Genomic DNA, 288,358 nt, shown 5'->3' on the forward strand with positions numbered 1-288,358 from the left:
GTTGGCCCTGTGGAAAGATATCCATGTTGGAATACTTGGGGAAAGTATTCCCATACTTGGGGAAAGTATGCTATGCTCTGGGTATGGTTAGCTGAGAGGTCCTTAAGATGTTGAAGTTTCTGCAGTGAGGTTTTTTATCTAAATAGGTGCCCTTAAGTTAATATTTCAAGGACTGAAAGAGAGGAAATAAATTATAATATAACCATACCAGGTCAGATATTAGTTCAAAGATATGAATTTTCTATACTTAGTGGGTTGAGAGGATTACTGTCAGCCAAAGTCACTGAAGTAAAAATGATGACATGGTTTTTATTGAAGAGCAGGAGCAAAATTCTAACAGTGGGAGAGTCTACATTAGGGAAAGAAGAATAAGCAGGGACATAACAATTTAAAAGCATATGTTAAAAACAAGTTATGTCAACGGCCGGCCTGGTGGCGTAGTGGTTAAATTCCGCTTAACCGCTTTGGTGGCCCGGGATTTGCCGGTTCAGATCCTGGGTGTGGACCTACGCACGGCTTGTCAAGCTATGCTGTTGTAGGCGTCCTACATATAAAGTAGAGGAAGATGGGCACAGATGTTAGCTCAGGGCCAGTCTTCCTCAGAAAAAGGATTGCCAGCTGATGTTAGCTCAGGGCTAATCAACCCCCCCCCCCCCACACACACACAAATATCTATGTCAAGAGGCACAATTGCAGAATCCAAGGAATAAGCTGTTATGAGTATAGGTTGGGAATGACCAACATGGGTGCAAAATTTCTTGAGAGTGGGAAGATTACTAAAGTTGCCTATAGTCTCTTCAGATGTGGTAGGAATGGAGAGGACTGGAGTAGGCTTCATTAGTTAGTCTTAGACTAAGGACCAATCTGGGAAGGTCTCTGATATCTCTGAACCATGGGAGGTCATGATGACCAAGGTAAATAATGGTTCAGGTGGACAGTATCTTCTAGCACATCATCTTGTTTGACCCTGTGCTCAACTAGTAACTTCTGGAAGCAAATTTTATTAGTTCAGATATATTTATAAAGACATTCAGACTCAAAGATGTAAAGAGACTTGTCCAAAGTTATACAATAAGAAGATGTCAGGCCTAAAATTCAGACTTACAGCTTCTAAGTCCAAGTTCAGTGCTGTTCCTGTTACATCAGGGGGGAGAATTACCATCCCCAGATATTTCACAGCATATGTGTTTCAGTTTTCAATTAGCCAGAACAGTAATTTACCTAGAATGCTTCATTCCTTAATAGCACTGTTCTGTAATGATATCTTTTCTTTGTAATTATTCAACTTTTGTTTGAAGGGCATCTTCTTAAGATATTGTCTTTGAATATACTGAACATTTAATAGTGTTACATAGATGTTCTTTAAGGCCAGCCATCCCAGGCACTGCCTACAATGTGTGGAGGAAAAAACTCAAGAGTTGGTGGCAAAGTAATTCACTTGTATTTAGGAAGCAGCCCTGTAACCTCTCTTTTCCCCTTGTCCTCTCATTTCTATTCCCAGTACTTTAATTCCATTCTGGATTTTCATTTAAACCAATGTGTGAGAAGCTCTTGTACATCACTCCAAGTCCTCTTGGATGCACCTCTTACTGCAGCCACTGCTGCAGTGCCCAGTTTCTTAAAGACGTCCCTCAGCCTCACACAGGGGCAATTTGACAGTACCTCACCTTGGGCACAGGCTTCCTCTACCTTCCTGCTTCAAAGCTTTTTTGAGGACACAGCTTGGAACTCTTGGTGGATCTTATGGACACTACAGGATGGACAACTGAGTCTATGGGGCTACTTGACCAGTAGGAACAGAAGCTAATGGATAAATACTATTCCCTGGGCTGCAAGTTCTGACACGCTTTTCATAAGCCTTCTCAGAGTGTCCTACAGGATCAAATACTGGTGTCCCAGCCTGGTTAGTAATGAAGCAACGAATCTTTTAATTTGTTTTCCTTATTTTCCTGTTAAGCCCACCTCACCCTCAAATTCCTGAGATCACATTAGTTGCCTTGCAAGTCTTTGTTTATAGCTGTGCCTTTGAGGGAACTCAGGCTAATGAAACATAGAGATGTAGCTGTTTTCTCCAGATCTAAGCACTATTTCGGTTGTACTGAATAGAAACCCAAAGAACCAGGAGACTATTAATGAACCTTTAATGAGCCGTGGCACTCATTAGACATGAAATCCCAAGAACTGGCTGAAGTTTCTGCCCAATAGGATGACAAGTTGGCAAATTCCCTGGCCCAGCACTAAGCAGCTGGAGGGGAACGGAAAGTGAATCAGGACTTTGTATTCCCTCCTGTCCTCCAGGCACCTGCTCCCTCCCTTGCCCCAAGCCTCCTAAGATTGAATTGTTCTGCTCTGAATTTAATGGAAGACTCTGCCCTTGGAACTGCATCTCAGAGCCAAAACCAAAGCTAGTAATGAGCCCCAGGTGATATGTCCATTTGCTATTCTGCTTCACAAGTTAACTGTAGCCAAAGAATTTTATTTTGTGCTTTCACGATGCATTTTTTAAAACGTGGATTTACTCTACAACTAAATTCTTATTATACTTTTCTTCTATATATTTTTCCTGTGGTGTACTTAAATGTGAAGTTACTTATTTTTCCTATCGAAAATCCTAATACAGTTCCAAACTTCCGCTCTAATGACCAAAATAATGTTCAATTTCATTATAAGCCCCAATTACAGTACATGCAATCAGGGATTATGCTCAATTCATTTTGCAGACTCACTTTAATTTTTACCTTTAAAAGGTATAATTCCCTTTATCAGAGATAATGATTGTTTCCAGTGTTCAGATTGTCAGTGAAATAACAAGTAGCAAATATTTAAAACAGTATTTTTTAAAGTCTCCTGTCTTTTTTTTCTTCCAGATTTATACTGAGTTTAAAATTTGGATCATTAATCAAAGAAAAGGATTTTATACAGTTAGCTGCAAATAGAGAAGTGCATTACCAAACTAGTGTCATTTTAATGAACCAGATGACACAGCTCTAAAAAATTTTAATATTAAAGCCTCTTTCTTCCCTTCAGATGGACCTATGTGACGTAGTTAAGGCTTATTGCAGAGTAAAATTGCTGATGAATCTATTTTTAATTTTTCTGAGCACTAAAGCACCGTGAAGATAGACTCTTTGATATACATGCCGTGTCTAGTTGAAAACTGTGTTTTGTAAGCTGGCCTTCAAAGCAGAGAAGAGAAATGTGATCATTAATTTATTGGTAGCTTAATTGCATATTCAGTTCAGAAGCCTTAAAAATGTAAGTTTGTCTCTGAAAACATATACATACTTAAATTACATAAGGATTTGTTTATTGTCAGTAAGGAGAAGCAGTACATTTGAAATATTTTAATATCTAAGATTATTTTGTAATTTTTCTTTTGGACACTACACTTTTGCAGTCTGTCCTTAGGCTAAGTCAACACTTTATTATCTTACCACTTGTTAATTCACAGAGTCTCACTTAACCTAAGTGTTTTTGACTTTCAAAACAGAAATAGTCTTTGAATTTTATTCATGGATTTTCTTATAATGTTTCTTCAATGTTCACGTTAGTTATCCTTTGATCATTTTCTCTTAAGATCCATACACATAAAATAGATTTTAAGCTTGAGGGCTGCATAGTAAACTATACAATATTTAAATTCTTATGGAAGTTCTTCTCAAGTTCTTTCTCTCAATTTCACTGAATACAGCACAACTAGCCCTATTTTCCACACTTATTTCCCTAATGTAATTTAAATGACAGGAAAGCAGAATGCTTATGAAACTAATGTCACATGTCTTCAGTTGCTGGAGAGGCCTCTTCTCACAGAGAAAAGCTCAAATCCATAATTACCAATTGCACTTCAAGTCTGAAGGTATAAAAAGCACACCATCGCTTACAAAGAATGTTGCTAAGAGGACAAAGAGGGTGTTAGGTAGTCTAATTTATTGAGAGATCGAGAAAATAATACTGTCAGAGGCATTATGCTCACCAACTATTTCACTTGTTCCTTTACATTTCCTAGCCCTGAAATTCAGCAGGAAGCTGTCAATAGCAATGGCCAATAGGCTATGAACAGAAGGGAAGAGAGTCATCCACAGTTCCATAGAGTGAACCTCAGATGGTGGAACCTCTGCTAGCCTGAGTAGACTTCTGCAGGAGAGTTTTCCTGCAGAGTTGCTTACAGACACACCAAATTTTGTGTGAGAGAGAAGTAGACTTGTTACAAGCCCCTGAGATTTGGGGTTGTTAGGGCGGAATAAGTGAGCCTATCCTGATAAATACTGATATTGGAACCAAAACTGGAGAGCTTCTGTGACAAAAACCTAAAATATGGGGCAGCGTGAAATTGATATCAATACCTGAAAAAGATGGTAATCTTTACAATAGTAAAATATTTAACAAAATGCACACCTGCAGGGTTTGAGGAGGCAGATCATACACCTAAAAACAACACAAAACAAAATAAAAACACCACCACCAATGACAAGAACAAAAATTTATGACTTTAGGGAAAGAGAGGTTGAAAAATTTAGAATTTTGTGTAGTTGTAAATGGTTGTGTTTGGCAAGATATTACAAGGAGGTGATGAGTTCAGGTAATAGTTATCTGATTTGTGAGCAAAAATGGAGAATAGATATAGTACACAAAATCTGGGTCTCTAGAAGTTCCACTGTTTCTGGACTCCCACCAATAAAAAATAGCATAGAAAAAGCTTTGAGGAATAAAAATCCAGTAAAATCTTTAAATTGATTTAATTGCCACAGGGAAAATAAAATCAGACTAAGGGTATGAAACCAGTAAATATTTACAACTGAATAAAATGGGACTTAGGGATAAAATCTGATTGGAGTCCAAAAAAGCACACAGCCTAGAAATATCCCTATTTAAATTCACAGCGATGAATGAGGGCAAAAAAGAAAAAAATTATACTGAATTGGAAACTTGTCTTGGAAAGACTAAGATTGTACATATGAACTAACTGGGATCAAATATGTAAGAAGCTTAGTTTTGGGAAGGTATTATATCTTAGAGCAAAACTCTTGAACTTTCTAAGACTCAAGATGACTCTTAGGCTCCCAACATTTTAGATTAAGGAAACGACCTGAGATACATCTTCAGCCACCAAGAGGGCATAGTCCCCAGATGTCCACTTCAGACATGGACAAGGAGGGTAAAGACAGATGCAAGGTCCTCAGAGAACGTTGAATGATAGCTGTTCCTTCCATAGATCACGGTCAAAGACTAATTCTAGAATATTTTCTACTCTCATGGCCTAGTGCTCCTTACAATGCCTTCTCAGTGGGGTTGCAGAATGGATAATGTGACAGACATCTCTGTATGTGTAGAAGTATAAAGGAACAAATGGAATAGGTGGTGAGCATTACTGCCTCTCACAGTATTATATTCTCAGTTTCTCGATAAATCAAACTACATCACTGTATGTCACTCATTCTTCCTTCTTCTAACGGGCAATGATTTTTACAGTTGTTTGGAACAAGCTTTATTATTATATCAGAATGTGGAAGGGAGTTAATTTTCATTTTCAGTTCACAGGTCTCCAAACCAAGCAAAGTTATATCTTGATCTGATGGAAACATTACTACATATAGCCCAGAGATACACCTTCGAACTGAATGCATTGATGGGATGGAACTTTGGGCTATCTCCCTTGAGGAGAGATTCCAGGTGGGGAAAGAAGGGAGCAAGGGGCTATTTGGAGGACAGAATGGGAGGCTAAAGCAGAGATATAATGGCCACCAAATAAACCATTTCTTTCCCTCGTTACCCATCCCCTTTGCAGTTAGGCAGGGCCATAGGAATAATATGTATACAATGAGCTGAGAGTGGACATGATTACATCACTGAGAAGCTGATCCCATAGGCAAGCGACAGCCTTTATTTTCCCTTCTCCTAACCGAAGAGGCTATATGTCCAAGATTCTCCATCAGTGAACATGACTAAGTGGCTACATGGATGGTGGTTGCTGTCCAGATCCACAGAGGCTGTTGGGGGATAAGGAATAAGAGGAAACTATTTGTTACTGTGGCATTACCAGCCTTTCCTAACTGAAACAGGGATGACTGATTAGTCACCACAAACTAATATAAGAATGGTAAATAATGCTTTTTATTGCATTGTAATTTTAGCTGCCCCTTAAGATTTCTTAAAACAAATACAGGGTCTTTGTAAGTGCATTTTAAAGGCATAGAGTACCTTTTAGAAATGCATTCATTGCTACATTTAATTTATCCTAGACAATTTAATCCCTGTAAGTATTTTAAGTGTCGTCATGCACATTAAGATTACAATTTGAAAAAGAATTATTTTTCAATAAACAAATTTCCTCAGTAATAAAAACTGCACACATTCGTATGGCATTTAGCATATCATGGACATTTTCAAAGCAAGTTTACATTTAACTATTTAATCCTCAAAACTCTTTAAGTAGATACTAAGTATCTTCATTTTACAGGTGAGAAATTGAATGTGGAGAGAGTTTACATAACTTGCCCAAGCTTACACAGCTAGTTGGTGGTGAATTTGGGACATGAACCCAGTCAGATGTAATCCAGAATCCCTGTTTGAACCGCTGTACACTCCTGCCTCAAATCCATATTGAGGCTCAGCTAATTGGAATGGGTTCATAAAGTTCTTAAATTATTGACATACAGGTTGGGACATTTTTAAAAGCCAATAATTTACAAATACAATTAAACAAACCAAGTCATGATTTTTTTACATTACAAAGTGTATTTTTAAAAAGAAAGATTCTCTTGCATCATTTAAAATGTGATTTCAGTTAGAAAATCCATACCTGAGTTCAGAAAGCTAGGTCTACCTGCACACCTCTGAGGAATATGGCAATATCATTTGCTGTAGGGAATCACTGGGCTATGAGCAATAGGGTCAAGGATGAAAAGTAGTATCATTGGCTATCTTATCTCCCTTCTTATTATGCCAAGAATAGAAGTGCAGTTTGGTATATTTATGTGCAAGGATGATAGTTTATTTGTAATGAATGGATTGCTTTTCATCTTCATCTATAAATTATTCAACTGCTTTTTTTGGTCAATACTTGTGTTTAAAACTTGCGTTTTGAGGATACTAATACATCATATTCATGTGGTTACAGTCATGCGCTGCTTAACAATGGGGATACGTTCTGAGAAATGTGTCGTTAGGTAATTTCATCATCATGCAAACATTATAGATTGTTCTCACACAAACCTACATGGTACAGCCTACTACATACCTAGGCTATATGGGACCAATCTTAACGGAACCACCATCATATATGAGGTTTGTCATTGATGGAAACATTATGCAGCACATGACTATATTTATATTTCTGTAATGCTCTGAGTTCTTTTTTATGGTTTTGGCAACTGCACCCAAGAAAAATTAGAGAAAATGTAGATTGAGAAAACATTTGAAGAATAATTTAAGATATAAAATTCTTAGAAGTAGTAGTTTCCTGAGTAAACTTTTTGTTTCAAATACAAATGGTAATAAACAAAGTGATCATCATAATAATTTAAAAAGTACCGTCAAAGCGAAAATTGCACCAATGTTAAACAGGCAAGGAAGTCTTAATTCAAGACTATTGCAGTAGGTTAGAGAGTCCAGAGCTCAGTCTAAGCTCAGCGCAGCTTTTAGAGCTGGTAGGTGTGGAGGTTTGGGGATCAGAGGCCATCTGTGTTTGCTAATTGGCTTCTGAGATAGAGAATCATTTATAGTTCCAAGAATAGGGTCTATGTAACTCACTGACTTAGTGATTGTTGTCTTTTAACAGATTCTTGTGGGGAAAAGAATCTTGTAGAGAAATGAAAAAGTATCATAGAGAAGGTGTGGATGGGGAGAAAGAAAAATAAGACTATTTAAGGCAGATTTGGTTATATATTTTCTTTCCAAGAGAAAATGAAAAGTCTAAACCTACGTATATTCCTCAATACTCTCGTGTACCGAAAAAGAAAGAATATTTGCATTGAACTTTAGCATACTATACTATAAGAAAGATTTTCTTTAGAGAAGACTAAGAATGTAGAAGTTGGATATAGATTGTTGGCACTTGTGTGATAGAATTTTTGTGATAGGAATGTTTAAACTCTCCTCTTTCCACTCACTGAATAGAAATGGCTGGTGTGCCTAAAGCTTCCAAAATATTTGAACTAGTATATGCCATACACTGAAAATTTCATATAAAGATCTCAGCTTCTCCCAGGAAGCCATTCTATTTTAATGATTTACAATTAAATCATCATAAATATATAATTTATATGATATAATATAATAATAATCAAAATGATCCCAACTGATTCCCTGTTTGGGCAATGATTTTTATAGATTAGCTTTAGCAAGTATCTGCAGTGTTAAAGTATATTCCCCCATCCCAAAAGAACTTCATAGCTTCTTTGCCTGACTTAGGAATCTTTCCTACCACATATAGAGAAAGACTGGGTACTTTCCCCCTAAGGTCAGGATCAAGACGAGGATATGCACTCTTACTACTTCTATTCAACATCGTACTGGAGTCTAGCCGGAGCAATTAGGAAAACAATAAGAAAGACAAATAAAAAGCATCCAGATTGAAAAGGAAAAAGTAAAACTTTCTCTATTCACAGATGACATGACCTTGAATATAGAAAATCCTAAGGAATCCACACTCCCCAAAATACTAATAGAAATAATAAATGAGTTAAGCAAATTTGTAAGATACAAGATCGATATAAAAGTCAATTGTGTTTCAATACAGTGGCAATGATGAATCAGAATATGAAATTAAGAAAACAATTCTGTTTAGAGGAGCATCAAAAAGAATAAAATAGCTAGGAATAAATTTAATAAAAGTAGTGGAAAACTTACATTGAAAACTAGAAATTGTGGTTAAAAGAAATTAAGTTCTAAATAAATGGAAAAAATGGCAATTTTCTCTAATTTGATCTACTAATTGAACATGTTCTCTACCAGAATTCTAGCTGACTTCTTTGCAGCAATTGACAAGTTGATCATCAGATTTGTATGGAAATGCAAGTGATCCAGAATAGCCAAAACAAAGTTAAAAAAAAATTGGGGTAATCACACATCCTGATTTCAAACTTACTACAAAGTTATGCTAATCAAGGCAGTGTGGTATTGGCATAAGTATAAACATACAGATCAATAGAATAGAATTGAGAATCTAGAAATAAACCCTCACATTAGTGGTCAATTGGTTTCTACTAAGGCACCATGACAATTCAATCAGGGGAAAGAATAATTTTTTCAACAAATGCTGATAAGACTACTACATATCCACATGCAAAAAAATGAAGCTGGATTCCACCTTCATGTCATATACAAACATTAACTGTAACTTTATCATATATTTAAATGCAAAAGCTAAAATTGTAAAACTCCTAGAAGAAAACATAGGAGTAAACCTTCACGACCTTTGATTAAGCAATGTTTTCTTAGGTACAGCACCAAAAGTCCAAGTGATAAAAGAAAAACAAATATAAATTGGACTTCACTGAAATTATAAAGTTTTGTGCTTGCAAGGACACCATTAAAATAATGAAAATGCAACCTACAGATTGGGAGAGTATATTTGCAATTCATATATCTGATGAGGGACTTGTATACAGAATACATAAAGAATTCTTTGAGGAAGATTTGCCCTGAGCTAACATCTGCCACCAATCCTCCTCTTTTCCTGAGGAAGGCTGGCCCTGAGCTAACATCCATGCCCATCTTCCTCTACTTTATGTGTGGGACACCTGCCACATCATGGCTTGACAAGCAGTGTGTATGTCTGCACCCAGGATCCGAACCGGTGCAACCCGGGCCGCAGAAGCAGAATGTGTCAACTTAACTGCTGTACCACTGGGCCAGCCCCCATAAAGAATTTTTACACTCAGATAATAAAAAGGCAAATAACCCAGTTAAAACTTGAGCAGAGTAATTGGATAGACATTTCTCTACAAAGATGTACAAATAGCCGTAAAGAAATAAAAAGATGTTCAACATCCTTAGCCACTATAAAAACGCAAATTGAAACCATGATAAAATACCACTTCTTACCTATTAGGATGGTTATAATAAAAATAAGTAAATAAATAAAAACCTAATAATATGTGTGGGCAAGGATGTGAGAAATGGGAATCCTCATACGTTACTGACAGGAATACAAAATGGTTTAGCTGCTTTGGGATGTAGTTTGATAGCTTCTCAAAATATTAAACATAGAGTTAACATATTGTCTAGCAATTACATCCTAGGTAAATACTGAAGAGAAATGAAAATATATGTCCATATAAAAACTTATGCACAACTGTCCAGAGCAGCATTATTTATAATAGCTCAAAATTGGAAACAATACTAAATATCCTTCAAACAAAATGTGATATATCCATACAATGGAACATCATTCAGCCATAAGAAGGAATGGAATATAATCATACTACAGTATGAATGCATTTTGAAAACATTATGCTAAGTGAAAGAATTCAGCTAAAAAACACGTATTTTCTTATTGCATTTAAATAAAATGTTTGTAATAGGTAGGATAGGAAGTAACTGCTGAAGGATATGTGATTTTCTTTTTTGGAGTGATGAAAATCTTCTGAAATTAGATTGTTGTGATGGGGTTGCAAAACTTTGTGAATATACTGAAACCACTAAACTGTCTACTTTTACTGGGTGAATTTTATGATATGTTAATTATGTCCAATAAAGCTTTTTTTTTTTTAAAAAAAAGAAAAGGATAAGGAGCTAGCTTGTGTTAACCATTCATCAGGCATTTTGATGTTTAGTACTTTTAGGTAACTCAACAAACTAAGTAATTTAGACATGGTATTTTTTAAACACATATTGTGTGTACTTTACTAGTACACTTTAACATATTGGTAAGAAAGAAAATTGAAACAATGGTTAATTGTTAACTAATGGTTAATGGTTAACGAATATATTCAATAATAATAATAAAAACTTTTTAGTCCTTTGTTTTATTGTGGAAAACACTGGAGTTATGTCTACAAAAAGTATCTTAATTAATTTTTTCTTTTTGCAAATAAATTGTTATTGTGTATTTCATTTAATGTTCACTTTTTGTAAACTGGCATCTTCAAAAATATTCTTTTTATTTCACTGTCCATTTTAATCTTTATGCCTATATGTGAACAAAGCAGGAGGCTTCTGCAGAAATCAGTTGGAAATGTAATATTACATGAAAAAATATAGAATGTTTTAGCAGATGAAAATAAACAAAAATATTTTTGTGCCATTAATATGTTATTAGTTAACTGTGGATAATAACAAGTCTTATTAATTAACTGCAAGAAAAGATAAGGATATGGAGGAGCTCAATCAATCTAACAAATATTTATTTAGACTACTCTATGCGCAAAGTGCTGAGCTAGTAAATGTAAGAGAAAAAAAGGGCACAGTGTTATTTCCAAGGAAATACTATTTAATCTGAGGAGACAGAGCACATACACACAAAGAAGATAAAAATCTGACTCTGTTTGACAGGTGCCAAGTGTACAATGACACTCTGACAGTTAAGAAAAGAGACAGATTACTAGGAGTAGAGATAGTTTACGAAAACTTCAGAGAAAGAGGTGAAGGTTTGAGCAAACCCTGAAAGGCATTATTGCTCATTGATGACTATGAAATCTGAAGCTCAGAGGTTTAAATGATTCACCTAAAACTCTGCGGTAAACAACAGATTTGTATTTAGTACAAATGAAAGTTTCCAAACTCCAAGTCTCACATAATCCCCTCTGATATCCTACGGGCTGGAGATTTGGACAAGTAGTTTATTAATGCATATTCATGCACAATAAAACCCTCACCAACAGAATTTAGACTTACTGGCTGTCAAAATACATTTGATTTGAAACGAGAGACACTGCTGCTGGGAGCTCACACTAAAGGAAGATGAACTCGTTAGAGTGGAAGACAGAATTCCAGCTAAAATCACATGCCATACCAAACGCCAAGAAGAAACTATTTGGCATAGTCCTGGAGCTCCCTGCCTAGAGCCTGTTTCTCCCAAGAGATTTGTCTCTACTTCCCACAGGTAACTGAAATTCTGAAGTGACATAAACACTCCCAAACACACCATGGCAGAAGCTGTAGGTGAGAACCATCTATGGGACTGTTGGCGGGGGCAAATCTCAGGTTTGTCCATCATTTGGAAACATACACCAGGAGACAACAGCAGCAGGTAGCAGAGGATATGCTAAGCAGTTAACTAAAATTTTCCTGAGGGCCATAAGGACTAAAGAGACAATTCATGTTTCTTGATGGGAATAAGATATTGTAAAGATGTAAATTAATTCTTCCACAAATTAATTTATGAGTTAAAGTCAGTTGCAGATAAAATTTCTCTGGCTTTTCTTTTTTAATTTGGCAAAACTTTCTATGGAAGAAAAGAATGAGTGAAAATAACCAGAAACGTTTGGAGAAAGGAAAATAATGAGAGATTCTTACCTAGCAGATATTAAAACATACATTAACACTATAATTGTCAAATCAGTATCCTGCTGGTCCCCAAATGAGAATAGCTCATAACATATTGTTTGAATGAAAAAATAAATTACAAAGCACTGTGTGTGAGTGTGTGTGTGCGTGTGTGTAGTGTGGATGCAGATTTTAAAGATTAGTAACCAATGTGATATTTCTTATAACCCCTGGGTAGTCAAACTTCAAATGTCGTTGTCCCTTTCTTCTTTATACTTTTCTATAATTTGTGAAGTATTACAATAAACATGTATTATTTTTATAATAAAATATAAATTTATTTTCATTAAATTATAAAGAAATTATTTAAACTATTAAAGGAAAATATAAGCAAATATATGTATAATTTTGTAGTGGGAAAATTCTTTCTTGGTGTGACTTTATTCAAATAAGTGAAAATATGGTAGATTTATATTACAGCATTAAAGATATTTTATTATAAACCGAGTTAAAAGGTAAAATGACAAATTAGAAAATATGTTAAATATATATATCTAAGGGTTAATATTAACATCCAAAGAGGAGTTTTGTGTAATTTAAAATCAGAAACACCAAAAATAACAGGCAAAAACCATGTACAGGAGTTTTAAAGAATGAAGAAATAGAAATGGCCAATAAAAAGATTTAAAAGATGTGTTTCACTTCACTAAATTTAAAAACTGCAAACTAAAGCAACAGTGAAACGCTCTGTCTTCCCTATCACATTCATTTTGATTTAAAGGAATGGAGATACCTAATGTGAAAGGAAATAGATCCTTTACTGCTTATGTGAGTTTAATTTTAAAAAGCTCTGGATCAGTATTTGATAATAAATATCAAAACCTAAAAATATGCTTACCCTTTAATCAAATAATTCCACTTCTAATATTTCAAAGGTATAATTAGATCAGTAAGCAAAGATGTATATGCAAAAATGTGCACCACAGTGTTATCTAATATTCTTAGAATTTAGGAACAACCTAATGCACAACTACATGCAATTATCTAATGATATTATACTCCTCCACACAAAGAATAGTACACTGCAGATAAAAATGATGCTATAAATCAGAGATACTTGTTTTGGTTTCCCTACGAATTCCTGGATGGGCATCAAAGGGTTTGCTAATCCCATGATAGTTTGTTTCAAGTTTGTGTGTATGTAAGTTTATAGGCATTTTGGGAGGTGTAGGGTCACAGGGTTGGCAGCCTTTTTTTGATTCTCAAACAGTTAAAGGAGCACTGAATATAGTGTTAATAATTTATTGTCACTTAAAAGTAGCAATTTATCATTATGTCACAGTTTTGTGTATGACGTATGTTTATACACATATATACATTTCTACATTAAATGTTGTTTGGTAGATTATGGTTTTCCATTTTGGTTATCTGTATTGCCTATTTTTTCCATAAAATACAATACTAAAAGCTTTCACAATAAAGTGAGTTTAGGTCTGCAAGATAACAACTGAACTATTTTACTGTGGAGATAGGTTCCTTCCCCAAAATATTTGCTTTCCTATTGTATTAATGTACAAAGTTAAAAAAAGCTTTGCTTATGATACCTCATACAGTCTTGGCTAAAATTTGGTGATATTAGAGAGGCGCGTTTTGCCAGCCTCCATTTGTAGCTGAAATTCGACTGAAACAATATTTTGGTTCATGAGCTATTTCCGAAATCCCTTATTAAAATATACCTTACCAGGGAGAAGAGCAAGGGTTTTCACTATAACATTTGCATGAATTAGAACCTTAGACAAACTAGCGAATTTTAGGAAGTCGAAAGTCCTCCAGTGCCTGCATAGTTAAAAGATCCCCAGAGGTCAGAACTCAGAAGAAGTCAGAATAGGCAGATGTTTCATTATTGGGATAGTTCCAGTGGGGTCTCTGCAGAGAGGGCAGGGGCCGAAGAGCCGCACAAATCTGAAAGGAAAGGTACCCTTTGATAGCTAAGACTCTAAAGCGACCTTGAAAACATGGCTGTGGACAGGACCATCAACCTATTGAAGGTTCATTTCAATCACACAATCCAAAGCTTAAGAAGACTCATTAAATTTTTAAAATTTTATTTATATTTTCTGAGGATATTAATATTAATGCTTTCTTTCTTTCTGTTTTTTTTGCAGGGAAATATTCACCCTAAGCTAACATCTGCTGCCAATCTTCTTCCTTTTTCCCCCTCAAAGCTCAGTACATAGTTGTGTGTAGTTGTAAGTTCTTCTGGCTCTTCTACATGAGCCGCTGCCACAGCACGGCTACTGACAGATGAGTGGTATGGTTCCTCACCTGGGAACTGAACCCGGGCCACCGAAGCAGAGTGCACCGAATTTTAACCACTAGGCAATCAGGGTTGGCTCAATATTAGTGCTTTCTTAAAAAAACAACATATATAATTGCTTTTAAATAATAAACCTCAGACAAACTGCTTCCTGAGAAAAGTTTTGTCATTTTTATATATTAAGTCCCTATGTTGATTTCCACACAATTTATATACTCTGAACTTACATTAAGATTTATTGGTCTTATGTACCCAGTTTTCCCAGGTACTTTTTAAAAAAGTTATGTTATCATCTGAAATGGATATTAATTTTACTATGTGGCTAAGTCCCCAGCGATCCATAAGACCAAAACTCTATTATGATGTTCTGGTTGCCCAAAAAGAAAGATTTTCACCTTTTCTATTTAGTTAGCAAAACTGGAATTTATTTAAAAGTGAATCTTGGTTTTCTTTTCAATTTCCTTTTTTTCCACTTGTTATTTTGTGCCATTTTAAATACAGAATTATTATCTGGTGCAGATATTTCCCTCCTTCACAATCTAGCAGAAAGGCGAGACTTGTGAAAGGTCTGTACTGAGTTCTGAGATAAAACAAACAATAATACTTCCAGATCTTATGTACTTTATATTATATTCTAAAATGGTTTTAACGTTGTTAACATTATTCAGGATAAACTTTTTAAATGATGTTTCAGATTATTTTTGCCTTAAGAAAACTCTTCACCTAGCATCTGTAAAACATTAGCATGATGTATTAAAAATAACAAAAAACAACAAACCAGAACCTGCTACTAGCAATAGATTAGAGGCAAGAGACCCAGGCATTAGGAATAATTTTGATATTAACTTCCCACGGGCCTCAAGGGTCTCAGCTGTAATATGAGATGGTGGATAACTCAGGAATTTTAACACGCCCCTTCCACCTTTTTTGGGGGGAGTAGAGGGGATGGAAAAGACCCCTTTGAGGATCTGATGAAAGCTGTAGATCATTAAATGCATGAGGAGTTTCACCTACAAAACAGCAGGACAAGCTTCATGGCATGCGGCCTGCAGGGCCCATACACTTGATTTACTGCTTACTGTCTCCTGAAATTCATAAGTTTTAAACTAGTGGCTCCACATTTTTATTTGGATCCCACAAATTACGTAGTTGGTGCTGCTGGAAGCTCTTGAATCTGATGATGAAACTTTGGTCTATATGATCTCTACAAAAGAAAAAAAAAATCTCTTTAAGGTTTTGCTCCACTTTTAATACACCATAAATCCTTATTGATGATCGTCATTGCTCTGGAACTATGGAAAGAAGAGACCTGAAACTTCCTGAACTCTATCCCTTAAAAATTATGCTCTGTGTCAGAAAGTGTTTGGTCTCTGGTTCAAAGAATGAAATTATGGTGACGACTGGCTTCATTTTAGACTTCTATTCAGTAATGATAATATTCTTTCAATTATTTTTATTGGTTTTGAATCAGAGAGAATTTCTCCCTTAGACTGCTATACTTCTTGATAATTTATTTATATAGCTGGTATTAAAATTAAAGTGAGAGGACATATTTTTTTCAAACAGCAAATTTAGATGGTGAACTATGCCTAAAACTATGTCATTCTATTATCTCTAAGAATCAAATCCCAGAAAAAGCAAGTTTTAAAAAAAGAAAAATGCTCTTGGGCTTTTTATGATTAAATGAGCAATTTCCTTTTTTTAATTCTTTTTCTACTTATTTCCAACCATATGTTTCAACTACAGAAAACTTGAAAAGATATAAAGTTGTGATATGAAAGCAACTCTTTATTCTGAAATTTACTCCATGATTGCAAATGGGAGGTCAAAGCAAACTTTCTTTAAATTCTGCAAGAACAAGTATAAAAGTGTATGACTAATGTATCTATGGTTTGAAATTTTTTTATCTTAATTTTTTGGGTAGTCCTAAGCCCCAGCTGAGTTAATAATAAAATACAGAATTGCATACAAGAAAATGGACACCAGGAATCCATTTGGTTATTAAAAGTTTTGGACATGGCGGGTGAAAAGAGCACATGTTTGACAAGTTTAGGAGAAGATCAAAGGGATACACTTCTGTCCATCACTCTGTGTTGCATTACTTGGAGCATTTAAATGAGCCTTAAGGAAAGATTATGTTCACAGTTTGGTATCTAAACCGGAGCAGTCATATTACTAGGGTTTGGCACTGTCGATTATGGAAAGTGATCTGACTAGTAACGTTTCAGGAATAAGGGAAAATGTGAGTTTTTTTCTCTCCTTCAGAAGTTGGAGTTTCCTTGAGATTTTTAATGTCTGGAATCATGTTTATGATGATGACATGGGAATGTTTGAACAGAGTTATCCGAACTCCACAGTCTTAAGTTTTTCTGTATTTCATCTATTAAAAATTTAAACATATTCTGCAACCTTTCATATTTCCACTTTCCCAGTGACCCCTCTTTCTTGAGTAAATGACTCTTGCCAAATTTAAAAAGTTGCTTCTAAAGGACAACGAGATCAACTTATCAAGTTATGTTTGTTATCTGGTTAATTTATGTTAATTCTAATCCAGAACAGGTATTTGAGCTGGTTGTCCAATTCATGAAGAAAACGTCAGTGAGAACAGCTAATTAGCCGAAATGAGGAAAAGTTCAAGTAAATTCGCTAGACCTAATGATCATTGTAGTAGCCTTCATTGAGACCGTCTTAACCTCAATGCATTGGTCTGCTAAGAAGACAATTAACCATCGAATTTTATTTCTTATGATCTTCATACTAGGAAAGAGATAAGCTTGAGTATACCCTTGAGTTATGTTCATATTTTTACATATGAATAGTTAGCATTTCAATAGATTAGGTAACTTTTTATGATTGATCATTGACTAGAAAAGACATAATTCTGATAAAAATCCAAATTTTGCTATTAAAGCAATTCTATGAATTCCCCTCCTCTAAGGCAGAATTAATAGACATGCAATATTGTAATTCAGAAACACTGACACTCACCACTTAGAAGGTTAGTTCAGCTTACAGTAGAAACCCATTGAGGAAAATGCTTCTACCTACCTTCAATTGTCTCTTTTTTGTTTAAACAGAAGGATATAATTAAATGCAATATTTGAAAGTGTAAACACACTGTGATTAGAGTATTTATTGTTCTCTATTTTCACAAAGTAAAAAGACAAATGAAAGAAAATATTCTCACTTTTTGAAGCATTAGCTTTTTCTAGTGTATACATTTAGAGGCCATGACTCCAATATCTAATCCAGTTCTCAAAAAATTTAAAGAGCTATAAAACTAGACATAAAGCTTTTTATAGAAGCAAAGTTGTTACATAGGCACACATACCATTGGATTAGACATGGGAGATAAAAGGGAGATAAAATAGAGGATGTTAAATTTCTGAAGGACACCTGTTCTCTGTTTAATAAACAGTGGTAATTCTAGAATGTATAATGTTTACTTCTATCACTAAATCACATTGATCTTCCAACTGATTATATATTTCTAAGTATATATATTATGAATATACACTTTAAATCTATGTTGTGAGGTTCTAAAACAAATTCTGTCTAATCTAATAGCAATCAGATAGTGAATGTGTCCAATAAAAATTCAGACTGAAATCCGCATTTTTGTCTATTTCTTTTTTTTTTGAGGAAGACTAGCCCTGAGCTAACTTCTGCTGCCAATACTCCTCTTTTTGCTGAGGAAGATTGGCCCTGAGCTAACATCTGTGCCCATCTTCCTCTATTTTATATGTGGGGCACCTGCCATAGCATGGCTTGATAAGCAGTGCATAGGTCCGTGCTCAGGATCTGAACTGGTGAACCCCAGACTGCTGAAGTGGACCGTGCAAACTTAACCTCTGTGCCACTGGGCTGGCCCCTGTCTCTTATTTTTATCTGCTGAAATCTAAGTTTGTGTGAGAAAGGAGAGTTTGCTGCTGGAAGATAAATTTTAATAAGATAGAAGGAAATAGTTTTTAGATAAACAGTAGCTGAAGAAGATACTTTTGTATGTGAAGTGTTGCTAGAGATGGTCATTTTGTTGGGTGAAAAGGGGAGCTAGATAAATAAGCTTTCAGGAAAATTATCAGCAATGTTTTGTTATAGTCATGAATAAACCTGCTAGGAGATGAGGATTTTCTCACTGTAGCTGAAGACAAACTGGTCTGAAGATATACAACATCAAGGCAGGTCATGTCCATTTGTCATTGTTTTCTTCTTAGTCTCATCTCACTATTTTGGGATGATAACAATTGGCAATTGTAACTATTCTTTAAATATTACCAGTTACATCCTCAGTACCCCATGGAATAATGGTACCCATTCTCTTAGGTTTTTGGATATTGCTATGGTTTTCCATTGATGGTCTTGCATTCATGGCTGTTAGAATTGTGTCCTTTCTCTAAATTGATTGTTTGGACACATTAACAGAGTGATTCTCACACAGGGTCAACAAATCCCTGAGGGATTGCGTTCATATTCTTGAGGATCCTCAAATTCTCTATGATAATTTTTATATTTATGATTTTATTTTATAGATAAACTAAAAATACCCTATAAATTTTTTATAAGATGTTCATTGTATGGATGACATCTTTTAAGAGATCACTGTCCCCATTGCCAGTGTCCGCGTTTGAAGATTTTATTTAAATCTTATTGATGCCAGAGGGATATACGTTAATTGTCTCTGACTGAGGAGAAAAGCACAGAACTAGGTTTAGTGTGAAAGTGAGATAAAAGATGAATTGTGGACAAATGAAAGCTAAATGGTATGACAGAGATTTATTACCAAAAGCAGCAATAGTTCAGGGCCAGCCCAGTGGCATAATGATTGGGATTTGCATGTCCTGCTTCAGTGGCCCGGGGTTCATGGGTTCGGGTGCTGGGCATGGACCTACAGACTTCTTGTCAAGCCATGCTAGGGCGGCACCCCACGTACGAAATAGAGGAAGATTGGCACAGATGTTAGCTCAGGGACAATCTTCCTCTAGCAAAAATAGGAAGATTGGCAACAGATGTTAACTCAGAGGCAATCTTCCTCACCAAAACTAAAAAAAAAGTAGCAATAGTTCAAATAGAGACAAATTCTGAGAGCACAGTGGTGGGTATGGTTGATAACAACAACGTAGGCAAGGGAAACTCAAAAGAACGTGAGACAAAGATGTTCAACATCATTAACTATCAGAGAAATGCAGATCAAAACTACAATGAGGTGGGGCTGGCCAGGTGGTGCAGTGGTTAAGTTTGCACATTCTGCTTCGGTGGCCTGGGGTTTGCTGCTTCAGATCCTGGGTGCAGACCTACACACCACGTGTCAAGCCATGCTGTGGCAGGCATCCCACACGTAAAGTGGAGGAAGATGGGCATGATTGTTAACTCAGTGCCAGTCTTCCCCAGCAAAAAGAGGAGGATTGGCAGCAGAGGTTAGCTCAGGGCTAATCTTCCTGAAAAAAAAAAAACCCAAAAAACTACAATGCTGTATCACCTTACTCCCATCAGAATGGCTATAATTAACAAGACAGGAAACAATAAGTGTTGGAGAGGATGTGGAGAGAAGGGAAATATACTACACTGTGGTGGGAGTGTAAACTGGCACAGCTACTATGGAAAACAGTATGGAGATTCCTCAAAAAATTAAGAATAGAACTACCATACAATCCAGCTATTCCACTGCTGGGTATTTTTCCAAAGAACTTGAAAACACGAACACATAATGATACATGCACCCCTAGGTTCATTGCAGCATTATTCACAATAGCCAAGACTTGGAAGCAACCTAGGTGCCGATCAAGAAACGAATGGATAAAGAAGATGTGGTACATATACACAATGGAATACTATCAGCCTTAAGAAATGATGAAATCCAGCCATTTGTGACAACATGGATGGACCTTGAGGGTATTATCCTGAGTGAAATAAGTCAGAGGGAGAAAGTCAGATACCGTATGATCTCACTCATAAGTAGAAGATAAAAACAACGAGAAAAACCACATAGCAACACATTGGATTGGTGGTTACCAGGGGGAAAGCGTGGAGGGAGGAGGGTGAAGGGGTGATTAGGCACATGTGTGTGGTGGTGGATGGTAATTAGTCTTTGGACGGTGAACATGATGCAATCCACACAGAAATTGAAATCTATAATGATGTACACTGAAATTTATATAATGTTATAAACCAATGTTACCACAATAAAAAATAAAAAAATGAAAAGAACATGAGATGAATAGTCAGCAGATAGTGGCCAGACATCACAAGTATTTGAATTTTAATAGTATTATATTTTTATTTGTACTTAATTTGTAGGACCATTTTAGGTTCCTTCTTGTGTAAGTGTTATAAGCAATTTCATATTGAATTTATAAGCATTCATAAGTATAAGATTCAACTATAAAAATAGTTCCATCAGTTATTGGTGGATCTACTTTATTTTTTAATGCAATTTTTTTATTTGGGTCTATACATGACTAAAGTTTGAGAAGCATTGCATCTTCTTATAAATGGAGCTATTTTTTCCTGATTTTGTCACTGGGCTTTCCTCTTCCCATAGTTTGCAGCACGAATTTTTTGTAAATTCTAATCCTGAAATGAAGATTTGAGTGGAACCAAAAACAAAGACGGTGGAAGGAAAATGTATTTAGGCTAATCTGAGTAGATAATGTCTGCATCTGAGGAATGTTTTGACAAACACTGTGTATTGGGATTATAAGAATGGGTTTCTAAATATTTTGGTAGCATTTCCAGAGAAATAAATAATCTGGGAAAAATTACTGGGAGAAATCCATACACATTTAAAATTGGAAGTTGGAGATACAGCAAAGTTATTTTTATGAATAATTGAAGGTGTACAGCCAATGTTGATTTTATCATGGCCTCTGAGCATGCTAGCAGCAAACAGAGCCATTAGATATAGTTGTGCAGAGTGCATACTATACAACTCTAAGCAATCCTCATTCATATAGCCTATGCTATACATATGTTTCCCATTGTACAGTAAATAATCTGAAAAACACACATAGAGGCCTTGATTAGATATATCTTTTCTTGTCTCAGGTAGGATTTTGTTTTGTTTTGTTTTGGTGAGGAAGATTGGGCCTGAGCTAATACCTGTTGCTAATCTTCCTCTTTTTGCTTGAGGAAGAGTGGCCCTGAACTAATATCTGTGTCCATCTCCCTCCACTTTGTATTTTGGACACCTCCACAGCATGGCTTGACAAGCGGTGTAGGTCTGTGCCTGCAGTTGATTCGAAACCCACACACCCGTGCTGCTAAAGTGGAGCATGCCAAACTTGACCATTGTGCTACTGGGCCAGCCCCAGGTTGGCGTATATTTATTTAAATTTTTCATAACCAATTTAATGTTTACTACAGTGTTATATTGGGAGCCTTTCACTATGGAATTGGCTTGTAGATAAAATGAACTTTTAGCTTCAAAAGTTAAACCTATTCAGTTTAAGGTTTAAGACAAGGTCACTCTATACCGCTTCTGGTATAAGCAGTACAAGAGTTCAATCTTAATGAACAACCAAATAGACAAGTTGATGCAGCCTTCCTCATCAGCCATTTAAGACATAGCACAATAGGAACACAAATGAAGTGGCTAGGTTGGCAGAGACAGAGGCCATTTGTGAACCCGGCAGCATGGTCTCCCATGTACTAATAACCATCTAGCTGCTTCTGGAAACTCATAGTAATAGAATCCAACACTTATCCCCCAATATGGTACTATTCCTTGGAGAAACTAATCAACCACTTGGAAGCAAGTTGAATATATAATATCTCTTCCATCCTTGAAGGGCTGGTGGTTCATCCTTACAAGAATAGATACCTATTCTGAGTATGGGTTTACATTTCCCACTCCAGAACCTCTGCCAGTACCACTATCTAGGGGCTTATTGAATTCTCATACACAGGCATAGAATCCTATAAAAGTATGGTATCTGAATAGGAGACCCACTTTGCAGCAAAGTTGATGCTGGAATGAGCCTAACTATTAGACTAGATACTTAGTTTAATTACTCAAAACAACTTTTTTCCGGTTGGAATTCTCCTCCTCATTTTATGGATGAGTCCAGAGAGTTTCTGAGGTCATTTAACTAGTTCAATGGGATTTTAATCAAGGTCTATTTCATACCAAATTTCATGACTTTTTACAGTACCGTATATTAAATTATCTCACAGTTATAGCCAAACACACTCATGTTAATAAATTCTAATAGAAAAACACATTCTTAAACACGTTAAAATATTCTGGGGCTGCAAGTTGAAAAATACATAAGTGACAAAGTTGAAACTCAGATTGTCACTTGCCATTTTTAACAGACACTACTTCCTCTGTTCATTGAGACATTGTTGGTCTAAAAAGTTTCCTCTGAAACAGTCCTTGGCTAGTTTTCCACATCTTGGCAGTGTTTTCTGGGTGAAGAATAGTTTACAACATTGCCCTTTAATAGTGAGAATCAAATGAATGACATGTGTAAGCTGTAATTATTCCTGGCACACAGCATTCAAATGACATGCAGGCTGAGAAAAATATGTAGGAAAAACTAAGTCTTATAGGGCCCTGCAGCTAGGAGTAAACTATACAGAACATTTGAGGTTGCGTAGAACTTTCCAGTGCCTGGTGGTTACTGAGTGTATATGAACAGTTACGTAACAGATGTGTAAATAAATAAGTCTTGATGAGTAGAAGCTACCGTAGGAGAGACTTTATCAAAACAAAGGTCACTGGCATTGCAAAAAAATTAAATGATTTAAAGTCTTTTATATTTGTCTATGGATGGTGTTATAATTACACACAATGAGGTCTGATGTTCTGAAATTCTCTTCAAGTACAAGCAGGGCATTGCATTAGATATTTGGAGGTTAAAACCTAGTGATGGGTTATCAGAAACATACTGTTTGGCGTGACAAATTCAATTTGGCTATAAGCAGGCTGAATATTTTCTCATTTGTCGTAGTTCTCACCGACTGCTAGTAGATTAGGTGGGACATGTTTCATTCGTTCATTAATGTTCTGTAGCTGGTTCATGAATTCATTTCAGTTTGCTTAGTCCAGAAAACTAGCATTTCAGTATGATGTCATTTTAATTTCTCTGATTTCTTTACTCTTCTATAGAAACAAATGTATTCCATTAGATTAATGCACAATACAAGCATAACTCTCTCTCTTAATTTGTAGTCTTTTCACTTCACTCGTCTTTGAACTGAGAAAGACAATTGCACTGACTTTAATATCCTCGCAGCTACACTTTGGTACATTCACATAATGACATGCTTTTGCATTGTACGTATATGGAAAATTCATAGAAAATAATATGAAGCACAACAAAAAGCAAAAATAAAATTGCAGATATTGTTAGTTTCTTTTCAGAAAACATAAACATAAAATTATTAGTAGGAAATATTAAAATGTCAACAATGATTCAATTATATCTATATTTCTCCACTTTGCTGATTATCATCTTTTGAGACCATTTAGAGTTAATAGAGATCATTTTGCATAAACAAATACAAAAATATTTATTCCAGAAAAATATAGAATGAAGGTAGTGTCAACAGAAGAATTCTTTAAAATAATATGTCAAAAAATATAACAGTTAGACTTCTGGTTAATGAAGCAGAGTAGAGATAAGCCATAGCGTGTATTTTATTCCCATGGCTATTCCACTTGCGAATAGTAAAGATTGTTTGTGCCTGTTCTGGGGAATATCACCTATTGAGCTATGAGGATTTCTCACTTATATAGAGCATCGCTATGGAGAAAATTCACTCTTCAGTGGCACTGTTACTTCTGATTCTGTACCCTGTCTCATCAGGAGCTAGACTGCAGGTAACAAACAGTTTTTCTGTGATCTTGTTGAGGAGGAAAAATAATTTTACCTTTACCCTTCTGGGTTCTTGGCTGAGACACCCTCTGTAATAAAAAGACAGATTGACAGGAGAAAAGCCAACAAAAGTTTAATGACATGGATACCTCCTGTATATGTGGGAGATACCCAGGAAAACTGAGTAACTCTCTGAAATGGCCCAAGCCACCACCTTAAATATTGTTTCCAGATAAAGACAAAAAAGGGATGTTGAGGTGGGGGAGCCAATTATGGAAGGCTATCAGGAAAAGCACTGTAAACAGGGTCTTGGGGTTGTTATGGAGGATTGAGTTTTGCTGCCTTCTCCATTGATAAGAGTTTCTGAAGTCATCCTCCTCTTCCTGGAGGGAAGACACCCTTACAGATGGAGAGTTTCCTTATACACGTAAAAGTTCCCTACAAAAGTGTGCTTTCTACTCAGTTTTCAGAGCTTCTCCTGTGTCTGCCATTTCTTAAAGATAATTGGCTCAAAATAATCCTTATGCCAAAGGGGCATATTCTGGGGTAAAATATTGTGCTCTCCTTCAATCTCATACTAAAAATTATTGGCATGCAAAATATTCCACATTTTCCCCTATTATTTTATTGAAGTCATAATGGTTTGTAACATCATGTAATTTCAGGTGTACATTATTGTTTATCACTTTCTGTATAGACTACATCATGTTCACAACCAATAGTATAATTTTCATCTGTCACCATATATATATGCCCCTTTCCCCTTTCGCCCACCCCCCAACTCCCTTCTACTCTGGTAACCACTAATCTGCTCTCTTTATCTGAGTGTTTGTTGATCTTCCACATATGAGTGGAACCATGCATGTTTGTCTTTCTCTATCTGGCTTATTTTGCTTGCCATCAAAGCCTCAAGGTCCATCAATGTTGTAGCAAATGGGATGATTTTATCTTTTTTATGGCTGAGTAGTATTCCATTGTAAATATATACCACATTTTCTTTATCCATTCATCAGATGTTGGATACTTGGGTTGCTTCCATGTCTTGGCTATTGTGAATAATGTTGCAATGAACATAGGGGTGCATTAATCTTTTTCAATTGTTGATTTCAAGTTCTTTGGATAAATGCCCAGTAGTGGGATAGCTGGATTGTATGGTAGTTCTATTTTTAAGTTTTGGAGAAATATCCATACTGTTTTCCATAGTGGCTGCACCAGTTTGCATTACAACCAGCAGTGCATAAGGGTTCCCTTTTTCCCTCTAGAACATTTGTTATGTTTTGTCTTGTTAATTATACCCATTCTGATAGGTGCAAGGTGATATCTCATTGTAGTTTTGACTCGCATTTCCCTAATAGTTAGTGATGTGGAACATCTTTTCATGTGCCTGTTGGTCACCTGTTTATCTTCTTTGGGAAAACGTCTCTTCACATCTGCCTATATTTTGTTCAAGTTGTTTGTTTTTTGTTGTTGTTGAGTTGTATTTCTTTCTATGTTTTGGAAATTAACCCCTTGTTGGATATGCGATTTGCATATCTTTTGTCCCAGCTGGTGGGATGTCTTTTTATTTTGTTCACAGTTTCCTTTGACTTTCAGAAGCTCTTTAGTCTGATGTAGTCATTTGGTTTTCTTTTGTTTCCCTTGCCTGAATAGACATGGTTTTCAAAAAGACACTGCTAAGACTAATTTCAAAATGTGTACGACCTAAATTTTCTTACAGGAGTTTTATGGTTTCAGGTCTTACCTTCAAGTCTTTAATACATTTTGAATTCATTTTGTGTTTGGTGTAAGATAACGGTCTACTTTCATTTTTTTTGCATGTCACTGTCTAGTTTTCCCAAAAGCATTTATTGAAGAGACTTTCCTTTCTCCATTGTACGTTGTTGAATCCTTTGTTGAAGATTAGCTCCATAGATGTGTGGTTTTATTTCTGGGGTTTCAATTCTGTTCCGTTGATCTGTGTCTGTTTTTGTGCCAGTACCATGCTGTTTACCGTAGCTTGGTAGTATATTTTGAAGTCAGGGATCGTGATGCCGCCAGCTTTGTTGTTTTCTCTCAGGATTGCTTTGGCTATTCAGGGTCTGTTGTTGCATATAAATTTTAGCATTCTTTGTTCTATTTCTGAGAAGAATGTCTTTGGGATTGCATTGAAACTGTAGATTGCTTTAGATAATATGGACATTTTAATTATGTTTACTCTTCCAATCCATGAGCATGAATATCTTTCCATTTCTTTATGTCTTCTTCAATTTCTTTCAATAGTGTCTTATAGTTTTCAGTGTATAGACTTTCATCTCATTGGTTAAGTTTATTCCTAGATATTTTATTCTTTTTGTTGTGATTGTAAATGGGATTATATTCTTGACTTATCTTTCTGCTAGTCTGATATTAGAGTATAGAAATGCCACTTATTTTTGTAAGTTGATGTTGTACCCTGCTACTTTGCTGTAGACATTGATTATTGCTAATAGTTTTCTGGTGGATCCTTTAGGGTTTTCTATATACAGAATCATGTCATCTGCAAAGAGTGAGAGTTTTACTTTCCAATTTGGGTAGCTTTTATTTCTTTTTCTTACCTAATTGCTCTGGCCAAAACCCCCAGTATATGTTGAGTAGGAGTGGCGAGAGTGGGCACCCTTGTCTTCTTCCTGTTCTCAGAGGGATGGCTTTCAGTTTTTCACCATTAAGTATGATGTTGGCTGTGGGTTAGTCATATGTGGGCTTTATTAAATTGTGCTGCTTTCTTTCGATACCCATTTAATTGAGAGTTTTTATTATAAATGGATGTTGGATCTTGTCAAATGCTTTCTCTGCATCTATTGAGATGATCATGTAATTTTTATTCCTCATTTTGTTAATGTGGTGTAACACATTGGTTGATTTGTGGATGTTGAACCATCCCTGTATCCCTGGTATAAACCCACCTGAGCATGGTGTATGATCCTTTTAATGTAGCATTATGTTTGCTTTGCAAATATTTTGTTGAGGATTTTGGCATCTCTGTTCATCAGTGATATTGGCCTATAAATTTTCCTTCTTTGTGTCGTCCTTGTCAGGTTTGGTGTGGGGATAATGTTGCCTCATAGAATGTGTTAAGGAGCATTCTGACTTCTTCAAATTTTTGGGATAGTTTGAGAAAGATAGGTATTAAATCTTCTTAGAATGTTGGGTAGAATTCTCCAGAGAAGCCATCTAGTCCTGGACTTTTGTTTTTTGGGAGATTTTTGATGGCTATTTGTGTGAGTCTAAGAATGTATCCATTTCTTCTAGGTTATCCAATTTGTTGGCATATAGTTTTTCATAGTACTTTCTTATAATCCTTTGTTTTTCGGTGGTATCAGTTGTAATTCCTCCTTTTTAATTTTTAATTTTATTTATTTGAGCCTTCCCTCTTTTTTTCTTAGTGAGTTTGGCTAAGGGTTTGTCTATTTTGTTTATCTTCTCAAAGAACCAGCTCTTAGTTTCATTGATCCTTTCTACTGCATTTTAGTCCCTATTTCATTTATTTCTGCTCTAATTGTTATTATTTCCCTACTTCTGCAGACTTTGGGCTTTGTTTATCCTTCTTTTTCTAGTTCTGTTAGGTGTAGTTTAAGATTACTTATATGAGATTTTTCATGTTTGTTGAAATGGACCTACATTGTTATGAATTTCCCTCTTATAACTGCATTTGTTGCATCCTATAAGAGATGATATATTGTATTTCGTTTCAATTGTCTCCAGGTATTTTTTAATTTCTCCTTTGATCCAATGGTTGTTCAGTAGCATGTTGTTTAGTCTTCATATATTTCTGAACTCCCAGGTTTTTTCTTGTAGTTTATTTCTAATTTCATAGCATTGCGATTGGAAAAGATGCTTGATATGATTTCAATCTTCTTAAATTTATTGAAGCTTGCCTTGTTTCCCAATATATGCTCTATCTTTGAGAATGTTCCATGTATACTTAAGAAGAATGTATATTCTGCTATTTATAGATGGAATATTCTATATGTATCTATTAAGTCCATCTGATTTAGTGTTTCACTTAAATCTACTATTTCCTTATTGACTTTCTGTCTGGATGATCTATCCATTGATGCAAGTGGAGTCTTGAGGTCTCCTGCTATTATTGTGTTGCTGTCAATTTCTACCTTTATGTCTATAAATAGTTGTTTTATACACTTTGCTGCTTCTATGTTAGGTGCATATGTATTCATAAGTGTTATGTCCTCTTGGTGGAATGTCCCTTTTATCATTATATACTGTCCCTCTTTGTCTCTCATGGTCTTTTTTATCTTGAAGCCTGCTTTGTCTCAGATAAGTGTGGCAACACTAGCTTTGTTTTTTTGTGTGATTAGCTTGGAGTATCTTCTTCCATCCCTTCACTCTGAAGCTGTGTTTGTCTTTAGAGCTGAGATGTGTTTCCTGGAGGCAGCATATTGTCTTTATTTTTATCTGTTCATCTACTTTGTGTCTTTTTATTGGAAATTCAATCCACTTACATTTAGAGTGATTATCGATATATGAAGGCCTAATTGCCATTTGTTTTTTATTTTATGGTTGTTCTATGTTTCTGTTGTTTCTCTTCCCTTGTATTTCTGACTCCTATTTCCATATGGTGGTTTTCTGAGCCTTGTATTTCTGACTCCTATTTCCATATGGTGGTTTTCTGTGATGAGTTTCTCAGTTTTCTCTTTATTTATGGTATGTGTCTCTGCTCAGATTTTTTGTTTAGTGGTTACCATGAGGTTTGTATAAAAGATCTTGTAGATGAAATAGTCCATTTTCTGATAGCCTCTTGTGTCCATTAGCCTAAGCAGGTTCTACCGCATTCCTCTTCCCCTTCTGAGTTTTTTTGTTGTAATTTATTCTGTTTTGTTTTGTGAGTTTGTGACTAAATTGAAGTGTTTATAGTTATTTTTGGTGCTTTCCTTCCCTTTATCTTTTATGTTATAATTGTTTCCTAACCTGTTCTGATAGAGAGCTGCAATTTTCTGATTTTTGTCTGCCTATGTATCTCCTTGCTCAAATCTTTGTGAAACTTTTCCTTTTTGTTTCAGTTATGAGGGCTTCTTTTATCATTTCCTGTAAGGGAGGTCTAGTGGTGATGAACTCCTTCAGCTTTTGTTTATCCGGAGAAGTTTTTATTTCTCATTGTATCTGAAGAATAGTGTCACTGGATTGAGTATTCTTGGCTGAAAGTTTTTGTCTTTCAGTATTTTGAGTATATCATCCCATTCTTTCCTAGCCTGTAAGATTTCTGCTGAGAAATCCACTGAAAGCCTGATAGAGGTTCCTTTGTAGGTTGTTTTATTTTGCCTTGCTGCCCTTAATATTTTTGTTGTTGTTGTTGACTTTTGCCAGCTTCACTATTCTATACCTTGGAGAAGGTCTTTTTGCATTTATGTAAATAGGAGTTCTGTTGGCTTCATGTATTTGTTAGTCCAGTTTCTTCTCCAGATTTGGGAAGTTCTTGGCTAATATTTCTTTGAACAAGCTCTCTGCTTCTTTCTCTCTCTGGAATACCTATAATCTTTATGTTGCATTTCCTAATTAAGTCAGCTATTTCTTGAAGAATTTCTTCGTATTTTTAAATCTCAGTTCTTTCTCCTTCTTCACCTAAAGCATTTCTATATTTCTATCCTATAAATCACCAATTCTGTCCTCCATGGTGTCAGTTCTATCATTTAATGATTCTACATTATTTTTTAATCTCATTAATTGTGTTCTTCATCTCTAGAATTTATTTGTTTGGTTTTTTTGTAGTGTTCCAATCTCTTTGGTGAAGTATTCCTTCTTTTCATTAATTTTATTCCTGAGCTCATTGAACTGTCTTTCTGAGTTTTCTTGTAACTCATCAAGTTTCTTTATGACAACTATTTCAAATCTTCTGTCATTTAGTTGGTAAATTTCTGTGACCTCAGGCTTGGTTTCTGGAGACTTGTCATTTTCCTTCTGCTCTGAAGTGTTACTGTAGTTTTTCATGGTGTTTGATGACTGGATCCTTTGCTGGGGCATTTGTAGTAGTATCAGGTCACAGCTTCACCTGTCACCTGTGAGGGAGGGACAGTAGCTGTGTTTTCTGAACCTGCCATGTCTGCTATATGTTGTGCCAGTAGTGCTCATCTGCATTTTCCCACTGGCTGCAGCCACTTGGTGGATTACACATGCACACACAAATGCTCTGGTGTGAGATCACTGCCTTGGCAGGGGACCAGCAAAGATGGTGCACTAGGCGCAAGGTGAGGGGCACTTTATTTTGCATGTAGAGGCCCCTCTGTGTTCATGGGAAGTTCACCTGAGTGGTTTCATTTCATGGGGTCTTCTTCTCAGGAGCTCAGTTGCACCACTGAGTGAGGAGCATTCCCACAGGCTGGACAGCTGTGACATGGTAGGCACTCCCATGGCCGGGCTTCAGCTCTGAAAGAGAAAGCATTCATTCACAGGCCTGGCTGCCTCTGCCTCCTCTTACAGTTGCCTGCTGGCTGCAGCATGAGGACCCATGACCTAGAATGCTGCCACTGGGGAGGGGGAGGGATCTGCTCTTTCCACTGCTCCCAGGGATCCAGTCCCCCCACCTTCAGATGTATGGCTGCATGGATCTCTCAGACATCCTATTGTGCTTTGTAGGGAATCTTCTGTTGGTTAATGACTGTCCGTTTAGTTGTAACTTAGGGAGGAGAGACTAAAGGAACAACTCAGTCTGCCATGACGCTGATGTCACTTCCTCTGCAATGTTTTAATATGTCTCATCTGTGAGGTGGCATATAATAAATTAGAGGGATAGGCAATGATTATTAAGGCAAAAGGAAATTGGAATATTATAATATCTCAGAAATGATACAATTGTCGACATTCCACTGAGTATGTATAGGGTAAGCTATCAAGCAAGTAGAACCTTTATTTTTTTTCAGTTATTGAAATCTTTACATTTCTTCCTCCTCTGAGATGCAAATAGAAGATGATTATTAATCTGATGACCAAAATAAATCACATCTTTTACTGCTTAATGTATGAATACTAATGAGACACAAATATCTTTTGGTGACACAATATAGAAGAGAAATGATATACTGCATCCAACAGAAATAAAATATACCAAAAAAATGCCTAATTAAATGCTTTTGCTTTCTCAGCCATTAGTGAAAATAACTAGTGAGCAGAGAAATATACCACCCTTCTCCTTGGCTGGCTTTCACATCCCCATGAAAAGATTGAAATCTCCCCAGGGTGATCAGCCTCACAGTTTGAGAAACTCTGTCCCAGTTAGATAGAAAATCAGATAATTCCAAGAACAATTTGCAATCTCCAGGTAATTTAGAAAACAGAAGTAGACTGCAAGCTATGTTATTATGTAAAGTGACAAAATATGATTACTGCATAGGAGGGCTTTGTTTTTGGAAGCTGCCGTCTCTAGAAATACAAGGGTGAAGTGAATCACTCTCAGTTAGTTTTCTCTCTCTGCTGCTACATCTGGTTTTAGTGTCTGTAGTCAGACTGAAGTTGAGAAATAACATTCCTTTTTATGATCTAAAACAGGAGTCACATTAATAATTAACAAAACAGCACATCAACAAATAGCGACAGTAAATCTATTGGAAATTTGTATTCTACACTAGTAGGAACATTTTGTATGTTGCTAGTAATTTTGGTGAAAAAACATGGTCTTAAGTATAAAGCAATAGGGAATTTTTTTTTAATACTTCTTGACTATTCAATAACAAATCTATCAATTGTAATGTTGAATATTTGGACTCCAAACTTCACTTTTAGTTTAGAATTAAGCTCTTTTAGAACTGGGGTCTTCTGACTCAGCCTGTCCTGTCACTTACTTAGCTATTCCTGTCATGTAGCTTTGGCCCGGGTATTTATGTAAGGAAGAAGTTTGTATTATGTATTAAACAGAGCAATGACTTTCAAGAATTATCTGAGTGAGACAGTATTGGTGCTTTATACTTGATATTTCCTAGTTTATGTAATTGCTATATTTTAATTTTGATTTGGAGCCCCGACAAAAAGTTTGTTTGCAGTGGTCCAAAATGGCATATGTGACTTGAAGCCTATTGAAGTACCTTGTTTAGGGCTTGGTATATGGTAATATTTATTCTTATTTAATCTCTTATTTCCTCTTGCCTCCTCTAAAAGTCACAGTTTATTAACAAAAGCATTCTGTTATTTTAAATTTTTAGTAATTTAACTAGAAAATGAAATGCATTGTTTTAGAGGTAAATTATGAAATACTTATGGCAAAATAATACTTTCAATGGAATAAATGAAGATTTCTCATTTCTGTGTTTGTTTTCAGTGTGACTATTTATATGTGCATTTAACAAACAAGCATTCCAATGAAACATAGACCCTCATCTTTAAATTGAGCAAACTGACAAAATTTAGTAATAAGTAGACTTGGATAGCAAAAGAAATAGAACTGTAGAATTAACTAATTCAAATCAAGTATAATGCTACCAGGTTGAGTTAAATAAGGTAGAAAATAAAATAACTCTCACATTGTTTTTTGCTTTTAATTTTATTTTTATTTTTCTCATTTACACGTGTGCATAATTTAGAGTTGAAATGCTCCATAAGTCTTAGAACTGCAAAACTACATTCACCCTGTGCCTCTCCTCACCCCAGATTCCTGCTCTGCAGAGTCTGACATTTTCAAGTCTTTAACTGTATCTTCTTGTATTTATTTCTATAAGTATGGATAAAATACTTATCCTGCCAAGACTTGAGTTTTCAAAAGTAGACAATTTACAATTCTGATGGGAAGATGAGGACTTCTCTCTCTCGTATCCTCACCTACCCACGCTCTCTCCTCCCTCTGTCTTCCACTATAGTTATATTACAATTGTTTGTCAAACTAGTATTTCCTGCTTACCTTATTTTGACTTTGTAGATATTGTTCACATAAATCCTGTAATATGCTCTGATTACCTTTTCTTTCTTCCATAATTGTTTACTTTTCTTGGTGTTAATAATGACTGCTTTTCCCTTTGTCTATATGCTTATTTGTCTTTTAGAAGCTTTAGAAGCCTTCCTCAGATATTTGGTGATATTTTCTGTCCTTTATATTTAAGAGTAGGGCATTAAAATGGTAAGTGGAAACATTGTACAGAACTCGGCCTCACTATTTGCTGAGCTTCACCATAAGTTGATCAAATACATACTGACATCTTTGGTTGGGAATTTGCATTGGATAAAATATGCTTCTGTAGCAAATAGACTCTAAAATATATAGAGACTCCAACACAATAGAAATTTTTTATTATTCACTTTTCTGGTTAACAGGTGATCTTTCTCTCTGTAGAGATTCAGAAACACAGACTCTCTTTGTCTTCTGATTCTACTCGTCCCAGGGTCTTGAAGCACCCAGATGGCAGAAAGGGAAAGAACTTTAGAGAGGGCAGATTGTTTTTTTTTTTTTTTAAAGATTTTACTTTTTTTCCTTTTTCTCCCCAAAGCCCCCCAGTACATAGTTGTATATTCTTCGTTGTGGGTCCTTCTAGTTGTGGCATATGGGACGCTGCCTCAGCGTGGCTTGATGAGCAGTGCCATGTCCGCGCCCAGGATCCGAACCAACAAAACACTGGGCCGCCTGCAGTGGAGCGCAGGAACTTAACCACTCGGCCACGGGACCAGCCCCCGAGGGCAGATTGTTTTTAAGTCCCTGGCCTGGAAGCAATACACATCAAGCCTGCTCAAACTAGAGTGGCCAGAACCAGTTGAATGCAAAGTGGGCTGGGAATGTAGTCTCATGCTAGGCAACTGCCTTCCAATAGCAACTCTAGGCTATGGAAGAGTACTAATTTTGATGGCAGCTAGCTACCCCTGCCACAGGAACCCTCCCTAAAATGACAGCATCTGTAGATTTTTGCTCTGGAGCTTGCCTGGTGAATATAAACTGGATCGCCACATTCTTTTAATTAATACCATGAGCCATTGCCTTTTAAAGTTTAATATGTATGTAAATATGTGGTAAAATATAGATTCTGATTCCATAGGTGCAGCATAGAATGTCAGTTTCAGAATTTCTAACAAGATCCCAGGTGATAGTAATCCTGCTAGTCCACGGACCATACTTTGAGGAGCAAAGACCTAAGTTACAACACTCTGCCTCTTTCTATTCCTTTCATTTCTTAGCTCAGAGCTTTTTTGATCAAATTTTTTCAGAGAATAAACATCCTCTGCAATGCTAGTGTAAGTGAAAGCAGTTTCTGGGTGGAAAAGGGTGGGGGAGGGCCACTAGTAATCTACTTGCTTTTTATGTAGCTCTTCATAGCAGATTTAATCTCACTAAAAATTGAAAAGAGGTAATTTTGAGGAGTAATAGTGACTCAGGTATCAAATCTTTAAGGAATGAGAAAAAGTGACTTGGGTCATTAGACTGAGGGTCTTTAGAGAGGAAGAGAGTGGCAATGTTGGAAGTGGCAATTAGAGCAAGAAGAATATTTACGTCTCTAGGCCCAGTGGTTAGAGGAGGTAAGAAGGAGATAAACACCAACTGAATGAGCTGTGTGGGAAGCCTGGTTAGAACAAGAAAGTGATGGGAATACTTAGAGAAGAATTTGAGGATATAGTGAGGTCTGGAGACCAAAGCAGACAAGTTTCAGGAGTTCTAGAAGGGGGAAAGGTGGGTAGAAAAGGGGCTATAGAGCATTCTGGGGATTGCCATCTGGGGAATGATGAGTAATCTGGAGACCTGAGCTTCCTGTGGTGATTGATATAAAAAGAGATACGGATTCCAATTAGTTTAATCTTGATGATTCCAAATGGATAGTGGTGGAGTTAGGGAAAGAAAAGATAGGGTTAGAAGTGGGTGATGTCAGTGGCAAGTTCCGGGCCTCCCGACTGACCCCTGTTGGTGGAGGTCCACAGAGAGGTCTGCCTCTGAGTGTGTCAGGAAATTTACCAAGGAAAGTGAAATAACGTACCCAGCAGGAGGAGGATTTAGGTAGGTGTACACTGCATAAACCCTTCATATTGTACTCTAATTGTATAAATTACACATCTTTTGGTTCCTGTTTTGGTTTCTACTTGGGTATATTTTCTGCAAAAAGGTGGATTTTATCACAACTTGTGTAAGGGAGGAAGAAATTTTCCTCTACCCTTCTAGGTTCTTCTGGCTGGTCTGAGAATTAAATTGAGACAGATTAATAGGAGAAAACAAAATTTAATTATGTACATATGTGAACCTCACATACATGAGAGGGTCAGAGACCCCACAAACTTGTGAAGTTCAGAGACAAAAAGTAAACTGAAGTATTTATGCCATCTTTAGCTAAGGAATGAGATAGAGGCCTGAGGCTTCAGAGGGGACGAAGGTTGTTCACAGGGTGATAAGAAGAGCAGATGTTTAGTAATTAGAGGTTGTCCTGCTATACAGATAGGTAAAAATAATTTATTTCTAGTAATAACTCTTATTGTGGGCAAGACCTCCAATTTAAATTCTTTAAGGGAGAGGTGAAAGTTTCTCTTGAGCCCACAGGGTCTCAGCTGCCTTTAGATCCAAATATTCCATGTGCCAAAGTGCTTCATCTTAGGGACAACTGTTCTGAATATTCATGATTTTCTATTTACATTCATATTTTTATTCATTTGTTATTTTATAATAAGTCATTATTTCACGTTAGTGTGGCTAATTGTTTTACGTAACATTTCTGGATGATTTTGAAAATAATATGACATTTCTAAGGGCTATGTAACCCTGTATAAAATATAGGCTGACGCTCTCCTGAAACTGAAATCATGGCTGCTCCATCAGTGTGTGCTGTGTGAGTTGGTTATTAAAAAATAAATAAATCATAAATTCTCTGAGCAAAATTTAATAACAAACATAAAGACTGTGGCAGGAGCCAGACCAGCCTCTTTTCTTCTGATTAACTCGAAGAGACTGATTTAAAATTTATACTGTCAAGCAAAAGGCAATTTCTGTATTATCCCCAGGCAGTTACACATTGGTGGGAAACACAGCCATGCAGCAAGTCTCCATTATACACACTGACTTTCGAGTTGTTAGTTCATTTTGTCATCAATCATCTGCTCTTTCATTCAGGAAACTAGAGGCCAGCAGTGCAGTTCATTTGTGGAACACTATTTTCATACTTAGCAAGTGTGTGGCACTGAATTCTTCACATTGTTAAATTCAGCTTTATTTAGCACGTGGGAATTGTAGACACGTGTAAGGGATAGACACCAAAGTGCTGAACAGCTAAGGGTGAACACAGAAATTGCTATTTACAATCTTCTCTGAACATAAAGCTCTGAAATGATGATTTTTTTTACTGTTAACTGTCTTTTCATTTTCTCCTAATGTAAAGGTGGCATGGACCAGATTCCCTCAGCACTTAAGATATTGAAGTTGAGATATTGCCAAAGAAGCAATCTCTCTTTTTCCTTCTTCATGATTTGTAACTACTTCTATATTCAGCTTTGTCATAGGGAATTCCAAAGCACACAGATAGATAAAAGGAGAGTTTATGTAAATTCTGGAACATTTTATATCCCAAGTAAAGGTAGAAAATTTTAATTATGTAAATAGTTCCTATCATTTAGAATCTCAACTGCTTCTAGGCAGCTCCTTTATCAAATGGCCCCAGCTTTTCAAACATCCAAATAAATAGTATACTTGTAAATTTGATCACCAGTTTGACAAAATTTGAAAAGGAATATATTCAAGTCAAACTTGGATGTGTGGGGGGAGGTTTCCGAAGAACCAACTGAGGGGTTTTTTTCTTTTTAACAATTGCTTTATATTGAAGTTCTGTCCTGTATTGCATTTTCTTTTCTTTGCACTGCTGATCTAATGGTTTGCTGATGTATGCATTATCTTTTATGGTCATTTCAAATAGCAAAAGGATTAGCTCCATATTATTTTTACCACGTCTCTTGGACTTGCAACCTGTTCTCCCTGATTGCTTCATTCTACTAGCCTACAATGCAATTAAAAAGCCCTAATACCACTTCGGGTGTAATATGGCTGTGACCAATGGAGAAGGCAAGCTAAAAGACCTTGAAAATGATACTGCATATACAAAGGAAACTACTTTCCTTGGGGTAAAAAAAAACATGAACAAACCACAATGTCTAGAATATAGGAAGGCATCGTAGGAAAAAAAAAAGACCTGAGAGTTTTTTTTGAATTGAGACTTATAGAGTTATTGCAAAGCATCTGAAGTTCCTTTTTCAGCCACATATGTGAGATTATTAAACATATTTTCAAGGGAAGGAAAATGTTTTTGTTGGCTTATCTTTCTATTTAAATAGAGTGTTGTATCAATAGTCACACTTTCCATGATTCTAAATTGTGGAGTCTAGAGACACTTCTCAGTATAATAATCACATTTACATAATCCTACATCCCTTTTTAAAAAAATAAAGCAACTTCAATGAAATATGTCTTCATGAAACCAAAGCAAATATTTTTATTTTTTTAAGACTGAAAAGAAATAAGGCTTTCTGATGTTGCGTAGATATCAGTAGATTGCTGTTATTTTAATCTTTCCATTTCTTTTTTTCCCAAATAAAACATCATCAAATTCACTCTTGTGGAATGAATTAAGGTTCTTCCCTTAGTGAGATGTTAAATCTTCTAGGACTTAGAGTGTAATATACTTTTTCCTTAAATTGCTTGGATGATGTGTGAGGCTCAAAAGAATACGTTAGCTTTCTATATACGCAGAATGACTTAGAACTGGTTTATGCCCACTGGAAATCAGAGGATATATCAAATATCTGAAAGTTATGTGTGATGGTTAATTTTATATATCAACTTGACTGGGCCATGGGTTGCCCAGATTAAACGTTATTTCTGGGTTTGTCTGCGAGGGTGTTTCTCGATGAAATTACCATTCGAATCAGTGGACTCAGTAAAGTACATTGTCCTCCCTAAAGTAAGTGGGCATCATCCAATCCATTGAGGGCCTGATTAGAACAAAAATGGGAGGAAGGGAATGTGCCTCCTTCCTCCCTGCCTATTGAGTTGGAACATTGTTCTTCTCTGTCCTTGGACTAGAATTTACACCATTAGCTTTCCTGGGTCTCTAGTTTGCAGGCAGCAGATTGTGGGACTTAGCCTGATAATAGCATGGGCCATTTCTTATATTTCAATCTCTCTTTCTCTCTCTCTCTGTATATATGTATATCTGTACAGTATGTATATATTTCTAGTTCTAGTGCTATTGGTTCTATTTCTCTGGAGAATCCTGATTAATACAGTACATTTTTCATTTCTGAACATTTTTAGTGAAAACACAAAATCCTCTATTTGATTACTCAAAATAAGAGGGCAGAATATTCAATGATATGATTTATTCTCTTTTTTTTTGGTGAGGAAGATTGTTTAGTTCTGAGCTAATATCTGTTGCCAATCTTCTTCTTTTTGCTTGAGGAAGGTTATCACTGAGCTAATGTCTGTGCCAATCTTCCTCTATTTTGTATGTAGGACGCTGCTACAGCATGGCTTGATGAGCTATGTGTAGGTTCATGCCTGGGATCCGCATCTGCGAACCCCAGGCCACCAAAGTAGAGCATGTAAACTTAACCACCATGCCACTGGGATGGCCCCGATATGATCTATTCTTAAAGCAAGATCAGAAACTTTTCAGTCTTGATGGCCAGGGGAAATTTCAAGGTATATTTTGGGAGGAAGCGAAAAGAAAATGAAAAAAATATCAGAAGAAAGTGAGTAGGAGAATAAGGAAAGGAGAAAGAGTGAATGACTTCCTCATTATCATGGTGAGTCGATGACAGAAAGTATCATCATGGGACATGGAAGACAGCCCCTGACATCACCTCATGCATTTCTCTATGACAGCAGCTCATTCACCGACAAACATTTATGGTGGGATCAGTATTTGCAGACCTCTTTGCTCAATGACAAGAGCTTGGTTTCTAGGCTTTGCAGCTACTGCTTGGTAAAACAAAAAAGCCATGCAAACAAACAAGAAAAGTCCTGAGTTAGGCAAGAGCAGAGCTAAACACAGGTAAAAATACAACAGACATCAGTGACTGAAGATCTAATTTAGGATCAAAGTTAGTAAAGGCACACTAGGAGTTCAAGTCAAAATCTGGAATGCAACCAGTGTACATGGCAGAAGAGTGACTCTGAAAAGCCCTATGAAATGAAGAACTCTTTAAACTGTATGACTGCTTTGAAAGGGACATGGTTAGCATAGGAAATCTGTCAAAAGATGAAATTCATCATTTATATTCTACCGGTTACTAAATCTCTAAGAACTTAGAGAACTTAAAAGAAATAAAAAAGATTTAATGGTAGGAAAGTGAAGAATTCATTGGACTCTCTGATAATATCCAATGGCTTATTTAAGTAATTAGAAAAAGAGAATCTTCAGTTTTAAAACTGACAAACAATGAATTATCTGATATATTTAGAAAAAGTGGCAAATCTCTTCTAACCCCATTTAAGAAACTCTTTTCAATTCAAAGATCATCATTTTTTAAGTTACCATTAAGAATTTTTAATACGGCAGGATATTACAATTTACCAAGGAGCAAAACTTAAAAACAAACTAGGTCAATTTGTCAAGCCAGTATTTTTGAATATCTACCATATAACCAATTCTTTCCTTGTAATTATAAAATAATTAGACTATTTCCTAAATGCCAAGAAAGTAATAGGAAATCCATAATTTTATTTACTGTTAAAAGTGAGTCAAATATTTTGAAAGCTTGTCTTTGAAGGAATCTCTTTTGGTTAAATTTTAAATCTCAAAACTCAAAATGTAATTCTTGAAAATTAGTAAACATTTATAAGTATAAAAATTCTCATGTTGAATCATTTCAGAGAAATGTTATTACAGTAAAAGTCTTCACTGTATTTGTAATTTTATTGTGTGATACAAAGTTCTACAGAACTAAGAAATGACATGAATAAGAAATGAAAGTTCCATATATATCTTTAAAAAATTTATTATATATAGTGGGCAATATGATAATGCTCTCATTTAATGACACTATCAATTTTAGAGACCATACATTTGAGCAATTGTCCTACTTGGAAGAATTTGAGAATGGCTCTGTCCTACACCCAAGTTATTTCCCCTGAACAATTGTAGGTAATCTGCAATTTACCAGGCAGAAGAGCATGGTGTTTAAATATGCTGGCTGTGCTGTAATCATCTTAGGTGGAATCGCAGCTTTGCTCTTTGTCTTCTCCTTTGTCTCATTTATGGCGTTTGAATCACAACAGAACTTTCCCCATAGGTTTATTGGCATGACTAGATGAGTAAAGTCTATAATTTGAATGGTGAGCCAAGGAAGTTTTCTACAAACACTTAAATATTATTATGAGAAGTAGGAAAGCCATACTATGAGGGTAAAGGGAATTTAGCAAAATTTTCACCTCTCTACTATATTGCCACTTATAAATTCTCTGTAACATGAAAGATAAGAGCTTTGGGTCTTCTCTGATTACCTGTCTTAGAATGCTGAGACTTCTGGTGTAAACTTCTCTTAATTCAATCTTAAAACACTCCTATGGACGCTGGCCCCGTGGCCAGGTGGTTAAGTTTGTGCGCTCTGCTTTGGCGGCCCAGGGTTTCACTGGTTCGGCTCCTGGGCGCAGACATGGCACTGCTCATCAGGCGATGCTGAGGTGGCATCCCACAAGCCACAACTAGAAGGACCCACAAATAAAATATACAACTATGTACTGGGTGGATTTGGGGAGAAAAAGCAGGAAAAAAGAAACCACTCTTCTAGCTTAAGGTTCCTCTTCCATTGCCATCAAAGCTATGAAGAATAAGCTTGTTATTTCCTGCTCTTCTTTCTTGGTCATTCCACAGTGCTGGGACAGCAGCTTGGTCAATTGGGGGTGATTTGAACTTCTGGCCATTCAATCCAATGAGGATAGTCATTTTTATACTCTTCAAGTATCTCTTAACTGTTAACAAATGTTCTTGAGAAAACACAATGTCACATTTGAATAATTTGCATATATTGGGAAGGTGCCAAGTTAAAAAAAATTGTCACTATTTGGAACAAAAGATAGCTGACATGAGTCTTAGTCATGTCTTCTACATAACTACTTAACTAAATTGTTTTGTCACTAATTCTGTTCATGCCTATATTCCAAACCCTATGGCAACTTCTCAAACCACTCCTATATTTTTACTCACAAGCCATATTTAGTAACTTATTTAGAAAGACTAGAATTAGCTCACAATACTTTATAAGTCAACCAGGATCCTTATCTCTCTGTTAAAAGTGATACGAGCCTTTTATCTGATATTTGTAACTTTGTTTTTTTTTGAAAGGTACAGTGAAAAAAAGAAGATTCATTACTAAACATAAGGAAACCCAAAAAAAGAAACTTGTAAAGAGAAAACTTTTACTCAATAGACCTGCTTTGTCATGTGTTGACTAATAGTTTTGATAAGGCCCCCCTATAATAAGAAATTTCTATGTATTCTGAAATTTATTTGCTGTTAGATTTCAGCTGTATAAATTCCCCCTAAAATTCCTATAATACTTTCTAAAAATGTGTCACTGAAACTTCTTACTTTTTACTAATATGAGGCAAACTTAGATGGGGGAGTGGGTGGTTGTTTTAGTACAGAAAGTGACTCTGGAAAAGTATTTTCTGATTTACACGTAATTAATTTGTACCTTAATGATGAGTAACATAGCATGGCATTGGCCATTTTCAGCAGTCTACTGGATTAGTCTCATGACTATCATTAAATATTTAATATACATATAAAATCTAATCTTGATTCTTAATTTTTACTTTGTTTGACAAAGTGTCTGCTCAGAATACTTCTGAGGGGACCTGACTGTCTGAATTAGAGAGGACAAGAAGAGCCAATAAATACTGGAATAGAAGATGGGGACCAAGGGTAGGGCCAGTGACTGGCGGAAAATAATGTATGAAGACATTTTAAAAGAGGGAGTATGCAGAAAGCTCCTGTGGGAAACTGTGGCAAGGTCAGGTTCAAGAGTGATAGGACAGTACTGAGGCAGCATTCTAGCATTTTTCTTTTTTTCAGTTCCTAGAGTGGCTGGCAATCTTGGACATCTAATGTCCATTGCCCCCCAAAAAGTAATGTTCTATATAAAATTATATAGTTGATTTATCTGTAAATGCTAACTGAATAAGGCTATTTATTGCTAGTAAATTATTTAACTGAAAATGAGAACTTGTATTTGCCTTCATTTTTTCCTTCTTCCTTTGTCTTTTACTTTGCCTCCCTTTGGATAGTGTTTGCTGGTGTCCTCTCCAAATGAGCCCCTATGAGAACAGTCTTCAGCCACCTCCTTTACTGGACCAATTTAAGGAGTGCTTTTAGCCCAGTCTTCCACCCAGCTTTCTTCATGCTGGAGACTGCTTTGTGCACCACTTGGCCTCAGAGTATCATTGAAGGACCAAGCCCCTCCCTGCACCTCTGTAATGTTTGAGCCATGTCTGCTCTCAGGGTGTCATGAGCCGCTTGCTGGCTCTCACTAGAGCACCAAGTTAATTCTTGTTCCATGGTTCATAGAGTGGATGTTGGCCCAGTTCTAGTTCACTGACAAGTACAATATCACCTCTGACACAGTGTACTTGATAGCCACACCTGAACAAGTTAAAATGACATTTCCTCTAGAAATATGTTACCTTCACATCAGCAATTGATTCTTTAGGCTAGTCTTGTGCAACAATCTGAAAGAACCAAATGAGGTCTTTTCCTCTGAGTTCTTCTGAGGGTCTCATTCAGAAATCTGAATACAATGAAATCATGTTTTAGAACTCATCCTAGAGTGGAATTGAGAGTAAGTCAGGTTGATCTAGACTCTGACAAAGGTAATTTAATTACTGACATATCAAAATCATCTCATTGTGTTTCTCCTATACTGATGTCCCCACGAACAGATTACTCAGGGCATCGCATTATAGTGTCCACTGTTCTGCTGCAGCACAAGGTTGCTGACCACACTGACTGTGAGAGAGCCCCAAATCATTTGTATCTGCGATTTACGTGAATTGATATGAATGCAGAATGTAAACAAGCTGAGACTCAAAGCCATATGATGTCAAAAATGAAAAGTAAAAGCAATTGTTCTCAGTTTAGGTAGAGTTATTTTTTTAATCTTTGTTGAATAGGTAAATACTTGAGTCACTTTATGAAGCATTAGTAGTGGAAATCCATGAAGTACAAACTAATTTAGATGAACCAGGTCTTGATCTAATGTCCAGCACACATGACGTGCTGAAGCTGTGTAATGATCCATGCACAGACGCAGCAGAAGAGGAATTTAACAAAATCAGCCTTGGCTTTTATTAGCTCTCACATGGTCAAATAGCATGTATCTGATGTAAAGAATGAACTCAGTGAATTATCAAACAAACAGATGCCTTTTTTTTTTGATGTGGTAAATCTCTTTAGATGTAAAATAGCTCATTGGAGAACATAGCAGCCTCTAAAATTTTGCTGCAAGGTGAGAAAATATCAGGCAGGGACAAATTATTAAAAAGAGAGACTGCATCACTTTGAACTCTATACACTTGTTCTTAACGCATTATGCCTCTTACAGCAAAAAATAAGGTGACTGATGTACATGATTTATAAAACATTTTCTTGTTTAGAAAAACAAAGTGATAAAATTGAGTTGATGGATATAGCAGCTGTGAGACGAAATCATTCTGTGTCTATGTAGGCTGCATGTACCTAATAAAAACTTTAAAATAATGTCCTCTATTTCTTAAACTCAGTTGTTGGTGCTATTTATATTATTCAGTCCTCTGGCAAGTAAATCTTCTCTCAATACTCTGCAAATCTAAATCATTACAGTTCCTGTTCAGGAAATTGAGAAGTATGATTGCTAACTCAAAGAAAGAATTCGATTGAATTTTTTTGAATATGAAGAAAACGGGTGCTGTGGTAGGTAGAAAAATGGCCCTTGAAAGATGTCCGCATCTTAATGCGAGGAACCTGTTGACATGTTACCTTACATGGCAAAAGGGACTTTGCAGATGTGGTTAGTCACAGACCTTGAGATAGGGGAATTCTCCTTGTTTATCTGGGTGGTCCCAAAATTATCACAAGGGTCCTTATAAAGGGATGCGGGAGAGGCAGAGGCAGAGAAGGAGATATGACAATGGAAGCAGAGGTCAGAGTGATTTAATTGCTGGCTTTTATTGAAGATGGAAGGAGGCCATGAGCCAAGGAATGGAGGGGTCCTCCAGAAGCTTGAAAAAGCAGAGAAACTATTTTTTCCCTAGAGCCTCCAGAAGGAATTCAGGCGTGCTGATACCTTGGTTTTAGCCCGATAAAACCCATTTCAAACTTCTAAACTGTAAAATAATATTCTTGCACTGTTTTAAGCCACCAAATTGGTGGTTATTTGTTGCAATAGCAATAGGAAACTAATATAGTCTGCTGCCTTATGGCCACTGTTGGATATTGTCTAAAGAATGTCTCTTATCTCTGTTATCCTTGTCCTAAAGTGTATTCAGATATGTAGAGAATTATATGTTACGTGCACTTGAATTTTATGTTTTTGACATACTGAGTCTTAGCTTAGGTGGTGTTTCCGTATCCCATAATATGATGTTCAGTGAATGCTCAACCCTACCAGAACTTGCCTTTGTTCCTGGTTATTGAATATTTTTACTTCACGTGAAAGACATTCTTTGTAGCCAAGAATTGGCCTTATGGATATACTGACAACATTCCCCAAATTTGACAATAGAAAAACAAATAAAATATGTTTTGGATAGATTCATGTTTTCTGAAAAATAAACAAGTGGTCTTTCCCTATTTAAAAAAATGTAAACTCAGGGCTGGCCTGGTGGCCTAGTGGTTAATTTTGTGTGCTGAGCCTTGGTGGCCTGGGGTTTACAGGTTCAGATCCCAGGTGTGGACCTAGCACTGCTCATCAAGCCATGCTGTGGTGGCATCCCACATAAAATAGTGGAAGATTGGCACAGATGTTAGCTCAGCGACAATCTTCCTCAAGCGAAAAGAGGAAGACTGGCAACAGATATTAGCTCAGGGCCAATCTTCCTCACACACACACAAAAACTCAACTCAAAAACAATTTTGAAAAACACAACAAAGTATAACTGTAAATGCGTATTTTCTGTGGCTTAACTAAAGAGTAGATTACGATTAATGAGTGAAATATAATACTATTTTTCTAAATGATTTTATAAGCTTTACAACACTTGGCATTAAAAATGGGATTCTCCTAAAAATAATTAGATGAGTACTTCCCAAAGTACGGTAAGAGAAACTAGTCCTAGGACGCTCCATTTAGAATCAAAAAGGGGCTTTGTGTTTGGGAATCAGTGCATACTAGCTTGACTCTCTTCAACTTTTACAGTAGCATGTTATGTCTCTGCTAAGGCCCGCCATAAAGAACCGTAGATAAATTTAAGTAAACTTTTCCTCAGTACTTTAAATAAGGAACTCTTTTATTAATTAATTATAAAGGAAATGTCGAGCCAAATGAAGATCAAATCTATTCTATAAAACCAGTGTAAATAATGTAATGTATCTATCAACTTTGAACTCAGAAGACACTTGAAATTATTGTGATGAGGCATAATAATTTCTATTAGTTCTATCCTTGAGATAATCTCCTCATCTCCATTTTACAAGTATAAAAACTGAGGCTAGGCACGTTACGTTGCCTGTGCTTGATTATCTTACGTATAAATGGTGGAAATAGAATCAATGGGGGTACAACCAGGCCATGCTTGGTGTGCTATGTTATCTTACTTTTCTGGCATTTTGAAATCTTTACTGTCTGTCATCCTACATTTGTTGATGCATAAGAGACTTTCATTTTATTTTAATGCAAGCGAAGTTTCAGGGAGACCTTAGAAGAAGCATATTGTGCTTCTGGTGGTTTATGTGCCCCCCACATTTCCCCAAAATAGTACTTCTCATACTATAAATTAGAGAATGTGATGAATTTGTGGTGACATTGAGTAAAAAATGAATAGCTATCAAGCAGTAATAATTCATAGACTCTAAAAGGATTGACAATCTGATGATAACATCCACTTTATGTGTACCTCAGAACTGAATTATCTGTCTTGAACAATTTCAGTGATTTCTAATTCAGCTCTTTAGAATCAAAATCAATTCTTTCATTAACATCTTTTGATTCCATTAAATTTAATCTTTAATTGCTCAAGGATAGCTAGTAAGACTGCAATGCTGTATGTCCCAGAAGTGAAAAAGAGTAACTATTTTATATAAATAATTTGCAGTTTTCCTATGGATTAAGGCGATCAGAGCCATACCCTGCTTGCAAAAGGCAAGTGGGTCACTAGACACTTGAGTCTGTCTTCATTCAGGTCCATCACATTAGGTCCAGGAATAGTTATGACCCTTGAGATTGTTTGGCACCAGATAACTTTATACTTTATTATTATTATAAACATAAACTTTAAAATTGTGTCATATTTAAAGAGTCCGGGGAAATTCGCCATGCATAAGGTAGTACTTGTTAATCATAAATGACCGCTTGTGTAAGGTAATATTATCATGGTTTGGTATATAAATAAAGATACTTTCCACAGTGAGTTTTTATAAGACTTGTGGTGCCACGAACAGAATTGCTGAAAGTGCCCCTGGATGCTCACTTTCTGCTGCCTGTACACTAGCTAGCTGTGACCAGGGGTTCCCTTCAACCAAGTTCATCTTCCCGTAAGACTAGGGGCTTCCTCCTCCAACAAGGGAATTCCTTGAGATTTAAGATTTCCAGATGTTGAAACGTTAGTATTTCCAGAACAACTTTGCAAATAGATGGCCCCCAAATCCAGCAGTTCACTTATTCTCTCAGTAACAAAACTGTTGTCCCATCCTTGTCATATAAAAAAGAAGACAGAGTAGGGAGGGTTCAATGCTCCAGGAGGCCCAATTCTTCTACGCACCTCTCCAAGGAATGATGGGAGGATCACAGGCTCCTAAAAAGTCACGTGTTGACCTTGGGCCCAGGTAAGTTTTCTCAATGAAGTATATTCATTAACCCATGTCATACATTATGAAATTTATCTCGAATCCCGGTGCACAGCAGGTAAAGACTGAGAAAGGATACGATTTGTATGGCAAGACTATGATGTTTCAAAACTTACTTTAATTATAGTTCCTTTGTTGAGAAATAATTATGCACTTTTATATAAAAAGAAATCACTGATAGTTCATTATTTTAGCATGAGGGAAAAGGAGGAAGTTAAGTGAAGACCAATATTCAACAATAGCACTTTGTCATTTTAGTCAGGGAAAAGAAATATAAAATGAAATATTATGACAACTGTAGATTCAAAGAATTTTATAATACACTTCATTTTTTTGGAAAAAGGCATCCAATATTTCAGTTTTCAATATATAATTTATAATCATAGTTTTCAAGCCTTGTAAAATCCTCTTCAATGCTTCATGTAAATTATTCTAAACCTACTAGTTTAAGTCTATAATGCTGGCTACACATTTTACAAAATTAAATTCAGATTTTGAAAGCACGCTACTCCAAATGCCACCATACTACATGTAAATGACAAAGTATAATCTGAGGTTTAATGCGGAGAGTTTGCCTGTGACAATTCTGGTTTATGTCTATTGTCCTGGCATCCATCTAGTTTAACATGTATCCCAGATTTTTTATTTTTTAACCAAATAATTTTATAAATAGTTGTATCTATAAATAGTATGGGTATGGTAAAACTCAAAAATATTTTGTTTCCGGTTTCTGTCACAGTCTTATAATCTACTTCAAAATTTTAGTTATTTAAAAAGATGACACTCAAAGCTATAGAGGATGCATTTATGTATTTATTTATCTTTCCAAAACATGACTTTTCATGTAAATCAAATGACTCTCCTATATTAATTGACCTTCTGACTGAATTCTAGTTTTCTTATACACCATGAAGAATGAAATGATAGACGTTAATGTCCTGGCTTTATCAGTACAAGAAGAACTTCAAAAATATTTACAGTTTTCCAGTTTTTAAAAAAATCAATGTCATCAAATGCCTCTTATTGTTATCCATTAATTGAGAGGAAATACAGCCCTGGAAGTTTATTTTGTTAAAAGTGAAACATCTAACAAGTAATTGGAATTTCAGTGAAAATTCAGCATGAGTGATACAACTATTTCAAGCAATTTTAGTGGAGCAAAGCTTTATGATAAAAACAATATTCACACTAAATTAAGAAGCCTACAGAGCAGAAATGTACTTAGAATTGGTTTGGGAGCTCACATAAATCATAATTATACCCAAACAAGAAGGATGTTTCTACCAATGGAAACAGAAGCTTGAAGTTGTCAAAATTTATAATTTTTCCCAGACACATCTACAGTAAATAAACTAAAAATTTTATGGCAAAACCAATGTTGAACACGCACACAAACAACAGCTCAGTGTAGCAGTACATGTAGCCTTCTTTCTTTGTTTTTTATAATACTTTGCATTTCAGAAATGTTTGAGCTCTGAAATTTTGTAAGTCCATCTAAGTGCACTAAAATGTTTCTGATTTTTGGTAAATATTTCTACTATATTTCTATTGCTTTGTGTTAAAAATAAATGACAATTTTCATCAAAAGAGTGAACTACTCGAAATCTCAGATTTGGAGATTTTAGCAAGTTGCAACGGATGAAAACAAAGCTTAAAAACAGGAAGACAGTAAAATTTATGCCTATAAAAACAAGAAAAAAATTGAACAAATTAAATGAAACTTCAAGTGATTTACAGTATTTCATTTAGAAATTCTATAATTATGCTTTAGAATATCTCAAATTGTGGAAAGAATCTTTTGAAAGTTCTATTTGTAATTGGATGAATTGATAGTCTCTGCCTTCTCTATCTTCAATACCATCTTTAATGATATTTTATTAAATTGACATTTATTGAAATAGTCAAAATAATTTAGATAAGAACAACTAATTTCAGATATTTTATCTTGTGACAATATTTGCTAAAGAAATAAACTCTGATTGAAGGCAAAAAGACAGTAACTGAAAATATTCTATGTTTAATAGAGTTTATTTTGAGCTTACAAGGGACTTCAGCATTGGGGGTCAATATTTTCATAACAAAAAATATGTAGAGAATTTTCAAGAAAATTTATTAGTTTTAAATTTATTGACTATGAATGAAATTTTGGGGAAAACTGTAAGCAGCTTTATAAAAAAATTAAAAACAATAAGTGAATATTAAAAAACACATTTTACAGAGAAGTCTATTGGCATAATTTTGGTTAGAGATACAACAAAGAAATTGATTACACTATGTGAATCTATGCCAAGACTAATTTGTTTTATTATTTTTAATGGTTCAGAAAATTAAGGAGACTTTTAAAATTTTGCATTAATGTAATGGATATGTATATTTCTCTATTTTGTAGAAATAATATGATTTTAAAAAATCATTTTTGAATATAACTCTTACAAAGGTCTACCAATATAATAAAACCAATGGACAGTCAAAAATATTTTATAAAATTATATTTTAAAATTATTTTTAGTAACTCTACTGTAAAAAATTTCCCAGTTTGGAACAATAAATTGTGTTATCATCTCATGTAGTATATTCTTGCAATTCTTTGCAATTATCCTCAGTCAAGATTTAAATTGGTTTAAGATCATTTGGTTTCAGATCATACCACTGCTCCTTACATTCTATTCCTTCCCACTGATTTCAATTTCCTTCTCACTGAGGTACATTCTTTCTAATTCTTTCACCAAGTGTGTGTGAGTGATAAATTTTTCCACCATTTGAAGGAAAATGTCTTTATATCATACCTACTCTTGAATGATAATTGAACTGCGTACAGGATTCTGAGGTGACATTTATTTTCTCTTAGCACTTTTAAGATAAGATTCCATTGTCTCTGAACCTCTGTTGTTGCTATTGAAAACTGTCAGTCTAATAGTTGTTCCTTTTTAAATAATTCATCTTTTCTTTATGGTTACTTTCAACACTTTTTCTTTGCCCTTTGTGAGAGGCAATTTAACTTTTTAACAAGGTGTGAATTTCTTCTTATTCAATTCACTTGGGAATAAGTGGCTAATTTCAATTTGATAATTCACATCTTTACTAAATTCTGGATGATCGCAGCCCTTATTTTTTTCAAATATCGGCTCAGTGGCATTCTCTCTATTCTATCCTGTTGGAATGAATGAATGTGAATGAATTCTATCCTCCTCTGAATGAATGTGGCCAACTCTACTGCCGGGCCACTCCACAACATTCCCAAACTCCTTCCTCCTTATACATTTTTACTGAAAAGACTTCAGCTACTAAAAACTCACTTTCCAAGTCTCTCTTGAAACTAGGGCTTGCCAAGTGGCAGTTTTAACCAATGAGACTTTAAATGGAATTGTGTTGTTGGCATTTGTTCTTGGGGAAACTCCTATCATGACAGAAGGGGAGAGCCAGCTAGTGATTCTCCTTTCTCCTTCCTTCTTCCTGCTGCAAATTGAAATACAATGAGAGGAGCTTCAGTGGCCTTGTTTTGCGCCCAAATAAAAGGCTGAGATAGAATCAGAGATGGCATCTGTGACATGCCCGAGGCACAAATCTATTGCTTATTAGCTGCCTCCTCCAAATTTCTTTTTTTCCTATTTATTTAATTATTTTTTATTATATAAATTTCAGGTGTACATCATGATATATGTTTTCTGTGTACATTACATCATGTTCACCACCCAAAGACTAATTACCATCCACGCCACACACATGTGCCTAATCACCCCCTTCCCCTCCTCCCTCACCCCTTCCTCTCTGGTAATCACCAATCCAATCTCTGTCTCTATGTGATTGTTTGTATCTTCTACTGATGAGTGAGTTCATACAGTATTTCACTTTCTCCCTCTGACTTATTTTGCTCAGAGTAATACCCTCAAGGCCCATCCATGTTGTCACAAATGGCCGGATTTCATTGTTTCTTATGGTTGAGTAGTATTCTATTGAGTATATATACCACTTCTTCTTTATCCATTCATCCCATGAGGGGCACCTAGGTTGCTTCCAAGTCTTGGCTATTGTGAATCATGCCGCAATGAACATAGGGGGTCCATATGTCTTTATGCCTTTGTATTTTCATGTTCCTTGGATAAACACCCAGCAGTGAAATAGCTGGATCATATGGTAGTTTTATTCTTAATTTTTTGAGGAATCTCTGTGCTATTTTCCATAGTGGCTGCACCAGTTTGCACTCCCATCAGCAGTACCCAGCCTATGTAGGCCCACAATTTGCCCAAGGGCTAGCTGTTGGGTGGGGCCAGGCCATAGGGCAGGCTGCTTGCCCTGGCTGAGCTGGATTAAATTGGTCCTTTAGCAGGTGGGACTCACTCTGGGCTAACAGGCCAGTGGAAATACTCCAATGGCGTCTTCCAGTGTCCATGTCAGCATGCCTGTGCTAGGTCATCATAATGGCTGTTGCCAAGGTCTCAGTCCCTGGAGAGGCCTCACCTCTCACTGAGATGCACCCAGATCCTGTTAGGTGAGTCTCTTTTCACCAAAGGACTGTGTACCTTTCTTTCTGGTGATTTTAGGTTGGTTTCCAAAATGTGCAGATTTGTGCATGGGACCCTTTAAGACCCAGCTTTTTTTCCCTTATGTCCGATAGCTTTTCTGAGAGTATTCCCCCTTGTTGTTAATAGCCAGCAGTGCCAGATGTGCTGACACTTGCCTTAGTTGAGCTGAGTCTAAAAGATGCTTATAGTGATAATGCTCTCCCACTCTGGTCGCTCACTTCTCCAAAGAAGGTTGCATACCTTAGAATTGCTCCTGGCTGTCATGAAGCACTGCAGCTTGCGAAGGTGGCTTTTTTTCTCTCCAGAAAGGAATTTCTGCCTCTTCCACCTTAGTCAGGACCGTCCCTTGTTGTGGGGGTTATTTTTATCCAGTTTTCAGTTCTCTTTCTGGGGTAATTGTTGCCAAAAGTAGTTGCAAATCTGTTGTGCCCATGGGAAGAGGTAAGTTCAGAATCTGCCTATGCCGCCATCTTGACAGAAACCCCAAATTTCTAAGAATATGGTAAAATAACCTGTTTCTTTAAACAGAGCCTATGGAAAGGATTTAGGGGCTTATACTATTCTTGAGAGGAACACATCCAGAGTGAGGGTGAGGGAAACAGGGAAATGAAGCAAGGAAGGATGCCAAGCAGGGTAATTACTACCTGGGTCCTTGTTCACCAAGAGACACAGAGGGATACAACAGGTTCTCAGTAAATTTATTCACTAAGCATATAAAATATTTTTAAAACATTGAGAGGAGAAATTCCACATCAGAGTACTTCACTGGAAAGATAACAGAGGGCTTCCTGCTTCCTATGTGATCACATGATGGGGAACACATGATAGGGATAGCTTGATAGAGACCTCTCGTACTTCTGTGTCACGGTGTCCAGCCCCTTGACGGCCATACATTAAGCTATATCCCACATCCTGTGGTAAGTTATTTCACCAAGTTTAAAAGAGGAAAGGTGATCCTGAAAGGTGGGGTATGGACCAAGAGAGAAAGAGGAAAAGAGATATTTGGGAGCATCTAAGAACACACAGACCTTCTGTATTTAAAATTCCAAAACTTATCCTGAGAATTCTCATACATCTTCCCTTCTTTATTTTCTATCATAGGACTTTTTGCTAGCTGATCCCATGGTAATATATTTATATTATTCATTTATTATTTCACCCTCTAATAGTTTGTAAGCTCCATGAAGGCAGAGATTTTTGTCTATTTTTTTTGTTGTTATTAAACTGCTATATCCAAACACTAGGAACATTATTTTCTTGCTATGTAATATAAGAATGAATTGCAGCCATAATACCTTGTCCTACACCCTTGGATATTAATGTCTATTTGAAGCACCTTCATTTTTGGTGATTTGGACAGCTTAGACTCATCCCTATTGAACATTCCCCTCATGACAGGTGATGAGGATGATTTGACCTAGTATTCTAGTGATTAAGAGCATTAATTTTAGAGTAAGATTGCCTAGATTTAAATTCTAGCTCTTCTACTTATAGTTGTGTGACCTTTCAAAAATACTTAAACCACTTTAAGAGTGTTTCCTCTTCTGCCAAGTGATAATATTAATACTATCTATTTCTTATGGTCATTATAAGGAATATATGCAATATCATATGCAAAGCATTTTCAAGATGCCTGGCAGCCATAAGCCCCTGATGATGTTTTTATCCTTGGTTCCAACCAGAAAAACATAAAATACTGAAATATTTAAAATAGAGGGCATTTACTGTACATAACTTGTTACATATGTGATGGAAAGGCTGAGAAAACAAATAGGAAACTGTGGTGAGATAATCCACCAATGAGCAATAGGAGGATGTTGCTATCATCTCTAGATGTTAGGTACAAAGGGGTAAGGTAATGCTATAGGAACTCAGGGGTCAGAGTCATGTGACTGGAAGCTGGTGTCTTGAAGGAGATGCAGCCACCGCCTGATGATCAGGATGAGATGATGTCCAAGACCAAGACAGATGACAAATAGTCAGCTTCCTCTCTTCTTTCACTCTTTCATCCTTCCATTTGTGGAGCCCATCTGGAAACCACAGTAAACGATTCATGAGAACAGAGTTTTCAGAATTGTGTTTCTTGGTAAGAGATTGATGAAAAAACAGTTTATGGGATCAGATTAACAATTTTCCAGAGCAAAAAGGAGAAGGGCAAGAGATTGATCTGAGGACAAACAGACCCAGGTTCTGCTCCATCTTATCTATTGTTATTAGGATCATCATTGCCAATATTTCAGCCTTTCCCAGCTCTGTTGTTCAACGTAATTCAAGGGACTTTTATTTCTTTAAGATTTCCTACAAATTACTTTCTACACTATTGCATTTTAAAGCATAAACCATACTTACTAGTCTTAATATAATCCATATTGCGAAGTGTCCTGTTCATGGAAGATACTCAAGTATTAAAGGAATAAATGAGATTGATTCTACAAATCCATATTAGGACTTTGCAATCAAACCTTGACCAGTTCACCCACGTAAGAGTTCACCTATATGGTTCTAACTTCATTTTATGTTTCCCTGTTAGAATAAATCACAGTTTTTATGCAAAGCAAATGGGTGTTTCATTTCCAATACCAGCTCTCTATACCAGAGAAATCATATGATCGAGGATTAATATTCATGATAAAGAATTTTTAACAATTTTTTTCTTTATGCTCTATATCAGTAGTTATCAATGAATGATTCATTGTATTTAGACACTGCCCTTTGTATGTTTCTCAAAAGCCAACTAGTTTTAGCATTAGCGAGTCGTATTTTCTTAATCTCATTTGAAATATCTGTGAATCTACATTTTGTTCATTTAACAAATAGTAAGTTTTAAGAGTACTTCCCCTCAAATGTTGTTTAAGTCATGAAATTTCATATTGCTTTTATAAAAAGAGTACCTTATTTTCTAACTTTAGAATCTTTTTCTTGAGAATTTCTTCAAATGAGCGTATATTCAAACACAATGCCACATGTATATAGGATATCCCACAATCAACTCTCTAACTTTCTAGCTATAAACACAAATCAGACCTAGAAAAAGATACTTTTCCGTATTATCTTAATCTACTCTACTTCTAAAATTATTCTGCTTTTCACAGTGAACACTCCTATGTGCTTAAAAAGTTTTTAAGATTAACCTCTATATAATACTGTTTTCATCAACATAGTGCGTGTTTCCTCTGGCATTTAGTCATTTATCTTACTTGTTGCACAAATGTAGTGTTTAGAACTGTGAAACTCTTCTGTTATACACAAGATAGTGAATTTCAAGGATAAAGGAGTAGGCATAAATACCAGCCCCAATTTCTCATATTAAATTGAATTTAATAGGACTGATATTTTGTTAGAAGAGCTATAACTCCTATTCATCCATTAATTATAAATGAATCTCCCTCTACAGTACTTTGTAATCCCCATGGCATATTTGTGTCTTTCTTTCTACTGAGATATTTATAGAACCTGATATGTTTTGAACATTTCCTGAAAATTGTCCCATGTTTCAGACGTTACTGGTAATTAGTGGTTTATAGTGCAATATATTTCATCATCCTTTCACCACTTCAATTACTATAGCTATATCCATAGGGTAAAGAATCTGAAAATTGCCCAGGCCCAAAGCCAGGGCTGAGTGGGGATTGGGACAGTAATTAGCAAAGTCATGGAGAAAGGAATTCAATCCATATTGAAAGCAAGGCAAAGTGACGGATGTCAATCGGATTTAGAATTTCTCTCTCTCCCACATACATACCCGAAAAAAACCAGTAAAAACAGAAACATGAGATAAAATCTAGAAAGCAAAGGAATATGTATAGTTTAAAATCAAGAACGTGTTCAGCAGTCAAAAGAACATAAATATTATTTGGGACTATGTTGTAGGTTGATTTGTGACTTTGGAATTTTGCTTGTTTGTTTTTTAGCCTTCTTAAGCATGGTTAAAATTCTCCCTGAATCATTTATAGATAAGCATATCTGCAGAATGATGATATAGTAGATATCTAAACAACATAATGAAAGTTTTGTTAAATTGCATGTAGTACCTCGAATATGTTTTATGAAGATCCTGCCAATAAGAGGCTCTGGATTCAGTTTATTCTGTTGCTAGTTGAGAAGACTCAGTTTAAATGCTGCTTAAGGAACAAATTTTTTTGTTTTATTTTTATTCTTTGTGAATTGTATGCTCTAAAGTGTTGTAGAAATATAAAGTGCAACAGAAATATAATGTAAGCCACAAATGTGAACCACATATTTAATTTTACTTTTTCTAGTAGGAATTGTTCAATTATTTCCCAATTTTTAAATTGAGTTGTTTGCTTTCTTATTGTCTATTTTATTATACAGATGTATTGCAAATATTTTCCCCTGTTCTGTGACTTGCTGTTTCATTTTCTTAATGGTGTCCTTACATAAGAAAATAAGTTTTTAAACTTAATACAGCACAGTTTGTAATTTTTAAAGGATTATATTTTTGACCTGTTTCCCTAAATTTTACAAAATTTTCTCCTATAATTTTCTTCAACAGATTTTATGGTTATTCATCTATTTCTGTACTTTAATTTGGATTTGGTTTATTTGGCATGGCGTAGGTAATGTCACTGTTCTTTTTTTTAATCCCAAATGGATATCTAGTTTTTCTAGCATGATGGTTTGAAAAAAATCTTTCTTTCTCCGTTGAATTGGTTTAGTACCTTTGTAGAAAATCAATGAAACATTTGTGGGTAGATTCACTTTGGACTCTCTTTCCATTGATCTACGTAACCACATTTTATGAATGCTAGCTTTATATTGTCTTGAAGTCAGGCATTGTTCTTCTGCTACAAACCACAATTTATGTACCCATTTATCCATTGATGGACGTATGGGTTGTTTCCATCTCTAGGCTGTTTTTGCATAATGCTGCTATAAACATTTGTGTATGTGTTTCTGTAGGAACATATGTTTTCATTTCTCCTGGACATATACCTGGGGGTGTAATTTCCGGGTCATGTAGTAACTCTAACATTTTGAGAACAGTCAAACTGTTTTCCATAGTGGCTGCATGTTTTTACATTCTCACCAGTGATGTACAAGGGTTCCAATTTCTTCACATCCTCACCAACACTTGTTATTTTCTGTTTTTTCATTTGTTTTTCATTAAAATCATCCTAATGGGTGGGAAGTGCTATCTCTTTGTGATTTTGATTTGCATTTTCTTAATGACCAATAATGGTGAACATCCTCTTGTGTGCTCATGGCCATTTGTCTATCTTCATTGGAGAAATGTCTATTCAAGTCCTTTGCCCATTTTTTAGCTGAGCTGTTTGTGTTTTTACTGTTGAGTTATAAGGATTCTCTATATATTCTGGATACTAAATCCTGGTTTGATATATGTTTTCAAAATATTTTCTTCCATTTTATAGGTTGCCTTTTTATTTCCTTAATAATGTCCTTTGAGGCACAAAAATTTTTAATTTTCACAAATTTATATATGTGGGGTTTTTGTTGCTTGTACTCTTGGTATCCAATCTTAGAATCTATTGCCAAATCTGAGGTCATGAAGAATTACCTTTGTTTTTTTCCTTAGAGTTTTATTGTTTTAGCTCTTATATTTAAGTCATTGAACCCTTTTGAATTAATTTTTGTATATGGTATAAAGTAAGGGTCTAGTTTCATTCTTTTGAATGCAATTATCTAATTCTCCTGGTACCATTTGTTGAAGAATGTTCTTTCTCCATCTCATGGTCTTGACAGCTTTGTCAAAAATGGATTGTCCATGGATGTTTAGGTTATTTCTGGGCTCCCAATTCTATTCCATTGGTCTGTATATCTAAGTGTATGCCTGTGGACACATATTTTCATTTCCCTTGAGTAAATTCCTAGGAGTATAATTGCTGAGTTGAATAGTACATCTATTTTTAACTTCTTGAGAAATTTGATTGTCTTTTCCTTTTCCAATAAACCCAGATACTGGATCTGGGTTTATTGCCCTTCTGTACAAAATTAGGATTTCTGTTGGTGAGAAAGAAATGAAAAATGGTTAGTGTTTAGTCACTAAAATTTATCTGTCCCTGGGCTGGCCCCGTGGCCGAGTGGTTAAGTTCGTGTGCTCTGCTTTGGCAGCCGAGGGTTTGGATCCTGGGAGCAGACATGGCACCGTTCATCAGGTCATGTTGAGGCAGCGTCCCATGTGCTACAACTAGAAGGACCACAACTAAAATATACAACTATATACTGGGGGGATTTGGGGAGAAAAAGCAGAAAAACAAACAAAAAAAGATTGGCAACAGTTGTTAGCTCAGGTGCCAATCTTTAAAAAAAAAAATTATCTGTCCCTGTTGTCGATGAAAGTAATCCATAACCAATCTATAAATGAAAATTTGGGAGAGTTTATTCTGAGCTAAAATCTGAAGACCATGGCTCGGGGCCTTTCTTCCTGAAGAAAGAAAGGGCACCAAGGAAGTGAGGTATACAGAGTGGTTATATACCCCCAAATAGGTTTTTTCACATATGATTGAAATGTCCCTCCCATAATAGCCACAAGATTGCCCTATCCGCACAGCGCTTGATGGACACAGCAGGTAGTGGGTGTAGTAGGAGGCAAGTCTATTGTCTTGAGCTGGGTGGTCCCAGGTGAGTGCAGCAATCAGTTCCTAGCCTAAGGAACGATGCTTAATCCTTAAGGAAATGCCAACCATTGGGAGGGGGAGGGAAGTTGCACCTTTGTCTCAAGGGCCTTTGTTCTTGCCATAGGGAATATCTAAAGCAGATATATAATGCATGCTCAATGGCCAGGGTCAGGCCCTTTTGGAGGTCAGGCCGAATTAGGTTTACACCAAATGGCTTCCTCGTATACTCCAATATATCCTATTGCTTGCCATTTTTATTTGTCACAGTGCTGGTTAAATATATATTAAATTGCCAAACTCTCATTCTCTGATTTTTCAGTATTGCTTTTTGATTATTAGAGGCTCCTTTTAAAAACAAAATCTCGTGATGGATATACCCAACTGAAACATCATCTTACAGTTTACATTAGCAACACTTTAGCATGATGTTTATTGATGATTCTGAGTGTGTGGTTTCAAAATTAGGTAATGTCAACAAAATTTTCATTTGTTTCACTTTCATTTCTGAAAGTAGTATTTTCTGAAGTTCTGAAACTATGTGCTCTTTCAGGTCACTGTACTGATCTGTATTCTATACAGATCACTTGCAATCCAGTAGGTCACAGAATCCACTGTATGATCAGGAACCATCCTTTGGCTCACAATTCAGTATTAACAAGCTCTACTATACACTATGGAGTATTAATGTAGCCCTTCTTATTTTCTAGAACTGACCCTAGGAAAAAAGTGAAGTGAGTGAAGTCTGTCTTCATTCTATATTTATTTTATTCCTTGAGTTATATTTTCTCTCTTCCCCTCAGGAAAACCCTTCCTGGAGAAATACTCTGAGGAGCTTCTCAACACTAATCACTTTAATTATTACTGTGGCAAGGGGAATTTGCATTTAAAAGAGGCTAAAGGAATAAAGCACTGCTAGTCATAGTAGAATTTTAGCACTTGAAAATTGGTTGGAGAAGTGCTCTTTGGGAAAAAGGAGTGAAAAAAAAAGGAAAAGAGGATGATGCTTTTAGAGTCATGTCATTCAGGAAATTCCCCCATTCTGACTAAGCCAGTTCAAAATAACCCCTAAATAGGACCCCTCACCTCAAATCTGTTCTTGCCTGAAAAAAAAGAAAGAAAAACGAAAAACTGATATATGCAAAATTAAGTGAAATGCACAGCTATAGCTATTTTTATTTATCTATAAAGGGCCTTGAGTCACCATCATTTGATTACAGTAGCTCGGCCAGCATTTGCATCTGCTTCTCTAACAGCAGACCCTCCAGGACCAGTTCAACTATCCCCATTTTATCAACAGAGTGATTAACAATTGTCTTTCAGAAAATTTGCAAAGTCACGTACCCAGAGCATGGGAAGAAGAAATCTTGACCTGAAATGACCATGGAACCAAAGATCCTCCTCCTCATGGAAACAAATGACCGGGACATGGCTGGAACTTAAAAGTTGGACTCTTATCAGAAGCAAGAGGTCCATCATTCTGGAAGAGCCAGTGTTAAAATGGCTTCCCTACCTTACCATAAATGTTTAATACCTTGCCATAAAAGTTTAGAATGTCATTGTAAATGTTTAGAACCTTACCATAAATGCTTGAAGCCCACCAATCAAACCTGTCCTGCCAGCATTTCCACCTACCAGCCTGTTTTCCCTCACCTCTTAAATTTCCCCCCAAGTCCTGAATTGGAGAGACAGATCTGAGAGCACATGCCCTGTAACTCCCTGCAGATTGAGCTCACAGAATAAAGCTGATTTCTTTCCCAAAGGCTGATGCTGTAATTAATTGGCTTGTTTATGCACACTGGGCAAGAGATGTTACACATGATGTTACAAGATGGTTAGCTTTTTCTGGATTCAGGGCAGCAAGGAGCTGGCTGTATATTAGATAGGTAGGATAGACTTACGAAGATTAGAACACAAAACAGAGTTCAAATAATAATATACAGCTTTAGTAAAACTTAACTATGTATCCCTTTTACCCAAGAAGATTTTGATAAACATCAACTGATTATTTTATATTCTTTAAAAAAAAGTTTGGGGGGCTGGCCCCGTGGCCGAGTGGTTAAGTCTGTGCGCTCCGCTGCAGGCGGCCCAGTGTTTCGTTGGTTCGAATCCTGGGCACGGACATGGCACTGCTCATCAAACCACGCTGAGGCAGCGTCCCACATGCTACAACTAGAAGCACCCACAACGAAGAATATACAACTATGTACTGGGGGGCTTTGGGGAGAAAAAGGAAAAAATAAAATCTTTAAAAAAGAAAAAAAAGTTTGGATATATCAGTATTGAAGTTTCTGACATTGGACAGCAAGATGGAAAACTCAATACTACAAACCAATTCTTTATATTATGTTTAACAGACAATAAAGGAACTATCAATTTGTTAACATTTGAGTTTCAAAATAGAATGTGAGAATTTATAAAGCATCTGGGGTATTTGTCACCCAGGTAAAACATAACTTGTTTGGGTACCAAATATAGGGAAAAATAAGAATTTAATTGAAAATGTAACATTCTGATATTTCTTTCTTATTTCCTTTAAAAAATGATCATTGTTAATCTGGGATTCGTGCAATTTCAAAGTACATATGGATGCATCATAAGTAGACCACAATACCCGTTATACAATATTCAGACAACATCCTGTTATTGATGGTCCAGATTGCAAACTTCTTTAACAAAAGTGAAATATACTTATAACATATGTATAACAATATAAATAACATGCATATAACAATATACATGTTGTTATGTATAAAATTATAAACCAAAGAATAAAAGAGTGACTGAGTAAAGCATTTTTGCTGTTTTCAGTGTCAGCATACAAGATCCTATAATATTTTGCTGATGACAGAGAAAGTACCATCATGGAATTTTAAGGATAAAGTGGTCTATATTAGATATGCATCATTTATTCTTTCTTGACTAGTTTCTCCTATGAAAAGTGTTGACTTCCTCAAATTCAATAGAGAAATGTATATAAAAGGAGTTATTATTTATATGCGGTGAAAGCATAAAAGTTAAATATCACATTAAATCCTTTGTGATGAATCTTAAGAAAGACATTGGCCTTCACTGATGCCCAGTAAAAAAGTTAATGTATAAGGGATCAATACAGCTCAGACCTGAGTTTTAGCAGATTTTGGCAGTGATTTCAATACTGACAAAATGTCTATGTAAAGCAAAGGAAATGACCCAAGGAACAAGGACCCTGTCAACTATTTAAGTCCTTATGGTACTATTGTCCACACCACTGACATTAGCCTCATATTCAACTTGTGTACACAAAGTCTTTTTGTGCCAAGATAGGGAGCTTGGTTGAGAAGATACATACCTATAAAACGTCCACTGAAAGACAGCAACTTTACAGTGACTACCAAAATGAAAAGCAATGAGTAATAGAAGAATATTGACTTTGGGGAAAAAAATAGGACTGTTCTTGTTCCTTTCACTTAATTGGGTGACTATCAGATTTTCTTGGCAAATAAAGAATAGTAGTCAATCTGCCAGGAAAGAAAAGCATGCTGACGGCAGAATTATACTAACAAGTATCCAGATACACTCTGAATGGGAAGGTTTCTCAGCTCAGCTGACTCTGCATACTTGCTGCCTGCACAGTGGAAATGTACAGAGTGTAAACTGTCAAGTTGCCCTTACAAGTTATAATTTGTATGTAACTTGGTTATATTTAGCTAATATTATAATTTATTGCACACAGGATTGTTGCTGCTTGTCTGAGAACAATCTCTAAACTGGTATTTAGAGGTAAGACTTTTGAATTAATTACCTGCCATTTCTCAGGCACCATGGTGTAAAACCATGAGAAGACTTGAGCTGTAGTACTCATTCTTAAATTTACTAGCAGTCAAACTTGGAAAAGTCTCTATTTCTCAGTGTCTCAGTTCCCTCATCTGTTACACATGGATAATTAGTGTTCTTTTTCCTAAAGACAAAAAGTGATAATAGGTTAAAAAAAATACCTTTTAAACTGTAAAGTGAGGTACAAATGTGTTATCTTATAACCATAATCACCACCATCATCATCCTACCAGCATAAGCATTTTGTTTAAGCCATTCAGTAGCTGAAAAGAACAGTCTCCTGTTCCCATATATTGCTAACAAACTCTCATGCCTGTTGGTGCTTTCAGGCTGTCACATGTCATGCATGAAGTTGGGACAAATTCCACAATATGACATGGCACGGTCTAACCTTTGTGGTCAGAGTTAACCAGGCAGAGAATAAAGACAGTCCTCAGTTTCCCATCATCCTATGAAGTGTGTGACCCACTCCACTACTCGAAGAAATAGCCTTCCACTTGTGAATCTCCTCATATAGGGTAAGTTTGAAGAAGGGATCTGATTAGGGGAAAATAAGCAGGCTATTTGGCACAGACATTCTTAATGAGAAGGTGCCACTAGCTTACAGAAGGTACCCTCCACCTGTTGACCAGGGGACAGCTGAGAGATGAAGCTCATGGATGTTACATGCCAGGCTGAACTTGGTTCTCCCTCTAGCTGGGAGGATAAGGAGTGCCCTGAGTCCCAGCTAGCACATTGTCCAAGCATTGGAGGGTGAATACCCAGGATCTTTCACAAACAGCACTGATTCTTATATGATACTGACTCACTACCCATTCGTCTTTGAGAATAGACCAATTTATTCCTTCCTACTTCCCCAAAACTGGACCCACAGGAAAATCTCTCTGATTTCTTCGTCATCATACGCATTTCTGCATTTGCATCATGCCGAACAATACCTACTTTACAAGAGGCGTTTTGGCAAATAGAGTAAGAGTGCATGGGCTCTGCAGGCAGACTGCTGGGACTCAAATCCAGTTCCTCTGCTTATGAATTCCATGACCGTCAGCATGTTACCATCTCTGTGCCTCAGTTTACTCACTTATGAAGTGCAAGTAACAGAAATACCTATCCCACAGATTTTTATGGATATTAAATGACGTGAAAGATTTAAAGCACTGAGAAAAACACCTCCTAGATATTAAATACTCAATAAAAGTTGCTATTTTTATGGACTTATACAAATTAGATCACTAAGCATTAAAGCTCTTAGACACAGCACTTGCTGACTGAGGTAGGAGGAGGAGATTTCTATTTATTGATCACATCCGTTGATTCCCTGCACTGTGCCACGCATTCAATCCTCAAATAATTGTATGTTTTCTTTGTTTACAGATGAGAAAATTGAAGCCCTGAGTGACTATCTGACGTTAGATGACAGGTGGCACATGGTGGAGGAGCTCTCAGGCCCATCTGCCTGCAGTGGCCTCTCTCCTTTCTCTGTACTATTCTGTGTCAGAATCTTTGTTCCTCCTTCACTTTTCTCTCATCTGCTTCCCAGTCAAAACAATTTTAAAGCACATGTACATGTGATTCCCACGTGTATGCCAAGAAGCACTCTTGGAGAGGTATAATTACCCAGAAAAAGATGTGCATCTCTTCTTCCTTATAATCCTCCATACAGCTACAAAGGAAAAAAAAAAAAATCTCTTTACGAACACACATATTTATTCCAATGTTTAAACTCCAATAGCAGATGCTCACCCAGAGATACAAACAGGCATCCTTCTACTCACTAATATGCACTAACCATAAGCATATTAGAAAGTAGGATATGGGAAGAACTGGCATATAAAGCAAAAGGTAATCATATCATGAGCAATAAAAGTCCCAAGAAAATTATACAACTCAGACTTGGCTGTTAAGACTACACGGGCACAGAAAATTAGTTTTGAATCTAGTTTGCTGCTTGAGTTTTGAGACAAGTAACTGACCAATAACTGCAGGAAGTAGGAAAAAAAAATTGATTTCTAGGAGAGAGTGTGAGGTTCTGTGGACAATTAGGTAGAACAGACATTGCTTCCTGGTCTAAGAAGGTACCAGAAATGAAAAACAACAACAACAAAATCCCAGGAAACAAAATCAAGTAAACAGCAACGAAAAAGGCTCAAATCTATGGGAAGCTATGGCCTGAGTGGAGTCTTGGTCCAAGTAGTGTAATTTCTTTGAGGAGAAGGGAACTGTGGGTAAGAGCACAGTGCCTCTGATAAGGAATGGTGTGTGAGCCACCCTAGGAACTCTATCCCAGCTGGACTCAGGGTCTGCTGGCCTGCACCCAAAGCACCTGCAGTGACCAACACAGAAATTAGCCCTCCTCATGGCCAGCAGCATCCTTGAGGACTCGCAGGACAGTCCACTGATGTTACCTCCCAATTCATATGGGACCCAGAGGATGACAGCTTTTAAGAAAATATAGGCACTTTCTATGCCCTACACCATCAACCACTGAACCAAAGTAAAGGAATCGCTATTTATGGCTGGTGTTCCCTGGGCCCAGATACAAAGTAAAGATTTTCCTTTTGTTTGTATACTGAGTGTATATCCAGGCTCTTGTAGCCTGAGAGACCAATTTTTATAAACACACACACACACTCTGCTGTCATAAACGTGCTCTGCACGTATATTTGCCTGAGCCAAGAGTCAGAGAGATGTTGTCCTACAACTTAGAAATCGTCCATGGGGGCTGATGATCCAGGCCTTCATCTGAGTTTGAGGACTATGGCTAGAACCACGTTTCGATATAATTGGTTTCTTTACAGTCCTATACATTTAATTTTATTCAAGTAAAATCAATTTTCTGAGAAGAGATCTGTAGGCTTTGCCCAGCTATCAAGGGCTAATGGCACTAGATATGTTAAGGATCCTGCCCTAAGGGGTCCTGGTGGAGGCAGGAAGAGGAATGGGCAGATACTGCAGGTGCAATTCAAACCTTCGAGATCTAGATGGGGTGGGTAGGACAAGATCCCTGACCACAGTGGACACGTCATGTTCACGTAATTCTTCCTTTAAAATGATGATTGGTCCCACAGTAAATGCATCTTCTCTGTTATTCTTTCAAAATATCTATATGCTATGTTTACTTTGATACCTCTTGAACATCTTTTGTGAAATGAATATTTATTTCAAATAAAAAACCTTTAAAATTTTCCTTATTTATACTAGCGTATCCAGTGATTAGACTTGCAAAGGCTCTTCAGAGAGAGTTGAAACCATGCCATGATATTCATTTAAGCATCTACTCTTTTTCCACACATGTCAAAATAAGTTATTTCAGGGAAAATAGTGCACATTTCTTACCTGATTATAATTTCTGGTGTCATATATCGTCTTCAGTGAATACTAATCACTGCTAACTGGCATTTGATTGAAGTGGTAAAGAGGTGAATCCATTTTGTTCCACTAATTGATTCAAGTTGGATTTTGGCCAAGTCTTATAATCTAAATGTCCAGTAAGGGAATGATTAATTGAATCTTAGTACGTCCATATGACAGAGTAATGTCAAGCCATTAAAAAGGTATTTCAGAAGAATACTTAGTAAAATTGGGAAATGCTTATAATAAATTTACTGTCAGTACATGGAGAATAAAATCTAGATTCATCATCCTGGACTCTCAGGTCTTACATAATTGGGCCCCTGCAAAACTATACTTCCCACCTTAAACACCTGTCTCCCTCAGCCATCACACTTCACACGGGTCTTTATTCTATTCCTGTGACATTCCAAGACCTTTCCACTGTCAGGACTTCACATTAGCTGTTCCTGCTGCCTGGAAGGCCCTTCCTTATATTTTCACATCAACAATACCCTCCTGTTCACCGAAAGGGGCCTTCTCTGACTACTTTCTCACTTTCTAATACATCACTTTGTTATGTTACCTTTTACTTCTCACTATCTGATATTACCTTACTTATTTTTAGTTTCTCTTTCTGCCCCTCCTACTGGAATGCAGGATCCTTGAAAGCAGGGTCCTCATCCATCTCGTTCTCTGTTTTATCCCCAAGTGCCTGGCATTTAGTAAATATCCAAGATATATTTGCAGAATGAATAAACCAGGAATCTTTTTTTAATTTCAAAAGTAAAAATACTTATTTTAGAAATCTTTAAAAAAATATAAAGAAAGAAAGAGTATACATTACCAGTAACGACTCCATCCAGAGATGATTATCATACATTTTGGTATATGTGAAGGCACAGACACAGGAATATGTGACAGTTGGGGCCATCTAACTCCACTTCCTGTTTGGTCCTCCTCTTTTCCTTAAATTTTTCTCTCTTCTCCCTCTGAGAAGCAAAATAAATTTCCCTTATAGACTCCTGTGTAACAGCATAGTGATTTCATAATTTTCTGGGAATCACCCTCCATAGCTTATCAATGTATTTATTTGACCAAGAATAGTGCTCTCCTGAAGAGAAATTTTGGTACTCGTATTCTTCTGTACTTCCAAAATGTGGAGCAGAGCACGGTGGTGGGATAGTGCTGAGGGCTTGGGACATATCAGAGACACAAGCACACTGTCCTTTGTGGTATGTCAGAGAAGACCTTCAGGCGGAAGTGACTTTTCAGCTGAGACCTGAAATGTGTCCACATCAGCCGCACTAATTTTATCAGGCTGGAGACCTGGAGGGTGGGAGAGGCAGGTGTGCACAATGTGTGAGAGGACTTTTGATGCTGTGGATGTTGGCAGAAGCCAGAGAAGGAAGGGTCAGTGTTAAGCAGTTTATCTTGAGGATAATAAGAAGACTTTTAAGTGCTTTCAGCATAGAAACATCATGATGAGGTTTGTGTTTTACAAAGATCATCCTAACTGCTCGCGGAAAAATATGGGAAGAGAAAAAATAAGTTGTAACTTGTGTGCCTATACCAACATATAATGTTTTTTCACACCTAGAGAGAGGAGATAAGAAAGCTTAATGTGTTGTGGACTTACTTCAACCATCCAGGCATCAAGCAACACAAAAAAGGAAATAAGGGTAAGGTGTCCTTGGCTGCTTCTGGTGGGGCTCTTATTATCTGTGTCAAGTTATCTTTACTTGTTACTCTGCCATCACCAATTAGGCGGGAAGGGTCACCATGATTTAGCTGGCACAGTGGCTATCATAAGGGGCCATAAAATACCGTCTTTCCCCGTGTGTATCAGGGCCATCTGCAGCTTCCCTCTCTGGATGTCTTTACATAGTCAAGATGCACCAGTAGGATCTCCATCTCCAGCCCTACTCTACTTTGCTCCAGAGATACAAGACACTAGTGCTTTCTCCTGGTGACTGTTCCTCATGCTGATCAGAGACACTCTTCTTGCACATAAAGCCAATTGCAATTGGCTGGCCTTCCTCTCCATCTCCTGTTCTCAGCGCTACAACTTTCAGAATTTGCTTGATATCTCTGGCATGCGGATGGTGCCCTTCTCTCATTTTTGTTTCTTATTTGCATCTCCTTCCACCCCGTTTTCACAAATATATCTTTAGTCTTTTTGAAGAACTTGTTGGTAGAAAAGGGGTTTTAAAGGGAGAGGGTAGGCAAATTAATGTGAGTATACACGTCAGCATCATGTCTTAGAAATATACGTGATTTTTCACAGTATAAAGCAGGATGATCTATTATTTGGGGGAACATTTCTAGCCTTTTGTAATCCACCAAATATTTATTGAGCTCCTAATATACATATTAATAATTAATGGAGATCAAAGATAAGAAAAAAATCTGTCCCCCAAAAAACAAAGAAACAAAAAACCCAATCCCCTTAGTCTGCTTCCCATTCCCTCATGGCTACTCAAAGAACTCACTGTTTTCACTCTTCCTGTCTTTTCTTGTATTTAGTTTCCTGTTGCCACTATAACAAATTACCAAGAATTTAGTGGTTTAAAGCAACACAAATTTATTATCCTACAGTTCTAGAGGTCAGGTATATGAAATGGGTCTTATGGGCTAGAATCACATTGTTGTGTGCCGACAGAGCTGCATTTCTTTTAGACACTCTAGGGGGAATGCATTCTTTGCCTTGTCCAGCTTATAGGGGCTGCCCACATTTCTTAGCTTGTGGTCACATCGCTCTGACCTCTGCTCCAATAAGCCCATCTCTTTCTGTGACTCTGGCTCTCCTGTCTCCCTCTTATAAGGATGTTTGTAATTACACTGAGCTCACCTGGAAAATCCAAGATAATCTCCTCATCTCAAGACCCATAAACTTAATCACATGTGCAAAGTCCCTTTTAACCTAAAAGGTGATTTTTCACAGATTCTGGGGATTAGAGCATGAGCATCTCTTGAGAGGGGGCATTGTTCTGCCTAGCACTCTCCTGCATCAATTTAGATCAGTTATACTTGGTCTTCATTTTTTTCTAATTTTATGAAAGCTTTTATGCTTTCGTTTTCTTGTCTGTGAAAAGTATTAAAAGAAATACACAGTACCTAGGGTTGTTGTGAATAGTAAATGCTTAGAAGAGTCTGGCATACATCACACACTTAAGAAGCTATTATCACCATGGGGAATAATATAATTTTATAACCACCTTCATGAAGTTAAAAATTCCGCTATCCACATATACTGATGTTAAGTGGTAGCACTTATGAGGCGATATATGAGAATTTAATAAGATATAATACTTTAGTAATTGGTTCTAGGAATGTATATGCTCACATTATGGACAATATAATCTTTGAATTACCCTTGAAGAATCATCAATATTTTAGCAACTCTAGCAGAAAATTATGAACTGATTATTTGCAAAGTTGGCTTCCATTCCCAGCTGTGACAACATAAAGACATCTACATTTGATTATTTGCAGTCTTCCTCCCTGTTTGTTTGAGAAGATTTTGACTGTCTTCCGTTGAGGTTCTCTACCCTGCCCACAACTAGTGAGTATCCCCTTTGTGTCAGCTGTTTTTCGGGTTTTTGTGATGCAGTTTAAAGGTAACAAACAGAGGTACGCCCAAATAGAGCATCACGAATTTAGGACAACAAGTAGAGAGAAAGATTCATAATTGAGTATCATTGGAAAGGGCTTTGTCCACTTAAGAGAGAATAGGAAGAGTAGTGGCTTAAAGAAAAAGAAGTAGGTTTCAGAGTCACAGTGGGGAGGAATATTTTGAGGAAATTAGTTGTAATTCAGTGGTAGGATACTGATAGGGAGAAAAATTAAAGCATTTTAAAGATTTTTCAGAGCAATGCGCAGGTTTCTTACCCTTTGGCGTTATGTGAGATATGTCAGTAAACAGTGATTTCTTTTCATTACTTTCAGTTGCTAGATTCTTTTTCTTTCAGTCCAGCTCCATGCTTTGATTGGTCACATGGGTCTTAGTTTTTGTTTGAATTATACACCATCCAGTGGATATGTTACATTCCCTTCAAATTTCTTAAACCTTCCTTGTCAGTTATACTCATCAAACCATTTACAATCCATCTGTTTTCTCCTCTAGCAATTTTTATCACTCCCTACCCCTTTTCTCTCAGGGGAAGAATTGACCCTTCTTTAGTCCAAGTGCACCTTTTCCACCTGTTCTAACAATATCATTCTTACCTTCAATTTATAATCATGTCCTCAAAACACACTATCACACATGCTTTACTAATGCTGCATTCTTTGCAAGCAGCTGCTCTCATTTTCTCCTTTCTATAAACAAACTTTGTTAAAGAGTCTACAAAAATCACGAGTTCTTTCATGTCCAATTTGCTAGTAAACTCACTTTGATCTGATTTCTTATTTTAATAAGTTAGAAAATGCACTTGTAATCATCAAATCCAGTGACTGCCTTCTATTTAATTTGTCTCCTCTGTAGCATAATAATATTGATCATGCTTTTCTCCCTTCAATATAATACATCATTTCTATTTACCCCATTTAGCTCACTAATTATTCTCTTTCTGGCTTTCCTCCTGCTCTATCTCTAACTGTTGATAAATCCCAGGGTTCCATGTTTGACTCTTAACCCACTAGATATGCTTTTGTGTGTGATATTATCCACTTCTACAGATTTTATTAACACCAATGGACATTCTTAACTAAGCAAAATTTAAAAGGCCAAATTAAATTCATCTCTAAAGCCTCCTGTGTTTCCTATTTCTTTAAATGAAATTAATGGCATTATTATTAATGGAAGTGTCCAAAATTGAAAACTCGAATATCCTTGATATGCCTTCCTCAACGTCATATAATTTAGTTACTGAGTCACTCGCTGATTCTGCTGATGCTAACTCTGAAATCCCTACCCTCTCCTCCATCACCCTATCAGTTCAGATTTCCTTTCCCCATTCTGTCAATTATGTCAAGTCATTGAACTGAGCCTTCTTAGGATATCTCTTACTCTCTGATTCATCCTTTCTAGACTTGAGCATGGCACTCCCTACATTGATTCTCATTTTAAATCTTGGCCAGAAAAGGATGACATATAAATCTTTTACAATATGACTACAAACTCCTTTCATTCACTGACCAAGCTACATCTCATTTTTGCCCATCTCTAATGGACAAAACTCTTGAGCACAGACAGTAACAAGAGGCTAGGTGAGTCTGAGGCCCACCTGAGGCATGGTCATAAACATTTCAAGGACGGATAGTGGCTCATAAAGGGTTAACCACTGGCAGCACTACGGAAAGAAAAGAAATTAGTCACTCAGCATCTTTATAGCTTCCATTTCCATTTCTGAAAACTTCTTCTTCTTTCTCTGTCACTTCCTCTCTTCTCTTCTATCTCTCCCACAATGAATAAGCATAATGTCTTTCAACCCAGGAGCTTATGACTGGCCCAGGGCTCCTTTCTATGAATGACTCACCTAGACATTTCCTGATCTTGAATTTTTGCCCAAATTTGTCTACTCTACCTTCCAGTCACATAGGCTAAGAGGAATAATTTCTGTGGCAGAATACCCAACAGGGGTTTCTCCTTCTTCTAATTTGTCTGTTGCACATGACATTTTTCAAAGATGGCTGCATAATATTTCTCATCTGCTGTACTTTCGTAGAACCTTGCTGTTCTCACATCAAGAGGTGGAGGCTAAATCGCTTCCCCTAATTCTGAGGAGACTTGTCACTTACATGTATCCACGTGTATCCGGGAGAGTGTGGCAAAAATTATGCTACATTAATTTAAAGGCTGGCCTTAAAAGGGTGCAGCGTCTGTCTCATTAGCTGAGGCACTCCCCTTTGGAGCCCTAAGCTTCTATGTAAGTGTAAGCTGCTAGCTGCGTAGGCCTCCACTCTGTGAGGAAGCCCAGCGCAGCCCATGCAGAGAAACCATCGGGGAGGTGGCCTTGAGGTGACTTGGAGAGAGAAAGAGATGCTTGTTTAGCTTCCAGTGAATTTAGTCATTTGCTGATCCAGTTCCAACTCCTGCCTGACTATAATCACATGCTATATTCTGAGCCAGAATTGTCCAGCTGACCCCGAATTCCTCACTGACCTTAAGTATAAGACATAAAAAAAAATTTGAACAAGTATATTTTGGTATGATTTGTTATGTATCAATAGTAACTGGAACGCTGTCCAAGGGCAGAGTTTGTTCACGTGTCCACCCTTTTACTCCATATTCAGAGTAAATCCTGTTTTGTCTAAATTAGTTGAAGTTTTCTCATTCTCCAAATTGGTTTAAGAATAAGCATGATTTGCGGCTGGCCGGATGCTTCAGCAGTTACGTTTGTGCACTCTGCTTTGGCAGCCCAGGGTTCGCCAGTTTGGATCCTGGGTGTGGACCTATGTACCACTGTCAAGCCATGCTGTGGCAGGTGTCCCACATATAAAATGGAGGAATATGGGTTCAGATGTTAGCTTAGGGCCAATCTTCCTCAGCAAAAAGAGGAGGATTGATGGTGGATGATAGCTCAGGGCTAATCTTCCTCAAAAAAAAAAAAAAGAAAAAGAGAAAAATATATTTTTTTTTAAAAAAAAAAGAGAAGCATGATTTAGGAATGACTTGGTTATGGCCAATAAGATAGGGGCAATATTTGCTGGGAATTCTGGGAAAGGACTCACACATGTAACAAAAGTGTATTTTCTCCATCAGCTATCCTATCTAGAAATGGTGCTAATCTATAAAAAGCACACTGAAAGTGATAGAATGAAAAGACAGAGGGAACCTGGATCCTTGACATTGTTGATCAACTGAATTAGCCAAACCTTGAAATGCTGTACTTGATATCTTTTGTCTATGAGGGAATATATTCTGATTTAGTTAAGAAATTTGACTTGAGTTTTCTGTTATTTGCTGTTTAAATCATCATAACGTTTTTAATACCACAATATAAATACATGTGATAGTCAAGGATTATCACTATATCCGTTGCATTATGATTTAGGAATAAAGATGCTCAGAATAAGGATAAGAAAAACTGAGAAGTTGGCAAAATAATCCAAAACCAGGGCAGAGAATTGATTATAAATATTTACCAGGCTGCAAACTGACAGGACATATAATAGGCTAGTACCAGGATATTTGAAGGAAGGCAGTGGTTTTTTAATTAGGAAAACCATCAGGAATCATCTAAGTGACAAGTCCCCAGGGCCGTGGGCCTTTTAGAGTATCTGGGGTAATAGGGAGACTAATTGAAAAAAATACAAAGTACACAGAAAGGTAGCATTCTCATTCTATGGAGTAACCAAAACCAGAGGCAAAGTGATGGAGTTATGGTGAGTGAACTGGAGAAAATGAACTCAAGACATTTACTACGTGATGGGCTTGGGTTTAGACCTTGAAAGAGCAATAAAATAGCTTACTAGGGCTGACCACAGGAGCAGGCAATAATAACTAATCTTAAATTAGTGCTTATTTTGTATTAGGCATTATCCTAAGGACTTTACATTTACCAGCTCATTTAATTTTCAGCAAAACCCAATGAAGCATGTATGTAAATTCCTTCCAAATTTTCAGATAAGGAAACAGGCACAGAAAGCTGAATAGCTTGCTCATGGTCTTATAGCTAGTAAGTGCAATTCCAAGGTTTGAACCCCATGCATTCTAGCCCCACAACTTACTTTTTAACCTCTGTGCTAGTTTCTTTTCTTTTCTTTCTTTCTTTTTTTTTTTTGCTGAGGAAGATTTTCCCTGAGCTAACATCTTTTGCAAATCTTCCTTCACTTTGTATGTGGGCCACCACCACAGCATGGCCACTGACCAGTGGTATAGGTGCACACCCAGGAACCAATCCTGGGCAACTGAAGGGGAACATGCCAAACTTAACCACTAGGCCACCACGGCTGGCCCTCTGTGTTATATTTGAGGATGATTTACATGGTTAAGTTTGCAAGAATTTGTCCTGATTCTGTTAGGTTGATTCAGGAGGTAGGAAGAAATTAGGTGCTGAAAATCATTGATCAAACTATGAGGAGATAAGTACTCTCCTGCAGTGGAAATTAAGAAGTGATGACATCCCAGGGGAATTTTCTTGTTTTACACAAAGCCATTTCAAATATAAAATGCCGTATCAAAAAGAATGATTATGGGGGCTGGACCCGTGGCCGAGTGGTTAAGTTCGCGCGCTCCGCTGCAGGCGGCCCAGTGTTTCGTTGGTTCGAATCCTGGGCGCGGACATGGCACTGCTCGTCAAACCACGCTGAGGCAGCGTCCCACATGCCACAACTAGAAGGACCCACAACGAAGAATATACAACTATGTACCGGGGGGCTTTGGGGAGAAAAAGGAAAAAAAAAAAAAAAAAAGAATGACTATGTTGTAATAGGAATTCAGACACTGACCTGTCAGAAGTACAATAAATAAACAATCCATGGCAGAAATATTATATTGATGTGAGAAATATTGGGGGCAAAGAGTCATTTCTTTAGCTCCTGGAAACCTCACAGTGATAGCCTGCTCTGACTAAAGGTAGCTTTGCCTAGTCTCAACCAAAATACTTTCAGGAACAGTTAATGTGAAGTTTTAAGCTACTCTCAGACAAACAGACAATATTATCTATAGCAGTATTCTCAAATACCCTAATGTATGTAGGAAGGATTAAAAATGATGATGATTCATATAAATAAATTGCTTGACTTTAGAAACTGATGCTGGAAAGAAGATTCTTAAAAAGGTATGTCTATTGAAAGAAAGAACAGCACTGACAAAAAAGAGATGTACATGGATGGAAAGTGTTAGAAGCCATAAAGGTACTTGTGAAAAAGGAAATCAAGTAGCAGCAAAAGCCAATAAAAAGTAACCTTGGCAATAGTGTTTAGACATTTGGAGCTCAGAAGAAAGAGAGAAAATTTATTGTAACTGAAAAAATTAGTTTGCTCACATTAGAGGAGAGTATTTTTCACTCAAGCAAGCACACATAAACATTCTTAGAATAGGGCATCTATTCAATGCTTTCAACAAACGACAACCAAATCTTATATCAAGGCTGACAAAATGCAAAAGTTCAATTCTGAGTTATCTATCTTGGAAAAATTGTTCTGAAAACAAAATTTTATTTTTCCTTCTGATTCTTTTTATAAAAAGAACTTGAGTTAGAATGTGAACTGTAATTGCATACTGTCATTTTACATTCAGAATTGCATAATTTGAGTCATCTTACTCAATTTTATGGACTGCCAATTATTTTATAAGAAGTTTGCTCTTAAATGGCTTCAGGCCTTGGCATAAACCAGGATCCTCTTTGGTTTGGACAGCATAACATCCCATTGGGCATTTCTCTGAAATCCGATTATCATTGCAAGGAAATGTTCTCATTTTTACAGCCAGAGAGAATCAGATAGGGGAATTCCTGCCAGAATAATATATTGCAGCATCCAAACGTATGAGTGAATGGGGAGAAAGAGGAAATTTTTGTTCTGACATTGCCTCTGTTTTAAGAACTTCATGGGTTTATAGTCTATGTTTGAGTGTTTAGAATCATCTAGCAAAGGCAAGGCAAGTCTTAAGTGATGGTAGAAGTAGGCCACCTAGTCTACTGTGTAGGAGAGGAATGTGTGCCCTTAGCTTTTGAAAAGTAGTTATCTCTAAAGTTTGTAAAATCATTTGGTTATCATAGCAGCAGTTTGTCAAATAATATATCAGGAGATAAGAAAGAAGAAAATCACTTTCAGAAAACTAGAGTATTCTCCAAGATTCTAGCCAGCTGAGTGAAGCTTCCACTTGACATCAAATTCAGAGCTATAAGCAGCATGAGTTCAACCTTCTCTCTAGCTTAGAGGCATGGATCATCAGAGATGTACCCAGTTACTGGACTATGTACTGTCACCTCTGAATTTGGTTTAAGATTAAAGGGAAGGGATGTGGGGAGGCAGATCCATCAGTACAACTAGGAGAAGTGGAAGGACACATGCATTAACCCAAGCTGTCGACAATAATTAGTTTGCCATATCACTACAAAACAAATAAGCCTACTTTTATATTAGATGCAGAAATAATTCTTCTCTTATATGGTGTCTTACAGACACAGAAAGTTGCAGCTTAGATGTTGTCAAGGACCCTGAATCACTTACTTTAATAATGCTAACATCAGTGAATCTGGTCAAGAAATTGCAAGTACCTGGTTTAGTAACTCAATCCAATTCTTTACCATTTAATGTCCAATCTTAAATGTTTAGCTTTGAGCAGTGAGCTCTAAAAGTCTCATCTTTCCTCTGTCATGCACCAGGAATGTGCTATTGGATACATCAATTTAAAATTTTGTCTTTTAGAAAAGTAGAAATAGTACCTTGTCTTATCTTTAAATACATATTAATGATTGTAAATGAGATAAAATTTGTAAACTAAAAATGCCACACAAATTGTATTTTTATAATTATGTCTTATGTTCTGTTTGACTTCATTGTTAGGGAAACAAGACTATATTTATTGTATATCTATTTTTTTGATGAAAAATCAAGGTCCTTGTTGAGTAGGGCCCAAGTTCATATTACAAACGCAAGTCAAATTGATCCCTCATAGGCATTTGGCAATTAAGTAAGTTCTCCTTACATCCCTCTCACTGAAGTTCCTACATATGTTTTTTTGAATTGATAATTTATTTCTCTTCATCACTGAATAACAGTTCATGATATGGATGTACAATTTTGTTTATAAATTCATCTATTAAAAGACATCTTTGTTGCTTCCAACTTTTGGCAATTATGATTAAAGCTGCTATAAACATTTGTGTGCAGGTTTTTGTGTAGAGATAAGTTTTCAACTCATTTGGGTAAATACCTAGGAGTGAGATTGCTCTATCATATGGTGAGATTGTGTTTAGCTTTGTAATCCTAACCTTAAGACCTGGGAAAAGACAAGACTGTCCCACCCATCCTACTCAACATCATCTTGAATGTTCTAGTTAATGCAATGAGAAAAGCTATAGAGGGCATAGAAATTGGAAAAGAAAAAATAAAACCATCTTTATTTGCAGATAACATGATTATCTATGTTTAAAATTCCAAAGAATTGACCAAAAAAAAAAAGTACTTGGACTAATAAGCAAATACATCAGGGTCACAGGATGCAAGGTGAACATTCAAGAGTTGATTGCTTTCATGGCTCAGCCTGCTAGAGTAGGGAATAGGCTTGCGCACTCTGCTCTGCTGGCCTGGAGTTTGCAGATTTGGAACGCAGGTGTAGACCCACACACCGCTTGTCAAGTCATCCTGTGGTGGTGTCCCACATATAAAAAATAGAAGAAGATTGGCGCAGATGTTAGCTCAGGGACAATCTTCCTCACTGGGAAAAACAAAAAGGTCAATTGCTTTCCTATATACCAGCAATGAACAATAGGAGTTTGAAGTTAAAGAAATGTCATTTATAATGGCACACAAAAAAGGAAATACTTAGATATAAATCTAAGGAAATATGGACAGGATCTATACAGCAAAAACTAAAAAAATTCTGATGAAAGAAATCATAGATCTAAATAAGTGGAGAGAGAGTCTGTGTTCATCGATTGGAAGACTCAATATTGTTAAAATGTCAACGTTTCCCAACTTGCTCTATAGATTCAAAGCAATCTCAATCAAAATACCAGCAAGCTATTTATCAGATACCAACAAACTGATTCTAAACTTTATATGGAAAGGCAGTAGACCTAGAATGGCAAACAAAATACTGAAGAAGAAAGCTGGAGAACTCATATTTCCCAACTTCAAGACTCAGTGTAAAGCTACAGCAATTATACAGCATACTTTTGGTAAAAGATTAGACACATAGATTAATGGAACAGAATTGAGGCCAGATATACACGTGTAATCAACTGATCTTTGACAAAGGATCAAAGGTAATTCAGTGGTGAAAACTGTATCTTCAACAAATGGTGTGGGGCCAGTTGAGAATTCATATGCAAAATGTGAACCTAGACAAGAAATTCATATATTTTACACAAATTAACTCAAAGTGGATCATAAACCTAAAAGAAAATGCAAAACTACAAGACTTTTAGAAGAATACATAGGATAAAATTTAAGTGACCTTTGATTCAGTGATAAGTTCTTAGAATACTAAAACCATGATCTATGAAAGAAAAAAGATTATAAGTTGAATTTTATCAAAATTAAAAACTTGGGCTCTGAAAAAGGCAGTGTTAAGAGAATTAAAAGATAACCCACAGATGGAAGAAAATATTTATAAAACATATATGTGATAAAAGATTTGTATCTAAAATATACTAAGAACTCTTCAAACTCCTCAATAGAAAAACAAACAACCCAATTTAAGAAAATGGGCAAAAGATCTAGAAAGACACCTTACCAAAGAAGACATTATAGACAGCAAATGGGCGTATGAAAAGATCCTCAACATTATATGTCATTAGGGATTCGCAAATTAAAAAAACAAGACACTGAGCCAACCCTGATTGCCTAGTGGGTAAAGTTTGGCACTCTCACCACTTTGGTGGCCCGGGTTCATTTCCCGGTCATGGAACCACACCTCCCATCTGTCAGTTGCCATGCTATGCGGCGGCTCACATAGAAGAACTAGAAGGACTTACAACTGGGATATACAACCATGCCCTGGGGCTTAAGGGAGGAAAAAAAGGGGGAAGACTGGCAATACATATTAGCTCAGGGTGAATCTTTCCTTGCCTAAAAGAACCCAGGAAATTTAAAAACAAAAACAAATACGAGATACTATTATACACCTATTAGAATAGCTAAAATTAAAAAAAAACATTGACGGTACTAATTACTGATGAGGATGTAGGCAACAAGAATGCTCATCCATCAATACTAAAAATGGAAAGCAGCACAGCCATTTGGAAGACAGTTTGAGAGTTTGTTTTAAAGCTGAACACAGACTTACCATGCAACCCAGCAATCCCACTCCTAGTATTAGAATGGGTTCTCATACTTTTGAATTAATATTAATTCCATCTCGTTTTAAATGTAGACATTTTATTTCCAGCTTTTGTATCAGCAAGGGAGAGTCTAGTCTTGGCAATAGCCTCAAGTCTAATTTTAACATTGCCCAAATGGTGGTGTTCACCCTTCTCAGCAAATGAAATTTTCATCTGCTTTTAAAGCAATCTACAGAATATTTATCTCTTAGCTTGCTTCATAAAAAAAGACCTCCTATGAGGCAGTATGAATTATTTTCACACTACCACAGTGAGATTTAATGACATTTTTAATAAATAATAATATCCTGTTTACTCATAATAAAGTATTACCATTTACAGGGTTTCTGGTTTAGATTTACAAAAATGTACTAAATCAGCGATGGGAATCATGATTTATAATTCTTCTATTACTATTTCTGAAGCTATTTCTGGTAGGAGGGGTTAGTGACTGCTGCTGGCACTGTGGGAGCAGAAAGCTAATGATTCTCTTGTCTCTCAGTAGAGTTAGACTGTGGTTCATGTACCAAAATATACCTCAAGGCTGTGCTTTAAACGCTCAGCCCGTTTATCTCTCATCAGTTAGGTAAACGAGATGCAGAAGTGCTTCACAGTTTCTAAATAACTTTTTATACACTACTGAAAACCTTAAAGGGTCCTAAAATGCGTTCTCTTGTTAATGGAATTTCACTCATATAATCTGTTCCTTAGTCTAGAAGGCTCATTCTAAAGCCGCCGGGCAGGCTGCTGTATTCACACTCAGTTTGCCAGTGTTTATAAGCTCCTTTTTACTATATATTTACTTGTTTATATGGGGGTAATTTCAAAATATATGTATCATAGTTACGCAAAATATTAACATTAAGGATAGACAAGTGAAGGGTTTACTGAAACACTTTGTATTATCTTTGTAACTCTTAGACAAATCTGAAATTATTTGAAAATAAAATATTTTTTAAAGTATTGCACACTAACATGCTCTCTTTTTACTCCAGAAAAATGACAATGTATGTCTGTTTAGCATAAGTTTTGAAATGCAAAGTCAAAAATAAATTGCCACTAAATATAATGCCTAATAAGTAGCGATAGCCCAAAGTTCCAACTGACACTCTATGTTTCTTTCTCACTAATCACTATCTATACTATGGTAGTTGAAGACAGAAAATAAATATTATTGAGTTGAAAGTCTCTATACTCTATACTATGATCTCCATGGGTCATTTTTATAATGCTGGATACACAGTTAATTCGCAGAAAGACAGAAGACAAATTCTTTTGTTGTCTCTTATTGTTTGTCTTCCACCCATTAGTGTTTCTTGTGCCACTGAAAAAACTCAAGGGTAGAATTGTTTTCCTGTCCTTTACTTAGATAAGTTCGTAGGGACAACGGAAATACTTATGATATGGGGGTTTTTTCGATCAGTGATTGATTGTAAATGATTGAGCTATAATTGCAGAAAAAATAAGACAGTTCCAAATTTAGGACCCACCCTGTAAAGAGGTGAGTAATATTTGGGATTGCTGTTATGTTGAATATTTTGTTTCCTGGAGGATATTAAGGAACGTCTCAGTACTGAACTCTTTAATTAATTATTTTTTTTTTTTAAAGATTGGCATCTGAGCTAACAATTATTGCCAATCTTTTTTTTTTCTTTTCTGCTTTTTCTCCCAAAATCCCCCCAGCACGTAGTTGTACACTCTTAGTTGTGGGTCCCTTTAGTTGTGGCACGTGGGACGCCGCCTCAGTGTGGCCTGATAAGCGCCATGTCTGCACCCAGGATCCAAACCAGCGAAACCCTGGGCCGCCGAAGTGGAGCGCGCAAACTTAACCACTCGGCCACGGGGCTGGCTCCTGAACTCTTTATTTTAACGTTAAAATATTTTCTTATTTAAGAATCCCATTAATTAGAAAATAACGTTAAGCTTTTTTTGATATGATACTCAAATATATTTGAATGGTTACGGGTCTCAGATTGTACTGGACTATTAACCAAAGATGAATCCCAGTCTGGTCTTTGCTGTGGTTCCTTTGGGAATGTGTTATGCTGGTGTTTCAGTTAAAAAGTGAAATTTACTCATAATCCCTGTTCAAGTGTCCCTTGACCCTTTCATCTTTGAATTAATTATAAATTGCTTTATATCTATTCCTCATCTTTTTCTCTTTTACTTTATCCATGATCGTCCTCTGACACAGCTATAATTTATGGTTTTCCCAAGTTTGTTTCTTGACTCTGTAAATCCAGGTGGACAATCTTGCTGATTCTCATATTAGATTCTGGTGCTCTGGAAATGCTTGTCCAGGTTATTGAGTTCCCACATCAGTCATTCTGTTCTTTGCATGGGATTCTGAAATCATGTCTACAATTTATTCCTTTTTGTTTCATCATTTCATTAGTAGCAAGTACTGGGTGAAATGAGCTTGACTTTTCTTACCTCCTTGTCTCAACACTGCTCTCAAAAATAATAGTGCCTCTGGCCTGAGCTGAAGCCCAGAAGCCACAGTTGGTGTGAATAGGGTAGATGGACCTGTATTCATAAAACCCGAAGTAAAGGGAAACTGATGGCAGATAGGCAACTATGGGCTTTGGAACAAGGAGGACTTTCAGAGGTGACAAAACCAAATCAAAGTTAGAGGCACAGAATAAAAATCGAAAGCTGACTTAGATACAGCTACAAAGGATTTCCAGTGATGCTCACAAAGACTGATCAGCGGGATCAGGAGCGCGTATGAAGCTGATTTCATCGAGATTCTCTGACAAAGGAAGCCTTTTGTAGGATACTTAGACTCTTATCCATGGACCCTGGGAGAAAAGGTAAGATTGGCTTTGAAAAAAGTTCTGTTAAACACCAACCCTTCTAACATACACATCAAGCCTTAATAATGTACTTAAATCAAACTTTCTGGATGTTCAAATTTTTCAAAAGCATGAGAGGTAAAAGCAATGAATGTAAGTAAAATCGCAGGACAAACAATATTAAAAGTATATAAGGGTATATAGCGCTTTTTGTAGTTTTCTTTAGTTAAATATTAAAGAAAAAAGTAAGAGTTATATTTCCTTAAGCGTCCAGATTCTTTGAAGATATATCCTAAATAGAAGAAGAATGGTGGAAGATGAAAATATAGAAGATAATTAATGTAGGCATCCAAAAATATTAAGTGCTTCATCTTAAACCAATACTCATGAGTTGTTAATTTAGTAAAATTTGCTATTACATTTAGGCGGATTAAGCCATATCAAGTAGTATATCTTAATTTAAAGTTATTCACACATTCCAATAAGTGTGAAGAGTTAAGATAAAGAATAATATATTTTTTGTAGCACTGTTACTGTAGTCTTGGCATTCAGAATAGGAAAACATCAATGTGAAATGGTAAAGCTTATTTCAGTGCTTTAAAGTCATGCAAACTTCATTATGTAGCTATTAAAAAGCCATTTTTTGTTCATATTGCTTTGACCATATCACCTTAGGCCTTCCAAGGGGGTTGTCCTGCCAAGAAACAAATTAAGCATTTATTAGAGGGTCACTAAGGCATCGTTACAGGAGGAACAGCTCACTACAGGTTCTTGTCGTTAGTTCATTTATTACCCTCTTGGTCTCTTACAAGCTTTATAGAATCATGGATTTTTAATAAGTTTTGTGCTCTGTGGTTATCTCAGGTTTGCTACTGCTCATAGAATTTGTTTCCTTTTTGATTCGGACAGTGTGTTGTTTACTGAATAAGTTCTGCTTCCCACAAGAAATCCTACAAAACGGTTTGAAAGATGCTATAAAATTGACAATTTAATGCAGAATATAAATTAATGGTAATGCTGACTCCTCATCATTTCTGTGATCCAGTTACTTTCTTTCCCTTTTTAATCATTTTCTAATTTCCAGTGTGATATATATGACATAGTTCAATAGTTCAACTCAAATGAAATCTGAAAACAATGTCATTGAAAGTCTCATGCTGTAAAGCTTCTTCAGGTACTTCTCGTAGCACATCAGTGTGGACACTGTCAAAAATGGAACTTGCCATTTCTATCCCTCAGTAGAAAGGCCCTGCCACAGTGGCTCAGACAAGGCCTTGAGACGCTACAGTGCTGGCCCTAAAACAGAAGCTACGAAACACCCATGTCCTGAATGCACACTTACGTTTTCTTTTCACTTTTCTGAAAAGGAATCTCATTGCCTCTGCTTTCACATACAAGGCTGTTATTATGCAACTAATTTTTATATGAGCATGGTGTCCTTACGAGACAGTCAAGAATCTTTTCATACCGGTATAATCAACTGAGGTAAAATTGTGGTTTACAGTCTCATTTTCTAAGGCATTAACAATGTTGTGTGATAAACAGTGCCATCCTATATAAATATTGGAATGCATAAAAATGATGTCTAAATGACTTTCTCTAAAATTCTTGGTATATGGGACTCGCTGTAATCTAAAAGGAATTCAAGTGTGGATGGAATAATGGATTTATCATTAAAATTCTGCGTCTTTCAGTGCAAGGAAACTCTGTTGCTGTGCACTGTATCTCAGAACATCACACACTAGAAGCTCCATTTGTGTAGTAGTATATGATTTTTATGAGGTGATGAGGTAAAAATTTAAATAATTCACAGTGGATTTTTTTTTCATTTAGCCAGAAAGTGAGCTTAAGTAAATGCCCTATAAGTCCATATACGTACAATGTTCTTGTCCTCTACTTATCGTTACGTAAGTGGTGACTATTAAAATGATAAGAACTTTGCAGATTCTAGAAGGTTCTTGGTTAATGTTTTCAGAGAAATATCAAAATTTCATATACTATGTTTTAGTAACAGGGTTTATTTTAATAGATTTATGAATGACTTTAGTTCTGCATTTGTATAATCATCCAGGATCTGAAAGGGGCACTTAATTTTTCCAAAAGGTTTTTGCTACATTTTATGAGGAAAATTTGAAATTACACATAACATTGAAGATATTTCATCTTTCATATTTAATCTTTCCATATGGCAGCTTCCATATAGGAAACGGATATGGAACTATTTTTTCCCATTATGGTCAGAGATTGTTTTACGAAGGGGTCCAACTCTTAGGAAAAACATGTCACATAAAAATTGTTCCTACCTTACATATGAGCTATGTTCAAAAAGTGCTTTATATTTCTTGAGAATTCCAATTGTGTTTTCCCAAAAAAAAGCGGAGTATTTATGGTAGCTGGTTAGCAGAGGTCTCGGAACAGCTTTCTAAAGCTTTTCCCTCAGATTGGTAATGTTCCCAGAGTTTTAATAGGTATTCTAAAGAAAAATATAATTTTGTGAGTAAATACATTGATTAATGCTAGGATTGAATGAATTAAACAAGTTTTATTACTGTAGGATTAGTCAATGCCTTTAGTGCTTCTGTGCATTAATATGTGTTGTAAGATACAATATACCATTTACTGAAACATATTCCACCGTGAATCCTCTAATGCGTTTTAAAAGTTCATAGGACATTTAGTTTTCTTTAAGGTAAAAAATAGGGCTTATTAGGGCAAACACTATTTGGGCTACTTCATGTGTAGTAACTTTTTTAAAAGTCTGTGTAATCTGAAAAAAAGTGGAATTTTGCTTATTACTTCCAAATAAGCATGTCTGTTTTAATATACTAACAATATTTTAAGTAGATTGTCACTCAATTTACATGTCCTATATTTATCCTGTGACTTTTTGAACCTCCTGGCATGTAACTATATCCCTTTGTAAAGCCCAGTTTGCAAAGTGTACAAAATGTTGTCTCATTGGGTCTTCGCTGTATCTTTCTAAAGCATGAAGCTGAGGCCCAGAAGGATTCACTACCTCCAGGCTTGGAGGCCCATAGAGGGAAGGGCTAAGATTTGAATTTGGGATCTGGTGGACAGTGACCATAGACGCCTCCAATGTCTGTGGAGCGGTACACTATAAGATGCCCTTGGAGGTCTGCTTCTGCTTTCAAGTCTTCCATATTTTTCACATTGTTTTTCTTTGCTTTCTATCTTCTTTGTGTTTAACCTTTATTCTACCTCTAAGAATTGTCTTTCTTCTTCTATTTTTCTCCATGGCTCTTTATCATCCTGGACCTTCTACAGAAAATGAATCTTAAAACATTCACTCCATTATCTGGTTGGCAATAAAGACTGCTTTTTGATAGTTTTTTTTTTCTTTTCTATTAATGAGTTTTGTTAAAAGTTACAAAGAAAATGATAGAATTTAAAAATACAACTTCTTTGGTTCTCCTATAGTTATCTCTTGGAATTTAACTCAAAAGTGATGCAAAAATAAATCAAAAAGCAGAGGATTTTTTTTGAGTATGTAAATGTTTGAAATAAACTTTTTTAAATCTATTTTTCAGAGAAAACTTCAGACTGAACATGCTAGTCATTTTATCAAAGTCTATGTAGCATCCAAAATTAGTGTGTTGGGGCTTGCAATGAAGAAAGTGATCTTCTCTCACAGGACACCTTACTCTAGACATTCAGGTCAGCAGAGATGCAGAGAAGAGTAAAGGGAGTCAAGCCAGAGGACGAATGGGCTGGGTCTGCTATGGTTGAGAGGATGGGGCATTGGGAGGGGTGCAGGGGCACAACCTACAAGAATGGTGAGGACATGCTGGAGATGAGGAAGGTGACAATGTTAGAAGTATATGGGACATCACATGGTGTGCTTTGGAAGATGAAAGTGGTATGTATAGACAGCATACCAGAGCAGATATTTCCTGTGATTATCTATAGAGATATTATTTTCTGGGTTTATCTATAAAAATATTAAAAATAGAATAGTTAAAAATACGAGATTTAGAGTTGGCCATACCTGAAGTTAAGTCCCAGATCTTTCACTTAGTAACAATAAAACTTGAACAAAATTTTTTAACTCGTATAAACCTCAGTTTACTCATCTGAAAAATGGGGGAGGGATAAACTATCTCCACCTAGGATTTCATCTGCTAAATGGGTACTTCTTGTAAAGCGCTTGGCATTAAAAATTCTCAATAAATGCTAGCTAAAATTATTGGTATTAGGGAGGGTGCATACTTAAATCTGGGACTGCCTGAATTTCTGCTTTCAATTTTTCAGACCCATTAGCAGTTGTAAAATCAGCTCTTTCCTGCTGGTGGAAATGCTTAGTTTATCAATTAACTTTATAATAATTGCCTCTCCTGCTGTAAAAGTACAACTTCAGCAAGTAATGACCCAAGAACAGATGCCAGGAAATGTACTAAATTTTCCAAATTGATTTCTTTGATTCAATCAGCAACTATTAATTAGACTATGTAAACAAATTCCAAAAATCTAATTTCAACAAAATTGGGTACTATACTACTTTCAATTTGTATTTTTTTGGAAACGTGATTGTCTCCAAATGATCAGTTTGACTACTTTCATCAAAACCAAATGGGTAAATTTAGGCATAAACCTATGTAATGAAAAGAAAAAACCACTTGAGATATAATTTTTCTTTGTGAAAAAGCTATTGTGGCCCAATGTAAAAAACTAAATGATGAATTATCTTGAAGCTATTAGTGAATTCTTAATCAAACATTGATATGCCAATAATTTGCTATTCTACTTTTCTGTTATCATATTGGAAGCTTTTATCACAAATAACATTTAAAAGGGAATAATAGGAGTCCAGTTAGAACTGTTAAACAAAAAGTTCATATATATTGAGTATCCACTATGTTTCTGGCAATGTATTAGTTTCTTTATACATATAATTCATTGAATATGTGATATTATTCATATTATTTTATTTAGATGCCAAGAATAGACTCAGAAAGCTAACTGACATACTCAGAGTCACACAGCTGTAAGTGTGGTAAGTTATGGAGCTAGAATTCCAACCTAGTCCGTCTTGTCCAAAAATCTGTGTTGCTAACTGTTATACCTTGCTGCCTCCTTTATCATTGTCCAAAAATAAGCTTTCTTAAACATTGAAAATTTTCAGTTTGCTGTGCTATTAATACCTCAAAATTCAATTCCTGCCATATCATAGCAATATAAAAATCAGATGATTGCCTGATAATAGCCATAGTAGCTAAAATTTACTCAGTAATTAATAGGTGCCAGGTTCTGTACTATGTGTTTCAATATGCACTATTTAATCTAATATTTATAACTATCATTTGAAGAAGTAATTATTTTTATCCCCATTTTACAGATGAAGAAACTGAGCCTTAGGAGGCAAATATGTTAATACACAACTAGCAAATGGCAGAGATGTGATTCAAATCCAGATATGTCTGAAGCTATTTACCACTACACTGTCTTGCCCTTTGGTATCGTGAAGCTATATATAATTTAATAATTCTTATGATAAAAAACATATTCCAAGAATTGAGAGAGGAATTTCCAGACCTGAAATAATCTAAATACCCTGACAGGTAATTGCTAATAAATGGAAATTCCTCAAAACAAGAGTCTATGGGCTTCAAATTTGTGCTCAACTCAAGATTCAAGTTAGGGGATTTGAAAGTATAGGGGAGGAAGAAATGTTCCTCTACCCTTCCATGTTCTTCTGGCTGGTCTAAGAATTAAACTGACATAAGACAGAATAACAGAAGAACATCAAACAAATTTAATAACATGTATACATGGGAGAAACCCAGGAAACTGAATAACTGACCAAAATGGCTGAGGCCCCCACCTTAAATATCATCCTCAGGTAGAGACAAAGGAAGATGTTGCAGATAGTGGTTTGGAATTTCAAAAGGGAGAAAGGCAATTCACATCACGGAGATGGAAAAGCAAATGTTTGGTAAACAAATGTTTACCATGGCACACAGAGACAATGGTACATGGAGAGGACTTTGATCAAATGGCCTTGCTATGTTCCTCCCTATCTACCGCACCCAGTTCATATTATACTATAGTTATCTATGGTGCTAGTTCCTTCCTGAAACAGGCCTTCTATCTTAAATTCTTTTAGGCAGTTACGGGAAAGGTCAAAGTTTCTTCCTGAGTCTTTTGTTCTTAAAAATAAGTCAGAGATACATTTTATGGTAGCAAATTCTGCTCCCCCACAGAAATTTAAGATGCCCTTAGATAGGTGGCATGGCCCAATCCTTTGGAATTTGGCTCATATATAAATATGCAGGTGCACATTATGTATAGCTACATATCTTCATACTCTTCTAGGTAATTGAGCTATGATATTCGCCTGAACAGCTGCGTCCTCGTTTGTTTTCCTGCCTTCAGATAAGCTGCTTTTATCACCCAGAATGCTTCTTGTCTTCTCCACTTACAAACTTTTTAATACAGTACTTAAATGAGTCTGCCCTAATGGCCCTCTCTAGGAGGCAGCTTAGTGTAATGGTTAAGAAAGAAAATCTGGAGCCAGACTACTTAAGTTCAGACCCTTTTCTAGGTATATGACCTTATTTAACTCATTTAACCTATTTTTGCCTCATCTTCCCCATCTATAAAATTGGGATAATAATAATAATACGTTTTATAGAGGATTGTTATAAGCATTAAATGAGTGATACTTGGAAAATATGTAGAATGATATCTGGAACAAAGTAAGGACTGTATAAATATTTGCTAAATAAATAAATAAAAAGAAAGCCTTCACTGATAACCCTGTTTGGAAGTATTCTCCCTGTCTTGTTTCCTGATCAATTTGATTTGACTCTTAGGCCACTTACTACATTGCCTTCTCTTATAATTAATTTGTATAACCTTTTATTTATAGCAGATTTTACGTTTCTTGAGAAGAGACACTATTTCTTCTTCCATCACCTCAGGATATTGTTCAATAAGACTCATGCGTAAGTGAATCAATGACTCTAGAGAGGTAGGCAAGTAACTTTCTTCCATTTTCTTCCATTCGAGAGAACCTCGCTGATGATCATAACACCGTTACACCATCTGTCACAAAAAGGTGTCAGTTAACACCGGTGGAAATTGTGATCTTCTGATATGATCATTCGGTGCTTTCAGTATATGTGGTAGGTAAAACTATGTCCCTACAAAGTTGTCCATGCCCTGATCTCCAGAACCTGTGGATATGTTACCTTACCTGGCAAAGAGAATTCTGTAGATGTGAATAAATTAAGGATCTTGAGATGGGGAGATTATCCTGGATTTTCCAGGTCGGTCCGGTATAATCACAAAGGTCTTTATAAGAGGGAGACGATGGAAGCAGAGATCATAGCGCTGCCATTGCTAGAGGGGGCAGAAGGCGGGGCATGAGCCAAGAGATGTGGACAGCTTCTAGAAGCTGGAAAAGGAAAGGAATATATTCTCCCTTAGAGCCTCCAAAAGGAGTACCGTCCTGCTGATGCATTGCTTTCAAGACCTCTGACCTCCAGAACTATAGGTCAAATTTTGTTATTTTAAATTTGTGTTATTTTAAACCACTAAGTTTGTGGTTACAGTAGCCATAGGAAACTAATAAAATCTACTTCCAGGAGTGAAGGATAATGAAAAATAAATTGGAATAAAAGAAAAATGGAAGAAACGAAGGAAGGAAGGAAGAAAGGCTCAGAGGGAGGGAGGGACAAAAAGAAGGAAGGAAGAAAGGAAGGACGGAAGGAAGAAGGAAGGAAGGAAGGTAGTTTGGTTGGAAGGAAGAAGGATGCTTTGCTACAAGTAACATCTCTGCAGTTGATATGAATAAAAGAGCTAAAAAAATAATAGAATTAATCATTGCAAATTATGATGGACAGAAAATACAACATAAATTGTTGGGAAAAAAATTTACAAACAAGTACATCGAGTATTTTCTTCTTGGAAGTTGATGGAAGTTTATATGAAAATTACTTTATCACGAGCAAGGCATAGTAAGAAAAGAAAGAAATTAAATCAATACCATAATTCACTTTAAAAATGCAAGCATCACAAACCAAGTGCAGAGTTTCCTTTTATAAATCCAATTTTGGAAATGATAAGTAAAATTTTTAAAACATTTTCTCTCAAGCTATTTATGTAATTGTTTCCACTCCTGCCTGCTTTCTCTTGCCCTGCCGTCTCTGCTCCCTGATTCTACTTCCAACCAGAAACAAACATTTCGGGGAGTGGTGAAGGGAGAGTAAACAGAAGAGCATTGGAGGGGCTGATACTGTCAGTCTCGTTTTGATAAAGAGTCTACAGAAATGCTGAACGGAAGCCTTATCAGCATTCCTGGCAATAACCAGCCCTGTTGCCCATGTATTTTGAATCGGATTTAATTTGAATTAAATAGAAATAAAAACTCTTTACCACTGCACCCTAATGACTGTCATTTCCTCTCAAGCTGTTACTTACAGACACAGCATGCTGCACCTTAGAAAGGACATTCTTAGCCTCTTTTATTGAGTCTCAAGGCTAATAACTTTATTTTAAAAACTAACTTTGTTTTGAAGGATGAACCTTGATACTGTGAATTAATATGACGTATAAACCCTTCTGGATTTTCCACAAGAAGAGAAATTCCCAACTTAGATGTCTTCATCTTTTGTTCCAATAATTCTAGAAGCCCAGTGATACCACCCAGTTTGTCCTTTTCAAGGCTGTAATACTCCTGTCAACAGCTCGGTGTGGAGCGTTTAACTCACCACGTAGCTGAAACTCTGATTGCTAGAGCCAAAATGTCTGCAGTATGACTTCAAGTAGCTCAACTCTCTGGTGCCAGATGGCATACAAATTGGTCCCTTTTCATGGATGCAGATGTCTCTGTGCCCAGAGTTTGTTAGAGTGTCTGTGTCTACTCCTGCTGGCAATATAATTTGCTAGGAAAACTCTTTGCCCTACTATTGCCATGATCTGTAGAATATAGACTCATTCCCAGATGACAGCTTTAAAATATGCACCCTTCTATTAATCAGAATGACAAAGAACCAAAATTCAAAATTGGGGATGAACACATAATTTTGAAATTGGATGGAAGGAGAAATTTGGTAAAAAATTAGAATGATTACTAAAAAGAAATTTCACTGAATGAGAGATCTAACTTGTCATCTGTTCCTTCCCTCATTGTAAATGCTGCCAAGGCGAATAACAATCTCTCCATAACAAATGGAGTAGGGAATATATTATTTCTTTGATACCTAAAGGAAGACTGAAATGAATGGGAGGAATAGCAATGTTAATAAATGTTACCTGAACTAGATAAAAGTGAAATTTTAGAACGAATAACTGAATCCAAACCCTATATTAAGTTTTCCTTCGTTAACATCTGACAATTATACTCAGTTTTGAGGACTTTTCTTTTGTGCCAATTCTTCCCCATGGACTGGTGGAGTAGGATTATTTCTCTATTTTTATGTACTTCTACATCGTGCAATGACCCAACTGATTTTGCACCAACTGATTTTGAATTGATTGCGTATTCAAAGATTGGAAGAAAACTTTAGCCTAAGAAACGTAACCTTGGGAAAATAAATCTGCTTTAAAATAAAGTTATTTACTCTGCAGCCCAGTAAAAAGATTTAAAAATTTTGTGATTTAAAATTGCCATATCACTATCCTCTTTATTGGAAAAATGTATAAAATCTGAGAGTATTTTGTATGCTCAAACATAATCTTAGGAATGAAATATAAAGATACATGGAATCCTAATATGTATTTTCTATGGTTTCTTCATTGACGTTGATGTCCTGGACTTCAGTCTTTACCACAGACAAATAAAAATATGTCATTTTTTTCTTTTGCCAGTTGTACAATTTGATAGCTTACCAAATTATTGATATGCCAGCAAAATTTTTTAGAAATCATCCTAGAGAATACCTAACAACTATATCCTAAACCTAAGCCAGTAGGTTGGTTTGTAGTCATCTCTTTGTAGAACTCGTGTGAGTTTGAATATGAGATAGAATATTTAGCGTTTAGGAAAGAAAAATGATTGTTGCATATGAGCCCTAAATGTAGAGCTATTATTATAAAGAAAATGTCTAGGAAAAATTAACTCAATAAAAGACATTTTATTTTAAAATTTTATAAGCCAACACAGTGTTCTTTTATTTAAGACTTTAAAGTACTGTACTGCACCAATGACACAGATGATCTACAATAAATAGAGTGCAAGTTTTTAAATGACAAACTGATCTAACACATTATGTCACAAGAGGCTAAAAGGTTAAAATATTCACCCAAGGTCATTCTACTGTTGGATAAAGTAGAAAAACTGGGATTCAAGACTAGCTCCATCTGACTCAAGACAAATTATTTGATCTCATAGTAAGGCCGTGGGAACTCTTATAGCCCTAATTTACTAATCTGTAAGTTATAGAGAATAGCTACTTGAAGGAGTTGATAGACACCATTGTAGGGATTGTCTCATGGTAGATAACGATTTTTAGCTATGATGATGTTGTTGATGATGATGATGATTAGTATCATATATACCTAATAATACTATGTCTATAACAAATTGTCTTGTCCACCTGACCTTATTCCATTTTGAAATGTCATGTTTTTAACGTCCTATAAAATTTTCACTGTTTTTTCTTCTTAAACTGCTGTACCTGGTCTTTGCTTTCTCTGTCTCATTGCCACACATATTTTGCTGACTTGTGGACTCTCTATGATACTAGATGAACATCCAGTTGCTGCCTTTCTCACAGGCCTTGGACAGCTCTAGCTGCAAATACTTGTAAATCTATATGGTACCTTCACTTTCTATGTCTTCTTACTTTTATTTCTCATTTTAATGCGCTATATTTTAGTACAGTACAGTTTTAAGGCATGCTCTCTTTGTTGTTCCCTAGTTAAAATTGATTTTTCCTAAGTGCAGGCTCCAATTCTCATCAAGTTATCTTGTCACCATGAGTTATACTCATGAATTTATGAATATAAAAGAGAAAGTTGTTTCTAATCTAAAGCATGCAAATTAGTATTGTTCTCAACACTTGCACAATAGAGACTTACTATTCTTCAATTTGCCTCATATCTTACAAAGGACAATTATTAGTACATAATAATTTCAAGGCATGATGATTTCTTTTAAGAAGTTGGAATAACTACTTCAATTCTTTCGCCCCCACTATAACCTATCAATCAGAAGTACAATGTTATTTATTTTTAAACACTACTACCATCACCATCCAAAAAAACACTAGAATTTATTTTTAAAAGAAAAAGCAGTGTTGAAAAGGCAATTAAAAAAAAAAACAGAAACAGGATTTAATTTTTTTTAAAAAAGCAATTAGCCAATATGCTGTGCTTATTATATAAACAGGACTGATCCCTTATAAAGTTGCCATAGATCTAATCTGTCGTTTGATTATGAGGCAATGATTTGTAGTGACTGCTGGTGTGCGCGGGTGTCCCAGTCCTCGTTCTCGCACCCATCCTCTGCCATATTCAGAAAACCCACACTAGCATATTCTGTCAGAAAACTAAGTTCTCTATTGTTTCTGCACCATCAATTTGCAAAAATATAGAAGAGTATCCTTATTCTCACTATGTCCCTCTCCACCTTCTGTGGAATTGCTGTTGTATTAAAAATTGAGGCTTAGGGAGGCAGCTGTAGGGAATCAGTAGCGGTAATGTTTTTCTGGGCCTCTTAAAATCATGTAATTATGATTCAGACCCTCTACAGCTCGTGTATAGTAAAAACGAGTTCTGCACATCTATATTGGCATTTAAATAAATAAAAGTTTATGACTCTGTAATGCATGTTAGGAAGAAATTTCAACCAGTTAATGCAGACCTTGTGGGAAAGATCCATTTTGAACACAATTATTGCTGGAAAACAGGATTTACACTTGAACTTTTTTTTGATTGCCCTAAAACTGCAAATGCAAAACATTTGAAAGAAGTGTTCTTTTTAGTTGGACTATTTCACTATTATTGTTGTTTTTAGTTTTGGGGAAAACACTGAAAACAAGGGGCCTTTGTAAAGCACAATGATAGTCAAGTCCTTCAGTGGATATCATTTTTATTTTATTTATTTTAAATCTTGTTCTAGATTTCCTCTCAGGGAGAAAATGATACTACATAAACAAAATTTACCAAAATCTTAAGATTGTGTGCTTATGGGAGGAAAGGAATGGCAGCATGTGGAAAGATTAGGGGAAGGGGCTGGCCCCGTGGCCGAGTGGTTAAGTTCGCACGCTCCGCTGCAGGCGGCCCAGTGTTTCGTTAGTTCGAATCCTGGGCGCGGACATGGCACTGCTCATCAGACCACGCTGAGGCAGCGTCCCACATGCCACAACTAGAAGAACCCACAACGAAGAATACACAACTATGTACCGGGGGGCTTTGGGGAGAAAAAGGAAAAAATAAAATCTTTAAAAAAAAAAAAAAAAAAAAAGAAAGATTAGGGGAAAACAGAATCAAATAAGTTAAAATAAGAGTTAAATCTTGTAATGAAGGTGTTGTGTAGTAAACTAAGGAATAAAATTTACTTAATTTCATGCACCTGCAAGTCAAATGAATAAGTAAGTAGATACATATGTTGAAGTGGGTAAAGACAGCACTGAAACAAAAACAAAGCAGACAGGACTGAACTGAGAATGCCAACATATAGGAGTCGAACCACCCTCACCATTGTGGGCAAACCTGGACTATCATGGTGTTAGCTGCTGAAATACGAGCCTTCCCCCCCAAAATAGATTAGTGATACTGCATACCTGCCAATTGAAATGTGGGCATTTTTGCTTACTTAATGTGTTTATTTCATTAGTGGTTTACATCATTTTTCTTTTTAAAATACATTATTCAATTTAAAATGGAGTTTCAACTAGCAAAGTCTGTCAATAAGATGTTTTAAACATTTGATGCCATTTATAAGATTTGCTTCAAAAATTAAAAACAAAACATTTATTTTTGATGCTTTAACAGAATTTCATAAATTAGTCTGCCTACTTTTACCTATTATGTTGTTATATTTGTACTGCTAAATTGATGTTTGAAATTTCAAGATTGCTAAATTCTGGAATAGATTACCCATCAAATCGCAAAATGAGATTTTTAAGAATAACCAGTGTAAAAGAAAAACACCATGACCCCAGGAATATGTTCAGGAAGGGAAGAACTGCCTTCTATTTCTCTGAGTGCTCAGCTGTTCCTGGCAAGCCACGTGCTACAAAAGATTTTTTATTTGTTTGTTTTAAAATTTTACAGAAACTTTGGGAGGCTTGGAGAGGTGGGGTCAGGGAAGATATATCTACTTTGATGTGGGGCCTGAGTCACATTCAGTTTTACCTTTTCTTTTGTTACGGTGAGGTTTTTACTCAGGATAGTTGTCTCCTCTCAGTGAGAGGCTCATGTCTACACTTGGAATGAATTAATATAGGGATGTTTCAACAACCATCACCTAGGAAAATGCCAAAGAGTGAAGGTAAGGTCTGCAATCATCTGTCTGGTAGAGGTTAGAAAAAGAAATATGTAACTTTCCCCAAGAATTTCCAGAAATACTTGTATAGGAAAACCCAGTTTAAAAAAAAAAAGAGAAATCCTGTTGTAGCTATTGCAATGATGATACCAAATGAAAAGAGAAGAATCTGCAGCCGCCGCAGACCCCACTGCGGGGAGAGCCCAGAGACGGGAGGATGGGAGTCCCATCTCTTTTCACAGAGGTCCTCCACAATCAAGGGGACCAGTGATGCCACCAGTGCTGAGTCTCCTGCCTCCTCCCTGGGGTAGAGACCCAATTCAGGGCGGCCTGGGACCCGGGTCTGGCCCATATGGTCATGGTTGCAGGGGGGTCAATGTTGAACATCCTTGTCCTGCACCAGGCCACAGACATCACTCTAGGGGATGCTCTCACAAAGAGCAAAGAAACTGGTCTCTTATCAAGAATACCTGCCCACCTAAGGATGGAACCAGTTTATGGAAGACAAATCCAACTGCCTATTCTGTCAACACTTTGACAAAAAGGGCCATTGTTGATATGAAGACCTCAATGCCTGTCACTACCCAGGCATCAATGGACCTCTTCTGTTAGACTGTGCCTTCCCATCTAGGCTAGAAGGAGCCCTCTGTGACCTGGCAGCCATGCATTTCCTGTGGCCCTGTGATGGCTACTCTGGGGCTGTTCCACCCACCACCTCAGTTAGCTACCGCATCTGCCAGCTCCCCCATTTAGGGTCCAGAGTTGTGTTTTCCTACTAGTGCACAGTGTGCAATCTTTCTTCTGATCCAGCCTCCAGAGACTTGCTTTAAGGACCCCATCTTTGTTCCCTTGAACAGACTCCCAGATCCTCGTCCCCTTCACCAAATGATTGCTGAATAGGAAACCTCTTTGGTGCTGTTTCTTGTGCATCTGTCCATCCAGCCCACAGTATTGTCCTCAGTTGCAGTCTCCTACCATTCCCTTCTTCTAGCTGCCGGTTTTAAGTCCTTTACACCCCCTACCCCCAGCGTTGTCAGCTGCTCTGTAAAATTCACCAGCTTGTTTGACCTGGGGTCAAGTTTGCATGACTGGTGCAGAGTCACTCCCTGAAAGGCCACTCTCCCTGCTTTTGGATTTTGTAGTTTCTGTGTCAGTAGCCTGATCCCCACCACTATGGTCTGTGATCACTGTGCTTTGTGAGACTGTGCATCCCCTCATAGACTTTCTCAGGGTCCATGGTATTTTTGTGACTTTGCAACACTAGAGTAAGTTTTTCTGCCAAAATGAGTGAATCTTTTCCTCTAGACTTTCCCCACCTCCCAACATGGGAGAATTGTGAAACTTTCCACAAGACTGCCTCCCTTGTCCTAACTCCTCATTCCTCTCTTGGGGTTGATTATTCTGGGTTTAACAGAGGCCCATGAGATGTCTTATAAAGCCCCTGAGGGACCCCTGTATCCTCCCTTCGAGCCTGTTTTGGTTAGACTGTGTTATTGTGAGGCCATCAGCCCTTTCAGTTGAATGCTGTGAATCTCCACCAGGCCCACCCTCGGGTGGAACCTGAATAGCACTATTGCCGTCTTCCAACCCACTTCCCCTGCATCCCTGGCATTGGTTGTTTCTGCAAAAACACCAGTGAACAGGTTCAGTTTTGAACTGGCCCTGAGGAAATGGGTCAGGAATTGTGTGGGCGAGAGGGAGGGATGAGAGCCATTGAAGACCTGAGAATGAATATTTTTTTATTTTTAACATTTTTTATGTTAGTAATAAATGCAGTGAAAACAAAAAAAGAAAGAAAGAAAGAAAAGAAAAGAGAAAGGCAGAATAGGAACAGGAAAGAAAGAAAGGAAGAAAAAAAAAACCCTCAAAAGATAACCTAAAACTGTACTTCCCATGGTAAGGCATAAACAGGAAGCTTTACTTTTAAACCCTGAGGAAATATGGCACATCTAGGTGACAATTACAAGGATGTCTAAAGTTGAATCATGTAGCAATTGACTCTGCATTTGTCATAACCTAGCTATGTAAAGGACAAAATGTATAGTCCATGTTTCCATTTAATTGGACAAAATATATTTGAAATATTAACAAGTAATAATAATTACCCTGTTGCATGACCACCATGTGCTTGACAGAGCTTTAAATGTTTACATTTTTTATGTATGAGGTTGGAATTATTATTACCACCATTTGTATATAAAGGAAATCAAACACAGTGAAATTAAATAACTTCCCAAAGTTCTCACTGAGAGGAAATTTTGAAGACTGTTAGACGCTGGCTTCAAACTGAGTTGTCTAATGCTAGACCTGGTGCTCTTTGCTGCTATGATATTGTCCCAGAAATTATCTTCCTTTTAGCTTCACAGACTTCATTTGGCAACTCCAACTGGGGTATCTCCTTATAGCAGGTCTGCACACACATGAAAACCCTACGTTCCACCCCTCAGTGACCTGATAGTTCCGAATTTGATACAATTCAAGTGTAATTACTTGGTTTTTTCCTCTAAATGATTCTTATTCTGAAGACTGATGTATTGAAAACAACATTACAGACCAAAGAGATCCAAATAAATTTAAATATCATGTCATGGAAAATATTTAACCTTCCTTAAATCATTAGTATTTAACTTTGACTATTATCTGTTTTTAACAGAGTGTTCTGAATAGTAGATATTCAAAAAACAATAATTACCCAATGGCTGGATTTGAAAAATTTTCACCCTTGAAAACTGGATTCTTCACAGTTCACACACAGTTTTGCCTACCCTCAAAATATACTAATAATATGAGAGCCTAAGAGAAAGTTTTCTCATGATCCTTTTATTCTGTATTTTGTTTCTAACAATGGAGACAAGGTACATATCATAGAAGAGGTGGCAGTAACCCCAAGGCTTATCAGAAGAGACTGGGCATGTATCCATGAAATTTACACGTTCCTCCAAACATGGGGTCAAAGTCCCTTCTTCTGATTTGGGTCTTCCACGTCTTTTCAACATATTAGTTTCTCCCCTCTGAGACCTTGTGACTTCTTATAGTCAAATCCCATTATTTTTTATTTCTGTTTATCTTTTTTGAGGGAAAAAGCAGGAAGATTAACAGTTGATGAATATTTAAGCAAACTGAATTTCACTCTTTGAAATTCTGTTGTACAACCGAGAAAACAAGGTTGTATTTTTTATAATGCTGATGAAAAAATTGATTAGTTCATAATTAGAAATACTAAACACCATTGCCTTATGAAATTGGCCTAAAAAATCAATGGAATTATTGCGGGAAAAATGGCAACATAGGAGAAGACAGCCTCCCCACCCAAGATCAGTGATTGGACAGCGATCCATGAACAAAAACAGCTCTGAGAGTCCACGTAGGAAGTTTTAGCAACATAGTGGGAAGAAACTGAAATAATGACACAGAAGAGAAGGAAGACGACTGTATTTTGCCAACATCATCCCAACCCCCAAGCCGGAACTGTTCAGCACCAAGAAGGAACTTCCCAGGGAGAAAGAGTTCCTTTCACCAGGAAGGGAAGAGCAAGGTGAGCAACCACCTTCTCCAGGCTCTTGGGTCATGATGCAAAGATCACCCTTCAGTTTCATCCCAGCCAAACTGGCAAAGCTAAAATGTATAGAGCTGGCTAGGAACCAGAAAGAAAAGCAGAGGGTGTTAGCAGACATACAGCACAAGCAGCAGTGGTTCACAGAGACCTGGATTAAAGACTTAAACATAAGACCTGAAACCATAAAACTCCTAGAAGAAAACAGGAGAAAATCTCCTTGACACTGGTCTTGGCATGATTTCCTGGATTTGACACCAAAAGCATAAGCAACAAAAGCAAAAATAAACAAGTGGGACTACATCCAACTAAAAAGCTTCTGCACGGCAAAAGAAACAAGAAAAATGAAAAGGCAACCTATGGAATGGGAGGCAATATTTGCAAATCACATATCTGATAAAGGTTAATTTCAAAAATATATAAATAACACATATAACACCACAACAACAAAACCGATTAAAAAATGGGCAGATGATGGGGCCAGCCCAGTGGCGTAGTGGTTAAGTTTGTGTGCTCTGCTTTGGTGGCCTGGGGTTTGCAGGTTTGGATCCCTGCATGGACCTACACACTGCTCATCAAGCCATGATGTGGTGGCATCCCACATACAAAAAATAAAGGAAGACTGCCACAAATGTTAGCTCAGTGACAATCTTCCTCAAGCAAAAAAGAGGAAGGTTGGCAACGGATGTTAGCTCAAGGCCAGTCTTCCTCGCCAGAAAAAAAAAGAAAAAGGGCAGAGGAACTGAACAGACATTTTTCCAAAGAAGACATGCAAATGGCCTACAGGTACATGAAAAGATGCTTAGCATCGCTCATCATCAGAGAAATGCAAATCAAAACCACAATGAAGTATTACCTCATACCTATTAGAGTGGCTATCATCAAAAAGACAAGAAATAACAAGTGTTGTCAAGGGTGTGGAGAAGATGGAACCCTTGTGCACTGTTGGTGGGAATGTAAATTGTTTCAGCCACTGTGGAAAATAGTATGGAGCTTCCTCAAAAAATAAAAAAATAGAACTACCAAATGTTCCAGCAATCCCACTTCTGGATATATATCCAAAGGAAATGAAAATAAGATCTCAAAGAGGTATCAGCACGCCTATGTTCATTGAAGCATCATTCACAATAGCCAAGATATGGAAACAACCTAAGTGTTTGTCAACGAATGAATGGATAAAGAAGATATATATATATATATATATATATATATATATATATATATATAGTGGAATAATATTCAGCCATGCGAAATTCTGCCTTTTGAGATAACTTGGATGAACCTTGAGAGCATTATGCTAAGTGAGATAAGTCAGACAGAGAAAGATAAATACTGTATGATATCTCTTATATGTGGAATCTTAAAAAGCCAAACTCAGAGAAACGGAAGTAGAAAAGTGGTTCTGAGTGGTAGGGAAAATGGGGAGATACTGGTCAAAGGGGACAAACTTCCAGTTATAAGATTAACAAGTTCTGGGATACTAATGTCCAGCATGGTGATTAGAGCTAATAATGCTGTCTTATATGTTTTCAGTTGCTGAGAGAGTAGATTTTAACTGATCTCATCACACAGAAAAAATTGTAATTATGTGAGGGGATGGAGGTGTCAGTTAATGCCATAGTAGTAATCAATCCGCAATATATAAATGTCAGATAAACACAGTGTGCACTCTAAACTTACACAATATTATATATCAATTATATCTCAATGAATCTGGACAAGATCATCACTAATAAATAAATAAAAATAAAAATTACCGGAAGACTTTAGGGAGTATTTTGCAATTATCAATCAATTCCTTATGCCATCATGTTATTTTCTTGAAAATATAGGAATGACTAAGGAATCTATTGCCTTTTTAAGGGTATAAGTAAAAATATAACACTACCTCATCACTTTATTTTGTGGTCCAGTTTGTTATTAGAAATATAAACAGCTACAATTTACAAAAAAATTTGCACTTATAACAGAAACATCCTCTCACATGATGCCTGTCAATTGAATGTGCACTCGTCAACTCCTTGGAGTAGAAGAGGTCTCTGTTGGAACATATTCCCTGTTTTTGTCACTGCTTAAGTTAGATGCCCGAATGATGTAGGCAGACAGTTTCACTAAAGCCTCATTAAGATGACCACTAAATGTCTTATATTTGCTCTTTATGCTAAAATTCAACTCTAGAGAAAATTATAATATTTTCCTGCCTACTTACAGACAAAAAGAGTTAGATACTGACTTGGATCAACAGCATCTAAAATAGAACTACAATTTAAGGTAATATTTTAAGAAAATGTCTTATCTTAGTTTCTAAGGAAAAAGTTACGGGTGGACACATGCACAGAGAAATATTTGAGAGCTCCTGTTAGACTGGATTGGAAGGGCCCTGTATCATACCCGTCTTTACCTTCTACCCATCACTCACTGCCAAAGTTAGCAACTAGTTTTCCCAGAACCATTTTCACTGTGTGGTGTTGGGTTAGTGTTTGTCAATGAGAAGAGCATAGGTGGAATTTAGAAGCCATTACTGTTGGGAGCCAAGACACTACAGTGAAGGCAATCTCCAAAAAACTTGTTTGTAATGGTGGCACACAAATTTAGCAGCTTCTTAGACTTTTCCACAAGCTCCACCTTCTCTAGCAGCTCCCGTTTGAAGTCATTAACAAGGATTTCTCCAATCCTTTGGCTACAGCACTCCATACCTTCTCTCCAACATGTTCTTCTAAATTTGTTTAAGCTCACATTCCTATATTAAACTTTCCCCCCCAAAATTGTAGTGGCTCTATTTTCTTGAGTACACCAAAATTAATAAAATTTTTTGGTAACAGAAGTGATTCCCTGGGGACATACTTAATGTTGGGAATCTGAAACTGATTCTCTGATCTAATTAGATTTAAAGGTATTTATGACCCCATTGCCAGTGGTAATTAAGACACGCTGAAGGTCAACGTTTAAAAAAAATAATTGAGATAGCAGGTCTTTGGAGCCCAAGGCTTAAAGAGGTAGAATGCTGGAGTGGATTTTTTGTATGTCACCTGTTTTCTCATCCCCGAACTAGGTTGCCTAAGAGAATCCGAAGAACGATCCCTTCAACACAGCTTTGAGAGCCATATTGTATTTTTTTCCTCTTAGGGCTGCCGTAACAAATTATCACAAACTTCGTGGTTTAAAACAACAGAAATTTATTCTTTCACCATTCTGGAGGCTAGAAATCTGAAATCAAGCTGTCGACAGGGCTGTGCTCCCTCTGAATCACTAGGGCAGGACCCTTCCTTGCTTCTTCTAGCTTCTGATGGTTACCTTGTGGCCCCTTGAGGTGTACCGTGTACTTCTGCCAGGACCTGGGAGTAATAAACTTCTCTATTTCAATTTCTTTTGTGGCCTGGTGTTGACCCACGACTCACCATCCAGCACCCTGAGCTCCACTTAACAAATGTTAATTTAACAGAGTCTTAGCTTGTTAGGAAGATTTTAATACTAATAAATGTTTTCCTCTTCCTTTTCCCTTTACATCGTGCAGCATAGAGTATGTAATAAATATTTAGTAGCATGAATTCTAGAACTTTTATATTGTGAAAATAATTGGCTACATTCTGTACAATCAAATTTTATCATATCTTCAATATGTATTATACAAAGGATTTTTAAAAAGGAAAAATCTTGTCATATTTCATTGCTCTAATATATAACATACCATGGATCAACTCATGTCCACTAAAACAGGCACTGGTAAAGTAGAATCTGGGGGTCAAATTCAGTCACCTGCCTGATTTTTGTAAATAAAATTCATTGGAATGCAACCACATCCTTTCTTTTACACGTTGTCTATGACTGCTTTCACAGAATAATGGCAAAGTTGAATAGCTACAACAGAGACTATATGACCCACAAATCTAAAAATATTTATTACCTGGATCTTTACAGAAAAAAAATCCTACTCTTGCATTAAAATATAATAGGGTATAATAAAATATCTCATTATACTCGGTCTGCACATAACATAGGTGCTGGTATTTCACCACTATTAAAATCAAAACATGACTCCATTGTGGTTTTCTTTTTTCATTTTCAAGAGATTGCAAATTTGCCTTTAGGATTGATTTGTCATTGTCCCACAGTCTTCATCTAATTACTATAGTTCAGTCAGTAGTTTTAGATAAATGTTTGTTGAATACTTATTCATCTTGTTCATTTAATCAGAAATTTATCAGCTGTAATATATGGTTGAAATGGTAGCATTAATTATATACTGAAGTGTTAATTATAGGTTTGCAATTGTATCATCAACAATAGCATAAGCGTATTAATTGCAAAGAGTCTTGATGAATCTGTTGACAGAAATGTGAGGCTAGAAGCTGTTAAGTCAAAATGTCTTGTTGATGCTAATAAAAGTAAAATCAAACACACAGCTTACTTAGGAACAGGGATTTGAGCCTGAGAACTATTGGGAAAGTGGAAGAAAGCACATCTTCAGGCACCTGGGATCTTTCCTTGAAACTGAAATAAAATAGACCATCACAAATAGCAATATATCCAAGGGACAAAACTGAGAAGAATCGAGGTGAGATACTACAAATGAGAGAACTTTTCAATGGAAAAACAGGTGAAATAAAATTAAAAGCTCTAGATGATTAGAGAAGAAAGCAAGTATGAGTTGACCCTGACTGTGCCATGTTTCCAGTCTAGGACAAATAGGCTGCGTATTCAAATGACTTTTCTTAATCTGTTTTTGATTTCTTTGTTTTTTAATACAGAATTATTGATTCTCAATCTTTGGAAGTGGAATTTGGGATTTATATTTCAAGAGACAATAGCCATTTTGATAATCATGCAGGTTTGAGAATCACTGAATTCAGGTAGGAAAGAATTAAAGTTCCATCACAAATGTTTAGAGTTTGGTACAAGCTTCTGTTGTCCTGAGTCTGACATTCTTATAGTGATTCCTATTCTGACAGCTCTTCTCTCATATTTCCCTTGGTTTGCATTCCTGTTCTGTAATCATTTAATGCTTGGTCCATCTGTGGATCCTTGCTTTGCTCTTCTCTTTTGTCTTCATAAGCTTTCGAATTTCTAGACTCTAATGTGACCATGGGTCCATTGGCCATTGGCTGCAGGTAAACTTCTCTGACGCAGGCTGCTGGCGTGGGTTTCTGAGTAACTTCTGTCCCTGGGTTTCCCTATTGTCAATCTGATGCTTTTTTTTGCTATTTATTCTTGTTTACCATGCCCTTCAGATTATGTTTTCTACAAATGGCTCATTCTCCCAAGAATCTCCACAAATAAGTCTGGGCTCCTTGCAGACTAAATTTATAGAATCTCCTGTGATAACTGCCAAACACACACCTTTCTCCCCTTTTTATGTAACCACTGATCCAAAATTTGTTAATATTCTACCTGGAATCCGAATTTCAATTGAAAAAATATTCATTACACAAATACCACTAAATAATGTAGCTCTAACTGTGTCATATATTTTGATAGAAGCATAAACACAGTAAGGAGAGAGTAGTTATTTTTGCCTACCACCAGGAAGCTTCACAGAGAAACTGACATTTGACCTGGTTCTTAAAGGCTATCAACAATAATAAAAGTTTGAGGAAGGATTTTTTAAATACAGTAATAGAAAGACCAGTATGAGGTAAACATAAACGTCACAAAAGTTCGTGGCATGTTTATGAACACAGCAACAAATAAGATATAACGGTAGAGGTGAAAGACGAAAAAGTAGATTGGAACCAGATTAAAAACCATGCAAATAAATTTAAAGGTGTTCAAAGCATAGCAGATAACCAGCAACATATTTTGTTTTGGGAAATGACTTCATGTTTTAGTTCTAGAAGATGACTAGAAAATGAGAGCTAGTTTTTAATATTATTGTACTTCAGTTAGCTCTCATGCCTTCATCCTGGCTTATTCTGTTTTTGTTTTCCAGGTATTCAGCTCTTCCCCTTCACTTAATATCAGTAATTGCTTAAAGCTCTTTTAATTTACTGATCTCACACTGGTATTCCAAAATTTTCTTGTTGATTTCTGAATTTTGCACTATGCTCCGAAATAGTTTTGAGATCTCTATATCTGAAATTTCATGATTATTCTGGTATGTATACATCATTCATCTATTGACTGTTGTGTTGCTGGTTCTTTTCTGATCATTACGTATCTTGATTTGAGATAATTCAATCAGGGGCAGATACTTGCTCAATAATAATCTTGGAAGGGGACAAAAGAGTGTGGCATATGTGGGGAATTTGGCTGTTACACATCCGAAGTGGTGTTCTCTGTGTTTGTATGCAATGTACTACATTCTTTCCTCAACTCAAGAGGTGCATTTCCCTTCATGTTTAGTTTGAACAAGTATGTTGCCATGACTCATATTGTTGTACCTTGCGTCACAATGCTCTGATTTAGAACGGTCTATTTTCTGATCACTGGCAGAGCTCCTCCCCTTACCCCCTTTTTGTCTACATCCACTTCCAGTGCCAGTCAGCTGGGTGAGGATGGATAGCCACAGGGAAGTTTCCCACTTTTCCATGACCCACCGGAGCCTTGTCACTTTATCAGCTCAAACCTTGTTAGACTTTTTAAGACCCTGCCATTTGATCCTAGAAAAATTTGAAAACTTCTAAGGATCCTGGAGAAGAATATATTAAAATATGGAAATGTTCTCCATTTTGATTAAAATTTCAATGTATTTGCCAAATGTTCTCTATATTTTGTGGTTTGTGGATATGGTCATTTACAAATTTTGATGATCAAATTATTTCCCTTTTTGTTGTATTCTTTTTGGGTTCCTGTTACACATCTCAGAAAGAGGAAGAGTGAAACTCCTTTTGTTCCATAGCCTTTTAGTAGAAACTCTAAACTAGCTTTATCATAGCTCGTTTTTATAAGTCATTCTCCATATATTAGAATGAACATTGTATTACTCAAATATTTTAAAATTCTTAGCATTATTAAATTCTACGTATTATGTGGCAGAGATCAAAACTCTGATTTATCGTTACAGTCAAAGCTCTGAAACTAATTCAAATTAAAATTTGCACTGGGGAGCACTTCCTATGATGCTGTGGCATACTTTCCAATATTTGCAAGCAATTATTTTTATGGGAAAAGCCAATTATGCTGCATAATATGTCTAAGTCAAGCTTTCTGTTAAACAAACTGTGCTAAAAAGTATACAAAGTTTTCTTAGAAGGTAATATATTTATATATAATTTTTGGAGCTATGAATTATATAATATACCATAGGATATAATTTTTTTTAAATGTGCAGTTATATACTCTATGAGTATTAAAAAAGAGGAATTTGGAAAATTTGATTTTGGTCCTAGAGATTCTGACAACTGGCTGTTAGAAGAAATCTATTTAACACTCCCAAGTCTTCATTTTATGTTCTACAAAAAAAATGGAGAAGATGTCTAAGAGCTTCACTCTTTCCAGAGACTTCCTGAAGGCAGGACAATTCTTTTCCTTACATTTTCTTTTTTGAATGTATCTATCATCTTTTAACTTTATTATGTTACAATTCAAATCTTGAAGAACACACATTGAGAAAAAAATTCATAGAAATAGAAATAAAATAACTGCACAATATTACACATACAAACAATACTGTCCAAAACTAACATCAAGTTTTATATTTACCTTACTGGTAATTTAACTGAAATTCAAATGCAATTGTCTATATTTTTCTCCCCAAACTGTCAGATATCAGAAATTTCCTATTTTCAAGCTAAAATTCCTGAAGAAGATATATTTTCTCTCTCTCTGTCTCTGTCTCTCTTTCAACCTCCACATTACACAAAACAGAAAATACCTATAATCTAATCACACCCAAATAAGCCATGTTATGTTAAAATGCATTTCCTTCTAGCAGTACGTTTCCACTTGCTACTATGTATTACATTGGAATTATATTTTATGTAAAGTTATATATACTATTTTTTCATGCAAAATTACATCATGGTCACCTTCTATGCCATTTAAAATTCTTCAAAAAACAGCATAGTTTTATTTGATTCCTTAGAAAGCATTGTAACTTTTAGTTGGCCTTTGGCTTAAGTAACATTTTTTTAATCTTGGCTTTTTCAGTTTGAGTAAGGCAATTAGTGCAGCTATTTGTATTTTCATATTAAATCATACATTTTGTACATAATTTTGTTAAGAAGAATAAATTAAAGTTAAAAATATCTGTGGTAATAAGTCCCTCCAGAATAAGGCCATTTCCAGTCATTCATAAAATATATCCACGAAGGGAAAATAGGAGCCTTCATTACATTCCAGGCATATGTCTGTCACTGCACTAGGCTCATTTATACTTTCTATTCTATACTTACAGCCTCTTGTGGGGCAGGCATTGTCCACAGTTTTCAAACGAGGAGCTGAATCTTTAGACATTTTATAACCTTCTGAATTAATACAGTTTTTATGTGACAGAGCTGCAAATTGAACTGACTCCAAAACCAGTTATTTTCTTGCCAAGTATATATCAATCTGGTTTTTTAAAATCCTTGTGCAACAGGACAGCTGAACTGACTGATACTCCTTCTTAGAGGCTGCGCTTTAAGGAGAGCATTTTTCTGATCTTTGGGATGTAATAGGATCCCAGGATTCTACACTCAATCTCCCCAAAAACCCCTTCTCCCTGCTCCACTGACACCCACCCATTCTGACATCTCTTGTCTCTAAGGGGCACTAATCATTGATGCCTGCTCTTCCTTCGCCCTGCCATGTGCACTCTGTACCCTTGGATCCATCAAAGTGGACTGAGGCAAGGCAAATAAATAGGAAAGAAGAAAATCAGAAAAAATAGTCAGGAAGTTGTACCCACTCCATCCTTACTCTGGCCTTATAAGTGTCTTTATATATGTTAACATATTTCTATAAATATTTCTTTGACATAATCTAAAAGTAGCTCGTCACTTCAAAAACATATATGTGTGTGTATAAATATATATATATATATATATAAATTGCCATGAGTATTTTCGTACAAAATAAAATTTAAAAAGCCAAACGTATAGATACAAACTTTCCGTTCAAATCAAACCGCTAAAGTCATATCAAAGATGAATATATCCTAGCAAGTGCTTGGCTTCTCTAATAAGTAGGTGATGGAAAGACAGTAGTTTGCAAACAGCATCAGCTATTCAGAGGGTACTGCACTCTCTAAGTAGGATCTATTGCACTTTTTTCTCTAAGTAGAATACAATTTTGCTGTTTCCAAGAATAACATACTAATATGTATGAAGAACAGGTTTTAGTAACCTTTCTAAAAATAGAATATACCAATATTATGTTTAAGTAAAATTAATAACAATGTTATTTTTATTAACAAAAGTTTTTATTCTTAAGGTGAAAGCAGAACTTGACATGTTTCCAGAGCACTAAAGGCTACTAAAATGGTACTTACTTCTGCATTACAGAGTTTTATGAGCTCAAAGCTTTGAAATTAGGCCAATGTGAATTCAAAGACTACATTTATCTGTGTGAACTTGTAAATTGATTTAAGCTCCCCATTTCCTCTAATGTAGAGACCAGTGTGCAAGGGTATTGCAAAGATTAAAGAAAGTGGTGTTTATAAAATAAGCATAGGTTTCAATTATCTGCATATAGTAGGGATGCAACAAAAATTGCTTCCTCCCTCCTTCACTGTATTCAGTTATTTTTTCCTTTTGTAATGTTTTTTGTGAACAAAGGCTGCTTGCTAGATGATACCCTGAAGGTCATGCAGTGTGCCCATTTAACTGTACCTTAGCTGCTCCACCTCCCCTCACCATTTGTCATAGACTCTCTCAACTGCACCCCTTTTAAAAGTCAAATTCTTTACAAATTACTTAGTGAAGGAGAGGGCCTGGGCGAATGCCAAGGAACAAATATTGGATTTGGGACATAACTTATAGTTATTTATCCTTTATTTCTCCCTGTAGTATCACCTACATTTTAACCACCACTTTCTCTCAACTTCTAAAATAAAAAATTTATTGTTTGACTTGTGCCTTACTCCCTGTAAAGCTAAAATCAGGAGATATTTCACTATAAAAAATGCTTCATAACAATAATTAACTTGATTGGTTCAAAGATGAGCTTTCAGAGGAAGAGAAGGATACATATTTAGGTGGAGGTCTCTAGAGGACACCTGATATGATCCACTGCCTGCCAATTTGGGGCCCATAGTCTTTGCAGTGGTCTTATGCTTGGTCTGTCTCTCCGTGCTTCATTCCACAAGATGCATGCTGTAGAAATGAAAATCTGATTATGACAATTCCACACTTAATTTTATTCATAGCCTCATGCAAGGAACAGTAGAATGTAAGCTTCATGAGGGTAGGGAATTTTGTCTGTTTTTCCATTGACAAGACTCCAGGACATGCTTGGCATAATTTAACAGTGCATATTTGTTGAATAAAGTAGCTTCTTCTAAGATAACTCTCTCTATCACTCTCTCCGTGTCCATACATTTATACACATACACACACGTGCACACAAATACACAGGGTACAGAATTTCTGGTGCATATAAGTGCCATATACGGGTTAACTGGTATTCTGATTCTTATCATCAGATCATAAATGAATCAAAAACATAGGTAATTCCCAGGTTTTGTTAGGGTCTGAAGAAACGGGCATTCTTGTATATCTTTGTGGGAGTGTAAATTGATACAAATTCTTTGAAGGGAAATTTGGCAAAATTTAGAATACATCAGTAGGAGCTGATCCTAAACATATACTTTAATGTGTATACAGTATATAGATGTATACATGCAAATGCTTTCTATACCATCAATTTAAATAGCAAAGTATACAAACAACCTATTACCCATTACTGAGAGACAGGCTAAATAAATTACATATTTCTACAATGGGATATTATATAGATTTTAATGAAACTGAAATAATTTTGTATTTGCTACTATGTAAAGATATATGTAAAAAAGATGTCCAAATGTATTTTTAAATGGAAAAATACAAATTTGTGCATATATTTCATTTGTCAACAAAATAAGAACATGTATATGCAAATATGTGTATATATCCAGTAACTGAAATTTTCTGGAAGGGAAATAAACTATTGTTGACATTAATCTCTGAGTGCAAATAGGATCCTGGATAAGAGGGAGATTCAATTTACTTTTAATACCCTTGTGAACGTTAATATATATATTTAAAATCAGGTACAATTTTCATAATTAAATAATTTTAATTTTCAAAATAATAGATATAGAAATTTTAAAAATAGTCTAAGAGCCTCTCAGGTGAATATAAGTGAAATTTCCAATTTGTGTATCTTAAAACATACATTTAAAACACAGGTTAGTTCCTATTATACAATCAAGGCTATTCAGATGCAACTGTGTTCAGTTGCTCTAAAGAGTGAGTTTTTATTATATCTCATAAAATAGATTATGAGGTTAAATATTTATAACAGGCCATTGGGAAAATACTCTGCCTAATGCTACTCAAATTTCTCTTTAATAGGACTCTACCCTTGTTCCACGAACATGTGAGTTTGAGTAGCATTAAACTAGCAATAAAGCCTTCAGCAAAACAGTACTTTATTTTTGAAAGTGAGTATAACCTAAATCACTACACTATAGCTACCGCAACATACCTGCACAAGGCTCTCCCCGAATTACCTTGTAAAATTCTCCAGCAAAAAACTTAAGGGGTCTTTTAATAGAATGTGCTGCAGAGTAGTGATGATATTTTTGGTCCTAGAACAACATGGAAAGGAAATAGAGACTGATTTGGATCAAATAATCTCAGGAAATTTAGCACTTTTACATTCTCTCACTAAATATTTTGGAAACCAAAGATGAGAACAATTTCAGCAAGGCATCAATAATTGTCATTTTAAACAAGCCCCATTTCTAACATTGTTTTAATTATTATCATGTTGTCAGAATGTAGGACAATTACATGGTCAAGAACAACAAAAATGTTTTGAGTGCACAGATATGTGCCAATAAATGAGCCAGGTTCTAGGAATATTATAGTTAACAACATATATAGTTTTTCTTTGAATGGATGCTAAAGTCTGCAGTCTAGAGAGATGTTAAATAAAAGTTACAAAAATGTTAATTATTTTGAACAGTGGCAGAGAAATATTGGGCTTTTGTCACTTGGAAGTGACATTTAGGTTTCTATATGGATAATAGTTGAAAGGGGTAAAATAAGTGGAAGGAATAGAATGTATAAGGAATCAGAAACTATGGCACATTAGAGTAAGTGAAATGAAGCCACTTTCTGAAGCATAGAAATCTAGAGATAAGAGAGCAGGACTAGATGAGGATGGAGAGAGAGAGGAATTATCCTTCTATTGATATCTTCACTCTCAATGCTGATATTTGCCTTATCCCTGTTATCTCTTTTTTAAAAAAATTGTAAAATGTTTTTCCTTGGTGAAGAAGATTGGCCCTCAGCTAACTTCTGTTCCCAATCTTCCTCTTTTTGCTTGAGGAAGATTGTTGCTGAGCTAAAATCTGTGCCAATCTTCCTTCATTTTGTGTATGGGATGCTACTGCAGCATGGCTTGATGAGCAGTGTGTAGGCCCATGCCCGGGATCCAAACCTGTGAGCCCCAGGCGGCTAAAGCGGAGCTCACGAGCTTAACCACTATGCCACCAGGTCGTCCATGGGTTATCTCCTATTTTTGTGTGCAGTCCTTACTACATGTAATATCCATCTAAACTTAGTGCTTGTGTTTCCTGCAAGTTTGTATTAGTCTCTAGGGCTGCCATAACAAGGTACCATAAACTAGGTAGGTTCAACAACAGGAATGTATTGTCTCACAGTTCTAGAGGCTGGAAGTCCAAGATCAAGGTGTTGGCAGGGTTGGTTCCTTCTGAGGGCTGTGAGGGAGGATCTGTTCCACGCCTCTCTTCTAGTTTGTGATGATTTGCTGGCAATCTCTGACAGTCTTTGGCTTGTTGTTGCTTTACCCCAATCTTTGCCTTCATCTTTACTTGATGTTCTCTTGGGCATGTCTCTGTGTCCAAGTTTCCCCCTTCTAGAAGGATGCTAGTCATATTGGATTAGAGCCCTCCCTAATGACTTCATTTTAACTTGAAAATCTCTGTGAAGAACCTAACACTAAATAAGGTCAAGTTCTGAGGGACTTGGGGTGAGGACTCCAACATGTCTTTTTGAGGGGACAAAATTCAACCCATAACAATCTTAAACCCTGAAGGTTTCTATGAATATTAAAATTTCCCATCAAATGCGAGAAAGGTGATGATAAGATATTTTAAGTCAAAAGGGACTGATGATTATCGCCAAGAGACTCTGCTGAATGGATACAGGAATTTAGGGTGACAGAAAGGTGTCATGATGCTTCAGCTTGGGAAATAAATCTTAACTAGAGAAGCACTGATTTTATCTTTCTTTCCCTACCTCCTAACTGTGAGTCCAGAAAATCTCCTCCAATTCTGACAAAAGCCAGTCTTGAACATCAGCTGTTTCTTTGTGGGGTAATAAAAGCATTTTTAGTAAGTTTTTCTAAGATAACAAGCAAACAAATTTTCAAATATTTAAAACAAGCCAGGAAAAAAGCCTTGAAATGTACCAAACTTCTTTTTACTATATGTTAGTTCAAGATTATTTTATGCTTAAAATTTGGAGTAATATAAAGAAGTTGGTGATCTCCTAAGGAAAAATAAAAACAAAAAGTTTTCTTTAAGTCTAAACCAAGGAATATTAATTATGACATTCATAAGAATTTTTCAAGTTGTTTCTTCTGCTTAGAATGCCTTTTTCTGCTTAGAGCACCCTTGATGACTAAATTGTCTCCCTCAGAAAGATACGTTGAAGTTATGACCCCCAGAACCTCAGAATGTGACCTTATCTGGAATAAGTCATGGCAAATATAATTATCTAAGTTAACATGAGGTCCAACTGGAGTATGGTGGGCCCTTCATCCACTATGACTAGTGTCCTTATAAGAAGAGAAGAGACACTCAAGGAGAAGACGGCCTTGTGAGGGTGAGGGCAGGGACTGGAGTTATGCTGGCACAAACCAGGAATGCCTGGGACTTCCAGAAACTGGAAGAGGCCAGGAAGGATCTTCCCCTGGAGGTTCAGAGGGAGCATGGCCTGCCAAGAACTTGATTTAGGACTTAAAGTCTGGAGAAATGTGAGAGAGTAAATTTCTGCTGTTACGCCATCCCGTCTGCGGTACCTTGTTACGATGGCCTTAGGAAACTATTAGACCCTCTATCTGTTTTTTTTTCTCCTGAAAAATCTCATTTATCGTAGATCCAGATGAAATTTCATTCCTTTTATGGAGCCTTTTCTGACTCCACCAATGCATGGGTACTGAGTTTGTCTAGCCTCTGTACTCTCACTGTCTTTTTAAACACTCTTTGCCAAACTAATTACTTTGTAATATTTTTAGATATTTGTGTGGTGGCCTCTATTCTGAACTCTGATTCTTTTGTGGGATAGATATATGTTATAAGTTCCAGATATTCTTCATCCAATTTTGATTAACATTAGAGTTGATACCTCAGGCCACAAATGTCAAGCTGATATTTGGTGATAAAACTGTAATGATAATATTTAAGAAGCTGTTCACATAGGTGCTTTTGATCATACAAAGTAAGGGATGATCCATTACTTTCATCAACAAAGAAAGGTAGTAAAGGCTAGCAAATATTTATATGGCAGTTACCAAGAAAATTAAGTGAAATTTATACATATTCTATGGGTTTCTTCTTAAGAATATTTTTTTTTCTAAAAAGAGGGAAAGATCATTTCTATAATATTGAAAGATTTGAATAATTCCAAGGACAATCAACTGGTAACCTTGGGATGTCGAATGTTTGTTTCAGGAAAGAACAACTTTTAGAATTATGGATACTGTTCTTTAAAAATTGTAAGCTTTATTTGGCATAAGAAGTTGATTTTCTCACCACTTCCGTGATAAATAACCTGCTGATTCTGACCTTTTTCAACTGGTTCTGATTAATTCAACTATTCTGAAGATGTATTAATGAGAGTTCTCCAGAGAAACAGAACCAATAGGATATTTATGATATATAGAAAGAGATTTATTGTGAGAGGTTGGCTCATGTGATGATGGCCGCTGAGAAGTCTCACGATCTGCCATTTGCAAGCGGGAGGCTCAGGAAAGCCAGTGATGGAGTCAGGCCAAAACTGAAGGGCTGAGAACCAGGGAAGCCAATGATATAAGTCCCAGTCCCCGTCTGAAGGCCAGAGAACCAGAAGTGCCGATGTCTGAGAGCAGGAGAAGATGGATGTTCAGCTCAAACAGAAAGTACTTTCACTCTTCCTCCATGTTTTTGCTCTAGTTGGACTCTCTACAGATTGGATGATGCCCCCCACACTGGTGAGTACCGTCTTCCTTACTCAGTCTACTGATTGAAATGCTAATCTCTTCCAGGGAAACCCTCACAGACACACCTAGAAATAATATTTTACCAGTGACCTGGGCATCCCTTAGCCCAGTCAAGCTGACACATAAAATTAAACTTCATATAAAGACTATTAGCTTTCAACAAATTCAACTTTAAAACACAGTAGTGAACAGTGATTTTTCCACAATATTGTAAGGTTTGTATAATAGTATAATCCCATTATGCACCTGAAACATTCTTGGCTTTTAGCAAATATTCTGAATGCATGTACAAATGACCATATGGATGCAAGAAAAATAAAGGGCTAGTGAAAAGGAAAGACCATTATTTTTTGGACAAGTAAGAATAGGTTTAAATGCTGAGCAATGATTTAGTATTTTTTTTAGGATTTATAATTCATATTTATATTTTATAGTAATTTTTATTGCTGAAATTTTGGACCATCGATAGAGGCTGAAAATATGTTTGTCTTCAATAGTCTAAGAGAAGCTATTAAAATCTAGAGTATGAAGGATAAATTCTTCTGCTTTTGAAGGCTGATTCTCTATGATGAGCATTAATCCAGTCTCAGACGAGGAGGCTACTGAATCTAGTAGATGGGTGAAAGAAAAATCAGTCCTAGAAAAAATAGGGCCTTTATTAGACTATCCAGCCAAGACTCATTTGGATTGTAAATGGCAGAAATCCAACTGGAACACACTTACTCAGGGAGTAGAAATTATGGCTCACCTAAGCAGACTTAAGGAATCACACAGCCTTAGCTATTCTCAGAAATGACTGAGAACAGGGATTTGAAAGACATCATGTGTTGCTCATTCTCTGGACCTTCATCTTGATATTCTCTCTTATCATTCAGGCGTTTTACAGCCAGCTAGCCAATTCTGCATGGCACTGGCACCTCTTGGGCTAGAATATTTTAGTTTTGCTATGCAAGGGACAAACCACATCATAGTTGAGTCCTCAGATTTAAAATGCCGTAGAGGAATACATTAATTAGTCTGATTTTGCTCAAGTGTCCAAAACTACCATTAGAGTTCCTTGGTACACTGATTGGTAATTCCTTCAACAATCCTCCCAAATAAGAGGGTGCTATGCTATTCCTGGGTCATTCAGTAATTAAGCAAATTCACCAATCTGAGACTATTAGCTAGAAACTGGTTTCCGTTTAATAGAAAGAAAACTAATCTCCCAAACTTTATAAAATTCCTAGTAACATAAAGTGACCGAAAAATGAAAAGTTTTCTTGTGTGTGTGAGTGTGTGTGTGTGCGCGTGTGTGTATATGTGAAAGAGAGACTGATTTTGTGTCTTCTGGTTCTGAAAATAATTTTTTGTTTCTTTTTTTTTGCTTGTTTTTAGAAAATAGGTGTTAGAGGTGTCCAGTAATAAAAGAATATTTAAACATTTTAGGATGCCTAATTCCTTCAAGTGGACCTCCAGAGATGTGGGAAAATCCTAGCACAGGACTGTAAGTGTTCATGTATACTTCAGTGTGGATTGGCTCCCACGTGCCTGAGAAGGTCATGCACTTCAAGGGCGTGTACAGCTTTGGGACAAATATAGACAGAACTGTGAATGAGGAAGAGTTCACCTGCCTGGTTATCCAAGGCAACAGAATCAATGCTGGTGATTAATTGTGTGACAGTTCTTGCAGCCAGATTGTTTTCACCTTTCAGTTTTTATATAAGAGGCCATCACGAATTACAACACAATACACTTTTTGTGGGCAGACGACTAGCCACTGAAATAAAAAGTTTATACCAGAACGAATGGAATATACTTACAAAATTAAATAGAAATGACAGTTAAATGAGATACATTATGGAAATTCTACAAGCGGAGGCACTTTGTGTTTCCTTAAACCCTTATGTATTCTACTATATTTAGCTTTTTTTTATTGTTGTAAAAAATATACAACATTAAATTTACCGTTAACCATTCTTAAGTGTATGTTTCAGTGATGACAAGTATGTTTACATTGTTGTGTAACAGATCTCTAGACTATTTAGCTTTTAAATCCAGCAAGGATTATAGTTCTGGAAAATTAGAATTACGTTTCTCAAATTTCTTGAATTCAGTAGACCTTTTTTCTAGGATATGGTCCTAGTGTGATACTACTCTTATGAATTTTCAGAGCTCAACTCATTCCTCCATTGCCATGGATATTAGGTGCTCAGAACTGTGAATGGACACACCCTAAGGAGGTTTAACATGAGTTTACGTGGTCAAGGGGTAAGTAAAGGAGCAGAAAAGGGAGTGTTTTGGTTGGTTAGAGAAGTTAATAAAGCAGAGTTGTTAGGTTTTACTATATTCTATATATTGCTATATTCTGTTCCAAAGTGATAAGCAGTATAGAATGCTAATTCAGATCATCTATTTTGATAAAGCCTGCCAGTGTTCAAAATATAATGAATAAATTGATATGTCAATTTTTATTTTCTCAAACAGAATTTTTAGGTTTGTGGTAACTTCACTGCCAAGAGGTTTAGTTCATAACAGAAGGGCTGCCTTCAATGTCTCCTCTCCAAAAAACCAGAAGGTGGGTTGTGTGTATATTATTCTAGTCAAGAGTTAAGATGTGGCTTTCAGTGCACAAGCAAGGTTTTCATTAGAGGCCAGAGAGAAATCGCAGGTCAAAGACCTTCATAGCATTTGTGCTCAATGGGATCTTCTTTCGGATAGTTTTGAAGGAGACAGAAATGTCTGGAATTAGGAGTTTCTGTCTCCTTTACCTGGCACAAATTAACTCCAAGAAGAAAAGAAAAAAGATTTGCCTTTTCTTGAGACAAAGCAGAGAATCCTGAAGCCAGGCAATTTTTTAAAAATCGGTTTTGGGGCCGCCCCATGGCCGAGAGGTTAAGTTCGCGCGCTCTGCTTCAGCGGCCCAGGGTTTGACCAGTTTGGATCCTGAGCACAGACATGGCACCACTCATCAGGCCACGCTGAGGTGGTGTCCCACACAGCACAGCCAGAAGGACCTACAACTAGAATATACAATTATGTACTGGGGGGCTTTGGGTAGAAGAGGAAGAAAAAAAAGAACGTTAGCAACAGATGTTAGCTTGGGTACCAATGTTAAAAAAAAAAAATCAGTTTTATTGAGGTACATTTAAACAGAATGAAATTTCCTAACGTAAGTGTACAATTTGCTGAGTATTGACAAATGTATTCAGTCACGTAACTACCATAATCGTGAATGTTTCCATCACCCCCAAAGATCCGCCCCTTGTGTGCCTTGGCAGTCCTGCCACCTACTGTCTTCTGACACTGACCTGCTTTCTGTCACTAGTTTTGCATCTTGTAGAATTTTAAACGAATGAAATCTCTTCAGTACATAGTCTTTTGTGTCTAACTCTTCATTTAGCATAATGCCTTTGAGATTCATCCATATTGTGTGTATTAGTAATTTGTTCCACTTTAGTATTGACTAGTGTTTATTTGTAGAGATAATACTAGTTTGTTTACTCATTCAGCATTCACCAGTCAATGGACATTTGAGTTGCTTCCAGTTTTTGTTTACGCTGAATAAAGATGTCATGGAAATCTCAATGCAAGTCTTTATATGGATATATCTTTTTATTTTACAACTAATCTAAGAGTCAGCTGTATGGGTCATATAGTAAATGCACAAACACCTTTATATGAAAATACCAAACTGTTTTCAAAAGTGGCTGTACCATTTTGCGTTCCCAGAAGCAGGATGCGAGAGCTCCAATTGCTACAGATAGTCAACAACACATACTATAATCAGTCCCATTAATTTTAGCCATTATACTGTGTGTACACTGTAATCTCACTGTGGTTTTAATTTGCATTTTCCTAATGACTAATTATTTTATGTGTTTATTTTCCACGCATACATCTTCTTTGATAAAGTGTTCAAATGTTTTATCCAATTTTTATTGGAATATATGTCTTATTAAAACTTGTTATTGAGTTATAAAATATTTTCATATATCCTGAACTTTATCATACATTTGTTTTGAAAATACTTTCTCCTAGTCAGTGACTTGCCTTTTAATTTTCTTAGTAGTGTAATTTGGGGGCATTTTTTGACATTTTTAAAATGGATTTTAAAATAATTTTATACTTACATAAGTGGGGCAGAGACAGTTCCCCAACGCTATTCATCCAGCTTCCCTTAAATTTAACATTTTGTACAACCACGTACATTGATTAAAACTAAGAGAATAACAGTTCACTAATTCTGTTAACTAAACTACAGACTTTATTTCAGTTTTGCCAGTTGTTCTGCTAATGTCTTTTTTCTGGTCCAGGATCTAACTCAGGATACCACATGGCATTTAGTCATCATGCCTACTTGGTGTCTCTCAATCTGTGATGACTATTCAATGTTTCCTTTCTTTTTTTTATGACTTTGGCACTTTTGAAGAGTATTGGCCAGGTGTTTCTTACAGTGCCCATCGTTTCGGGTTTGTCTGATGTTTTCTCCTGAATAGATTGAGGTTATGCATTACTGTGAATAATACCACCACCATGATGTAACTTTCTCATATCAGGGGTACATGGTGTTAACATGATTTATTGCTGGTCATATTAACCTTGATCAGTTGATTAAGGTGATGTTTACTAGGATTCTCCGCCATGAAGTTAATAGTTTTTCCTTTCTATTCTCCATTCATTAGAAGTGATTCACTAAGATAAATCCATACTGAAGAGGTGAAGTGTTGAACTCCACCCCCTGGATGGAGGAAAATAGAAGAATTTGTGGACATATGCTAAAACCTCCAAAGTAATTAATGACTATTTGGTGGAAGATACCTTGAGGCTATGCAAATATCGTGTTTCTCCTTAAGGTTTTCAGCACTAATTTTAGAATTCATCCATGAATCTTGCCTAGAGAAATTAATACTGTGCTGTTCCAGTGATGATTATTTTTCCCCTTCATTTCTTCTATTGTTATAATTTGGAATTATTCTGTAAAGAGCATTTGTCCCTTCTTGCTTGTTTATTTATTTAATCAATTATTTATTTACATCAGTAGGAGCTCAGAGACATTTATTTCGTTCTTTGATTTATAATCCAATTCTATCACTATGTAATTCATTGCTCAAAGTGATCCAGATTTGGTCATCAGAAGCTCGTTCGGGTAGGCTATGTCATATTTTGAACTGATTCCATCCTTTTTATTTTTTCTTTTCTTTTCGTTTTTATTTTTTAAAAGCAACAGTAATAAAGTATTGTGTACATTTCTACAACAATAAAGTATTGGCTCAGCCTTTTCTTATTCCTATATTCTTCAGAATGCTCCAGGCTCATGTTGTATTTCCCCTCCTGCAGAGCTAGAATCAGCCATTTCTTCAAGGGTTCCTGATTTCTCTTATTCAAGAATTGCTTTTAGAATCTAAGACCTGAAGGTTAAGTGTACTCATTGCTATGGGAGTTTCATTGCTTCTAGACTTCTCAGAGAACAGATCTAGGAAATTACACAGATATGTGTCTATATCTCTGTACAGTCATCCATGGCTTAACGATGGGGAGATATTCTGAGAAGGCGTCCTTGGGTGATTTCACTGTAGGAACATCACTGAGTGCTTACATAAACCTACATATTTTTTTCTCATAATTAAATGTTTATGTTCTTTATCACTTGTATAGTTTTTGTTTTGGATTCTGCTTCATCTCATAGCTACATTAGCTTGATTTAATTTTCTATCATTTTAACCTATTTGTATCTTTATGGGTTTTTTTTCTTGTAGACAGTGTAGAATTGTGTGTTCCTGTGTTATTAAATTTGACAATATGTGTCTTTTAATTGGAATATTTACATCATTTGTACTTATTTTGAGTATCAATGGGACTGGGTTAAAAATCTGCCATTATGTTATCAGTTTTCTATCACATCTGTTTTTTATTTTTTACCAGTTTTTGCCTACTTTTAACTTTCTTAGGGTTTCTTACTATCTCCACTAATGCTTTATTAGTTATGCTTTTCTTTTTTTAAAAAAACAAAGAAGTTTCTCTAATGCAGAAGTTCTCAATGTCTGGTGTTTGGGTCACCAAAATCAGTATCGCTTGGTAACTTATTAGAATAATCAAACTCTTAGCCCCCACTACAGACTTACAGAATAAGAACTCTGTGGTTAGGCCCAAACTATTTCTATTTAACAAGTCCTCCAGATTATTCTGATGAACTCTAGAACTTGAGAAAAACTGTTCCAGGCTTTATAGTGTATATTTTTTAACTTATCTCAGCCTACTTTCAAATAATATCATACCACTTCATAGAGTAAAAGAGCCTTTCAAAAATATGCTTCCTTTACTCCCTCTCATCCTTTATCCTATTGTCTTCATAAATTTTAACTGTACATATGTAGTAAGACCCACAATACTTTAATATTATTGCGTTAGAAAGTCAATTTTATTTTAAAGATGTTAGCAAGTGAGAAAAAATATCATTTAGTTTACACATTTATTTGCCATTTCTAGGACTCCTTATTCTTTTGTATAGATCCAAGTTTTAATTTGTAATAATTTTTCTTCCTGAAGGACTTCCTTCAACATTTTTTGTAGTATTTATTTTCTGAGGATAAATTCTCTTAGCTTTTGTTTGCCTGAAAAAATATCTTTATTTTACCTCTATTTAATAATTATTGTTATTTTCAATTATGCTTAATGATGATATATATTATTAATATATAATATTCATTTTTATTAATTATTACATTTCCTGTGAATTCCTTTTGTGATGGTTGTCATACACATTGAATAGAATTTCTCTATTCAAATGAGTATCCGATTTATAGGCGACTATTCTGAGAAGGTTCCCCAAAAGGTCTACATAGAATTCGAGGCTCCAGGCCTTCCCCTGTACAGCTCGGTCCTCTCTTGTGTGTTGAGAATCTGGAAATATTCCGAGTTCCTTCTAGAGGCGTGGAACTGCATGTGCTACCAGGGTCACCACAGGCAGGATGCCCTAGGCCCACTTGAGCCTATAGAAAAATGTACGGGTTTCCTCAGAGGTTCTACCACATACTTGTGCTGGCTTGGAAGACCCAAAGAGGGCTCTTTGGGCTGCCAGAGCAACCACAAAAGCCCAGGAACCACTCTTGCCTTCCTAGAAACACTGGAAAAAAGAGTTACCCCTGTCTAAGCAATCTCAGAATTTTCTACCTTGCCTCGGAACCCCAGAACCAACATTGCTGAAAATTGAAGCTCAGCGAGGATGCCAGTGACCTGGATGAGCTTCTAGTAAAATTACAAGTCCCTTTCAGAGCCTAGCAACACTTGTGCTGGGCTGGAAGACCCAGAGTACCTCCTTGCACCACCTGAGCTACTAAAAAATTTCCCAAGTCTGCTTGGGGACCCAGGGACCACTTTAGCCTTCCTGAAAAAGTTGGAGAAAGTGTTACTTTCACCAGCCAGAGGAGAGAGTGTAAAGCCTGGCTGAGTGCCCTTGTAATTGTCAACCTTACCTCAGAGCCCAGTGCCATTGCCAAAAATTGAGGTGCAATGAGGGTGTCCTCAGCCTGGCTGAGGAATGGAAATTTTCTCAATCCCCTCGTTGTCTCAGGAAGGGTTTGTGCTGCGCTGGAAGGCATGCATACCTTATTCTGCCTTTAGTTTTGAAAGCTATTTTTTCTGACCATAGAATTCTAAGGTGCAGGGTTTTTATCTTCAACATTTAAAGATGACACTACATCTACGGCTCACACAATATCTTATGAAAAGTGTGTTGTCATTCTTTTATCTGTTCTTCTGTACATGGTGTGCCTTTTTTTCCTCTGGCACCTCCTAAAACACTCTGTTTCACTGGTTTTTAGCAAGTTGTTATGTTGTGCTTTGTTGCGTTATCTTTTTAATTTATTTTTTAATTAATTATTTAAAAAAAAATTTTTTTTGAGGAAGATTAGCCCTGAGCTAACATCTACCACCAATCCTCCTCTTTTTTCTAAGGAAGACTGGCCCTGAGCTGACATCCATGCCTGTCTTCCTCTGCTTTATGTGTGGGACGCCTACCACAGCATGGCTTGCCAAGTGGTGCCACATCCACACCTGGGATACAAACTGGCGAACCCCGGGCCACTAAAGCGGAACGTGTGCACTTAACTGCTGCGCCACCGGGCTGGCCCCTCTTTTTTATTTTTATATGGCTTAAGTTGCTTTGATTCTTGGATCTGAAATCTTAGATCTATGGGTTCATAGTTTTCTTCAAATTTAGAACATTTTTGGATATTTTTACTTCAATTCTTGTTCTGCCATCCTCTTTCTGGAACTTCAACTACACATATGTTAGACTGCTTAGATTAACATACTGTTTAATTTTTTAAAATTCTGCTTCATTTTGGAAACTTTCTCTTTCCTTATCTTTAATTGAGCCTTTCTTCTGCAGTCTCTAGTCTGTTGTTTATCCTATCCAAACTAGTTATTATTTCAGATATTGTAATTTTCATCTCTAGGAGTTCTCTTGGGTCTTTTTTATATCTTCCATTTCCATCCACATCATATTTATGTTTTTATGTACATTCTTGAGTATCATATATCTCATATTCACAATAGATTTTTAAAGATTTTTGTCTCCTAATTCCATCATCTATATCAATTACAGATCTATTTCTACTTACTGAGTTTTCACTGGTAATAAGCCATACTTTCCTGTTACTTTGCACCCCTGATAATTTTCAACTGGATGCTGTATACTATGAATTTTACTTTGTTGGCTTCTGGATTTTGTTGTGTTCCTCAAAAGTGCTGGGCTTTGTTCTGGCGGGTAGTTAAAGTATTGAGATGGTTTGGACCCTATGAGAGCTTCTTCTCCACTTTGTTAGGTTAGGTCCAGAGTAGCCTTTAGTTTAGAGCTAATTAGGCATCGCTCCTGAGATAATTAGCTTCTGAGTGTTCTACCCGCGTCCCATGATTTATGAGGTCTCTCTACTCTGGCTGGTGAAAAGCAAACTGTTCCTAAGCATGCTCCAGAAGTTGTTCGGCCTCCGTCTTTCCAGTGGTACTTTTCTAGGCCTTATGGAGTTTCTCTGCAAGCTTGCGCAGATTGGCATTTAGACAAACATTTAAGAGTAACCTCTCTGCAGACTTCCCGAGTTCTGTCTCTCTCAGTGCAACTCTTTCTCTCTCATAGTCCACCTCATGGCGCTATTCAGATCTCCCTTCTCAAATTCTAGTCTCTGTCTACTTAACTTGTTGAGATTACTGGACTTTATTTCGATTTATCTTTTCTCTCCAGTGGCCTCGAATTGGCATCTGGGCAGTAAAGTGGAACAATTTTAGAGCTCATCTCATTGTCACATTCTTGTACTACCTCCTGTCCAGGGACTAAATATCATTGTTTCAGATGTTTTTCTGTTTTTCTAAGTGTCTATGAGGGGAGGGCAATCCTGTCGCAGTTAATCCTTCATGGAGAGATTTGTTCTTTTTATTGGTGGCTGAGTACACTGAATTTCTCCATATTTTTACCATATTTTTATTGAGTTTTTAAGATTTTCCAATCCTGTGCTAGTTGCTGTGGGTGATTTAATGTTAGTATGAGTTAGGACCCTTACTTTCCAGGAGGATTAGAAGGATAAATATATAGAAGACTCAGTAAAGGGATAACTTTGCTGGCAACTGATTGGAGGGAGAGAAATCAAAAAGGACTTCAAAGATTTGAGTCTGTTTAAATTGAAGAAATTTCTCCAAAATATGCTATGACTTTTTTTTTTTTAAAGAACTAGCATTTTTTTAGTTAAAAAAGTAATACATTGTTTGTAATTATTGAGAATTTGGAGATTGACTACACCAAAAAAATCCCTTATTATGAATGTTTAAGGAATATAACAAACATAATTTTAAATGCATTATTTAGTTTACAATACATTAGGAAAAATTCTCTAAGTCTCCAAAAAGAGAATTGGGGTAGCCAGCAATGATGCATTGATCATTCTGGAAGTATTTCGTTGTTTGGGGAAGCAAGTGGCTTCGGTGGTATTTTAATTGCTAGTCTTGGGAGCAGAGAGAAAGAAGATTCTGACTATACAGAGCAGAGAGTTAGAATCAACATGTCCTTACATATATTAAGGACACTCAGAGGTTTACATAGTCAGTGAAATTCTGCCCACAAGCTAAATGAGAAGTCAAGGAAATGTTTGCATTTGTTTAAAAGCTGGATTAAAAAATCATCTCTCTTGAAAATTCAGAACCATAGACCATTCTTCACATTTACTTGGTATTCAAATTTATTTCATGCATGTTATCTGGAAAACTGTCAGCCAAGATATTAGTATATAGTGGCCTAAGGGTTAGGAGACCTTTGTCAATGTGAGAAAAGCAAATGCAAAGTATATCTAGAGGAAAAATACCTCCACTAGGCCCACAAGGATATGCACAAATATGTCATTTTTAAATATAAGCTCAAAATCCAAGATTCACAACATATAAGGGCCTAAGTGACTTTGTGCAAGGGTTAGAAAAACAATACACGGAGAAATGAGACTTTCAAGAATTCCAAATAATAGAATAAAAAATAGAGAATGTAAAAACTTCTAAACCAAAAGAAAGTGAAAAGATGAGAACAAACAAAGAAGCAGCTCACTCAACTCAAAATAAGGCGATAAAGAAAGAGAAAAAAATAAGCTAAATAGAAAGCACAGAAGATGCTAGACGTAAATTCAATCTTATTAGTAAGCATGGTAAGAAGTACAAACATGACTTAAAAGAAAAACTTTATCAGAATTGATTTGAAAATCTAGACATATTGCTTATGAAAGTTGCCTGCCAAATAAAGGACATCATAAATAAGTAATACGATGGTAAAGGGCAGATTTTCACTAAATAATGCTGGGAGGAAAATTCGTGAGGAAGTTATAATGGTTCTAACCTTATGCGCTACTACAACTTCAAAATACATAACAGACTCATTGACAGAATTTCAAGGAGAAACTGAGAAACCTACAAATAGTAGGGAATTGTATCACTAATTTAGATAAAGAAGCCATAAAATGACTAAGGAAATAAAATATTTGAACAATACTACAGATAAGCATCACATAATAGGCTTGTACAGAACCTTAGACAGCAAAGCTAGGCACTATATATTCTTTTCAAGAACACACAGAATGTTTGTGTATACTGGCATGGACTGGGCCATAAAACCAGTCTAAACAACTTTCAAAGAACCTGAGATCATATTAACTGCAGTCTTTGAAAATAATAAAATTTGGACATAAATCAAGGACACAAAAAGAGCAAAAAATATAGCACATTGGTATATTAAGAAGAAATCAACACTTCTAAATCATGAGCCAATTAAAGAATGATAGAAGAAATGGCAAAATCCAAAAATAAAGCAAAAATAAACATGTTATACCTTAAAATACATGGATGCAGGCCAATTAGTATTTAAAGGAAATTTTATAATTATAAATGACCACATTACCTAATAGCGATCAACTGTTAAAATGCTAAGCATTAAAATTTTAAATATTTTATTTTAAATAATTTTGAATGTATAGTATAACAACAAACTGTTCTAAAAGATTCTACTTTTTAAATTTTCAAACCATACTTTGAGGCAGATATTATTAATAATCTCATTTTGCAGATGAGGTGTCTGAGGCATAGAGAGATTATGTAACATGCACAAGGACACAGAACTTGGTAAATTCAGAGTGAGAGTTAAACAAGTAGGCTAATTGCAAAGACCATGATCTTAGTCACTAATGCCTTTTATACATTGGTAAGAGAACAGCAGAATAAGCCCCTGAATGCTAAAAGCACAAGAAAGAAAAATGTAAATAAGGATAGAAATTAATGATATAAAAGACAGATTCACATATAACCACAGATGTAACAAAGATCAAACATTATAATGACAATTACTGTATGCCTTAAATTTTAAATTTTTTGATGAAATGAACATTTTCTTGGGAAAACGTAATATTTAAATTGAGTCAAGAAGAAATAGAAAGGCTGCATAGACCTACGCAATCAGTCAGCAAGGGAAATAGTGCTTGAAACACACACATACACACACAAACACAACATCATAAGAAGTTTGAGAAACAATTCTATCAAAGCTTCTAGGAATTATAATGTTATACAAACTTTCGGGGAAAGGTAAAACAATGTATTTTATAAGAGTTATAAGCTGGATACCAAATGAGAAGTGTACAATGTGGGAAAAGAACATAACAGACAATCCTCATAAATGAATAAGTGAAAAATGTTAAACAGAATTTTAACTATCTCAATTTAGTACTGCAATAAAATACATAGAATGGCAAATTGAGTTTATCCTGTGAATTCAATAACATTAGATGTTGGAAATCTAGTAACGAAATACAAGCACATTAATAGATTAAGGGAAATATTTCATGAATTAACCCCAATTTATGATAAAACAAAAATTAAAATAGAAAGAAACTTCTTCATGGGAGAAATATACAAACACAAAGTGAGATTCATGCTACAAAGTAACTGACAGTACTCTTTCAAAGCATCAAATCATGAAGGCAAGGAAAGACTGAGGAATTTTCACTGATTGGAGGAGGCTAAAAAGATACAACTAAATGTGAAGTGGACATTAGTGGCACATCTGGTTAAGTGCACAGACGAGCTATAGTTTAATTAATAGTATTGTACTAATGTTCATTTCCATATTTTGGTAATTGTATTGTCATTATGTAAGGTTACCATTGGTGCATAGTCGGTGAAGGTTATACAGAAACCTTCAGTCTATTTTTGCAACTATTTAATAAAGATAACATTATTTCAAAATAAAAATTTTTTAAAAATTTAAAAACTAACAAACAAGTTATGATGCTTGCTGTCCTTTTTAAATATGGGAATTGGAGATTCCAGACAGTAGCTTGTAAAGAAAAAATGAACAAAAGTTACAAGGAAAGTTAAAGAAGAGTTAGAAAATTGAAAAGATACGTTCCAGAATTTTAGAAGATGTTTACAACATTCTACACATATTCCAAAATTAAATGAGCAAAATTTATAAACTGATAACTCATTAAAATGAAACAATCAAAAATGTACAATTTCTGTAATAATCAGTAAGTTAAAAATTCAAACCACAGGGGCCAGCCCGGTGGCGCAGCGGTTAAGCTCGCACGTTCTGCTTCTCCATGGCCCAGGGTTTGCCGGTTCAGATCCTGGGTGTGGATGTGGCACCACTTGGCACGCCATGCTGTGGTAGGCGTCCCACATATAAAGTAGAGGAAGATGGGCACGATGTTAGCTCAGGGCCAGGCTTCCTCAGCAAAAGAGGAGGATTGGCAGTAGTTAGCTCAGGGCTAATCTTACTCAAATAAATAAATAAAACCACAATGAGATATTATTTCATAACCACCAGACTGGAAAACACTAAGAATCTGACAATACCAATGTTAATTTAAATAGAGAGCAATGCGTAAATTGCTTACACTTCAGGTAAATTATTATAAGCACTTGAGATATCTGTTTGTCAATATCTAATTAATATGACAATATGCAAAACCTATGACTAGGCAACTCCTCTCCCAGGAATCTTTTGAGCATCTTATGTTAGTCTTTTCTTAAAGGATCATAATATCCCTCTGTAGTGCAAAAATTAAGCCGTTGTCATTCATATCATAAATATATTCAGTATGTTTTTACATTGCAAAAATTCTAATTTTTGTATAATATAGTGTCTATAATTATTAAACTTTGTTATCAACATCATACTGCTTTTGCAAAAAGACTTTGAATGCTTCATTTTCACACTACTCTTTGGAACAAATTAAACGGTGTTGAAGTTATCTATTCTTTTTATGTTGGTGATTTCACTCATGCCAGGGTTTAAAATTTATTTATATTGTATTTACCAAAATCACTTGTGATTTTTTAAAAATATACTCTATAAATGTATTTTTCCATTCTCTTTGTTTTCTTCTTCACTTCTGCTGGATTAGCTTAGCTATTGGTTTATCTATTTTATTTTTTCTCGTTTGCCTTTTCAAAGAACTGCATCATTGATTTATTTATTAGGTCTGATTTTCTGTTTTCTAGTTCATTAATTTCAGCTTTTATGTTACTCATTTTCTTCCTCCAACTATCTTTGTTTTGTTTTTGTACCCTTTCTAACTTCTTTGGATTTAATGCTCACTAAATTTGCATTTGTGGTGAGGAAGATTGGCCCTGAGCTAACATCTATTGCCAGTCTTCCTCTTCTTTTTTGCTTGAGGAAGATTATCCCTGATCTAACATCCATGCCAATCATCCTCCGTTTTGTATGTGGGATGCTGCCACAGCATGGCTTGATGAGAGGTGTGTAGGTCCACACTAGGGCTCTGAACCCACGAACCCCAGGCCACTGAAACAGAGCATGCAAACTTAACCACTATACTACCAAATCAGCCTGTAGGTTTTTCTTAATTGCTTCAAATTCATTTTTATTAATGGTGATATTGGAATTTATGGAAGAAAAATATTTGTGACAGATTTTCCTGATTCAGTTTACTCTGTTTTTAGATTGCCCTTCTTTGTCTTGGGAAAAGTTGTTTTCCCCTTAAGTTCAAACTGTTGATATAAGATTATGCTTCCTGTTTTCTTTTCACTTAACATTTTCCAGTTATTTCTTTGACCATCCTTTTTTCTTTCAAACTTCTTTCAGTTTTAGCTATGTCTCATATTTACCAATATTTGTTCTTTCCTTTTGAACTGCTGATTACAAACATGCATACATGAGTGTGTGTGTGTGTGTATGTGTGTGCATGTATATTCTTAACTTGACATGCTTGGCCTTAATTATATCGCCTTGTTTTATATTCTGTTTGCACTATTTAATTCTTTCTTTTAGTCTTCCTTTAAAATCTCTGTTTGGTTAGCATTGTCTTTGTCTTGTTTTCTGTATATGTCTTTCCCTTCTGATCATTTTGGAGCTTATACTTAGTACTTAGTTCTTTTCATGATTATATTTATTACTTTTATGTCATGGCAGCTTTTATATAATGCTATATATTGATTATTTGGTGTGAATGATAAGGACACAAAAGGACCAACAATTTCTATTTCCTCCTCCTCCCCATCCTGCTTCTGGTTTTGGTTGGTCCTATTTTTTTTTTAATACTCCTTTTAGCATGATATTTAAGTCTGGCTTCATATTAGAATTTTCAATTGTGACTGTGGAGGGAAGACATTTTAAAATATAGTGATATCTGGATCTCACCCCCAAAGATTCTGATTGTCTGGATTGGAGCCTGTGCATAATTATTTATAAAATTCCTGTTGATGCTAATGTGCAGCTAATGTTGAAAACCACCGTCAGTGGCTAATTTTTAGAGCTTTCATTAAAATGCATCCTCATCAGCCTCTATTCTTGGATGTGGCTCTGCTGTCCTTGCAAGTGGGAAAGCTCTCGAATTCACAATGAAGTCGTGACAGCTGTGGCAGTTCATCTGTGTGTGTGCGTTTCTGTATGTTTGTATGCGACTTTTTTTCTAGTATGATTTAGCCGTTAATGCTTGTCCGATAACAAAAATTGTCAGGCTCAGGTCATTTGGCTACTTGGTTTCTTCTTCACCTCGCAACCTCTCCACCTGATTTTAGCAAAAGTGGTTTGTTCATGTGTCTATACGGATTCCCCCAGCCCAGCCCCCATCTCTCAGTCCTACTAAACAGGTTTCAAGGAGGCTATCACAGCAAGCTCAGGCAGCACAACCTTGAAATTTCAAGCAAGAAATCCTTGATTGTGCTCCTATTTTGGAAGCCTTTTGGTTTCTTTGATCTGAAAGATCTGCTGGCTGTGTGTCCTCTGTGGTAGTCTCTGTCACCTAGGACATTTTTTGCCCTTCTCACATAGTGTGCAAAGGGTTATCAATATTTGCTGGTTCATTAAAGATATATTTTTTTCTCTGTTTCTCATTTACCCTTATTTCCAGTTGGTTTCATAGCAGGGTGAGAACAGAGAGAAAAGATCTCGGTCATCTGAAAGTATTTAATAATTACGAAAAGTGATTTTTAAACACCTCCAATTATGATATTCTCTCAGAGTATCTTCTTTCTCTCTCTCCCTTTGATCACTGTGCAGTGTTCTGTATCTGCTTCTTGACTGATGGCTGACAGATATTGCCAGGGTTAATATACGGGATATGAACACATTCACAATCCTATAAACATTTGTCTAATTTGATTTTTATATCAAGTTTTAGCATGCCTCTATTTAGGAAATCGTGAAAAGGAAGGCTGTTAGTGGGGTTTGCTTGTTAAGTCTAACTCAGTAATGTTATCTTTCGAGATTTCCCTTTAAATCTCCTCCATAGTACCAACTTTCTGCACTGTAGAATGAGAGATTAAGATGTTACATATTAATATACTTTTTCATAAATTAAAATAACATTTACTCTTTGTAGGTTATCATTTATTTAAAACATATCAACTACCACAGACTTTTGTCTCTATGAGGGCAAGTATAATAACTCATATATTTACAGAAAGAAAAGAGTCATGAAGGTTATAATATGATATACAAAATTGCTAGCAAGTATCAGTCATTTACTATATGCTTAGCACCATACCAAACAACATGTTTATTTCATTTTGTTTGATCCCCTCAGCAATTAAAATAGATTTGTTCTTTCATCCAACAAAATATTATAAGTACTGTGCTGGGGAGGAAATTAGATTAAAGATAAACACAAGGATTTTAAACAAGAGGATGGAATGATCTTTCTTAGATTTGAAATATATCATTCTGGCTGCTGAATGATGTCAGATGAAATAGGAAGGAACAGATCAGAGAGAAGTTTAGCCAAGATAAGGAGTTAGAGTTTTGCTAATGACAACAGGAAAAGTTTTTAAAAGGATTATAAAGATTAGATTGATGTAAAACAATTTTAAGAAGAATATTCTAGCCGCTGTGCAGGCAATACTTCTGAGGGAGGTGTGAGTAGGAAGGGAGAGATGAGTGACGATGCTGTTGCCATGTTCAGGGTAAGTGACGGTGGTAGACTGCACTAGAATTAGGCAAAGAGATGGAGAGAAATTAATGGCATGTATACCGTTAGGAAAGAAGATGAACATAGGCAGACTTCTTGAGTTAATCACTTAAACAATTTGGTGAGAATAGTATTTCTTTTATTGCCATGTGAAAGACTAGGGTTTAGAGAGATGGAAAAATTATTTTCTAGGACACTTGAAATACATACGACTGTGCAACTTCCAAGAGGAAATCTTAAGTAGCAAGTTTGACACTCAGAGTTTGCAGCTGTGAAGACTGAGCTTGGCTAGAGATTTTCATTTTGGAACTATCACATGGAGAGAGTGCAGAGCAAGAAGAAAGGAGACTTTCAAACTGATCCTGAATCACATAAATATTTGGAGGTGGAGTAGTAGAGGATGCAAGAAAGCAAACAAACATGGTCTGGCCACTAAAATAGGACAATGTCAGTTAGGCACGGGCTTTCAGCAGCCCTAAGGCTTAAGTTGAAGAAGGTTAGTGTACCTGGGCAAATGATCCCAGGAAAATTACCTTTCGCTCATCATCACAGTGACCACTTACCTATGGTCTGTGATCGTTAACAGTTCCTTGTCTTGGTTGGGCAGAAAGGTACAAGGTACATTTCAGATCTTCAAAATAGTGGGAAAGTATCATTAAGCTAAAAACACGCTTTTGTAAAATTGGTAAAGGGAGTATTTCATAGAATCTGATGGTCCTCACCTGTTATCAGGTGATTTAATTTGTAGCATGATGTCTTCATGAAAATTTAAAGGCCAGCAGAGTTTGCCTTTCTAGCCAGGAGACTGTGGTTATGTCTCATGCTTTGTACAGTATCTTCACTCAGTTACATTATTGTAACTTTTATTTACATTGTAGCAAATTATTTTCTTGCATTGTACATTTTGTTTTTTTTCTGTAATCACCATTACCCTAGTGTTAGAAATTTTGAAAATTAAACTCTGCTGTAGCCATTTTAAACTGACCGGAATAAAGCTTTAGTTACCAGTTTCAAATAAAAAGTACATATATGTGTGCTTCTGGAGTAAAAATATGGAGTTGGAGTAGTAATATAGGAAGAAGAACTTCAAAGGACCCCGCAAGGCCAATGTGCTCCGATTCTTAAAGTTATATGCGAACGAATACTCTAAGACCAACTCATTTCACACTTATCCTTTTCTTTTTAATAACGCCATTTTACATGTGGCAATGGAAGCTACATTATGTTTTTGGATATTAACGAGGTGTTTAACAAATATTTCATGCTATCCTTATAAGCAAAATTGAGATATATTTGCTGAATATTAGTATAATCAGGTGCCTTCCTAACTAATGGAATAAACATGCCAACAATGTGTATAATTATCAGTCAGCAAAAAGGAGCATTTTAGGAGAGATGCCATTGAATTCTGTTATGAATTTCATTAACTGTCTAATATTTTAATAAAAGTTACAAATAAATCTTAAAAGTGTCATTCAAACATTTTTTTCAATAATTAATTATAGCCAGGAAAATTGTGAACTATTTAAAGATGTTTAGCTCCATAGGTACTGATAACTGTGTGTGTATATGTACATGCATGTTGGAATGTGAGTTAATATTTCCAGCTGGAAATTCACTAAAAAGACAGTAAGAATGTTCACTAAGAGCGTGAGCAAGATTTTCTAAAGACAAAGGTATGTTTATCATTCTCTAGAAGTACCAGGGTAATCTAAATCAAGCCAAAGCAATGATCCAGGCACAAGAAGACAGAAGGAGAGGAAGAAATGGTGAGTCTACGGGTCTAGGATGCTGTGCAGGACTGCAGAATTTCCTTTGGTTTACTCATAAGTGGCCTGATAACACATGCTGTAGACATTGTAGTGGAGGAACCACCTTCCCCTGGATGTCTCACAGGCATCTCAAAGCAATATCTATAAAATCCATCTCAATGTCCATTTTGTGAGGTTCTCTCTTAATTCTATGTTGCAGAACCACCCTACAGCCTCAGCCAGAGACGTTGAAGGTACTTCTCTTCTTTATATAAACTCCTATGATCCTGCAAACCTCTTTGATCTGATTAATTCTATTTGTACCTACTGCCACTATCCTATATTGTGGAAATATGGTATAACAGTTGCAGATAGCCTCTTTACTAACATTCTTGCTTGGTATCTTCAATTATCCGATATATGTCCTGTATACCCCTCAGAGTAAGTTGAAAATGCAAATCTGTTCACTTATTTGCGATGTTTACTTATTGATTTTTTGGATAAAGTAAAACTTAATATTGCTTACTGGGAAGTTTATTATTAGGCAAGCTCTACTTACCCTTTCAACTGCATTTATTTTTAAAAGTTTTCACCCTTGGGTGCTACATGTGAGCAATATAGAAGATGTTCAGCTTCTCAAATGTGAAAATATCTCTCTCGACTTTGAAACTTACACAACTGTAGAGATTACAGTTAGAAGAAAAAATTAAATTTTATAAACTATGGAACAAAAACTTAATGTGCAATTAATAATTATGAGCAACATCTGTGCTGATTAATCAACAGAAGATTGGAATTGGTACTATTTGTCAATTATATTTGTATTATTCTCCATTTAATACATTATTAATTAAATTTCTCAAGTCTGTCATGTTGATCATATCTGTGATTCATACAAGTTGAGGAAGGCAGAAGATATATTACTTCGATGACAAAAATAAATATACCAGTACAGAGCAGGGAAAGCATGACCTGGGGCTTTCCACCACAACAGGGAAGTCTGAATAGAAAGATCTCACTAAAACAGGAGTAAACTGAAAAAAAAAAAAAAATAGAGGAAGTCATTAGTCATCAGATTTAAAGATATTAAAAAATTCCAGAAAGACAAAAAGCAGCAGGAATAGAAAAAAACTACTGTCTGGTGATTTTTGATTGAGTGCTACATATTTTACCTTGTTGGATGTTGGATATCTTGCATTCTTAAAAACATTCTTGAGCTTTGTTCTGGGAAGGAGTTAAATTATTTGGGAACAGTTTGGTAATTTTGTGTCCTGCTTTTAAGTTTCGTCAGCATTTAGCTGGGGCTAAGTTTGTCTACCTACTCAGGCAAACCCTCAGTACTCTTTCTAAGCCCCACGTTTTCACACCCTGCTTGATGAGAAGAGGAATTGTTCTGGCCTTGTGTGTGATCTCCAGTTATGGTTCCCTCTATCACTCCAGGCCTCAGGGAGTTTTTAATCTACATGCCTCTTCTTTTTTAAATTAAACTTTTATTTTTGAGATAATTGTAGATTCACATGCAGTTGGAAGAAATAATACAAAGAGAGCCCATGTATCCTTTGCCCCATCTTGCCCAATAGTCCCAATGATGACATTTGGCAAAACTATAGTACAGTGTTTCATAAAAGGATATTGATATTGATACAATCAAGATACAGAACATATCCACACCACGAGGATCCCTAAGATTGCACACTCATTTTCCTCCCTGTCCCTTCACCCTTCCTCACACTTAAACTCTGGGAAACATTAATTGGTTCACCAATTCTAAAATTTTTTATTTGAAGAATATTATATAAATGGAATCATATAATATGTCACCTTTGTGATTGGCTTTTTTCAGTCAGTATTATTCTCTGGAGATTCCTCCAGGTTATTGCATATTTCAATAGTTAGTTCCTTTTTATTGTTGAACAGTAATCTGTGGTATGGATGCACAGCAGTTTTTTGTTGTTGTTGTTATCGATTCACCTGAAGGGTTGATTATTTCTGTTTTTGACATTAAAAATAAAGCTGCTGTGAACAATTACATGTAGGTTTTTGCATAGGCATAGTTCTCATTTCTCTGGGATATATGCCCAGGAATGAAATTGCTGGGTCATATGATAATTGCAAGTTTGGTTACTTTAAGAAACTGACATGCTGTTTTTCAGAATTGCTGTGCTGTTTTACAGTCCCATCAGCAATGTAGGAGCGATCCAGTAGAAACTGGGTCAGTAGAAATCACATCCCCACCAGTATTGGTATTCTCAGTATTTTAAGATTTTAGCCATTCTGTTGGGTTTATAGTGATACTTCATTGTGGGTTTAATTTAAACTCCCCTCACTGCTGATGATGTTGGACATCTTTTCATGTGCTAACTTCCATCTGTGATTCTTCGTTGATGAAATGTCTCTTCAAGTCTTTTGCTCATGATTATATTTTTGCTTTTGTGTTTTGGGAGTTCTTTGTTCTAGATGCTAGTCCTTTGTCAAATATGCAGTTTACCAATATTTTCTCCCACTCTATAGCTCGCCTTTTAATTCTCTTAACAGTCTTTCATAGAGTAAAAGTTTTTTTATTTTTTTGACATCAAAATGATCATATTTTCCCCTTTCTGGATCATACTTTTGGTGTTAAGTCTGAGAACTGTTTGCCTGGAACTAGACCAGGAAAATTTCCCCTTTTTTTCCGTAAGTTTTATGGTTTTACACTTTATTTTTACACCCATGGTCCATTTTGAGTTAATTTTTGTATACAGTGTGAGACTCAGGTCAAGCTTCATTGTTTTGCCTGTAGATTTCCAAGTGATTCAGCACCATTGTCAAAAAGGCTAGTTTCCTCTGTTAAGTTGCTTTTGTCATTGAATGGAAAGTTAGAATGATGTTCAAAGAGTTGTAAAGAGATTTTTAAAAATTGCTTCTTTCTTTTATGTGAAAAGAAGACCAAGGCTTACCTGATATATAGTGAAAACTTGAGATATAAATGAGAGAGAAAAATAAATAAAACAAAATTGACCAGGAGCACAAAGAGGAAATAGAAAAGAAGAAACTTTTAAAAAAGAAGAGAAAACAAAAACCTCTCAAAATTAACCTCTCAGATAATTTTGAAAAGATACTGTGTCCATGATGTAAGAACTAGATGTTATGAAATAGAGAATAAAAAGCAGTTTTTGAACTTAAAAATAATTATTATATATCTTTTAAAAAGCCATTAGTAGGATATCTTTGTGAAATGATAGAAGTAAAATCCAATTTTAGCAAACATCGCACTATTTAATTATAGTCAATTTTCATTGTACCCATAACGAACACATTGTCAGCATCATGTTCATAGCTGTGGCACCTGATGATGACATGTGGCTCAGACTAGCTTCTTTGTAATGAATTAAAATGAAAATTGCTTTGATCTCGAGAAGAAGAGCTGTGCCCAGACCTAACCTTCATCCTCTAAGCTCCAGAACTATTAGAGGGATCATTTTATTTTGCTGGGCTATTTGTGAATTTATTTATTTTTTAAATAAGTTGACCGAGTTTGGAGCTTTGGAGCAAGGAGCAAGATTGAAAGGTAATGGCATTTTCAGAGAAAGTCAAAGAAGTCAAATTCAGAGTTCAGTTTATATTTGTCCTTTTATTTGCCAAAAATCCAAAAATGCCATATCATGTAGTCATAAGCCAACAAAGCACAGTTTGTAGAGAAAACTGCCACTCTGAGACTGACAAAAATCTTGTGTTGTACCGGATTTTGCTTTGAGTGGCTATCCTTAACACCTGATCAAGAAAGCCCTGTTATAAGAGGAGCTGTATGTCAGTTTTAAAATGATATCAAGGGAGAGCGACTTTACATGAATTGAAATGCATTTGTTGTCTTCTGACGGATTAAATATTCAGGGCAACAAAAATTTTCAAGATATATCTTCTGTTAAATGTAAAATACCTAGACATCTGGGTCATAACCCAGTTCTGCCACCAACTAACTGTGACCTTGAGAAAGCGTATGTATTCAATTACTCAAATTGCCTTTCTAAATAAAAGCATGCTTCAATATGACACGTTCATGGGAGGTTGCTGTAGAAATATCATCTGATATACATGTATATTACGGTGATGGGAATTGTGATCCCCGTCTGAATCTGTAAACCCTTCATATATATCCTAATCCTTGGCTGCAGTGTTTTCCATAACTTTCGGTCACAACTATTATTAGTAACCTTGAAGTTTTTTTGGGTTTGAGTGTAATGTGGCCCCAAAATCTGTATACCCTCGTGATCATTATCAAATATCATCAAATCTTTCTACACAGATCCATGTGCTCTGTTTCATCTTTACATGTATTTGTCAATATAGATCGAACAGAGGAATCATAACCCATTGCTTTTAGAACCAGTGAATTCTACAAAGAAAATAAAAGTAGTTGCTCCTCCTTTTTATCATGTAGACTTTTTTCAACTCTATTTTGTAGATTAAAATTACAGTGTGAAAAAAGTATATTTTTAATCCCTCAGTAAATTACTGTTATTGTTTTGTACTTTAAATGTCAATATATATTTACCCTAATATTTACCTTTTCTAATAGTCATTATTCTTTTCTGAATTCTCATGTTTTGTTTTGTTTTTTTTTTTTCCTAGGATCACTTACCTTTTGCCTGAACAGCTCATTGTAGTATTTCTTTTAATGTTGGGTGGTTGCTAGAGGCTGGGGGGGAGGGGGGAGTTGATAACAAATGGGCATAAAGTTTAGGTTAAACAAGATGAATGAATTCTAAGGATATGTTGTACAACATTGTGCCTCAAGGTAATGATTCTGTACTGTACACTTAAAAATTTGTTAATATTGATCTGTTGGCAACAAATTCTTGTATTTATTTTTTTTAATTTGGAAAAAGTTTATTTTTCTTCACATTTGAAAGAAATTTTTATTAGGTCTAGAACTCTAGGTTGGCAATAGTTTACTTTCAGCATTTGAAAGATATTATTTTATCAGCTGCTAGCATAACTGCATACCTTTGAAGAAAGTGTATTATTTTCCTGCCTACAACTACTTTTAAGATCTTTTCCTCTGTGTCTTTGGTTTTCAGCAATTTTACTATGCTGTGTTTAGGTGAGATTTTCTTCTTGTTTATTTACTTTGGTTTTGTGGAAGGTTTTAGATCTGTGGCTTGATGCCTTTTGTCAGTTTTGGAAAGTTCTTGACCATTAATTCTTCAAATATTTCTTCTTCTCCTTTCTCTCTGTACTGTAGTCTGGGACTCTAGTTACACTATGTTAGACGTTTCAATGTGTCTCTTATGTTTCTCTCCAAAGATAATTTACACGATCATTTGCCAGGCTGAGGAGCAGATCACATCAACCTGATTAAAGCTAGTGCTGGCTGAAGGCTGGCTTTGGAGTCCCTTCTTTTCTTCTTCCGTTCCTCCCTCCCTCTCTCCCTTCCTCCTCCTACTTTTTCCTCTCTCCCTTCTTCTCCCTCCCTCCCTCTCTCTCTTATTTTTCATTGTTTCTCTCCCCTTGGATTCACCCTCACTCCTGCCTTGTCGCCCTCCATTCCTTGCAAATGTGCATTCTGGAATGTGTAGAGGATCTCTCCTCTTTAGTGATTCCTGATCTCAAGTTTTATGTTCCCAATACAGTGATCACTCCAAAATCTCTCCTCTGCACTTCAGATACTTCTGCTTGGCTTCTTAGTCCCCTACCCTCGAGAAATGTCTTAAGGGAAAATCTAGTGTGGCGTGTCTGTTTCACTTCTCTGTGTCACCCTTTCTTGGGGATCAGTTTGTGAATTTCTGGATACCTTGGCAGTCCCAAACTCCACATTTATCTGAGTTCTTCAGAGATTGCTTCGAGTTCTACTGTATTTTCCACCTGTTAGCAAGAGGTCCTTTGTAGCACTTCTCAGCCTTTCACCTTGTCCCAAGACTTGATAAGCATCCCAAGGGCAAAGTGGCATGCAGAAAGTTGATGTTACCTTGATGTGCTTCCCTAGTTTCTAAGATCTGACTCCTCAATTACTGGCCGCATTTGTAGCTATCCAATGCCTTCAAACAAAGGCTGGGCTGGTTTTCATGGGTATGCAACAGTGAACCATGAACAAAGGAAAGGACAGCACAAGTACAGTAGCATTCTGTGCAGAGTCAAAACAAAATGAAAGGGGCTAGCCCCAGTGGCTTAGTGGTCTGCTTGGGCAGCCCTGTTTGGTTTCCAGGCATGGATCTACACCACTGAATGGCCATCCATCAGTGGCCATGCTGTGGCAGCAGCTCACATACAAAATAGAGGAAGATTGGCCACAGATGATAGCTTAGGGCAAATCTTACTCAGCAAAAAAAATTAATTAAAAAAGTAAGGGTGAAATATGTGTAGCATGTCTGTAGAGAAAGGACTATATTTTTTCTTTTCTTTTTTTTTTTTTTTTTTAAGAAGATTAGCCCTGAGCTAACATCCACTGCCAGTCCTCATCCTTTCTGCTGAGGGAGATAGGCCCTGAACTAACATCTATGCTCATCTTCCTGTATATACATTCCTCTATATACGTTTATACATTGGATGCCTGGCACAGCATGGCTTGATAAGCAGTGCATAGGTCCACACCTGGGATTCAAACTGGCGAACCCCGGGCCACCAAAGCAGAGTATGCAAACTTAACTGCTGCGCCACCAGGCTGGCCCTGAAAAAGAACAATTTTGCTTTCCCTGGAGCATGATATGTAAAAGAGGTGATGTTACATATGACTAGAGAGAGAGGTGACAGAACATTAAGGAGTTTTTTGCCATTTAAAGTGCCAACATTCTTCGCTAAGCCCCCTCCAGTTGACTGTACAGAAATGTTAGCAACCTAGCATCTCCTCTGAGTGTCTGCTGCCATACAGAGTCTATAATACGTGCCACTTTGTAGTTTTTTGCCATCTCAGTCTCTATGCTACTCTTCCAGCTCTGTGCTTCAGGTATCTGAGTCAGGTGTGTTGAATTAGAGCAAATAAATAAAGAAATTAAAAAGAAAATAGCGTTACAGGAGAGTAGTTTATGATTTTCCCATTGCATTTTGGCCATAGGCATTGCATTTCAAAGTTTTTAGTCATATTTTGTGCTTCACTGTTCATTTCAACTTGAAAATCTTCTGACAGTACACTATTTATAAAAACATAAATTGGCAGTTTATATGTGCATATATGGCATATAAGGCAATACATATGTGGTCTTCCTATTAAATAATATTGTCCTGGAAATGGGAACTCTATCTTCTTCTGTTCAGTAAACAAACCAACTTTTGTTTTTCCCTGGCAGGAATGTTTAACTTTTCTCAGTTTAGTTGTAAACTTTTAGCCGGTCTATCTCATAATTTTCTAAGCTTAATAATAGTGACTTCCATTTAAAGAATACCATATAAACCATATAAGCAAAGTCTGGCATTCACAAAATGAGTAATGGAGAAGTAATATGCTATTTTTTGGTTTATAGACCCTATCATCCTCCAGAACAATCACAAATCCAAATCGTGTTTCTCATGGTTAAGTTTGATGCTGGGATCTCAGCTATAGTAGATGGCGGAGCTATAAGATCACGTGCTCTAAGATGCCTCCCTAGAGGACGCAGAGCAGCAGGTGCTAGACAGCAAAGCATACGCTGCCCAGATTTTGCATCACGTTCTGTGAAAATGATCTCTACAGACATTTCTCTCTGATATCAGGGGGTTTATCATCTCATTATTTGATTCCTGCTTATCTTTGTTCAAATTGCATAATTTCAGGTGTGTTGCATTTCAGAATACATGTTTCTAGAGTTATACTTAAAAAAATGCATCATGGCAGCATGAGCAAGGTCTGAGCGTCCTCCGATCTTCTATAAAATACATACTACGCTGGAGTGAATGGGGATTCTCTCTCATGTTCTGTGGGCCGTACAACTACTAGTAAACGGATAGTTCTCAATAATGAGTGCCATATAAACCCGTGGTAAGTTGTACTTTAAAATATTTACTTGAAAATATGAAATAAAAATCTATATGCAGTTTGAAGCTTAAAAGTATTTTTCCTAATTTTAAAGCTAGGAAATATTTCTTAGTGAAAAATTTTCATATAAAGAATAAATGTACTTCTGTATAAAGTTATCTCCCAAAGAAAATTGAAGCTACTATTTGCATATCTTTATTTTGATTTCTGCTAATTTATTGAAACAAATTATTTTTCCTCTGTATAGACACAATCTATATCTATTTTAATATAACCATCATACTGTAACTGACATTTTTATTGTGTGATTTCACTTAACATTATAGTATTTGCACTTCTCCATGCCATTAAATCTGTTCATATCATCTTAGCAATTATATACTTTTCATTGTAATTATTTACTACAAATTATTTAATCGTTTTTCTTTTATTGGATACTTGATTTTTTATATTTATTATATTATACAATTATATTTTACATTTATCATATTATACAATTATATTAAGAGCATCTTTGTGCATTTATCCTTTTATATATCTCTTGTTATTTCTTTACTATAAACTCCTAGATGTGGAATTGGTAAAAAAAAAGATGTTGTGGATATTTTTAAGACTTGATGTACATAGCTTTCCTGAAGTTTGTGTCAATTTAATCATCTGCAAACAGTATGTGGAAGGTCACACCTCTTGCTATCCTTGATTTAGCAGCTTTCAACCCTATTTGGAAATACATCATTCAGTAAATACAGGAATTTGTATGTGTCATAATTCAGCTTCATTTAGAAGAGGTACATTTTATTGACTTCATATAAGAAAGTATATATCCCAAACTCCATGCTATTAATTCATCTGGTCCTCAACAAGAAATAAGGCTTTGGGCTTTAGGGATATCTGCCACTTTTCATCCTGAGTTTCAGAGCATCTACAGAAGATGTAGGATACGCCAAAATTCAGGACAGAATGGACCTGCTTTATTCGGTGTCTGGTAGGATATTATCTCGTAGGCATGAAAATCACGATGGCATTCAGTGTTTCACAATGGCCTACCTGGGACTCCTCTAAAGGGGCCTGCTTCTCTATGAGGTGCCTTAGAGACAAAGAGCTTTCTCCAAGTTATAGTCTACAGAATATCAGAACAGGCCTGAGGCTATAAAAGACCCACTGGAGGGGCTGGCCTGGTAGCATGGTGGTGAAGTTTGGGCGCATTGTTTTGTCAGCCCAGGGTTCCAGGTTCAGAACCTGGGTGTGCACCTATATGCCATTCATCAAGCCATGCTGTGGCAGTGTACCACATAGAAAATAGAGAAGGATTGGCACAGATGTTAGCTAAGGGACAATCTTCGTCACCAAAAAGAAAGACCCACTGGAGCTGACTACAAACTGCGATGCACCCACTCGCCAGTCACTTGGGTCTCTATCCCACACAGAAGTGCTATGATCTGTCCAAGATTATTACCGCCACCATTAGAGTGGAGGAGAGATTGAGAATACGGTGAAAAAACGATGTAAAAGTCTATTTAGTGGAACATTTTAAGAGCTTCTAAGTATTCTTCCTGATTTATTCAACATTCATTCTGAATACATTTTTTGTATATCATTCTTACTTCCAATCTTCCTTTAGCCTCTAAAACTAAACAATGGACATGCTAAAGCTGAGCCTAGGAACCTAGGAGTGGAGGGCTTGTGGAAAAGTCAAGGAGTAGGTGATAGTGCCCCCCAGGCCACACATTTTCAATTTTTTTTCACATATTCACTGTTCGGGACAGAATTGTGGCAAATTACACCCAGAGATTTTCTATGAGCACAGTGTACTCTAAACCAAGATGGATTCTAAGCATATCCGTTAAATCATCTTACTTACTAGTCAGACTTTAATACTGCTTCAAATAATGGTTACTGGTAAGTACTTTTACTCTTTCTAAATCACTGGTAATATTTTGGAAGCAGCTCCGAAAAAATGCTTTATTACATAAATTTAAAAGTTTGAGTATTTTTAATTCTTTTAGAATGCAGATTTTCTTTGGCAGGACTCGTCTTCTCTTTACCTGCAAAATGACTACCTCTTAATCATTTCCATCTGAAGACAATATTAATAAGGTCAAACTGGAATAAAAAAACTGTGAACATAAAATGAATATTTCAGAAAATACTACCACTGTCATTTCATATTCCTCTCCACATCTTCTTACCATCACACAAACAACACTCTCCACTGTAAATTGTTTCAACTTCTGCCTCCCCTTTAGTCTGTGGGTTCCTTGACAATAAGAATTAGCCTTTATGTCTGTATTTCCAATGCCTAAATGCCCAATAGATGTGAGTGGAACAAGAGGAAGGGAAAAGAAAAGCAAGAAAACTTTCATGAGTTAAAGAAAATCATTTACATTAGCATTCCAAGAGAAACGTCTCATTGTTTGGGACTTATACTTTATGTCCTAAAATCTCCAATTTGTTCATTAAATTTAGAAAGTGGACACGTGGTTGAAGGAATGCTTATCTGTGAGTTGGAAGACTTTGGTTTTGGGTGCTGTTCAAATACCTGAGTACATTTTCAGTTTTATTGTATAATCTCATAACTTCATATTTTGGTAATAAAAATAAGAATGTTGGATGTTCTGTTTAAAATCACAGGAATAATAATGGTATAAGTTGGCTCACCATGTTTTTCTTGTGTCTGGAAGTGGTGTCAGTACATTAGATGTATTATCTCAGTTGAACCCCACCCCAATCCTGTGATGTAGGTATTAGTCTTAATAACCCTCTATCATTAAGATAAAAGGATTTCAAAAAAACTTAAGTAAGTGATGGAGCCAGGATTTGAATCTGAGGAGTCAGAATCTAGAATCTACACATTTAGATTAGATTCTTATGCTATATAAGTAAAAGTGAAAAATAATTTAGAGCAGTGAAAAATAATGGAAAAAAAGAGAAAATTATCTTTTAGTTCAAAATTTAAGCATTGGGTTTTAAATTTAACATTTTGTGTATTTTCAGGTGTTATGGGAAATTTCAAGAGTGAACAGAGTATATAAAAACTAGTGTTTCTAGTATTCAAATAGTGCATAATATGAGAAACATTTGATAATTTAATACCCTTTAATCAAGTAAAAATCTGTCAACTATACAATTAGCTTTCTTTATTTAAAGGGTAAATACAAAGTACTTTACTAAATGATCTCATATCAGGTATTAGCTAACTTTTCAGGATGAATACATAGAAAGGAAAGATATCTTTGCTGGTATGAGAGAGGTGGTTGAAAAACTTTTGACTTCTGCTTCTTACTGTGACAATCCAACTGTTAGTAGACCATTTCTCTCTGAGTACAATTAAAAAACTGGATAATATGCTCAACACAAAACAAACAAAAATCTATTTTAAGGCATTAGAGAAACAAGTTGAGGTGAAGTCAGTCATATATTTTCTGATTTCTAAACAGCAGATTAGAGAAGGAGAGAAGCCAACGTGTAATTAAGAAAAGAGAGAAGCTGTGCACATGTTCTGTGTGGTGGTCTTTCACAAGTTACCTTTGATTTATTCATAACTATTTGATACTATTGATCGCTATTTCAATTGATATTTTTAAAATTTTATTTTTAAATGCCTGTACTAGAAAATAATTAATTTTCACGTGTCAACCTTGTGTCCCATAATTTTCCTGAACTCATTGATTTTAATACTTATCTCTAGATGCTTTCCTACTTTGAATGTTGTCTGCGAGAAAGGAAAGTTCATTTCTTACTTTGCAATCCTTATATCGTTATTTTTCTCTTTCCTTATTGCCTAAGCTATGACTCCAGTTCAGTGTTCAGTAGAAGTGGTCATAGTTGATATCCTTTTCTCCTTCAAGAGAAAGGTTTTTGATACATCATCATGAAATGTGACGTATGTTGTTGCTTTTTGGAGATACCCTTTATAAGGTTAAGGAAGTTTTGCTCTATCATTAATTTTCTACATATATTTATAAAGAAAGGATGTTGAATTTCATGAAATTCTTATAAGATTACATGATTTTCTCCTTTATTCTGTCATTGTTGTGAATTACATAGATTAATTTTGAAATGTTAAACCCTTAAATAAACACAACTATACATACCTGAAATAAATACAACTTGGTCATGATATATTCCTGTATTACACAATCTTGGAGTTCAATTGGCAATAATTTGCTTAGGGTATTTGCATTTCTGTTCTCAAGAGGATTTCATTTGTTAGTTTTTAAATTTTGCAATATTCTTTGTTTGGTGTTTGTATCAAAGTTAAGATGGCCTCCAAAAATAAGTTGGGAAGGTTTTCTGCTTTTCTGATTCACCTGGAGTGCTCTGTGTAAGACTTGCTTCATTTTTTCATTCTATATTTCGATGAAATCACCACAAAAGCCATCTCGGTATAGAAATGTCTTTGTTGAGAGGCTTCTAATCACAGATTTATTTAGTTTTGATAGATATAAGATTATTCAGCTTTTCTCAAACTTTTTGGGTCATTTTTGTTACATTATGTTCTTTGTGTAATCTGTCTATTCATCTGACTTTTAATTTTTTGCATAAGTTTTTCATAATATCCTCTCACTCTCTTTTAATGACCAAAGGATCTACAGTGATCCTCCATTTAACACTTTTTATTCCTGAAATTGATATTGTACTTCCTTTTTCATCAGACTTACTGAAAGTATACAAACTTTACTAGGTCTTTTGAAAGAAATAACTTTTAGTGTAGTTTATTTTCTATATTGCAATTTGATTTTTTTATTTTATTAATTTCTGCTCTCATCTTTGTTATCCACTTCATCCTATTTTCTTGGGTTTCATTTTTTTCTAAATCTTTTAGATGAACACTTAAATTATTTTTATTTAGTCTTCACTCATCTCTAATATATATACTTAAGGCTAAACCCTTCCATCCAAGTATGGGTTTAGCTGCATCCTGAAATTTTTGATATGTCATACCTTAATTATCATTCAGTTAAAATATCATCTAATTTCAGTTGTGGGGTTTTTTTTTTTTTTTGATCCATGGGTTATTTAGAAGTGCATTACTTAATTTCTAAATATTTGGTGTGTTTTTTAGATACATTTTTATTATTGACTTGGCTTAATTTCAATTCTTTGAGATTTGTTGAGACTAGCATTATGACATGGTATATGGTTAACTTTGGTAATGTCCAACGTGGATTTGAGAACAATATATATTCTTAAGTTGGTGAGTTGTTCTATATTTGCGAGTTAGATCATGTTTCTTTATCATTTTGTCCAATTTTCTATAGCTTACAGATAATTCATCTTCTTGTTTTTTCAGATACTTTAATGCCTTGAGAGTTGTGTGACTACTGCGTTTTTGGATATTTCTACCTCTCTTTTCAGTTCTGATCACACTAATGTCTCCAGATCTAGAATTATTATATATTTTTAGTGAGTGAACACTTTTATTATTTTAAAATATCCCTTTTTTTCTCTAATAATGCTTATTATCTTAAAGTCAATCGTGTCTGATATTAGGATAAATGGACTTTGACTAGTGTCCACATGTTATGCATTCCTCCAGCCTTTAATTTGCAACTTTTCTTTGTTTTTACCCTTGAGATGTATCTCTTATAAAAGAAATGAAAAATAAAGTCTCCAAAACAACAGAGCACCACCAACCTTTTTTGTTTCAGAGCACCACCAACCTTTTTTGTTTCTGTGCCTCTCAAGTTATGAATATCCTGCAAAGTATGAGAATGAAAAAAGTAAAAGTCGTATATTTATAGATAGAAGTTATATATAATATATTTATTTATAGAAGTTGTAAAGTATTATTTCTGAGAAATAATAATATGCATTTTCATCCTTGTATACTATTAAACATTTAACAAATTAGTAGAATAGCTCTTTCTTAGAATAGTTTAAATTTGATAAAAAGTTATGTATTGTTAAATTATTATTTTATGTAGTAGTATTGCAATGGGATTCCTGATCATAGATTCCTCATAACTAGAGTAGTTTTCTCTTTTTCTTTCTCTAGCTTCTCCAAATGATATTGTTATTACCTAATTAAAATGATTTAATATCTCTCAACTTGTTACGTGGTAAGACATAATTTCTTTAACATGCAAAAAATATCTTCTGTGATATACCTGCTGCCTAGAACTCCTAATTCTTCTTTTTAAAAAAATTCCTTAATTGTAAATTGCAGTTCTTTGAACTAAGTTTATGTGTCTATGTGCTTTGAACAATCTAATCTTCACACCAACAGAGCCATTTTCATGTTCCTTATAGATGGATCCTTCAGTACTCAGAGCCAGTATCTTGCTGTGGGGAAGAATACTTGACCATATCTCCCTTCCCCATTCTGATACATGTGAACTCCCAAATGCATCACCACCAAATATCTTGTGCTTGTTTCTATTATTAACATTTATTAAATTGCACTTAATCCGTTATCTGTCCACTAGAAATAATTTTTAGGGCAAGGATTATGTTTTTCATATTTGTGTCTTTACTTCCTAACACCTACATAACAGTGCACCGTTTTTGTCAAGTGGAGGAATTCTTTCTAAAATAAAAAAATCATCTCTTATAGTACTGTGTGCCAGCAGCATGCATGCACCAGCAGCCCTGGTTTGGAATATGAGTTGACGATCAAATGCATGATTCAGACTAGACTTCTCTGGGAGTGTGTAAACTGCTTTAGTTTGAAGAAAGCACCATCTCTGGAACACCTTAACTTTTATATCTAGTAGTCACAGGCCCCAGTCATGTAGCTATGACTGGGATGACTCATCTTATAGTCCCTTCACACATATGGGACTAGCCCTTTGTAGCTGCATCTTTTAACTTGAATTGCTCATTACTTGATAATAGGTGAGTGATCTGGTACATAGACTCATCTTAGGTTTGGTGTAAGTAAACTACTAACAATTATTTGAGTTACCAAGGGTCAAAATCTTCAGGCATACTCAAGACTAGAGGAAAACTCACAAAGCCACTGCTAATTCTTCTGTTCTACTTTTCCAAAGCAATTCCCTTAGGAAAAAGAGTTAGAGCTTTTTGGTGAAAGGAAGATAGAATCTCCTTGAACAAGAAAGGATTAATTGTCCCTCCTGTTGCTAATTCTCCAGGGCACAATTTCTAAATCATGAGGGTATATACTTTGTTTCATAGAATCTCCTCAAATGAGCAGGTTCTAGAATCAACTTTCAGAGTCAAGCCCCAATTCCCGAACTCATCTTGTCTATAGCTGCATTCAGGACATAGGAACAATCAGGACAGAAGTTTATCGTCTTATTAATGTAATTAATGAGGATTGTTGATAGTTAACAAGCGACACCAAACATAAGATCGTAAGTAGGCATATTGCTACAGTTACCCTTCCATCCTTTCAGAGAATTTCAAGTACTGCTCGTATTGATAATTATTATGATACCTTCAAAAAGGTCAAGAGTTCTTAAATGACTTAACGAGGTATTAAAGACTTTATCCCTTAATTGACAAAACAGATTTTCCAATTATGTACAGAGTCTGTCATTTTTCTTTGAGATCGCCTACATGTACTAACACTTAAAGTCCTTGAGATTCTCTCATCTTCAAGTTTACAAGATATTTTTCTTTGTCATAGACAAGATACTTAGAACTCTATTACGTGCTTAATAATTTACATACTTATATATAATTTTGGTATTATTCAAAATTTTAAGTGACATCGATTTTCATGAGATCATAAAGAAATATTTTTCTTTTAAATATAACATTTATTTTCATTTTCAAATGACATAGCTCTCTGGAGTTTTGAACATTTTCCGTTCTAAAATATACTGAACCATGAGATTCTATGCATAGTGAGGAAAGTGACATATTTCAAAAGTAAAAACGCTGACCACAATCCTCAAAAGAAGCAAATGAGAATTCCACACTGGCAGGTCACCGGGAACAGCAGACAAGACCACGTTGTATTTTATAGTTTGGCAACATGTAAAACATCACTTGCTGTCTTAAGGGCATTCCTACTGGGATAGAGCAGCAATGTCTTGCTGACAACCACTTCTTGTAAAATCAGAGAAATATCCTAGGTTATTTCCAACTGTTTACAGGCATCATTTAAGGGATTGCAGCTGTGGTTTCACTTGCACTTTCCACCCGTCATGCAGTAATTGCCTCAGAATTAACACTCGCTAAAAGGAAGCAAAGATTCTTAAGAAAGGTATTTGGCCCCAAATTAGACAAAGATGTACGTAAACGTGCTCATTTTCCCATTAAGAAGACAGCCATAGAGGAGTGCTCCTCTGCTCTTGGCACGTGGTGACAGAAACCCATCAGTTACTCTCCAGCTGCCTTGCCATAATCCTAGGGAAAAGAAAAATATCATCTACTGGTTAGATTGATAGCACTTAAATTATGATCCCTTTTAAGTAAAGGCCAGAATTATCATCAGGGGAAGACGGATTAACTGTGTTATCCATTATGTAACCAAATGCCGAAGGTGAAACATTGCATTTAGAATTTCAAATGAAATAGGGAAGCTGTAAGATTTAGGTTTCATCTCCCAAAATTATCCAATAAACTCGTTAAGCCTTTTGAGGAGGGGTAAAAGTATAAATAGAAAGTCAGATTGGCAATAATTACAGCTTTATACATAGACTTAATTGGAATGAAACTCTTAAATCATGCATCATGAAGTAGTATGATTTCAGAATTTCATTCACATTAAATGTGCATTTTAGGTTTTCATCTTAAGTGTGAACACTAAAGCTCAGCTAAATGTTATGATTTAACTTGAGAACAAAAATAGACAAAATGAAAAAATAGGCCAAGATTCTGAGGAGAATGCTCTCCTTGTTGGTACCTCAGTTTCTAAGGCAGGTAGTTGGAAAAACAACTTTCCATACGAAAAAAAAAATCTGTGTATTTTTACTGGAGCCTGTCAGAACATTTCTTATGCAAAACAAGTTTTCTAGCTATCTCTGTAAATACATTAGACTGTATGTCCAATTTTGTGGTATCTGCATTCTACAGTTTAGAACTAAGACGTGATCCAACAATTCTCAAATGTATATCCTATACCAGATACATCCTATTTTGCTTTTGACCTTTTATTTCTTCTCTTTATCTGGCAATTCTTTATCCTTCCACCACATAAATATAGACTTTCCTAAAGATGGGTTGTCCCTGGTTACTCTATTTATATTCTTCCCTTGGAGATTTTATATGATAAATTCAACTCTCACATTTACAGGAATGACGTGAATTCTGCTGTGACATATTCAACAGGTATTCGACATCAGTCAAACTCATAATTTTGACATAGAGGCTGCTTCATCTAGCCTTCCCGTTTTCATCAATGGCACTGCAATTCTATCAGGTTTGAAATTTTGAGGAGGCCCATATGTATGTACTTTTAAACACAGATCAACTAAACAAATTAAATATTCTTGAGTAGCTACTATTCACGTGCCATTTTGGTCTGTTAAAAAGAATACAATAGAATCCATCTAGGAATAAGAAAACAGACTCATAAGATAACTCAAGGGGTCAGGCTTACTAAATCTCCTGTTTGAAGAGATGTAAATAAATGTTATTGGAAAATTGGGTAGCAGATGATTCACTGGGACTCAGAAAATCAGGTGAGGCTCTTTAGAGAATACATCCTTTGAGTTTAGCTTGTCAAAATTAAGTAAAATTTCAATAGGCAGCAAAAAATGGGAAAAATATTTTAAGTAAAGAGTATGATTTCAGGGGCCGACCTGGTGATGCAGCAGTTAAGTGTACACGTTCTGCTTCAGTGGCCCGGGGTTCACTGGTTTGGATCCCAGGTGTGGACATGGCACCACTTGGCATGCCATGCTGTGCTAGGCATTCCACATATAAAGTGGAGGAAAATGGCATGAATGTTAACTCAGGGCCAGTCTTCCTCAGCAAAAAGAGGAGGATTGGCAGCAGATGTTAGCTCAAGGCTAATCTTCCTCATACAACAATAAATAAATAAAAAAGAAAAAGTAAAAAAGAGGAAAAAAAGAGTATGATTTCAGCAAAGCCAAGAAGCATGAAAGCATCAGCCATATACTGGCTACAGCAATGGGTCTTTGGGAGGCATTAACAGAAGATGAAATGAGAATGATAGATTGGGAGTAGAATGGACACAGCCTTAATTCTATGCTAAGAAAATAGACTTTATTAAATAGTCATGAGGAGCTAAGAAAGAGACGGATGTGCGTGACCTTTTTTGTAATAATACTTTTTGGCAGCTCTAATGGACAGCTGTTATATTCCCCCCAAAAACATCGAAGTCCTCATCCCCTGTATCTATAAATGTGACCTTATTTGGAAAGAAGGTCTTTGCTGATAATCAACTTAAGATGAAGTCATTAGGGTAGACCCTAATCCAATACGACAGTTGTCCTTATAAAAAGGGGAAATTTAGACAGAAACAGACACATTCAACAGAGAATACAATGTGAAGACACAGAGAGAACACCATCTACAAGCTAAGAAATGCCTGAGACTGCTAGAAACTAGGAGAGAGTCCTGGAACAGATTCTTCCTCACAGCCCTCAGAAAGAACCAACCCTGCTGATACCTTGACTTTGCACTTCCAGCCTCCAGGACTATGAGACAATAAATTTCTGTTGCTTAAGCCACCGAATTTGTGGTACTTTGTTTTGGCATCTCCAGGGAACCAATACAGCAGTATTGTAGATTACGGATGTGAGGGTCTGAAAATAGAAACAGAAGAAGCAGTTAAGTAATGTAATAGTCTGGAAATAAGTGATGTCATAGGACGTTGGAATGGAAAAGTTGGTCCAGATATGAGAAACATTTTAATGAAGAATATCAAGATTTTCAATAAATTAATTGTAGAAGAAGCAAAGGAAAAGAAGAAGAAGAATGACGTGGTTTCTAATTTGATCTATTCAGCTTAGTGTTGGAGAGATGGGACATTCGGGAGAAATCATCTTGAAATGGAAGAATGGATGTTTTCTTAGAAATGTTTGAATTTGAAGTCACTCTGAAATATTCAGTTTGTTGTTTTAAAAGAAAACTTGAAAAAAGGTCTTGGCTGGACATAGTGATTTGAGTTCTACTAACATTTGAAGTAATGCACTTACGTAATGTGAAGTGGAAGCGAAAATGGCTGAGTCTAGAACTCTAAGGGACAGTAATACTTAAAGAAAGAAGGCTGACAGAAAAGGGGTTTGTTAAAGAAACTCAGAAGTCATCAGGTAAATAGAGGACATTCACAGGAGAAGACTGTTAGAGAAGCCAAAGAAGAAAATGAGTTCCAGACAGATGGAATGGAAAAGATTTTAAATGCCTCACGGAGATGAAGACAGAAAAGTATCCATTAAATTAGGCAAATAGATAATCATTATATGCCCTGATGATCATTGTTGGAAAAGAATACAGAAACACTTCTGATATATTAGCATATTAATCTAAAAATTAAGACAGCTGTCTCAGAAGAGCAAAGAATGCGATGTAACAGATACACCAAATTTCATAATTCTGAGATGTAATTTTTTAACATTTTTACATCCCTGAAATTACCTTTTACAATCCAAAACATTTTATAAACACTGCTTGCCTGGATTGAATTTGCATTCTTCCTGAGACAATCTGGGTTCACTGAGGCCAGTCACAAGGGGTCCTACCAACCTGAAACCATATTAGATTGAATTTTCTCCCTATGGATTTTTTGTACCATACTGGTAGGTTGAATGAATTGTATGAGTACTGGCTTGCAATTCATTTTCTCAGGATATAGTTCATTTTCCTCTTTCAACCTAGACTTAGTTTCAGACTTCCAAATATCCTTATTGTCACTTTCTGGTTGGTACATTTACGGCTCATTAAACTTGTTCTCTTGGTGTAATTCTTTGGCGACACAGTTATCCAACTGTGTGCCAGAATCTTGTGTTATGCACTGATTCTCATCTTGAATCTTGCCCCCGCCCCTTTTTTAAAGACGTTGTTTTATTTAGAGCAGTTTAGGTTTACAGTTAAATCAAGAAAAAGCTATAGAGATTTCCCATATACCTTCTGCCCCCACACATGCACATCCTCCCTCATTATCAGCATCCCCCACAAGAGTGGTACATGTGTTATGACCGATGAACCTACAGTGACACGTCATTATCACGCAAAATCCAGAGATTACATTAGGGTTCACTCTTGGTGTTGTACATTCTATGGGTTTAGACAAATGTATAGTGGCATATATCCATCATTGTAGTATCACACAGAGATTTCTAACTGCTGTCAAATTCCTCTGTGCTCTGCCTTTTCATCCTTCTCCTGCCTCTAACCCCTGGCAATCACAGGTCTTTTTGCTGTCTCCAGAATGTCACAAAGTTGGAATCATGCATTATGTAGCCTTTTCAGAATAGCTTCTTTCACTTAGTAATATGCATTTAAGTTTCCTCCATGTCTTTTCATGGCTTCATAGCTCATTTCCTTTTAGTGCTAAATAATAATTCCATTGTCTGAAGGTACTACAGTTTGCTTAACCATTCACCTATTGAAGGACATCTTGGTTGCTTCCAGTTTTGGCAATTATGAATAAAGCTGCTATAAACATCTGTGTGTAGGTTTTTGTGTGGACATAAGTTTTCAACTCACTTGGGTAAACACTAAGGAGCAACTGCTGGGTCATATGGTAAGAGTATGCTTAGTTTTATAAGAAACCACCAAACCATCTTCCAAAGTGTTTGTACCATTTTACATCCCCACCAGCAATGGATGAGAGTTCCTGTTGTTCCACATTCTGGTCAGCATTTGGTGTCGACAGTGTTTTGGATTTTAGCCATTCCAATAGCTGTGTGGTGGTATCACATTGTTGTCACAAACAAATTTGCAATTTGCTGATGACATATGAAGTGGAGCATCTTTCCATGCCCTTAATTGCTACTGTATCTCTACTTTGGTAGAATGTCTGTTCAGACATTTATGTCCACACAGAAACCTTCACACAAATGTTTATATTAGGGTTTTTCATGATTGCCGAAATTTAGAAACAACAAACATCCATCAATGGGTCAATAAACAATCTGTGGCTCATTCATACAATGGAATATTTTCAGAAATAAAAATAAATGAGCTCTCAGGGGATGGCCCGGTGGCGCAGTAGTTAAGTTCGCACGTTCGGCTTCTCGGCGGCCCGGGGTTCACCAGTTCAGATCCCGGGTGCAGACATGGTACCAATTGTCAAGCCATGCTGTGGTAGGTGTCCCACGTATAAAGTAGAGGAAGATGGGCGTGGACGTTAGCTCAGGGCCAGTCTTCCTCAGCAGAAAGAGGAGGATTGGCAGTAGTTAGCTCAGGGCTAATCTTCCTCAAAATAAATAAATAAATAAATAAATAAATAAGCTCTCAAGCCATGAAAAGACATGGAGAACCTGCAGTATATATCGAAAAGTGAAAGAAGCTTATCTGAAAAAGGCTACACACTGTCTGATTCCAACTATATGATAATCTGGAAAAGGGAAAACTACAGAGACAGTAAAAAGATCCATGGTTGGAGGAAGGGATGAACAGGTGGGGCACAGTAGATTTTTATGGCAGCAGATTTTATGAAACTGATCTGTATGCTAATGTCATGGCAGATACATGTCATTACACATTTGTCAAAACTGATAGACTGTACAACATAAAAATTGAATCTGAATGCAAACTGTGGACTTTAGCTAATAATAAGGTATCAATATCAACACATCAGTTATAACTAATGTATCACACTAAAGCAAGATGTTAACAATTGGAGTCATCAGGGTGGGGGGCGTTGAGGAGGTATGTGAGAACTCTCTGTACTTTCTACTCAGTGTTCTATAAACCTAAAACTGGCCTAAAAAATAAAGTCTCCTAATTAGAAACAAAACAAAACAACAGAAAAACCCAAACGTACTCTGACCTGAAGCTGCACATATACATGAGGTCTTTTAACTGTCCCTTTGTGGTTGCTTTGGATGGGACCTATAGTAGGGCGTGTACACACTGGATACAGTAGGAACTGTGCGTGTGTGTGTGTGTGTACATGTCCTTTTGAAAGTCAGCACTTCCGGAGTACATTTACTCATTCATTTATCCACTAATGTATATATTCAGTAACTGTTAGTTGGGTACTTCTGTGAGTCTGATATCAAGGCAACTGTTGTGGATACACAGAGGGGTGTGTGTGCGTGTGTGCACATGCTCATTTATGTGGTATATTTGTACTGCCATCTGTCTATATGTTCATGTGATAAATATAGATAGATGTTCACATTTTATATATGTATAGCCATACATATGATATATAGACTTACATATATGCCTATAGACAACTCAATAGTGATAGGAAGAGAGTACTTAACCATCAAATATTTGTAAAACTGTAATTTAGAGTCATTCTCAACAGAGTGCACCTAGAAGAACTCACTTCTGGGGTATCTCAAATACTCAAAGAGAACATTTCAACTATAATTAATAGTTAAAACAGCTAAGGACAGAGAGACAGAAAACACTTGGACTTGTTCCTGTTCCAGGGAGACGGCTTGTCTCTGGAGACGGTGCCCATCTTAAGATGGATTACTTCATTTGGCTTTTCCTGTGGTCTTCAAGGACAGCTGGAATGAAGGGCACTAAAAATCTCAAGTATTGCAAAGTTAAAGAAAAAAAAAGTAAAGAGTAGGGTTGCCAAGATACCTATTATTGTAAAACAGTAATTAAGTAGGAATTGAATGTTCATTTGAGAAAATATTTGTGGAATACTTCCTCTTCCTGCCTCAGTAAAAGTGATGGAGTGTTTCTGTTTTTGTTTTGTTTTTTAATATATTAAAAGAATGTGTATAAACTGTATAAGTTGAGAAGACGCTGGATGCTTTTATTTTTTTTCCCTCCTCAATTTGCTGGAAACCAATAGACGTCACTGGGAGGAGGGTGCACGCATCAGCATTACCCGTGGAAACTTTAGAAATATCTCAATACTTGGACCCTACCCCAGACCTACTGAATCAAAATCTTCAGAAGCTGTTTAAAACAAACAGCAAAAAAAGTCCTCAGCTTTTTTTCTGATAAATAACTCAGGTAACACTATTGTTACTGACAACTTCATAGACCTTCAACAAGGTGAGTTTCAAATTAGCCAATCACAGAAAGGAAGTCAAGAAAGAATACATGATTTTGGAAAACATTGAGGAAATAAATTAAACTGCCTTTGTGCGTTTGCAACTAGATGCCAAACAGTTACTTATTTTAAAAAGCAATATGATGCAGGTCTTTGAGTATAATTTTCAAATATTCTATCATTGAGTAGATAGGGAAACCAATTTAGTCTTTAGTACTTTTTCCCTGAATTAGGGAATTTTCTAATTCACTTCCATCCCATCCAGCTTCATCACCAAATTACAATTCTCCTTTTCTTCTCCACCTTGTGTTATAAATGTACCCACTTTTGTTAATAAAAACTGATCAGTGCTTGGCAGATAAAAAGTGATCAATAAGTATCGTTAATTAGTTATAACTAGATAAGTCTCAAAAAGGAAGTGAGCTAGGAAAAATGATGCAATCTGGAGCATTTAAAGAAAGAGTTTTGAATTGAAATGATAGGAATGTGTGCTAGATACATATGAGATGCTCAATAAATACTAATTATTTAAATTAACATTGTCAAATGTTTAAATGAATAAATAATAGCCTTCATCTATAGCACCTCTGTATAGGGTAGAAAGAATTGGAATAATGTTCCAATTAACCAGTTTGGATAATTGGAAACTTCTGAGTCAGAACCCAGATTAGAACACAGCTGGTGATCCTCTTCTTCCAAAGGCTGGATTTATATGAGGCCTAAGGAGTCAACTGGCAAAGCCTTATCTGTGTCTATATTTATGATTTAGGCACAGGCTGCTTTGGCTGATGGAGTGGTGGGGACAGCAGGAGGAAGGTGAAAGATGCCTGCTTGGAGGAGGAGTGTGAGGTGTCCCTGGAGGGAATGCTTTCTTTTTTAAGATTGGCACCTCAGCTAACATCTGTTGCCAATCTTCTTTTTTATTTCCTTCTTCTTCTCCCCAAAGCTCCCCGGGCACATAGGTGTATATTCTAGTTGTGAGTGCCTCTGGTCATGCTATGTGGGATGCCGCCTCAGCATGGCCTGATGAGTGGTGCCATGTCTGCGCCCAGGATCCGAACCTGCGAAACCCTGGGCCGCCCAAGCAGAACTCGCAAACTTAACCACTCAACCATGGGGCTGGCCCCTGGAGGAAATTCTTTATAAGGTAGGAAGTTTGGAGTATGATAACCTGAATTCATTAGCTAAGCCAGAGCATCACTTTTCTCAGAACGGATTGGGAAATTTTGATGGAGTCCATCCTAACACAGATATCTGTGTTTCCTGAGAAGAAACAGACTAAACTAAAGGAGTTTTCTTTTTTTCACTAATCTCTTTAATGACTTTAATGGTTCCAGAAATGATGTTGTTAAAACTGACCAAAATTATACAACCAGAAGGACCCACAACTAGAATATACAACTGTGTACTGGGGGGCTTTGGATAAGAAGGCAAAAAAACCCCAGAAGATTGGGAACAGATGTTAGCTCAGTTGCCAATCGTTAAAAAATAACCTGACCAGTATTAGAGTGTAAAGCGTATGGGCTAAAGCTAGTCTTCCTGCTCTGAAAGAGCAGTCGTGCTCTTGGGGTACAGGAATATTAAGTGCTCCCCTGGGTTGGGGTGCTGGAATCTGTATTTTTCAGGAGAGAAAGGGAGTGGCAGAAGGGCAGCTTGTGCAAAATGGGAGCAATGAGTGACAGAAGCTTTTTTCACTCTGAGAAAGCTTCCGGAAATATTGTGGAAAGCGTTGCAGAAGCAAGGGCTATTGCATGAGCTAGTGAGTGCATAGAAATAGAATAATTCAAATTTAGTTAAACACATGGAACACTTGATACCCACAACCTAGGAAACCTCAGAGCACATAAATAAGAAACTGCATTTTAAATAAACAATTCGATATTTCTTAGTCCACCCTATTTCAGTCATTAATCTCATGGCACTCAGTTTAAAAATATGGATAGTGTTTGAAGCCATATCTTTCTTCTGACTTATGGCCGGAAGCAAAGACTGACTTACTCAATATCCAATGCACTGCTCTGGAGGATAATAACTGAAATATCTTATATCCCAGACTCTCTTAAGTTACTATTCCACATGTGGGCTGGAATCTGGAGTCAGACTTGGAGTCAACAGTAAGCTATTGAAGTAGCAGCCGTGTACACAAAGACTGGATCTCCTGTCACATATGACGGCAGATGCATCTGATTTTTATATGGTCACTGCTTTGGAGTTTCTTGATACTTAGTCCATAAAGTTAAAGAAGTGAAGCTCTAAGTGGTAGTAGCTATGGTAATTCTGATTATATTTTCTGCTCAATTTTTTAAAGTTAAAACAGCTCTAAAAATAAAGTCTATTGATTCAAAAAGTACTTTCAAAACAAAAACATAATCCAACAAATTTCACCACCTCATCTGCTGCTGCCTTGGTCTAGATCATCTTCATTTTTCACATTGTTTGGCGCTGCTCCAGTAGAGGGTATTCTAAATGTGGAAGCCAGAGTGATCCACTTGAAACATGTCTCTCTTCTTTGCAAAATCTTTCTATGGATTTTAACTCAGAGTTGAAGGGCTTAAAGTCACCACAGAAACCTACACGCCTCTACATGATTTCACACCACGCGATTCTATATCCCTTTAACCTTTTGACATGATGAGCTCATACTCTTCACCCAGCTCTCTCAGCTCTAGCTTCACGGACTTTCTTTCTCTTGGTGGAGCATGTTAACCATCCTTTAACTTTGAAGATTTTCGTCCTGCTCCCTCTTCCTGGAATGATCTTTTGCCAGATAGCCTAATAAAGGCGCATTCCTTGTCTTCAGGTCTTCTCAATTGTCACCTTTTAAATAAGAAAAGACCTCCTTGATCACCCCATATAAAATAGCAAGCATTCCTTCCTTCCTAGCACTGTCAATTCTCTGTCCCGGTATGTATTTTCTCCACAGCACTTATCATCAGATATGCCATCTATTCCACCATCCAAGTATCTACATGAGAATGTGTAAGGAGAGAGGGAGGAAGGGACGGAGTGAGGGGAGGAAGGAAGGAAGGAGAAGAGAAGAAAGAAAATAAAAATGAGAAAACCAAATCTTAGGGGAAACTTGACTTGCTAAATTTATCACACCAAGTAGGTATAGAACCAAGACTTAGCCTCGAATCCAGTGAAATACGACTAACCCAATATTCATGTATGCCAATGTATATATGATTTTGATACTCATATTTATAGCTCCTACCTAATTTCTTTACCATGATAGCATCTCAGAACATATTTATTTGGTTACATTCATGTTATTCTATGAGGGGGACTATGTGCGTTTGGGAGAACTGTGTTCATTGAGGACACTTAGATAATTTTACATTTAAGTAAGAGAAGAATGCTTTTTAAGTAGAGGAAGACTGGGGTTTGGTTAATGCTGATTCTCAACCAGAGCTGGGTCATATCCAAACATAATACTTTGCTTTATCATGACTGATCCAATAAAAATCTTTGCATTTATTTGTGAGGGTTATTCTTAAATGGGGCTGTCTGAAAAGCCCATTTCAACAATAGATTGATCCCCATGGCATTTTAAATCTTTGGGTGAGCTGCTTCAGGTTAGAAATTAAAACATCCCATTACATACCCACCAAATGGAGTTCAGTGCTTCAGGCATTTGAGCTTGTCTAAAAGTCCTACAAAGAGATCTGTTTTGTGAATGTCTTTTATGGTAAAGTATGAAGGGCTAAGTTTAAATGTTAAGACAAAAGAAAAAGGCATATGGAGAATAATGCAGCCATAAATTTATGGTCACGACAAATGGCATCATTCTTAACAAAGCAACAAACCTGAGTTTGAAAGATCAAGAAAAGTTGTAATTTAGTTGACAAATATGTTACTGTGTGCATTTCTTACTTAGCATTAGAATATCTGTGTGCAATTTAAGAAGATTAGTTTCTTCATACCATCATAGTGCAAAGTTAAGATTTTTGTTTCTGCAATGTTTAATTTCTTTTCTTGGATGGACAAATTATCTTGTGTCCCCTGCAGCCAACTGTAATGATTTCCCCTGACTGCACTAACGAGGGCAGAGCTGATTAACTTTAGGCCTTTCTCCCACTAAAATCAGCAAAGTTACCCAGCAAAATATAAATATATGTAAAACAAGAATATTTTTATCTTCCCTTTCAGCAAAAGGAAAAAAATCAGTAAACCCACCAATATAGCAATTGCCAGTTGGCCAGAGGATGAGGTCGCATGCATGTCCTCCCTCAGCCCCTAGAGGGTATTTGCATAGTTGGCTGCATTCTTGTTCTGAAGGCCAGCAGTGCTGGTGACTCTGATCTCAGTGGGTGGCAGAGGCACCTTCTTCAATAGATTTACTTTAACCCATCGTAAATAAAGAGTTAAACTAGAATATAGAACTCTTTCAAGAAAAAATGTTATAATTCAGATGTATAAAAGCTAAAAATAGACCTTATTTTACCCATATACCTGAAACACATACCTTTATGCTAATACTCTTTGATTGTTAGACTTGACCTTGTTTGATAGATGGAGGAATCGTATCTGACTGCACCTACTGTAGTGTGGTGGTGATCACTTGAAGAAGAGGCCATCCTTCTCCAGATGGGCATTTTGGTCTTTGCAAAAGAACAAAGAAGTTTTTACTCAGAATTTACCTTTATGCCTCTACTGAAAATTGCATGTTGGTTAACCACAGTCCACAGATCTGAACTTCCAAGCTTCCGTGAGTATTTTGCACTATCGCTATCTACCTTGCACTATTCTCAGTATTATGAGGGCAACGAAGAAGTAAAAGAAACACGTCCAACTCTAAGGAAGTATCCTATCTAGCTGTTGAGCAAAAGATACCCAGAATTGTGCAGTTGCTATGTTGGGTACCTATAGAGTCTTACATATACTTCTTTTAGAAAATTTATTACACTTCAAGGTAGTTATTTACAAAATAACCTCTCAAGTTTATGAGTACCTTCTAGGTGGGGGCTATATCTGATAAATATTTTTAATCGTTAATCAGTGACAGAAAATCTAATTTATAGTAGATACTTAAGTTTTTTTTTGTATGAGCAAAATGCTTGAATTCTGTAAGTAGAGGTTTAATTTCTTTCATGCTAGATATAGATTTTTATGCAGTATTTATGTACTCTTATATATGACATTTGAGCCCATTTTACTTAAAAGGCCAACCAAAAGACTTTCTTTCACTCATTTATCCAATCCATTATTAGATCTTACAGATCCAGCAAAATATATATCTAATATTTTCACTTCTGTTCTTCCCCACTGTTATCAAATCCATATCACCATTGTCTATTACCTAGACTTCTGCAATTCTCTTTTAATGGATCACCCTGTTTTCACTTTTAATTCTCTACTCTCCACACATAGGAAGTAGTGTGATTTCTTTAAAATGTTCATCAGGGAATATAGCTCCCTAGATCAGAATACTCTAAAGGCTCCCATATACCTCCTGACTAACAAAGCCCTATGCCATTTGATCTTGCTGTATCTCTAACCTCATCTTGTTTACTTTCCTTCTTCCCATGGAGGCCCAGAGGCATTATGTTCTTTTCCAGAAGGTTCATTCCAGCCATGCGATCTTTCCACCAGCTCTTTTCCCTGTCTAGAATACACTTCTTTCTGACTCTGTTACAGCTGGCTTTGCTATAGCTGGGCTCCTCTGTCACTGTGCATCAACTTAAATGCTACTTTTGTATCTGTTAGAATGTTTATACTGCAATAAATAAAAGATGCGCCTAAGGGTAATTTTATAATGGGTTTAATTATTTCACATGCAAGAATTCTGGAGTGAGGGCTATTCCAAGGCTGATTAATGAAGAAGTCCAGGGATACCAAGACTCTCGTGCAGTTTCTCTGCTCATTCTCTTTCCTTTCTTTCCAAAGTTACAATGCCTCCAGCTAACCCAAGTATCCGATTCCAGAGTGAATAAATGAATACAATCCATACTCTTTCAGAAAAGAAGTGTCAGAGGAATGACTGGTTGGCAACGAGGATGTTTGCCACACTTTCTCAGAGAGAGGATCTCTGACGACCCAGGCCACAGGTGCCACTCAGTGGCTTTTTAGCACATCATCTATTTTTACTTTCTGCATAACATTTATAATAATCTGGTATGTTTTTTCTTTTTCTACTTGCTGTTTTGTTTATTATCAGTCTCCCTTCATTAAAATATAAACTGTGGGTTGTCTGTTTTGCTTGTTTTTGCTCATAGTTGTATTTCACAGTCTAGTATCATCCCTGGCACACAGTGGATTCCCAACAAATGATTATCAAGTAGATGGGAATCACGCGAGTAATAAGGAGGGAATGATATTGATAAATACAGGTGAAAAGATTTCACATATTACATAACTGGCATAATTTTCAAACTACTGATGCCTGAAAACGTCTTTTAAGATTCAAAAAAGTTTACGCTTTCAGAAATTATAATAACAAAAAACAAGGAAAAATAAGCAATAACAAAATAACGAAGTAGATCAACTCATAGGATATCTGTTAATCAAAAAGTATTTTGTAAGTAGTGTTACATAGTGGTCAGTCACATTTTCTTACTAAATTGGATGTCAAATACATCCAGAAACCTGAGATCCACAATGTAAATTTCAAAGTTTCTTTCAATAATTGACAGAAAATACAAATGATTTTTCAAGGCTGTCTTTGATTTTCAGCTGAGGTTTGTTGCTAGTGGGAAATGCATGTTTTAAAGAGGAGAGTTATAATGCAATAGCACATAGCAAAAAAAGTACGTAACGAAGGGTCAACATGGAAGTTGGTGGGGTCCTCTGCACTTGCTGTATGTTATGTGCCTTTTTAAAACTTTTTGTTATAGTTACTGCCATCAGACGATATTGGCACATGGATTTGGTGGCAAGTGCTTAATATTTTATATTGAAATTCTAATAGAAAATTTCCAAGTGTTCTTTTCCACTAGATGCTTTCTCTAAGTTTAAGTGCATATTTTCAATAGTTACCTCTTCATAAATAATTTTGTAATATGTTGACATCACAACATATGTTTCTGTAGCCTAGCTACAAAGACATTGCTTACATAGGCAGCATTAACACATTCCTGCAAATTATTTAGCTTGCATTAGACAGAAGGACAAAACCTAAACATTAAAAGTTATCAGAATTTTTAATTATGAAAAGTCAAATTATGTGTATTAAAAATGATCTCTGGGGGCTGGCCCCGTGGCTGAGTGGTTAAGTTTGCGCGCTCCGCTGCAGGCGGCCCAGTGTTTCGTTGGTTTGAATCCTGGGTGTGGACATGGCACTGCTCATCAAACCACGCTGAGGCAGCGTCCCACATACCACAACTAGAAGGACCCACAACGAAGAATATACAACTATATACCCGGGGGGCTTTGGGGAGAAAAAGGAAAAAAATAAAATCTTTAAAAAAAAAATGATCTCTGATGTTAAAAGTAGGTCCAGTAAACTGAAGTGCAGTAATTATTACTGCCATGTTGAGCTGTGGCATGGCCTGTAGGTTTGCTTTCAAAATCACTTAATGCCCGTGACCTAGTGAGCAGCCATAGCCTGTTTACTACAGTCAGAAAATGGAGCTTCATTACAACTAGACTTCTGGAAATCTTTTCCTTCTTTCAGGCTCCTATTTAATAAGTTTTTAAAAATAGGGCTTATATTCCATCAGACTTCTCATCTATAGCTTATTTTCTTCATTGGAAGAGTATAACAGATTCTGAAAGAAGAAACTAAATAGCAATATAAAATGAAAGTTATAACAACATGGTTCTTACTCATATTGGGCTTGAATGTCTCCTTAAAGGAATTGTGATATTGTGGTTTATAAGAATAAATATATATTTGGTCTTCATCCTGTTTCTGGCACAGAGTTCCTAAAACCCTTGGAATTTCCTAAGTGAGGAGAGTGACGTTAAGTGTAAGCGTCTTTTGTTATTTAGTGAGGTGACTTTTGGACCCCATCTAAGGATGGGGGCTGGTTGCCAGGAGAACAAACCATGATTAGAACGTTGGAATTTTCAGTCCCAAGAGCTCACCTCCTGGGAAGAGCGAGGGGCTGGAAATTGTATCAATTGCCAATAGCCAAAATAATTTAATCAATCATACCTTTGTAATGCAGCCTCCATAAAAACCTAAGGTGATGGGTTCAATGATCTTCCAGATTGGGGAACACATGGAGATTCAGGGAGAACGCCATGCCTGTAGAGGGCATGGAAGCTCTGTGCCCCTTCCCCATATGTTGCCTTATGCATCTCTTCCATTTGCTTGTTCCTGAGTTATATATCCTTTTGTAACAAACTGGTAATCTAGTAAGTAAAATGTTTTGCTAGGTTCTGTGAGCCACTCTAGCAAATTATTCAACCCAAGGAAGAGGTCATGGGAACCTCCGACCTATAGCAAGATGGCGAGAAACACAGCTAACAACCTGGCCTCTGAAGTTGCCAGAGGAGGGCAGTCCTGTAGTTCTAATCCCTTAACCTGTGGGATCTGACACTGCCTCCAGGTAGATAGTGTCAGAATTGAGGCAAATGATAGGACCATCCAGCTGGTGTCCTGGAGAATTGCTTGTCGTTGGTGGGGGGAAAACCCTTCCCCACAAAGAATTGGAATTGGGACCTGGGCCCTTTAGGAATGAATGACAAGGAATGAAGAAGATTCTGTCTCATTAAAAATGCAGGTGACATGGTAGAAACCAACTGAAGCAAGAGAAAAGAAAATAATAAAATATTTACTTAGTTTGAATAAGAAAAGCAAATGATTATTGAAAGACAAAAAGATTGTTGATTTTTTAAAGTATTGTTTAAGAGAGCAAATGCAGAGCAGCAGGATAGCATAGAGGTTAATATCAGGGTTAAAATGATCCCTTCCTGGCTGTGTGACTTAGGACATGTAAAATCTGTCAAACTGTCTTGAGTCAAATAATTTTGTCTCATGGATTCTTTGAGGATTTACGGTATAAATGCATGTAAAATGCTTAAAAGAGATTGGGCATGTGGTTTGTGCTTATTAAGTGTTAGCTATTAGTATTTCTTAAAATACCTTGAGTGCTTAATTTTAGAGGGGTGAAAATGGTGATCAAAAAGAACATTGACGCGGGCTTATATATTTTTTGAGAATATAAACAGTCTTCACTTAAAAAGCTGTATAGGAAATGGTATGTTAAGGAAAACCCAGGTTTCAGGAATATTGAGAAATAATGCTGAGGGCCTGAGGGATGTTGGGGTCCCTTTATAATGGTGTAGGAGTTAGAAAGGCCATGGTGTTCAGATTCTTGTAGGCAACAGATGTATTGAGCTCTGAACGAAAGACAAGGAATCTCAGAGCCTGTGATGATGACAGCATATTGCAGGCACTTGCTCTTCAGGCATTGACCAAGGAGAGCAGGCATTTCGATTAGCATGGTCCATTTCCTCTCCAATATTCTTTTGGAGAATAGTGGTCATTTGAACACCACAGAATGCGTATGAGGTGTGAAAGAAATGTGCTTTGGTTAGATGTGGAGCCAAACATTTTCCCTGAGTCACAGGTGTCTGTCCCAGAGATGGACCTGGTGGCAGCTGGAGGCAGGGAGCAAATAAGCCCGAGGCAGCGTGGTCTCAGTCATCCAGCCAAGTTAACTGTACTTGGTGTCTGGTTAGGACTCTGCTTACTGGCCCTGAAACTTTCCACGTCCCAGGGTCTCCATTTGGAGAGGGGTTTAGTAAAAGTATCATCTTCATAGCATTTTGGAATGACTAAATGAGTTAAAGCACTTTAAACAGAGTGGGATATTGTAAGCTGTCAATAAATAAAGCACGTTCCAATTTTATTTTCTTTTCTTTTTAAAAATAAGATCCGTATAAATTATATTGAATGCTCCTATCAGACACTAAGAGAGAACTACAATCTTAGAAATTCTTTGTAGAAGAAGATCGTACCAAAAAGAGCACTGTGCCTCCTTTTATAAGACTTCTATCTTAATCCTGCCCCCGCTTCTAAATCTGAGTATGACCTTGAGCTAGTAACTTGAAACTTTGTAAACTGTAAAGTTGTATTTATTAAATATACTTATAATTAAGTGCAATATCATTATTATAAATTATTATTAAATAGAAATATTTAATTTTTCTTCTTATCTCCCCTGAGTAGTAGAAATGGTAAGCAAACTGTTAGATTAATAAATAATAACTGATTGAGATGTATGATTGAGTAAAAATTACTAAAATATGCTATAAGGAAATTTCTTTTTCTTATATATCATATATTTATATATTATATATTTATATACTACATTTACCTGGTGCTTTATAATTTTATTTCTACTGATATTTCATTGACTTTCTGAGTACCTCTTCAAATGTTTAGGGTTTCTATTGTCAATGGAACATGCCCAAAGAACAAACTGTTTAAAGAGAAAATCTGCAGTAATAAATAATGCTCTTCTTGTCTATTTATAATCCTGTTTATAGTTTCTTGTATAGGTTTTTTAGATAATGTCTTACACTCTCTGTGAAATGTCAGTGTCAATGCTTAGAATAGAATAGCTTTTACTTTATTCAGTTTTTACTTAATTCTTTGTCTAAATTCAATAGGAGAGAAGAATAAAAAATATTCAGGTAATTCTAGGATAAAGGAAGTTTTCTTTCTAAGCAAGGCCTCTGAATTGGATATCTGCCTTTTTCACAGGAAATTACAGGAATCCCAGCTAGAAGAGTATGTTAATATATTCATTTGGAGAAAGTTACTTGGAATTTTTTTTCTTTTTTTTGAGGAAGATTAGCCCTGAGCTAACATCTGCTGCCAATCCTCCTCTTTTTGCTGAGGAAGACTGGCCCTGAGCTAACATCTGTGCCCATCCTCCTCTTCTTTATATGTGGGACGCCTGCCACAGCATGGCTTGACAAGTGGTGCCATGTCCGTCCTTGGGATCTGAACTGGCCAACCCCGGGCCACTGAAACTGGAACATACGAACTCAATTGCTGCACCACCGGGCTGGCCCCTCTGGAATTTTTTTAAAGCTGACTTCAATGTAAGTCTTAACTTTAGGTACCAATTCTGATAAAAGGAAGAAAGAACAAGAATAGAAAAGGAGTAGACTTGGCAAATCACACAAGTATTTAGATATAGGCATGACAGCATGCTAAGCTCACAGATCAGCTTCACACCAACAGAAAATTGTAGAGGAAACAAAGTGTATCTTTACTGAGGTGAATTACAAAAAATAGATAAAGAGGAAAAATTACTAGAAATAAGAGTAGAGTTACACTAATTTTTAAAAAATATATCTAGGAGACAAAATTACTGCTATGGCTCATTGGTCTTCACCCTGCTGAGGAGTAAAGAAACTTCCATTTGTTCAAATATCTTTCTCTTCTGTTTTAAATGGTTTCATTTCACTTTCCACATTCAATAATTCTAACAGTAACCACACAGAGCTGTTTTACGTGAGCTCCTAGATGGCTTCTTCACTTTAAATAAGAGCTGAGCACACTTCGAGGTGGGATCAAGGTGTGTGAAGAGTGAGTCTGCCTGGGCTCTTGAGGTGGTGCAGGGGAGGGGCCTGGTGCTGTTCAGAGGCCTCTGCAACGATGGTGCATCTTGTCTGCCCGATCATTGCGTGTCCTGCTGGCAACCGCTGCTAAAACTCGCAGCTGGTGACTTTATGGGGTCCTTTCTCTCTTTCCTATACTTTAATTCCTTGAACATTGTTAGCACAATTCTTTCTAAATCTGGTTCTCGGAAGTGTAATATTTGGGTCCCCTATGGGTAGGGTGGCCAGATAAAATAGGGAATGCTTAATTGAATTTGAATTTAAGATAAACTTCCAATGGAATCTTAGGTCAATGATAAATAATTTTTTAGCATAAGTACGCCCCAAATATTACATAGGTTATTTAATATTTACCTGAAATTCAAATTTAACAGGGCATCTTCTATTTTATTTGCAATACATGACTACCTTACCCATGGGTTTGTACTTATGTCTGTTGATTGTCTTGGTTCGTAGTGTATGGTATTGTCTTCTTTCCTCAGGCATAGTGCCTTTTTTTTTTTTTTACATTGTGTGCTATGCACTGTATCAGCAAAATTATTTGTAGAAATAGTGAGGTCTTATAGGAAGTTATCCTCTCTTAAAATAACACTTCTTTGTTTCTCCCATGCGCTTTGAGACACTAGCAATCTAGGATCAACATAATCAACTGTCAAGACTTATACTTACATCTGAGCCTCAGTTCTTGTGAGTTCTGTCTACTTATTGGTCATGCTTATCTCAGATCAAGATGGGTTCACCAGGTTACCATATCTGAACTCCCATTTCTGCCCCTTAGCATAGCAGGACTGTTACAAATGTTTCTTAACTTCTCAGCTTCTCTGCTGCTTCCTCCTGAGTCAGAAAATACTTAGAAGTCCTAAACCTGCCTCTTTGGGCTTCCATCCTCCCATAAATCCTGGCTGGTTATTCTTCACAATCTTAATGTTTCTTTTATGCCTTCAAGTAGGTGTTTGTATCTAGATTTTCTAATTGTTCTCAGCAGGAGGATTGGTATAAATCAGAGTCTTCTGTTACTGAAGCAAAGTCTGATGGTCATTAATAAATGCCTCTTAAAGATGAGAGGCAAAATTGTAAGGAATATAAATGGAAATATAAGCCAAAGTGGTGTTCCTTTCTTGACCATCATAAAATACCTCATATAAGAGATGGTGACTGATTCAATGCTACATGTTCCCCTCTTATCCAAGCCTAAAGGGCAGTGGAGAATATCACAGAAATTTCATTCATACACAGGTTTCAGACTTCAAAAGCACCCATTATGGAAGTTTTCAAAAGACTTTTTTTTTTAAATCCCTTAAAAATTCCTGAACCATTAACCTGGGATATTTTAAATACCTCCAAACAGGCAGTGAATTTGTTAATCTTTCAGCTTGTTTGTTAATGAAGAGGCAGTGTTTATAAGGATTTTGTTTAATTCTTTTAAACCTGGTTGAATGAACTCTCTTTGTTACAATAGTAATTGATTACATCTACTTGGCGAAAGGTTGTTTTATGTCTCTTATGAATTGCCAATTTTACTTTCATTAATATGCTGTGAGCATAAGTTTTTGTTTTATATATGATTTCTTTCAGCTTTTTGTGAAGAGTTTCTATAGAATAACACTAAAATCTGAAATTTTAGGACCATTGAAGGGAATAGAGCAAATTTTACATCCAAATCTTCACTAAAGGTAGTGAATATGTTGGAACAATCTAAGCATGTTTATATTCATCTTAAATATAAACCTGAAATTTAGAAATGCTGCTATTCTTAAAAAGAATTTACCCATGAATCAAAGCAAAGCTACCTGTCCATGTAACAAAATAAAGCTATGAAAAACAAATAAAGGTATGCCTCATTGACGTGACAAAAGCATTGTCAAGTATCTTTCATCACAATTTAAAATATTTCCTCTCAAACCAATAATTTAATTGAAATGTTTACGATATTAAACTTAGATCACCGTCTTCAAAGAGAGCAGTGTTAGTATTTGAGTTCTTCCAAAAGAAATGTGAACAGATTATATTATCATTTGAAAGCAGTATAATATTTGCATGCAAAGGCAAGAGCACTGAGATTTGAATGCAAAATTCATACTGTAGCTTCTAGCTAATGACAAGGATAGTAACCTCAAAGAAGCAGAAAATTCCAGAAATAAACACAATAAAAAATAATAACAATCAAAATGCCTATCATACCCTAAGGCATTGGGATAAGAAATAATACCATCTGTCTGTCTGACAGAAGGTATGTTTCTGGTAATAAGTTTTAGATGCTGAAAGCAAGATGATTATTTATCAAAAAAGAGATTTGTTTTTCAAGCTCCATTGGTATGTATGACTAAACTTTTAGTTGGGAAGATACAAGATATTATGTCTTGTAAGTTAAATAATCTTCAAACAAGCTCAAGTAAATAAGAGGGGTTCAGTTGAAACCCAAATATCCCAGATATTGTCAGCCTTATCTCCACAATAAATTTCCACTTCCTCTAATATCCAGTGTTAGAGTAGTGATTTTAAAAATAACGTTCTGGAGTCACATTTGTTGGGTTCTAACAGTGCTTCTGTCTGTTACTGAAGGTGGGGACTTGGGCACTTCCTTAACATCTTGAGACCCCAATTATCCCATCTATTAAACAGAGTGGTTTTGAGGATTGAAGGGCGCGTTAAATGTAAAGGATTTAAAAGAATGGCTGGCACATAGTAAGTAGCATATAGTTAGACTTAAAGTGCTAAGATTGATTATAGTAACTTATTAAATAAATGTCTATAAAACTCTGCCTATTAATTAGTATAGAATTGGTCTTTTTCCAGAATTTCTTTCACAATATAATCCTAAGGGTCTCCAGGGCTGGTCATACTTGTCATTGAACCAGTCCTTCCCTTGTTCACCTGAGGTAACCTGCCAGTAACTCAGATATCCTGATTGGCTGAGACTCTGAAAACAGTGACTGGCTGTTCTCACTTCTCTTCATCGTTCTGGCGTCTTTGTCAGGACAGACCAAGACAAGCCATTACCCATGTGAGCCCAGTGTTTCCCTCATGGTGGCCACTTCTATGTGCCTACTTGTTCAGATCAAGATGGCCCCTTTTGCTACAAGGAATGATACTGTTCAGTATAATGCTCAGTGAGGGCCACAGAGATGCTCCTAGTGACACAGCTTTTTATAATTAACCTTCCTCCCATCCTCATTGTGGCATTAACACTCAGAGGGAGATTTTTATTTTTTTGTTTTGGGGGGGAGCTCTTTCTGCATCAGCCACACCTGATCAGAGATTCAGGATGTGATCAGGCAGATAGAGACTGAAGAGACCCATTTTCCATACGGTGAGTTTCCCCTCAGGAACTGGTATTATCCTTCATTCCTCTGTACATCCAATTGAGACTATATCAGACAAATTTAAGGGAGTGCTTGAGTATCAATTTATTTTGCTGCACGTTTATTCCTCTACTGGGGAACCCACCATGTGGCGTCCACCTCCCAAATCCCTGTAGTTGTATTTGGGGAGGGCCGGCCTCTGAGGGAGGGCAGCTGACTCCTCCTGCTTAAGTACCAGGCTCTTGACAAGCTAAGCTGTCCTGTTAGATAATTAAATTCACAGTATGTTGCATTTTATAAATGTGGGCATTAACATATTTTAATATGGAAATAACTAGTGCTTAAACATAACATGCTTTAGGGAATAATACATATTTTTTAAAGTTTTAAAACAAACCCGCATCCTGGCTTATTTATGAATCTTTTATGAAATGATCTACTTGTTTTGTCTATGATATATAATTTTACCATGGCGAAATTTTTAAGGCTCTTTTCTTTGTTTGTGAGCACAGTTAGGAAGTGATTTTGACCCTTTAATGCGATTTTACTGCATTTCACAATGCAGCTAAAACTTCATTTCAACTTTTAGTATTAAAAACCACACATTTAGAACTGGGATTTATAGAATCGCAGTGGCTAAATGAGGTTGTCACATTAAATAGGTACAATGTATAACTAGACACTATAGTTATTTTTTAAGTTTTCATTTTGGTATCCTAAAATAGAGATTATAGCTTTTGATATAGGCAATTATCTAGGAAGAAGAATTTAAACTGGACTTAAGAAATGATTTAGAAAAAAGTGCAATTGGGCATCATTATAGTAAGAAATTAAATTATCCCATAAGATGCTATTCTTCTATCAGTAAAGAGAAGTGTCATTGATATCTATAGACAACTGCTGGGGATGAATTTTGAAAGGATCACATAATCAACATGCATTATTTTATTGAGAACAGTGTGAAAATGCATTTAACAGATGAATAAAATTTAAATCAACATTGGAAAAAAGACTGTTACTTAAATACTAACTATATTTACTACAAGAGAATTTGAATCTTTATCCTTCATTTGCTTTTATTTACTAAACATGGTGAGGAAATATCTCCTACATAGTATATTTTTCAAATACATTATTATAGCTTTGAATAGAAATTAATATATGTTAATTCCTTTTATTTTTTTCACATTTGGAATGCATTTAACTTTAAAATGGATGTTATAAATGTAAGAAAGTTATAAGAAATAGCAAATGTTTTTGGTGAATCTCATTACTAGCTAAAAAAAGGGAAGATCAGAATATTACCAGCTTTTTTTCAAATGTAAAATACATGTACATGTATGCATGTCTGCATGTCCACAGACAGATTAATTGGTAGATGGACGAATAAACAGGCAGATAGATACTTTACTTTGACTCCTGGGCTCTGAAAGTAAGAGTCGTTGTTCCTACAGTCACCTCTAATGTTTATACCATAATCTATGGAAAAACTTTTACAAGATCCTATTGGTCCTAATTTAAATTCGTTCAATTATTTACAAGCAAATTATTTATAATTCATATTTATTTATGAATTCTTTCAAAGTAATTTATTGAGTGACTACACATAGTAGGTACTCTTTTATCTATTACTACCACTAAAATAATAATGCGGCATGCTCCAGAGTTCAGCATCCTTAGGACTACATATATCATTGGGTGATGTATATATGTATAAATATAAGTGCCCAAGTAAAATATATACAAAGAGCTGTGGCAAAAAGACCACAGAACCACCAACTGAAGCTAGGGGTTCAGAGAAAGGTTTAAGCCATTTGGTACTTGGGTGGAGCTTTGAATTATGGAAAGGCCACTTTACATACAAATATATCCTGGATTGGTAAACATTTTTGTTACAGAAAATTACATGCACGCTATTTTTCTTTCTTTTGCAGTGTCTGCAGTAAGACTAACTAAATCCAGGTACATCATGAGAAAGCCTGTATTTTTATATTTTCTTTTCTTTTTTTTTTCCCCCCTCAATTGTTGAAGCAAATGACATCATTAAGCCAAATCTGGTAGTTGGAACTGATAATGTCAAGTCTTCTGGGATATAAGCGAGGCAAAACAATTCATCATTTTGAATGCTCTCTGAAGATAGATTACACAGTAATCAATAATGATATTTCCTCAGAAGAATGATGTGATGGAATTTTTTTTACATTTTCATTGACGCAGGGAACCGAATTTCTTTTTCACTATTTCACATAAAGGTTCAACATGACATCTAGGAATCAAGACCATACAATCATTAACAAAGAGCATCATAAAACTAAACAAATATAATACTAACTACATAGAAATCTGCTCATGATGGATCATGATGACTCATCTTGAAATAGGGGCTGATTGCTCCTGATGTAGTAGGGAGTTGGGGCATGTTACCATTATTGTTTTATACTACTAAGCTCTCGTTGCATCATCAGAGAAGAAAGTCAATACTTACTCTACCAATAAGGTTCAGGAAAAATATCAAGAACAATTATATTTACCAGTCCTTATCTTACACAGAATTACTGAATGTGATAAGATATAAAAATAAATATCAGGAATTTTCCCAATAAAGATTTCAGAAAGATAACAATAGACAAAATGAGCAGAGGGGGAGAACATTTCATGGTAGCTATTATACCTTGGGCTTTGATATCAGAGGTAGGTGACATAGAAGGAATCTTGAAGGGATTCCCTCACCTAGGACCTGTTGGTATTATCAAGAATGTTGGTATTACTTCAGGAATAAAGAGAGAGATGAGAAGCAACAAACATGGATAGAAAATGATAAGTGAACTTCTGGTTTGTGCTTGTTTATAGGCTTCTGAGTATTTTGAGGAGAGATCTGGGCTCTAAAGACGGGATATAGATTCCAGTAGTGACTGTCCCACCAACAGGCTATATTACTCTGAGACTCAATTTCATCACAAACAAGTCAGTAATTTTACTTGGTCTGTCTGCTTTAGAAGAATTGCTAAGCATTGAGTAAAATAATTAATGTGAATATAGTTTTAAAAATATGAAGTTTTAGGAAAATAAGTATCATTCATCATCATTTCAATCCATGCTCATTTCTTCATCAGTGTAGACTACACTGCAGTGCTTTTCAGCTTTTTCCTTTCCTTTTTTTTTGCTCCTGTGACTGTTTTCTCCCCCTCTTCTCCCTTTTCTTCTAAAATCAACAGGTGATCAAAGTGACTGTTTAGGTTGGGCCATTGGTAGGATGGATCTGAAGGCCACGGCGGAAGTTACTATTTCAGTAACTTTCTCCTGGAATTTAGTGAAAAAAAGATTGTTGGGCCAGCCCCCATGGCCTAGTGGTTAAGTTTGGTGTGCTCTGCTTCGGCAGTCCAGGTTCGGTTCCCTGGTGTGGAACCACGCCACTCATCCATTACTGGCCATGCTGTGGTAGCAGCTCACATTAAAAAAAAAAGAAGAAGAAGAAGACTGGCAACAGATGTTAGCTTGGGGAGAATCTTCCTCAGCAAAAGAAAAAAGAAAAAAAGACTGGCAAACTATTTATGGCTGCATTCTTAAAGCCAGAGAATGTCAGAAAACAAAACCAAATCCTCTGTTTCTCACTTGTATATATGAGTCTTGGTTTCTGATGCTCACCTGCACAGAGTATCATATATAATATGTTTATTTTAGAAATAAGCAGTTTGTTTTGGTGGAGCCAGTATTTGGAAATAGAACCTTCTCCCCAGGCATTGTTTAGAGAAGAATAAGAATAAAAATGACTTCTAACAATTAATTTCCTTGGAGAGACCAGGCAACAGGAGTCAAACTAAAATCAATCCCTGATTCTTTTCCAAGTGACTTCACTTGGACAGGAATAAACACTCTGTTGAATATTTATCTTATGATCTTTTTCCAGTATTTTTTCTTTTCCTTGACATTTTCTCTATAGTATCTGTCAATTTCCATATCATAACACCCCAGAAGCTGATGGGCAATGACGGTCAGGGTCAGGATGCAAGTGCCCGTGATCCACAATAGAGATTTGGCAGGATGTGCACAGTCCCCATTTCCTGCCTCAATGTTTATAAAGAGTTAAAAGAACAGAAGTTGAAAAGAGAACAAGAGACAGTCTATAAAGGCATTTAGCAGTTTTAGTGGAATGTGAAGTTACCTTAAAAACAAGTAATGGTAATTGGTTAATTAGAAGTAGAAGATTGGCTAGATATTAAGAGATTTCTGAGAAGAAAGCATGAACATAAAGGAATAAAAGCTGAGCTATAAAGATAATTCTCCCTTTTAATGTCGCCAGTTCAAAAAGTATTGGTGATCTTTTAGATTTTAGGAAATAGCGCCATGTAGAAAATAGTCAAAGTAATTAAAAGAGGATCATTACAGAGCCGCATGAATCATTTGCTTTATTCACTGATGATCCACCAATTTAAAAAATGCTGACTAGAAAAGAGATTTAAGTGTTGACATTTTCCAAGCCGACGTTATTAATAGCTCAAAATTCTATTTATTTAAATAGGTGCAGTGATCAGCATTGAGGGAATGAGCTGTTTCATGATTTTGGGGGTTTCTCTCTTTACACAGGAAAATTAATCTATACATCCTAAAATTTTAATTATTCATTCATTTTTTAAAAAAGTAATTTCTAATGGACATGTAGTGAAATTAACTCTTTCTGGTGTACATTATGCATTTTGACAAATGCATGGACTCATGTTACCTCCACCATAGTCAAGACACAGAAGAGGGCCATCATTCCAAAGAAACTCCCTCACGTTGTCCCTTTGTAGTCAAACCCTCCCCCCTCCTTGCTTAAACCCTGTAAACCACTGAAATGTTCTCTGTCCTTATGATCTTGCCTTTGCTGTGTTATATCAATGGAATTGTATAGTATGTAGGCTTTTGAATCTGGATTCTTTCACTTAGAACCGTGGCTTTGAGATTTATCTATGTTCCTGTGTGTTTCAATAGACCTTTCCCTTTTAGCACTGAATAATATTGTATTGTAGAGATGTATTACAATTTGTTATTCATTTCCTGGTTGGGAAACAATTGGGCTGTTTCTAGTTTTTGGCCATTTTCAATAAAGCTGCTGAAACATTTACATGTAGGTTTCCATGGTGAGGAGGTACAAGCATAGGCTCTCACTCAATCTAGGTGAGTTTACTTACTGCTGTTGCAAAATATCTAACAGGCTAGCAACAGAGTGTAAAGTTGGCCCCTCCTATGTCACCATCCCTTGAAGGCACCAATCAGCCACTTGACTACATTAGGTTTTCTGCCCTTAGTGATGCAGGAATTCATATTAAGCAGAATATACATGTATTATGGGTATGGATTGATCATTTTGGCTTGCAGGGCCTTAGCCAGCAGTATTATCCGAGAGCTTACTAAGTTTTTGATCTACTGACATGGGACCTCACATAATGTTACACTGGACCAAGAGACATGCTCTACATGAAAGGAGCTGCAGCAATGGGAATATGACCATGAGATTCACTGGACCTATTCCATGCTGTACCACTTAGAAACTACCAGTCTGGACAGGATAATGAAATGCCTCATGAAGGTGCCAGCTTGGTAATGAAGCTCTGCAATGATGGGGTGGCATCCTCCATGATGAGTTTACACTCTAAAAAAAAGCAATTGCTCTGTTTCATTTATTCTACATGGTCTGTGGACTTAGGGGTAGAATACTTGGACTTGAGAGCTTAGGGGAATAGGAGGTAATAGCCCTACTTACTATCACTCCTGGAGACTCACTTGGATAAATGTGTGTTACCCATACTCATAACTCTGGGATCTGCAGGTTTAGAGGGCTCCAGAGGGAAAATGCTTTCAATAGAGGACGTAGAAAAATTCTTATGATATTTCAACCTCTGTCTATTCAGTTACTTTGGTTCACTATTAACCTGGATGATAGCCAGCAAGGAAGATATCTGACATGATCACGAGGATGTTGTCGGGTTGCTGTTAATCAATAGAGAAATGGATGTTTGGCACCTAGTGATCCAGGGGGGCTCATTGAGTACTCTTTTGCGTAATTTTTACAGTAAAGGGATGTTACAGTAAGAATCCACAGCATGATAATGGCATAATAACAAGAGCTCAGACCCTTCAGTGGTGATGGCCTGGGTGAACCCACAAGATCAGCAGAGATACTGGTTGACAGTGAGGAAAACCTAAGTGAATTGTAGAGGAAGAAGATGATGAGTATGAGTTGTGGTGGCCTCAGAACCAGCTGCAATGGTGGGAGTTGTGGCACGTCTCACAAAGCGGCCTCGTGTATATTTTTCCTGAACAAAACGCACCAAAATGCCCTAGAGGATGGAGGTGCAATAAGAGTTATCTTTCTAACCTGAACTGCTCACCTAGGGCCTGCTGCACAAGACAGATATACAGTTGTCTTTTCTTAAACCACGTACTTTGGGGTCTCTTTATTATAGTAGTTTACCGTTTACCTCTACTGTTACATAAAATCTGATCACTCAAATAGAGTTGCCTCAAAACATATTCCTACAAATGGTTGCCATATATTTTGATCAACTAAATTAGAGAATTTATATAACTTACCTTGATATAAATGTCCTTTATATATTTGTTTTATCCTTCTGTTTTGATCTCTGTTTAATTGAGCTATGATTTCTGGACTAGTTGTAATGAGGGGTAGGAAATGAAGGTATTGCTATTTTTCCCCTATACCTAAGACAGTATTTTCTGAAAGAGGATTTTGGAAGAGTTTTGGAGTTAAGTTTTCCCGGGTCTAGGAAAGACTTCCAAGTGTCATCTTTCTGAATTTTGAGATTGCCTTTCTTTTCCTCTCTCAGTGGCCTACTGCATGCACAAGACCTGGTTTCTTCGTAATTCTGCTGTCATTATAACTCAGCGGCTTGAAAGCCAAATCTTCATTTTCCTGAAGTTACAGTGACTGATATAGTCTTGGCTACAAATGGTGACATAGTCTTTCAGAATGGTCACAGAAAGACTTTCTGTGTGTGTGTGCGTATTTTAATATCTTAAGGAAATAATTTAGAGATTGAACTTGTTTCTCTCTAGCTTTCAGTTTTCTGATGCTAACTCAATCCATAGTTTTATAGCTAATCAATCCCCAGTGCCATTTTCTCAGGGTATAAATGACCTCAGGTGACCCAAGGCAAAAACGTAGTATCTCTTTCACAGACTTCTTATTCCGTAATATGAATGAGTGTCACTGCTCTTTGCATCATCTCAGTAAAATAACCAGTTCCAGGTATATGATATGTCACTGAAATTTTCTCATAAACATTTCTGTAAGAGTTGGCACACTTTGGTTAAAAACACTAGAAATCAACCCTAGCTGTTTAAGCAAATGGGTCTGAAAAGATCCTAAGTAGATTACAAGATTACAGGAAAAGCTTACTAATAAGATTTTAAGGAGGGGCACAAATAGCGCACTTCTGTGATTTCTGAACCAGAAGTTTACCTATATCTCTGGAACACTGGCAGCAATCATTCTTCTCCTAGAAAATTCTGTCCTTGGTTTTTGCGATAGATTAAAATTCCTAGTGGGAGTGACAATGCTATTTTGACTCCTGTGGCAGTTAGAGTATATAGAATCTAGGAGATGTTTAATTTTTCAAAGGAGAAGCCTTACGCATTTTTGCAGATCATATAAATAACAGAGGAGTTCATTGAACGAGTGTAATACATCCTTTCAGCTAGGGCCAGACCTTTCATTTGGAGGACTTGTCTTTGCACCTTAGTCTCTCTACTTCACGGCCTCTACAAAGTACTCTTTTCTATTTCACAGTTTTTCTTTAAGTCACATGGATTAGTTAACAATAAAACTTTTTAGACTTTTAAAAGCTGAATTAACAAACTTTTAGTTATATGATTATTAAAAGACAGAAACCACTAAGTGTGTCAATACAGTTAATGCATATAGCTGATCACGTTGATGTCGCACATAGAAATTTTTAGACTTTTATTTCATGGCCGTTATTAGCTCAGTGATGTTTACTTCTTTGATTTTCTATTTTAATATATTATTTTGAGTTTAATCATTGGTTCGGTAGCTTTATATCCATGTTAATTTTGAGCAAATTACCTCATTCTCTAAACATAGTTATCCACATCTGGAAATATGAATAACCATTGTTCACACTAGTTCACAAATTTTAGAGAAATGAATAAATGACTAGTTTTGAACCAGGACAGTGCACTTATTAACTGAATGTGCATTGGCAAGTTATTTAAAGTCTTTGAGCCACATATTCCTTACCTGTATACTGAAAATCTTCAGTGCTTAAAATGAAATAACATTTCAAGTAAAATGCTTAGATTAGGGCCTGATACAGTGTCCACTACAGTACTTTGTTGCTTTGATTGTTATTATTACTCTGCGAGAAGCTATTTGGCTGAGTAAATCCAGATTCCACTTTTTCTTGTAGTAAGCAAAATTGTCATAATGGTAAACATACCCTTGTGGGAATTTATCACTGAGAGTCAAATTTTCAAAACAGATGTTTCCTTGAATGTGTGTTGTAAACATTAAGGTTATCATTAATTTAATTGGAGTTCCAAAAATTGATAACCTGAATCAAATAATTGCTGTGGGCAGGTCTTTACAATCTAGCAACACTGGCTTAAAATGAGACTTGATCTCTTCCCATTCAGTTGGCTGTTTAAATCTGTGTCCTCTAAAGGATATGAAGAGCGAACGTCTTACCACAGGGAAATAGTAGTGATAGCAATAATAATTGTGATAAAATGAAAATAAATGTCAATTCTACCATGCCTGGCCTTAATTGGTTCTTAAGAGACACTGCATAAAGAACATAATTAAATAATAGTTTAAATCCTATAAAAGTATAATTAGGCTTAAAGCTAAAACCAAGTGTTCTCCAGCATCAATTGCCCTATGTGTTTTTAAACCTTTAGATGAGACCACAGCTAGGACATTTCACATCCTCTGAGCCAGAGATGTACAATTAATGCAAATCAAAATTTTGTTTGCATTTAATTTTAGATATTTTATTATCTTTTGCCATGAATTTCGCTAATTTGAATCCTTAGGCTCTTCATGTTTCATTAAAAATGAGAAAAATAAAAACAGAGAATTGCATGTATTCCCTCTGATCTTTATAAGATCAACCATAGAAACCACTGTTTCTGAAGTTAAAAAAAAAAACTAAATGCCTTAGATAATAGTGCCAGAGAAGCTACTCAGGAAGCTGCATGTGAAAACTATATTAGATAATGAAATTTGCTTCAAAATTGAACTTAGAAAATAGGAGAAGAAAGAGAAGATCAGGATCAAACGTGAGAGAAAACAAGTTGCAAATTTTGTATGGTATTATATAAGGATGACACAGGTGACTTACTATTAGATTTTTATTTTTTCGCAAGCTTACCAAAATATAGTCCTAAAGGTAGTAAATTAGCATCTGTCTCATCTCTCTTGGTCCCTCCTTAGTGTGGTAACCTTGAATGGTGTTGAGACAAGAGAATTTGGCTCTTTTGGACCCTGGCTTCAAACATACAATGTATTCTTAAAGGTGTCTAACCCTATGCTCTGATTCTCTAATTTATGCTGCAAAATATACCCTCAAATAGTGTAAAATACAACGTTACAGAGATTATCACCTAACACTCCTTCCAATGCTCTGATTAAAAGAAAACATAATACCTTTATGTCTTTATTTAAGGAAAAAAACTGAGCACTTTACACATAGAACTGCATTTCAGAAAAATTATCTTGCCCAACCATGCTCTAACAACGAGCAGACACCACAACGGAAGATTTCAAAACTTGTGACTACGCTGAAGCGTAGGCTGTCTATACCACTGTGTGCCACTCCTCTTGCTCACAGGCTGAGTCTGAAGGGTTCTCGATTGCCACATTCCTTAGCAATCTTTCCCTTATCAGAGGCCCTGCACCATTTGTTCTCTGTCGCACTGCTCTAACTCATGGATCTGTTCATTAAGATGAATAAGGACCATTATCTCTTGAAACAGAGAAAGAGAGGGAAATTTAAGGCCTTCATAATATTCTTTTTGTTTTACACAAGATTACAAGATGGTTCAGGTATGTGGCTGAGTACTTTGCTTTATTCCATTTTGATTGGCAAATACTTCTCCTTCATAGAAAATATTTAGACAGATAGATTGGGACACATATATATTTGGCTCTTGATGGCAAAGAGTTGTTCATCCATGACCTGAGAGATCTACTGCTATTTGAAGCCTTATGTACCTTTTGCTATCCCCTACCCACCACTCTCACTTTTCAGAAACTTACTTCTGCTTTAGTTAGACAACCATAACTCAGAGAACACAATGATTGTTTTTCTTATTTCTGAGCTTCTCTGTATTTTCTTACTATATAATAACAACAAATGTCTAAAGTGATAAGATAAACTATTAGAAATATCTGGGAAATCAAGTCAATATAATTATAGTGTTTATGTAGAGAAAACATGAACAAAGATTTATTTTGTTAAAGTTTAATATTCAAAACATTTACTGAAATAATCCTGAGCTCTATAGGAGCTCACAGTGTTTGTTGTAAATTGTTCAGCATGAACTGAGCGTTGACAAAGTCAGAACGTTTGTTGAAATCACACGGAGATTTAATTCCCTGTATAACTTTGATTTTTCTAATTGGAATCTTATGCAAGTGATTCTTGGCTTGTTTGGAATTTGAAATTATTTCACAGTTCTTCAGTTCTTGGGTCCTTTGTGAGAAATTATACAGCACAGATGGAAACTTCTAGATTCAGATGGCAAATAACTATAAACAAATAGCATATCGCTATCAGTTACCAAATTCTATTAGATGCTAGTGTAAATACTATTTACAACGTTAAAACATTGTAAAATTTTTTAAAAGTTAGTGAGAACAAATAATTGCTTTGTTACAAAAAAACAAAGAAAGAAATGTCAAGGAGAAAACTTATTTCCGAATCTATTTAGAATCAAGACACATTCAGTTACCGTACTCAGTAGATGGGTCAGAGAAATGAAATGCAAATAAACTTTGAAGTTGAACTGACTTTTTAATGGTAACTTATCTGCGTTTGATAGAATTAGTAAACCTTATGATTTCTAACCTTGTGCTTCCAATTTTTCCAAGACCCTTATCTTTTTAAGTAAAAATACTTTATAGGTATTAGTAGCAGGGCAGTCAGCTCTAATCATGATCTTAGTCTAGCTCCGGAAATCCTCCCTGAGGATGGGCTTGCTTGGGGAATCCCATAGATATTGATGAAAGCAAACCCCAGGTTTCCAACTGGGGTTCCTTGAGATTACTACTAGTGAGTCCTTAAGAGCTGCCAGAGTGGCAGTCTTTTGGACTGGACATCTGGTAAATACGTTGGAAAATACTGTAGTTGATAAATGAGCTGTATACTTGGCTTTTGGCAATACTGATAGGTTGGTCATGGCCATTTTAAATCATGACTATTTAAATGATTAGGAAATGAGGGCAACACTTTATTTTTTACGTTTTTCATTTTAAGTATCATTGTATTTTTTTCAAATTGAAGCGAAACATTTGAGTGTATATCTTAAGTATGATCAAGCACATAGGTCAATAATCTTACCAAGAAACCACTTTTGTACCCATTTCTAGCCATTCTCTCCCCACCCCAGGAATTACAACTGTTTCGACACTATAAATAAGTTTTACTTGTTTTTGAACTTAGGTGAAATGGAATTATACGTTATTACTATTTTATCTGGGAAATTTTGTTCAATACTATATTTTTAAGATTTGTAAAAGTTTTGTATGTAGTTGTTATTTAAACATGGTTACTTCACCTTATTCCATTGTGTTATTATTACACTACAATTTATTTATCCAATGTATGGTTCATAGACATTTAGGTTGTTTCCAGTTTGGGGATGTTTGAGTCTTACTCTGTGAACATAGAGTACGTGTCTTTTTTGAATGTAGTATGCATTTCTGTTGGGTATATAACTAGGAGCAGTTTTGCTGATGCATAGCTGTTAGAACATCAAACTATAGTTAGGCAAGGCCAAAGCGTTTTCTGAAGTGGCTATGCCAATTTGTATTCTCACCAGCAACGTTCAAGAGTTCCTACTGCTTATGTCTTTTCTCCCCCTTTTTTAAAATTTCTGGCTCTGTAGCGGTCATTTAATGGTATCTAATTGTTGTTCTAGTTTGAATTTCCCTGATGCCAAAAAAATGGGACATTTTTTCATTTGGAATTACCCTTGTTTTTAATATAATAGAATACAATAATTTTTTTAACTAAAATTTTTCTATTCATATGTTATTTTAAAATACAAAGGAAGAGTCATTTTAAATGTCCTTAACATTTCTTTTCTTTTCTTTTTTTGAGGAAGATTAGCCCTGAGCTAACTGCTACCAATCCTCCTCTTTTTGCTGAGGAAGACTGGCCCTGACCTAACATCCATGTCTGTCGTCCTCTACTTTATACATGGAATGCCTGCCATAGCACGGCTTCCCAAGTGGTGCCATGTCTGCACCCATGATCCTAACTGGCGAACCCTGGGCCGCCACAGTGGAACGTGCACACTTAACTGGTGCGCCACCCGGCTGGTCCTGTCCTTAACATTTCTGTGGTCAACTCATTCGTACTGTCTTTATTTTGTTTTAATTTATGGGGAAAAGTTTCTATTTTCAGGTTGGTAAATTATATTTTTAGAACCTTAAAACTTATTTTTCTTCCTCTTTCATGTTTTATGCATAAGCTAAATTCAATATTATGGCTAAGAAATAAGTATATATTATTAAATATTTTACAAAACAAAATAGAATGTGTACATATATACACACACATAATTTGCCATTTCCCTAAAAATTTAAATAAATGTGTAGCCTTATCACTATATTCTTTTTGACATAGTTGATAGTTTCCTTCAACAAGGAAGGTGACCCTTGGAAGTAGTGGAAAAATCACTAGTAGTAGGAAACTAGAGGGAAAATTAGTCTAGATGGAAAACAGGCTTAAGAAATAAATCTATTCAGCAGTCTTTTCAGTTGGATATATCGAAGGATTTATCCTAGTTGAATGTCACCTGTGTACACTATTTTACGTAGACTGAACTAATTCATTTATGACTTTTTTTAAACCATTCTTCATAATCTGTAGATTTTCAGAATGATCTTTAATAAATATTGCCTCCAACATGAACTACATCATGATCCTTGCCATTTAAATCTTTTGCTATAAGCCTGAGAAAGGGTTAAACGTTGGATTAAATTGCTTAGTTATATAAGATTCTATAGCCTATTGGCTAAGCTAGTATTATATCATGCACACCTGACAAACCTATACATTTATCTTAAATCTCAAAAACAGTTGTCGTGTACCTTCTAATTTGAAAAACTAAATCAGTTCATGTTCTAGCATATATCATAAATGTGTGTCATTATGTGATATATCTATCATCATTTTTGTTCACTTAATTTGTGGTTTGTCAAAATATTTATATATTTTAAAATGAGTATTGTACTGCTTTATGATTTTGTGTTCCTTGTCATTTTATTCCTGGTAAGTATTCCCATTAAACATTTGAAAGCCACAATTTATGTCTAATTTATGTATACTCAGGGTTGTGAAATTTTCTTTATATTTAAACTTGAGACATCTTCGTCAGTAAATTACAAACAATACGCTTGCTGGATGTTTAACTATTAGCTAATTGTTGAGAATATATATTATCTGTAAAGTAACAGTTTTAAATAGTAAAACATATAGCTTTCTTCTTGATGATTATTTTTATTCTTGTTAATATTTTGATCAAAAATTACATTTAAAAAGTTTTTATTTCCTACCATTTTCTCTGCAATCATAACATGTTGAATTCATTTTGTCTCTATGAAATTGGTTTATTTCTGCAGAAATTTACTGATAAATGTTGAGACCCTATTTGAAATTCATAACTTTTATCAGCAGAAAATATGATGGAAAGCAGAGGAAAAGTAAATTCATTGAAAACTTAGGAAAATATTAAATTAGAAGTTTTAAAGAATATCATTATCACTGTGGGTTTTCCCCCTCTGGAAAATTCTGGTAATACACACTGGAATAAGAATGGCAAATAACATTTTCCTTTTATCTATTGAATTAAAAAATAATGCATTTATAAGTTAAAACATTACTTACTATTGCTGTATTAGCTAAAAGTGGAAATATTAACTATTACGGACCCATAATCAGAAAGAAATTAGGACGGCTTTAATGGAAATTAATAAGTGAAGTCAATATTATGTTACATTTAGATTCTAATCTTCTTTTTGCTCTCCATTTTCAGGAAATCTTGTCTGTAGAAAAAACCTGAGTGTATTTGCTTCAGGCAGGTGTTTATATTCTCTTAGCTTAGTGACTCTGGGAATAATACAAGAAGGGAGTATGCAATGTGCAGCAGCAAAGGAAATAAATAATTGAAGCAGTGTACATTTTTTCGAGCAAAAAGAAACCTGTGCATAGCCATTGGCATGTTAAAATGCCTTGCAAAATTATCAGTCAATCTGCATTTTAGAAAATTATAAATTCATAACAAAATTTTATGACAGAGGTGCTCCAAAAGGTACTTTGTAAAGAATAAATGTTGTCACTGGAAAATTACACTAAAATAATTAGAATTCCAGAATGCTAAAACAGAATGAGCTACTATAAAGATGTAGCATGATTTGTACCTTTTAAGTTTTAAGATTTTTTTAATACAATAAAAAATCCACAAAGATATGCTCCTTGCAAATTTCCTTAAAATTCAGGTGTGCAAGCAAAAATTGATAGTGTCACTTCACCATGCTCCGAGCCCAATTTCCCTCTCTCTGTATTACTGTTTGGCATGTCTTCTCCTAGATTTTTTTTTCTGTGCACTAACATTCAAATACATGTACCTATAATATAAATATATATCTGAGTATGTTTATTTATGTTTGTAATGCATACGTATATATATTACCTTCTATATTTATATAAACATACACACAGTATATCATTTTCTGCATATATATGCATACATGTGTATATATAAATACATATAAATGCATATACAATACATATAAATACATGAGTAAATATATAAATACATTTATAAATACCATATCCTTCAATCTCTGACACTTTTAAACTTTTCTTTTAGTACTATGAACCATTAACTTGGGGATGCTTTTTAAGATGGTTTGACAGTGAGGTTCCAACATAAGTGATATCTAACTTACCAAAATCAAATGTTGCTTTGAATTGTCTTATCACTTTAAAAGAACATTAAATTCTGATTCAGTTTCACTTGTCATTAAGTTTCTTAAATTATTGTAGGAGTTGCCTTTCCTAAATACACGTTAGTTTATAGAAAGGTGTTTGAAGTACAGCCTTTTGGTACCCATTACTTTCTATCTAAGCTTTACCATATTCTAGACCATGAATGATACCCAATGGCAACCATCTCAGTTTAAGCAGTGTCAAGTAACAGGGCAGATCTTGTTCTAGGTGTTAGTAAACCTGGGGTTCAAATTCTGCTCTAGTATCCATAAATAGTCAATCTTTGGGCTAAGAGATCATTAGAAAATGGTGTAGAGAGGTTAAATACACAGAACACACAGAAGTTAGCCTAATTAATAGAGTACAATATATTTGTTCTATTAATAAGACTTGTAAAAATTAAAAGTGTTAAAAAAGGAAAAACTGATAAGGAACTACAATAAGATTGAATTTCAATATCTTATTTAAAATAAGACAAAATGTGCAAATATACTTGAAGGTTAAAATTTACTATGCAAATTCAAGTTCCAATTATTTTTTCTTTTTTTAAGTATGCTTATTTTGTTTTTTTGTTTTTGTTTTTTTTTTTGGTGAGGAAGATTGGCCCTGAGCTAACATCTATTGCCAATCTTTCTCTTTTTTTGTTTCTCCCCAAAGCCCCAGTACATAGTTGTACATCCTAGTTGTAGGTCATTCTAGTTCTTCTATGTGGGACGGCCACCACAGCATGGCTTCATAAGTGGTGTGTAGGTCTGTACCCAGGATCCACACTGGCCAACCCCAGGCCACTGAAGCGGGTACATGAACTTAACCACTCAGCCACGGGGATGGCCCCGTCAAATTCTTATTATTAATTCTATAATTATTCAGAGATCATCAGTGTCTAGATATGCTTTCTAATATATTTTTTAATTATACTAATTAATTAATACTAATTGCAGCCTTTGATGTTATAAACCAGGGGACAAGGAAAACCCCTCTTTATCCAAACAATTTGCTGTTCCATGGTCCTATGATATTTTCTGTGTTTCAAATCTCCTTTAAAAAACAATAGCTGTGTTGAAATTCACTTGGACATTTGTCAGAATGTTCTCTTGGGAAAAATATAGCCCAACTTTAAGTATCTGAAAACCATCCAATTACACCAGCTTTGCAAAGCTGCCTTCAAAGCATTACTCCTAAGACCTCATATTTTAAAATTAAAACAAACTGATCTTTGAATGCATTGAAGTATCTATTTGCATAAAATTAGTCCTTATATTTGGAATTTCCTTTAAAAATAGTAATGAATTATTGTGGTATACAAGTGCATCTCAGCACAGTAGGTTTGATAAGAGAGTTCATATCATAGGGACTGATTTAAAGAAGATAAAGAATAGTGCCTTCAAATATAAAACAGTTTTTTTAAAAAATTGGGGGATACTTTTCTCCATATTCTTGGGGGATGAATCCAAATATAATAATTTTTATTGTACATAAGTGTTACCATTAAGTGGCTATAATTCTGATCAAGCCAATGAAAGAGATACCAGATATTGTCCTTGGGATAATTCTAAATCCTGTATTTTTTAATCTTCACATGCCTGAATGCTATAGGATGAATTAGATCATATTTCAAATTGTGTTTATTGTACAGGTATTCATTTAATGTATTGCTATGTTCAGAAGTACATAGTAAAAATAAACCATTGAGCCAACATTGCTATTAAATTAGAAATCAATTATAACTGTTAAAGAAAAACTGAACTTTAACAAAAGCTTTGGAGACATAAAAACACTGTTTGAACCCTAAATATTGGAGGGTCATCTTAAATGTTACTATGGTATATTTTAAAACCATATTACAATTACCTTTCATTTTTACTTGCAGCAATACATTTACTGGCATAAATATTCAAAATAAAAGAGTAGGGATAAAAATGCATGTGCTATATAGAAAATTTTGAAATTTTCACTTACATTATTCATTAACCACAGATGTAGCAATATAGCAGAATTTGAGATTTGCCATTGAAGTTATGGTCCCCATATTCATGTGTGACTACCAGCTATTTAAGAAGCATGCCAGTGCTTTCTTTAAAAGAAAATGAAAATGTACTGAATATTCAAGGTTGGATAAACCCTGCAATTGTCCTAAAACCTGAGAAATTCATTCACTGGAAGATAATTATAAGAGGAAAAGTCTGACATTTTGCAAAAATCACGAGTCCCGTTGCTCTTAAGTTCATTTTTCTTTGTGAAGTTGACCGTGCAATAGAGCAAATGATTATTTCATTTTCCATTTTGTAAATTTTCAGGTGATTTTTATGGAAGAATCATATGTTTTCAAATAAGGATAGCAGTTTTTCTAAGAGAAAATGTGGAATTAACATGTCACTTAACATGTCATCAAATACTGTTGCATATTCTGTATCAAATCAACTTAGGAAGAACTTATTATATATTACCATGAAGGAGAAAAGAAAAAGAAACCATGATCCTTCCCTTCAAGAAGCTACTATCTTACTGAAAAGATTAGATATATCATCATACGTAGCGCTGTGCCACCTTCATACACATTTTAAAAATATATAATATTCATTAGTAATTTCAGGTTGTACTTACAAAAAAAAGATAAAAATGGCTCGTAACTCCACCAAAAGATCATCTCTATTTACACTTTTTAAAAATTAATATATGTGCATAATAAAAAAACTCCAAGGTAAGAAAAGAGAGAAAATTCTAGCAAATCTCTCTTTTCTTTTCTCAAGCTCTCTTTTCTTTTCTCAATCTCTATTCCCTCTGCTCAAATATAGCTATTATTAAAAGTTGTATTTGGGGGCCGGCCCTGTGGCTGAGTGGTTAAGTTTGCGTGCTCCACTTTGGTGGCCAAGGGTTTTGCCAGTTCGGATACTGGGCACAGACCTAGCACTGCTCATCAAGCCATGCTGAGGTGGCGTCCCACATAGTAGAAATAGAAGGACCTACAACTAGAATATACAACTATGTACTGGGGGCTCTGGGGAGAAGAAGGAAAGAAAAAAAATAGAGGAAGATTGGAAACAGATATTAGCTCAGGGCCAATCTTTAAAAAAAAAGGAAATAAAAAAAAGAAAGTTGTATTTGTAATTCCAGAATTAATACTAATATGCTAACATATACATACATATTTGTATACACATTTATGTAGAGATATGTGTATATGTGTATAACATATATGTATATCTATGTTGATTTGTATTCTTTTAATTTAATTATATATATGTATGTATGTATAAAGTGTATATACATGTTGATATGTATTCTTTTAATTTACACAAAATTGATTAATTACACTATATACATATAGTCATATACCTTTTTTCCACTTAACATAATTTTAAGATTGTTCTATATGAAACACATAATTTTCCTTTGTGCTAGTTTATGGAAATTTAATTCAGCAGTTTGTATCTTCTCCAGATTTGCTGTGATAAACATCTTTGAACATGGACCTTGGCTAAATTTAACTAGGTATTCTTTCAGTACAAATGTCATCAGTTCTACATTGTTATTATACAAGACTGAAACTCAGTAAAATTGATTTAAGTAAAAGGAGAATTTACTGAATAATGTAACAGAGGATTCTAAGTGTTTCTGATTTTAGGCATCGCTCCATCAGGTATTTAAATATGCCATTCAGTCAGTCCTATCTCTTTATTTCTGGGACGAGTTGTCCCCATGTTGTGAACATGATATTAGCTATAACCCTGGCTCATCGTACTAGATATTTCCTATTGAAAAGAAAGATTACTCTCAAATAATAAGCAAGAAAATAACAGAGAGGATTCTGATTGTCTTTATATAGTTTTCTGGCTCACTGCTGAACTGCTTCTGATGTCTGACTTTATGAGCATAGGTCTTGGTCATATGCCTGAACCTACGTAGGACTGGCAGTGGGATTAGGCTCATCTGAGCCAAAAGAGAGAAGTTCTGCATCCCCAACAAGGAAAGAGTTGCTAAGAAGGAAAACTTAAATGGTACACTATATCAAGACAAAATACTTAGTCTTTAAAAAAGTATGTCTTTCAATTGTGTCTAGTATAAATATCACACACCCATCTTTCTTTTAGTTAGCAATTTTCTGGTATATCTATTGTAATTGGGAAATAACTATTTCCATAGGGAGAACTAAAGCTTCGTTTTGCTCACCAGGAAGGAAAAAGTATGAGAAGAATACCTCCTCAATTTAGGATTCGTTGATCCAATTGGTAAGATTGATAGAAAAATAGTAAGCCTGCTCTGCACAACTCTGCCCTCTGTTTTCCAAGGGAACCTAGACTTTGCAAGCTTAAATTCTCTATTTTCATGTGGGAAGCTGGGTTCCTTAGTTAACTGTTTTTTAAGTTCAGTGTAAGGGGAAGATAATAGAAACCCACTGTACTTCATACTAAGCCACATCCTCATATGCAACTTTTGTCAGTAATAATGCTCGTATTTGATCTCCATTTGTCTGAAGCCTAAGTCTGATTTCTGAACTCAGGACAAAGCCTTGAGATTCAAGCATATATTTTATTATTTAGAAACTTTGAGAAATGGTCATAAATACTAGCCTGAGTACTGAAATACTAGTTGGACAGTTTGACGCTTTTGGTTAAGCCAAGTCCATACCCTTAGATTAAGAGAATTTTTATTGAAATAATTCAATTTCTGTGGTTGGCTATACCAATTCCTCTGGACCATAGCCTAGATGGCAGTTGGTGAAGGCATCCCAATACTATTCAGGCCCCAGAATGAGATTCATCTGGCTAAGACTGAGCATAATAAAAAATTAGCAATCTGATTTTTTAGATTTTAATTTCTTTAGCCTTAAGAATTTTAGCTTTTAATTTCTTTATAATTTAACTTAAAGGAGCAGTTGTCTAATTTATGGCCTTTAGTTTCAACTGGAACATGATAATGTGAGGGAATAAATGTTGATTTAAATTTAGCATATTTTAATAATGCTGACATTTAAGTATTTGGAGTAATTTTCTATTGGCATTTGGATTTATTGCATAACACCCACTAGCTATCTCAGAACACATGGCTGGATGTATTTGAATACAAGAATTAGACTAGGGTTTCACTATTTTGGCCTGAAATGCCTTTCAGAACCTTGAGGTTTAGGTATAAAAGTCGAGATGCCTATCAGTAATAGTGGGAGTATTCACAGCGGAGCTATACAACCGGAGAGAGGAGAGCAGCTCCATGAAGGCGGAAATCTTGCTTTCCTTATATATTGCTGACCATGGCTCCCTTTGGTTGACTATAGCGTCAGCTGTTAAACCCCATCAGTGAAGAAAGTAAGACTGTGGGGAGAGTTGGGGGAAAGAGAACCTACTCATCTCCAGAGAGGGAAACTTTGGGAGGAACACATCTGTCCTCAGCCCGACACCCCACCCTCCAGCCCTGATTCCTCCCTAAAGAAGAGTCATTCCTGAAGGAGGAGTGAGGGGTTGAACCGGGAAGACAAACAGGGAACTGAGCAAGAATGCCCAACTCAGCTTGGGCTTCATCTCATGATGCTGCTTTTCAGAAATTGCCCGAGTCTATTCTTATCACGTGGTAAGCTCCCTGAGGCAACTTCCCTTTGTCTGCTATTCAAGCTTCTTTGAATTCAGAAAGGAGAGTATAAGAAGCATAACTGATTTAAATAAGAATGTGTTTAAAACATAAAATTGTAAAACATTCCCAGAGATGTTTTGTTTCTAGTCCTTGGAATACACTGAATATGGCCAGGCAGTCCCACAGCAAAGAAACCATCCTGGAGTGGGACCCGTAGAGCAGCCACTTGGTGACAAACTACTCTTCAGTAAACTGTTTGATAGGCTGTTTGGGGCACCTCTTTGCCCACATTTCTATCTCTTGGCTCTAAAGGGCTGAGGTACAGGTTTCTGTTGGGTTTTTTTAACAAAAATCTTTACATCAACATGTATTTTTCTCCTCCTGTGCTTGATCTATCTTACTGGTAAACTTTGACCTTCACCTCTGCTATGTGTCCCAAAAGAATTAAAGTCTTTTCTGTTTCAGTCTGCCACAGATTTCTTCTAAGTCATTGTTGCCACACATAACATGCTTCCCAGGCAGCCAATACCACCAGCTCCCTACACACCTCCCTGAGTCTACCAGAGCCCGTGATTTATACAAATATCATACATGTGATTTAACTGTTTTGAATAAATCTCCCAGGCTCCACCTTGGAACTTTCAGCATCAAAAAGACTTAACAAGTAATAAATTTTTCATTTAACACTGTACTTTTTAGAAATATTTCTTCATTTCTCTGTCATCATCTATCTCTCTAGCAATATATTTCCCAGTAGCATCACTGTACTTTCTCTAAAATAACAGACTGTGCAAAAGTAAGGATAAATGAATATTCCGGTGCCTCCAGAGCAATTCATAGACTTGAATGAGAAGGAAACATTACTGGAAAGGGATGAAATGTCATCAACATAGTGCACCTATTTTAAATTACCACATAGGCAGGATTGAATCTATTCCTTTGTCTGTAATATCTGCATTTTAAAAATTTAACTCATTTTTTTCTTGCTTAAAAAAAGATATAGAATATCATAAGAAGAAGTCCAAACGGACCAGCAGAAATCACAAGCACATGACCAGTTTTCAGCACTGATAAAAATTTCCCTTTGTTTTTTTGCCCAGCCTTTCCAAAATCCTGTAAAAGTCAACATGGGCCCAAAGCTGATCACTTGTCTAGTTCTTACAAATCATTTCCTTAAAAGAGTGAAAATTATCAGACAGCTGCAGCAGTTCAGCTTACAGGGAAAACAGAGAATGTCATTTTCAAGGTAAGTATGCAGCTGTCTTCCTGTCACTTAAGGTTTTTTAAGACAAATCTAATTAAATGTCTACCTAAAAAGGCTGACAGAATAATTCTTAGCATACTAATGAAATTTGTCATGAGGCAGCACAATCATAATTCTGCTTCTATATTTTGCCTCTGGCTAGCAAACCTGGAAGCCCTTCTTACTTGAAGTAAAATATATAACTGCCTTCATGACTTACGACGCCTATGGTATACACTAAAGCGTATTTCATGTTTTAATGGAGATTCTTTCCTCAATAGGAAATAGAACACTTGTCAGAATGGGGAATGTTGAATGCTTCCTGAAAGAGGAATTTTTATCTGGTCTTCTGAATTAAACATGTTTCTTAACAAACTAGTCTCTACCTACTTTGTGTGTGTGTGTGTGTGTGTGTGTGTGTGTGTGTGTGACATATGAGAAAAGTGTTTCAAAAATACTTTAATAAGGAACTGAAGTCAAACTTGAGTATGAACTCCCTTCATTTTCCTCAGTTCTCAGGTATATTTTTTTCTAATTTTAAGTTACATAGCTGGCAAACCTCTCCAAATTCCAAGCTTTTTAAATAGAATATAATTCTAACAAGCTTCCTTTGTCATCATTATATGAGTGTGTATCCAGGGTCAAAATATATGTAATAATGTGATGACTGAATTCTTGGCAAAGTTGCATTTTATCATCTATTGAGCTGATGTCTCAGTTGAATACCTATTGATTTATGTTTGCTTTTTTTATTTACTTATATTCATCACAATTCAGATGGAACGGTAAATTATTTATTTTTGAAACATAGATTTGTGTCTACAAATCGAGCTTTAAAATACATACTACATGAGGCATTGGTTAGTGTCTCTATAGTGGCTTCCTTAATTCGGGTTTACAGTCAATATTGCTAATGTGCACAAATTAGTATATTTAGTCCTGCATTAGTGCAGGCCCATATCCATTCTTATAAATATCACTTTATCAATTGGATCACAATGTAAATATTCTGTAAGTACTGAGGAAGGCTATCTAGTGCAAAGGTAGCCAGTGCAGGTGAGTTCAAGGCATACTTTCTTACTGTATACTGGACATGAGAAAAAATTAGCTTTAGGGAAACATGCCTATTGTTTAATTTAAATGGAGAAGAGTTCATATGCATAATATCTTCTTATCATAGTTTGTTGTTGTTATTTCTTAACACTAGAAAGAAACTTCAAATATACCCATGTATCTGTGAGAAGAAACAATGAGACCCAGGTTTGCTGTATTTATTTGAAGCCATGCAGTAAACATCATTAGTGACAGAAACTGTGCTCTGACTCCTAAAAAGGGGGCCCTCAACAATGGGCTCTCCTATATAGAATTCTTGTTTTCCCAGAATTCATATCCCTGTAGCTATGATGTTGCCTAGGAAAGAAAAAGTCATCAAATGTGAAGATATTCACTAGTGAACTGACCACTGTAAAATTCTGTTTAAAACTAGCTTTTAACATAAGTACGGTGATGAATAAAAACTAGACTATTGGTGGTGAACACGATGCAGTCTATACAGAAGCTGAAACATAATAATGTACACCTAAAATTTACATGTTACAATAAAATAATTTCTCAAAAAACCTAGCTTTTATTCCTGCTAACCATGTCAACCTCATTGTCCACCTCTTAATCCACTTATAATGCAAATCGATTTTAAAGCATTACTTCAAATTTGGGGGGAAATTAAAGGATTTTGGTCAGGTCAAAGAGTATGATAAGTTATATTTTAAGAACAAAGCCATTGTCAAGATATGACCTGTTAGATAAGTTAACACCTGCAAAAGAGAAAAGCCTATAAGGATGATGAAAAAACATGTTAAAGAGAAATAATTTCTGGGGACGGCCTAGTGGCATAGTGATTCAGTTCACATGCTCTGCTTCAGTGGCCCAGGGTTTCACTGGTTCAGATCCCAGGAATGGAGCTACACGTCACTCATCAAGTCATGCTGTGGCAGCATCCCATATACAAAGTAGACGAAGATTGGCAACAAATGTTAGCTCAGGGCCAATCTTCCTCACCAAAAAAATAAATAAATAAAAAATTTTTAAAAGTTAATAATAATAAACAGAATTAATTTCCAATAATTCTGAAAGCTTCCTGGGAAAATTGATGAAACACTATGTTTTGGCAAAAATGTTTTAATGTTCAAATCAAATATGAGATGAAAAATACTATATCATAACATTACAGCATTTTGTGAAAAACATTATGCAAAATCAAGAAATATTGTATAGTTTGTTAAATACAAATTTTTTATCAATATTGTATAGTTTGTTAAATACAAACTAAAGCCCCTTACTTACTATAAAAACTGATTTTTAATGAAAAAATTCAACATTTTCCCTACTATTTACTATGAAATGTGGTTCAACAGTTAATTTACTATAAATCAACTTTATTGGCGTGTAAAAATGCACCCATTTTAAATACACCTATTGATGAGTTTTGATAAATGTATACATCTGTGTAGTCGCTACCACAATCAAGAGAAGGAACATTCCGTCACCCACACCTGAAAAACTTTCTCATTTGCTTTTGCAACATATTCCCCTTTGACCCCTAGCCCTAGGCAATCACTGTAGATTTCCTTTTTAAATTTTTTTTATTTTGAAATGACTGTAGACTCACAGGAAGGGCCTTCTGGAGGAGGTCATGAGAGAAGGTGACCACTGGTTGACCTACGATCTGGACCTGAGCAATTAGAGGCTTCTTACTCCCCATCCCCTGTCCTTGGAACGTCTGTTCCACCCACTGTTCCCATACTAGGAGCTACTTCAAGCTTTGAAACTACTACAGCGTTGAGAGATTAATGGATTATTCAGGCCATCTGGACAGATATGAAACTAAACCCAGTTAAGGCCTCTATATAAAAACTTACCATTCTGGTGGGCAGGTGAGAAGATCTACTCTTCTTGCGGCTGCCGAAGACCCCCACGTGCCTCGTAACTAAGTTCTCTTGCTTATTAAACCTGCCACCTACCAATGTGGAGTGGTCTGCCTTTTTCTTCCCTCTCCCTTGCCCCCCGTATATGGGCCCAGTTTCAAATTTCACCTGGGATCTTCCAAGGTTGCTATGATGCGAACAAACAGCACCACCACCTCACAGCTGCCGGCTGGTGGTGGAAATTCAGATTCACGCTCAGCTCTGCTGCTGAAGAAGGAGCAGTTTTTCCTTCCAGCTGTAGCTGGAGTAGGGAATGAATTGTCAAAAAGGTTTCCTTCCAGATCTCACTTTTCCTGGTCCTTTCACTCGAGTCAGCAGGCTTTTCTTGAGACTTCTCCGTACCTGTAGGAATATAATTAATTTCTTACATGAGTCTCGTATACTGCAACCTGGGTAAACTCACATGAATTCTCGTAGCTTTTCTGGTGGATTCCATCTGATTTTCTACATAGGTGATCATGTTCTTTGTGAATAAAGACAATTTTACTTCTTCTTTTTCAATCTCGGTCTTTTATTTCTTTTTCTTGTCTTTTGAACTGGCTGGAGCTCCGGTACAATGTTGAGGACAAGTGGTGACAGGGCGTTTCCTTGTCTTGCTCATGATGCTGAGAGAAAGGGTTCAATTTTCACAATTAAGTGTGAAATTAACTGCAGGTTTTTCTTAAACGCCCTTCATCAGTTTCAGGAAGTTTGTTGTTTGCAGAGAGATTTATTGTTCCTCTTGTTGTTGCTTATCTTATAATGAGGAATGGAAGTGTTTCTGTGTGCATTGAGAGTATCCTATGGTTTTTCTTCTTTAAATTAGTATATGGTCAATTAGACTGAGTGACTTGCAAAAATTAAACCAAACTTGCATACCTGGGATAAACTCCATAGGTTCATGACATATTATTAGATATGTTTTTGGATTTCATTTGCTAATATTTTGTTTAAAATTTTTGCATCTTTGTTCATGAAGGAATTTATGGTTTTCTTATAATGTCTAGCATAAATCTAATATCTTTGAGTGAATTAGAAAATCTTCCTAACTCTTCAATTATCTGGAAGAGTTTGCATAGAATTAGTGTTACTACTTCTTAAAATATCTGTAGGGGGCCCACCTGGTGGTGGCACAGGGGTTAAGTTCCAGTGCTCCATTTCAGTAGCCCAGGGTTTGCTTGTTCAGATCCTGGGTGCAGACCTACACACCGCTCATGAAGCCATGCTGTGGCAGCATCCCACATAGAAGAACTAGAAGGACTTACAGCTAGGATAGACAACTATGGACTGGGGCTTTGGGAAGAAAAAACAAAAAGAGGAAGATTGGCAACAGATGTTAACCCAGGGCCAACCTTCCTCACCAAAAAGCATACCTTAAAAATAAATAAAAGATTTAACTCTTTAAAAAAGAGAAACATTTGTAGAACTTACCATTAAAATCATATGGGCCTGGGGTTTTCTTTATGGAAATGTTTTTAACAATAAATTCAATTTCATTCATAGATAACATGAAGAGCCGTACATCTGTTTCTTTTTGAGTGAACGTGTATTGCTATTGTTTCAGGTGGAAGAGTGTTACTGTGAGTTCATTCCTGTTACTTCACTTTAGTGGGTGGCAAGATCCTCTTCCTTTCTATTTAAGCACGTCTAGTGGATACTGTTTAAGGGCATACCGAGCTGATGCAGGGAAAGACCATGCATAAGAAAGTGCAGAAGGAAACTCTCAAGGGGGAGAAAGAAAACAGTACAGAAGAGTAGATTGAAATAATGGCCTATTCATTTTAAAATTAAGTGATTAAAATTATAGCAAGAACAAAACTCTGCTCTCCAATCTTATCATAGGATACCACCACCGAAACAAATGGTGTTTGGCCTGTTTAGAAAAATCATTTCTTTTCACCTCAAAAATATATTTAGGGATCAAGTCCTGAGGCTTGAAAATCATAGAGATAAATTTCTTGGCATCTATATGCATCAGGAAAATTATTTTGAACCTTAGTAACTTTGAGGAAAATATTTTTGACAATTTTGTATTGATTTTATCCTAAAAATGGGATGTATTAGTGACATTTTATTTAAAACAAATCTGAATCTAGTGTGACAAAAATTAAAATTTTAAAGAAACTATGTCTCTTTTATTACACCTATTTTTGAGATTGACATTAAACGTGAGGGAAGGGTAAATTGTAAATTTATATATTGCTCCAGAATATTTTTAAATAATATGATCCAAATATCTAAAAATAGCTTAGTTGGAATGCCAAACATTCCATTTATGGGTTTCTTTAAAACTCATTTAATAATAAAAAGCATGTATCAGTGTGGATCTGCATTAAATAGTATACACATGGAAAAGAAAAATAACTATATTTATTGCTTCCTTTCACAACACTGGATGCAGACATGTAAATTCTATCAGAAATACAATTATCAGGGTCCCATTTCTTCCCTTAGGCTTAATACCTTTGTTTAACATGTTTTGAAGTATAATCAATTAATGACTACATTTACACTTGAAAACCCTCGTCTGGTTTTATACATGGAAACGATTTTATGCAAAAGATAACCAATACAGTGAAAAACCCATTCCAGCAAATCTGATTATTTTTTTACCACAAAATCTCAAATAGCAGAACAGGCAAAGTTAGTGCAAATTTTAGTGAACATAGATATTATTTAAATTCACATTCTGATTATTAAAAGAAAAAATGTCCTTATACAAATGTATACTAGCTATTTTGCTTTATTTAGAAGGAAACCTCTCCTAACTCAATTACAATACTCTTCAAATTCTTATCTTTGTTGTAAAATTTAAAAATCACAAATAAGCCATGGTGGTCACCCAGCAATTCAGGTTTTGATTACAGGAATCACATATTTTTCTTCCTGTGTAGCTCTTTCATTGTCTACTACACTATGAGAAACTCGTTACTGCTTAATCAACGTTTGCTGATTGACTGATTAATTTATAAAAGTAAAGTGACAAGTGGTCCAGTGTCTGGGTTGTTTAATCCTAGTGATTAATCCTTTCTATGTGCATCAGCACAAAACTATTTCCCATTTTAAAAATAGTAACACTAATTAGTTTCTAGTATGTAAATAAAGTGTAAGTTTCTCAGAACTTAATTTGTTATTCTTGCTCTTAAGTGCAGAAAGCATACAACTTTGTATTTTTTATTTGGTAGACCAAAATCTAATTTCAAAATCCTAAGTCTGTGATATGGTATTATTTCAGCTTAATCACCATTTCTAATGATATTAATGCATAATCAATATGTAGTTAATTCATTTCTATTTCCTTTGCATAAATTTATTTGCTATTTATTACTACTCAACATACTCATATATGAATGCTTTTTCAAAAATTTAAAGGTATTCCTGTTACATGTGTCTTATTTTTTATTTTAAAATATAAAGAGTTGGTTTCAAAACCTTACTTTCCTATGATTTAGCAATTACCTTTAATTCTTCAAGGCCATTCCTTTTTTGAGGAAAATATTTGTCATCTAAATTTTGACATCTCACAAGTTTGATTTTTGTTTTTTACATTTAACAGATCCAGTGATTAGTTGATATGTCTGTGAGAGTCCAAATTTCATGGCGCCATTCTGAGGAATGCAAGATTTGTCAGTCTTCTGAGAGACACATGATATTTGACCTAGTGCACGTCAGAGAATTGTAAATTGATAAAGTCCCTGAGGAAGGTTGCAGACGGCTGTAGATACCTTTTCTGGAACATATAGTTTTATATAACAACATACTGCAGTAATCGGTCTTCTTCCATAATTCATAGCAAGCTATAAAATGATTTAATACACTTTTGGTTTTTATCTACAGTGCTATGAACTACTCCAGTAATAAACATGTTCCCTAGTCAGGCATTCTTATCCTATGCACTTTCCCAGCTCGCTTACCTCACCTCTGTGCCTATTTATCTTCACAGCAAGCATCTCTTTCCCCGTCTTCAATCCATTGGTCTTCATTAGTGCATTTCTTTTTCAGACATGACCAATTGCCGCTTTAACTTTTTGAGTCTTCAAAGTGTGCTGTGTTTTGATTTTCTGTCTTATGAACTTTGTTTTCCTGCCCCTTCTTTTTATAGCTCAAATATATCTTTTCATTCTTTGCTGTCAACTCGAGCTTCTCCATCACTGTTTCTGAAACACGATGTTACTTGAGGTCTCCAAACTCAAATTTTTTCACAACTAGATGACATGTTTTCTAATAATTTTTTAAAATTAGCATCCTCATAATTTGAAAATTTGAAATATTGATAGAAATTAAAATAGTGTATTTTTCTCTTTTGACTTCTGAATATATGTTTTTTGTATTTTCAGTTTAAGAAAAACTTTCTGTAGAGTTTCTTTATAAACTTCTTTGTTTCTTTTTAGACACTGAACTTTTTTATAGAAAACTTTTTATTAGACAAGTTTTCTAATAAATTTTGTATTTATATTCTTCTAATCAGTGTCATGTAACAGACATTCACTAATAAAGAGACTTCTCATATTTTCTAAGCAAACTATTTGTACTGTCTCTTAAGTCTGAAAAGAAAAATCTCATAACAATGATGTTTTTTATTCTAACTTTGACAAAAATGCAGTGTCTGGAGTAATACGATTCCATTAGCAAAATTTAAGAGGCAAAAGAATATGCACACTAAAAAATATGTAATTATATTTAGTACTTAAATACATTAATTAATCTATTGAGGGAAAACTATAATGACTACATTTCAGATAAGCAAATAATACTTCTACAGGATATAATCAACAATTTAAACAACAGATACAAAAAATTCAATATGTTGTATGGAAATACAGATTCATTTATTTGGCGTTGCTTACATTATTAGAGAAAGAAAGGAAGTGAGACTAACATATTTTATAGAACTAACAAATTCTCATTCAAAGTAATATCAAAAAGGAATTCAATAATTTATTAATCTACTTTGTTCATTTTGTGTATGCTATAAAGAATAATTTAATCTTTAAATCATGTCAAGACATAGATCCTACGAAATATAAGATAAAAACTATGATGATTATTTTTGTTGTTCCTCACAAAAATGAAAATACAATCTCTTATGTTTTCTATTCCTTTCTTTTAGATTTATAGCATAAAACCAGTGACCCTTAGAAGTAGAATGAATCTTTAATAAAAACCCAACCAAACAACGTAATGAACTCTTCTGCGTCATCTCAAATAAGTGAACCTCCAGCTTCTCCTTACTTGAGTAATGAAGCATGCACCAGCTCACAGAATAAGCTATTCAGGTTTTGGTGAGACTTCTTCCTTACGTAGAGATAAAATTTGGCCTCTTGCAACTTTTGCTTATGGATCTTACTTTATTCATATGGAGGTAAGTGTTGGGAGTGTTCAGTTTCTGTAAGTTATCATCTAATTATTTAAAGGCAAGCTAATTCTCAAATTTCTAAGCTAAATGTCTTAAGTTACTTCAATCAAATGCTCATTTGGCAAGTTAAAGGCCCCCCATTTTTAAAATCAGTCTTACTGAAGTGTAATTTACATATGGTAAAATTCACTCATTTGAAAATATAGTTCAATGAATTATAACAAATGATTTCTGAAATATAATCACTGAAATATATATACCAATCAAGACAAAGAGCATGTCCATCAAAAAAAAGGTTTCCTCTTGTTCCTTTGCAATAAATCCTAGACACTCCCAGTCAATGGCAAGATATCTTTTTTCATTATTTTATGTTTAACCTATCTATGCTTTGGACACATGGATTATTTCTTGCTCTGGGCTATTCTAAAGTTGCTATAAAAATCCATCTACAGGTCTTTGTGTGGACATGTGTTTTCATTTCCATTGGGCAACTACCTGAAAGAGAGATTGCTACATCTTATGGTAATGTACGTTTAATTTCATGCAAAACTGACAAATTGTTTCTAAAGTGGTGATACCATTTTGCATTTCCATCAAAATGTATACAATTTCTTGCCCATACTTTTTGTTTATCTTTTTAATTCAGTGTTGACCATCATCTTAATCTTGGCTATTCCAGCAGTGTCTTCTCTCATTGTCATTTTAACTCTAATTCTCCTGATGATTAATGATATATAGGAATGTTTGTTTATTTGTTTAGTTTTTATTGGCCATCTATATAATTGTGATGAAGTGTCTTTTCAAATCTTTTGCATTCTTTTTCACTTTGAGTTGAGTTGTTCATCTTATGCTTGAGTTATAAAAGTATTTATATATTCTAGATAAGTCACTTAACAGATATGTGTATTACAGATATTTTCTCCCACTCTCTGGCTTCTCTTTGCATTTTTGTAATATTGTCTTTTGAAGATCAGAGGTGTTAAATTTTGTTGAAGTCAAATTAATTTTTTTATTTTTAGGGTTAGTGCCTTCTGTGTCCAACTAATAAATTTTTGCCTAAATTAAGATTGAAAAATCCACCATCTTCTAGAAATTTATAATTTTACCACGTTTGGGTTTCTGATCCATTTCAACTTAATTTTTCTGTATAGTGCTAAGTAAGAGTTGTTCTTTTGTTTTTTACATATGAATATCCAAATATTCCCAAAATATTTGTTGAAAAGACTCTTGTTTCCTTAATAACTCATCGTGGGCAATGTTGTGGAAAATCAGTTGACCATATATGTGTTGGTCTGTTTCTGAACTCGTTATTATGTTTTATTCATATATTTAGCCCTATGCCTATCCAAGACTGCCTTGATTATTGTAGCTTTCTAAGTCTTAAACTTTATCTAAAGAATGTTTGTATTTTGTGGTTTCGGGATGAACTCTGGGTTGACAGTTTTTCTCTTCTTTTTCCTCTGGCTATTTTTAAGTTGTTCTTTTTATTTTTTATCAGTTTGATGCACATGTATGTGGTTTTCTTCACATTTACCTTCTTGAGAGTAAGTTTCTTAAGTCAGTAAGTAAATTTTTTTTTACAATATCTGGCATATTTTGGACTTTACTATTTTGCACATTTATTCTGCTCCTTCTAGTTCTCCTCTTCTTTTATTCCAGTTCCATGTATGTTAGACCGCTTAATATTTTCCCACAGCTCCCTCAGACTATTTTATTTTTCAGGGGTTTTTTTCCTGCCAGTTTTTCAGAATGGGTAATTTCTGTTCTTCCATCTTCAGTATCACTAAATTTTTTTTCTTACATATATAATCTGCTGTTAAATCATCTCAGTTTATTTCTAATGTCAGATATTTATTATTGCAAACTAGAAATTCCACTTTTTAAAGAAGAGTCTGTTTTGTCACCTGTTCACTCACTGCAGCTGTCTTTACTTTTAGGTCATTGAACATATTTCTAATTGCCTCTTTAAAAGTTTTTTTCCTGATAATTCAAAATACTGAACCATCTTGAGGCCCATTTTTCCTGACTGATATAAGTTATTATTTGGGTCACATTTTTCTGTGTTTTTACATTTTTAGCAATTGCTAAGTAATTGTTTTATATTTTTAGTAATTGTTACTAACTTAGTAGTAATTTAGTATTTTTTGTTATTGCATACCAAGAATTTTCAGTGGTACCTTATGTAGAATCTGATGTCTATTATCTCTCCTGAACTCCCTAAAGAGTGAGTTTTTTTCTATTAGGTACTTGATTACCTTGGGAAAATTACCTGAATTAATGGAGTATTGGTTTAAAATTTGATTACTTCAACGTTGTCTCATTTTCTCCTTATCTTAGAGTGAATCCTTATTCCTGGCATATAGTATTTACTTAGAAAGCATGAACCTGCAGCAGTTTCAATGTGAAGCGCAAGTTGTTTGCTAACGCATCTATGTCAGTAGGAATCAAACACAAAACTCTATGTTCCTTGCCGTGCACAGCAGCTGAAATCTTTGCTCAGTTTTTAGGCTTCTGTCCCATGCACGTGCTGTTCATGGATCAGCCAAGAATTTGAGGAGAGTTTAATATACGTATCTGGGGACTCACTCCTCTGTGACCCCCTCCTATCTGGAGTTGCCTCCCTCAATTTACAGCCATTCTGACAGCCTTAGTCTCCATCCCCTGTCACTTAATGCTAATAAGATCAACACTCCTGATTGAGTTCTAAGCCATGCTCTTCCATGTGGCCTATAGAAGGCTCTCAGAGGAAGAACATTTAAATACATATCTCACCCTTATTTCAAAGGGTTCCTTTTTTTCAAGGATGAAATATCTACCAGTATCTGCCTACTTTGATCACTCTCCAAAATTTAATGTTTTTTTAATTAAAAACATATTTTAACCAGAATTTATAATTAATGTCTGTGGAAAAGTTAGTCAATAAAAACACATCTGCAATTTCTAGAAGCTAAACCTCTTTTAAGGGATCTTTGTTGAATAAAATTATATTTCTCAGTATATTACAAGTACAAGTACAGTACTTGTATATTAATTATCTATTGCTGCATAACAAATTCTTCTAAAACTTAGTGGTTTAAGTAACAAAGATTCATTCTCTCACAGTTTCTGAGGGGCAGGAATCCAGGGGCGTCTTACCTGGGTCCTCTGGCCCAGGGTCTCTCACAAAGCTGCCATCAAGGGAATGAGCAAGGCTGCAGTCATCTCAAGGCTCCAGGGAGGTCAAATCTGTTCCCAAGCTCACACCAATGGATGTCGGCAGCCTTAAGTTCTCTCTGTGTTTGGCTGCAGCTATCAGTGCCTTGCCACATGGCCTCTCCTTAAGGTTGCTCCCAACATGGCAGTGTGCTTCCGCCAGTGGAAGGGCTGCAAGTGAGAGTGAGCAAGAGGGAGGCCAGTCTTTCTGTAATCTAATCTCAGAATTGACACCATTACTCTTACTATATTCAGTTTGTTAGGAGTTGTCACCAGGTCCTGCCATATTCAAGGAAAGGAGCTTACACAAATGGCATGAATACCAAGAGGCTGGGATCATTGGAGGTCATTTTAGGAAAGAACCGCAGGGGAAAAGACTTGTAAACATTGCGTTCTTTCCACTGCCATTCTTTCAAGGGTCCCCTTCTTTCAAGGATAGAATACCTCCTGCCAGTCTCTGACTGTTTTGATCACTGTCTAAAATATGATACAAATAAATATATATTTATATAACTTGATATATGTTTAAATACAAAATCATCTGTGTCTATTTGGCCAGAATTCATAATTATTATCTGCAGGACGATAATCCATTACACGACTTTTCTGCAATTACCAGAAGTAGAACTTCTTTTGAGGCATTTTTTGTTGAATGAAATTATATCCTTCACTACTGATGATTACTATTTATTTTCTTCAATGACATAAAATGCCTGATTACTATTTCCCTTTAAACCTCTATGTTAGTAGGCTGCGTTATATTTCATTGGTTATTCTGTTGACACCACTTTGCAAAGTCATAGAAAAAATTACATGTTGTTAATCTCCCTTTTGACTTGGTGTATGTCTTAATATCTAAAGTCAATAAACTCCTTAGACAGTGAACTTTTTTTTTAATTTGCTTATTTTATTGTTCCTCCATTTTTCTCCTTAGGGAGTCATCATGTTCTATTCGTGGCATATAAATTGTTTAGTGAAGAAATGAATAAAGAGTTGCAAAATTAATGACTTTGTTAAGCTAAATGTCTCTTTTTAGGACAATAACCTGCACAAATATTCTTTTCAAGTGTGTTTGTGTATAATTTCTCTTCAGTAGATTTTAGCCATTAACTACACACGTTTTGCATACATACATACAATCCTTGTGATTTTATTTATTTTTTGTACTCAGAATTTTTTCTACTTCCACTTAATTAACCATATCTATGCACAGGTGTGATGGGCGATTAATCTTGATATTCAGCTGGATATTTCACCACAATGAGTTCAGGAACAGAATTAAATAAGTGGTTATACATTTTTTAAAATTTCACTTTCAGCACATGGCAAAAATTATATTCTTTTGCTTTAAACGTGATGGAATGAAAGAGCAGCCTGAGACTGGAATCACATTAAAGGAATCAGCTGCTTCTTGAATCTCCCTGCTTATAAGCTCGTGTGTGGTTGTTGCCCTTAGAAAAGCTAATTAACCAGAATCTGCTTCAGTTTCCTCCTGTACAAATTAAGGCTAATAATACTTTTTTCCTACTATCACTTATGGATATTGAGAATTAATGAGTTAACATTCACTGAGTTCTGTCAACTCCTCAGAGGTATTATTAGCATTTTATGCTTAGTCTCAATCTCCTTCACGCATTCCCAGAAATAACTTCACTAGTCAGGGAAGGGAAAAAAATAAAGAATATCCACATCAGTTCTTTTGGGAGAATATCATTTATACCTTAGTTTTAATTAATGTAAAACAGTCAGACTTGGAAAAAGTAAATTCATAGTATATATGTGAGAGTTTTGTTATATTTGAAACACTTCTTATGGGAGCAGAATATTAATTTATAAGGTATTGCCCCACAAGTTCCTTAGAGCAAAATGAACCATTTTAGAATCTTGCCTTGTTTTCTTTTTTAATAGCTCTTATAAAGGGTAAGTTTTAAAAACCAGTACTTACCCAGAATACCCCAGGGTTTCCACAGGTGCTGCTTAGAATGTGGGAATTCTCTCTAGTCTTCCCCTCATTCTCTTTGGCTAGCAGCTGCCATGGCCGTCTCTTTAGTCATTTTGGTCTCATGTGCTTATGATCTGGTCTGGATGCAGGGGCTTCTGGTATCCACAGAGACAGGAGTGAACACTGGAGGCAGGAGGAAGGCAGATTGAAAAGTTGGATGTAAAAGTAAACACGTAACTTTGCTCCCCTTGCCTCCCTCAGGAGGCCTCTTATGTCTGGGCATCCTCTCAAGTGACTCTGGCCTGATTCTGTTTCTTTACTTATACTCCCTAATGATCATGTTTCTCATCCCAAATCTTTAATTTCTAAGACTTTAATTTCTGACATGAAAATTTCAGAATCAGGAGAAATCTGATTCTAGACATTTCTTTGATGTATGTGTAGGTTTCTACACATCTATCTACTTGCATACATGTAGACACCCCAACTACCAGTTGCTGAGGTCTATTTCCCTCTGTCTTCCTCTGCATTTGCCTCAAACATAAGGGAAAATAATCATTAGCCCTAAGCCCTTGCAGTGGCATCAAGGCCCTGAATAAGGATTAAAGGAGAGTTGGGACATGATGGGTAGCAATGAAAGTTTGGAGAAATGAACCATCAGAAGTTGTTTGCTCTTTCTCCATTTTTCCAGAATGTATTCTTTTCTACTGCAAGGCGGTTCCCTAGTTCCCTCCCGTTCCTGTACTGGGTCCAGAGAATGCCTTTTAGGTTCCCCCTTTACATTTTATCACTTTTATTTTTGACAGTGAATCCTCATCATCATGACCTACTATAGAACAGAAATGCATTATAGTTTTCATCTCAAAGTAAATGAAGTATACAGCATACCATAAACACTTAAGTGTGTTTATATTTAAGATTCTTCATAAAAAAGGAAAAGTGGTCAGTGTATGCCCTCACAAATAATTTTTAACAGTGATCTCTTTCTCAGAAGGCAATGGGAAGAGATGAGAGAGGATTTTGTGGGGAAAAAAATAGCAAGCCCAACTTGAAAAGGAAGGAAGGTTGATGGATGTCTTGATTTCCCATTGTTACCCAAGTCCAATTTCTACACCATGTCTGGTCAATGAAAGGGGTGCTAATTAACTAGAGGATTTCCAAAATCGGTGCTACTGTCTTAGAAGTCCTAATCAGCCACAAGATCTAGAATCATTTCCCCCTTAATATTTAAAAACAGTGGTAATCATTAAGTAGGACCCCTAGAATTCATGCTTAGTTAGCTGCCTGCCCTTCCTTCTTCATTTCATTTATCTCACGAAATACAAATACATGTGTTATATGACAATTTTTGGGCATTAATTATTTTGTTTTCACTGTAATTACAAATGTGCTGGTAACAAAAAGAATACATAAATATACTAATGAAGTGTGTTATGGCAGGCCTAATGTTGGTTGCGTTGATATTGCATATTGTCAGTTATACTTTGAATTGATTTAGTTTCATGGCATCACTTAGCAAGGCAACCATTTTGTATAGTATTTTTTTCTATGATAAAATGTATTGTGAGCGCCAAATCATTGATATGTGAGTGTTGATCTTTTGGAATTCTTTTTGCGCATAATTAGGGCTTGTTTAATTATAGGCCAAATCACAACTCCATTACTACATACAAAACTTCCAGGGTATGACATTTGGCTTAAATAATGTTTCCCCAATATCAGCAAAAAGTCAACACCTAGTCTTTGGTCAAATCTGAGTAACCAAGATATATACAAAGCTTGTATAATGGAACCTCTTTGTTCAATCAGCTTTTTAAATGTTAAGATTGGCTTTTCATCAAAACATTCACTTTGAGATATTCAATGATTTAATTTGTGTGAGTGTGTGTGTATGTGTGTACAGTGAAAACTAACAGCACAAAAAATTGAGAGGTAGAGGCTACTGTGATATGGTACTTTTAGAAACCTCTACTAGTTGGTACTCATTGCTTATTTCTGTTCTTATTTTCTGTACTGCCTGACAAGGGAATTTGGTCTTAATATCATGCAACAGGGATGCATGGGGATCTTTTCTGGGCTGTTATGGCTGCTGCGGCTGCTTCTGGTTCATGGATCATTCCTGCATTGTGGATACCCAATCTTAATCCTTTGGAGCAATTGAAGAGCGGTCAGCTGCTTCTCTAGCATTGCCTTATTCTTTCTTAGCCTTTATAAGATGACGTGGGAAGATGATTATAATTTCCTGGAGTCCTTCCTCTTTGCCAGTCAAACAAGGGCCAGAATAGATTGGAGATGTTTGAGAGTCTTCATTATGATGACATATAGATCTCAAGACAGGAATATGAATTGAGAAGAACTGAGAACTGAGAGGTCCCATCTTTTCCGTGTCGTTCTTTTACACTACAGTGAGGGACAGCTTAAGAGCCAGTGCTCCGAAAGAAGAGTGTTTCTGTTCTTTCGTATCCCCTTGCCTAGATAGTTTTCCCTCACTTCTTCCTTTTGTGAGCTCCTCTTTCAGTCTAGTGCAAAGACTCTCTTTCAAAAGGGGCACTAATTTTTATCAAAAGACAATGGAATCTAATTTCATATAAAGATCTGCCTCACGTTAGCAAAGCTTTGTCACCATAACATTCAAAACCTACACTCCCTATGATTATCATGTGAAGAAAACTTTCCTTATTGGGGGCTTAAATATCGCTATAAATATACATTCAACTTTCTGTTAAAGGAAATATTGAAGAGTAGAACCGTGTGCAAACTCATCATTAACCCTGAATGATATTTACTAAAAGATTAATCAAAACATGGTTGAAAATACGTTTAATGTCTTTAAGGCAACAAATATAATTTAGGGGCACATTTGACATCATAAAGATAGTATCCAAAAGTATAATAATTCCAGTAGAAACTTGATATATTATGAGCAAAACTATCACATTAGTTGCTTGACTGAGAATAGTCAAAATGTTACTGTCTATTAATCTGTTCTTTGTCCACTGTCCTAACCTCAGGACTCGGTTCAATTTCTGTTTTTTGGCAGACACTAAATAAATATCTGTCGTATAAATATTGAATGAACATCACTTTGTCCCTGTGCCAACCTTCATAAGTAGGCAAGCAGACATTGCCTAGATGACTAAGCCTCATGTGCTTCATGATTTCTGTCTCCCTGGCTGGCTCTGCCTCTCACTAACATTAGCATCATCCTCCTCACGTCCAAACAACCCCTAATGCTTTCGTTGCTCAGTGACTCAGTCTCTGATTTGCATGCATCAAAGCCAAGCCACATAGCTGCAAATTTAAATGATCTACTTCTTATTAGCTTCCTCAAATCTCTTGCTTCCCCTCCTTAGAGCATCCTCTTGCTTCTCCATCAGATAAGCCCTGGTGTGGATATGTGTGAAATTAAAATATTTTAGAGCAAGACCTATTATTTCCAGCTCAGGTCTTTTTAGTCAAGTACTGGATTTGATATTCCATGTTCTCTATGCCATTTGCCTCCCATGTCCCTTTGTCATGATGAATAGATATTTTTAAAAAGCCTTGGAAATAAGAAGAAAAAAACAAAGCCTTATAATTCTCAATTGCCTACAAAATACTCAGAATTCTGAATTGTAATACCCCGAAAAATTACTGTGTGACTGATGAGATCTTTTCCACTTCCAATACTCCATCATGAGCAGCAGATGAGAGACTTAAAAGTGCACTCTGAAAAGTGAAGAGGATGGGGCATCTCCCACAACAGATTTAACATTGCATGTTTCCTTATGGTTATTATGTAGTTCTAAACAATAGATGGCTGTCTAATAATTACATTTTTTTCTGACTCATAGTAACTTTAATTTTAATATATACCTCTATTATTCTGAATTACTATAAAAATCTACACAATTGTTACTCTTACTTCAGAAAATCAAAAGTTAAACACACACATATGTATATTTGTTTGTGTGTTTACACATATATTTCTGTAAAATTTCTTCTTTTAGATTATTAACATCAACATAGTAACAGACAATAATATTATTACTAACATAATATTTCATATGACAGTAGATACTAATTTTAGGTGGTGCTCAGGACCCTGTATGATTTTATTCCTCTCTAAATAACAAAATTCTCCCAAATCTCTGCTGTCTGGCTACTGTGGCATATTTTTAATTTTTTAAACATGCTCTGTACAGCTTCGTAATTTATTGAGACTTTAAATTTCGGGTTGTTTTTCTGGAATTTTCATTGAGTTCACCAAATACTCAAGATTTTGTGTCCCCTTGCCTTGGAAGAACCAAAAACAAAAGTTGCAAGCCACTTGCTCTTTCTCCTGAGTTATCTGAGAAGCTTATTCAAGGGGAGAGTGGAAAGCAACCACCTTTAAGGGTGGGAAATTGATGGCTGCTAGGAAGCTGTACTAAAGGAAATGTTCCTTAGTTGGCTTCCTCATAAGGACCCAGGTAGGATATGTGATACACTATAACCTAGGAACCAAGGGCCTTGCCATTGTATCCCATGCCCAAGGTTGCACAGAAACAGCAGAGCAACTGGGCTTAATGTGTCACACAACCAAGCTAGCTACATCTCTTTTGTGATGATAATGAACTGACAACTGGAGCTGCTTTCCCAGATAGTCTTTTAAGGTTAAGATCTGGCTATCAGAGCTGGCTTGGTGGTGTAGCGGTTAAGTTCGTGCACTCTGCTGTGGCTGCCAGGGATTTGCCAGTTCAGATCCCAGGCGCTGATGTAGTCACCGCTCATCAGGCCAAGCTGTGGCAGGTGTCTCACATATAAAATAGAACAAAATGGGTACAGATATTAGCTCAGGGTCAATCTTCCTCAGCAAAAAGAGGAGGATTGGCAGCAAATGTTAGCTCAGGGCTAATCTTCCTCAAAAAAAAAAATATGGCTATAACTTGGCTATGAGAAATGCAGCAAGAAGCCTGGATAATGACAGAGATTGAATTCCTCATCTTCTTGTGGGATTGGGGTCATTTTTAATTTGCTTTAAAGGGAAATATAAAAATGATATTTCTCCTCCATCTGAATTTAAAGTATAAGGTTTCTATTCACATCACTTGCTCCTTTCTACCTCAAAGTGTGGATCATTGTCTCTGGTTTCTGTCTTTTCACCTAGTTACTTTATGATCTTTACTTAGATGTCACTTTCTCAAGAAATACCTTTGCTACCTTTTTTTCCAGTCTGGGTTAGTTTCCCCCATTATAATCTGTATAGGCCCTCATATTTTCCTTTGTGTCATTTATCACAATTGGTATAAATGATTAATAGTGTTATTAGCAGTTTCATGCCTGCCTCATCCCTTTCCCTGCGACAAGAATATAAGTTCCAGAGTGAGAATGCTCAGTCTGCATTGAGTATTGTTCTCTCTCCAAACAGCTAGCATAGGTTGAAAAAGCATATGGAGCAGGCACTCAATGTGCATTGATTGAATGAAAGAGTGAATATGGAAGTGAACAACTTCAAGTAAATTCGACTTGAAGATGAAGTCATGTCTGAAGGATAACGTTAAGTAAGAAGAAAATGCCTAAGGCAGATTTCAAGACAGGAAATATTGAGTTGGCAGTGAACACTTACCAATTTTCCACCAAGAGTTCCTGAGGAGTGTCCCTCTCTTGTAGATACCATTTCCTCAAGCCTAAAAGACCTTGACTCCTCAAGCTCCATCTATCATATGCACACACATAACCCCCCTCTCCACCCTCCACACACACACACACACACACACACACACACACACTAACACAGACCATTGCCGCCACCATCTCATTGCTAAAGAACAATACTCACATAAAAAGCAAAAAGGAAAGACTTACAATAGCTTTGAGCACTAGGCGGTGGTTATATTACTTATTTGTGTAACCGTTTTTTAAATATCTATCTTTTCTACCTTATTGTAAACTAATGGTAGGACTGTGTAGGGACTATGTACAATAACGTAGAGACTATATCTATTCTGTTCACTGTTGAATCTCCACTAGCTGGTACTTAGATGACATCAATCAATAAGTGAATAGACATCAAATAAATTTGTGAATCAAGAACCAATGTGCTAATAAAGCAGGTCGGGTAAACTAATACCAGTAGGGAAAACAATCAGTGGAAAATACACTGTAAGCAACTTAAGAGAAAGATGCTACTAAGACAAAAGTAACAGAGATAGCAAATGGATAATTTGATATTATTGATCTAAATTTCATATTTCTCGGCTAAGTTAGTACTACTTTCAAAGAAAAACATACTTTAAAATCAATTTTGCATTCTCAATTTTCAGCATTGTGTCTAGCACATGAAAGAAAGTTAATATTTTTGTTGAATGTATGGTAAGTCCTAGTCATTTTAGGGTCAGACTTGGCAAAGCCTATGAGAGAGTGACTTTCTTCTTACCAGCCCACTGCAAACCCTTCGCTGTATTTTCCATTCCTCTCTTCTCTCCTTTGCAGTTTTTCTTCTCCACTCTTTCTGATGTCCTCAGGGTTTCTCGCAGAGGCATACTTGGAGCCCTGACTTTGGAGTTGCCATGACAACACCTACACTCCAGATTGAGAGCTCATCTCCCTACTTATTTACCCCCTTCAGAATGTGCTTTCTTTCCACCCTACATCCCTGACATTCAAATAGGCGCTACTCCAATTTTAAAGAGAAATAGTGTGAAAAGGATAATCAGTAAATTAGACTAACCTCAGTGAATCAGGAAAATAAGACAATACAGTTGAAATTTTTAATAAATTTACATAAATTACTAAACATTGTTTAGAAATTGTTCGAAAGTTGTCCTCTGTCAACAAACTTTTTTTTAGGTTATTTTTTTCCAGCATTTAAAAACGTGTATTTTAAAGAACCAGAGGGAATAAAGATGCTAAGGCTAAATTTCAAACTGGAGGCAGGAAACTGAGGGTTGTTGCAAGGACAGGATAAGTCACCCGGGGAATCAGCAACACGGAGCCTTCCCAGACTAAGCTCAACTCAGCTGCCGCCGTCCCTGGAACAATTCCCTTCAGCACTTGGGTATTTCCGAACAGCTGAGGTTGGCTGTTCACTTTCATAACTAAAACAACAAAGGACAGAAATATCTCCTCATTGTGTGATGTTGGTCCTGACTGAATCATATCCCCTGGGAAAGCAGAGCCCTGTCTTCTATGTTTGATGAAATGTTTCATCACTAACAGTGAAAATGAGATTAGAATCAGGCTTCTGCATAGGTGAAGGAATTACAATATTCTGGGAAGTACCCGTTCCTTTGACCAAAACCCTCTCTCACAAAACACTAATGTTGCTGATTCTTTCTTCGTTCCTCTGTTCCCACCGGATGGAGATATAAGGAGAGTGAATCTCCTTTGTTTAGGTCTCCCCTCCCTTTTCATTGTATTCCTCCGAGAACTCACTTTTTAAAAAAATTATTTTATTCAGGTCACAATTGACATTGTGTAAATTTCAGGTGTACATTATTACGTATCAGTTTCTGTATAGACCGCATTGTACTCACCACCAATATTCTAGTTTTTATCTGTTCACAAACATATGTGTCCCTTTATCCCTTTTGCCCCCTCCCCACTGGTAACCACTGATCTATTTTCCTTTATCTATGTGTGTGTTGGTTTATCTTCCACAAATGAGTGAAATCATATAGTGCTTGTCTTTCTCTGTCTGACTTATTTTGCTTAGCATAATACCCTTAAGGTCTATGCATGTTGTCGCAAATGGCACAATTTTGTGTTTTTTATGGCTGAGTAGTATTCCATTGTGTGTGGGTGTGTGTGTGTGTGTGTGTGTGTGTGTATTTCACATTTTCTTTATCCATTCTTCTGTTGATGGGCACTTGGGTTCCTTCCACATCTTAGCTATTGTTAATAATGCTGCGATGAATATAGGGATGCATAAATCTCTTTGAAATGTTGATTTCATGTTCTTGGATAAATACCCAGTAGTGGGATAACTGGATCATATGGTATTTCTATTTTTAATTTTTTGAGAAATCTTCATACTGTATTCCATAGTGGCTGCACCAGTTTGCATTCCCACCAGCAGTGTATGAGGGTTCTCTTTTCTCCAATCCTCTCCAATGCTTATTATTTCTTGTCTTCTTAATTATATCCATTCTGATGAGTGTAAGGTGATGTCTCATTGTATTTTTGATTTGCATTTCCCTAATAATTAGCGATGTTGAATATCTTGTCATGTCTCTGTTGGCCATCTGTATATCTTCTTTGGAAAAATGTCTGTTCAGATCCTCTGCCCATTTGTTGCTCACTATTTAAGATTAGCTCCACCTCCATCTAGTTGCCTCCTTCCATTTCTTGGCTATCAAGCTCATATCCCTTCCTCTGTTTTGCAAACTCTTCTGCTTCAGATTTCAGGCATGTGTCAGTAGAGATTTTCTTAGCTCAGGCTTCTCTTAGACGTGCAGTTCAGAGGAACTAGTTTCCAACCTCACTGATGACAGAAAATGTAGTGGCTGAGTATTTCAATTCCAGTTTTTTCTCTCTCATCATGTTTCTCTCTCTTTGCTAGCAAGAACAAAAGATGATTTTGACACTGTATTTTGTGGAAGCCACCATACTGGGGACTAGAAATGGGATACAGAGCAAAAGCAAACTTCATCCTTGCCCCTCAAATGAAGAAACAAAGGAGTGGATAAATAAATTAAACAACTTATATATGGCATTGTGTCCAAAATTATTCCAGGTGAAGTGTTTTCAGTCAACTGGCAATCTACTACAATTAAAAAGTTTAAAAAACCTGGCCTTGAAGTACTATAGGTTTAGTGTATGAGACCAAATACACGCTCAAGTATCTTTTGTTAGAATAATCGAGCAACCTACATTATTCCCAAATCCCGTTACTGGAGTTGCCTCATTTGACAGCAAAGCAGCTTCAAAAAGTTGTCTGTGGTTGTCTCTAATTCTATTCTTTCCACTCTTCCCTCAGTTATTTTTCAATAGGGTGTACCTTCTCACTTGTCCACTAAAAATGCTTTAACATGTTCCCCTCTACAGGGCTTATCCCAAGAGTCACTATTGGTGACCTTTCTAAGGGGTGACTGCTTCATCCTTTTTAAATCCTACTCTCCTGTTTGAAATGTTGAATAGATCCAATAGCATAGGAAGAAATAACGTATCATATATTTAACTGTATTTTGGGAGGAAATTCATCTTATAGTTGAAAGAAAAACTTGACCCTTGACAACATATTCCTCCTCCTTCCCAGCCCTATCTGTGGGAAAAAAGCAGCAAGTTAGAGCATAAGCTTATTAGAGCATAAGTCTTTCTCAAATTAAAAAAAAAATTCCCTGATTTGGTTTTATACATAAATCTTGTCTTAGAATGAGTGATGGACGTAAGAGCAGAATTTATTATGAGGAAGAGAAAGGGGGAAAAATGTATAGCACTCTAAAGTGTTTCAACAGGATCAAAAATATCCCAAGAAAGAGTGGATATGGAACCCATGCACAATTTTATGTAGAGCTGTTTCTTGGTTGACATTTTCCCTAATTCCAAGATGGCCAAGAATCTCAGTGAAATATCATGGACTATTAACCATTTTCCCTTGAATTTTAATTTCTATCAATCCTAAGGATGAGGATCATCATGCCAAGTGATGCTGTCAGTAGTTAGACTTAAAGTTATAATCATCTCTATCTCATAAAATCTCTGGCAAAATCTTTACAACTAATAACATAAGGCTGACTATAAAAAATGAACAGAAAATATGAACCATGTTATCATAAAGTATGCATGAATGTAGGAGCTTTCACTCTGTTGAGATATTTGAGTTGCGTATTTTGTTGCTTCATCCTCAGATGTAGTCAATTAGTTCAGCTGCTTTGAACACAGAGCCTAAAGTAATATTTAGCCCTGTTTTTTTGTATACCAACTGCCATGGATTGCATATTTTGTGTTCCCACAAAATACATATGTTAAAACCTAATCTCCAATGTGATGGTATTTGGAAGTGAGACCTTTGGGGGTGGACCCTTCATGATGTGGTTAGTGCCCTTATAAGAAGAGACACAAGTAGGCTTGCAGCTTCTCTCTCTGCTCTTCACCATGTTAAGATACAATGAGAAGACAGTCCCTGAAAGGTGGAAGTGAGCTCTCACCAGACACTGCGTCAGCTGGCACCTTGATCAAATGTCTCAGTTTCCAGAACTGTGAGAAATACATGTTTATTTTTTGTTTATAGCAACCTGTACTGACTAGGAGAGGAATTGATACCAAGAAGCAGGGTGCTGCTGTAACAAATACCCAAAAATGTGGAAGCAGCATTGGAACTAGGTAATGGGTAGAAGATGGAAGAATTTTGAGGAGCATGCTAGAAAAAGCCAGTAAGAGAATTTTAAAGGTGATTCTGGTAAGGGGTCAGAAAGAAAAGAGGAGAGCTGTAGAGAAAGCTTCCGTCTTCTTACAGAACACATATATTATCATGTATAGAATGATAGAGAAATATAGTAACAGCTGTTCTTATGAAATCTCCGACAGAAATGAGGAAGATGTGTTTGGACGATGGAGAAAAGGCTATCCTTGTTATGATGTGTCAAAGAAAGTGGCTGAATTGTGGTCATGTTCTTATGTTTTGTGGCAGACAGAATTTGTGAGCACTGAAGTTAAATATTCGGCTGAGGTGGTTTCTAAGCAAAACTTTGCAGTTTACTTCCTCCTGACCGCTTAAGTAAACTGTGAGAAGAGAGGGATGAATTGAATATGGACTTGCTAAGCAAAAAGGACTCAGAACTTGGAATTTGGATTTGGAAAATTTTCAGCCTTTCCGTATTACAAAAAATGAGAAGGCAGATTTGGAAGAGAACGCTAGGACTTATGACTTACTCATTGATGCTGGGACAAGTGAAGATTTTTGGGGCTATTGGGATAGAATCAATGTGTTTTACATGTAAGAAAGTCACAAATGTTGGTGGGCGGGGAGGAATGCTATGGACAGAATATGTCCCTCCAAAATGTATGTGTTGAAACCTAATCCCCAATGTGGTGGTATTTGGAAGTGGGGCTTTTGGGAGCTAATTAGATCATGAAGATAGAGTCCTCATGATGGGGTTAGTGCTCCTAGAAGAAGGGACACAAGGTGTCTTCTTCCTCTCTCTCTGCTCTTCACCATGTGAGGACACAGCAAGAAGATGGCCATCTGCAAACCAGGGAACGGGCTCTCACCAAACACTGGATCAGCCTGCACCTTGATCTTGGACTTCCCAGCCTTCAGGGGTGTGAGAAATAAAATGTTTGTTGTTTAAGCCACCCAGTCTATACCATATTTGTCATAGCAACCCGAACTGAGTAAGACATGGACCAACCTTTAATCCTGGACATAATGACACATAAGAAAAGCAAATGTGAGAGCCTGGGAAGGGGAGCGCAAACCCATCCCCACAGAAGTGGTGATCCACCGGGGCCGAGGAGGTGGCAAGGCAGTAATAGTGCATCACAATGAAACTGGGATTTTATGTATAAATATAACACATATATAGTATTAATAGATTAATACAAATAGTTTATATGAAAAAACAACAAACTGTTAAGATAATTTAAAAAAAGAAAATGAACCTATGCCTTCGTACACATTTCAAAAATAAGACATGTTTGTAGTATAGGAGGACGGTAGAAGTTTACCTCTGGAGTCAAAAAGCTGAGTTAGATAAATTCTCACAAGTAAGGAAACATAATAATTAAATTCCTAATACACCATAGACATAAAAAAAAATCTATGTTTTTCTTTGTAGTTACAATTCACCGTGTATGTCCAGACATCAGTATATTTCTTCAGGTATTGTCATTATCCCTACACAACAATCAAAGATCAATCCCCTATATGGCTAATCTTGCAATCATACTGTTCAACCTTGTATTTTCTTATTTTTTTCCTTCCTTAAAGATGTTTTTCCATTCCTTAAGTTTCACAGGATGAAATGTGTCTAGTCCCCTATATATTTCCCACAGGTAATGGTTAGAGTTTTATGAATATGATTATAAGAATAGAAACTAAAGGCTCATGGGAAAACAGAAGAATCTAAACAACCTCTACTCTCAAGGAGCTAAAGACAGACCCCATTGTAAGAAAGACTGGGAAAAGGCAAAGGTGATCTTTCCTCATCTATTCTGCTCTTCCCTTTTTCCTCTCACAAATATCACATTTCGACTCAGGCAGGGGCCCTGTGCTTGAGGGCAGTGTTCCTCACCATCTGCGATCCAGGATTAAAGTCATATTTCCAATCCTTTGTGGATAGATATTTTCATAAAATGTAATAAAAATATTATGGCAATTTCAAAGTGCGATGAAAGTTTCTAAATGCTTATTCTCAATTTCCCCACTTACCTTTTAATATCTGGTTGCCAAAAGTTTATACACTGGCATCTAAGGCCCAGAACATATTTTGAATTCGCACTGCTTAAGAGGGCTTTATGTATCACAAACAAAAATATAAAGAAAATAATTTTATTAAAGAATATATCAACACCTCTGTCATCAGGCTGGCACTCAGTGCAGGCACTGGTGCCACTCCTAACTCCAGTCATCTCCTCTCATGATGAATACCATTCAAGCCCAAGGGAAACCAATGCTTCTCCTCACCTATGGACGGAAGCGCCAGGAGGAGGGGAGGCGAATGCACCTAAATGCCACAGAGATTTGTATATTCTGCTGACAGCCACCGCTTTGGAGTATGGGGAGGATGTGAACAGAGGAAGCATTTGCATAAGAGAAAAATATTAACTTGCAAACATTTCTTCCCTGTTAGCATGACTGTAATGGATTCATGCATAACAAAGCATTGTTTCCCAGTAATACCAAACATCAATTTCTTTGCTTTTCTTTTCACTCTGATACATGTTTTCTGGAGATGTTACTATTGTATTGAGCAGGTGAGGAACGTTTAGCAAAATTAAACAACTAATATTCTTCTTAAATAAATTTACATATTCATTTATATACATATTAATCACATAGAGGGGTAAAGTATTAAGCCAATTCTATATTTTGGCAACTAGATGGATATTTAGTGCCAAAAATATTTTATAAATACCTTTGATATAAGACTATTTTAAAGAAAATTCTTATTTTAGAACACTTTTAGATTTATAGAAAAATTATGAAGATAATACAGAGAGCTCCCATATAACCTATACCCAATTTCCCCAATTATTAATATCTTACCTTAGTATGGTATATTTATTATAATTAGTGAACTGATATTGATTGTTGTTATTAACTAAAGTCCACTCCCTATTCAGGATTCCTTAGTTCTTCCCTAATTTATTTATTTCTTTTGGTTCTAGGATGCCATCCAGTACACCACACTGCATTTAATGATTATATTTCCTTAAGCACCTCTGGGGCGTGACAGTTTCTAAACTTTCTTTTTTGTTTAGACCATGACAGTTTTGAGGATTACTGGTCAGGCGTTGTGTAGAATGTTCCTCAGTTTGGTTCTGATTTTTTTTCGTGATTATACTGATGTTATGGATTTGGGGGAGGAAAGCCTCAGAGATGAAGTGCCATTCACATCACATCATATTGAGGGTGCGTGACGTACCAGTGTTGAGGTTAAAACCCTGATCACCTGGCTTCAGGTGGTGTTTGTCAGGTTTGTCCACGGTAAATGTACCTTTCCCGCCTTTCCATGCTGTACCCTTAGAAGGAAGGAAGCATGTGCAGCCCACACTTAACAAGTCAGGAGCTATGCTTCATCACTTTGAAGATGAAGTACTAGATATACGTTATTCGGAATATTTCTGCAGGGCAGATTTGTCTATCTCCCTAGTTGTTTATTTATTCAATCATTATATCATTAGAGACTCATTGATATTAATTTTATACTTTGAAGTCTTATCCAGTCTTTCTCTTTTTCTGCTCAAATGGCCCCAGCTTTAATCATTAGGAGCTCTTTCAGCTGCCCTGTGCCTCGCTTTCATAGGCCCTCATCATGTATTTTTTTAATTGTTATTATTTTCTGTTTGTATTTTGCTTTGCTTTAGCCCTTCCTTCCTTTCCAGGACTACAAAAACGTTCCAAGTTTATCTTGTATATTATGGATTTTTCCAAAGAACGCTGGTTCTTAAAATTCAAGCGTAGTATGAGAAACCAAGAACTCTATGCTAGGTACTACAGGGATGCAGTTGTTTCTAGGCTCTCTTAGCTGACAGCGCCAGTAGATATGTGTGCATATGCTAACACATGTATATACATATATCTGCAAATATTTCTGTATGTAACCGTCTATATTTATATTAGACCAAACATGAGTTCATATGATGTCTCCAACTCTGACTCTTTGTCACATGGATCATTGTCGATTCTTTCCCCTTGCTTATCTGCAACTTCCTTCTCCAACAGTAGAAAGCTGGCTCCCACTATCTACCAAACGTTTCCTTACTTGTTAATTCCAGTGTACATGTACAGCAATTTCAATTATTCATCTACACCCCAGTGGGAAACAACTTTATCAGCTAGAGTATGGTGCTTACAGACTTTTGTCTTTAGTCTTTAGTCTTATATAGTCCATTCATTTCCAGAATGACTTAGAGCAGCCCATTTTTCTCTACCCTCTTCATACACTTGTAATACAGTTAGAATATTTTCTTACATTCTGCATTCTATCCTGGGATCATCCAACCTCCTAAATGACTTTTTTAAATTTTCACATATTAAGATTCACTCTCTGTGTGGTAAAGTTCCGTGGATTTTGAGGCACGCATTGTGTTATGCATGCATCGCTACTTACACTCGCATACAGAATAGCTTCACCACCCTACGCCATCTCTTTATATTTTACCTATCAAACCATCTCCCCCTTCCCTTAAAAATTCTTGTAAACCACTGATTTTTTTTACCATAACTTGAGTTTTGCCTTTTCTAGAATTCCATATAATTGGAATTATATAGCATTTAGCCTTTACAAACTTATTTCTTTAATAGAGCAATATTCACTTAAGATCCATCCTTGTATTTTCATACTTGATAGCTCATTTCTTTTCTTTAGCCACTACACTTTTCCATTGTGTGGATGTACCACAGTGTGTTTATCCATCCATGTTTCAATGACCATCTGAGTTACTTCCAGTTTTGGGTGGTTGTGAATAAAGTTCCTACAAACATTTGCTTGTAATAGATACTGGTGGTGATACAAGATTTCAATAAAAGGGAAACAAAGTAGGGCAGAGCTCCAAGGGACACAGAAAAAACGAATATGTGGAAAGCTAAGGAATTGAGTACATTGTTCAGAAGCTTCCAGGTTCTGGGAATACAGATGTTGAAGTTGAAGTTTTGCAGAATTAGTATATTAACACTTCACGCCTCCAGGAAACTATAGAAAGATTCCATTTTAAGAATAAAGAAATATCCTAGGGAAAACAGATTTTCCCCAGAACTAACTAAATGTACCATAGCAAAATGTAAAAGTTTCCACTTGATCAGAGTAAAACACCAATAATTTAACTGCCGACTAGACAATATTCAACAATTTTCAAAGGAAAATAAAATAATCCAGAATCTCTACAATGTAATTTTAAAATGTCAATAATATAATAAAAAAATTACTGCATATGAGCAGGAAAATAAAGCCATAATCAAGAAGGATAAATGTAAGATAAGACAAACAAACGACAAAGATGTTGGAATTAGCAGAGAAAGACTGTAAAATAACCATGTAAAATATACTTCTATAGTTAAAGATGTATGTAACAAGCAAGAATATGCAATATATTAGAAGACATATAAAACCCCTAAAAGATTGAAATGGGAACTGAGAAATGAAAAATACAATATTTGAAATAAAAACAACACTCACGGTTAACTTGACAGGAAATCAGACACGTTAGAAAAGTCTATAGAAATTATACAAACTAAAGTCACAGAGAAAAATGAAATCATATTCACTGAGCCTCAATTAAATAAAATATTGAAGTGTTACAATAAAATTCCGTTTTAAATATTAACATTATCTAAAGTGAATCATCAGAAAATAAAGATTAAAATAAAATAAACTTATTCTCAATGTTTCATGGCCTAATGTTAAACAAAGGAGTAATTGGAGACACAGAAAAAATGATATAGAGAAGAAGGAAGAAAAAAATATTTGCAAAATAATGGATAAAATCTTTTTCATTGGTGAAAAATCAACAACCCACTGATTAATTAATTCCAAGCAGCGTTGTATGTTTTTTTTTTCCATTTCGTATTTGTTTATGATGGGAAGACTGGTTTAAGACTAGTTTCTCTATCATACAGAGATGTGAAAGTCCAGATATAGTCTTTATCCATAGTTGTTACTATTTGTTACCAGTTTTCCACTGACCAACAGAGTATAGGAGCAGAATTTTTGATTTGAGAAATTGCTATCATTTACTGACTCAAGAAAAATACATGTGCGTACGCTAAGCACCCATATTTTACTTATATAATGGTTAATCCTCAATGAATTTTAGAAGAGTCACATTATTCTTGATAAGTACAGATGAGAAAGCTGAGGTATGAAGACTCATGTGTAATTAATGGCAGGTCTGGGATGTGAATCCAGAACCGCCTAAGTCCATATGTTGCCAGATCCTATAAAGTGCAAAAAAATGTTAACAACTATTACTGTTATTATAGCATCCTCTAATTTAGGTATCTTCATCCACTAACAGAACTCCTAAATTCTAGTTAGTTCAAGTAGTTGATATCTTACTACAGGACTGTACTAATTAAATCAGAAAACCACAGAGAAATGTTTGTGATCTCCTTAGAAGTAATACCCCCACCTCAGGTGAATCAGTGTTCACAAAAATATTTTTAACCTCAGTCCTTCCCCAATAGCCATTTATGAAACATTCAGAATATTGGACTAAAAGACATTTATTACAAAGTTATTCTATTAGAGTAATTCACTCCAAATTGCATTCTTTCTAGATCTTATAAAAGACGTGCTTGGAGAGTAATGTTCAATTTTAAGCATAATTGAACTACATAAATTCAATGTGGACTGAAACTTAAAATAAATTTGTTCTTCTAGTTGTAAGTTGTAAATGCCAAATATGAAATACAGTATTACAATAAATACCATAAAAACTTTCTACAATATAGTGGTGTTTTATTAAGTCAATACTAAAATTCCAATATTTTGAAAGCTACTGTTGCCTATAAGACTTATATTTATTGTTAGGCTCACTGGTTGTTAAATTTCAGTACCATGGAAGGGAAACTTTTAAAACTGAATTGTAGAAAGCAGATTCTGACATTTACAGTATAATTTGTATAGCCAAAGAGTGATGGGGGAAGGTAGGAAGAATCTCTCCTTCCTGGGCATTCATTTGCCCTGGCATTTTATAGTAACAACCTAGCCAACCTTCACAAAGGGGGAAATGCACATAAATCTAAGATTTGGGACATCATAGAGTATCTCCCTGATTTTGAAGGATACTGGAGAATTTTTAACGCAAAAATAGATCAATTCTATTCAAACATAAAATTTGCCCTATAGGTCTCTAGGAATAGAATTTATAATAAGATATCAATCTAAATATGAACTACAAATGCTTGAAAATTAGAGATACAGAGATTATAAAGTGAAGCAACTTCAATTCTTTTGGTCTGGGAATGGTCACCCAAAGATACCCACGTCTTAATCCCTGGAATGTGTAAATATGTTAGGCCACATAGCAAGGGGGAATTATGGTTGCAGGTGGAATTAAGGCTGCAAATCGACTGATCTTGAGATGAGATTATTCTGGGTTATTTTAGTGGGCCAATGCGAACACAAATTTCCTTGTAAGTGGAAGAGGGAGGCCGAAGAGTCGGAGAAAGATTTGAAGATACTGTGCTGCTGGCTTTGAAAATGACGGAAGGGACCACAGATCAAGGAATGCAGGCAATCTCTAGAAGCTGGAAAATGCAAGGAAACAATTCACCACCGAGACAGCAAAGGATCACAGCCCTCTTAACACCTTGGGTTTAGCCTAGCAAGACTCATTTTGGACTTGCTTTAAACCACTAAATTTGTGGTAATTGGTTAAAGCAGCAAGTAAAAACTAATACACTAGGTTTGCACATTGACTAAAATAACTCCAATTTTAAATAAAATCCAAACTTTTAAGAGCTTAATTTTTCCAAATAATCAATTAAATTGAAGTAAGAGAATATTTCACAGAACAGAGCATTTTATGGCGTTGGTTTGTCTGAGATCACAAGCATTAGGAAAAGTTTAAAGGGTATACATGTATGACGCATCCTGAAGAAAATATTAATGCAAACATTTCTGGTATGTGGAAAGAGGTAAGGATCATGCCAAGGATTTCCATTTAGTTCTGGTTATACACGAACAGCACAAAACTGTATTAATCACCCATGAAACAAAAATTTGAAATCAACAGGTACTTTTATATTTTGCATCTATTGGATGACAAATATATTGCAATTGACTGAGCTAAATATTTCCATCTATAATTAACATTTTCAAATGTTTCTGTTACATATAAATTGTGCTTATCAACTAATGTACCATCTGATAACTTGTCAAAACTCCATGAAAATGCTGAGTAAAGCTAAAGTTTTTATTTTGAAATTGTACCAGTTCAGTTTTATTCAGAAAATTTGTCAATTTTATTGCTAGTTTTAGCTAAATGAGAAATTTTCTTTAATCATTTAAACATATCTTTGATGTATATAGCATATTCCGTAAAATATCTAAAAAATGTTTAACTTTTGTAAATTATCTTACTTTAATTAGAGTAGGGATTTTTTCAGTATTAAAAAAGAAGACAAATACTTAAAAAATTTATAAGGTAGCTGATTGCTTGTTACAGAGTAATACAGATGTGCCTGAGACCCTCTGGTTTTCCTTTTTATTCACCTTGAATCTGTGCATCAGCCCCTTCACTGCATTTTCAAAATTTAATGAGTTATAAGATTAATTTATTAAAGATTTGTGGAGCTGTGGGAACGAAGGGACATAATAACACACAGCTCTAGTATTTTACTCCAAAGTCTTCAATTTGTTCTCCATCCTCGCTTTCCAGCCATCTCTTCTTTCATTTTAACTCTTTTGCTTTACAGCTTTCTCTTCAGTTTTCAAACTTAATTCTTTATGCCTACTTCATTCTCTTCAGTAAAGATACCTGAGTTTCCATTCTCCTTAGAAAACAGTAGATATGGTATATATTTTTACCTTAATTTTTTGTTCATTTCCTGTCACAACTGATTGAAATTAGTCAGCTTTAAAGGCTATTACATTGGGAAAATAAACATCTTTTCCTGTCTGCGGAGAATCAGTTAAATGAAAATCAAGATGTGCAAATATAGGGGCTGGCCCATTGGTACAGCGGTTAAGTTCCCACGTTCTGCTACGGCGGCCCAGGTTTTGCGATTGGATCCTGGATGTGGACATGGCACCGCCTGGCAAAAGCCATGCTGTGGTAGGCGTCCCACATTTAAAGTAGATGAAGATGGGCATGGATGTTAGCTCAGGGCCAGTCTTCCTCAGCAAAAAGAGGAGGATCGGCAGCAGTTAGCTGAGGGCTAACCTTCCTCAAAAAACAAAAAAAAGGTGCAAATATATACATATATATATATATACACGCACTCACAATATACACACAACACACATAGCATATGTACGTGCATATTATATATGCTGCGCTATGCACTGAGACTAAATTGGATGTTGTTATCTACTCTCTTGCTAAAGGCTCTATGACCTCTTGAAAGTCAGTTAACTAGTTTGAGCCTCAGATTTATCAGCTGTAAAATGAAAGGATTGGCCTAGTTGGTCTCTAGGGTCGTTTCCAGCCATAAGGTTCTATAATATTTGGAGTCTGTGGCCTGATCCCTGCCATTGAGACACCTACTTTCTCATGGAGGGAGCAAGTCATAAAAACTCATAAAGCAGCACATGATGAAATATGACGCCCAAAAGAGCAAAACTGGAAGTGTTATAGCAGATATTTGAAAAACTAGACTTGCCTCATTTTGAACGATAAACTTGAAGAGTGAAAGACATTCTTGGCAAAATAGAAGAATGTAGTCCGATCTAAGCACACCAGTTTGAAAGGACTGTGTTAGGGCTCCCCTCGATAAAGCACAGTTTATGCTGGGAAGCTGAGAAAAATGAGTTTTAATTGATTGGTAGGGCCCGACCTTGGGAAGACTGAAAGGTTAAGCAGAGAAACTTAGATTTACTTCCACAGGCAATAAGAAGCTACAGAAAGTTGTTTAGGAAAGGAATGATACGATGAAAACACAATAAAGAAAGTTAGTCTAGCAATAAGATACAGAATCTAAATTTGCATCAAGAAAGGAAGAGAGGAAGGAAATAGAAGTGGAAAGGACAGTTAAAAATTTTTCTTAATTAAAAATCTGCTGAATGTAAAGCGTTGTACTAGCATATAATACAGTGTCCCAGTAGGCGGAATCAGCATACAGTATAACCACCCTAAATTTGAAATAACGAGTTGCAATTAGAATGAGAGCAGGGACAAAGAAAAAAAGAGGTAAATATAAGACATTTTTTTAATTGACTCCTAAAGATGGTTTGATACTTTACTGAATATGAAGGAAGAACAAGCAAATATTAACACGGGTATGTGAAACTGAGGTTGGTGAACTGGTGGTGGTGACGATGACGAAAGAAACCCTAGAGAGGAAATATTTTGGAGAGACAATAATGAGTACATGTTTATAAAGTAGTCTGTGAAAGGCAGTATTTTGGTAAAGTAAGAAAAGGACATCTTAAATTACTGATTCAAAAATCTAGTGTTAAATATTTAACTTATATCTATTCATATTTTGTACACTGGGAAAATTATTTCACTTCTAAACTTAGTTATTACTCCCTAATAAATTTCTAATAAAATTTATACACAGACACACACATTGGTTAATGCCAATATCCAAGTCATGAAAGAAAGGCAATTATTTTTGCATAGATTGCTTATTGTAAGTGCTTGCTCAGCTGTTGCACACCCAGCTGCACTACTAGAGCCAAAAATTCTGGTCAGCATAAATACACGTTCTAAGAAGGATACAGGTGGAGGAAAACAAGGATGGGAAATTTTAGAAGAAATCTAATTCCTGTGCTTAATTCTCAATAATAAAGTCATCTCCAATATTATTCTCTCAACCTTAAAGCTTCAAATATTCAAATTCACATTTTATCAGCTCCAGTAGAAAGGAAACAGCAATATTTTACATGGAGATATGAAGTTATCAATGTGTTTTATAACTAGAATTTCTACCCAGAAATTTCTACCTAGATTCTAGTCTCTTGCCTATGTGACAAGTTGATACTCAGGGCATTATGTAAAATTAAGCAACATCCAATCCCATTCTCTTTATAACACCCACCTCCATTCCACACATTTTTCATTTGCCAAAGGCAGGGAACATCTTTAACAATCAAGGAATTTTTGGGAATCTCTTTAATTATCATAAGGCCCATTATTTGTAAGGAGTCTGGTAGCCCCAGGAGCAAGGATCTAGAATTTACCCATGATGGGGAATATCATCACATGCCATCAAGCTTACAGTTTCAGGGTTCCCTGAAAAAAGTCAAAGTGAAAGAAGAGGCAATGGAACCCCTGAGAGAATATTGCCACAAGTGATGAGGAGAAGGCTAACAGGGTACATATTCTCCCAGAAGGTCCCAGGGCCAGAGTAAACAATGCCTCCAGGATAATGTTGACCCATTCCCTTCCCTTTCCACATCACAAAATAATGCAAACGCTTCCCACTGGCTAAAGATAGAAGCTAATACAGGAGATCTGGTGGCGAATGGAGAGGCCACCCTGACAGTGACAGCAGAGAGAATGGAGTTCAGTGCCTTGGCATTTGCTTCAGGAGACCATCAGCCAAAGTATGGAGTGTATGGTCTGTATGGTCTCAACTGTGGCCTCTGGGTGGTAACCTGAGGGATATTATCAAGGTTCAAGAAGAGATTAATGGAGCAGGGGGAGACAAGAGAGCAGAGGAACCACAGGAGAACTGCTAGAGTAACTGTTCTGTGGGAACACAGCCCTTTTTGTAATCACAGAAAGTCCTAACAAGAGAACTGAGCTTCTGCCCGTGGCAACGGGTGACTATTGATTAAGTGTCTCTAAGAACAACCTGGTGAAGTGACTTTACCCGTGTAGGGGCTGAGCTAATGTTTCGCAATTTTCGTTCCTTTTCCTTGAACACTTAAACCTGTATTGCATACTTTATTCCCTCTGTCTATATCCAGAAACCCATTTACCATCTACATATCCATACCTAAAAATACTCAGAAAACCTGTCTTTGCTTTTTTATTAGCTTGAATAACAGCACTTTACAATTCAGTCTGAAGTTACAGTAGTATGACCATAAAATAATTAAACTGGGTTTATTAAGTCACAAAAGGACATTAATCTTATTCCTTTAGAGTCGTGGCATATAATTAGCCAATTTCTTCTGAGTTAGTCTCATACTCACAATATCCTTCTGTTTAATGTCAACCCATAGCTTATATCTGTCTTATATGTACATTTCTATTTCATGAAGATACTTTCCGCCCAAACTTAAGATCAGCTCTCAGGACTATATGTTACAAATTCACGTTAGTTTGTGCAGCTTTCATTTTGAATAAAAATGCTTATCCTAAATCAATGAAACACTTACAGTTGCAAAAAAAATTTGCGTTAATTGATATGGTATGAAATGTAATCTTTAAGATATGTTTAAGGAATCCTCATTTGCTATTATTTTTATTAATTAATTTTATTGTACTAATTTCTTATTCCTGCAAAATCAAACTTCTTCAGAAATTGTCGTGGCTGTGTGGTGGATGGAGCTCTCATTATGTAAAGCTGAGTTTTCAGGCTCCGTGTCTGAGATTGGGGGTGTAACAATAAATGATCATTTCTATCTCATATTTATTATTCTATTTTTGAACTGCTTCCTTTCCTCAAAGCAAGAGACCACAACCAAGATTTCTTCCCCTTTCTCCAACTGAGGTAGCAGATAAAAGTGTATCTAAAAATAAAACCAACTCGTACCTTGAGGCAGAATCAGATCCTTTCTATAAACACACACGCGGGCTTTTCTGGACAACATAATCTATCTAGTCAGGGTCATTTTGATTTCAAGAAACAGAGACCTCTCCAGCTAGTTCCAGTATAAAGGAAGGGGAAGTATATTTTCTTATGAAGAGATAAGAGGCAATTGTATCCAAAGATGGAGCTGTAATCTTATAGGGGCTGAAATTAAATCGTAGGAAATCAAAGATTCTCTCATCATTTCTTAGGAGCTACATGGTTTCCGTAATCTCACCGTGTGTGCTCCTTGCTCTTGTCTCTCATTATTCCTAATTTATTATTTTTACTCTTTAATAGCCTCAGCTAGTGGGTGGCTTTGGCTTGCTAGGGCACCAACCTCATTCCTGACTCTGCTTCATAAATTTTCTGGTTTTTTTCCCAGACTCAACCTTATAAATTATCTGTTTCAAAATCCCTAGATAAGTGGCACTTGCCTCTGGTTTCTTAATTTAAGTTCCCAAGAAAGCAATCCCATTGACTCATCATATTTTTTAAAGCCAGGCCACAGAAGAGTCCTCTTGGGTCAGAGGGATCACCTGAGGAAGGTTCTGGAGTGATGTGGAGTCTTGTGACCTGACAACCTCTCAGCAGAGGCTGAGGGTGGGATTTCTCTGAAAAAAAGAGTAGGCAGAACTGGCGTCTGAAAATATAACATCAGATAAAAGGGTCAGAGGCTTCCGTGTTAGGCCAGTTTCCTCACCACCAGTGAGGGCAAGGTGGTGGAATAGGAAAAGCACCTGGTTTGGAGACATAGACCTAGGGTTTCTGGGGATAAATTCTTTATTTATCAATCAAAATAAGAATACTACCTCAGTGATACATAACATGTGAAAATCTTAACATGGTCTTGGATCTACTTTAAGTACTCAATAATGCAAAATAATTTTCCTGCTTTTCGTTCTATTTACATTTTACCTCCTAAAATAAAAAAACAACATAGTAAGTCATAATTTTAAAAATATATATGTGATTATTTTTTCTAGATTTTGGCTTACATTTTAAATGTAGCTATAAGATGTGCCTAGCTTTTTTTTTTTCATTCTCTCCTAGAGCCTTAATATCTCCCATTTTTATACTGGTTTAAACAAGTATTTTCATGAATTAATCCCATATAATTTTACAACAACTCTGTGAGGAAGCAGCATTATTATCATGTTAGAGATGAGCAAACCAAAGCTCAGTTTAAATGGATGACCCAAAGCATCCCTTTGTTCCTTCCTCCCTTCATTTACTCATTCATCTGATGAGCATTAATTGAACACCTACTATGTGCCAGGCACTGGTCTATAGTGCTTCGGGTGTAGAAGTGAACAAAATGGAGAGCATTTGCTTTATTACAGTTTACATTTTAGTAAAAGGAGGAGGAGGAAAGAAAGAGAGAAAGAAGGAAAAAGGATGGAAGAAAGAAAAAGGAAGAAAAGGAGAGAGGGCAATGAAAGAAAACGTTGTGATAAAGACTAGGCAGAGAATTGAAACGATAATGTAATAGAGAGAACACAGTAGGTACTGTAGATGAGTGGTCATGAAAGTCTCTTGAGGTGACTTCTAAGCTAATTCCTGAACGGTATGCAGATTTATGAAGCAACAGCAATTTAGGGAGAAATCAATTAGAGCAAAAGCTCAAAGAACTAGCTTAGAGTGCTTGAGAAACAGAAAGAAAGCCAGTGGCTCTGGAATTCAGTCTGAGGACAGTATGAAATGGAGTGGGAAGTTAGGCTATTAGGAATTTGGAAGGCAAGCTACAAATTTTGGACTTTAAGTGTGATAAGAAACTGATGGGATTTTAAGCATGGCAGCACAAGATCTAAACAACATGCTTTAAACTTTTACCCTAACTACTCTGTTGGTGAACTGATTTTAGTGGGTCAGAAACAGAAGCAGGAAGGCCACTTAAGAAGCTGTTGCATCATGGCGAGGAGAGGTGGTAGTGGCAAGCTTGTAGCTGGAGATATGATGATGTGTTCAGGATATATTTGAAGGAGCATCGAGAAGACTGGGTGTGAGCAAGAGAAATAGAAATCAAGAGCTCATCCTTAGATTCCAACTCAAGAAATTGCCTGTCTGTCACACTTTTATTGACATGGAAAAGATAGTTTGTCTTGCATAGGATTTCCATGCAGAAATTTATTTCCAGTGATTCTCAGGAAGTTTATATTTTTCTGAATGCAAAATCCTAAGAAAAATTAGTTGAGAAATTGAGAACGTGAGAAAAAGTATTGTAATTGTCCTGAGAGAATTAAAGCCTAACGGTCAACATGGAGGTATTCCTGGTTTGAAGGAAACCACTGATGTTAAATTCAAAGCAAGAGCAGAAAATGCTGATGTTCAGAGTCAAAGGTTAAGGTTGACACTTCTGAGAGCCAGCACAGAAACACTTAGGAGAGAATCAGTCACAACCTCATCAGCCAGTCTTCCTCAGAGTTGCTTCCGTGCTTTGTGTATCTTTGTGGTGGTCCTGTCTTCCGCCATCAGTGAGTCATTCCTACTAATAAATTAGATATTAATAAGTTTATATGCATACTTTATACAACTCTCATAGAGTGTTTCAAGAAGTAACACAGTTTGGAAATAAAGTAGTACTTTTAACCTTGATAGATCCCAGTGTCATTATTTGAAAACTAGCCAATAACATTTGCTAGTGTTTTCCAGTTTTTGAATATTTGTTACAGGCTAAAATTTTTGTAAATACTATGAAACCATATTCTCAAATTTCAAAGTAAGTATTTTATTATCTATAATAAGGAGTAAAGAGTACAAAGAATGCCGGAAGTAGTTTATGAATAATTTGTGATTTAGGGAATTCTCAATTCTTGTTCTCAAATCCCAGAGATTAATATCTGTTGGGAATGTAGAAATACATGTATTTCAAGTAACCATTACTCTACTATCTCTTTCTTGCCTCGTGCCTTTTCTTCCATTTTCACCAACAGTACTCAGTTGTCGATTTCCTGTGACCTCTGCCCTCTCTTCTCATCCATAGTTGCTCTTCCGTTTGCCAATTGGTAGAGTTATTTCTAGGACCACTAACACTGATTTTGTTTCACAAAATGCTATAACTCTTTCTAGAGGTGAAAAGAAAGGACCTCATTCTCTCCTAGCAATAAATTTGCTTACAGCACTTCTAGAAATTTCTCATTTATCAAAGTATTTGAGAGGCCCCTTGAGCTGCCAAGACTACAGCTTTGTGCTATATAAACGACTTCCTTTTTGTTCCTGTCCCAGATTAACTGTCACAGACACTGGGAGCTTGCTGTAAGAATGAATGTGTTCAGTCCTTTTCTCACTGGTAAGGTTCAACAGTCTCTCATGCCAAAAGGACCTCCCTTGTGAGGAACATCTACTGTGTGGACATGTCCTGCAATGGCAGATTTCACAGCTTCCTGTTGTTGCTGTCCTTACTATGGAACTCTCTCTCATTATATTGGAAAAACGATGAGTAATATTTTTTTAATAAAACAAATATGTTATTTTTAAGGGGATGGACTATAATTAGTTTTTGGGTGGCGAACATGATGTAAACTACACAGAATTCGAAATATATTACGATGTACATCTGAAAGCTATATAATGTTTTAATCCAATGTTAATGAAATTAAAAAAAATTAAAAATTAAAAAAGAAACCCTTCTAAAATAAAAGAAAGAAAGAAAGAAAAGTGTTTGCGAGTCATTTTTCACTGAAATTGAAAATATTATTGAGTCTTTTTAAGACAGCAAAACCTAACAATTGTTAGATAATTCTATATGTTGAACAGAAGAATTCCAGTGACAAAATTAGCTCTCCTTTTTTACTCATAAAATATTAAAATAGCAACACAAACACAAGTATTCAGTCTTTAATGGTATGTTAAAGTTCAAAGAATGTGTTTCTGTGCATTATCTCATTTTATTCTTGGGGGAAAAAAGCCCAGGAAGTAGTGCAATTACACAGTCATATGCCGCATAACGACATTTCGGTCAATACGATGGTAGTCCCATCAGATTAGTCCCACATAGCCCAGTTGTAGAGTAGACTGACCATCTAGGTTTCCATAAGTACCCTATGATGTTTGCACAATGACAAAGCTGCCTAACAATGCTTTTCTCAGAATGCATCCCTGTCATTAAGTGACACATGACTGTAATTCCCAATTCAGATGTTGAGCCTGATGCTCAGAAAGTTGAAACAACTTGTTCAAGTTCACACTACAGATTACTAGCAGTGAAGGGGCTCTGGTTATTTTATTCAATGCAATCTATTATTTAATGACTTAACTATGAGTATCAGCATTTAATAGCACCGTGCTAAGTACTGGAACTATAGACATAAATAAGATGGATCCTCTAATCTTATGTAATCTTAGCTGCTCTTTTTCCTGTTTTCATGTTGCTTTTCTACTTGCACTGAGTAGTAATGATCAAACCATAGTGATTTGGAAGAACACCAATTCGGTCAATTGCAATCACTCTCTTGTTTCTCTGGACCAATAAATGATGCTCAGAGGCATTCTGGATCCTGAAGGCCAACTTAATGCGTGTGAGGGCTGCATCACACTCAGCCAACTCCTGGCGACCACCATTATATTGGTCCTCATTTTGTTAGAAGAAATGTGCCAGGCCATTAATGAGTATTAATTGTCTTTCCTGAGTCTCATGTATTTCCTCTGGTAGCTGTTTTGTTATTGATGGATTGACTGATTTGTATATTTTTCCCATTCAATATTTTTGGTGTATATGTGCATGTAGTCTGTATTTGAAATTATTCCAAAAGCCAGATTCAAAACCGTGGAGCTGTTATGAGGCTCATGGTCTGATGTTATTCATTACTGCCATTGATGTGGGTTATTTTACTGCATACCCTCTTTAAATATAAAATCAACTGACGCTTTTCTTCAAATCATCCCCTGATTTATATTCTAGAGTAAAGATGTTTCTGTGATACACAAATATCTAGGATTTCACAATGAGAGGGTAGGGCAGATGCTTGATGAATTCAGGCAAAATGACATTTAGCAATTGAATTATTCCATTAGAATGATAGTATCACAATGTTTTATGTTCGTTGTTTCTATTTTTGACACTTATGTAAACCTTTGAAAAGTAAAATATAACTAAATAAATGAGGACTACTCGTGAATTGCTTTATGTGTGTGCATTCTCAATGGCCTTTTCTGTTGAATTACTGTATTCTACATGCACAATTATGGTTGCAAATTAAAGGGTAGCTTTCTCTAACCAGATTATGGAATAACATTTTTATTTTCCCCACTGCCTTGCTCCTAGGAAGGCACAAAGTAAATATGTTTTAATTCTATTTTTTTTTGGAAGTTTTTGATATGAGATGTAACAAAGTGCTAAGGGTTATTTTTAGAAACTATTTCTGAGTGTTTCAAATATGTGTAAACTTCTATAAGACATAAAATAATAGGTTAGACATGAGAAAGTGAAATTTTTATATTAGTATTAGTTTGGGGAAGTTTTATGTCTATTCAAGGAAGGCTAGTCATCTAACAAACATTTTTTTTATCACTGAAATACACTGAAATACAGACTTGAAGCCCCTCTTGAGCCCATTTCATGAAATAATGAGCCTTTTTAATGTGAGGTTGGCAGCTGTGCATTAAGAGATTTAGACACAGAATTTACTCTGTATGCAGGTCTATTTATTCTCAGTGTAAACTGAAGAGATAGACTAGGGATGCTAAAGTGACTATTTCTAATAAGTGAAATTTAAAAATTCAACTCTCAATGTCACTGCAATGTATTCCTCAATTATTGTAGTCTTCCTTCCATCTATCTTGTCTTTCTCTCCTTCATCTCTACTGTTTATGTGAATCTTCCTCAAAAAATGCATGAAAAAACAAACAATTAGATTAAAAAGTAAAGCAAAAATCCCTGTTGACTATATCTCATGTTTGGATTCTAGATGATCAGATTCAGATATTGTTAAATTAAAATTTAACATTAAATTAAAATTAAAAAAAACCCAAAACTTTACCAGGAGTTGGAAGACTTTGGTTATAGTTTCATCTCTTCAACTAATTGGCTCCATGACTTGGGCAGAGTGCTTCATATTTTTGGGCGTCATTTTCATTATGGTTACATGTATAAAACTCCTTTTCAGTTCTAACAGTCCATCATTCTGTACCTCAAGAAATCTCAATCCTCTTATGTCTCTATTTCCACAGAAACAAAGTATGAGTAAGGGCCTATATTGTTCAGGAAATAGATGGCACTCACAACAAAGCTAAGAGGACAACTTAATGAAGGGACTACATCCAGTATGTGAGCAAAGAAAACCAAGAAAAGATAAGGATGCATCCTGGAGCTAAGTTCAATTTGAAAACATTGCCACCATTAGGCTTGACTTGATAAAGAGAAGGAAGAGTTACCAGCACCTGTGAAGAATGAAAGCTATAGGAGAGGGCTGCCCAACAGCAGCTGTGGACTTCAGTAGATGGGTACAGACACAGCCAACTGAAGCCTAGCAGTGATAGAGTTGAGGGAATACATCCCCCACCTCTCTCTTCTCTGAGATGGCCTGCTAGTGCTTCCCAATGGAATTAGAAAGCAGGAGATTCCAGTTGATGCAGTCATACACGTTGATTTTCTGGGCACACAGCAGGGTGGAGAATGGTTCTGGAATAACATATGAAGAACATTCAGCTCATAGTTACCCTACTGAAAGACTGAAGGAAAAGCTTGGTAGTGATGACTAAACAATATGGCAAATCCTCCTCTTCTGGATTTTAGCTTGCAAGTCCACCATGACTATAACATCTGGAAGCTTTATCAGGAGCCTCATATGTGGCTGAGAGAGGTTGTTCTTATAGAATGGAGTGGGTGGTGAAAAGGAGGGGTTTGGAAATAATTAAGTAAATCTTTCCATAATGATTCCTTTATATATAATCCATCACTTCTCACTTTGCAAGAATAAATACTCTGAAGATTGCTATCATAAATGAAATATTTGACTTTCCCTGTGTTCTCCCCTTATAATGAAGTGGATGTAAAATGAGCAGAACAGGATAATTTTGTAATGAAGAAAAAATTCTAGGAGGCATACTTACCCATCTGTAATTATTTTACAAATGTCTATTTTACATGAAAAACAACACAGTTGTAAGGCATGCAAAGCTGTGTTAATGACCAGCTACATTTCCATAAAAGCAGATGCCAAGAAAGCACAGTAAGGAAGTAAAACCAAATTGAGCTTACAATGGACACCGAATCTGGACTGTCTACTTTTGAAACAAATGAGCATATTGTGTAAAATAAATGAATAAATATGCACATAGTTAACCATAGCTTATACCAGAGAGCTAATTCTCCAGAAATTTGTTTATTTCTAAGTGTTTAACTTTGCTGGCTTAACTAGAAAATGCTGTTATTTTAAATATAGATGCCTCAGAAGATCTTTTATGACGAGGCTTTCAATATACTCAAAATAGAGTGTACACTGTAACGACTGTTGAGTTGCAAGAAGATGCCTTAACTGTTAATTTTGGGAGAAGCAATGTGTGGTTTCAAATCAAGTGGGTGAGCAAAATAAAGATTGGAAGGAATTGATTACCTCTAGCATTTATTTTCTAGGCGACAACATTCATTGCTTTGCTGCTGTACTTTCTCCAGCTAAAACTCATCTGATCCCTAAAACAACCCTCCTTTATGTTGTGAAGGAAGCGGAGATTGAAATTTGGTTAACCCTCTGCTGAAGCAGTGATTGGAAAGCACTCCAAGTAGCAGTCAGCGTGGTACAAGAATTCTGTTAAAATACAGAGGATTTCATAAAGAACACCAAGACTTCACTCTGTAACATATCTGGGTTCTTGGGGGAACCTAGATAGGAGGTCATCATAGATTTCATCTGAGGAAATACAATGATGCTTTGCAGTTAATAATATCCCAGTGTTAGCATTCTTACTTCCATGGAATCCTTTGATAATCATCATCTAATTTTGCACTTGTAAGATAAATAGGGCAAAGATTATTTCAGCCATTTAAGTGAAATGATGAAAGTGAGACACAGACTTATTCCCATGATTTTAACTTACTTGATTCCGGGTACTTGACCATACATTTACATGTTTTCATACTTAACCCTCTCTGCATTCTTGTGAACTTAATGCTACACATGGTATTTTGTACGTGAGTAAAATGAGGCTCAGAGAGGGAAGACCATTTTCTCTGTCAAAAGCTTGAGCAACTCTCCACACATAGGCCTGTATCTCTTGTGGACTCCTTTATTATTTGTCATTGTCACCCAAAATACTACTACTAGTGACAAAAATACCTTTCCTCTGCTAACCAGAATAAAGCCAGAAACGTGGGTACTAAAAGCAATATGACACTATCCATGAGATAATTATTCATTTTGTATTTTCCCCACTTCCTGCTATTTTGTGGTTTTTCTGTCTCATGCCTTTTTTGAGACTTTTCAAATTTTAAAACTTCCAGGAACCAAACTATGCATCTTTAAATTAAATTAAGTAAAATACATGGCACTGTACTTTCCCCTCTTTTATGTGTTTCGCTTAGAAAAAAGATATCTGATGGTGAGGATTTTTAAAACATTATCCAAAAAGATTCCCTCTGAATTTTATCACCACAACCAATTGTTAGCTTCTATGATTGGTATGCTAAATATCCCACTCTGGCCAGTTGCAGAGAACTGAGAAGTAGGATGAGCTGTTTATGAAATCTAAATATTGTAGATTTCTATCATAACCTGTTCTACAGTGTCACATCACATCCCTTAAACATATTTCTATATTTAAAAGGAATTATGCTCACTATAAAAAAGGTAAATTCTTTTCCCCATCCCAAAATCCATTGCAGAATTCTGGCATGCCATTAATACAGTATATTTTGTTGACTTTTTTGAAGTATATTTGTTAACCTTTCATGGGTATGAAGAGTAAGAATTACTGGCAATGACATTTTCAAGGAAAAAATTAATAATATTCTTTGCAAACTATTAGTCTAGACAGAGAAAGAGAATGTAGAAACTGCATATTGGAAACTCAATCATGTGTATATAAGGTAACATTTGATTCATGTGATTTCCAATGTATAATTTATTGAATTAACTCATAAATTCATTATTTATCCCATAAGATGCTTAACAAAGAAAGTTTTAATTTAGCTATCTTTCTATTTCAAAAATTGGATACATTTGTACCAAATTGTTTTCCTTTTCTTCCTGATCACAGTTCCAGAGCATATTTCCCTGCTTCCATTAGTTATGTGTGTCTATGCAATTTAGGTACAAGTGATGTACTCATCTGCTGGGATAGCCCATCAAACTACCTCTAAAATTACCTTTCCCAGGGCGGCTCCGTGGCTGAGTGATTAAGTTCTGGAGCTCCACCTCAGCAGCCCAGGATTTCGCCACTTCGGATCCCAAGCATGGACATGGCACCGCTCATCAGGCGTGCTGAGGCTGTGTCCCACATGCCACAACTAGAAGTACCTACAACTAGAATATACAACTATGTACTGGGGACTTTGGGGAGGAGAAGAAGAAAAAAACAATATTGGCACTCAGGTGCCAATCTTTAGAAAAAAAAATTACTGTTCCCCATTTGTTGGCTGAGCAAAATGGACTTCAAGAGCCTAATGAGAAGGTGGTGCCCTAAGAGATTCAGAGAGCTTGAGTCTCTGAATCATCGTGTATGAGGGCATCTGCCAATCATATGAATTGAATTGTTGGTGAATGTGAAATAAACTTTATTGTATTCACCACTGTGATTCTGGAGTGTATGCTATAGAAGTTCAGTTACTCTTCCTAACAGACTCCCCAAGTTTTGATTAACTAGGTCATATCAAATGGTTTACGTTTTCATCCTCTATTCTCTACTTGTGCTGCATGCAAATACATTTGTAATTTAAAAGTCATTGTTGAATCATTTTAACAGTATTCCATGTGGTTATTCCACAACATCCTTAAGTTTAACAGTAAAGAAGGAAGCAGTTTAGACAGTCACGTAGATACAGCCTATCTTGTTCTTGAATTTTCATCTTTTTATTCAACTGACAGAATACTAACTCCAGTTCTTGCTACCTAAAGTGCAATTTCTTTAAAATGCTTGCTTGACCAAACAATTGTATTTCTAGATCCCCCAGAAGATGTTACCTGAAAAACAGGATTGTGTGTCTTTCTGTTCATTGTCTTGTTTTCTAGCATCCTGTGTTCTCTAAGCTTATAACATCCCATACCTGATATACTCCTCAGCTATTACACATATTGCTTCCAAAAGACATTGTGGTAGTTCTTTAAATGTCTTGACACTTCTAGCTAAAAAAACAAAAACAAATACACATTTGTTTTCTATATTGATCTCATATATGTTGATGTGTCTTCCATGTGGTCTTTCCAGCTGATAAGCGGTTGATGCATTAATGACATTTTTCTCTTAATACAATAACAATACTAGTTTTCAACTTAAAATTTCTTATGCATTTGAACTATCCTTCCTCTTTAAAACAGCTGACACCAGGCTCTGAGTTTTATATTTATTGACAGAAGCATAAAAATTTTAGACATCTTCAAAATGCACTGAGCTCTTTAAAATCTTCAGTCAGAATACCAAACCTGGCAATGATTCATTGTGATAATTCTCATTATCTTGGCATACAACAATTACAAAATGATATAGAAGCATCTACTTTCCTCCTTTTCTAATTATGCTATCCTATGTGGGCTGTTAGATGCACATATTCTAGGAATAGCTTCTCAGAGATGGAAAAGGCATCCCACACAGAGCTGCAAGCAGGTTGAGAAAGGGTAATCCTCTGACATGTTTGGGTTCGCTTCTCTTCTTTGATTGTGCTGACTCCATTATGTGGGAGTTCAGTACAGTTTTGGAACACCAGCTTCTGGATTGGCACTATGGTGAAGCTAATCTCCATCTACTGAGGCTTAACTATAGGAGAAAGTGAATTTTCTTGAGCATTAGTCATGACAAATCAACTCACTATTTAGTCTCCCAAAGATATCATGAAGTAGCTTTCAGATTTGCCATTTTTTGCATTTGGGATACTTGGCTTGGAGTGAAGAACTACATCCTTACATATTGCAGATGATTCATAGGGATTCTCTGGTTACCACATTAAAAATGGAGTTCAGTGAGTACTGAGTTTGGGCATTGGTGGACCCAGCTAAAACATGAACACATTGGGAACTGGAAATAGGGTAGGCAGTGATGATGCCTAAACACATTAGGAGTGGGATCCAAGCAATCAGCTTTTTGGATTGTGATTGACATGGACAATATGGAGCTCTGAAGAGTGATTCTAAATTTCAATCTGAGGACAAGAGCCAGGATAGCTGCATTCAAATCATTTGGAAATCGTTTTAATAACGGTTCCCTGTCCTTAGTACCAGAGATTTTTATTCACTCTCTATGGAATAGGAAGAGAGAATCTTCATTTCAATAAAGATGTAATGACTGGTCTAGAGAGCTGGGAGGCATTTTTGCCAAGCATGTCATCCATATAAAAGAATAGGACTTTGTTGACAGAGATAACCGTCAACCATTTATATTGCCAAAAGGATAAAGCATCTCTGTGTCTGAGAAAAACATAATTTTGGACATGAGCAGAAGTGCAATATATGGTGTTTCAATAGATGATTTCACTTCATATCCATGTGCTCAGGAAATCAGTTTTATAAATGACAAAAAATCAAGAAACATTAAAGTTGTGTGTTAGATTCATAACATGCCCATACAAATGTTGCCATCCATTTTACTTTTAGCTTTAATAGCTGCTAGATAAAACACTATTTTCTGTTTTCTTGTTTAAATTATTAAATGTTAACAGACTGATGATATAAAGGAATTGAGAGTCAGGATTTTGTTCACTTATCTCTTAATGGATGATATGAATCTGACAGACCATGGCATTTTTTGGTCTCATTGATTCTCTCTTTAAAGATTTCTCTGTTGCCCTAATTCCTATGCTCTATTGCTTTCTTCTTGCAATGACATTTAGTTTTTGGAAAGTTTTTACTTTGCTATAAGTGTTCCATTATTTTCTTGGCTATATTGTAAGCATTATTAGTTAGGTTGTTTTATTAAATAAATCAATTACCATGACGGAAGTCTTTGAAACTATTGAAAACTTTTGCTTTGGGCTGCTACCCCACTTATTTTCTGCTTTATTTCCTTTTTTCTCCTTTCTTTCTCAATTTTTCTCTCCTTTCTCCTTCTCCGTTTCCTCTTCATTACTACTTACCATGTGCAACAAATTGCCTTTAAACTTGATATACAAAGATGAGTGATGATATCCCTTAAGGCTCTTGTTCTCAAGTGAGAAAGATAAAATAATTGCATAAAATAATTATATAAAGCAATTTATAATAATGGAGAGACAAAGTTTATAATAACTGGAGATCCAGTTTAAGCCTACGCTGGGATTAGTATATTGTTGGCATCATGAAATAAATATTTACTTGAGGGACAAAGAAGCCTTCTGAATAATAACTCATTCAAAGTGCACCAGAAGCAGGCTTGATGACATTGACTTGGCGTATAACTCAGGCTGGAAGTGATACTAAATACTACTGGGTTTTTGTCATCACATTCCTCAGTAATAGTGAGGTTTCAGGCTATAATTGAGACCTAATCTTAAAAAGAAACATACCTCACAGAGCAGATCTGGGACATTGGGTAACAATGTTGAAAAAAAGGCAAGATGGAGGAGAAATAATACATTGATTGCTTGCAGACTGCCTCATCCTCATGTTTAGGGAGGAAGGGAATATTTGACAAGAACTAAGAACATTGAACACGTGCAAAGAAGTAGTACAATCATTCTGCTTCCATGTCTTAAATTAGTTCCTATGCACGTTACATTTTTCCAGAATTCTTGGAAGAGGTATGGCCAGTGAGAAAGGAGCCATAAGGAAACCTTAGAAATTACGGTCACAGAAATGTGAAGTAGAGTGGTTATCATAGGACTTTAGGAGATGATTGGCTATGGACTGACAACTAGAAAAATCCAAGTGTAAAGCAAAAGTGTATGTATGTTATATTAGGCATCATTGAGTTAATATTTTTATTTCTATGCAGTTCAACACAATTGGTCTCGTCGATCACTCTCCTTTTAGTAGAGGGCTTCTAGCTGCAAGGCCTTTTGAATGAAAGTACATTAGAGTGAGGTCAAGAGCTATGATCAGAGCATTGTCCCCAAGTTGATCACTGTCTTGTTTGGGGGAGTACTCTGATCCTGAAGCTCCACTTGTGTATAATATGTGCCTCTCTGACTGTGGTTATGGTGCAGCATAGGGTAAGAACCAGTGAGGTCCCCAATGGAGTGAACATTGTCGAATGAGAATCTATGTAGAGTATTGTCATTATAGAATGGGATTCTATGGTAAATTTTATTAAATTGAAGAAGACGTTGCTCCTGTAGGTGTCACTGGGTGAAGCACACATACCACCAGCTCCAGAGATATGCATAATCCTGAGTGTGTTAGGAACCAAGTAGCGGCAGCCTCAAGAAGTTGAAGATGAAACACTAGCCATCACTGCATCATAAATGTAAGATCAACCAATTCAGAATGCTGGAATATTCAGAAGATTTGGCCAGGGCATTATGTAGTTTCCTCAGAGTTCTTCACTTAGTGGTGTCTACATAGAGTCATAATTCCAGAATAGCTCTTTAGAAATGAGCCAATATGTATTACAGTGAGTCACTGTCTGTCATCTTTCAGACTTTCTGAATGAATATCATGGGTGGATATTTTATTGCATGGCTTAGCGCTGCTGGAAATTCCAAGTTCTCTCCAGCAGTAGAATATGCATGAGTGGGAGAGACATGCATTTCCTTCTCCCCTCTCCAGTAGAAACCTGGAAGTTAGAGTCCCCTGGTACAACCAAATATGTAGGAGAAAGAGGGTTGGTGCCTCAGAGTCTCTAGTAAATGCTCCCAAATAATGAAATATCTGTGTTGTTGGCTCTTGGTAAATGAGAATGCTGGATGCTGAGATCTAATCATTTCTCCATTAACTATACCCTATTGCTTATAGCTGGAAGTCACTCTTACACGGAAGAAGCAGAAACTGTCACTGTGATCTCCGGTCTTGGCCCTGCAGTGCCCTGAGGGCACATTTTTGTCCGATACAAGATGCAGAGTCAATTGTAAGCTTTCATAACAAAGTTTTGGACCTAAGCTAATGTTCAAGGAACAGACATTGGTCTTGTATGTGACAAACACGCTACAAATTAGCAAGCTGAGGGAAACCCTAGAGGTTACATCTGTCATGATTCCAGTTTCAAGTTAGCAACCCAAACAAAGCATGCAGCTGAGGGAACTTGGACCAAGAAGCAGAAATCAAATCTGTAGCAATGGGAAAATACATACCAGGTGAAAACGAGTATTAGAGTAGATCCTCAGGAAATGATATGAAGGAAGGGGACAGGACCTGCAAGACTTCCTTTCAAAGTGTTTGAAGGATATTTCATTATGAATGCGCCCCAAAAGAGTAAAGGTTCTGATGCTTAAAAATTTTAAAAACCCAGTTTCATTTTAAGTCTGAAAATGAAAACTCGTAAGTGACCATCTGCCACATCCTAGCAATCACCAGAAGGTTGATAAACTACAACACATAGTTTTAAAAAACACATCAGAGAGCTGAAGACACAAAGATTCCTAAGTGAGCTAAACTCCAGAAAGTGGCAAACCTGTCATAAACAAGACAGGGCTCCCAGCCCCGCTAAACTGCAAGAGGAAGAGGAAGCCACCATCAGTCCTACTGTGGGGGAGGGGGTGGGATAGGGGCGAAAAGGGAATAGAAACCAGCCAACGTTTAAAAAACTTTAGAGTCTCCTGTGAGCTTGTGTGCCAGCCTGGATGTCAGAGGAGCTCCTCCAACAGAACTAGTCTGCAGTCACTCAACAACTCTTACTGATGAGATTTAGATAATTTGGGTAAAAGTATATCAAAGGGGGTCAGAAAAAAGAGAGCTGAGAAAGATGGCCCATGGGGCAAGTGGGGCTTCACCCAAAGGCAAGCTCTTCCTTTTCTCCAAGGCAAAGGACAGGTGAAAGAGATGAGAGAAACCCATAAAACAGCACTCTAGGTTCTTTCCATTCCAGAGTCTTTCCTGATGAAGGGAGAGCAAGAAAGCTCGAGAAAACCCTTCCCCAAAGCACTTTGGAATTCAACTTCCAAAGAGTGAAGGCAGGCCAGGAAAGCTAAGATAAGCAACTCCAAAGCCATTCTAAAATTCCACAGAGAGTAGTGGCTGTGGAAAGTGTGGGAGCGGTAACAGCTGCAAGAAATTTCCCAAGATGCACAGCTGGAGAGCAAAGCATACTCTCCATGACTTAAAAACCTGGAGAGATTTATCACACTCACAAAAACATGTTGTTCAGCTGGGAAACAAAGGAAGCTTTGTTAAATCTCACCAGTACTCACATTTCAGTCTTCTCTGAAAGGAAAATAAGGATCCAGCCATCAAAAAAATATAAAGCTAGTAAAGTTAGTCAAATTATAGCCTAGAGACCTTATGGAGATTGAATCAGCAATCAATCTGGCAGCATGGCAGAAAAAGAAGGGGCCACTTTCCGGAGGTTAATGTTCTTTATTTCAATATCTTCTCTTCCTTCAATTAAAACTTCAGGCTTATAATCAAAGATTATGCAGCACAAGAAGAAGCAAGAAAATGTGATCTGTTCTCAAGAGGGAAAACAACAGAAGCAAATTCAGACATGGCCCAGATGGTTAAATTATTAGTCATAGACAAATTACTAATATAAAAATGGAAAAAGTGAAAAATGTGAAGAAGGAAATGGGACATGTTAGCAAGCACATGGAAATTACAAAAGAGAGTCAAATTGCAGGCAAGGATGTCCAGGTGAACAAACTGTTATCTGTTAGAGCAATCAAGAGGAAGAAAATAAAAGTTTTTATTTCACCTTCTTTTATTCCTTCTTCAATGCTCTTCCTTACTTTAAATAGATCTGAGTTTCTGATCTATGTTATTTTTCTTCTCTCTAAAGAACTTTTTTTAACATTTCTTTCAAGGCAGGTCTACCAGCAACAAATTCTCTCAATTTTTGTTTGTCTGAGAAAATCTTTATTTCTTCTTCACTGTTGAAGGATAATTTTCCAGGGTACAGAATTCTCACCTGGTGGTTTTTCTCCCAACGCTTTAGATATTTCACTCCACTCTCTTCTTGCTTGCACAGTTTCTGAGAAGTTGGATCTAATCCTTATCTTTGTTCCTCTGTAGATAAGGTGTTTTTTTCTCCTCTGGCTTCTTTCAGGATTATTTCTTTATCTTTACCTTTCTATGGTTTGAAAATGACATGCCTAGGTGTAGTTTTTTGGCATTGCTTGGTGTTCTCTTAGCTTCCTGGATCTGTGGTTTGGTGTCCAACATTAATTAGTGAAAATTCTCAATCATTATTGTTTCAAATATTTCTTCTGTTCCTCTCTCTCTCTCTTTTCCTTCTTGCATTCCCATTATGCATATATTACACCTTTTGTAAAATATGATAGATATGTTACACCTTTTGTAATCATCCCACAGTCCTTGGATAGTCTGTTCTGTTTTTTGCAGTAGTTTTCCTCTTTGTTTTTTGGGTTTTGAGGATTCTATTGATATATCTTCTAGTTCAGAGACTCTTTCTTGAGATGGTTCCAGTCTGCTAATAAGTCTATTAAAGGCATTCTTCATTCTGTTACAGTGTTTTTGATCTCTAGCATTTCTTTTTAGTTCTTTCTTAGGATTTCCAACTCTGCTTACATTGCCCGTCTATTCTTGCATGCTAATTTACCAATTAGAGCTCTTAGCATATTAAGCATAGTTGTTTTAAATTCCCGGTCTGATAATTCCAACAACCCTGCGGGAAACTGTCTGGTTCTGGTGCTTGCTCTGTCTATTCAAATTGTGTTTTTTGCCTTTGGGAATGCCTTGTAATATTTTTTTGATAGCCATAAATAATGTGCTGGCTAAAAGGAACTGCTACAAATAGGCTTTTAGTAATTGGTGGTAAAGTGTGGGGGATGGGGGAAGCATCCTTCACACCCATGATTACTTCTCAGTCTTCTGGTGAGCCTGTGCTTCTGGAGTGTGAACTTCACAAGTGTTTCTCAGGTTTTTTTCTACCCCCCCTTAGTTGGGGCAGGATAGCTAGAGTGGGCAGGAATTGGATATTTCCCTTCTCCCACATGGAAGGCTAGAGCCAGCTGGAGTTGGGTATTTCCCTTCCCCAGGTCAGTTAGATTCTGATAAAACCTCAGCAGGTTAGGATCTGGTTAACTAATTTCCCCTGAGGGCAGTCTTGTTGAGAAGAACAGAGTACTCTGGTATATTTCAAAATGGTGTATTTTCCCCCTCTCCCTGCCTGAAGGATGAGAAGATTTTTATCTGATATTTACTGTGGAAACCTCATTGAGCTTTTGGAGGTAAATCTCACTACATTGTTGTGGCTTCCCCCTATGACTGGGTCCCCCCTGGAGCTTTTAATTCTTAGAATTGTCCACGTTGGACCTCCAGCAATTCATCAATTACAGTTCAGGTTTTCCTTCCCCGGCTCAGGTTCCTGCAGCAGTGTCTGCTCTTGGGTCTCTGCTCTGGTGAGCTGTGACTCCCTGTATTAGTCTGTCCGTCTCTCCAATCTTGGGGAAGTGGATTGCTCTGTGTCTTCCCCTCTCTTATGGATCTAAGAAGAGTTGTTGATTTTAAGTCTGTTCAGCTTTTTACTTGTTGTTCGGACAGAGTGGCAACTTCCAAGCTCTGCACGTGTGCAACTGGAAACCAGAAGTGTATGTACATTTTTTCAGTGGTTACATGGCTGTATGCAATCATCAAAACTTATCCAAATGAATACTTAAGATCTGTACATTTTTTATATTTAATAATACCTCAAATACATAGATATATATAAAACATATATATGTATGTAAACATGTATATAATGCACAAAAAAGGTGTCATTATTTCCCTTAAATAAGATATACTTCCTGATATATTTAGAAATGACGTATTTTTCTGATAGGGTTATCTGTAATTTTGAGTCTATAAATATTGTTAAAATCATGTATCATTTATTTACTTTTCTTTTTCTGCCCCACGTCCCCTCCTGCATCTCTTTCTCCATATGCCTCTCTTTGCATATCTCACATACAGGCACCTTTGTCCACAAGAGCGGGCAAAAATATTGAGCTCTCCCAGCCATTAACATATCTCCTTCTTACCACCAAGTCCTGCCATTTCCATCCAGCAGAGCTATTATAAGATGATTTGTAACATTTTTTCCTCTTTCCATGAGGAGTAGACATGAGAAGGGGAAGCTAGTCTGCAAGCATCTCTTTTATAAAATGACTGTATTTGTTTCAATAAGAAAGAGTAAGTATTGTTCACATCACTGTGGGATGGCAAAGCGTGCAATTTGGCTCTAAAATTGAACAAAGAAAAAGAAGAGAAGAAAAGAAAAAGAGAGAACTTTATTATTTTGCTTCCTCCTGAGTTAAAGCTGTGTTTTCATATTTGTTCAACCGAGAGGAGGCTCATCATTCTTCATTCATCAAAAACGAAAGCACCAAGCTGTCAGTGGAGAGTTGTCTAGTTGTATCAGTGCTTTTCTCCTTTCCTTTTCTTTAAACTTTGAACTTCCATACCAAATTACAGTCAATTATCACTGTTCACAGTAGTTGTGTTCTATAAAGTCACCATGACCATTATACTAGTGAATGCTGAGCAGTTGTTCCTAGGGAAACACAGAGTTCATTTGCTGTGAGCCTCCTTTTTTTATACATATATGTGTACGTATATAATTGATGCGTTAACGTTGAACTCATGGCCCATAGCACTCATGCCCGAACAAAGGTTATCTAACGTACATTTTCTCTGGGAAGCACATCACAACATTCTTGCACTTAGGAATGCCAGACAGCATTTCAGCTCTGTGCATGGGGACCATTTTAAACAGTGAAACCACAAAGCTGTGAAAAATGTGGCCCTAAAGAGACTGCAAAAGGGATGCTTGTTTACATTGTGAGACTTGAAACAAGAAGGAGGAGCTTCCTCTTGTTCTACCTCTGCTGGGAACTTGTGCTTTGGGTTCCTCAAATTTTTCACTGCTCCACTCACGGGCATGTTCATGAGTGGAAACGGCATTGTTGGGAGTATTGATTTTGAGGTTACAAGCAAGTTTTAGGGAGTGCGCTAATTCACAAATATGGAATCTATGATTAATGAGGATCAACTGAATCTCTCATGGAAACATAGGTAGAATACATAGAATTTTTTTCTAATTTCCTTTTGTGATTTAGAATTTCTGTAGTTTCCTAATAAATATGAACTATTTTTCAGGATTTACAATCTGCCTTCCCTCATCCTTCCACTGTGGGAAAAGGTCTTTTCCACAATTAGTAAGTTTATCAATTCCATTTTCATTTTATCAAGCATCTACACTCAGCCAAATGTTATTCACAACAAAAAAATACAATAACAAGTTATTACCTCTACTTCAAACATGTAAAAGTTAATCACAAATATAATGTAACATTTACAGTAAATTGAAATTGGGGCCAGGGACAAAGGAGGTCATAGTCAAATAAGAGGTTAGCAGAAAAGGACTATAGAGAAAGTGATATTAGCGTTGAATCTCGATGAATGAACGGAAGTTTACCCAGTGGAGAAGTGTCGAGTGCCTTAAATAAGGATCAGAATATGGTGATTTGCCTAAGTGGTTTCAATATTGTGATTTTGATCCAGTGGAGGTTTTATTCCATCATTTTGATTCCAAAAATATCTAGAATTTGTGTTATTAAATAAAAACACCAAACAGAATTTCGGAAGGATACATTTTATTTCAAGGAGAAAATTTCTGGAGTTTTCTCTGAAAATAATTTCTGGCCATTTTACATACAAGACAGTTAAACTATATCTTTTTTGTTTTTATATTTACTTCTCTGAATTGGGCAGAATTGATATCTGATCATATAATAGGGTTGAAATGATGTCATCTAAACATACTTCTAGGGCAAAGAGGTGGAGAAATAAAACTATGTCAGGTTTAGATAATTGCAAGATAGAGTTAGGAGGCCATTTCCGTAATACCTGTGGGAGCTTATAGCCCACACAAAGGCAGCAGCAGCAAGGATGGAGAGGTGAGGACAGATCTGAGAATTACATAAGAGGTAGGCAGGAGAGGTGATTTAGAAAGACTCTCAGAAATACAGCACTCACATAGCATGTGACAATAATATTAATAATAGCAATAATAACAAAACCAGATATAAGCATTGACATTAGTTGCATACTTACTATGCATCCAGCACTATAATATTTGTTACGTCATCTAATTTAATTCTTACAACTCCATGAAGGAATTACTATTTTTATCTTTATTTTTTGAATGAGGCAAATCGAATGCAAAGAGATTGAGTAACTTTCCCAAGGTCACAGAGCTAGTAATTGGCAAACCTAGCATTTGAATAAGCCAGATTTGAATGATTACTTTCCCATAGGATCAAGTTTTCAGTTATATATTGTAAGTATATGTAGCAGGGTAGAAACAAAAAAATTTCTTTTTTTTGGTAAACCCTACTGTTGTAAGAAAATTATGAACACAAAAATTTGTTGTTCTATTATGTTCTGATATGTTCACATATTTTAAAATGATTAGCAAGAAAACAATTGGGCTTTGCAAAAAGAGTTTTAAATATTTTCTTAGTATGGCTTGAAAGTATGTGATCTCCCCTCTAAATAATGGATCAGAAAAAAAAGGAACTGATTTTAGGGAAAAAAATCAACAGTTAAGAATAATACTGAACAGCAATGTCTGAGAAAACAAAGCCTTGGGAATTAAACCAATTTAATTTTTCATTCAGTGAGCTGATAGAATAATCTTTGATTGGATTCTGATATGTATTTCCATTTTTTCCAATTAAAGATTCACATATAAATATAATCCAAAGGCAAAACCCATACTGACCTTTATATTATTAAAAGTCCTGGGCTGCATAAAAAATTTTGTTCTTAACCTCCTGATTATGAAAGTCCAGTGCAAAAACTAATACTGCTAATAGAAAAACTTTAAACCCTAATCCCAAGGAAATTGTAATTGTTTTTCCTAAAACCACGTTTTTACATAACATCTAAAACATTACTATTATACATTACAATAACTTATAATTAAATAAGAACAGTACATATTTTCAGTTGCTTGCCTTAGTCCCCCAAAGGGAATGTCTGAATTGCAACTAATCTACTATCTTATCAATTTGGGTCATGAGTTTTACTTGATGAGAAGTTTTGGTTGATTTAGGGAAATCCATCATTTCTTATGGGAAATTAGCTTGAAACTCATCCCTTTCCAGATTTAGAATGGGGAAGGTTGGTGGCAGCTTTACAAGATGATTGTTGTATAAGGACAGTCGGACACCGTATTTTAGGGACTACTAAATTAGCAGTAATATTCAAGACTGAATTCACTATCTTTTTTCCCAGTACCTTTCTACTTTACACCCAATTTCCTTTAATGGTATCATGATTCTACTAGTCATTCAGGTTCAAAAGTTCTATATATTCTTGACACGTGTCTCACATTTGTGTTCCACATCCTGTCTATCCTATCTTTGTGATATGTTTTAGTTGAACATCCTCTTTATTAACAGTTTATAACTTAATTGAGACTAGTATCTCACACTTAGACTACTGCACGCAATAGCATTCCAACTATACTTCCTGTCTAAGAAGTATTATTTTTTCCCAAGTACCTTACAGCTGCCCAATTGTTCCTACGGAAATAAGACATAGATTATGTCACACCATTAGCTTCCCAAAATCTTCACAATAAATTCAAACTCTGTAATTTAGCATTCAACATCCTCCAAATTCTGATCAGAGTGTAACTTTCTGACGTAGTTCCTGCTGGTCTCTCATGCACCCTACCAACCAAACTGAAGTAAAAATTCTTCCTTCGTTGGGACTGACCATTTTTTTCCAATTTAATTTTCTTAACTTTATCGTTTCCACCACTTAGGATAACATTCTCTCTCAACTCTACATGTTAAATCCTATCTATTTTAAGATTCAACCTATCTGCCACGTGACTGTTGTGAATTCTATCACCTGAAAATAATCTATTCCCAGCTTAAATTCACAAACTGTTTTTCTCTTCAGATATTTAGAGCATGATCTATGTCTTAGGATTTTATATGGTTGTAGTTCATCACAGAGTATTTTGCTTTTGTAAGTACTCAATAAATGCAAGGAATGGATTTTTGTATATCAATGGAAAAACTCATAGGGGAAAGAGAGAGATGTCATATTATAAGCAATGGAGAATCAATTACTAAATCCAGACAATTGAACTGTATTGGCAATGTGGCTACTGAAACAATAAATGATCCTTAAATTTCTTGTATTTTAGTTTCTCCACATATTGCTATGTATGGTATTTTCCAGATCTCCTTACAAAGAACCATGGCAGGTTGGTGAACACAGTGATGAGACTCACTGAAAGATAATTTATAGTAAAATAGGACGTATGAAGGGGTAGTAAGTCAATAAGTTAGTGGATTTTAGATTTGTGACAGCCACAAACAAAATGCCATTATCTGACCTCTTCATATATTTTGTGAAACATAAAAAAAACCCTACTTTTTCAATCCTTTCAAAGAAAAGTGTTAATGTTAATGACTTGCACATAAGAAATTTCCTGATTAAAAAATCCCCATTACCTTCTTCCAATTCACTGAAATAAGTAAGAGGTAAACTATCCTAATGTAATCCTGTTACAGCCTTCTCTAAAATAATCAGAGGGGTTAAACTTGATTATTATTGATCAACTCATCTAGTCTAAGCAGTTCACAACTGGCCTAAGTAATTGTAGTAACTAATTCTATTTATGCATCTCTGAAATTGTAAAGATATGCAAAGAAAAATGCCGTGCAGTTTTACAAAGTAAAAAATGTGCAAATGAGGAAAAAAGGGAACAACATGAACACTCCTTCTGTCTTATGATTAGATGATTCTATTCAGGTGCGTCACTAGATATAACAGGGCCTGTTGTCCTGGGAGTCAACTTTCAAGATGAACCATTGGCTGCATCCTGCAGGAGGAGAAGCATCTTCAGTCAGCTGCTTTCCTGTGCCCCTTCTCTGACCCACTACCTTTAGCCAGCTGTTGCCTTTTACTCTCTCCCTCCCTGCTTCTTGTGCCAACTGTTAAAATTTTCAGTCATAAAAATGGAGATGTTTTATTTTTTCACAGTAAAGTCAATTTTTCATTGTTTAATTTGCATCCAAAATCCAGAGGTATTTGTCTTTTAAGCCATGTATCTCATTTATGGAATTGTCATTGAAGGTTGTATTCTTTTTTTCTTTCTTCTGTAATGCAACAACCCCAAAAATACATTATTATTTTTGAAACAATATCAAATATACAGAAAATTTGCAAATACAGTTCAAAGACTTATTTTAACTGAACCATCAGAGAGTAATTTTCCTACATGATACCCTGTCACCTCCATACACATTAGTATGCATTCCATTTTCACAAGGATGTTCTCCTTTGTAACCACAATACAAAGCATCAAAATAAGGAAATTAAAAATGTTACATTGCTACCACCTGGGGCATGGCATGCATGCCCCCTTGAAGTTTTACCAGATTCTCCAGTAGTGTCTTTTATAAGGAAAAGATCTAGTTCAGAATCATGTGTTGCCTTGAATTGCCATGCGTCTTTAGGCGCCTCCTTTCTTGAGCAGTTATTTTGTTTTTCTTTGACTCTTATTGCTTTGATACTTTTGAAGATTATAGGCCTGATACTTTATGGGGTGTCCCTCAATTTCAGTTTATCTGATGTTCCTCATAATTAGAGTCAAGTTATGCATCCCTGGCAAAAGTGTCACAGAAAGGAGGCTATGTGGTTCTTGTTGTATCTGAACAGGAGCACATAATTTTGACTTGCTCTGTTATTAGCAATGACCGTTTTGACCATTTGATTAAGGTGTATGTATCAGGCTTCTCCCCTATCAAGTTATACATTTTACCTTTGTAATCAATCAGTATTTGAAGCTATGTAAATATTCCTCATCAATGTTTTACTTACTTACTTAATTATACTGTGGATGTTTGGTTTCCTATGTTATTCAATGGATTACAATATTTTCCTACCACTATTTATATTTATTATCAAATCATTCTAGATTTGGCCAGTGGAAACCCGTTTACGCTAGCTCCCATGATATTTTGGCATGTTGCCATCATTTTTTAAGCACTTCCTTGCTTTCTAACAAAACAGGTTGCAAGCTCATCTTATACATCTTATGCTGCCCCAGCCATAAAATCAGCCAGTGCTTCAGAAAGGCTGGTTTCTTTTAGTGGAAAATAATATTCAGAAACCAATATCTACATAGTAGATATACAAGTTCCCAGGTCCTCTTAGTGGAAATAACTAGAGAAAATATTTATATTTATACACTATATGCACACACACATATAGACCTATCCTTCCCATATATATTTATAACTATGTCTATATTTATCAATCAATAAATAGAAAGAAAACATGAGTGGGCACCAATACTCCAAAAACAAATATTTCATTTTTGTTTTCTCTATTTCAACGATTGTAACTCCCTTCTCTGACAATGAGATTCTTGCCTTCTGTTTGTCTTAATACATTTATTTATTTGAATTCTTCTCTACATAATCAATCTTCCATCACTGTTACCAACTCCACCCCATGAGATTGCTCTCCTAGCCACATGCGCTGTAACTCCCTATGCCCAGCTGCCTCTCCTATATGAACACCCACCTCACCCTACCTGAGCTCTTACACCCAATGTCAGGTCACCCTTCAAAGCGGACACCTTCCTTACTCTATTGGGATTTGATATTATTTCCTGGGTGCTCCTTCACGCAGACATCTTCCTTGTGCGTTTCATAGAAGTTCATGAATACCATTCTAAGAAAATTCTAAGTGTGGACTTAAGAGCAGTAGTAATTTATGGCTTAATTTGTGTTTTAGGAAGACTGCAGATGGTGTAAGAGCTGAAACAATGAAAATCTAGAAACAGGTAGGTACATCTTTCTCTCCAATTTTATCTTCCAGAATATCTTAATAGAAACCTTCTGTCCCAACTAGACTAGTCTCACTCCTACCTCTGCATAAAGCATAAAATACATTCCTTCCTTTTGTGCTTTCCCCCATCCTCCTGCAATGTTCATGTCATTCCTTTCTCCTATTTAAATGCAACTCTTCTTCAAGAACTACTCACCTACCTTGGCTTTTACACTTGTTCTGGAACATCCCCTCCCAAGTGGATGTCCTTCTCACTCTGGTTGGCCCCTTGTATAACTCAAAAACTATTTTAAATTGCCCAACCATTTAGCGATCTCTCCCTGAAATCCTAAAGCACTTATTAGTAGAATCACTTATTGGACATTTGCATACCCTACCTTCAATTGTTGCCTTTTTTTTCCCTTTCTTTATAAACCTCTTATCTTTCTGGCTATTCCATAAGCTCTTTGTGAACACATATCCTGTATAATTATTTATATCTCCACAGCTTAAAGCATGTTGCTTTATATTCATGAGGTCCTTGAAATACTTGCCAGTGAAGTGAACAAATATCCTTAGCCATAATTATTTTAGTCATAAAAGAAATCCCTGAGAGAGTGATTCTCATTCAAAAGTTGTTGGAGGACATTTAAAAATTAAGATTGCAAGAGAAGAGATTTTACCAAATGTGGTACAAAGTGAGTTGTTGCTTTTTGTATGAGAGAGAGCAATTGGCTTAGAAACATCTTGGAAATGTGTTTACATGTGGAGTTTGCATCCAAAAGACTAAAGTCCACTATTTGACAGTACAGAAGAGAGTTACTGGTATATTGCTCTTTCAGCAAATCTGTAGACTCATGGTGCTCATTTAATAGCTTCTGACAAATATTACATAAGTGTGAGCAAGAGAAAAAAATAGAATAAAAAGACCCTGGCACTAAAATGGCTGTGTTTATGAAGCAGTGCCCAGTAATCCAATAGAATGTTGTCCAGCTTGTCAGTCTTCTTCATGTCATCCAAACTTATACCCAAGCTCTAGAAGCTAAGAAAAATAAAAATGAAGAATTCTAAATTAACTCTAAGGCCTTATTGAACCTACTCCAAAAGTTATGTGCTGCTCTTTAGAGAGGATTTCAGTCAAAGTTGGAAAAGTGTTTATTGATCAGAGTGTAATGGGAGAGAAAGGAATTGGAAAGAATCAATGCATTCATTGAGTTTTGCTCACCTTGACCTTGCACACAATACATTTAAACATTAAGGAATACATTTGGAGTTTTCCAGATTGTCTCCTTACAAACCAAACTGATTGTCTTGTTGAATGAAAATTCGAGAAACCAATGTTCTCTAGTGTGACAGACATGTGGTCAAATGGTAATATAAATTCAAGTTGCCACTTCCCGAGGACTTGACTTGAGCTGTGTATTTATCACTTTATCCTCTCACACCTCTTCTATGCATGATCACAAAAAGAGGTGCAAAACGAAAATTAATGAAAGAGTTTGATATATAGCTGAAATGTCAGGGAGAAAATCAGCAAATGATCTGTGGGAACGATTGAGTGTGAATTTATTGACGTTGAAAAGGACAGCACTGCAAGGAAAATATGATAGAAATGATTGCAGAGGATTGCAGATGAAGCATTACAATACAGGGAAAATAAGAGAGGGCTCAAAGGAAAATGCTACTGCTAAAATAAGACAATGAAGAAGGGGGCTTTAGCTGAGATAAGGAGCAAGTGACCACAGTGCTAAAGCATAAGCAAAGATTTGTGTCAAATTAGGCAATATAGGAGAGCTGTAGTAGCTTTTCACATATGAACTGAGGTTAGAAAATGATAACGTTGATTGCTTAAGATGGATGCAATTCATTCAAACACAGTTACAGAATGTGCCAAACTGTGGTGTTAGCTCTGAAGAGGTTTCCTTCAAAAACACGTTGCCGTCCTGGAGCTTACACACTAGTGTTCCAGTAGGAGGAAGACAGAGAGTAAATAAATAACAAATCAAGAAATATTAAATCAATATGGTGATGGAAGTGCTATGGAGAAAGATAAAAATGAAGAAAGAGGATAATGAATGAGGGGATGGAGAAGGTGTGCTGAAATGTTTAATACGGCACTCGGGGAAGGTCTCACTGCACAGAGAAGGGGACATTTCATTGAAGACAACCACCAGAGATCAAAGTAAAAGAGCAAGGTGGGGGACAGGGTGAAGAACATGCCAGGAACAGGGCCAGCAAGTTCAAGAGCTCTGAGGAAGCATGTCCTCTGCATTCAGGAAATATCACAGTCCGGTGGTCAGTGCTCCAGCGTTACCTGAGCTGAGTAAGCTCTATGTGTTATATGCATGTTGTATATCTGGATGTGAAATAACAATACACATGATACAAAAAACACTTACTTAGCACCAATTGTGTGCAAGAAGAATTCTTGTTAAGATAATTGAAAACAAAATATAATGAGTGATGTTTCCTCTTTCTCTCTATGCACACACACACGTGCACACACGGATGTGCAGGAAATAACTATGTTTCTCTAAAACAGAGAAAAGTAGAACTACTTTTGTAACTAAGATTTAATTTTTTTTTTCTTTGCTGAGGAAGATTTTCCCTGAGCTAACATCTCTTGCTAGTCTTCCTCTTTTTTGTATGTGAGCCACTATCACAGCATGGCCAGTGACAAGTGGTGTAGGTCGACGTCCTGGAACCAAACCCAGGCCACCGAGGTGGAGCACGCTGAACTTAACCACTAGGCCACTGGGGCTGGCCCAATAAGATTTAATTTTAAGACAAATTGTAATCCTCAAATACTATATAAGGAAAATCAGTGCTCCTCAAATTGTTGGATAGTTGAATTGCCAACTCCATCTAAAGGAATCCATATGTCATATTAACTTCCATGCAGTGGTCAGTCTATCACAGGGTCCCCAATTTAGCTCTAAGCTAATTTTTTATTCTAAAGCAATGAAAAACATCATGAAGAATAGGAAGTTCGAATTTTCAATTTATATTATATTTCTATAGTTAACATCAATTATACTAACATACATTAAAGCTATGCACAAAGCATATCTATTATGGTTTCTTTCAAAGGTCCTTTTATATTATAATAACCTAGCTGAGGTCAAGAATATTGACTCACATGGTTTTAGATATGTTAATAATGAAGAAAATAATAAGAATTTGATCTGAAAAAAGCTGTGAAAAACTTAAGTTCATTTAGGAAACAAATAGTGCAACAATATTTTACTTCTTTTTCAAGATCCCATGTTGCATGACAAGTTTTTATCTAGCATCTCCAAAACCCTGCTTTGGGGATACTGGGAACAATGATTATTTTGCATGTATATTGCAACCAGTGTCTTTGTAGTTATTTTGTGCCTTAATTGAAACCTTTGTCCTTAAGAGTTTTATTTCCCACCCTCTACCCTCTCACCCACTGGTACTTCGTTAGGTACTCTTAGAAATGAAAAGCATATTAAAAGGAAAACAACTCACAAAAAGTGAACTAGCCTTGGTTACTAAGCATAAAAAACATAAAGAAAAATATATTCTACTTCAAAGTTCAACTGTTTTGCAATTTGGGTGTGTCTATTACTCCCATCAGAAAGATTAGTCATCATTTAATTACATAAAAAGGTAGGATTGTTTGTTTGTAAGTAATTGGTGTTAAATAGTATCCATAAAAATATTTATATGAATCAGGGCAAGAGATTCCTTTACTATTGAAATAGAACAAGAATTGAATATCTTGATTTGACAGCATTGCAAAAACCTTAATTCAAAAGACGTCTTTTTGTTCTTTTCATAATAATAGATATTACTTTTCTGACTTGTTATACTTTGATTCCTAGACAGTGTTCCCTTGAGTGATAGTTTTCTGCTTGTATCCTATCTCTTAGGGGGTATATTTTATATTTATTGGAATTGAACCTCATCTTCCTGCAAACATGAGATTTGTCATATGATATTTCTATTTTGATCCCTGCGAGCTGCTGAGGATGGAGATTTTACGGTGTCTGCAGGAGATAGCAATGTCTAGGTTGCTTGTCAAGCAAGGGTTTGTATTTACAGCAGTCTAGATTAAATAAAAATTGACTTTGGTCCCTTTGTACATGGGTACTGTAGGGATAATAAGTGAGAATTTGGTAGGTTTTAATATTGTAGATAAGAACCCTACAAAATGGGAAATTAATTGTCCATCAGCACAGAGGAATAGTGATTTAGCAGAAGAATAAGGGAAACAAGCCTGGCTGTTGGTAAGTTCACACTCAACCCGTGTAAATACTTCAACCTAGCATTTTCATCCAGTGATTTACTTAACTTTGCATTGAAGTCATCCCTGAAAGTGTTTTTAGAATCTATTATATTGCAGTGTTTCTGATCCTGCAAACATAGCTCTTGATTTCATTCCAAACTTAGGGATTATTCAGTCAATAATTAGGCAATCAAGAGTATTTGTCTTGCTGATTTATTTTTCGTGAGAAGACACCCTAATCTCACACTTTTCCAAGGCATTGAGGAAGTAACTCAATTTTAAAATGACTTTAATCATTAGTGTTAAAATTTCAGAGACTTAAAAAAAATGTTCCCTGGACCCAAGGCCGTGGATGGAATATATTAGAGAAGCTCTCTGAAAACCAGAAGTCAGCTGTTAGAGCTGTAATGAGGTTTCATATAAAAATATTTGCACTGCTCTGTTCTGTTTTATTGACTTAATATGTAAATGTTGTCATGTTTTATCTTCATAGTTATAGATTGTATTAATTTATCTGTGATCTGTTTTGCCACCAGATTGTCTTGACAAGAAATCTTTGTTTTGACATTGAATACAGAGGTATCAGTAACCCCAATCAGATTTTTTTTCATGACCAAAACAAACACAGCAAATTATTCCTTCTGTAGTATAAAATTGCCCCTGACATGAGGATGATTGGCTCTACTCATAGTGTATTTTTATGAGTGAAAACTAAAGTTAAGAACCTAGAATATTAAACACTTAGAACTACATGTATAATAGAAATTGGTTTCTTGGTGAGGAAAGTGGTCCCTGAGATAACATCTGTTGTCAATGTTCCTCTTTGCTTGAGTATGTGATTGGGTTAGGGATGCAGTTTTCGGACAAAGTCATCAAATACTAATTGGACACAGCCTATTGGGCAGACATTTTGCCTAATGTTGGGTACACAGTGGTAAATAAAACAGAAAATGTCCTTAGCCTCATGGATCTTACAGTTCCATAGTCATTGATGAATGAATGAATGAATGAATCAAACAAACAATAGAAACAGTGGTGTAAAAGATGAGAAAGAAAAAGGGTGGAGAGGGAAAGAGTGCTGTGTTTTCTTTGAGTCCATTAGCATTTTTGATCATCAAGGAATCACTGTTTGCTTATGCTTATTGCAAAACAACATTGTTTTTTCATTCCAGAATCTTTGATCACACAATTATTGTGAAAATCATGTCTTTATACTTTAATTTCCATCATCAATATGTCATAGTTCTATAATTCCCAGATATGTATGTGAATTTTCAGGTTCCCAAATGAAATCTATGATATACACTCCAGTAATTTTTTGATTTGCTCAAATGCAATGGATGCATATGGTTGTGTAACTATGTGTTTCTTATTGTCTTTATTTCAATCTCCAAACCCTTGGAGACAAGATTTCTTGTGATATTATTATTCTTTTTCACTGGAGCCTGTTAGGTGTCAATCAAATGGAGCTTCCCTCCAAGTGAGATCTCTGATGAGTGAGCAATCAGGCAACTTGAATCAATTTTTAAATAAAGTCTCTATCTATAATCTCAGAAGACACATAAGTTTCACCCATAATACCATTTTACTTAGTAATAACGACAAACATTTCCAACTTCTCTTTCTCTAAGCCTGTGAGTGGACTGCTGTCAAATGTAGATTTTGTCTGATAAGGTATAAAAATGAGTCATGGAAGTTGAAATCCATAACTGCTCAGGGAAGATGAATCAACTTGGAGTAGAGCTTCCATCATGGTGAACACGAGTGGAGGTGGGTAGGTCATTGTTGAAATGCCACATCCCTGTTCTCAACAAGATTTAGTAGATTTTCTTAAATAAATGTTTCTCTATTTACTCTACACCCTTATGATAATTTTCAGAGACTTCATGTGTTTGGATATTTTTATAGTTTTCACCAGTTATGTAGGTTTTACTGGGGAGAGGGTCCATGAAGATCCTCACACCATCATTCCAGAAATGAGATCCCTGGTGTGGAGTTTCTTGAACAGTAAATGCTGGTCATCTGTTGTAAGCCAAGTTCTGGAAGCAGGGGGACATTTCATGTTCTCTAGGAAACACAGGGAGGGGCTCCAGTTGGTGAAGCAGAAAGACATCAAAGATTCTGAAGAAAAGAATCTGGAATTAAGAGTCAAAATCTGAGTGATCCTATAAAATAGAGCACAGGATGAGATTCTAATGAAGAATGCAGCAGGGCACCTTCATATTCAGTGCTCTCATTTTCTTGAGGAAGGAAAGGAGAGGTAAATAGCTATGCTCAGTAGTGTACACTCGAGCAAATGACATTGCAAATTTCTATTTCCTGAGAGAGAAAGACCAAGCACATGTTGCTGCTGCTAAGACTATATCATTTCTGCAGTAAGATTTCTTTTTAAAAAATAACTTTCTACTGGCTTTCTGCTAAGAGTAAATGATCATCTACCTCTTTGTGTGTGAGAAATAATCTGTCATATATTTTTGAAATGACACCTACAGCAAAGAACAGAAAATTGATGTTAAATGCATCTGGATTACATTGCGTTAAATAGAGAACATTAAAAATGCTTTCTCTGACATTCTTCATAATAGAAAAAATGTAGCTAAATACACAAAACTTATTTTTGTCCATTACTTAGAAAAATCATGGCCTCTATTCTAGTTTTGCTATCATAAATCTGGAATTAATTATAATTGATGTAACTTAGTAATTTGCTCTTGTTTCTTTTCAAACATAAAAGCCTCTGTTTATACTTTTCCTATTAAGATCCTAACTATTCAACTGCTGAATAGAAATCATGAGGACAACTGCAGTAATGAAAACTGAGAGAAGGTTTTGGCAAATGATAGTCACTCAAATATCAGTGACCACAAAGGAAACCTGATTAATTTTCTTTGCTTGATATTTCCTGACTTGCGTACTTTATCATGTGCCATGGCATTACATCAGCCCCTAAATATACCATTTTGTACAAAATTAAGATGCTGAAACTAGGATTCCAAATTAGTTATTTGGCACTTGGGAATTTGAAACTTTTTCAAAATGATGACTTTTCTCATTAAAAGTAAGTGTTGTTGAATTACATATTTAATAAAAGACATCACAGGAAACGGAAAAAAATTAATTCAATTCCAAAGTGCCTAACTGCATACTGAATAATCCTTTAGTTATGCTCTACTTTGAAGTTAATTTTTAAAAATAACTTTCATTAGTTTAAATAAATACCATTAGAAAGTAACAAATACCCAGATCAAGAAATAGAATATTAGCTGCATCCCCAAAGCCCACCTCACGCCTTTTTTTAGTCATAACCCACCTTCATAGACAATTTCTCATTTTTAACACTAGAGATCAGTTTAATTGTTTTTTTAATTTTTTTTACAAATACAGATATGCGGTATTATCTTTTTGAACATTTTTTTATTCAAACTTTTCAGTGAGATTAATCTAAACTATTATAACATGGTGGCTATTTTGATCATTCTCATTTCTACATGGTGTTAGTCAATATATAGTTTGTAGAGGTATAGAACACTCCTGGTATTAATGCACTAGAGGGAGGATTTTGGAAAAAAAGAAAATAACATTTACCAGTCTAGTTCTTATATTCATTAGTGATGTATGCATTCAAGGTGACAGCATCTAGAGAGGCATCACAGGACATCAACACAATCATGGAGCTCGCCAGTCACTCAGGGTTTTTGGTTCTCAGCCTGGTACCCAGGCATCTGAGAAGTGACAAGTCAGCTCACTGAATAGTGGAAGGCTGATAGATACCTGTGGATATATCTGTCCTCATAATCTTTCACAAGAAGGAAAAATGTAAGAAGAGAGTAAGATAATTAAAAATAAAGAATAAGAAAAAAATATAGTCCTAGAATTCTGAAGGGTTTGTCTATGGTTTTTACCGAAAGAAATGTTCGCATTTACAAAAGGGTTTCAGAATTACCTTTCTTCAGAAAATTGTGACAGTCAAGTAAAATGATCAAGTTGATGAATGACATTTGTCATTTCATGATTTGCTCCTTAGTAGTGCTCGTCTTCAGAGTGGTGCAATTTGAGTTATTGACAACAAAACTGGCAAAGAAGGGGAATACAAAGAAGAATACTTAGAAGAGTCATGAGTGAATCTCTAGGCGGAGAACAGTCTAACACTACTAATCTGCCAAACATGATGTTTCACTTTCACTATAGAGAATAAAATTCCGTGTAAATATATTATTTGAAATCCCTCCACATGCTAGGAACAAAGATGTGTTCCTTTACTTAATGTCAATATTACTTAGAAAATCTTGGCAGAAAAACTGATTTATTTACTCTTTTATGTTATGTTTATAATCAAGAAATTAAATGTTAATGGACTATCCTAAAACTATTATATAATTGCTTCTTTAAAAAGTACAAGATACAAAAACAAGGAGAAGCAGTCAACAATAAAAGTAAGAATAATATTAAATCATTGATCTTAAAGGGTTCTATCACTGTGTTATGAGGTACTTGAAACAGAATCCTAAATGTACTTCAAAATTTACCATTAGTTTTGCTCAAGATAATGTTTTGGTTGTGCACGTGTGTGTGTGTGCACATGCTTTTTAAGAAACAGGAGTTGTTCCAATGTTTAAAATGTACATTGTTTGTATTGGGGCATTCATCTGATCCCAAAGCTTTATTCTTGGCTTTGGATCACGTCCTTATTCTTGCCACTGATTTCTTGAACACTGCCAACTACTATAGTGTTGAAAGTGTGTGTATTTTAATTCCTGAAAAAGTAATATTTAATGATAGGCAAAAAGAAGAAATTGGAAAGCAATAATAACTGTTCCCACATAGGTGTGGGATCTTGATGCCAAAAACTGATTTAATCTATCTAACATGTGATTTATAACTTAAAGAGCAGAGGAATTGCTTTTTAATGTTTTTCCCCTTGATGTGTGTACGTGTGTGCTTGCTTGTGCCTCGGTCCTCTTTTTCACCATTTGTCAGCATCCTTAGATATTAAACTTCAGTCATATCTCAGTTCCATCAATCAGAAAACTCACTGGCATTTTTGTGTAATTCCCTGCTACCACCAGTGAGTTTTTTTCCAGCCACTACCCTTGGGGATTTTTACCAATTACTCCTTCTCTAATAGAGGCAATTTTAAAATCACTAGAATCTTTAAAATGAACCAGTTGGCAGTTTCAGACAGCAGTAGATTTGAAGTGGGGTTGTGGGGAGATTTTCCAGGAATGCTATAAATGCCTGGGGCAGTGGTCTCAGAGATTAACTAGATCACAGCTGGGATTCTGAGCAGGGCTGAAGTGAATAATAATGAATGTAATGTCTGTTACCATTTCCTATCTTAAGTCTTAGCATTAGAGTGCACGTGACTGTTTTCCTTACAGAAATTATTCTAAGGTAGATTAGCTGCAGCAAAAAATAATATAAATGACTTTAATAAAGGAATAGATAAGTAACTGATTTTCTCGTGTTGGATATTTTTAAAGACGCCACCACTGTTTTTGAAGCTTGTAATTTTCTCTCTTCAAATCACCTTTTGGGAGCCTGATGAAAAAGGTGATTGTGTGTGTATGTATGTATGAGTGATGGAGAGGTTGGAAGGAAACAAGGCAGATATAACTTTCAAAACATTGTTGCAAAGTACAGTACATTCACGGACTACACGGAATTTTTCTTTATGATCTAGTATCTGGGCCATTTTTTGAATGTTATATATGTAATGGAAAAGAATGTGTATCAGCGGTTTAGGTTAACTTTGTACATCATGCTGCTTAACTGTTCTTACTGATTTTTTTGAGGCTTGATCTAGCAATTGCTGAAGTCTCCTGCTATGATTGTAGATTTGTCCATTATTCCTTATAGGTTTCTCAATATTGATTGTAAATATTTTAAGATGATGTCATTAGTTGCATACAAATTTTAAATTGTTATAGCTAGAAAGAGAATTAAACTTTTGATCATTATAAAGCAAACTACTTTTCCTTTAGAAATCCTTTTTGCCTTTAGGTTTAGTTTATCTAACATTAATAAGAACAACAGCTGTCTTTGGTTAGTATTAGAATGGGACATTTTTCTCTTTACTTTCAATTAGCTAGGGATTTACCATGAGGAATCTAAGCTCTGTGCCTAAGCTCTCCTGTGCAGGCACAGAGAGAAAGCTTTATCCTCTACCTTCTGCCAGGAGCGCGGAGTGCTGGCCTGGGGTCCTCTTCTATAGACTGAGATGGTATGGAGGTTCCTAGCCAGCTGAAGGGCTGCTGCCAACAGGTGCCTATTGTCCTAGTCCCCAGCAACAACCTGCCCGTAAGTGGGCTTTATTGAGCATTGGCACCCTAAGTTTGACCACAAGAAGAATCTGAATGAGACCCTGCCAAGTTGTTGCTTAGAGACTAGTAAGACCCACACTTCAAAGCTACTTTCCTCCATAAGTATCAACTAGGTAGCCTCAGGGGAGAAGAAGGGAACCAGGACACAAACAAAGGGCTGGAGTTCTCTGAGGGCTTAGCCCCTGGTAAGAAGCACACCTGTGTCAGAAATGGCAGCGAAAGTTATAGATTAACGATAAGTATGGAGATTCCTCAAAAAGTTAAAAATAGAACTACCATATGATCCACTTGTTCCACTTCTAGGTATTTATCCACAGAACATGAAAACACTAATTTGAAAATATATATATGTCCCTAATATTGAAGCATTATTCACAATAGCCAAAACTTGGAAACAACCTAAGTTCCATCAAGGGACAAATGGATAAAGAAGATGTAGTATATATATTTGTATATATATACAATGGAATACTACTCAGCCATAAAAAGATGAAATTTTGCCATTTGTAACAACATGGATGGGTCTTGAGGGTATTATGTTAAGTGAAATAAATCAGATAGAGAAAGCCAAATACCATATGATTTCACTCATATGTGGAAGATAAACAACAACAAGCACATAGAAACAGAGATTAAATTGGTGATTACCAGAGGGGCAGAGGGGAGAGAGGAGGGTGAAAGAGGTAAAAGGGCACATGTGTACAGTGACAGATCATAATTAGTCTTTGGGTGACGAACATGATGTAGTCTACACAGAAATGGAAGTATGATGTACACCTGAAATTTCTGTAATATTATAAACCTATATTACCTCAATAAAAAAATAATTAAATAAAAAGTTGTGAAGCTGAAAGATTTTATTTTTGAAACTATTAATGATCACAACAATCATGCTAGAGTAAGATTAAATTATCTATTATCCTGAGTATAATTAAAGTAAATTACAATATGCAATAATAATAAAGGTGATAATATACTACTTCCCTTGATTTATGATGCTTGTCGCATTTGTACATGTTTAAAAATCTTTAATTTCTCACTCTATGTAGTATGCATTTTTGCTCCTAATGTTACACTGATAATTTTTATTATTTTTCTTAGAGGTCCCCTAAATTGTATATGATTTAGGTCCCAAAAAACATGGACCTATCTCTGCCTTTAGCTTTTGGTATCATTATATTTATGATGTATCTCTCGTAAACATGCAATTAATTGGATATTTTATATACATTCTGACAATCTCTGAAGCATTTAGTTATTTGAAAGTAATGTCATCTCTTTGCTCTTCCTGTCCTGTGTGTTTTTTAATCCATTCATTTTTGGGGGGATTTATGATTATTGTTCAATATTTCATTTGTGTCCTCTTCTGCTTTGTCCACTATACATTGTATTTAATCTTTCATTTAGGGGTTGCAGCACTCATGATTTACTTAGTGATGTGCAAATTTAATCAATACTGTTACTATCCTTTTAGGAAATGAAAGACAGTTAAGGCAATTTAACTCCATTTATCCTTCTTGCAAATTATGTTATTTTATTATTTATTTTGCATTATCTTTCAACAAATTATTGATTGTTAATAGAGATTAAAATACCATTTGTTAGAATAAGATAATTTTTAATTTATCACTTTTGTACAAACAATTTGTTTATATTTAAAAACCTATTGAACAGTTTTCCTATATTCTCAGACCTCAGGCCTTCCATTTTAGAACACTCTTCTCATCTGAGAAGTTTGTTGTTTAGAATTTTCTTTAATAAGTGTCTGATGGTAACACACTCAGCTACTCTTTTTCTCAAAATTACTTTGTTTCACCCTCTACTTTAAAAAAACACAATGTGCTAGATATACAAGTTAAAGTTGGCAGTTGTTTTCTTTCAGTACATTGAATAATTATTTGACTTTTTTCATGCTTTCCCTTGAGAAATTGGCTATTCATTCTAAGGTGTGGATTAAAAAAAAAAAAACCTGCTGGATATTTATTGAATCAGTTAATGTATTTTACTATTATTGGAAATTTTTGAATCATTACAATTTCAAGTATTTCCTGTTACATTGTTTTCCTCCTTCTAAAACTCTGATTTTACTTTCATTACTCTACTATTCATGTCTATCTCCATTTTGATAATTACCTTACATCTTTGTTAAAGTTCAATAATTTCCCTTTCAACTCTATCCAATCTCCTAAGTCTGTCCTTGAGTTTCAATTTCAGTTGTTGTGTTTTCCAAAAGCCCAATTGGGTTCTTTTTTTCCACATCTGCTGGGTCATTAATTATGTTGCTTGCTCCCTGTAGGTATTTTCAATCTTGTCTTTTATTTCTTAAAACTTATTAGGCCTTGTTGTTTTGTCATATTGTTTGATAATTCCATTGCTTAAAGTCCTAGTGCTCTGTTTGTTATCTCTGCTTATTCTTGCTCTGTTTTTGTTTACATGAAGGCTTGTTCCCTTGTGTGATGTTGGCTTTCTTGGGGAAATTATATGTGGATGTTGTTTGTGGCCTGGAATGAGGGTCCTACAGACAATTTTTAAGGTGCCTGTGCTCTCAGTCTAAAGTAATGCCACAATGTGGTTTGATTTGTGGCTGTAAACTCCTGGAGGCCCAGTTTGTAGTTGTAACTTCTCTAGGATTCCACCAGTCCTCCTCTCTTCTCAGAGCCAAAGCAGCTCTCTTTACTGGTACCTGGTGGCAGAGGTCAATGAATTAAAGATACGATGTAAGGAACTGATCTCAGGACGTCTCAGGGACCTGCTAGTGGACAAGATAAATTTGGGGTGTCTGTTAGTGTTCCAAGGGGAGAAGTTAAGGAGGCAGCAGGATATACTGATCTGAAGTCAGAGGGTCAGAGAGAGGTCAGAGCTGGAGCTGTAATATTAGGGATGAAAGCAGACAAGTGGTTTTCTTCTCATATAGTTAAAATTCACAGCCTCCAGGGTGATTTTTTAAAAAGATAAATTAGATCAGGGAATTCCTTTGTTTAAGTATCCCAAATGGCTTTCTGTCAACCATAGAGTAGAATCTAAACTCTTTAGTATGGCTCAAAAGATCTGACGTTTTTGAATCCTCATCTTCCTTGTTGACCATATCTCCTTTGCTCTCTCACTGATTAATTAAGCTGGGACTACACTGGTCTTCTTCCTTTTCCTTTATCATGTAGAGCTCATTCCTGTCTCAGTGCCTTTAGGCTTGTTGTTTGCTCTTATTCTCACCATGAATGATATCGCTTTAAAATCTTTTTTGGGCTCTAACTACAGATATTCAGATCAACTGATTTGGGATCTGTCCTCAGCACTGATATAGTTCAAAGTTGCTCTGTCAATTATGATGCTCATAATCCACTGACAAGGAGAGCTATTCCACCCAGTATTTGTGTCTCACTCCTCATCTTAAAGGACTTTGCTTAAATGTCATTTTCTATAATGTAGTCCCCTACGCACTCTTATTTTTCTCGACTTCGTTTTCACTTATCATATTTGTCATTATTTATTCATTTGTTTCTTGTTTATTGCTTTTATCTGCTACTAGAATATGAACCTTATGATGGCAGATTTTTTGTTTAGTTTACTGATGACTCTCCAGAAGCAGAACAGTGTCTGATAGTGGACACTGAATAAATACTTCTGAAGAATGAGATAATCTTCTTTGCCTCAAAGATCTCTGATCCCAGACATATTATACTGTTAAAAATAAAACTCCCTTGGGACCATCCTGGTGGCGCAGCAGTTAAGTGTGCACGTCCTGCTTCGGCGGCCTGGGGTTCGTGGGTTAGCTGCTTGGGATCCTGGGTGCGGACATGACACTGCTTGGCAAGCCATGCTGTGGTAGCTGTCCCACATTTAAAGTAGAGGAAGATGGGCATGGATGTTAGCTCAGGGCCAGTCTTCCTCAGCAAAAAAAGAGGAGGATTTGCAGCAGATTTTGGCTCAGGGCTATTCTTCCTCAAAAAAAAAGAAGGAAAAGAAAAGAAAACTCCCCACCCCACAGTGGCAACATGCACACCTAGCACCTTAGTTTCTAATACCATTCTCCAGTAAAAGGACCCAGGGCTCCTTGGAGAAATGACTGATGCTAAGACTGGGGCAGGTGATGTGCATAATGACCCTGAAGCACCTTGTGGTGTCAGAAAGTAAGGAAGTACTGAAAACAAAAGCAAAAATCATGATGATAAGAGTATGTCAAAGGAGTACAAAGGAGCCAACTGGAAGAACTCCTGATGGCCAAAGCTAAAATAACTTAAGCAACAAGATAAAGTAGTGTTATATTATAACTCATAGTATAAATTAAATATACATAAATTCACACTTATACAATGGTTGAATACATTAATAAATGGGGGAAATAGGCAAATTACTGTGTAGAAGAATTCCGAATAATTTATGTAGCTAAATTACCCTCAAGGAGATGGGGCAAGCCTCCCCAGTCTGTAAGTGTGGGTTGGATGTTGTCTCTTTGGGAGGAAATCACTTCCAACCTCTCTGATAATCTCCTATTTCCCATCTAACCCAGGCTACTGTATTCATTTTTGTTTCTGTTTGTTTGTTTTGCAAGTTGGTGCATCAAACATTTGGTTTTTAAAACTTCATTTTATTACTGTTTTGAAGTGAAAGAGAGTTACTCATAGCACTGGGCTGAGGCCAGGGAAGTAAGCAGTTGGCCTTGGATGCATACGATAAAAGGTGCTTTGCCTATAGAAAACTTAAGAACAATAAATTTAAAAATCTAAGCACAATAAAAAACTCAAAGCCAGCCTGCTTTGTATTATTACCACATACTGAAAAGCCTGAATAATGACAGTGATAAAATATTCTTCTCTCAAAATTCTTTGTTGTCGAACTTTAAAATTTTGTGACATTTGAATAAATAGATTTGAAGTTCCAAGTCGAAGCTTTAGTGATTTAGATGAGAAGCCCTGTTTTTAGATAAATGGCTTGATAAAGTCAGTAAACAAGACTCACATGCTAAATTCAGACAAATAAGAAAGACTATGTTTAGGTTTCTGAACATAGGTATATCGCTTGGGGTTCAATCGGGAGGCAGAAACTACACAGTTGTTTGAACAGGTAAAGTTTAATAGGACAATTTATAATATGAGATTGGAGCAATGGGAAATTGTCTAATAAGAGGCAAGGAAACCCAAGAATAGGGAGCAGACTCCTCCCCTAAGATTGAGATAAAGCACCCAAGAAAAGTCCAGCCCTTCCGAGAGCTGAGAGGAAGACCTTGTTGAAGAGAGTCCTGCTGTAGCTCACTGGATGGTGAAATTCACTAAGATGCTGGAAAGCCTCACTGGAAATCAGTGCTGTGGAGTGCTGGGAGAGGCTCTCCATAGTGGCCTGCCACACCTAGAGCTCTCTGGAAAACTGCCTGTGGGTGTCCCAGAGAAGCTGTCAAAAGGCAGCTGCCTAGCAGGCAGCACTCCACTACCAACCCATCTGAGGGGAGTATGGGGGGAAGTGAGACAGTATTCAGGGGTACTCTGATCACCTCTCACTCTGCTGTGAAGCCACGAAAGGGGTCTGGGCCAAGAGAAGTTTGCCAGTGTACTGCTGAGAAAAATGTCCATCCATTCTGCCAAAACCTGGTGAAACAGCTGCATAGAGTGAGGAAGGGAAACCTCCAGTGTCCCTCTCATGACATAATTTTGCCATCCTTGATTATTAAAAGGTTATGTATTTTTAAAGAAGGATGAGAAAAATGAAGCCAGTCATTGAGCTAATAAGTACTTATTGAGTAGCTATTATATGACTGACATGGGGATGATGATGAGAGAGTAATTTGGGGGAACTTGTACTCTGGTACAGTGGTTTTGAACTCTGGATGCACATCAAAATCACTTAGATAGCTTCAAAAATACTAAGGCCTTGGACCAAAACAACTAAATCAGGTTCTTGGGTGGCAAGATAACAGGGGGCAGGGGAATTTCAAAAAGCTCTCCAGATTATTCTCATTAGTCAGCAATGTTGAGAATCATTCATTTGGTGGCTTTTAGACGTTTGCTATTGAAATTTTCTTGCTGCCACTACTGAAAGTGTCAGGATTTGTGGAATATCTTTTAGATTTCTGACTTTTTTTAACTCCTCCTTTAGACTGATTTTCAGCCCAGTGGCAACATCGTTAACTGACTACAGGATAGGGAAACTTCAAAGTACAAACTCTAATTGTTGGCATATGACTTATTGGTAAATTTACGTAGATATTTTAATAAAAGATGAATCAGCTTAAAATGGCAATTTTAATATTCTATTAAAATGTTTCCTTTTTATTCTTAGAAAGAGAACTCCGCTCTATGGCCTAGAAGAGAGTAATAGTCTTCTCTACTCTTGCTTATGCTTCCTGGTCATTGGAAGACAGCCTCCCTACTATCATCTGTTGGTAACTAAGGAAACAAAGACTCATTCAGTTCCCATCATCTCAATAAGCCTAACTTACCAGACCACTGGCAAGTCCACCTAGACCAGTGTTACTCAAAGCATTGACCATGGATCCAGGGCCAATCCATGAGCTCATTACCGGTTTAAAACAAGGTAGGCGAAGAAAGTGAGAGGAAGAGTCTAGGGACATTTATAGCAATTTGGAGAGTAATTGTGTATTTATTAAATCCAATGATTTTTTTAAATAGCAATTATATTTTGTGGTACTTTTTTCACTTCATTTTTTTTTAGTAATTTTTGTAATTGTATTTTACAAAAAATATCAGTCTTCCATGGATTGAAGTAAATAAAACTGGCCCTTCACCACTGATGGTCTGAGAAGCACTGGCTAGATCATACTCACATTTTTATTGCCTACTCTCTCTGTAATGTTGAACATGGTTTCTAGGAAGAAAATTTGTGTTGATCCGTGTGATTTATCTAAGAAAGGGTCTATTGATTCATTAATGAATAAGAAAGACAAGTTCATAGAAACTGGGGCACAAACAATATAGAGGAAGGAGAAAAGAAAGAGTTAAATAAATGATTAGATGAAAGGAAAGAAGAAAGAGACATACAAAAAAGAGAAGAAAGAGGAGGAGGGGGTGGGGAAGGGGAGAGGAAGGAGAAAGATTGGAGTATAAAGAGCAAATAGTATATTTTTCCTTTAGATGAAGTTCATTTAAATATTGCATCAAATAATTGTTCACAACCCTACGACTTCAGCAAATCTCATTTTTTTGAAAGTTCAGTGCAATGCATCCCATGTAATCAAAATCTTTATAGCCAACATTTATAGTTTATGTATTAATTAAATAAAAATAAATAGCGTTATAATAAAACTGGAAAATTGTTTCAACTTCCATTTTTTATTGTCACCATATTGTTTATGTTAAATTAACAGCGATGATCATTTTGCAATTTAAAAATGTAAAGACACATATCATTTGAATGAGGGTAGCTCTATCAGAAGAGTGGGGATCCAAATGACAGTCAAGATTTTCTGACTATAGAAATAATGCGTCAAGAATTATGATTTTAAAGATTTGAGAGTATAGCTAAGAGAAATCTCTTATTACTAAGAGAATCTCTTATTATTCTCTTTGGAGCACAGTCGAGGCAGCATGGATTCTATTTTAAATGAGACTCAATTTTTCTTAAAATACTGACTACGAGTATTTTGGCTTCACTTTGTAAGAAGAGGATGAAGAGGAGAAGCGGTTGCCAAAGCCAATTAGTGGGAGGACTTTCTTTCTTTTCCAACTATTCTATATTATTTTCTCTAAAGGCAATGAGAATTGTAATACTTAATTTGTCACCTTCAAAAAAGAACGTGAATGCCAAGAAATAGGTACTATTTGCATCTATGGTCGTGTTTTAGCATTTGAATTTATTTGAGAGGTGGGATGAATTCTGAAGAAGTCACATGAACAATAATGAGATTTAAATTCAGTGCTTCATACAAAGGCAAACTGCCATGCAGGTGATTGCACAAACTAAAATTATAGTATTCTGTAATTGGCTTAATTATTACTCTTTCTTTTTACAGTTTCATGTTTTGAAATATAAAAATTCTCCCACTAAGTCACACAGCATCAAATAATAACTTTCTTCATAAATTACCATTTTTATGACATATTTGATCATCCTTTCTAGACTATATCCCATTTGTCTAGCACCTTCTCGTACTGATTCTTCACAATGATTAGAGAATCCAAGTTATTTTGTTTCAGAAAAAAAAAATCATAAAGCTTCTCCCAATATCTAGTATTTTCTGTTCCTCCAGCCCTCATTATAATCCCATTTATTTGTTGTCCTATTGGTTTAGACATTAAGCACATATTGTTGCATCAAGAAAATAAAAATTCTGGGGCTGGCCCGGTGGTGCAGCTGTTAAGTGCTCACGTTCCGCTTCTCAGCATCCCAGGTTTTACCGGCTTGGATCCTGGGTGTGGACATGGCACTGCTTGGCAAAAGCCATGCTGTGGTAGGCATCCCACATATAAAGTAGAGGAAGATGGGCATGGATGTTAGCTCAGGGTCAGTCTTCCTCAGCAAAAAGAGGAGGATTGGCAGTAGTTAGCTCAGGGCTAATCTTCCTCAAAGGAAAAAAAAAGAAAGAAAATAAAAATTCGTTTTCAAACAATCTGAAACCTACACTAACAAATTTACAATTAGATGCAATTCCTGATCCAAACATGTTTGTGAGTAATAGATGAATCCTAAACCTGGAGATAAAGTGCTAATAGCTTTACAGTGGTTCATTGGTCTGGATTATTCATGACTATTATGGACTGCATATTTCTTTGCCCCACAAATTTATATGTTGAAACCCTAACACCCAGTGGAATGATATTAGGAATTGGAGCTTTTGGGGGGTAATAGATGTAGATGAGGTCATTGAGGGTGGAGCCCCCATGATGCGGTTAGTGTACCTATAAGAAGAGAAAGAGACTAGAGCTGCTCTCTCTGCCATGTGAGGATACAGTGAGAACGTGGCTATTTACAAGCTAGGAAGTGGCCTTTCACCAGACACAGGATTTCCTGGTGTTTGATCTTGGACTTCCCAGCCTCTAGTACAACAGTGAGAGGTAAACAACAATGGTTTGTTGTTTAAGAGACCCAGTCTATGCTATTTTTGTTCTAGGAGTCTGAATTGACTAAGATAATTAATATAGTGTATAAGCAATTACAGGAACCTTCTTAGACCTAATAATATTCAGGAAAGTATTCCTAGAAAATGCCAATTTGTATAGAGGAGTGGAACTGAAAAATTCAAGAGTACTTCAAAAGTGGAATTTTCAATAACTTTTAGGCATACAAAATGGTATGATAAATTTCAGTGTTACAATGTAGAGAAAAGCTAATTGTGGAGTCCTTCGAGTAGATTCTCCTTTTATCCTTATTGGCTATATCTTATTCCACAGTATTCTGGTGACTAACTCATAAGAAAACCCTCACAGATCAAAGTTCAACTCTCACACTCTGCTGATAAACTCAAGGAAACAGAATTAATACTTGTTGAAAATTACCCAACTATTTTGTCATCAATTTATTTCCATTGTGAGATATAATCTTCAAGGAAATGTCTTTCACTTATTTGGGCTATTTCTTCACACATCTCCGTGTTTTCTACTAAGCTTCCATACTTGCCATTTCTGTACTCTTTCTAAATAATTGCAGACAGAGCTGGTATTTCAATAAATATGTTTATCTTAAAATGGGCCATGCCTAGTTGTAACTAGTGACATTTAGGGCATTCTTTTTTGTCATATATTACTTAATTGGGTAAGATTTCCATAGCTTTTTAATTTTCTATATGTCCTTTAGTACTTGCCCTCACTTTTCATTTTTTTTATTAAGTGCAGAATTAAAATGAGATAAATTACTCATCCATTTTGTGATCAACATCTATTTCATTGATTTTTTCAGTTAATTGCATCATGACTATCCCACGTCTTCTTTCTCTCTCCTCTGACATATCTTAAAGTAATTCTTATGATATCTGACTCCTTTTGTTAACTGTAATGTATTTCTCTTTGTGAATATGCTAAACATTTCCCTTAAAGCAAGAACTGATATAACAAACTCTTGTTTCTTCTCTCTCATTCCAATTAAACTGTATATTTTTCCTTATATGAAGAACATTGCGAATTTTCATTGAATTTTTTTCCCTATTTTGTGTTATTCTATGAGAGTAGTACTATGCTGTGATTTAACTAGAGTTAAATCAACTTATGTCTAAGCAGAGTTAACTAAATTATGTATAATTGGACTCAGTGATATTTTTCCTCTGACGTATTTTCACTTTCTTGAAATCTGGAAGAGATCTTTATGTGATTATATCAAGACTGTCAAGAGAAATTAATGAAAAAATTCACTTTGAAAAGTAAAAATGAAAACTGAAGGATTATTCTAACAGTTTCCCTGAAAGACACAAAAATTAAAATGTAGTTGTCTATTAACTGGGTTTGGATGCTACATTAGAAAAGTGTGTCCAGGTTACTAAACAAATTATTAATGAAAATGTTTAAAGAAATAATATTTTTACATAGCTGCTAATTATGATGAAAATTACACCATAATATTAGTTGTTTTCTACCTTTTTAGATTGTCTCTAGTAATTTTAGATGAAAGTACACTTATTTTGCAATGCTGTTGATGAATACTGGTAACTTTTCATTTAAAAATAAAGACTTTCTTTGATCACTTGGTTTAGAGGATATCTCCCAGTTTTCTACAATGTGAAGTTTAATTTTTTCTTTGTAATTAATGTGTCTCATGGGAAGATATTTTGAGATTATGCAAATTACTTGTCTCTCCTAAACTGTCTGGCATTAGATTCTATTGTTTATTCTTGCCTAAATCAATTATTTTTGTGATGGCTGCCAAATGGTGATTTTCTACTTCCATCATTGACATTCTGTAGTTTTATTTTATTATAAAGAAGAACTTTCCATTCTCTCTCTCTCTCCTCCTTGCTCTATTTCTTTGTTTATGTCAGTATGGACTCATAGGTTTTAATTTTATTCTACAGGTTATAACACATTATTCTCATCAATACAAGACAAAAATATATCATGTGCCTCCATATATGTTGTCTGGAAAAGACCCAGCATCATTGCTGTAATATTCCTACCAAAAATATAGTCATGAGGAGACATCAGGCAAACAAAATCCAGGGATAGTCTACAAAATAAAAGATCTGTTCTCTTCGAGAATATCAAGGTCATGAAATATAAAGCAAGAACGAAAAACTGTTCTGATTAAATTTTGCTAAAGAAACATGATAATAAAATTAATATACAGTCATGGATTGCTTTAAAAAACATCAGTGGGAAAAGAGGTCAACCTAAATATGACCTGTAGAGTAGATTCTAAAGTGTATGAATATGAATTTCTGACTTTGATAATTATACTGTGATTATGGAAGAGAATGTCCTTGGTATTAGGAAATATGAACTGCAGTATTTGAATTAAGGATAAACAGGCATTATGTCTGTGACTCACCCTCAAATAGTTCAGAAAATTATGGCTTTGTCACATATCAGTGGATGTAAATGTGTGTATACACACACACACATGCAGACACATGGAGAGAGAGAGAGAGAAGCAAATTTGGTAAAATGTTAACATTAGGAGGAAAGTGGGTGAAGAATATATAAAAATTGCATTACTTTTGCAAGTTTCTGTAATTCTGAAATCATTTAAAATAAAAAGTTTAAAAACTAAGCTTACATCAGACTGATTCTGGAATAGTGTTTCCTCTTTTTTTCGGTAAATATTGAACAAAGAAAAGTACATTAAGCTTCAGGTTGTGTTACAGCCTCTTCCTGTACTAGTCCGATTCTTAAAATCCTTTCTAGGTTAGTTCTTACACTCTGCTCCTCCAGTAAGCCTTCTTTTATTCACCTTTCAACACAATGATCTGCTCTTTGCTCTGAATTCTAGCAGCACAGCCATTACCAAACAATCTACCACTCAATAATGCAATGCTTTATATTTATCTTATATTATTTCACTTGGAGATAATGCTCTTACCAACTGATCAGTGGTACTCTATTCAGCTAATTCGAGGAAATATCTTCAATTTCTTTTCCCTGTCTCTACAGCTTCTTACAATTTCAAGTCTATAGTAAGTAGCTAATTAATCCTTGTATGCTTAATTTTAAAAAGTTTGCTTAGAGGTTAGACCTAAGCACCAAGGGTAAAAAAATAAACTGACAACTGTTGACTATAAAGTTAGTTTCCTTCTCTGGCTATTGGTAGGGCCAATCTGATAGTTACAATGAGACCTAATACTCTGTGACTGTGGGAAACAAATTTGAAAAGGCTTGTGGATCTTATGGTTTTCTCCATGCCACTCGTGGCATGCTGTGTTTTTTAGTTACGGACTTAAATATATATTTCAAACAAAAACTTTATGACAGGGCCATACAGACAAGGCTTTCAAACCCAAGAAAATATTTTAAAACCTACCTTGAATTAGTCTAGCTTTGAAAAATAAGCGCCTTTTATTCTGTAATTTGAGGCAAGGAATGCAATGCAAAGACCTATTAGAGAAGCAGGTCACGTTAATTCAATTTGTCTTGAGTTTGCTTTAAATACATGTTAATGAGTGGAACAAGAAGACAGCATATGGATATCAGAACCAGAGAAGAGATAGAAGAATAGCACAGAAAATTAGGTCTACAAATGACAGTACAATTTTTTAAATGGTGTCTTCACCCAATTTTGAGGCCCTGGGTAGAGGCTGGTCACTTCCTCTTCTTGAGCAGGTAGATGATTAAGTCCATATCCCCAACCACTTGGTTTCTCAGGCTTTTACACTTACGGTCACTCTACACCTGCTCTAACCACCCTGGGGCCCACGAACAGACAACTGAGACAGTCCCCATCCTTCAAAGCCCGCTGAAAATTATTCAAACTGGCAAATCATAAACCTGTCTACCCTGTCTTGCCAGTTGCTTCCTGAGAAAACTACAATGAAGGCTCTTGCCCACAGGTCCCCCCTCCTCCTCTGCCTCATGACCAACCTCAGCAATTCCTTTTGTGGCCTCCCTCCCAATGCCGTTACCTGTACTCCCTCTCTTGAGACCTGTGAGTATAATAAAATATCTTTTCAACATCATCTCCTTATCTGTTGGCCTTACCATACCTAAATAATAATAAAGCTTATTAAAACACAAAGATAACAACAAAAGTTGAAGTTTCTGTCCCTACAGACTAAAAGACATGGTATCATACACAAACTAGTATTTTATTACATTATTGTTGATGCTAGGGTGGAACTTCATGCAGAGTCCTGTGGAAAGACACTGAAGAGGAATGGTCAATTCCTTTTACTAGGGATGTATCAGTTATCTATTGCTGCATAATCAGTCACTCCAAAATCTAAAGACTTAAAACAACTATTTAGTTAGCTTGTGATACTGTGTGTAGTTGGAATGGTCCTTTGGATCTGAGCCAAGGCTGATGTCAGCTAAACTGATCATGAGTCTGCAGTCAACCAGTAGCAGAAGCTGGTGGGCTAGTTGGTAAATGGATGACCTAGGATAATTTCACTCTCATATCCAGTTGTCAGTAGGCTGTCAGGTAGGACAATAAGGGTGGCTGGTCTATGTGTTGTTAATCATTGAGGAGACTAATTTTTTTTTTGTATAGCAGTAATTGCAATGTTCCCAAGAGTAGTAAGAAAGGAAACCGCAAGTCTTCGTTGGATCAGAATTTGCACAGCATCACTTTCCTTCATTCTTTTAGTTAAACTAACGGATTTGGGGAAAAGGAAAATAGACTGCATCTTTTGATAGGAGGAGCCACAAATATTGTGGCCATTTTTTGCAATCTACTATAGGGGTAAGGAGCATAAAAAAAGCTTTTTGGAGAAGCTTTAGCAAATCTTGAAAGCAAATTCTATTAGATTTTTACCAGGAAAAGAGGCGAACATTACATTATCTAAACAATTGTTACTAAATCTAAATACATTTACAAAATACAAAGATGGATTTATGCTCAAAGTAATTTGTTTTATTCAAATTAGCATTTGCTTATACACATCTGAATTTCTTGTAGGTCATGGCTTGATTTGTAATATGTAATACACCTAAAGAGAGAGAGAAACAATATCCAACATTTAAAAAAACAATTACCAAATAATATGAGAGAAAAGGAAAGGAAAATTAAAGCAATGACTTTCTGGAGGTAGTGCTCATCACCTGCTGTGAGTCCTTTAATCATAAGACCATCGTCTTCAATGGTGAGGGAGAGTTCTCCTCATTAAGAAATTGCCCCTTGGAAGATGGTTTGGCAGTTTCTTACAAAACTAAACATAGTCCTATCATATCATCCAGCAGTTGTGCTCCTTAGAATTTAACCAAATGAATCAAACACTTACATATACTCAAAAATGTGTACGTCGATGTTTATAGCAGTTTTATTCACAATTGCTAAAACTTAGAAGTAGACGGCCTTCAATAGGTGAATGAAAAAAAAAACTGGTGCATCCAGACAATGAACCATTATTAAGCCATAAAAATAAATGAGCTATCAAGCCATGAAAAGATATGAAGAAGTTTAAATGTGTATTGCTAAGTAAAGAAAGACAATATGAAAAGACTATATACTGCATGATTATAATTACATGACATTCCTGAAAAAAGAAAAGTAATGGAGACCATAAAAAGATCAATGGTTGCAGGGATTTGGGGCATGGGGAGGGAGAAATGAACAGGCAGAGGACAGGGAATTTTTAGGGCTATGAAAGTATTGTGTATGACACTGTAATTGTAAATATATGTCATACATTTGTCAAAACTTACAGAATGCACCATGCAAAGAATGAGCTTTACTGTGAACTATGGACTTTAGTTAATAAGGATGTATCTATATTGACTCATCGGTTGTAACAAATGTGCCACACTAATGCAAGATGTTAACCAATAGGGGAAACTGACAGGGGCAAGGCAGGTATGGGAACCCTCTGTACTTTCTGCTCTATTTCTCTATGAATCTAAAAACACCTTTAAAAACAAAGTAAATAAATATGAAAAAAAAATTGGTGGTTGCCAGAGGTTCAGAGAGGGGATGATTGAGTCAGGGAAGAACAGAGCATTTGTTTAGTGCAATGAAAGTATTCTGTATGACACTGTAATGGAGAATATAAAATACTAAGTAAGCAGTTGTCAAAACCCATGGACTTTACAGCACCAAAAGTAAACTTTAATGTATCAACATGAAAAAAATAATTTAGGAGGTTGGAGGATCCCAGGATGGAATGCAGAATGTGACAAAGTCTTCTAACTCTTTTAAAAATGTACAAAACAACTCAGTGAAGGTGGTGGAGAAAAAAAGATGTTGATCTAAGTTACTTTGGAAATGACTGGTGTCTGTAAAAAGAAAGGCAAAAGGAACTATACATAAACACTGTATATAGTTGATAAAATTGTTCTTCACGGGGCTATCAGTTAACAATTCTGAAACCACTATGTGTGTGTACTGGCATTAATGATTAATTAAATGGATGGAGATGATGGAAGCTAGATTTATCACAGTTCAAGTGTGAGGTTACAGATAAGCCAGAGGAGGAGGTTAGAGTAAGCCATATGGTAATGGATTAGAATTGCAGACCGATATAAACTCATGTTTAGCTTAATGTAGATACATATAGTTAAATATAAAAATATTTATGCATATGTGTATATACATGGATTAGTACACACGCACAACTTTGCTCTTCAGCTGAGAGGGCCAGTTGTAATGACTACAACTGACACCCAGATCTTGCTCTTTTATAGCATTCCTCAATTAAAAAAACAAACAAAGAAGTCTCCTTGGATATATGACTAATTCTACGACTGGGACAGGAAATACGCAAGATGAGCTTGGAACATCTTATAGTTCCAGAAAGTGAGAAGTACTCAACACACACACACACACACACACACACACACACAATGATGACAGTATACCAAAGGGATATTGCCACAAATTGAAAGAGTTCCCTATAGCTAAAGCTGGAACAATTTGAGCAAACAAAGGAGTATTGGATTATAACCCAAAGTATAATATAAATATCTACAAACCTATGCTAATATAAATAAATAATTGAGCACATAAATAAATGTGGGAGATGAGACAAATTTCCTAGGCTGAAGAATTACAAATATTTAAGTAGATATTCCATCCTTGAGGATAAGGACTATAAGTTCCTACTCTTTCACTATGTACTGCATATAGGGACTTTCTTCAAAATGGTACAGTATGAAAAGGGAGAAAAAAGAAAGTAGCTTTGTAGTGGAAAAAGTTGACAAATACTACCTCAAGCCAGATGATCAAGGTTAGCATCATGAGTAACAACTCATATCGATAACAGGCAGCCTTAGTGTGATGTGACAAGAATGCATTTTACCTCTGTGGTCTTCCCCAAAATACTTTACACTAGAATAGTTATAAGAAAAACATTAAACAAATCCCATTTGAAGGGAATTCTGCAAAACACCGGACCTAATTCTTAAAACTGTAAGGTCATCAAAAACAAGGAAACTCTTAGAACTGGCAAAGTGAAGAAGAAGCTAAGGAGACATAGTAAAATATAATGTGATACTTTCAGTAGGATGCTGGAACACGAAACAGGACACTGGAAAGAAAATGAGGAAATATGAATAAAGTACGGGAGATATTAATAATAATGTATCAATGTTGGTTCATTAATTAGGTATACATGAATGCTCTGTTCTATCTTTGCAACAATTCTGTAAATCTAAAACTGTTCCAGGATAAAAAGTGGTAAAAATATACCACCACATACATAAATATAACTAGATACTAAACTTCATTAATCATTAGGAAAATGCAAACTAACGTCATGATGCAAGATGACTGTCCACCCACAGAATAGCTTAAATAATAAAGACAGGATGACAAGCGTTGGTGAGGATATGGAACAAAGGGAACAGTCATGAACTATTTTGAGAGTTTTTTTTTTTTTTGTCAAATCTCTTTGGAAAACAGATATATGTGTTAAAACTGAATATTTGAACATCCTATAAAACAGCATTAATATGTTTGTCAAAGAAATATCCCTAGTAGTACTGCAGAATAGGCCCTAAACTGAAAAAGAATCCAAATTTCAATCCAACTATAATGGAAAAATAAATTATGACATCATATGATGGAGTACAATATAGCACAAATGAACTACAACTACAATGAAAAATCCTGTAGGATGAACATTGTTGATCTAGAGGAGTCACACACCAAAAAATGCATATATGATAGTTCCATTTTTAAAATAGGCAAAACTAATGTGTAGGATATTATATTTAGAGTAGTGGTCATTAGAGGGTCATAAGAGAGTCTTTGGAGGCATTGGTAATATTCTACGTAGTGGTCTAAGCCTGCTCATATAAGTGTATTTACTTAGAGAAAAAATCATTGAGCTAGACTTAGTGTCAATTCCTACAGATGCTCTGGTTTGTCCTATGTGATGTTTTATGCTCTGATCTGCATGATGGAGCTTCAAAAGACTGCTTCAAACTTTATATGCAGTTGCCTAAATTAATTTTAAGTACCAACTAATATTTATTGCATGGTGCCTTAGCAGGTTCATAGCATTTAAATCTCATGACAGTCCTAGGAGGTGGATGTTGTCCTAATTTTATGAATAGGTGGAGTTAAATAATATGCATAAATGATGCAGCTCATGAGTTACAAAGCAGAATATACTAGTGGACAATGTATCACTTCCTAAATAAAAATTTGCCAATTCATTTCAAGAAAACAATATTAATTTGAAATTTCCATGCTAAAACACAAGTGATGATAAAAATTTATAAGATTAATATTGTTTCTCACCTAACATATAATAGCTATGAGAGTCCTTGCCAGTTGGCACTTTGATTTGGAGAGGAACAGAGCAGACATGATGCCTTGTCCATAGGGAACTTCCAGTGTTGTATGGAACACAGAAAATGTGTGATAAGAAAAATGTAGGTACTGTATTTCTAACTTTCTCTGTCACAAAATAAACAGTTTTGACAAGAGAAAGCATCCAAAATTATTGGAAGTGGATGGTTTGTGAATGGACCCACATTTTTCTATGAACTAAAATTCTCATTTAAAAAAGTTATAATGATAGATATGCATGGAAGAGATAACTAAGTCCTATCAGTCAATTTATAATATCATAAAAACATGCTTTGCTTTATCACTATCATTAGAATAAATCAATGTACCATGCCTATTATCTACAGAGGAACTCTTTTCGTATCATTTAACTCCAACGTAAAAAACAGTTTATTTTTGTTTTTATTTTGGTTTTTGCTCCCCCAATGTGAAAGAGAAGAGTTGAATTCGCGTAACAATCTTATTGTCATCTAAAAGGCTTAGGATAAGGTAAGTTAAAAAAATAATGCAAGGAGCCGACCTGCTGACATAGTGGTAAAGTTCGTGTGCCCCACTTCAGCAGGCCAGGGTTTGCAGGTTTGGATCCCAGGTGCAGACACGTGCACTGCTCATCAAGCCATGCTATGGTGGTGTCCCACATACAAAATAGAAGAAGATTGCCACAGATATTAGCTCAGCAACAATCTTCCTCAAGCAAAAATAGGAAGTTTGGCAACAGATGTTAGCTCAGGGCCAATCTTCCTCACTAAAAAAATAATAATAAATAAATAATTCAATCATTGCCATCACATCATGAATTTGTTTTAATTGTAATATTTTATAGTACATTATTATAGTGCATATCTACCCTAGGGGGAATATCTGGCTAGTTAGGATCTTTTCATTCTTCTTTTTATTGAAGAACTTAAACATCAATATTTGTATAAAATCTATGTTATGGGCATCTATATAGGAGCTCTGCTTGAAGCTTTAAAGTGTTTGTAGGAAATTAATCTCTTTAGCGTGGATGAATTATGGGCCATATCATCGCCATTTCAGATGTGATGGTACTCAAAGCCCTATTTTATGGCTCATTCACTCTTTCTTGAAACATTTATTGAAAGACTACTATGCACTAGGCACAAAACAGACCAAGATCCCTGCCCTTGAAGAACTTATTTTGGAGTGGAGGAAGAGAGTAGGCAATATACAATAAACATATTAAAAATGTAAAATATATGGATCTCAGTAAGTGGTAAGCGCCATATAAAATTTGGAAACATAGATAAGGGTTGGAGGAATCAGAAGTGCTAGGGGCAAGAGTTGTTGTTTAATAGGGTGTTAGGGTCCATCTCATTTAGAAAATGAGATTTGAAGGGAAATGAGGTACAAAGCAAAGCACGTATTGGTGGAAGTTGTATTCCCGCCAGAACTATTTAGAACAAAGGTTCTAAAAGTACAGACTATTAAGCCAACTCCAAGAAGGTCAGTGTGACGGGAGCAGGAGGAATGAGAGGAAAAGTGCTAAGGGAGGAAATAAAACCAAAATTATGTGAGGGAGTGGCAGATGGAGTATAAGGTTGACTTGCTCATGAGCACTGTTGTCAATTAAGTAAGTAGTTAGGGGTTAGAAAAAGGTATTGAGAGCAAAACTAGTAGTGCATGTATAGCAATTATAAATATGCAATGAATCGTGTTGGAATTTTATAGAGGTTCCGCAAATATACACTTCAGCCAAATACTGAATGGCAAGTGTTAAAATCGATGTTTATCGGAAGATAAATATCACCATTATAGAAAGGAGATAACAAAATAATCTAGAATTTTATCAACATTTTAATTTATTTTTACAATTATATTTTCTAAATGTCATAGGCTATTTATAAAAGTTTAGCATTATATTGCAGGCATAGTAATTTATCAACACTGTTGGTGGTTATATTGTTGATGTGTTCACTCTTGCTCCTTCTTTGCACAACTAGACGTACATTTCACTTTGAGCTAAGTCACCTGCAGGAGGAAGGTACTTTTGGCTAGGTGTGTCAGAATGTTTCTGATGATGGTAGGGTTGATCCTCTCCTCTGTAGTTGTCCCTGACTAAAGATTTATTTGATTTGAAGAATAACAATGCTGAAGATAATTACAAGATTACAAGATAGTTTTATCGAAGCAGTCATACAAACTAAACCTTTGATACTGCATGAAGAACATTCTTTATAATATTTCCAGAAGTAGATCTGAGACTTATTCTCTCATTTATATTTCTCTTTTCAATAATTTTGCATGTATTTTCTGTCTTACACAGTCATAAGAAAAGAAGTTTATCCTTAAAACTTCAACGTAGAAATAGCGAAATGGAGCAATAGAACTGGCTTTCAAGATAAAGAAAATCACCTTTGACTTTCCATCTGTATCTTAGCTTTCAATGCTTCTACACCAGTTTCACTATGTTGTGTAGAATAGGTTCTTTATACCAGAGATCACAGAGAAATATGTGCAGTCTCTGGAAATGTCAGTTTGGTTATTTCTTCATCAGCTTCCAGTAAGCAAACTAATTGGTTGTTAGCAAGTCCTGCTACATGCTATATTGTAATCTATAAAATGTTAAGGGTTTATTTTATTTAAACAGCTCCTATAATGTGTAATAGATCTGTCCTTATTTAAAATGTCTTATTTGAATATCCTGCATAAGAACATGATAAACCGGCTCTAAAACCTCTTGAGTATCATGTTGTTTGTCTTTAAGTGAAGATAAATGATGGAAGCCATCTGTTATTTGTCTGGTTATAGCTAAAGATTGTATTACATTATATTACGTTCTTCTTATATTTACTTCTTAAAATATTTATAAACTTTAACATGTACATTTAGGTGGGGGTATGGCATGAAAGTGGAGAAGTTGTAATTGTAGTCGTAGTGGTATTGAGACCAAAGACCTTTAATAGCCTCTTTCTCCAAGTGATTGATACCACCCATTGTCCCTTCACTCCTTTTGACCAGCTCAATGTAAAGCTACTCCTGAGGAGGGGCATTAGGAACTATCATCTTGTGCTCTTTTCCCTCTGTCATGATGGTGTCATTCCTAAGGTCAGGAATACTCTTTTAGCCTAGATCCCAAAATGGTGTAAATATATGAAGCAGAGCCCCTAGTAGACCCATAGGTAACAGGAACAAAGCACAAGCTGATGTACAAAAGATACATATTGTGAGCAAGTGACCAACTTTTGTAAGACTTTTGTTTTGTATTTTAATATTTTGACTTGTTACTACAGTATAAGCTACCAGAAGCTGAATAACATATAAATAGAAGTGGAGTTACCTTAATAAAAATAAAAATTTATATTGTATAGCACTGACTTTAGGATCAGAAGACTAACGGATAAGAATCTCTTAATGGTGGACAGAAAAAAATGACAAAATGGCAATTCATGTTAATCTATGGTAAAACATTTGGTAAATTTTTTGCCTGCAAATATTTGGACAATATATTATGTATCTATAAAGTTGTAGTTTTAATAAACCAGTTAGGGAAAAGACTGTTATGGCTTGCCCTGGTTGAATTGTCTACAAGGTACAAGGAATGAGGGGCTGGCCCTGTGGCCAAGTGGTTAAGTTTGCACTCTCCGTTTCGGTGGCCCAGGGTTTTGCCAGTTCAGATCCTGGGCGTGGACATGGCACTGCTCATCAAGCCATGCTGAGGTGGCATCCCACATGCCACAACTGGAAGGTCGCACAACTAAAAATATATAGCTATGTACTGGGGAGCTTTGGGGAGAAAAAGGAAAAATAAAATCTTAAAAAAAAAAAAGATACAAAGAATGAGAGAGATTCAATAAGAATTAGCCAGTTTGCAAATGAGAATGAAAGAGAATATAAAGAAACCAAGCACTCTTGGACTTTCAGACTGTAAGATGCAACTATTTCTCATGTTCTGTCATTCAAAAATAAAACCTATAAGTGATTTTTGTAAGAAAACATAACTTAGCACAATTTAGCTTCAATGCCAAAAGTAACCCACGGTGGCCTGAATTTCAAAATCCTGGTTAAAACGATTGACAACTAAGTTGTCTTCTTCCTGTAGGGCAAATTTACTCAAGGAAATGAAAACAAGGGCTAGTATTTCTCAAAGCTAAATAAATTCAAGGTACATGCAAATAATTTTAGAGGGAGAAGTATTTCTCAAAAATGGTTGTGTGTGAAACAATCTGCTCATAGAGTTAACGGTAACCAAATAGATTAGAACCAACTGTTTCGGAGAGAAATTCACTGCTAGGTGAATCAATATCTTGGATTAAAATTGACCTGATTTTGAAGACTTGAACTGATCCTTGGGCCCGCAACCCTATATGAACCAAAAAAGTACAGAATTCTGCTGCTAATCTCCCATAGAAGAATTTTTTCCATTTCCCTTTTCATATGTGACTAAGGAGACAATAGAAAAAGAATAATCTTCCAGAAGAAGGGGCCAAGAGCCATGGAGAACAGTGGACTACAGATATTTAAAGATGACATTCAATTGTCTTCTAGTTTCTATTATTCCTTTTAAAAAATCAGCTTTTATATTTATTTTTTGCTGAAAATAATATGGGGTTTTTTTCAAGTTTCTTTTAAAACTTTTGTCGTTGTCTTTTTAGTTGTTAGTGAATTTTTCGTGATGTGCCTAGTTGGGTTTGTCTTTTAATTATCCTGTTTGGAATCCATAGAGCATCCTGAAGGGCTTGATGTGTTTCACCAGTTTTTGTAAATTCTCGGCCAGTATTTTTTCAAACATCAATTATGCCTATTCTCTCTTTTCTATACTTTGGGATTCCAGTTGCATAAATGCGAGACATTTTCAGCAAGTCTCACATGGCTCTTAAGCAATTCTATCTTTTTCTTTTCCTTGCATTAATATAAATAGTCTGTTGACTGTTCAGTTTAAAAATCTTTTCTTCCATACTGTATAAATTACTGCCAAATAATTCCATAATTTTCCATCTTGTAATTTTACAATTGGTAAACCAAACAAGCTGAGCCGTTATCAACAGCCTAAAAGTATGAGTTCTCCCCATGTCTGCTTTTGGCTCTGCATAGTTGTCTCTGCTTTTCTAAACCATCAGTGAACCAGGACCAGGTATTTAGGGAAGGTGTTGAGCTATGGATCATGGGAAGGCTACCTGTTTTTGTAAATAATCTTTTATTGGAACACAGACATGCCCATTCATTTATGTATGGTCTGTGATTGCTTTTGTGCAACATCAGAGTTGAGTAGTTGCTACAGGGACCACATAGTCTGCACATCTAAAATATTTACTATCTGGCCTTTAAGAAAAATTTTACAGACCCTGCTTTAGTGGGACTCTGTTGATTTGAGGGCCCCACTGAGCCAGTGGCTTTGCCTTAGGTCGTAGAGTGGAAGATAAAATTTCCCATAGAGGGAAACAGAGGTCTCTGGGACCAAGGTGACTGCATATCATTTCTCTGTGACAGTGGAAAATTTTGGAGGCTCTTCCTACCTTGTTAGTCATTGAATCTGAATTGGCCCACCCAAAAATGGAGATGTAAGGTGAGAGTTTCACAAGTCCTCCCTGGGTCAGGTGTGCAATTTTGACAAGTGTTCAGCATTAAACTAACAGCTGCTTTTCAAAATGAGGGTAACTGGGAGCTGTATCAGGGAAGCCACCATCAGCGTCCTCAAAGGTGCCTCCAGGTGGAGGCTATTTTCCACTAGGGGTTCTGACTAGCAAAATCAACAATCACAGAGTTTGTACTATCTCTAGTATGCAAAAGTCCAATAGCTCTGGGTTTCTTTTTGGGTGATAAAGGACCTAAGAGACAAGGGTTTTTCTGTGACTGCCAGAAGACTTGAGATATGTGAATGCGTGTGAAAGTTCCTGAATTTTGTTAGGGTTTATCAGCCACTCCTAGTGGTGGAGGTGTGACAAGACCAAAGACACCACTTGGGTCTTCCTGTCCCAAGGGTTCTATGTTTTCTTGTTAGCCTGCAGTCAGTTTTTAGCAATTTGTTAAAAATTGTACTTGATTTCACATTATTCACTTGTAGGTTGGCTCTGTCTTCCCCTGTGCTCTGCCCGAGATAAATCAGCGCTTTTGTCCCATCTCT

The sequence above is a fragment of the Equus asinus genome, chromosome 1, assembly GCF_041296235.1.
Source record: "Equus asinus isolate D_3611 breed Donkey chromosome 1, EquAss-T2T_v2, whole genome shotgun sequence".
NCBI classification, from domain to species: domain Eukaryota; kingdom Metazoa; phylum Chordata; class Mammalia; order Perissodactyla; family Equidae; genus Equus; species Equus asinus.